A 288,358-nucleotide genomic window follows, 5' to 3' on the forward strand; every position below is an offset into this window, starting at 1 on the left:
TGTGCTGGAATCAGTGGAGCAGGGACTAGTCATGGAAAGAGGTGGAGGTGGTGGTCAAGAGTATACTTTAACCTCCACAAAGATTGACATTGAGACTCTACAGCATAATTTCCTACAAGAGATTATTAATACAATGTAACGCGCTCCGCAGCTGTCAGACACGATCAGGATGACACGTAACATGTATGTCCCCATTCACTGACAGCAAGCAGAGATCTTATGAAGAGATATAGAAACCCCCTATAAATGACCCTTGGCGCTTGCACCCCCTCCGTGGTCCCTTTCACACAGCGCAGCACTCCTATGATTTGGCGCAGACGCTCCCCCTCATCTCCTGACGCTGATACAATGTAACAACATTCCTCCATCCTCCACAAGTGTCTAAGAGGCGACACAAGTGGTATCTTTAGTAAGGAGTGGGACGCAGGAATGTCCTGGGCTGATATTTTGCAGCACTCGTGTCGGGTCATGATGGGGCGATAGGTGGGGGACAAGGTGATCACATTTCTGGCCGGACTGGTACAGAGGAGGTGACAGCACGGCTCCTATACTGTGACCATAGTGTCTATGCATAGAATACAGCCATGGCCAGAGGACAGGAACCAAAAATAGGGAGAGGAAGGGTCAGTGGGATCCTGGGCGACGGATTAGTAGGATTTCGGGAAGTCCCTGTCTCTGGGTCATGCTCTCCTCTCTGCTGTAAATGGCCTCTCCAGATCAGCTACATTGTCTATAGGAGTCTATGGTAGGCTCAGATTATTGTCCTGTCCCCCATGCTTTATACTGCAGTAGTGAACACTTGATCCATGACTACATATTATGAGTTAGTCTGATCGTAGGCACCAGTTGTTGACCTGTCTCCCATGCTTTATACTACAGCTATGATCCTTCATTCGGTGTAATGTGTCAGACATCAGGATTCTGCTTTTTCTGACCCCCTCAGGCTTTACACTGCAGCTTTGCTCCATTAGTGCACAGCTAGGATCAGGTTCAGCCTCTGTTCACATCTGGTTGGTGGGTACAGCTATAATGGACTATAGATGTGTCACATGGCAGACACCAGAGGACCCAGCGACACATCGCCTTATATTGGGGTCTCTCTGGTTCCACCAAGGTGTCCATTATTTTTGCCTTTGATACATAGTCTGAACTATGCCACAAGCCATTTCCTTTGCCCCAGGTAGATTGATAGAAAGCGATGGCCACACAGTGAATCTATACCCTGGATGCAATACCTCTGCCGCCCTCCTACTTTACACTGCATCTCTGCTTGTTCAGTCTGTGCACTCACAAGCTCAGCGTGGAATAAGTGTAAGATGATGAGGGTTGTAGTCTGCCCTGTATATGGTTCTGCGCTATACGGACTCCGCGGCCATAGTACAGGGACATATATGGTACAATGATGGGTGGAATCCTGGGAAATGCTATATTGTAGCAATGTAAATTCCTGACCTCATAGCGGGCGGGCGCAGTCAGACATATCGATGGGGTGAGATGATGATTTTGTACATTTGGCTATTTTTAGCCTCAGACCTTGGATTAGTATACAGCCGCCTGTGCGCACACAGCAGACTATGCAAACCATGGCTTCCTGACAACCTATAGACTGATATCATGTCCTCTCAGGCTGAGCTCATGGTCTGTTTCCATGGGCAGCCAGAAGAATCTTGTACGCAGCTTTGGATGTGATTAGAGCAAAAGTCATCATTCATCATTTACTAGTAAGGCAAAGTTACTCAATGTGTTCTATGGAATGAACCTGAGAAGTTGTCAGGATGGCGGTATGTCTCTAACTATGTGGCCCTCACAGCTGTGCTGCGGTCTACGCTGCGTTACCGCTTCTTGATGTCGCGTCTTTTCCATATATATCCTGAGCAGCCTCCGGAGCAGCGCTCCATTACTGCTGGGGATCCGCCAGATTCTGAGCTCGTGTTTGCAGATATTTTTTTCCTTTGCTCTAAATCCCCAGTTAAAGGCCATTTTGTACAATATTAAACATGCCGATGACGGGCGCCGCGCCAAGACAGATACAGGACGCCAAGATTTATACGCCGAACACTCTGTACTTCTCCTAACAAAAGCCAGAGCAATTGTCAGAGGGCAAGACAGTGAAACAGAACTCCAGAAATGGGGGGAACGGAGGGGGATGGCAGGGGCAACGGGGCGCGAATGGTGAGGGGGATCATCATGTACCCTCAGATATAACAGCCTATTGTGTGCCTGCTGAGCTGATGTATCTAAGCCTGTGATACTGTATGCTAAATCAGTGTATCTCATCTTATCATATGTCATACTATCTGCTGAGCTACTGTATCCAATCCTATCGTGTGGTATTCTCTGCTGAGCTGTGTATCTAATCCTATCCTGTGTGATACTGTATACTGAGCTGTGTATCTAATCCTATCCTGTGTGATACTGTATACTGAGCTGTGTATCTAATCCTATCCTGTGTGATACTGTATACTGAGCTGTGTATCTAATCCTATCCTGTGTGATACTGTATACTGAGCTGTGTATCTAATCCTATCCTGTGTGATACTGTATACTGAGCTGTGTATCTAATCCTATCCTGTGTGATACTGTATACTGAGCTGTGTATCTAATCCTCTCCTGTGTGATACTGTATACTGAGCTGTATCTAATCCTATCCTGTGTGATACTGTATACTGAGCTGTGTATCTAATCCTATCCTGTGTGATACTGTATACTGAGCTGTGTATCTAATCCTATCCTGTGTGATACTGTATACTGAGCTGTGTATCTAATCCTATCCTGTGTGATACTGTATACTGAGCTGTGTATCTAATCCTATCCTGTGTGATACTGTCTGATGAGTTATTGTATCCAATCCTATCGTACATAATACTGTCTGTTGAACTGCTGTATCTAAGCGTATCATCTGCTAAACTGGTGTATTTTCCCCTTTCCTATGTGACACAGTCTGCTGAACCAGTGTATCTAAGTCTATTCTGTATGATACTGTCTGCTGATCTGCTGTATCTAAACTCATCATGTGTAATACAGTCTCATAGAACTAGATGACAGAAATGATCAGACCCCTTTGTTGACCCCTTGACATTAGAGCTTTGTGTACGTCCTCCATGTAGCGCCTATAGAAGCTCCGCCTCCCCTGCGGATTATTAGACGATACATATTTCTAGGCGGAGTTTAGTGATTTGTTTTGGATTTCTTCCCGTGATTGTAAAATTCTCTGTAAACAAATAATCTCTTCAGTTCCTCATCTACAGCGGAGCGCGGTGTAATCTCCTGTAATAATAATGCTCCAGCCGAACGACAAACCGCCAGAGTCAACACCGCAATAATATCTCGCCCCGGGCAGCAGAATTATCCCACGTGTGATGTATCACACCCCGGCCTGAAGAGCCCAGGACTTAAAGGGGAACAGATACAATATAACTGTCCTGTACCCCGAGTATCAGCCTGTCGTTATCCTGTACCCCAAGTATCAGCCTGTCATTACCCTGTACCCCAAGTATCAGCCTGTCATTATCCTGTACCCCAAGTATCAGCCTGTCATTGTCCTGTACCCCGAGTATCAGCCTGTCATTATCCTGTACCCCAAGTATCAGCCTGTCATTATACTGTACCCCAAGTATCAGCCTGTCATTATCCTGTACCCCGAGTGTCAGCCTGTCATTATCCTGTACCCCAAGTATCAGCCTGTCATTGTCCTGTACCCCGAGTATCAGCCTGTCATTGTCCTGTACCCCGAGTATCAGCCTGTCATTATCCTGTACCCCAAGTATCAGCCTGTCATTATACTGTACCCCAAGTATCAGCCTGTCATTATCCCGTACCCCAAGTATCAGCCTGTCATTATCCCGTACCCCAAGTATCAGCCTGTCATTATACTGTACCCCGAGTATCAGCCTGTCATTATCCTGTACCCCAAGTATCAGCCTGTCATTATCCTGTACCCCGAGTATCAGCCTGTCATTGTCCTGTACCCCGAGTATCAGCCTGTCATTATCCTGTACCCCGAGTATCAGCCTGTCATTATCCTGTACCCCGAGTATCAGCCTGTCATTGTCCTGTACCCCGAGTATCAGCCTGTCATTATCCTGTACCCCGAGTATCAGCCTGTCATTATCCTGTACCCCGAGTGTCAGCCTATTATCCTGTACCCCAAGTATCAGCCTGTCATTGTCCTGTACCCCAAGTATCAGCCTGTCATTATCCTGTACCCCAAGTATCAGCCTGTCATTATCCTGTACCCCGAGTATCAGCCTGTCATTGTCCTGTACCCCAAGTATCAACCTGTCATTATCCTGTACCCCAAGTATCAGCCTGTCATTATCCTGTACCCCGAGTATCAGCCTGTCATTATCCTGTACCCCGAGTATCAGCCTGTCATTATCCTGTACCCCGAGTATCAGCCTGTCATTGTCCTGTACCCCGAGTATCAGCCTGTCATTATCCTGTACCCCGAGTATCAGCCTGTCATTATCCTGTACCCCGAGTATCAGCCTGTCATTATCCTGTACCCCGAGTATCAGCCTGTCATTATCCTGTACCCCGAGTATCAGCCTGTCATTGTCCTGTACCCCGAGTATCAGCCTGTCATTATCCTGTACCCCGAGTATCAGCCTGTCATTATCCTGTACCCCAAGTATCAGCCTGTCATTATCCTGTACCCCGAGTATCAGCCTGTCATTACCCTGTACCCCGAGTATCAGCCTGTCATTATACTGTACCCCGAGTATCAGCCTGTCATTATCCTGTACCCCAAGTATCAGCCTGTCATTGTCCTGTACCCCGAGTATCAGCCTGTCATTGTCCTGCCCCCCACTCTCTGTATCAGACCCGCTGACTCTCTTCTCGGTTCTCCTGGTAGATCAGACCCTCGGAGGAGACGTTGCGCCGTTATTTATAGCTATGGACGCGATGTTCTGCGCCGCTCTCTTCTCCACCTGTGTTACCGGCCCTGACACTGCGCTGCCTCCTTGGAGCCGATCTCTGCGGCAGGTCGTGATTTACTGACGTTTCTTGGCACATTCACGGATATAATTGAACCTTTTTCTCTCCATTTAACATTTTTTAGCTTCAGGTAAAATTCTTGGAACTAATAAAGATGGCGACAGTCTGAAGCTGGAGTCTGCTGACACGTATATACGGTATATATGTACAGTAAGACAGCGAAATACATATATACTGACCATACGTTCTCTAGTCCCATCCAGAGCTGCATCCACATGTCCTGCTGTGGCTCCTACTGGTTCATTATCTCTACAGCGCATTGTTCTCTATGGAAGATTCAGTATTGGATACACTCACATAGAAAAGTGTTATGATCCGTGTATCTAATACATTGTGCCGGTGATACGTCCTTGTCTGTCGCAGTCACTACCACGATTCTGATCCTAGTGATTGTAATGCTAAGACATCTCGGTGTGACAGAATTACTAAAAGAAAGTCTTGGGATGTATCTAAGCCTATCATGTGTGATACTGTCCGGTATAGCTGAGTTTGTCATGTGTGATACAGCCTGGTGTATCTAAGCCTATCACATGTGACACTTTCCAGCACATTGACATCTGGCGTCCCCTCGCCCTGCTATTTTCCGGCGGGCTCGATCAGGCAGCGTTGGCCTTGACGGCACATGTCTCTGTTCACACACGGCCTGTGTTCTAGCCATGGAGGCCGCCCTGAGCTAATTACATCAGCCTGTTTGTCAAGTGGCCTGAAACCAAGAAGGTGTTTGGAAAGAAAGTAAATGTAGTCGGCCCCTCCGAGCGTTTAACCCCCGAACGCCTCGCCGGCCAATTGCCATCTTAAAGGAATGCAACCCTTTCCAAGGACACGCGTCAATCAAAGTATCGGGATCACTTTGTCATGTTGCTTCCTTTATATGTACAATGTACTGTCTATGGCAGCCTGTATTCTGCTGATGGGTGGGCAAGGAACAAGGTGCACCTTGGCAGCAGGCTCCATTAAAGGGGATGTCTTATTCAGAGGCTCAGACCCATGCAAAAAATAAAAAATTTACCCTGACCAGCCAGATATTTTACCTGCAATATTCGACTTTCCATCCATATAGACCTGTATATGGCTGCATAAGTCTGCGAGAAGTAAGAGCTGCTCAGTCCTGGCTCATTGATGTCTATGTCTCCCCCATATGGAATTATGTCCTGCAAAACAGTGCACCATATGTTCTTGTGCTCCAAACTGTATCGTGAGCCTAAACCTAACACCAGGATGCACCAGATGAAGGCACTGAACAAGCAGCACCAGGGTCTTGCATCCCGAGAACTCAAAAAACTAGCAGAATTCTGAATGCAGCTCTGGATGTGAATGGAGCAGATACAATGAATCCACAAACTCCTGGATGCCGACAACCCATGATCATATCTCTGCTCTCATCCACAGACTATCAGTATAAGTAATTGCACAAATTAAGAGATTAACTTCCCAGGTCCTCGGGTCCTACAAGTGTTCTGCAACCTTCTGTCGTCGGGCGTATTATTTCGTAGACTTGTCAGTAAGGATTTGGAGAAGAAGGAAAACGGTAAAAGAAAAATGTTAATCCCACAGACTCTTGTAAGCAGGAGATTCGTGAAACCGTCACCTCTAATCCTGTCTGTTCTCTGTCTAACTGAGATGAAACATGCTGCAGGTAGTTGTGCCGGTCAGCGCTGCTGCGGGGGCGACATGCTGCGGCTCAGGAAAGCCATAGGAACTGATGGAAAGTGACAGAACTTCCTAGAAAGAGCATTCCTTAAGAGAAATTACATCAGTAATAATGTCACATAGTAAGGTAAAGTGTAAGACTGAAAGAAGACACAAGTCAGTTCAGACTATAATCCTGCAGTGGTGATCCAGAGAAAGAGAAAACCCCAAGAGATAGAAGACACTGAACTCCCATCTCCAAATCTGGCAATCAGAGAAAATCCAGGGATAAACAAGTCATCTCTAGAAATATAATAACTGTGTGTGTGTATATAAGTATTCAAAATCATCCAATTACTTATAAACTTATGAATTCTCCAAGACAATATCCTGAAACAGAGAATTCTAAAGTCACTAAAAGTAAAGAATCACAAAGTACAGTATGTCAGGAGACAAGCCTCTAGATATAGACACAACATAGATGATCAATGTATGCCTTCTACTATATTACTGCTACTATAATATTAGTCCTATGTACAAGAAAATAACTACTATAATACTGACCCCTATGTACAAGAATATAACTACTATAATACTACTCCTATGTACAAGAGTATAACTACTATAATACTACTCCTATGTACAAGAATATAACAACTATAATACTACTCCTATGTACAAGAATATAACTACTATAATACTGCTCCTATGTACAAGAATATAACTACTATAATACTGCTCCTATGTACAAGAATATAACTACTATAATACTGCCCCTATGTACAAGAATATAACTACTATAATACTACCTCCTATGTACAAGAATATAACTACTATAATACTACTCCTATGTACAAGAATATAACTACTATAATACTACTCCTATGTACAAGAATATAACTACTATAATACTACTCCTATGTACAAGAATATAACTACTATAATACTACTCCTATGTACAAGAATATAACTACTATAATACTACTCCTATGTACAAGAATATAACTACTATAATACTACTCCTATGTACAAGAATATAACTACTATAATACTGCTCCTATGTACAAGAATATAACTACTATAATACTGCTCCTATGTACAAGAATATAACTACTATAATACTACTCCTATGTACAAGAATATAACTACTATAATACTACCTCCTATGTACAAGAATATAACTACTATAATACTGCTCCTATGTACAAGAATATAACTACTATAATACTGCTCCTATGTACAAGAATATAACTACTATAATACTGCTACCATATACAAGAATATAAATACTATAATACTACTCCTATGTACAAGAATATAACTACTATAATACTGCTCCTATATACAAGAATATAACTACTATAATACTACTCCCATGTACAAGAATATAACTACTATAATACTACTCCTATGTACAAGAATATAACTACTATAATACTACTCCTATGTACAAGAATATAACTACTATAATACTGCTCCTATGTACAAGAATATAACTACTATAATACTACTCCTATGTACAAGAATATAACTACTATAATACTACCTCCTATGTGCATTAATATAACTACTATAATACTGTCTCCTACAGAATAGAAGAGTAGATTGGATTAATCGCTCCATAAGATTTCGGGTCTCCCCCATGGTCAGGTACAGATCCTGTTGCAGAAGGAACATGAGTACAGCAGGGAAAGTGATTGATGACTTGCAGTAAATCTGACACTCTCTCTCATTACATAAGTAGAATTCTAAGATGTCTCGGTGTCTTGCAGTCTCCTTATCGGCATCACAATTAGTCTATCAGTCTATGAAGCTTTGTGTTAGCGCCTTGGGGTGACCATGTGGGAAGAGAAGCAGCTGTTTCTTGCTGCAGGTCACACAGTCATCACCTCTGAGCTGTCAGAGGATCAGCAGATGGATGAAGTGAGGAAGCGGAATAGGCGCAGAGTTTTACGTATGAGAAATGGCCTGACAATAGGTAGATCGGTGATCAGACAGGTTACTGGTAGTATCAGCATCGGCCAAGACATGGAGGGTCTGAAGCTGTAGAATGGGCAAAGTCTCCATAAAATAACCATCCTATATCACTGCCCTATAACATAACCATCCTAAATAAAGCCGCTTCACAGCACATCCAGTTGGCAATAGTGACCCCAGAACAGAACAAACTTGCGGCGGATTTTGTCCTGTAGACTATAGGGCGACACACAATGGCTTGGCATGGGATTCCTCCGCATTATCTTACCCCACATGGTGCCCTCAGAAGAGCCAGTGAAATTAAACTGCACATGAACTCACGTGAACAAAGGCGACTCCACCAGAAATAATCCTTATCAACAGTCCTATTCACAGACGTAAATCTCCGAAGATGTCGCTGCCAGAATGTAATGCCAACCTGTGCCAAGTATCCCTGCCCAAAGAAACATAAATCATTAATGCTACTGTCTGACTGAGCGGAACAACCGCTACAAGACGCAGCACGTTGTCTCCTGCCCCACAATGTGAACTTAAAGTGAGGGCAATATGTGAGGAGGTTAAATTTATATGGCCGGCACTGGGGAGATACAGCGTATACTACTGGAGCAACGGGAATCTAATACAGGTGAATATAACAATACCAAGCGTCACTCCAACACAAGCATGTAACAGCCTACTAACCCCACAGAACGTGCACATTCTGCTCTATAGGGGGCAGTATTATAGTAGTTATATTCTAGTACATAGGAGCAGTATTATAGTAGTTATATTCTTGTACATAGGAGTAGTATTATAGTAGTTATATTCTTGTACATAGGAGTAGTATTATAGTAGTTATATTCTTGTACATAGGAGTAGTATTATAGTAGTTATATTAGTAGTTATATTCTTGTACATAGGAGGTAGTATTATAGTAGTTATATTCTTGTATATAGGAGTAGTATTATAGTAGTTATATTCTTGTACATAGGAGGTAGTCTTATAGTAGTTATATTCTTGTACATAGGAGGTAGTATTATAGTAGTTATATTCTTGTACATAGGAGCAGTATTATAGTAGTTATAGTCTTGTACATAGGAGTAGTATTATAGTAGTTATATTCTTGTACATAGGAGTAGTATTATAGTAGTTATATTCTTGTACATAGGAGTAGTATTATAGTAGTTATATTCTTGTACATAGGAGGTAGTATTATAGTAGTTATATTCTTGTACATAGGAGGTAGTCTTATAGTAGTTATATTCTTGTACATAGGAGTAGTATTATAGTAGTTATATTCTTGTACATAGGAGTAGTATTATAGTAGTTATATTCTTGTACATAGGAGGTAGTATTATAGTAGTTATATTCTTGTACATAGGAGCAGTATTATAGTAGTTATAGTCTTGTACATAGGAGTAGTATTATAGTAGTTATATTCTTGTACATAGGAGTAGTATTATAGTAGTTATATTCTTGTACATAGGAGTAGTATTATAGTAGTTATATTCTTGTACATAGGAGGTAGTATTATAGTAGTTATATTCTTGTACATAGGAGTAGTATTATAGTAGTTATAGTCTTGTACATAGGAGTAGTATTATAGCAGTTATATTCTTGTACATAGGAGTAGTATTATAGTAGTTATATTCTTGTACATAGGAGCAGTATTATAGTAGTTATATTCTTGTACATAGGAGTAGTATTATAGTAGATATATTCTTGTACATAGGAGGTAGTATTATAGTAGTTATATTCTTGTACATAGGAGGTAGTATTATAGTAGTTATATTCTTGTACATAGGAGTAGTATTATAGTAGTTATATTCTTGTACATAGGAGTAGTATTATAGTAGTTATATTCTTGTACATAGGAGCAGTATTATAGTAGTTATATTCTTGTACATAGGAGGTAGTATTATAGTAGTTATATTCTTGTACATAGGAGGTAGTATTATAGTAGTCATATTCTTGTACATAGGAGGTAGTATTATAGTAGTTATATTCTTGTACATAGGAGTAGTATTATAGTAGTTATATTCTTGTACATAGGAGTAGTATTATAGTAGTTATATTCTTGTACATAGGAGTAGTATTATAGTAGTTATATTTTTTACAGATGTTACAGTGATTTACATGTAATAAATGTCTTCTCCACTTGTTCAAATTTGAGAAATTCTGTCTGGTTCGAGTGGGAATTTTCCACCAAACCAAATATAACCGTCCACTCCTGTCTGCCCGCTTGGATTCACCTTACCTGTTTCATTTTTTTTGGATTGGTAATGATGGTTTTGGCTTTTTGTACAGCTATATAAACATCCCCGTTACCAATGTATTGAAGCCTCCAATTATATTTGCCAGTGCGGACAGGCTGACATTGTGTAACGTTACATTTTGACCACATGGGGTTACGCAGAATTCGTTTCTCTCTTCCCATGAGCTTGTACTTGAGTCATAATAATAATAGGGCAGGGAATGTGGAGAGCGGCGTCGCGGACCCCCTGGTGAGATGGAGGACTGTACACGTTACTGGATGTTAATGATCCCCAGTATGTACATTGGTAATGGCGACCCCCCGCGAGCTGCAGGTTATGTTGTGGTCAATGATTGTTCATCTGTAGTAATCTTACCAGCAGCAGCAATTATTATTGACGTCCCATGTGTAGTAAATATTGATTAACAACCAACTGTATCATATTGTAACCCATGCGCCCTTAAAGGGGTGGTCTAAGCTAAAATATACAGTAGTTGCTTGTCAGCCTTTGCTCCATTTAAGTGAATTCATTTTCTTAGGGGTCGTTCGCACTACCTGTTGTCCGTTAGTGTCCATTATCACCAAATCCACGCTATCTTAGCAGATGTAATAATATGGGGTGCAGGAGAGATTTTGTGTCCGTTCACAATAACGGACTAGGGGTCCATTTTTCTTTTTACCCCCAATAATAGTGTGAACATCCCTTATAGAGAACCCCCTAGTCCTTGTCTTTCGGGCTGTACCATGATATGGGGGGGGGGGGGTTCTACTTCATTTCTCTTATTGCCCCCAATCCTGGTTTCAGCTACATGTAAACAATGTGCAGATGGTGTTGCCCCTTAATTGACATTACACCCCGTGGGTCGCCCGATACTTTGCCCCTCGTGCCCTGGGGTTTTATTAGAATTCGCAGGTTCCCATGATGCTGTGTTTTCATCTTTGTGAGACTTCACCTCTGGCGCGGCCGTTTTATGGTTCTCGGTACAAGTGTTCAGTGCGCTTTTACAGTTTCCTTCTTACACTTGAGGACGTTCTCTTGGCCGGGATGTTGGGTGAAGGAGATAAACACCATCTTGTGAGACTCTGTGTGATTTATTGTTGCTGGGAAGGGTTCTTGTCTAATAAACTCAGATGTCCCATGTAGTATGCGGGACCGGCCATCGTCTGACCAGTTGTTTATTGGTCTCTTAAAGCGGAACTCCATCTTGTTATGGTTTTTGTGGAATTCTTACGTCTTGGACAGACTTGATGTCAGGTGTTGTCTTGCATGTTCTTGAGCTCTCCCGGCGCTCCTTGTAGTGGACAACAGATATATAATATATTACGTTGCTATATAATCTCTGCCTCTCCTGCAGACCTAGGAAGTGATACAGGATTAGGTCTGTAATTTGACATGTAATAATCTGGCACTTGTCTCCAGCTAGAATATAGATAGATGGCCCCATAACTTGGCATCCAACTTTTCTAGGAACAGATATATATCTACTAGCTGGTACCCGCGACTTCGTCTGCGGTGATTGTAGCAGTGGGTATATACAGGCGCGGGTAAGGTTTTCGTAGTGTGTATAAGGTCTGGGATATGAAATGTAACTTTGTATCTTGTTTTTTCTGTAATTCAGAGAATACGTGAGACTTTTGTGTTGAAGTTACTTTGTATTAGAGCTGCTATATATACGGTGTTGTGAGAAACTTTACATAGTGACTTTGGGACAGAAGTATTTGAAGTTAACCCTTTCCCGCCGATGGCATTTTTTGATTTTCGTTTTTGACTCCCCTCCTTCTAAACCCCATAACTTTTTTATTTCTCGGCTCCCAGAGCCATATGAGGTCTTAATTTTTCCTGGGGCAAATTATTCTTCATGATGCCACCATTATTTATTCTATATAATGTACTGGGAAGCAGGGAAAAAATTCAGAATGGGGTGGATTTAAAGAAAAAATGCATTTCTGCGACTTTCTTACGGGCTTTGGTTTTACGGCGTTCACTGTGCAACCAAAATGACATGTCCCCTGTATTCTGTGTTTCGTTACGATTCCGGGGATACCAAATTTATATGGTTTTATTTACATTTTGACCCCTTAAAAAAATCCGAAACTGTGTTATAAATTTTTTTTTTGAAAAGTCGCCATATTCCGACAGACGTAATTTTTTTTATACGTGCGTGTACGGGGATGTATAGGGCATCTTTTTTTGCGGGGTCGGGTGTACTTTTTAGTTCTACCATTTTCGGGAAATGTGATTGCTTTGATCACTTTTTATTCAAATTTTTATCAGAATCAAAACAGTGAAAAAACGGCGGTTTGGCACTTTTGACCATTTTTCCCGCTACGGCGTTTAGCGAACAGGAAAAATATTTGTATAGCTTTGTAGAGCGGGCGATTTCGGACGTGGGGATACCTAACATGTATGTGTTTCACAGTTTTTAACTACTTTTATATGTGTTCTAGGGAAAGGGGGGTGATTTGAATTTTTAATCCTTTTTATTTGTTTTTATATTTTTTTTTACTTTTTTTTAATCTTTTTTTTTTGCATTTATTAGACCTCCTAGGGGTATTGACATGGATGGGCGGTGTCGCGGATTGTCAGAGCGGTGGGGGGCGGCAAACATGGCTGCTCCGGAGCGTTAAAGAGCGCCTCCTGGAGTATCGGTAAGGTGAGGGGCAAAGTGGTAAAGTATTATGTATATGTGATTGTGTGGGGTTAGGGGCGAGGCTGCAGAGGGCAATATGAATTTTGTGGCTTGCTATGGTCCAAAGTGTGTGAGATTGCAGAGATGGTGGTGTGAGTTTGGGTTTTGTGGGGGTCCTGGCACAAATGTATGTGCGCTATTGTGACGAAAAGTAGCCTATTGCGCAATGCAGTGTAGTGACCATGTTTGTGGAAAATTTCAGCCAAATCGGTTGAGCGGGTTTTGCGTGATTGACTGACAAACATCCGAACACACAAACCCACAAACATCCAAACTCACAAACTTTCACATCCTATTAATATTATAAAGGTGAAAGTTTGTGAGTTTGGATGTTTGTGGGTTTGTGTGTTTGGATGTTTGCATGTTCGGATGTTTGTTCCTCAATCACGCAAAACCCGCTCCACCGATTTGGCTGAAATTTTCCACAAACATAGTCACTACACTCGTTTGCGCAATAGGCTACTTTTCGTCACAATAGCGCACATACGTTTTTCTCAGGACCCCCACAAAACCCAAACTCACATCACTATTTCTGCAATCTCACACACTTTGGACCATAGCAAGCCACAAAATTCATATTACCCTCTACAGCAGAGTCTGCATCCTGCTAACATTCCCCGAGGAGAAGAGGAAGCTGCTAGCAAAGTGACACTGAAAAACACACAGGTACATAGGATTACTGTTCTCAATAATGTCCGGCATTTGGGGTTATTAGTTTAGTCTTAGTAACTCCATGTGCCTCACATTAATAGGAATAACCCCCATCATGTCCCTCATATTAACCCCTGTGTGCCTCACATTTTTAGGAATAAACCCCATCATGTCCCTCATATTAACCCCTGTGTGCCTCACATTATTAGGAATAAACCCCATCATGTCCCTCATATTAACCCCTGTGTGCCTCACATTATTAGGAATAAACCCCATCATGTCCCTCATATTAACCCCTGTGGGCCCCATATAAGGGTTACTAATAAACCTCATTAATGAAGATATTTAACTATTACCTCCAAGTCTCTCACATATCAGTAACTCTTACACAAGGGTTAATGTGAGGGACATGATGGGGTTAATTGCTATTACTAAGAGGCGCATGGAGTTACTAGACTGTCATGCACAGGGCTAGACTTTATGTGGCTGCTCGAGAGTATCCTGTGCCCAAAACTTACATGTACTGGCGCAAAAGAACAAATCATACAATGTCGTATATCGAAGTATATTAACCTGAAATACCTCTGTCCCAAAGACACTATGTACAGTTTATACCAACACCGTATAGCGGCTGAAATACAAATTACATTCAACACAAAAGTCTCATGTGCTCTCAGAATTATAGCAAAAACAAGATACACAGTTACATTTCATATCCCAGACCTTATACACAGTACGAAAACCTTACCCGCGCCTGTATATACCCACTGCTACAATCACCGCAGACCAAGTCGCGGGTACCAGCTAGTTTATAATATTAATAGGATGTAATGGTTGCACGTCCAGTATTTGTTACTTGTAATGTGACATGATTCTCACCCATCTTTTCCCAGAAACTGATATACAACAACCCATAATTATATGGCAATACTGTTCAGACCATTTGCTACCCAGCTTTCCTAAATGCAGATGCCCACCTTACAAGAAGTGTGTTGCTATTCATGTGATTTATCACCCAGCTTTCCTGGAGACGGATATATGAAAACCCCTAATGTAACATGGTTTTTTAAAAGAAATAGATAAAAGATGCCCCATAGTTAAGCTGTTAATGCCAAACATGGTACTTTCCACCCAGCTTTCCTAGGAAACGATACAGAACCACCATGTTGGTCACCTCTATAGGAGCTGTGCTGTCATTCCCACCCAGCTTTCTTAGAAACATGCATAAAGTCACCAGTTAGGAGTTCTGATAATGATACTTCCCACCCAGCTTTCTTAGAAACTGATATACAGCCGCCAGTTAGGAGTTCTGATGATGATAATGATATTTGTCACCTAGCTTTCTTAGAAACTGATAGACAACCACCACTATAGGAGCTGTGATGCTGTTCGTGCTGCTTGCCACCCAGCTTTTCTAGACTCTGATATACAGCCAGCACTGTAAGATGCTGTTGATGTTAATTGTCACCCATCTTTCCTAGAAGCTGATCTACAATGACCACTATAAGAGCAGTGATCCTGTTCACGCTGCTTATCACCCAGCTTTGCTGTAAACTGATAGGCAGCAGGATATACTGTACTCCTAAAGGTTTATTCCAATATTGCCTATTGATGACCTATCCTGTGTATGAATGGGAATGCACCTAGAGTGATATGTACAGCGCCCCCTGTGGCCCAGCAGTGATGGCACAGACTTGCAGCAGACATGTCGCTCGCCCACTTGACCCCGGCAGGACTGTAATAATGATGATTGTCATTAGCACAGAGTAATATTGTGGTGTGCACTGAATGATGAGGATGACCTGACACCCCCCCCCCCCCCCCCATCCCTCCCAGCATCTATGGGGGGCAATGGACGCCGTCACCTCTAACCCGGCCTGTGTTATTGGAATATGGAGGAATTTCACCTGGGGGGTGGAATGCCACGGAGATTACTTTCTGTTCTCTTCCAGAGGTCGGAATTTGTCCATAAAGGAGCGCAGGTGCACGGCTGGGGGTAGAGACGAGCGCTACGTGCCATTGTCTGCTAACATTTCACTGCAGTTTTTCCAGGACACTTTGCTGCCGGTCAGGTGTGTGTTCACACTCATGAGACTTTCACATAATCAGCATTTCATGAAAACTTCTGCAACTTTCTGATCTACTTAGTCTCTAATTCTTCACCATTTTCAAGACCTCCGCTTGCTGTCAGTGAACAGAAACTTCTTTACGTCCAAACCCATATAAAACAATGACTTCTCACAGCTGAGGGTTTGTTACAGTTGCTCCAGACATCAGTGGCGCTCCCCTTTCTCCTGTCCTGTTTGTTTGCTACATTGTATCCGTGCACATTACATGTATCGCCCTGGAATCCAGACTGTAATTGTTATGTCTAGACTTGATACAAATGTAGCAAATCCTCAGCTATGAGAAGTTTCAGGAATTAGTAAATAATTAGGAATTAGTAAACAAGAAGGTTCTCAGCCATAGTCACTGATTTGGGATGTTGATCCAGTCCTAAGCTTTAGAGCAAAGTCTCTTCTGGGATTACAATGGTCACCTTACCTGTGATGCTAAGAGGTTGCTCCTAATCTTATAGAAATATTATATATATACTTTTGCAACTTTTCTGTTGCCAAAACGCACATAGGAAAAAAACCTGAAGCAAATAAAATAGAACTAAAAATCTTTACTTTTTTGTGCATATAGTTCCTAAGCAGGTCTATGTCCTTCGCTACAAACTCCAAATGAACACGATAAATGTAGTCAGATCCTGCGTCTGTGGTCAGCGTCCTATATAGTCGCTTTGTACAATATCTCTAAAGCAAGTTCTCTGAATTTCTCTACAGCCATGACAGTGTGCGAGAGCGAGACAGAGGAGTCACTGACACAAAGGATGATGTAGGGCTATTACAGGGAACACCTTTTGAGCTCTGAACCTGCACCCCCACAAGCAGGAATCATGTCCTGAGCTCTGAACTTGCAGCACCACAAATAGGAAACGGCCACTTAGCTCTGAACTTGTAATACGCAAGCACAAAATACCTACTGAGCTCTGAATCTACAACATTTTCTGAGCTCTGAATGTACAGCTGCACAAGCAGCAAAGACCCATTAAAGGGATTTTAACACTGGCTCTAGTGATTAACTAAGGATATATGTGCATAGACTTTAGACAGGCTATTCCAGACATACCTTTTATTCATTAATCCTCCCAGTCGTTTGTGAATTAGCCCGCTTTTATTGATATGGAAGTTCACTAAGTGCTGGATGTTTACTGAGCACTGTGTGTTGTGTGTACACAGGGGGAGGGGAGGGCAAGGAAGATGATGATGATGATGATGATGATGATGACCCATCAGCCTTCCCTGTTATCTCCTCCCCTTGTGTACACACAGCAGACAGTGCTCACTGAACTTCCATATCAATAAAAGTGGGCTAATTCAAAAATGGCTGGGAGGATTAATGAGTAAAAGGTATGCCTGGAACAGCCTGTCTAATGGCTATGCACCTATATCCTTAATCACTAGAGCCAGTGATAGAATCCCTTTAAGCTCGGAGCCTGGTGACATCTTGAACATTAATACATTGAAACACACAGGGAGATATTTTTGAAGACTGGTGAATATGGTGTCATAAAAATATTAAATGTAACACTAGTCCAATGCCACTTTTGCTTTCATGAAGGTAATGTAAAAAATGTCAGTTGCGGCAATTATTGTTGCAACTGGTCTTTAGAAAGTTGCAAGTCTGAGGTTTGTGTCTTTTTCTTTTTAATCCGGAAATGTAGCGTAGCTGCTCTAATAAATATAATAAATCTGCCCCAGGATCTATCAGAAACTTACAGAACTTTTTAGTATCCATTCAATTTGTTGACTTGCTCTGCTGTGAGCGCCACCCTGTGGTGGGGTCTTCCTTATTCCCCTCCCACACAGCAGAAGGTTCTTGTTATGTTATATACTTGGACATGAACAATTCTGTATTTTGTGTCACCACTGCAGGACTTAGTTCTTGGGTATTTTCCACCCACATGGATGATGGGCTTTGATGGTTATAGGGTTCCAATGGTGGAAGTGACACCTATGGGCTCGGGTCCAAATAGGTCTGTAAACCCTTCTGTCATATAAGAAGACTCTAGTATTATAAATGGCACTAGGTAGGTGGGGGTCCTGATAAGGATTTTGCATTGAGGCCTCCCAGTTAGACCTTGGGGTATAGCTATAGGGGTGCAAGGGTGAATGTGACACTCTATAGGGTTGCAAGGGGGTGTAACACCCCAAGATTGAAGGGGTCTATAATTCCCCCTGCTACATAAGAAGACTCTAGTATTCTTAATGGCACTGGATAGGTGGTGGATCCTCTAGGGGAACCCTGGGCTATAGCTGTAGTGATGGAGGGGGGATGTAACACCCCAGGGCTCCTGTGTCTAAGCAGATCTGTCTGCCCTCTGCCACATAAGAAGACTCCAATATTATAAGTGCACATGGTAGGTGGGGGTCTGGTTATAGATTTTGCATTGATGTCCTCTAGGTATACCCTGGAGTATAAGGGTGCAGGGGTGGATTTGACACTTCAGGACCCTGTTGTCTGAGTAGCCTGAAAGCGCCTCTAGCATTATACATTATACTCAAAGCACTGGGTAGGTGGGGGGTCCGTTTCACATTTTGCACTGAGGCCCTCTAGGCAGACCCCTACCCTAAGCTGTCATTAGGACCCTTACTGGTCAGTTGACCATTTCTTACAAGTCCCAGGCTGTCTCTAAATTTCCAAGGATTTGAAAGCAAACAAACAAAAAAAACTCTAAAAATTTGCAAAGTGTGCAGTCTCGCCTCCCATTCGGGTAGCCCTGGCGGTGAGGGGGTTAACAGACAGGAAGCCAGCTGCATGTACAGTTTTTATTTTATAACATGTGGAAGAGAACTGGAGAAGGAATTGCTGGCGAGGCCTCTCCTCCCTCCACCTCTCCCAGCTGTGCTCCCTCCCACCTGGCCGCAGCACCCCCCTCTCCCCCCTCCTACCCCAGCCCCGGCAATCCTGCTGTTCTCTTCTGTATGTGTGTTTTAATGTTATTTCCCCCCTCCTGGATTCCATGCCCTTTAAGGCTGCACACATCAGTAAAGCAGCCAGGAGTTGCTGTTGGGTGTGTATGTGTTTTGCTTGGAGTGAGCAGCTCAGGGAAAAAAAGGAACAAGATTGAGGCAAATGGATAGCAAGGAATAAGAGCCCCCTCCCCTCCCTACATCACATTTCAGCTCAGCCCCACGCGGCTCACACACAGGGACAGAGCTTGCACTGCTTACACTTCTGCTCCCACATTTTTATTTTTTTTCCTTCCTGGGAACTTTCTTTGCTTTTTTTGTTTTTCGCTTTTGGCAACATTGTTTCTGTTTGTTGCAAACGTTGACACTTTGGTTTGTAGTTTGATACGTTGTATTTATTCTTCTTACCCTCTTGTCCCTGGCATTTCTGGACTCCCCCCTCCTCCTTACCCCTGTATCCAGGTGAGAAGAAAGGAAGGAGGGAGCAAGGGAAGTTATTTTTTTTTATTTTTGACTCCCAATAAAACTTTGGATTTGTACAAGGGGGAAAAGAAATCCCAAGGAGCGGCGGTGGCACCTGGAGAAGGCTGATACACTGGGATCTTGTTGCAGCTGTGTAAGGTGAGACAAGGGACAAGTGTGCGGCTTTGTACTGGCGGAGTTGGTGCATCCGGACTATGATAGGAATGACAGTCATGGCACGGGGACGGGGGAGACTGGGAATTCTGAGATATCCATTATATGGAGGATTCCAAGGAAAATGTACATGGGAAATAGATCATCCCAAGTATCCGTATAGATGATGTGACCCAGACCCAAGGACTTTGGAGTTTGTTTCATCTTAGTTAAAAGATTCATGCACCGATGTAGCAGAGTGGAGTTTGTCATATGGCACATGATGCCACTTGTGGTGTTGTTAATGGGTTTCCTTAACCTTGCAGGTAAATTTGTTCTTAGAGAGATGTCACACTGGATGGAGGAAGCTGCCAAATGACAAACTTTGCTCTGCTATATTATAGCATGGCATTGGTATCCAATTCTATATCCAGTATTGGAAAGACTGGCAGATGATAGATGTTACCAAATTTGGAATAAAAAGCAACGCTTTAAAAAATCTAAATCTCAACCATAAACGGCTTCATAACGGTAATGTGTTGTCATTATTGTATAGCCCTCTCTGATCTTATAACTGGCGGGCATTGACATGACTGTATATAGCATAGTGGATGGAGGTGATGCCCTGGTGGGTGTAGCACCGGGCTCACAGGACATTCTGGGTTTTGTAGTTTTCCAAACCCATTTGCATTGACATTAATAGTTTGTCTTACAAGAGAGCAAATATTAATCGTTATTGATAAAGGGGGCGTGGCTGGAAAGGCGACATATTGCAATAATGTCTTGGATTACTATGGTAGAAATGAGATTTGGCCGGGTTAGATGTGGTCGGGCTGAACTGGTGAGATAAAGACACAGCGGAACTGGTCAGAGGTAGCAGATTTAGGCCGGGGTCCAACGTTGCAAAAACAAAGTGTTTTGGTCACGGCGGAATAGGGGCAGAAAGTCTGCGGAGAAAACTCTGAACTGCTGGTCAGGGGAAGGAGAGATGGATTTGTTCAAGGTGCAAAACACAAGATGTCATTGTATCAGAGCTGAACCTGTCACATACAACAACATTCAGCACTGCTACATGTTCTGTAATTGGGTCAGGTCACACAATATACAATGCACCTAGTGATTGATGACCAATTCATTCCAAAAATGTGACTACAATGACAGGTTGACAAATGCCAAAATTACAACAATGTATCAATGTGTAAAGTCCACAAAACACAATGTGGATAGTGATGACTACACCCTATGTGATTGCTGTCACTGTAACATCCCCCAGTCAGTCTGTGCCAGGGGGCAGAATGGAGGGGGGGGTCAGGTCAGTCTGTGCCAGGGGGCAGAATGGGGGGGGGGGGGGGTCAGGTCAGTCTGTGCCTGGGGGCAGAATGGGGGGGGGGGTGTCAGTCTGTTCCTGGGGGCAGCTGGTCAGTCTGATTCCTTTTCCCCCCCCCCCCAAACTCTTGAATGTTTACAAACAAATGACCATGTGACAGCAGTCAGTGACTGACCAATGGGGTGACAGATACATGTGGACATTCTATACACAGAGAGCAGGAAGTCTCCCCTGGTGATATCATGTCATACAATGTGTCGTACAATGTGATATAAGGATATTGCTTCTTATTATAGTAACTCTATATGTATATGACTTATATTATCACATTGTATACATGGTAATTACTTATTCCTCACAAGCTTTACTGTATTCAAAGGAGAGAAGCTTCATCTCTGACCTGACTGATCAGTGTGTGGTTCTGTTACAGTGTATCTGTGCGGATCTACTATTGTGTATCTCTGTGATACTATTACTATATATCTGTGTGGTTCTGTTACTGTGTCTCGCTGTGGTTCTGTTACTGTGTATGTGGTTCTGTTACTGTGTCTCGCTGTGGTTCTGTTACTGTGTCTCGCTGTGGTTCTGTTACTGTGTCTCGCTGTGGTTCTGTTACTGTGTATGTGGTTCTGTTACTGTGTATGTGGTTCTGTTACTGTGTCTCGCTGTGGTTCTGTTACTGTGTATGTGGTTCTGTTACTGTGTATGTGGTTCTGTTATTGTGTCTCGCTGTGGTTCTGTTACTGTGTATGTGGTTCTGTTATTGTGTATGTGGTTCTGTGACTGTGTCTCACTGTGGTTCTGTTATACTGTATCTGTGTGGTTTGGTTACTGTGTCTTGCTGTGGTTCTGTTTCTGTGTCTCGCTGTGGTTCTTTTACGGTCTATGTGGTTCTGTTACTGTGTATCTGTGTGGTTCTGTTACACTATTTCTGTGTGGTTCTGTTACTGTGTCTCGCTGTGGTTCTGTTACTGTGTATGTGGTTCTGTTATTGTGTTTGTGGTTCTGTTACTGTGTATGTGGTTCTGTTATTGTGTCTCGCTGTGGTTCTGTTACTGTGTATGTGGTTCTGTTATTGTGTCTCGCTGTGGTTCTGTTACTGTGTATGTGGTTCTGTTATTGTGTTTGTGGTTCTGTTACTGTGTATGTGGTTCTGTTATTCTGTATCTGGTTCTGTTACTGTGTATCTCTGTGGTTCTGTTACTGTGTATGTGGTTCTGTTACTCTGTATCTCTGTGGTTCTGTTACTGTGTCTCACTGTGGTTCTGTTACTGTGTATCTCTGTGATTCTGTTACTGTGTATGTGGTTCTGTTACTGTGTCTCGCTGTGGTTCTGTTACTGTGTCTCGCTGTGGTTCTGTTACTGTGTCTCGCTGTGGTTCTGTTACTGTGTCTCGCTGTGGTTCTGTTACTGTGTCTCGCTGTGGTTCTGTTACTGTGTCTCGCTGTGGTTCTGTTATTGTGTATGTGATCCTGTTCCTGTGTGTCTGTCATTCAGTCACTTAGTATCATTCTTGATTACAATAATAGGACATTATCTATTAGCTGAATGGCTACAATGTCCTTCTTATCTCCTAATAACTGTATATAATGTCATTTACCACAGCTAGGATCACAAGGAGCGGATGCTCTGATGGAAACCTTCTGTATGTGCTGCTGTGTGATCACAGACTTGTACTACACATACACATTAGATCTGGGTTGTCTGCTCATTGTGGCAGATCTTTCTACAGAAAATGTGATGAGCTGGGTTGGAAAATGTTAACCATATTCGGCTGAAGCTACAGGTCTGTGGTGTGATTGCACTTTGCACAAGGCCTCATGGTCGGCTTAAACCTTGACTCTGTCTCTTGTCCACTTGCTCATTTGCAGTGTAATGTTCTGGGCCCTGTTATCCATCATTGCAGACTCTAGAAAAGTCCCTAAAAATTCCAGAAACTTTCTAGCCTTACATGTGACTGATATCAGACACTCTCCAGCTGTTCATCATAAAAGTCAATGATCTCGGGAGTTCTGGTCCTTTAAGGGCATTACAAAAACATCCAGACACAGCCCCATAGTAATCGCATATAGACAATAGTCTTATTACGTTATAACATGCAGAAGGTCTGTAGTCCGGGGCTCCTCAGCCTATAAACCGAGCGTGTCCGGCTGGGAGTTGTAGTCACTTAACAGCTGAAGACTTAGTTCTAGGTTTCTGACCAACGAGATTATTTTTTCTCTTATCTGTCCAGTATAGAAACCCCTTCCTATATTACACTGAAGAGACTCATAGGAGTGTGCAGTATCTGTAAATCTCATACTGGAGGCCACATGTTCACACGTCAGGCATCGCATTGTCTGTCAGTTTATGTCCAGCTCTGTACAACTACTTACAAGCAGGATTATATATGAGATAATCTACACAAACTGTTATATCACTGTGTATGTATATTACATGGTTACATACACTCACCGGCCACTTTATTAGGTACACCATGCTAGTAACAGGTTGGACCCCCTTTTGCCTTCAGAACTGCCTCAATTCTTCGTGGCATAGATACAACAAGGTGCTGGAAGCATTCCTCAGAGATTTTGGTCCATATTGACATGATGGCATCACACAGTTGCAGTCGCAGATTTGTCGGCTGCACATCCATGATGCCAATCTCCCGTTCCACCACATCCCAAAGATGCTCCTCTATTGGATTGAGATCTGGTGACTGTGGAGGCCATTGGAGTACAGTGAACTCATTGTCATGTTCAAGAAACCAGTCTGAGATGATTCCAGCTTTATGACATGGCATTGCATTATCCTGCTGAAAGTAGCCATCAGATGTTGGGTACATTGTGGTCATAAAGGGATGGACATGGTCAGCAGCAATACTCAGGTAGGCTTTGGCGTTGCAACGATGCTCAATTGGTACCAAGGGGCCCAAAGAGTGCCAAGAAAATATTCCCCACACCATGACACCACCACCACCAGCCTGAACCGTTACCGATACAAGGCAGGATGGATCCATGCTTTCATGTTGTTGACGCCAAATTCTGACCCTACCATCCGAATGTCGCAGCAGAAATCGAGACTCATCAGACCAGGCAACGTTTTTCCAATCTTCAATTGTCCAATTTCGATGAGCTTGTGCAAATTGTAGCCTCAGTTTCCTGTTCTTAGCTGAAAGGAGTGGCACCCGGTGTGGTCTTCTGCTGCTGTAGCCCATCTGTAGCCTCAAAGTTGGACGTACTGTGCGGCGTTCAGAGATGCTCTTCTGGCTACCTTGGTTGTAACGGGTGGCTATTTGAGTCACTGTTGCCTTTCTATCAGCTGGAACCAGTCTGGCCATTCTCCTCTGACCGCTGGCATCAACAACGCATTTCCGCCCACAGAACTGCCGCTCACTGGATGTTTTTTCTTTTTCGGACCATTCTCTGTAAACCCTAGAGATGGTTGTGCGTGAAAATCCCAGTAGATCAGCAGTTTCTGAAATACTCAGACCAGCCCTTCTGGCACCAACAACCATGCCACGTTCAAAGGTACTCAAATCACCTTTCTTCCCCATACTGATGCTCGGTTTGAACTGCAGGAGATTGTCTTGACCATGTCTACATGCCGAAATGCACTGAGTTGCCGCCATGTGATTGGCTGATTAGAAATTAAGTGTTAACGAGCAGTTGGACAGGTGTACCTAATAAAGTGGCCGGTGAGTGTACATTACATTACTTATCCTGTATTATACTCCAGAGCTGTGCTCACTATTCTGCTGGTACAGTCACTGTGTACATACATTACATTACTTATCCTGTATTATACTCCAGAGCTGCGCTCACTATTCTCTCCCTGCAGTCACTGTGTACATACATTACATTACTTATCCTGTATTATACTCCAGAGCTGCGCTCACTATTCTGCTGGTACAGTCACTGTGTAAATACATTATATTACTTATCCTGTATTATACTCCAGAGCTGCGCTCACTATTCTGCTGGTACAGTCACTGTGTACATACATTACATTACTTATCCTGTATTATACTCCAGAGCTGCGCTCACTATTCTGCTGGTACAGTCACTGTGTACATACATTACATTACTTATCCTTTATTATACTCCAGAGCTGTGCTCACTATTCTGCTGGTGCAGTCACTGTGTACATACATTACATTACTTATCCTGTATTATACTCCAGAGCTGCGCTCACTATTCTGCTGGTGCAGTCACTGTGTACATACATTACATTACTTATCTTACTCCAGAGCTGCGCTCACTATTCTGCTGGTGCAGTCACTATATATTATGTATTTAGTTTACTTCTATAATACCATATATTCCGCAGCCCTTTACAGCTGTTGTCGGTCTGCGTACAGTCTTTCAGGCACTGGATGATATATAACACAGGGGTCTAAGTGAGGGATTTAATGTATATTAGAAATTTAAAGATCTTTTCCTTCCTCAGGGATTCATTACATAGGGGACAATGTTTGGTCACTTTGCAGCAGGTAATTATATGTTATGCCCCAATCTGGACTAGTCCTATAATGTATGTCTATATGTCTATCCAATTACAGCATCCTGAACTGTATAGTGGTAATGGACCCGAGCTCTATAGTACATGTATGTGCAGGACCCGAGCTATATAATACATATGTGTGCAGGACCCGAGCTCTATAATACGTGTGTGTGTGCAGGACCCGAGCTCTATAGTACATGCGTGTGCAGGACCCGAGCTCTATAATACATGAATGTGCAGGACCCGAGCTCTATAATACATGCGTGTGCAGGACATGAACTTTATAACTGGCTTATCGCTCGATCAGAGTCTCAGCCCTAACATGTTCCTCTGTATGAGCTGAAAACATTTTGGAATTCCTAAACATCTGGGAATGGAATCAGATCCGACTTCTGGAGTCGTCGTGTGAGGAGCGGCCCGTCCTGAGCCTCGAACCTCCCTGATAATGATTATAGGAAGCGACTGTTATTGTTATACACAGGAAAATCACCGAAAACATGAGACTGCTCCAAAGCAAAGAGGAATCCAAGGAGATGAGCCAAATATCTCATCCAGCACAGCTGCATCTTGCATGTATCTGATACTGGGAAAGCTGGGTGGTGATGAATGTGTAGGTCATTATAATTGTGTCGGCACTCAGTTTTTCTAGAGTTCTGATTGCTGATCATTCAGAAATCCTGGAAACTGCTGAATGGGAATCTGTTTAGTTACTGTTCAGGAATCTTGGAAAGCTGGGTGAGAGTCCATGTCTGTCGTAGTAGTCCTACTTGTGACAAAACTTTCCCAGAAACAGATGTAACTGAGAAATGCCTGATGCTTGATAAAGAAACACTTCCTGCAAAATGGATACACTGTATTCTGCCTATTGGCGGCTCCTCATGGGCGGGGCATCACACACATGTATTGAAAGAACACCAATGAGAGAATTCTCGTGTAAAGCCCCACCCCCTCAGAGCGAACTCTAAGCAGAACACAGTGTTATAGGGTGTGGCTTTAAAACTGAGCTACCCTTCGAAACCTGTGAGAACATGGCGGTCACTAGAGATGTAACTCGAATCTTTTGGGCCCCAAACAGCTCCCTAGCTCCGCTTTCTATAGTCCCTGAGAGTGATATGAGGGGCATTTTGGGGTTGTCCCCTGGTCTTTTAAGGTTAGGGTGTGTTTAGACTTTAACTCCTTGATGCCCCTTGCCCTCCACTTGATCTTTCTGTCCCTGTCTTGTAATACAAGTATAATGCGCTTATCTCCGATTCCGCAAACGTTATTAAAGTTCTTGTTGTTGAGATTAATCGCAGTCTCCTCGGCCGGTAACGTAACTCCTTGTGTTCCCTTCTCCATAGATAAAGGCGTCTTTGTCAGGGCCCTTCTAAGTGACAGTTACCAAATATAGTCGCGACGGTGCAGCCGAGCGCCTGGAAAAACAAACGCCGGAGTCCGCTGGAAGTAGTAGTGCCAGACGGCCCAGCATGGAATTCATTCCTCTTGTCGTCAGATGTATGGATTCTTTATTTGCCTGATAAAACATGAAAAGCGTAAGAGCAGCGTCATTGCGGTTATCTGCGCCGCTGATTATATAACGTAAACTACATGTATATAGAGCGGGGCCTGATAGCCCCTATCTCCCCACATGCCTATAGCACGGAGCCCTTTGTGTCTGCGCCGCCACTTCACTTGTCTGATACCCGGAGAGAAGGACAGCCAGATTACAATAGGTTTTGGCACGACTTTCCGTACAGATGTAGCAGAGCCGAGCGCGCGTTCTTTTGTTGTCGGTGTAGCGGATACGAGTGTGTTCTATATACTAGTCATATACTGGTGGTGGCTGTACGTGACATCATATACATTCCTTATAGCAGACTGTTTACATTACATGGCGGTATACTGAATGTCTTATAATAGGAGAAAAATGGCCGCCAGACATGCAAAGATCATTCCATCCCGTATGCAGAATGTAAACATCCCTGTGTGAACGTCGTCCAACTGGAGCGGCGCCCATCGTGTATTTTCCTTGGATATGTACAACATACTGACTGACGATGTAGTCGTGGTCATGTGTCAGGGCTGCTGCCTGTCCAACCTAAAAGCTCTATCTGACTCTGGGAAATCCGTGCTCGTTACCCAACTTTTCCAGACTCCAGAATAACCCATCTGCAATATGTAGCGATGAATGGGAGGAGGTATTTCACAGCTGAGCGTTTGCTACAATTGTATTCGGAGAGAGAAACAAATTCTCGGCACAAATCTCTCTTCTGTCCCAGTTTGTTACAATGTATCAGTGCAGGTAAATGGTTTCTGGACTTGGGTTGTTGTGACATGATATTAAAATTTCTACCTGTCTCTGGGAAAACTGCTGCGATGCCCCCCATTACCGCTCCCACAGTGGTTGTCATCCACTCCAGCTTTTTCAGGCTCCTGAAAAGCCACTCTGCAATAGACAGTGGTGAGAAAGATGTTTGGGGACCCCCGAATGGAAAATTAATCTGCACAAAAAAGTGGTTCCTTTAACAAACCTGTGGACCCCATAGACTATAATGGGGTCCGTGTGGTTTCTGCATGAAAAATGTGGAGAGAAAAGCGCTGTCTGCGTATTCCATGCGGAGAGGGGAATGGAATGGGCCGAACGCAGATGTGAACTGGGCCTTAGAAAGTCGCAGCACTTTTCATGACAGGACACGTGTTCGGCCTTTCCATATTTGCCCACCTCGCTGTCTGTTTGCCTTGCACACTGTAACGCGCCAGCTCTGGTCAATCATTGACAGCAGAACCTCGAAGTGGCAAAAACATCCGTGGTTTACGTTACCATGGAAAGAGTGACACCTCGTTATCGCCATTGCTGATCGGTTTATGGCGCGGCAAACACTCCTTACATCGTGACCCTGACCCCGCGTCGCAGGATTCCGCCCTGCAAGAGTTAAAAATTAATTTAGTGTGTCACTGAGAAGATGAGATGAGCGGTGCCCAGGTGGCATCTACAGTGCCAGGTATCCTGTATTTATTATAAGCAGGCTTATCCGAGCGCAGGAAAGCTGGGTGGCAATCCTTATGGGAGATCCGGACTGTTCTTAAGATTTCTGGGGGGGGGGGGGCAGAGCTTGAATGAAGGGTTTCATCTCCACTTTAGATATGGTGGTGGTCTCAGCACCGGGACCCCCTTCAATGAATGGATCACTAGGACAGGGGAGAAGCTTTTCCAGACACAATCAATGTCTATATATTGGTATCACAAATGGATCTTTTGTCAAGTTAGTTACATTTTACCTGCACTGATACATTGTATCAGACTGTTTTGCTCAGAGGATTGTCTAGACTGGATCCGCTTGTAACAAATCTTCACAAAGACGGGTCATATGTTTTTTTTGAAAGCCGATCAAAATCTATAAACCCATCAGCTCAGATCTCTCTCCTGCCCCGATAGTTTGCTACAATGTGTCAGTCGCTCGTCCAGACTGTTTATCTCACAGAGGATTGTCTAGACTGGATACATTGTAGCGAATCCTCACAGTAACAGGTCAAATGTTCTTTTATAGAAGACAACAGAGGTTTATAAATCCTAGAAATCATCAGCACCGATCTCTCTCCTCCCTATGGAGGGGCAAACTTTGTGAGATTCCTTTTGCGAATTGAAGTTTGCCCCCATTTGGTCCAAACCAGGGGTGTTATTGTTACTCTGCAGAGACTCTTCGGACCCCAGAGTATAATAGGTGGAGGACGGGGATTGGGGGGGTGCAGAGACATAACAAATAGACAAATAGTCATACCCTCCCTCACCTCTCATGGTGCCTGCTGCTCCATCACCGGTGTCTTCTGGATTCTTCCTGGCTGTGGGTGAAGTCAAAGGTCATGGTTTACCGTCCTGTAATTGGCTGAAGAAAGGTCTGACCCCCAAGTATAATAATGATTCAAGGATAAAATCCCCCCAAAATCTCAAGTTCGGCCAAACCTTAGATTTCTGTTACAATGTATCAGTGTAGGTAAAATACATCAGTACGGTTTAGCTTACACTAGGTTCACACTAGCATTTAGGATTCACCTGGGGACCCAAAAAACGAAAACCTGATCCACGTTAGGTGGTTACCGACAGACGCCATAGACTCTAATGGGGTCCGCCACGTACCTGCCCAACTTCAGTATAAAATTAGGGAAAGTGGATCCACGCAGTATTAATAAGGTTTCAGCTCGTACAGGAGTTAAGATAAGATAAGATAAGATAATCCTTTAATACACAGGGATGTCGCGGTTGGCTGACAGCAAGCAGAGATCTTGGATTTTTTCCTATATTTACTCGTATCCTTTATTCACATTTTTCATCCATTTTTAGATCCGTCCCTAAAATCACAATTAATGATTGCAGTCGCGGCGGTATCGGATCACCGCCCTCACAAAGAGCCCCATTCAGTGAAGTCGAGCGGCCGCATTGTCATGTTTGGCAGGAGAATTAATAAGTTTGAGCTCCATGACTTAATGATAATGTATAAGTTTGTGCCCCCCTACGTGGCCCCTGGACTATGGCCCTCAGCGCCAGCAGCCATGGTTCTGGGGTGGGTAGAGCTGAGGGGGCGACCTCTCAATCACGCCATACCCCTTTGGTTTTCCTCTGGGCAGGGCCGTCGTCTCTGATGGGAATTTTTTTGAGTGTTTTTCCATCTTTCCGCCTTTGATGGCCTTCCCTTGGCTTCTGACTATTCTGTGGGAACGCAGGGCGGTATAGCTGAGTCAGAGGGCTCCGCCGACAACTATCCCAGCAGCGTGGGACCGGCTAAGCCTTGTTCCTGCAGACCCTTCCAGAGAGGAGACTCCCATGTCATAGGAAATGACACATTGTACAGAAAGCACATCTGCTAATGGCCTGCCCATCTCTCAGAGCTGCCACTAAGGGATGCCAGACAGATGTGCCGTCTATGTCTGCCCCACAGACTTTGTGTCCTAGAGTTATATCTGTGCCTGGGAAAGTTGGGTGGTAACCACGCATCAGACATCTTCTCCAGGGATTGCCGTACTTCCTTCTAGCTGATGTATGAACCAGTATTCTCTTTATTCCTAGATCACCGTATTCTACAACTGTGTTTTTCAGGTATACAGAAAAGCTGGGTGGTGACTAATAATGCTGCTAATTCAGCTTATTTAGGGATTATCCTGCAGCCTTCTAAGCCTATGTGTGCGGGATCATTCTTTTTAATTTCATACGACTTGTGCCATTCAGGGATCCAAAAAAGCTGGGTGGTCACCAATATGACTTCTCATACAGCTCCTCTAGAGATCATCATGAGCCTATTTGTGCTGTATATTCTCTTTGCTCACCCACGACTGTATATATGGACAACTGTGCCATTCGAGGATCCAGAAAAGCTGGGTGGTCACCAATATGGCTACTCCTACAGCTTCTCTGGAGATTACTATTCTGATTTTCAGTCTAGTTCAGCAGTAATATTCTCTGTGCTACCATATCACTGTATCTGCATCCAGAAAAGCTGGGTGATCACCAATATGATTGCCAGTACAGTTCTTTTACGGATCGTCATCGTCATTCCAGTCGTATCCCCAGTGCTGTATATCTACCCAGATGTGCCATTCATGAATCCAGAAAAGCTGGGTGATCACTCTTATAGGAACTCTGTGCATTAAAAGCTCGTTGGAGGTTCTGCAGCAGCTGCAGTTCTCCCTCACAGCTATTCTTGTCCTTAGGATCTCCTCTTGGTACCTGCTTCTCCTATGTTGTCATGTAAAATACTTGACCCCGGCGGTCACTTCCCCCTCTTGTCCTCACACCCTTTCCCCTCACGTATCCTACTTGATGGCATAAAAGTCTGGAGCGATTCAGGCGGTGACGACTCCGGACTGTTCACGTCTCAGGATTTGTCTTGGAATGAAGTAACCAAATAGTTATGTATTTTATTTCTTGTAGTTGCATAGCGCCATCATAGTCCGTAGCGCAGGTATTATCAGTCACTGTCCCTTAATCTACATTCACTATCAGGATGTCTTTGGAATGTCGGGAAGGAAACCAGAGAAACCAATGCAAACCTCTGTATAAGAATACTGGACGTCACAATTATTTGCAGCTATTTTATTTCTTCTCCATTCACATCCAAGGCTGCAATTAAAATTCCATTCCCCCCCCCCCCAAGATTTTAGATGTGAATGGAGAAGAAAAGCTCATGTACAAGATAAGCTTCCATACCTATATTGTTAGTGATTGGTCTATATGTGGTCGCTGACAGCAGATCTATAGGGACTGTAGGGACACGGCAGGTTCATTGTGTTTTCTGGATAACAGAGCTCTAGATACATGAAAATAGCAAAAAGTATAAATGTCAAGTTGGTTTCCAGGCCTATAGACCATTCCCCTATAAGACATGGTGGGTTCTGCATTGGTTCCTATAGATGGCACCAGCTGTAGCAGGGTCTTCCATGTTACCCCCCCACCCCCTCTATAATACAGTATATGATATTACAGAGGCGCACATGAAGCCTCACAGATTCTCCTCCTCTGGGAGCCGCAGCAGAAAATCGCTGTTTATAATGGAAGCTTCCAGCTGTCGGAGGGATGGCCGCTGCTAATGATGGGAATGATTACAGTAATAGCCAAGGCTTACAAGAAGTCTCAGAATAAATGTGTCTGCTCTGTAAATGTCAGCGAGACCTCAGGAGGAAAAAAGTAACCCCCCCCCCCCCCCACACACACACACACACACAACACTGACATATCCGCGCCTCTGGAATTGTCTGCAGGCCCTGCACAATATGAGGAGAGACTAAACAGTATATGGGGATATCTATCTATCTATCTATCTATCTATCTATCTATCTATCTCCTATCTATCTATCTCCTATCTATCTATCTCCTATCTCCTATCTATCTCCTATCTATCTCCTATCTATCTCCTATCTATCTCCTATCTATCTCCTATCTATCTCCTATCTATCTCCTATCTATCTCCTATCTATCTCCTATCTATCTCCTATCTATCTCCTATCTATCTCCGTCTCTCTATATAGAGCCTGCTGTCTTATTTCCCCCTTGCACATTCCATGGGCGACTTTCACAGGATCTCTGTTTTCTGGACTGGATACAATTGTAGCAATTATCAGATCTTGTAAACAAGATTCTTTGACAGCAAGCAGAGATTTTGGAAATGGTGATGAATTGAAACCAAATATATAGGAAAGTTGTAGAAGTTTTTCTTGTACTATAAAGTATAGAATATTATACTGGATGTTATACTAGTTATATACTGGCCATTATACTGGATACTAGTCATATACTGGTTGTTATATTGTACTGTATATTATACTGGCCATTATACTGTATACTAGTCATATACTGGTTGTTATATTGTACTGTATATTATACTGGCCATTATACTGTATACTAGTCGTATATTGGTTGTTATACTGTACTGTATATTATACTGGCCATTATACTGTATACTAGTCATATACTGGTTGTTATATTGTACTGTATATTATACTGGCCATTATACTGGATACTAGTCATATACTGGTTGTTATATTGTACTGTATATTATACTGGCCATTATACTGTATACTAGTCGTATATTGGTTGTTATACTGTACTGTATATTATATTGGACCTTATGATGGTTATTATACAGCACAGTATACTAGACTAGATGACCAGTCGCTTTACTCGTCCTCTCTTTCCATCTGTGGATTTGGCGTTTCTCACGCTGTTACCTGCGCTGGCCGATCATTATCACCCGGTAAATATTTGTATACTTGTCTCAGGTGCAGTTTTCCACCTAGTGACGGACACAGCAGCCGCCATCTCCCATCCTGATGTTAAAGGGGCCCGCACAGACCAGTGTTCCCAAAGCTTCATAATCGTAGAATGGAAAGTTCTGAAACTTTCCTATAGACTTTGTTATGTACATTGGTCTTAATCTGAGCCCCAACTATAATGTAGTATTTATAGTACTGGTCTCTACATATTGAGACACCTTATGGGCCTCTTAAGGCTCCCGGGTTCTCTGCACCTCCTTAAGTTACACCCCTGCTACCTGCTTAGAGGAATGAGAGGGGTACAATGGCTAAATTGGGGCAATTCTTGCACAAATATGGCCGGCACCAAGAATATCACTCTTTACCCACATGTTAATAACTGCTTCAGTGTATCAGTGCAGGTAATATAAGAGGTCTGGACTGGACACAATTGTAACAAATATCAGCTGAGACTTTGCTACTTTGTAATGATGGAGAAAGATTTTCTCCCTTTCGTGTTTTCACTGTAGACTTTATACTGATACATTGTAGCAAACTGCAGCTGTATGGAAAGGCCAGACAGAATACATTAGTTAGTCCAACAATTCTATGAAGTCCTATCTGTTCCTGGGAAAGTTGTGTGCTTATCAATAGAGCTGCTATTTCATCAGGTCTGCCCTATAAAGACAGATACTCCATTTAAGAATTTAGCACACTAGGAAAGCTGGGTTACAAGCTGTAACGATACCCAGATGGTTGTCACCCACAATTACTGGATGTGTAGGGGACATTTTCCAGGACTGATCTCTGTGACTTCCACCCTATAAGCATTGAGAGATGTCTCCTCTTGTATTCCAACTCCCTTCATCCTCCCATCCGCTCTTGTCCTTCACGTCTATATTCATGGTGGGTTAGCAGTTGCCCCTGAAAATATCTGAGTAAATTGCAAACATATGAAGGAGTCTGGAGGGTCCTCACCAGATGCTAGAGAGGCCCGAATCAGGCTGAACCTAGTCCAAGGTCATGGCGAGATCCGAAACTCATCAGGAATGGGTAGACCCACCGTCCTTGATGCCCTGGTTGGGGGTATGAACCAGAATCTAAAGGAGGGAAGATCTTGCTGAGTCTTTAAACAAGTTTATTATGATGCCCAATGTCCCTATGAAATGAAAAATAATAATGTGAAAACACGAATAATAAATAATCATAAAAACAGATTTCACATCTATTGAAAATCATAAAACACAAAAATCCGCAATATAACAGGATCAAAGAACAGCCGAAAAAGAACTGGCTGAGTGGATACAATTGTATCAGGAACTTGTAGACTGGACCAAAGGATTATCATGGGGGCAGAAATCAGATATTAAGTATCAAACATACTGACATGGGGTGTGTGTGCACCTCCCGGTACTTCTCCTTTAAGAAAGGTTATCTATAAGGGTCTTGAAATATTTGGCAATGTCTGGGGTCCAGCTGCGCCCTGCACTTATCAGATTGGAAAAGTTTCTCAGGAAGTGGAGCCGATCTCTGTGCCGTTATCACGGTGATTGAGGTTAAATTGCTGGAAAATGATAAACTTTGTGATTGTTTTGTAATAAAAAGCCCCGCTATAATTTGCAGGGTGGGGGTGGGCTGGGACCAGTGGCGTAACTACCATGGTAGCAGCAAAGGCAGCTGCCACAGGGACCAGGACATTAGGGGCCGGCGACAGCCACTACCGCTGCTTTTTTTTTTTTTTTTTTTTATATATATGTTTGTATCCCTCTGGGTCTCCGATTATCAGAGTATAATAATTGTTCATGTGTGTCCACAATGGGGACATAATACTGTGTACTGGGGCCACTATGGGGACATAATACTGTATGAAGGGGCCAGTATGGGGCATAATACTGTGTGCAGGGGTCACTATGGGGTATAATACTGTGTGCAGGGGCCACTATGGGGGATAATACTGTGTGCAGGGGCCACTATGGGGTATAATACTGTGTGCAGGGGCCACTATGGGGGATAATACTGTGTGCAGGGGCCACTATGGGGGATAATACTGTGTGCAGGGGCCACTATGGGGGATAATACTGTGTGCAGGGGCCACTATGGGGGATAATACTGTGTGCAGGGGCCACTATGGGGTATAATACTGTGTGCAGGGGCCACTATGGGGGATAATACTGTGTGCAGGGGTCACTATGGGGACATAATACTGTGTGCAGGAGCCACTATGGGGACATAATACTGTGTGCAGGGGCCACTATGGGACATAATACTGTGCGCAGGGGCCACTATGGGGGATAATACTGTGTGCAGGGGCCACTATGGGGACATAATACTGTGTGCAGGAGCCACTATGGGGCATAATACTGTGTGCAGGGGCCACTATGGGACATAATACTGTGTGCAGGGGCCACTATGGGGACATAATACTGTGTGCAGGGGCCACTATGGGACATAATACTGTGCGCAGGGGCCACTATGGGGGATAATACTGTGTGCAGGGGCCACTATGGGGACATAATACTGTGTGCAGGAGCCACTATGGGGCATAATACTGTGTGCAGGGGCCACTATGGGACATAATACTGTGTGCAGGGGCCACTATGGGGACATAATACTGTGTGCAGGAGCCACTATGGGGCATAATACTGTGTGCAGGGGCCACTATGGGGTATAATACTGTGTGCAGGGGCCACTATGGGGGATAATACTGTGTGCAGTGCCCACTATGGGGGATAATACTGTGTGCAGGAGCCACTATGGGACATAATACTGTGTGCAGGGGCCACTATGGGGATAATACTGTGTGCAGGGGCCACTGTGGGACATAATACTGTGTGCAGGGGCCACTATGGGACATAATACTGTGTGCAGTGCCCACTATGGGGGATAATACTGTGTGCAGGAGCCACTATGGGACATAATACTGTGTGCAGGGGCCACTATGGGACATAATACTGTGTGCAGGGGCCACTATGGGGGATAATACTGTGTGCAGGAGCCACTATGGGGGATAATACTGTGTGCAGGGGCCACTATGGGGTATAATACTGTGTGCAGGGGCCACTATGGGGTATAATACTGTGTGCAGGGGCCACTATGGGGACATAATACTGTGTGCAGGAGCCACTATGGGACATAATACTGTGTGCAGGGGCCACTATGGGGGATAATACTGTGTACAGGGGCCACTATGGGGTATAATACTGTGTGCAGGAGCCACTATGGGACATAATACTGTGTGCAGGGGCCACTATGGGGGATGATACTGTGTGCAGGGGCCACTATGGGGTATAATACTGTGTGAAGGGGCCACTATGGGACATAATACTGTGTGCAGGGGCCACTATGGGGACATAATACTGTGTGCAGGGGCCACTATGGGGCATAATACTGTGTACTGGGGCCACTATGGGGGATAATACTGTGTGCAGGGGCCACTATGGGGCATAATACTGTGTGCAGGGGCCACTATGGGGCATAATACTGTGTGCAGGGGCCACTATGGGGGATAATACTGTGTGCAGTGCCCACTATGGGGGATAATACTGTGTGCAGGAGCCACTATGGGACATAATACTGTGTGCAGGGGCCACTATGGGGGATAATACTGTGTGCAGGGGCCACTGTGGGACATAATACTGTGTGCAGTGCCCACTATGGGGGATAATACTGTGTGCAGGAGCCACTATGGGACATAATACTGTGTGCAGGGGCCACTATGGGGGATAATACTGTGTGCAGGAGCCACTATGGGGGATAATACTGTGTGCAGGGGCCACTATGGGGTATAATACTGTGTGCAGGGGCCACTATGGGGTATAATACTGTGTGCAGGGGCCACTATGGGGACATAATACTGTGTGCAGGAGCCACTATGGGACATAATACTGTGTGCAGGGGCCACTATGGGGGATAATACTGTGTACAGGGGCCACTATGGGGTATAATACTGTGTGCAGGAGCCACTATGGGACATAATACTGTGTGCAGGAGCCACTATGGGACATAATACTGTGTGCAGGAGCCACTATGGGACATAATACTGTGTACTGGGGCCACTATGGGGGATAATACTGTGTGCAGGGGCCACTATGGGGCATAATACTGTGTGCAGGGGCCACTATGGGGCATAATACTGTGTGCAGGGGCCACTATGGGACATAATACTGTGTACTGGGGCCAGTATGGGGACATAATACTGTGTGCAGGGGCCACTATGGGGGATAATACTGTGTGCAGGGGCCACTATGGGACATAATACTGTGTGCAGGGGCCACTATGGGACATAATACTGTGTGCAGGGGCCACTATGGGACATAATACTGTGTACTGGGGCCAGTATGGGGACATAATACTGTGTACTGGGGCCACTATGGGACATAATACTGTGTGCAGGGGCCACTATGGGACATAATACTGTGTGCAGGGGCCACTATGGGGGATAATACTGTGTGCAGGGGCCACTGTGGGACATAATACTGTGTGCAGTGCCCACTATGGGGGATAATACTGTGTGCAGGAGCCACTATGGGACATAATACTGTGTGCAGGGGCCACTATGGGGGATAATACTGTGTGCAGGAGCCACTATGGGGGATAATACTGTGTGCAGGGGCCACTATGGGGTATAATACTGTGTGCAGGGGCCACAATACTGTGTGCAGGAGCCACTATGGGACATAATACTGTGTGCAGGAGCCACTATGGGACATAATACTGTGTGCAGGGGCCACTATGGGGGATGATACTGTGTGCAGGGGCCACTATGGGGTATAATACTGTGTGAAGGGGCCACTATGGGACATAATACTGTGTGCAGGGGCCACTATGGGGACATAATACTGTGTGCAGGGGCCACTATGGGGCATAATACTGTGTACTGGGGCCACTATGGGGGATAATACTGTGTGCAGGGGCCACTACGGGGCATAATACTGTGTGCAGGGGCCACTATGGGACATAATACTGTGTACTGGGGCCAGTATGGGGACATAATACTGTGTGCAGGGGCCACTATGGGGGATAATACTGTGTGCAGGGGCCACTATGGGACATAATACTGTGTGCAGGGGCCACTATGGGACATAATACTGTGTGCAGGGGCCACTATGGGACATAATACTGTGTACTGGGGCCAGTATGGGGACATAATACTGTGTACTGGGGCCACTATGGGACATAATACTGTGTGCAGGGGCCACTATGGGACATAATACTGTGTGCAGGGGCCACTATAGGACATAATACTGTGTTCAGGGGCCACTATGGGACATACTACTGTGTACTGGGGCCACTATGGAGACATAATACTGTGTGCAGGGGCCACTATAGGACATAATACTGTGTTCAGGGGCCACTATGGGACATAATACTGTGTGCAGGGGCCACTATGGGACATACTACTGTGTACTGGGGCCACTATGGAGACATAATACTGTGTACAGGGGCCACTAAGGGGGATAATACTGTGTACTGGGGTCAATGTGGGGCATTATAGTGTGCGGCGCTAGGGGTCAGTTGGTCAAGGTCTTCGGGGGGGGATGTTAAAAGTTTGCCACGTGGCCCTGCCATTCCTAGTTACGCCACTGACTGGGACTTGTAGTTTTCCATCTGGGGTTGGACCCTGCATCTTTAGTAAGTGTATTCTGTAGAACAAGAAGTATCCTGCAAACACTAAATTGATCCAGGTCGCAAAAAGTTACAAAATTACAAAACTTTGTACCCCAAACTTTTGAGACTGTCTGTACTTTTATGGGATGGTAAATTCTGGATTTTGAGCTCCTGAGACTTTCTTCTTTCTTGCCGGTTTCTTTCCTTGCAGGAGCTCAGACGTCTCATTATATGTCAGAGAAACCCTGTGGTTGGGTTGGGAGTTTTGAAGTGGTCACAAATCCTATTCTCGGCTTTCCGTGTGGCCTCACTTCACCTTCTCGTCTCTGCCGCAAACGTGAAAATCAAGGGTTAATCTGACCATAAATGAAGCGCTGGCCGCAGTCTGGGGTCTCACACACTTGTACTTTAGGACACTGACTCATCGCTGCTGAGAAGTCGTGCCAGTGTAAATTGTGCAGTGATAAATATAGAAGCCGCTCATCTATAAGGAGACCCTGTGGCAGGTGCATTGAGCGGACCCCCTACATGCTCCATGGCACCCCAAACCATGCAAGATTTGGGACTATGAAGCCATTCAGGCCTTGTATAGGAGTAATGGCAGATATTGCAGTTGCTCCGAGGTCTGGGAAGTTCAGTGAACTTTATGCAGTATAAGAGGACAACAGTATTCTATATAGAACCGAATATTGGCCTGGGGGAGCTGGTTAGCATTGGGGCTCAGTAGCTGTTGAGAATTTTGTGCTTGATCTCGTTGACTATAATATGTAATTCTCTCCCCATTACCTGGCCATCAGAGTGATCTTATAGCCAACAATGTTCCCATGTTTACATGTCCCTGCAAGATTGATTGATCAAAGGGAGACGTGAGCAGCGATGCCGATCACCACCACTGCATTGTATTAGTAGGTTGGAGTACTAGAACTAGTACCTAGAACTTAATCCAGTATGACAGCCTAGCACTCTAGAACCTAAGCCAGTACAGCTACCTAGAACCTTACCTAGTAAAGCTACATTGAACTTAACCCAGTAGAGTTACCTAGAACTGAACCCAATAGAGCTAATTAGAACCTTGCTCAGTAGACCTACCCAGAACCATACCTAATAAGGGTACATTGAACTTAACCCAGTAGATTTACCTAGAACTGAACCCAATAGAGCTAACTAGATCCTAATCTAGTAGAGTGATCTAGAATTGAACCCAGTAGAGCTATCTAGAATCTTAATCAGTAGAGCTGCCTAGAACCTTACCTAGGAGAGTTGTGTAGAACTAAATCCAGTAGAGATACCTAGAACCAAACTAAGTACAGCTACCTCAAACTGAACCCAGTAGACCTACCTGATACCTTACTCAGTAGGGCTACCTAGAATCTATTTTTTTTATTGGTACTCACAATATAACCCTGTAGAGCAGCCTAGAATATAGCCCAGTAGAAATACCTAGAATGTAGTCTAGTACCTAACCAAGCAGAGCTACCTAGAACCTAACCCATTTTACTAGAAGGGCGTTTTGAATTTCCTACTAATAACCAGATTGGAGAATTGTTGCTGAGAGTATCTACTGCTAAGAGGACCCATAATATATTATATGACAACCCATTCACAGTTGATCAAGTAGGGTCCGTCCAACATGAGCTGTAAAGGTGTTTTCCACTGTAATGGGCTTGTTAAGTAGGTAGGTAGGTTGGTAGACCCTCTGGTGTCCTGGCAGATCCATCCTCGGGTTACTAGTGGGTGGTCATGGTCCTGCATTATTCCGTACGTCCTATAACGTACCCTGTTAAACATAATTCTGTTCTGATTTCAGACAATGACTCAGACAGTCTGTGAAGTTCACACCACATTGTGGGGACTCCTCGAAATGTTAAATTTCTCCTTTTTTTTCCCCTTCTGTGGAATGGAATTAAAGGGGGGGGGGGGGACTTCTTCCTTCTCTTCTCTGACCCTGGCTCTAAACATAGGGAGGGCTGAGAAAGTTACTGAAGGGGGGAGTCATGGCTGGTAACATCTGGGGATAGTTAGAGCTGGATCCGCCAGTGGGAACATTTTGTATCATGATGAATTATATAGAAAAAAAAAAGAGAAAAGTACAAATATTCCATAAAGTTTTATACGATGAGCGTCATGAATGGAGCCTGGAATCCCAGTATTTATATCTTCAGTAGGAACAGTTTAGAAGCTTCTATCCCTTTAATCTAAGGCCAAGTCTTGTCACAATGTGTGATAGACAGTATATGGAAATGTAGGGGGGGGGGGGAGGGGAAGACCACACAGAAATATGCAGGAAGATTATCTATCCATCTCCTATCTATCTATCTATCTATCTATCTATCTATCTATCTATCTATCTATCTATCTATCAGCTATCTATCTATCTATCTATCGCCTATCTATCTATCGCCTATCTATCTATCGCCTATCTATCTATCTACAAATCCCATCTTCTTGCAGCCACCACTAGGGGGAGCTCATGAGGTTATTGTATACGGCTTGTACAGTTGTTTCAGTAAAATCTTAGTATATAGAAGCTCCTCATCCATTCCAATAGTGTTGGCAGCTGATATACAGAATTGTATCACATCTATGCAGAGGAGTTAGAGCTCTGTATCAGAAAAGTAAAGTGCAGATATATTAAGAAATTACACAGCATTAAATGTAGGATGCCTGGTCTTATTAGGTGGAGATTCTCTAAGCATTGTACTAGACGTCACCATATTGCAACACTTACATGCTCCTATAGGATGACCTGTATGGAGTTGTCTTACAACCTTTCCCTTTCAATAGAACTTGTAACCAATGTATTAAATTCTGTGCAATATTGCACAATGTATTCCAGCCTGACCCCCAGTGTGCTTGCAGCTGAGCTGCGGTGATAGATCTGAGGTTACTTGTAGCTGTCATAGAACATGTGTAGCTGTTATTGAGGCCAGATGAGGAGCCATCAAGGGCAGATGTAGAGCGCCTAAGTGCAAACTCCGCCCGGCGCCTTGTTTCGTGGTAACAGATCGCTGCTTAATGCTGACGGATTGCGCACTTTATGTAAGATCTATGTATATACTGCTGTATTTGCAGAAAGTGTAGAGAGCTCTCAGGGTGGATGATGAGAGCCATTATAATGGGAGTGAATACATTAATATATACTGTATATAGACAGTTAAAGGGGACACCACCCTAATTTATCTCCAGTGAAGGCCACACGTAGCGAAACACAGCTCTACAGAAAGTGCAATCCCAAAAACACTTGCATTCTTTCCCTGCTTTTCTGCAACCTATTGCTCCGCAATAAAATCTCATTCACTTTCTTGGGAATATAAAATGCAACTTTATTGCTGATATGAAGCAGAAAAAAAGAATAAACTGGAAATGTTGGGTTTCCACAATGTGTGGCCCCTGGCAGCCATCACAGCTTCTGCAGGAGTCATCACCCAGGAGTCCCCCACTTTCCCAATAAGTTGGAGTCTATGAGAATGTTCTGTATTGTCAGGAGCCTTGAAGACAATGTTGATATATTACTGTATCAATAGAAGCAATAAATAAATAAATGATACAATATTACAATATATATTTCTATTCTCATTACAATTGCACTACAAGACCCAACCGCTCTCCTGACATCTCCTATAGATTTGTATGATGTATAGCTTGCTCTTTAACGTCAGGGAGCCTGGGATCTACAAGGGGTTACGTCTACATCATATTTCACTCATGAAAGAATTTTGATGCCGGAAGGATTGAGGCTGGAGCTGCAGGTCTGGGATTACAGAGAAGACGAGCAGAGAACGAAGGAGTAATCCCTGGATTCTGTATCCGATACAATGTATTAAGGGTCCTTTATGATCAGACCTATGCACGTTCCTATGGATGCTGGTCCTGGGGAGAAAAATGACCCGAAAATTTGTTTGGCCTTTAAATGAGGATTCAAGGCAAGGAGCCAAATTCTAACATGATTGACCTGACGTGTTTGGGATCCCCTACAACAAAATAGGGGAGAGGGACAATCTGACGACGGAGGGGCTCATTCACCTGGTATAACCTGCACCATCTCGGGGTACCAGTTCTTCATCGTGAGCATCAATATTGCCATGGAAGCACATTGTACCTGGTAACCCTTGCTGTGCTGGGCCTTGTGTCCCTTAACCCCTTCTGCAAAGCTGCCCCTTGTAAGACCCCAGGCCTCAGAATGTGCGGACAGGTTATTTCCTTCCTTATAGTCAGGACCAGCAGAAACTTTCTTCCAGCTGCACAATATAAATAGAAGGATCATTTCCAGCAGAATTGCAGCCAGACGGACAGATCAAGTAGCCGGGAAGTTCTCGTTATTTTTCTCTTTATTGCGCCATTTGTGGATATGAAAGAATCGATCGTCTGCGGAGACGCTGTATATGGCCACCCTGGGATTAGGATTTATTTCTGACTTCTGAGTGAATCTCAAGGTATTGGCAATGAAAGCTTCTGACGGCTTGAGGCACTAGCTTCAATTACATTCATAATTAGAATCAAAGTATGTTGCTACCTGGAAACCATCAGCAAGCAGGCTGCATTGTGTAAGGTATTGGTAAAGGTTTAATGAACCAATCTGTACCTATTCACATCAGGGTGTCTTTTACTTACAGTATTAAATACAATGAGAATAAGAGATCTAGCAATGGCAGCTTGTTGATGGTTTCCAATGGTTATAATAGGTACTTGCTGATTGGTGGGTGTTTCAATGCTGAGACCCCTCCCAGTCTAGAGAATTGGGGTGTTTGGGGTATAGTGCACACCGTTCATTGCATTCTGGTTACTCTACTCTGTCCGGGGGACCCTATTGAAATGAATAGAGTGGCGCTCACTGTATGTCCAGGCCCTCTGGTCAGTCCTGGGGTGCAGAACCCCTCAGTTCTGGATATAGGTGGGGGGGGTCCTAGTGTTAGCACCCCTGCTGATCATATAGATGCCCGCTATCCTTTGGACAGGGGGTAACTTGTCCTAACTAGAATACCCCCTAGGCTACAGTAAAACTGAAATCTAAGAGAAAGCAACATCTTAAGATTTTAGCAATATCTTGGACACTTTAGGAGCAGCACATACACACTGCGATGGGGTAGAGAGGAAAACAACAGTGGATCCATCAACAGCAGCTTGTTCTTGGTTTCTGGTAGCTACAATAGTTTTCTTATATCGAATACAGTAACAATGAACTGAAATATTAAGGGACGCGACCGGCTATGACTTTGCAAATGTCATGGGAGCTATAGGAGCATCACTTGTATGAAATAGGTGCAACAGATCCATCAACAGCAGCTTGGTGATCGTTTCCTCTAGCTATAATAGATTTTTCTCAACTTGGATACAGTGACAATGAACTGAAAACAACAGGTCAAGATTTCCCCAGTGTTATGGATATCATAGGAGCATCACTTCTACGTAATGAGAGCAACGGCTCAGTCAGCAGCTACTTGTTGATGGTTTCCAGTATGTAGAAGATTAAAAGTTAGCTGAAATATAAGAGACGCTACATTTCTGATTACCCCGAGGCCTCCTCTTCACTGTCCTAGGAAGGGGCTATATCTCTAGTGACAGCCACCACTCCTCACAAGTGACAAGCTGGTGACACTTTTGGACACATTAACACTTCAGAAATGATTTGGCGCCCCTTCCCACCATCCCGCGACGATCCCTTAAATCCCTCCACTCTTCCTCCCCTTTCTCATCCACTCAAGTCTTTATTCCAGGACTGCAGAGCTGCCACTTGGATCCGGCCTCTGCTCCTTCCAGCGTCCAAGACTGTGGCATTTCTGCTCTGACTCCTGTAGTGTCATGCAGGGACAGATCTGCGGTTGCACCATTTCCAGCTTCTATTTGAGCTGTGGTCTCTGGAGCGCACGGCTGCCAAGCAGAGCTCATACATGAATGACATGCCCACCTCCTGTGCCCAGAGCCACCCCACAACAAATCATTGCAAATCCTAATGTGCAAACCAGATACAGCTCTATTATGGACGCTGAAATATGTTCAGTCTGGAACATAAAGGATCAGGGGCACTTAAAGGGACACTAACTTTGCAGACTGCAATTGGTCCATTCACTTTGCATTCAACTGCAAGACTATTGTTCTCTGTTATCAGCCATTTAATAAGGCTTAATGTCATTGTATGTTCTGTACAGGATTATAACACTGCTGAGTTCTTTGTGTGCCATCCCTTTAAATGCCAGGGATGCTGGTCATGTAGGAGGGATAAGTGGAAGCTATTAGTGATGGCTGCACCTCCCTCTCCTTACAAGAGGATACATTATTTATTGCACAGAGCGATTTTAGTTGATCCGATGGCTCACTGTGTAATGCCAAAGACCTGCACTCCCTGCTGGCAAGTGTATTATATGCTCAAACTCACCCCACAAGCTGCTGTAGCAAAGGGGACTACAGGTGACAAGGCTCCAACTGTTTGTTACAATGTATCTATGCAAATAATCACTCTGTGGTCCAAACTGTTAAGCTCACAGAGGATTGTCTCCATTGGATACAATGTGTCAGACTGGAGTCCAAACTGTGTCTATACTGGATACAGCAGGGGGGATTTATTAAGACGCCAGTCCTTGAATAGTCCCTGAATGGCAAAAGATGCGCAAAGAGCTCCAGCCTTTTAATATAACAGGCTACATCCATGAACCAGAATGGGAAAAATGGCAGAAAATTGGAATATATGAGTTGACAAATTCATGGAGTCCAGGCGGATTAGCTCACAGAGGATTGTCTACACAGGATAGAATTGTAGCAAACCTTCAGCTTTGAGAAGTGTTACATCAGGACTGGCCTCTGGGTATAAATAGGAAAGTGTCCATTCACTGAAAGCAAACCAAGATATTAAAGATGGGAAGTTATATTAGAAAGTTGCAAAAGCGTTCCTGCTACAGACACTGCAAAGGATCATCCCTTTAAGACTGGCCACATACATGACCCTACAAATCAAAGCATGTAGTACATACTGCCATACGTGAGATGATGGGGCAGCTGTGTGCACAAGGACCAACCTAAGTGTAGGTCATCTGAGGTACCGGAGTAAGTTGTCTGTCTCCTTTGCCTGTCACTTCAGTTTAACTATATACATGCCAAGAGCCCCTCAGGCAATGAAGGAGGTTAAAGGAACGGACTGTTTCTGGAGTGCAAACTTCACATTCCAGGCCCCAGACAAGATCCATGGCAGGATAAGTAGGGGTGAGGGTTTGAAATGAGACTTGGACGCTCACAGGGTGAGGGACAACTAGTGATTTATCATGTTTGGCGTTTTGCAATATGCAGTGAATGTAACACTGCGGCCTGGAGACACCGAGCAGACTGACTGTGACCTGGCAGAGCCATTGGCAAACTGCAAAGATCCTCTATATATAGCAAGTCAAACATGAATGTTCAGTAAATTATCACGTAGAGCGATATTCCTGCAAAGTGCGAAACGGAAGACGCTACAATGGTAAAGATGATGGGCAGATCATTGCCTGGAGAAAAGACATGGAAGTAATCCTGCCAAGATGGAGAAAGATCCAATCACATCAGGTTAGTAACTGGCAAAGGCGCCCAACATCAACCCGGACTACACTGCCAGGAGAAACCCAGAGGAACAGACTGGAAACAATGGTGGCCAGAGAACTCGAGAATATTCCGCAGTATTATAGTAGTTATATTCTTGTACATAGGAGTAGTATTATAGTAGTTATATTCTTGTACATAGGAGTAGTATTATAGTAGTTATATTCTTGTACATAGGAGGTAGTATTATAGTAGTTATATTCTTGTACATAGGAGTAGTATTATAGTAGTTATATTCTTGTACATAGGAGTAGTATTATAGTAGTTATATTCTTGTACATAGGAGGTAGTATTATAGTAGTTATATTCTTGTACATAGGAGTAGTATTATAGTAGTTATATTCTTGTACATAGGAGTAGTATTATAGTAGTTATATTCTTGTATATAGGAGGTAGTATTATAGTAGTTATATTCTTGTACATAGGAGCAGTATTATAGTAGTTATATTCTTGTACATAGGAGTAGTATTATAGTAGTTATATTCTTGTATATAGGAGGTAGTATTATAGTAGTTATATTCTTGTACATAGGAGCAGTATTATAGTAGTTATATTCTTGTACATAGGAGCAGTATTATAGTAGTTATATTCTTGTACATAGGGGGCAGTATTATAGTAGTTATATTCTTGTACATAGGAGCAGTATTATAGTAGTTATATTCTTGTACATAGGAGCAGTATTATAGTAGTTATATTCTTGTACATAGGAGTAGTATTATAGTAGTTATATTCTTGTACATAGGAGTAGCATTATAGTAGTTATATTCTTGTACATAGGAGGTAGTATTATAGTAGTTATATTCTTGTACATAGGGGCAGTATTATAGTAGTTATATTCTTGTACATAGGAGGTAGTATTATAGTAGTTATATTCTTGTACATAGGAGGTAGTATTATAGTAGTTATAGTCTTGTACATAGGAGTAGTATTATAGTAGTTATATTCTTGTACATAGGAGCAGTATTATAGTAGTTATATTCTTGTATATAGGAGTAGTATTATAGTAGTTATATTCTTGTACATAGGAGTAGTATTATACTAGTTATATTCTTATACATAGGAGCAGTATTATAGTAGATATATTCTTGTACATAGGAGTAGTATTATAGTAGTTATATTCTTATACATAGGAGCAGTATTATAGTAGATATATTCTTGTACATAGGAGTAGTATTATAGTAGTTATATTCTTGTACATAGGAGTAGTATTATAGTAGTATATTCTTGTACATAGGAATAGTATTATAGTAGTTATATTCTTGTATATAGGAGGTAGTATTATAGTAGTTATATTCTTGTACATAGGAGCAGTATTATAGTAGTTATATTCTTGTACATAGGAGTAGTATTATAGTAGTTATATTCTTGTACATAGGAGCAGTATTATAGTAGTTATATTCTTGTACATAGGAGTAGTATTATAGTAGCTATATTCTTGTACATAGGAGGTAGTATTATAGTAGTTATATTCTTGTACATAGGAGCAGTATTATAGTAGTTATATTCTTGTACATAGGAGTAGTATTATAGTAGTTATAGTCTTGTACATAGGAGTAGTATTATAGTAGTTATATTCTTGTACATAGGAGCAGTATTATAGTAGTTATATTCTTGTACATAGGGGCAGTATTATAGTAGTTATATTCTTGTACATAGGGGCAGTATTATAGTAGTTATATTCTTGTACATAGGAGGTAGTATTATAGTAGTTATATTCTTGTACATAGGAGGTAGTATTATAGTAGTTATAGTCTTGTACATAGGAGTAGTATTATAGTAGTTATATTCTTGAACATAGGAGTAGTATTATAGTAGTTATATTCTTGAACATAGGAGTAGTATTATAGTAGTTATATTCTTGTACATAGGAGTAGTATTATAGTAGTTATATTCTTGTATATAGGAGGTAGTATTATAGTAGTTATATTCTTGTACATAGGAGCAGTATTATAGTAGTTATATTCTTGTACATAGGAGTAGTATTATAGTAGTTATATTCTTGTACATAGGAGCAGTATTATAGTAGTTATATTCTTGTACATAGGAGTAGTATTATAGTAGTTATATTCTTGTACATAGGGGTAGTATTATAGTAGTTATATTCTTGTACATAGGAGTAGTATTATAGTAGTTATATTCTTGTACATAGGAGCAGTATTATAGTAGTTATATTCTTGTATATAGGAGGCAGTATTATAGTAGTTATATTCTTGTACATAGGAGGTAGTATTATAGTAGTTATATTCTTGTACATAGGAGGTAGTATTATAGTAGTTATATTCTTGTACATAGGAGCTGTATTATAGTAGTTATATTCTTGTACATAGGAGCTGTATTATAGTAGTTATATTCTTGTACATAGGAGCAGTATTATAGCAGTTATATTCTTGTACATAGGAGCAGTATTATAGTAGTTATATTCTTGTACATAGGAGGTAGTATTATAGTAGTTATATTCTTGTACATAGGAGCAGTATTATAGCAGTTATATTCTTGTACATAGGAGCAGTATTATAGTAGTTATATTCTTGTACATAGGAGGTAGTATTATAGTAGTTATATTCTTGTACATAGGAGGTAGTATTATAGTAGTTATATTCTTGTACATAGGAGGTAGTATTATAGTAGTTATATTCTTGTATATAGGAGCAGTATTATAGTAGTTATATTCTTGTACATAGGAGTAGTATTATAGTAGTTATATTCTTGTACATAGGAGTAGTATTATAGTAGTTATATTCTTGTACATAGGAGTAGTATTATAGCAGTTATATTCTTGTACATAGGAGCAGTATTATAGTAGTTATATTCTTGTACATAGGAGGTAGTATTATAGTAGTTATATTCTTGTACATAGGAGTAGTATTATAGCAGTTATATTCTTGTACATAGGAGGTAGTATTATAGTAGTTATATTCTTGTACATAGGAGCAGTATTATAGTAGTTATATTCTTGTACATAGGAGTAGTAGTATAGTAGTTATATTCTTGTACATAGGAGTAGTATTATAGTAGTTATATTCTTGTACATAGGAGTAGTAGTATAGTAGTTATATTCTTGTACATAGGAGGTAGTATTATAGTAGTTATATTCTTGTACATAGGAGTAGTATTATAGCAGTTATATTCTTGTACATAGGAGTAGTATTATAGCAGTTATATTCTTGTACATACGAGCAGTATTATAGTAGTTATATTCTTGTACATAGGAGTAGTATTATAGTAGTTATATTCTTGTACATAGGAGTAGTAGTATAGTAGTTATATTCTTGTACATAGGAGTAGTATTATAGTAGTTATATTCTTGTACATAGGAGTAGTATTATAGTAGTTATATTCTTGTACATAGGAGTAGTAGTATAGTAGTTATATTCTTGTACATAGGAGGTAGTATTATAGCAGTTATATTCTTGTACATAGGAGTAGTATTATAGCAGTTATATTCTTGTACATAGGAGTAGTATTATAGCAGTTATATTCTTGTACATACGAGCAGTATTATAGTAGTTATATTCTTGTACATAGGAGTAGTATTATAGTAGTTATATTCTTATACATAGGAGCAGTATTATAGTAGTTATATTCTTGTACATAGGAGTAGTATTATAGTAGTTATATTCTTGTATATAGGAGCAGTATTATAGTAGTTATATTCTTGTACATAGGAGTAGTATTATAGTAGTTATATTCTTGTATATAGGAGCAGTATTATAGTAGTTATATTCTTGTACATAGGAGTAGTATTATAGTAGTTATATTCTTATACATAGGAGTAGTATTATAGTAGTTATATTCTTGTACATAGGAGCAGTATTATAGTAGTTATATTCCTGTATATAGGAGCAGTATTATAGTAGTTATATTCTTATACATAGGAGCAGTATTATAGTAGTTATATTCTTGTACATAGGAGTAGTATTATAATAGTTATATTCTTGTACATAGGAGCAGTATTATAGTAGTTATATTCTTGTACATAGGAGTAGTATTATAGTAGTTATATTCTTGTATATAGGAGCAGTATTATAGTAGTTATATTCTTGTACATAGGAGTAGTATTATAGTAGTTATATTCTTATACATAGGAGTAGTATTATAGTAGTTATATTCTTGTACATAGGAGCAGTATTATAGTAGTTATATTCCTGTATATAGGAGCAGTATTATAGTAGTTATATTCTTATACATAGGAGCAGTATTATAGTAGTTATATTCTTGTACATAGGAGTAGTATTATAATAGTTATATTCTTGTACATAGGAGCAGTATTATAGTAGTTATATTCTTGTACATAGGAGTAGTATTATAATAGTTATATTCTTATACATAGGAGCAGTATTATAGTAGTTATGTTGTATTGGGAGATTTCTAGTTGGTTGTAGATTTCTTTCAGGACAATAGCTGAGTAGTCTATTAAAGTGTTGTGTCCAGTTTTACAACCTAGAAATGTGTTCAGAGCAGTTGTCGCTTATCTCGCTCCTTTCTTCTTGGCAGTTCATAGTAAGTCCATTACTCAGCAGGGGGTGATGATGAGCTGAGGAGAAAGTGCAGTCTTGGATAATGTGAATGGTCATCTGGATATAGTTGATGTGTTTTTGCAGTTTTCATCCAAATCCAAACAAGTTCACCCCCTGATTTTCCATCTTTAGATTAATATACATTGCGTCCACTGGATAAACACAGTCGTTTTGCTGAGAATGTTTGTCTGCAGATTCAGCATCAGCCTCAAGGAAACTTTAAGACGATCCTGAGACTATTTATAATTTCAGATCCTTCCTTTCTACAAAACAGAACTTCATAAACAGGGAAGTTATTATCAGATAGAATACACATTACTGGAAGCCATTGCAGATTTACATGTTATAAAGAATCTGGAAGTTTTCAGCTTTACTGTCCACTGTCTTATGTTTTTCCTCAAACATGTTCTTTCTTCAATTTTTGACTGACCCAGGCACAGGTAGCAAGACCCAGTAGAGGGTCCTTGCTTACCCCATGGCTTTCCTTATTGAATTTGCTAGCCTGCTGTTGCTTTTGGGAATAAGCTGATATTTGGACCTTTCCTGAAACTTTCAGTTTACAGGCCTGATGAAGGGATTCTTCCGAAACATTGCACCATATTAATAAAGGAATTTTTTGAGGCATAAATCGTATTTGGAGCGCCAATCTCTTCTATTTTTTGGTGGATTCTCCTACTTTGGGGAGATAGTCATCCCTACTTAGATCTGGCACCCATAAGACCCTTCTAATACCCGTGTGCTGACTTCACGCATTGTTTGTATTTCATGTGCGACTTTGGACTCTGAATTGTAAATGTTATTACGGATAAGAGTTGTTCTTTATCTACTAATTAGAATTAGTAATAGAACAGAATGGAGCAGAAATCTCTCCTGGGAGTCTGTAGGGTTTGTGCATTAGATTTGCACTGGGGTATTGCTGTGCACATTGCGGTGTTACTATGTCATTGCTGTGTGCATTATATCTGCACTTGGTGTTACTATATGGATTATATTGATACTGTAATATTACTATGTGCAATTAACCCTGAAGATTTTATAATCCTTCTGCTAAAACTAGTCATGGTGGAGGGGGCTGCCATTTCAGGATTTGGTTTGGGGCCCCCATTGATGCCTTTTAACCACCTGACCGTGGTAGATATGACATAAGGGTAACATCTGTATACTCTATATCTATATATAACAGGGAAACAGATCTATCTATCTATCTATCTATCTAATAATAATCTATAAAGTATGGAAATGTAAAGAATGGGATGATCCCATATCCCGCAGGGCCCTGTAAGTGACAATATCTGCGGGTTGGATTTCTTCAGATTTCTCTTATCAGACTGGCCGGTGGTTTTGGGTCCTGACAGTTGCGCACATGATGATCAGATGTGGCCGTGTCTCTGTGACAATAGCCGGGACGCTGCCAGAAGCCGGTCCTGCTTGTAAACAGCGGGTCCAGCTGACGCTGCGCTCCTCCTTTTCCTTCCTCGAATCAATCAGCGATTAGCTGAACACAATGCGGCCGTGTTCCTGTGGAGCTGGGAGCTGTTTTGGGTTAGAAAGACAGGGCGTCCCCTAAATAACAAAAACATGTGACTGCGAAAGCGTTCCAGCATGCCAGCTCCGAGGAGTGCGGACAGATACGGGACAGAGGACGCAGCTTGTATCACATTCTCTTGGCTGCGGCGTAGTCACAGACCATGAAATGTTGTCAGCTATTGTGACCAGGGGCGCTGCACCTCATTACATGTACATACCCAGTTTATGGCCAAGGGAGTCCGGCCAAAGGATATCATCAGGGTCCAATTATATGTAAGAAACAATGTATCCGGGACGGAGCTGAATGTTCTTACCTGCTTCCTGTGCACATCAAAATAAAAGGAAATCTCACATTTAAAGGGCTGCTCCATATTTTCAGCATTCCCCTCTCTGTGTGACTGGTACCATTCCTGTCAGGCCCCATCACCCTCACGTGCAGCACCAGGACCAGGCTCATAGGAAACCACTTAATGGGATGTATATTTTTGGGCTGTGGACGGAAACCAGAGCACCTGGAGAACAGACTAACTCCTTACAGATGGTGGAAGGACCCGGGACCCGGAGCTGTCGTGTTCTTATAGGAGCTCTGCTAAATATGCGGCTATATATAGAAAGTATAAATTATAGGGGGGGGGGGGGGGATATAAAACCTTCCCATCCACCATTGCTTTCCCCTTATCTGGCCTCAGGCATCAGACCCCCGAATGCACCAATTACCCCCTAAACCTCCAAGGCCCAGTTCACATCTGCGTTCGGCCCATTCCTTTCCCCTCTCCTCCAAGCAACGCTTTTCTCTTTGTATTTTTCATGCAGAAACCAAACAGACCCATTATAGTCTGCGGCGTCTGCTTGTTTCTTGAGGTTACCGGTTTTATATGCAGATTAGGTTTCCGTTTGTGGCGGACTCCCCAAATGGAAACCCGAACGCAGATGTGAACCAGGTCTTATAGTGACAAATCTCCCTTCTATCCTGATTCAGATACAATGTGTCAGTCCGGTTACAATGTATCCACCTGGAATCACAGAGGATGACTTTCCAGTCTTTCAGCTTCTGGTTATAATTAAAGGGGTTTTCCAGGACTTACATATTGATGGCCTGACCTTTTAGGATAGGTAGTCACTATGTGATTGGTGGCAGTCTGGCACCAGGGACCCCCCAGCTTGTTGAAGAGACCCAAATGTTGCAGCCTCTTCCCAGATTATTAAAGGGATTCTACCATTAAACCCTTTCTTTTTGTGGATAAAACATCGGGATCGCCTTTAGAAAGTCTATTCGTCTCTTACCTTTAGACGTGGTCTCCGCCGTTTTTTTACCAGTATGCAAATGAGTTCTCTTGCAGCAATGGGGGCGGGCCTCAGCATTCAAACGGCAATGAGGGCGTCCCCACCGCTGCCAGAGAATTGTCTCCAGCGCCGCCTCCTTCTTCGTCCTCAGCGTCATCTTCAATGTCTTCTTCCGGAGCAGGCTCGTAAGTTCTAGGTGTTGGGCCTTGAGCAAAGCAGACTGCGCAGACGCACAGGCCATGGGAAAATGGCCGCTTGCACAGTATTGTTAGCGGCCATTTAGGATTTAGATTTCTGTTAACCCCTAAATAAGTAAAGAGCTGATAATCACATGGAATCCCTACAGTCTCGCTGCATCATTTCTCTTGCAGTACACCACTTTATTATTATTATTATTATTATTATTATTATTATTATTATTATTATTATTATTATTGTTTATTTATATCGCACCATTAATCCCATGGTGCTCTGTACATTATTATATTAATCCCATGGTGCTCTGTACATTATTATATTAATCCCATGGTGCTCTGTACATTATTATATTAATCCCATGGTGCTCTGTACATTATTATATTAATCCCATGGTGCTCTGTACATTATTATATTAATCCCATGGTGCTCTGTACATTATTATATTAATCCCATGGTGCTGTACATTATTATATTAATTCCATGGTGCTGTACATTATTATATTAATCCCATGGTGCTGTACATTATTATATTAATCCCATGGTGCTGTACATTATTATATTAATTCCATGTTGCTGTACATTATTATATTAATTCCATGGTGCTCTGTACATTATTATATTAATCCCATGGTGCTGTACATTATTATATTAATTCCATGGTGCTCTGTACATTATTATATTAATCCCATGGTGCTCTGTACATTATTATATTAATCCCATGGTGCTCTGTACATTATTATATTAATCCCATGGTGCTCTGTACATTATTATATTAATCCCATGGTGCTGTACATTATTATATTAATCCCATGGTGCTCTGTACATTATTATATTAATCCCATGCTGCTCTGTACATTATTAGATTAATCCCATGCTGCTCTGTACATTATTATATTAATCCCATGGTGCTCTGTACATTATTATATTAATCCCATGGTGCTCTGTACATTATTATATTAATCCCATGGTGCTCTGTACATTATTATATTAATCCCATGGTGCTCTGTACATTATTATATTAATCCCATGGTGCTGTACATTATTATATTAATTCCATGGTGCTGTACATTATTATATTAATCCCATGGTGCTGTACATTATTATATTAATCCCATGTTGCTGTACATTATTATATTAATTCCATGGTGCTCTGTACATTATTATATTAATCCCATGGTGCTCTGTACATTATTATATTAATCCCATGGTGCTCTGTACATTATTATATTAATCCCATGGTGCTCTGTACATTATTATATTAATCCCATGGTGCTTTACATTATTATATTAATCCCATGGTGCTCTGTACATTATTATATTAATCCCATGGTGCTCTGTACATTATTATATTAATCCCATGGTGCTCTGTACATTATTATATTAATCCCATGGTGCTCTGTACATTATTATATTAATCCCATGGTGCTCTGTACATTATTATATTAATCCCATGGTGCTCTGTACATTATTATATTAATCCCATGGTGCTCTGTACATTATTATATTAATCCCATGGTGCTCTGTACATTATTATATTAATTCCATGGTGCTGTACATTATTATATTAATCCCATGGTGCTCTGTACATTATTATATTAATCCCATGGTGCTCTGTACATTATTATATTAATCCCATGGTGCTCTGTACATTATTATATTAATCCCATGGTGCTCTGTACATTATTATATTAATCCCATGGTGCTCTGTACATTATTATATTAATCCCATGGTGCTCTGTACATTATTATATTAATCCCATGGTGCTCTGTACATTATTATATTAATCCCATGGTGCTCTGTACATTATTATATTAATCCCATGGTGCTCTGTACATTATTATATTAATCCCATGGTGCTCTGTACATTATTATATTAATCCCATGGTGCTCTGTACATTATTATATTAATCCCATGGTGCTCTGTACATTATTATATTAATCCCATGGTGCTGTAAATTATTATATTAATCCCATGGTGCTCTGTACATTATTATATTAATCCCATGGTGCTCTGTACATTATTATATTAATCCCATGGTGCTGTACATTATTATATTAATCCCATGCTGCTCTGTACATTATTATATTAATCCCATGGTGCTCTGTAAATTATTATATTAATCCCATGGTGCTCTGTACATTATTATATTAATCCCATGGTGCTCTGTACATTATTATATTAATCCCATGGTGCTGTAAATTATTATATTAATCCCATGGTGCTCTGTACATTATTATATTAATCCCATGGTGCTCTGTACATTATTATATTAATTCCATGGTGCTCTGTACATTATTATATTAATCCCATGGTGCTCTGTACATTATTATATTAATCCCATGGTGCTTTACATTTGGGGGTTACATACAATACACAGGTAGATATAATACTAACAATGACTGGCTGGCACAGTGGGGTAGAGGGCCCTGCCCGCGAGGGCTTACAATGCACTTTCTTGCTTCGCAGCTGCTTTTGTTGCGTCACATTCTTGTATAGTGTTGTCGATGCCGCCTCTGCGCCTGCTGCGTTGCATTGTGTGACATGTAGCCCTGCTCAGGGTGCATGTGCTCAGTAGGCTGGATGCTGCAGCAGGACTGTCTGCGGCTCCAGGTCTCTCCCAGGACATTCCAGCGCAGCTTACTGCATCAGACGGCGGCGGCGGCATTTAGAGTGGATTTAGAGGAATGTAAACAGTTCAGAGGAAAGAGCAGGGTGGGGCGGGGGAGGAGAGGTCAGGTAAGGGGGCCCTGCACGGGGAGCAAGGAGATGGGAGAAGGAGGAGGAGCCAGGGCTGAGATGTTCTGCAGACAAGGCCTGATGTTGTCTTTATTCTTATAATTCCTTATGTGCAGATATGGATTATTATCTCTCATGTCCTAATAGAGCGCAGAAGCTCCATCTATGGTCCAACACTGAAAGGGATCACCTGGCTGACAACCAGTGGCGTAACTACCGGGGAAGCAGCGGAGGCAGCTGTCAAAGGGCCCGGGACATTAGGGGGCCCGGCGACAGCCGCTACCGCTACGTTTTTTCTTGTTTTTTAATAGGCTGTTACCGGCTGGAGTTACTGGACGAGCACTGCGTCTCCATGTAACACAGCGTGGCCGTGTGCGGTACTGCAGCTCCTTCACAATCAAGTATTCAAGTAGATGGGACAGACCTATATGTAGTACCAGACTCAGCCACTAGGGAATGAATGGCGCCATGCCTGATAATGAAGAGGCTGCGGATTGGTGGAGGTATCGGAAATCCACTGATCTGATATTGATGACCTAAAATAGACCGTCATACCCGATAACCAATAGTAGATACAATAGTCTGGACCTTGTCATTACTAATAGTTCAGCATTTAAGTAAATGAAGTGCAATACCACAAACAACCTATGGACAGGTGTGGCGCTGTTTCTGGAAACATAGCAGACCATTTTCTTCTAATCCTAATTGTTTACAGTAATCTGTAATGGGATGTGGTTAACGGCAAATCTCCGACAACACCAACAGCTTTACGGGCATGAGAGTCTCCAGGAGGGGGTGCGGAAGGGTTCAGACTTATCACTGCCGCATTCCACAAGTCAGATCCCGCTGCATCCTGACAACCTCCACAAGTCCGATCCCACCACTGCATCCTGACAACCTCCACAAGTCCGATCCCGCCACTGCATCCTGACAACCTCCACAAGTCAGATCCCGCCATTGCATCCTGACAACCTCCACAAGTCCGATCCCGCCACTGCATCCTGACAACCTCCACAAGTCCGATCCCGCCACTGCATCCTGACAACCTCCACAAGTCAGATCCCGCTGCATCCTGACAACCTCCACAAGTCAGATCCTGCTGCATCCTGACAACCTCCACAAGTCAGATCCCTCTGCATCCTGACAACCTCCACAAGTCAGATCCCGCCACTGCATCCTGACAACCTCCACAAGTCAGATCCCGCTGCATCCTGACAACCTCCACAAGTCAGATCCCGCTGCATCCTGACAACCTCCACAAGTCAGATCCCTCTGCATCCTGACAACCTCCACAAGTCAGATCCCGCTGCATCCTGACAACCTCCACAAGTCAGATCCTGCTGCATCCTGACAACTTCCACAAGTCAGATCCCGCTGCATCCTGACAACCTCCACAAGTCAGATCCCGCTGCATCCTGAAAACCTCCACAAGTCAGATCCCGCTGCATCCTGACAACCTCCACAAGTCAGATCCTGCTGCATCCTGACAACCTCCACAAGTCAGATCCCGCTGCATCCTGACAACTTCCACAAGTCAGATCCCACCACTGCATCCTGACAACCTCCACAAGTCAGATCCCGCCACTGCATCCTGACAACCTCCACAAGTCAGATCCTGCTGCATCCTGACAACTTCCACAAGTCAGATCCTGCTGCATCCTGACAACCTCCACAAGTCAGATCCCACTGCATCCTGACAACCTCCACAAGTCAGATCCCGCTGCATCCTGAAAACCTCCACAAGTCAGATCCCGCTGCATCCTGACAACCTCCACAAGTCAGATCCTGACAACCTGCACAAGTCAGATCCCGCTGCATCCTGACAACTTCCACAAGTCAGATCCCGCTGCATCCTGACAACCTCCACAAGTCAGATCCCACCACTGCATCCTGACAACCTCCACAAGTCAGATCCCGCCACTGCATCCTGACAACCTCCACAAGTCAGATCCTGCTGCATCCTGACAACTTCCACAAGTCAGATCCTGCTGCATCCTGACAACCTCCACAAGTCAGATCCCGCTGCATCCTGACAACCTCCACAAGTCAGATCCCACTGCATCCTGACAACCTCCACAAGTCAGATCCCTCTGCATCCTGACAACCTCCACAAGTCAGATCCTGCTGCATCCTGACAACCTCCACAAGTCAGATCCCGCTGCATCCTGACAACCTCCACAAGTCAGATCCCGCTGCATCCTGAAAACCTCCACAAGTCAGATCCCGCTGCATCCTGACAACCTCCACAAGTCAGATCCTGACAACCTCCACAAGTCAGATCCCGCTGCATCCTGACAACTTCCACAAGTCAGATCCTGCTGCATCCTGACAACCTCCACAAGTCAGATCCTGCTGCATCCTGAAAACCTCCACAAGTCAGATCCCGCTGCATCCTGACAACCTCCACAAGTCAGATCCCACTGCATCCTGACAACCTCCACAAGTCAGATCCCGCTGCATCCTGACAACCTCCACAAGTCAGATCCCGCTGCATCCTGACAACCTCCACAAGTCAGATCCCGCTGCATCCTGACAACCTCCACAAGTCAGATCCCGCTGCATCCTGACAACCTCCACAAGTCAGATCCCGCTGCATCCTGAAAACCTCCACAAGTCAGATCCCGCTGCATCCTGACAACCTCCACAAGTCAGATCCCGCTGCATCCTGACAACCTCCACAAGTCAGATCCCGCTGCATCCTGACAACCTCCACAAGTCAGATCCCGCTGCATCCTGACAACCTCCATACATTAGACTCTGCTGCGTCCTGACAACTTCTACTGGTGCTCAGACAGGAGACCTGTGAGCTCAGTGAGTGCTCAGGATTGGAGGGGTTTGTAGTCTTATCTACCACTCATAGCTTTTACTTGACTTCCCACCTTCCTTACATAACAGTCCAGAGGGCTGGGGGTGCCATCATTTACCAGCCGAGCACTCTGTCCCCCTGTGACTTCAGAGCTGCTGTTCCCACCATAGTCCAACGTCTATCGATAGCTATGTGCCGCACAACCTGCGTGTGTGATCCCAGCCTTACATTGGCGTTGCCTGACTCCATACTGTAACAATGTATCATTTGCATTCAGTGCAGGTGAAGATCCGAGTCTCAGGGGTGAGGTTGGTACCCATGACGGTCCTCCCTGCAATAACCAACGTCACAGCTCTGACTAAACCTGTATACTGTCTTAGACCGCCCCTAGCCATGTATATAGCAAGCCGCCATCCCAGTACATTGTATATGCAGTGACACATACAGAGCTGCGGTATCTATGGAATAAATCCGCTTGGCCGCCACCGCTCGCTCTGAATCATTGTTATTCTATATTTCTGATCTCATCTTGAAACCTTCAGAAACATTCCAGATTTGTCTGAAACACTGAAACGACCCTTGTGCTGTACATTGAGTGGGGTCAGCATCCTCATATGGCCGTGATACGGTTACTTCTTGTAGTCAGACGGTGCAGCATTCCTGCCCGCTTAGGCGCGTGCCATACCTTTGGATAAGTCAGCCCTTACTTCAAGGTCAGAAGGGGGGGGGGGTGGAGGCCATGTTTGTGCATTTTAATGCTGGTGCTTCTGTGCCCTTATATAGAAATATCTTGTAATGCTTCTCCGCAACATGGAGATTTTGCCAGCAATTAGGAATTATCTGGGGGTGGTTTGAGGTGCGCAGATGTCCAGGAATCTGCGAGGTGAAGGATGACTTAGACTCTCCGGGAATCCTGCTCGCGCTGGGGTTATTTATTGTCGTAATCGCTGCACCCGCACTTCTGCATTTTTCCCTTTGTTACGATTTTTATAGGTTATTTTTTTGTATCCGTTCCAGAATACATCTTATCCCATACTCTAGTCACACCCAAAGCTGCATGGAAAATATAAAATGTTCCTGGAGACTGCCTAGGTGTATCTATACCGTAACAAAGATCTGATCAAACCGCTTCAGTTGTGTCACTCTGGATAGTGGGAAGTAATGAAATTCCAGATGCAGCTCTGGATGTGACTGGAGTATGACACGAACTTATATCATGTACACGTAGAAGTCATCTGTGAAAGTGATGATGATATTTAAAGGGACTTTATAATGTATACTTCATGGTAAATATTTAGTGGGGGTCTCACTGCTGGTCCCTCTGTAACCCTATCCCAAAGGTCAATCCTCACCTATCAGATTTTACGGCATATCCTAAAGAGGTTTCTAGATTATTATATGGCTGTATCAGAGGGGAGCGTGCCCCATCATATAATATATCATTACTCAGCTTTCTGGATTCCAGAATAGAAAATCTGTTTCCCAACAAACTGGATAAAAACCACACAGCTTTCCAACAACAGATATAATAGCGCTCATGCCCTGAGATTTTATTAATATTTACCCTTGTAATGACGGCTTTGTGAGTGAATCTGTGCTCCGGCGTCTGCCCCTTGTGTCCTGTGTGTAATGGCTGTTGTACGCACGTGTTTACTTACACAGTATGGAAATCTTCTGTTTTTCCACCAAACACACCTGAATCCATATAGTCTACATGTACATACATTACATTACTTATCCTGTATTATACTCCAGAGCTGCGCTCACTATTCTGCTGGTACAGTCACTGTGTACATACATTACATTACTTATCCTGTATTATACTCCAGAGCTGCGCTCACTATTCTGCTGGTGCAGTCACTGTGTACATACATTACATTACTTATCCTGTATTATACTCCAGAGCTGCGCTCACTATTCTGCTGGTACAGTCACTGTGTACATACATTACATTACTTATCCTGTATTATACTCCAGAGCTGCGCTCACTATTCTGCTGGTGCAGTCACTGTGTACATACATTACATTACTTATCCTGTATTATACTCCAGAGCTGCGCTCACTATTCTGCTGGTACAGTCACTGTGTACATACATTACATTACTTATCCTGTATTATACTCCAGAGCTGCGCTCACTATTCTGCTGGTACAGTCACTGCGTACATACATTACATTACTTATCCTGTATTATACTCCAGAGCTGCGCTCACTATTCTGCTGGTGCAGTCACTGTGTATATACATTACATTACTTATCCTGTATTATACTCCAGAGCTGCGCTCACTATTCTGCTGGTACAGTCACTGTGTACATACATTACATTACTTATCCTGTATTATACTCCAGAGCTGCGCTCACTATTCTGCTGGTACAGTCACTGTGTACATACATTACATTACTTATCCTGTATTATATTCCAGAGCTGCGCTCACTATTCTGCTGGTACAGTCACTGTGTACATACATTACATTACTTATCCTGTATTATACTCCAGAGCTGCGCTCACTATTCTGCTGGTACAGTCACTGTGTACATACATTACATTACTTATCCTGTATTATACTCCAGAGCTGCGCTCACTATTCTGCTGGTACAGTCACTGTGTACATACATTACATTACTTATCCTGTATTATACTCCAGAGCTGCGCTCACTATTCTGCTGGTACAGTCACTGTGTACATACATTACATTACTTATCCTGTATTATACTCCAGAGCTACGCTCACTATTCTGCTGGAGCAGTCACTGTGTACATACATTACATTACTTAGCTTGTGTTATACTCCAGAGCTGCGCTCACTATTCTGCTGGTGCAGTCACTGTGTACATACATTACATTACTTATCCTGTATTATACTCCAGAGCTGCGCTCACTATTCTGCTGGTACAGTCACTGTGTACATACATTACATTACTTATCCTGTATTATACTCCAGAGCTGCGCTCACTATTCTGCTGGTGCAGTCACTGTGTACATACATTACATTACTTATCCTGTATTATACTCCAGAGCTGCGCTCACTATTCTACTGGTAGAGTCATTGTGACATACATTATATGGTATCACTGCATAACCTAACAGATTTCACATTCAGCAGCTGGGAAAGTTGGGTCCTCATCACCTGCTAGTGAAGCCATAGTTTTGTAGCTGTTGCATGAATCTGTCTTGCAGTGATTCTTCATTAGTCAGTCAGTTAGGGACAGTAGGTTGGCGGCCATACTGGTTGTCACTCAGCTTTTCCAGGAGCCTGCATACTGTAGTAATTTCTTCTTACAGATGTAATTATATCATTTCCCTTGGATTTTATATTGTTATCTACATTGTTGCCCTGAGCGCTTGTACCGCACACGTTGCTGATTGATCGCCATCTCCGCCTGCGCTGGGGGTAACGCTGCTGCTGCTGCTGCTTCTAATCTAAATCTCCTTTAGGAAGAAAGCTGAGTGGTTTCAATTACACTGTGCAGATGGCGTCCATGTTGCTGTGCGGCCGCGGCGTGCATAATTTGTTGCAGCTCTTTTTTTATGGAGAAGAAATTGGTGGCAGCGATTGTACAAAATGTGTTTTATACGAGCCCTATATACAATTGTCAGGGAGTGTAGAAACAACCGGGACAGAAATAAGGAAATCTGCATTGTGCTGTTCCTCTGTTATTCCTCCTGGCAATATGTATTTTCTTCTACACTTTGACTTTGATCATTGCTGACAGTCAGACTGTGTCAGGACAAGACCTGCCGACAAGAGGGATGGATACAACCATGTAATTGATATATTTCCAGGAGGAATAACAGAGGAATGACACCATGCTGAGCAATAAGATGCCCCAAAGCTGTTATCTCATGAGGAATACAGGTACTAACGAAAATGGCCGGGATCTAGTTTGTGTTTCAGGAGTCTAGGAGGTAGTCGGGTAATGGCGGCCATATTGATTGCCATCCAGCTTTCCAGAGAACAGACACAAGGTGGAGGGTTAGACCCGCAGAGATCAGGGCGACGTCACGGTAGTTTCTGGCACCGCCAGCTCCGTCTCCATGAATTATTAGCCGCCTCCTGACAACATTGAAGCCTCTGGGCCGCAGCAATAATTCTCCCAAATCTGTTTATACCGAGCCGAAATCCAGAGAATCCGTCCGGAGCTCGCGAAGGTTTAAGCGCCTCGGATGGAGCGGCCAATCCCGGCTCCGCTTATAGAGCTGCTCCTAAACATTCCAGGCCCCCGGAGTGCATGGCGGCCCGCCAGCCCACCCTGGCTATTCCTCCAGGACACCAGGCCATAAATGGTAGTGTTTTATCATGGCAAACAACAGCAGGGATGAGGAAATGTGAGGAGAGACATGGCCGCTGCTTAACTCATTCATGGCCGACCCGCTGCCGACCCATAAGCCTCCTCTGCTCTAGAACCGCTGCAAATGTGTTCTAGAGCAGAGGAGGCTTATGGGTCGGCAGCGGGTGGGGGCAATGTACAGGACTTATAATAATACAGGACATCAATATGTAGCTGAATAATATCTATCTATCTATCTATCTATCTATCTATCTCATATCTATCTATCTATCTATCTATCTATCTATCTATCTCCTATCTATCTATCTATCTATCTATCTATCTCCTATCTATCTATCTATCTATCTATCTATCTATCTATCTATCTATCTATCTATCTATCTATCTATCTATCTATCTATCTCCTATCTCTCTCTCTCTATCTATCTATCTATCTATCTATCTATCTATCTATCTATCTATCTATCTATCTATCTATCTATCTATCTATCTATCTCTCTATCTATCTATCTATCTCTCTATCTCTCTATCTCTCTATCTCTCCATCCTTCCATCTTGCAGTGTATTAAGTTCTTGGCTGACTTATTTCTCTTCTTTGATCTTTCTTTCTAATATCCTCGATCACTTCTCTTCTTAGATCTTTGATCTTGGCTTTTTCTCATCTTCTTCCAGATCGCTCTTCCTGGTGGAGATAATATCAGACACATCGCTCGCTGCCCAGGGGGATTCATTTGTAATATTCTCCAGTTTTAAGCATTTTGCAGCAGTAACCTGAGGACCACCAGAGATGAGAGTGCCGACGTCTCTGGGGTCCACCAGCCTGGGGTAAACATGGAGGGGGAACAATCAAAAAACTCCAACCCCCACCATGTTCTGACTACCTGAGCAGGACCACTGTGGGCTTCAGAGGACTCTACTAGACAGTCAGCTCTAGGCAGTGATGTCACTCACTAGTGATGTCATTCAGGCTGTCCAATCATATGGCTTTCTCCATTGGTGATAGTATCCATACTATGTAGATGGCGTCTTCCTCCAGTGATGTCATACCTGCCATTCATCCACATTGTCTTCCTCTAGTAACATAATCGCTACTATGTTTTTGATGTGACGGCATCTACTTGAATGTATCCAATAGTGACATCATCAGTGATGTCATACATACGTTTTATGTAACACTGTCTACCAGTGATGTCACACACGCTACCTATATGATGTCATCTGCTAACTGATGTATATATACTACCTATATGATATCATCTACCATCATGCCATTTACCAGTGATGTCATGGTACCAAATGTATGATGTCATCAACCAGCAAAGTCATAATACTAAGTATGTGACATCATCAAACCATGACCTCATCCATGCTATCTTTGTGTACTGTCCTCTTACTCCACTGATGTCCTCCGTATCTATTTCTATCTACATAATGTTCCACCTGTGATGTCATCTAGAATAGATATGATGTCACTAATCCCAGATCTCATCCATACTCTGTATCCCTAAGACTCCTAGGATGATGTCATCCAATGATGTCATCTGTATTATTATTATTTCTCGCCTTTTGGTCAGGACTATTTGCTCTGTATCTGATCCCTTCTCGGCGGCGATAGATTTTATTCTTTTTGTAAACCTGTTTTTGTATCTTTCGTTACAACTACAAACCTTTCCTAACTCAGCGGTTGCAGGGTGTCAGTGTGCAGGTGACGGCTCAGCTCCCTGCTAACACTGCAGCCTCACGCCACGTTCCTCCCTTCACACCTCCAGGCCATTTCTTTATTGCTTGTGCATGGGGGGGGGGGGGGGGGGGTCTTAGTCACTTGCATGCCAACACAGAACATATCAACCTATAAACCTCCCACCTACTCTATCCCACTCCTCTACATAGTGTCAGTATGCACTGCCGTTCTGGCATTCTATTCATTGATCAGGGAGCTCTGGATGAACAGAACTGTAAGTAGTTTGTAGATAGGACAATGAGCACAGATACATAGTAGCACACTGGTATTGTTTAGCACCTGGGACACCCTCCCCATCCGCCGTATATATCACCTCTATGGAGATTAGTATTTCAGAATTGATCCTGTGACTGAGGCCGCGATCACTGAGGTCTCCAGGAATATCCCTTTAAGACATGACGCCATCATCTTCAGATTTTTGATGGGGTCAATTTGAGATGAATTGGGGAAGGTTCCTATAAATAGTTCATTATTCCGCAGGAGGCGGCGTCAGGACTTGTTGCGCTCCCTCCGGTTTCGCACTAATGGAATTACAATTGACCTTTGTGTATCCAGCGCTCAGTTTGCGGCGTCTGACAACCTTATTATTGGATGTCAAGATATAGTTTCCTGCCCAAGATGATGTCAGGCCCTTGGACCTCAGGCAGGACTGAACACGACAGGAGAGTCGCCCGCAGCTGGAGAGCCGGCTCTCGTGGTGTCAGGTCTAATAAACATCTGGGTATGGCGCTCCCCGGTGGTGATGGGAGGAGGGGCGCAGAGGTTGGGGGGTCCTGCCTGGAGTTTGTCATTCCTATGTTTGTGCTGGTTCCTCCCTATGAACATAACTGACATTTTGGGGTTCAATGTGAACAGAAGCCAATAGGATGATGACAATCTCTGTACAGCGCTGCGGAATATGTTGGAGCTATACAATAAGTAACATACATGAGATTTATGAGTCAACTTCTTCTTTATGGTTCTTTGTTTCTTGTCTGTATCTGGTAAAGCTGGCTGCTAACCAATAGGACTACCCTCAGAGATTGGATACCATTGTTCAGCTACAGGGTCTATTGGAAACTTCATCACTTGTCTCACCAGAGACTGCTCCTGTCCATCATACTTTACACTGCTGTACTGCAGTACATTGACAGTATTGCGGTTTTACCAGACTGTAAATCTCCTGCTGACTGCCAGTCACTCTCTCCTGCCAGTCACTCTCACTCCTGCCTCCTGCTGACCACTTGTCACTCTCACTCCTGCCAGTCACTCTCACTCCTGCCTCCTGCCAGTCACTCTCACTCCTGCCACTCACTCTCTTGCCTGCCTCCTGCCAGTCACTCTCTCCTGATGACCACTTGTCACTCCCTCTCCTGCCACTCACTCTCTCTCCTGTCTCCTGCCAGTCACTCTCTCCTGCCTCCTGCTGACCACTTGTCACTCTCACTCCTGCCAGTCACTCTCCTTCCTCCTGCTGACCACTTGTCACTCTCACTCCTGCCAGTCACTCTCCTTCCTCCTGCTGACCACTTGTCACACTCACTCCTGCCAGTCACTCTCTCCTGCCTCCTGCTGACCACTTGTCACTCTCACTCCTGCCAGTCACTCTCACTCCTGCCAGTCACTCTCCTTCCTCCTGCTGACCACTTGTCACTCTCACTCCTGCCAGTCACTCTCTCCTGCCTCCTGCTGACCACTTGTCACTCTCACTCCTGCCTCCTGCCAGTCACTCTCACTCCTGCCACTCACTCTCTTGCCTGCCTCCTGCCAGTCACTCTCTCCTGATGACCACTTGTCACTCCCTCTCCTGCCACTCACTCTCTCTCCTGCCTCCTGCCAGTCACTCTCTCCTGCCTCCTGCTGACCACTTGTCACTCTCACTCCTGCCAGTCACTCTCCTTCCTCCTGCTGACCACTTGTCACTCTCACTCCTGCCAGTCACTCTCCTTCCTCCTGCTGACCACTTGTCACTCTCACTCCTGCCAGTCACTCTCTCCTGCCTCCTGCTGACCACTTGTCACTCTCTCCTGCCTCCTGCTGACATGAAACTCCTCTGCTCATTGACCTCTTAAGTAGCCCAGAGGTGTCAGAGGTCGGGGCAGAGTCGTCCATCAATGTAGATGGAAATCCCAGATAATTTATTACAAATCACAGATTACTTGTCAATAGAGTGAACTACTTTTATTCTGCTCTGACGGGACCGATAGGAGGAAGATTATCAAATATCCCGGATTATTGCAATGTAGGAGAAACTATGAAAACCTAAAATATAAATGTAGAATAGAATGGAGAGAATATTCTGCTACTTTATTGTCTTCAGGCGCCCTCGGTTATTTCTGTATATTCTATTGCTAGCTAGCCTAGTGGCTGATTGACATCATGGCAGGGATTACGTTTTCTATCAGTTCGGTGGTTTCTCGTGGACAATGTCTGGTAAGAGTCACATTGTGATCACAATCTCTTACTAAATATCTTCTTACTACCGTATCAGCCGACTGACTTCCCGTTGCTTTCCTCAGAAGTGGGGCGGTCACATGACTGTGTCTGTGGATAAGTTGTAGTCCTATTTTTAGGGGTTTTTACAAGACGTAAGTGACCACAAGACATTGTGTATCTGGAGACATCTCTCTATTACTGTCTGTACCATTCCCCTGCAGTACCCAGACATGGCCACTATACGGTGCACTGAGCACTCCCTGCTTCTCCTGCAGTCTACTGATCTGTATGGGCGCTAGGTGTCAAAACTCCACTAATCTGCTATTGAGGATGTCTATCCGAAATTCCTGAAAACCCCCATTAACCCTTTCTGTAACTCTGTAATAGTCTTTGTTTTATTATTCTTCACCCTTATAACATTTCTGCGTCCTGTTTGCGATGCCGACAGTCTTATTTACACGCAAAGGCTGCAAATTTGTGTGAGCTCCGATACGTCTCACCGAGGCTTTGTGTATAGAACTGTGTACAGCCCAGTAAAAACAAATGGCGCACAGACTGGTGTGTGTGTGCCGTGATTGTCCTGAACCGAACACACATTGGTGAAATCTACAGTCATGTGTTTGGGGCCGAACAGCAAGCGACACCTTGAAAATGATAAGAAACTGAACCAATCCGAAAATCTTAAAATACTGTCAGCCTTGAAATTTGCATAATTTGCTGCGAGTGGCCTGGCACGGTTTTGTGTCTGGGGCAGAGCGGGCGACGGGGAAAGGCGATCTGCGTGGAGCAGCGGGCGTGACATTACTGTCTTCTGCGAGATGGCAGAGATAATGGCGGCCCTGTGCAGGATCTGCCGTCCTGTGCCAACCGCGCAGCCAGACCTGAATTAAATTACTCTGTTTTCATATTAAGCATCAATGCAGAAGGAGCCCCAGAGCCGAGAACTAATCTCCTTACAAGGATCAACTTACAGGCAGGGCCCAAGACTTCCCCAATTTCTGGCCATGAAAACGCATCTTCTTTACCTTTTCAACCTTCAAATCAATTACAAAGTGAAGAGGAAATAAAATATCAGGGCAAAGAAGTCTAGAAATAGCCCCAGAATAATGGAGGGGATACAAACTATCAGTATATAGATGTATACAGTGATATAGACTATGCTGGTATAACCTGGGGATCTCCTGTACAGTCATGGCCAACAATGGAACCTCTCTCCTTGAAGTTCTTGATGATGCGATAGATTGTTGACTGAGGTGCAATCTTTCTAGCTGCGATACTCTTCCCTGTTAGGCCATTTTTGTGCAGTGAAATGATGACTGCACGCGTTTCTTTAGAGATAACCATGGTTAACAGAAGAGAAATAATGATGCCAAGCACCAGCCTCCTTTTACAGTGTCCAGTGGTGTCATTCTTACTTAATCATGACAGATTGATCTCCAGCCCTGTCCTCATCAACACCCACACCTGTGTTAATGGAGCAATCACTGAAACGATGTTAGCTGATCCTTTTAAGGCAGGGCTGCAATGATGTTGAAATGTGTTTTGGGGGATAAAGTTCATTTTCTAGGCAAATATTGACTTTGCAAGTAATTGCTGTTAAGCGGATCAGTCTTTATAACATTCTGGAGTATATGCAAATTGCCATTAGGAAAACTGAAGCCGTAGACTTTGTAACAATTAATATTTGTATCATTCTCAAAACTTTTGGCCATGACTGTAATGTATATAATTCTATATGTACAGCTGGTATATACGGTATATAATGAATATACAATGTGTGACATTTCGGTCTTCTCTCTGTTACAGATCGCGTCCCCTTGCACTCCCCGTGTTAATTACGAGCTGGTAAGTCTATATACTTCTAATATTTTATGAATTGCATTGATTCCTTAGACATTATACAGTTTTGCATTATGTGTCGGATACTTCAGCTCAGCAGCCAGTATCACACAGGATAGGATTAGATACAGTAGCTGATCAGACAGTGTCGCTCATGATGGGCTTAGATACACTGACAGCTTGGCCTCCTTGGACCCCAAGCCTCGGCCTCTCTCTTGGGGTCTCCGACCCTCGTTCCTGCACATTCCCCACTTATCATACAAAAGAAAACATTTCTAATGACGGTGATTCACGAGTCGTCTGCCTGGAGCTGATAAATCATTAGGGGAACAGACGGCTCCAATTTCAGGGCTATTATTTTTGCAGCTCATAAATTCCCTCTTATGGGGGCGTCTGTTTATTTGGCTATTTTAAGGCACTTTCCCCATGTGAAAGCAGTGACCCCCAAATCAGCTGGAGGTGGGAGAGTCTATTAATAGTAATCTGAGAGTGGGGGGATGTGACAGTATAGGGGGCTGTATACACAATACTATAACTATATGGGGGTATATCATAGTATAAGGGGGCTGTATACACTATGTGGGGGGTATATCACAGTATAGGGGCTGTATACACTATGTGGGGGTATATCACAGTATAGGGGCTGTATACACTATGTGGGGGGTATATCACAGTATAGGGGCTGTATACACTATGTGGGGGTATATCACAGTATAGGGGGCTGTATACACTATGTGGGGGGTATATCACAGTATAGGGGGCTGTATACACTATGTGGGGGGTATATCACAGTATAGGGGGCTGTATACACTATGTGGGGGGTATATCACAGTATAGGGGGCTGTATACACTATGTGGGGGGTATATCACAGTATAGGGGCTGTATACACTATGTGGGGGGTATATCACAGTATAGGGGTGGTATACACTATGTGGGGGTATATCACAGTATAGGGGCTGTATACACTATGTGGGGGTATATCACAGTATAGGGGTGGTATACACTATGTGGGGGTATATCACAGTATAGGGGGCTGTATACACAATACTATAACTATATGGGGGTATATCATAGTATAAGGGGGCTGTATACACTATGTGGGGGGTATATCACAGTATAGGGGGCTGTAAACACTATGTGGGGGGTATATCACAGTATAGGGGCTGTATACACTATGTGGGGGTATATCACAGTATAGGGGGCTGTATACACTATGTGGAGGGTATATCACAGTATAGGGGCGGTGTACACTATGTGGGGGTATATCACAGTATAGGGGGCTGTATACACTATGTGGGGGGGGGGTATATCACAGTATAGGGGCTGTATACACTATGTGGGGGGTATATCACAGTATAGGGGCTGTATACACTATGTGGGGGTATATCACAGTATAGGGGGCTGTATACACTATGTGGGGGTATATCACAGTATAGGGGGCTGTATACACTATGTGGGGGGTATATCACAGTATAGGGGGCTGTATACACTATGTGGGGGGTATATCACAGTATAGGGGGCTGTATACACTATGTGGGGGGTATATCACAGTATAGGGGTGGTATACACTATGTGAGGGTATATCACAGTATAGGGGGCTGTATACACTATGTGGGGGGTATATCACAGTATAGGGGTGGTATACACTATGTGGGGGGTATATCACAGTATAGGGGGCTGTATACACTATGTGGGGGGTATATCACAGTATAGGGGTGGTATACACTATGTGAGGGTATATCACAGTATAGGGGGCTGTATACACTATGTGGGGGGTATATCACAGTATAGGGGTGGTATACACTATGTGAGGGTATATCACAGTATAGGGGGCTGTATACACTATGTGGGGGGTATATCACAGTATAGGGGTGGTATACACTATGTGAGGGTATATCACAGTATAGGGGGCTGTATACACTATGTGGGGGGTATATCACAGTATAGGGGTGGTATACACTATGTGGGGGGTATATCACAGTATAGGGGCTGTATACACTATGTGGGGGGTATATCACAGTATAGGGGGCTGTATACACTATGTGGGGGGTATATCACAGTATAGGGGGCTGTATACACTATGTGGGGGGTATATCACAGTATAGGGGGCTGTATACACTATGTGGGGGGTATATCACAGTATAGGGGCGGTATACACTATGTGGGGGTATATCACAGTATAGGGGCGGTATACACTATGTGGGGGTATATCACAGTATAGGGGCTGTATACACTATGTGGGGGGTATATCACAGTATAGGGGGCTGTATACACTATGTGGGGGGTATATCACAGTATAGGGGGCTGTATACACTATGTGGGGGGTATATCACAGTATGGGGCTGTATACACTATGTGGGGGGTATATCACAGTATAGGGGCTGTATACACTATGTGGGGGGTATATCACAGTATAGGGGCTGTATACACTATGTGGGGGGTATATCACAGTATAGGGGGCTGTATACACTATGTGGGGGTATATCACAGTATAGGGGGCTGTATACACTATGTGGGGGTATATCACAGTATAGGGGGCTGTATACACTATGTGGAGGGTATATCACAGTATAGGGGCGGTATACACTATGTGGGGGGTATATCACAGTATAGGGGCTGTATACACTATGTGGGGGGTATATCACAGTATAGGGGCTGTATACACTATGTGGGGGGTATATCACAGTATAGGGGCTGTATACACTATGTGGGGGGTATATCACAGTATAGGGGGCTGTATACACTATGTGGGGGGTATATCACAGTATAGGGGCTGTATACACTATGTGGGGGGTATATCACAGTATAGGGGCGGTATACACTATGTGGGGGTATATCACAGTATAGGGGGCTGTATACACTATGTGGGGGGTATATCACAGTATAGGGGCTGTATACACTATGTGGGGGTATATCACAGTATAGGGGGCTGTATACACTATGTGGGGGGTATATCACAGTATAGGGGCGGTATACACTATGTGGGGGTATATCACAGTATAGGGGCGGTATACACTATGTGGGGGTATATCACAGTATAGGGGCTGTATACACTATGTGGGGGGTATATCACAGTATAGGGGGCTGTATACACTATGTGGGGGGTATATCACAGTATAGGGGGCTGTATACACTATGTGGGGGGTATATCACAGTATAGGGGTGGTATACACTATGTGGGGGTATATCACAGTATAGGGGGCTGTATACACTATGTGGGGGTATATCACAGTATAGGGGGCGGTATACACTATGTGGGGGTATATCACAGTATAGGGGCTGTATACACTATGTGGGGGGTATATCACAGTATAGGGGGCTGTATACACTATGTGGGGGTATATCACAGTATAGGGGGCTGTATACACTATGTGGGGGGTATATCACAGTATAGGGGCGGTATACACTATGTGGGGGTATATCACAGTATAGGGGCTGTATACACTATGTGGGGGTATATCACAGTATAGGGGGCGGTATACACTATGTGGGGGTATATCACAGTATAGGGGCTGTATACACTATGTGGGGGGTATATCACAGTATAGGGGGCGGTATACACTATGTGGGGGTATATCACAGTATAGGGGCTGTATACACTATGTGGGGGGGTATATCACAGTATAGGGGGCTGTATACACTATGTGGGGGTATATCACAGTATAGGGGCTGTATACACAATACTTATTCCATTAACAAATGTAAATTTGTAGACCATAAAAAGTGAAATGTTGCAAATCTAAAACATTTGCTCATGGAGTGATTTTGATAATGAGGATACATAAGGGTCTCACTAGTCATGTCATTGTCAGTGTGATCTTATAGGAGTGTGCCCCCTAGTGGTGAGAATATGCAAATCTGTCTCCCAAGATGTAAACAGGGAGACAGTGCCTCTGTTATGTTGCCCTCTATGGGAAGCAACCCTGAACAACATGCCCGACTTCCCAGAAGCCTTTACTGCATGATGCGAGGTTATAACCAAATCAATTTACATCTTGGGAGACAGATTTGCATATTCTTCCCATAATCCCTTGCAGTGGAGCAACTATGGCTGTATAAGTCTCCACACCCCTGAGAAGGTGGTCTCTCCCTAAGGAAAGACGTTATCCCCACAATCCTAGTGGTGAGTGAGAGCTGCCTAGAGTTTTATTCAGACATAAATGCACTTCTAGTCCTGCCAATACGTCTTATATTCTATGTAATACTTGTTATTAGAGATGAGCAAACACCGTTCCATCAAATATCATTGCGTTCCAGGTATTCATTCCCAATCGAACACTACATGGACACTGCTGGAGAATTTTGTTCAGTTCCAAAGGACTCTGTGTTTAGATTTGGCTCAGTCGCAGCTCCAGGACAGGCCTTGGAAGATTTCCTTTAGTGGCTCCATCTCAGCAGGATGGTGATGATGATGATGATGATGATGAAGCTTGGTTACATCTGGTGTCGGAAGGGAAAGTGGTTTCTGATCTACATGTAAAGTACTGGAGCATGTTGTTTGGACTATTAACACCTGATCAGAACCCTGTAGAGGTCATGTAGAGTCCGATATTAGAGGACCATTACCGCTAGTAGTCGTTGCAGTGGCCCCTGCACACAGTATTAAGCTCTTTTCATACCCCAGAGTATAATAATCGGAGACCGAGAGGGGGATACAAACATAAACACTGTTACTTACCTATCCCTGCGCTCCTCGCTGTCGGCTATCTTCAATGATGTCAGGGATGTCATGTGACCGGGGGCCTGCGTTGCGACGCATAAGGACGCAGGCCCCGGTCATGTGGCATCTGAGACGTCACACAAGTAGGCCCCAAAGCCTTTGCGGAGCGTGGAGAGGTAAGTAACACTGTTTATGTTTCTTACCTCTCCCAGGCCTCCGATCAATCATACTCGGACGTCTGAAAACACCCCCGAGTATAATAATGATGTTTGTGGGGCGCACGGTGTCACTTACCGATCCCGGCCCCTGTCAGTATTGGTAAGTAAGTAGAGCCTGTAAAAAAAAAAAAAAAAAAAAAGCCACGAGCGGCTGTTGCCGGGCCCCCTAATCTCCCGGTCCCGCTGCTTCCTCGGTACTTACGCCACTGGGTCACCTATAGAATATCTTTAGATCTTGCAGTATTTGCCATCGCCTGCACAGTTTATGTCTGACGTCTGTTTTTGGATCTGTCAATGTCTCTTGAAGTTTTCCATATTTCTTCGACTTTGTGTCAATCTGGCACTTTGCGTGAAATTGTCTCCAACCACAACACTCCGCCATCCTCGATCCTCCTCTCTCTTCCCCCAGGGGTTCAATAATTGTTTCCAAATCACTCTCTGGTCCGGCTTTGATCTCGGAGTCCGGCCCGTCGAGCGCTTTGACCGCACCAGCAGGCATTCCCGATAGGAACCGAGCGGCCGGGCTAAGATGTATTTAATAAGGCAGCCGGCCAAACAAATGGCTTATTTTAATATCTTTGTGGTTACCAACAAAAAATAAATGAAAGAATTGGATGTAAGAGGGCAGAGAGCGGAGCAGGCACAGGAGACGACCCCCTCCCAGAAGATCAAAAACTCCAGCAAGTCCCCGGGGTCCTGCGTGTTTATCCCAGTGCCGTGAGTTTAGGTTTCTTATACACTTGAAGGTTCTCCGATAAGATCTGTGGAGTTTACTAATATGGAAAAATACCGTCTTGGTTGAGGGGACGGAGCTCAGTGCTGAAGTGCAGTAGCCCCTTGTCTAAAAAAATTACCCAAAATCCAAGACAATGCGCTCATTTGTTTTATTCCGTATCGCTTTCCTTCTGCCTCGTATTGTACATGGGCCAAGATCGTATCTAAGCTGCCTTCTTAAGACAAATTTACTTTGTGAATATTTGTGAATTTCTGCAAAGTTTTTTTTTTTTACTTGAATCTTCTTCTACAAAGTTGTTACAATTCTATTCAGACAAGTTCTATCTACAATGTCCAATGTATTGGGCCACCTGTGCTTTTGTCTTAACTCTCGCTCCTTAGACTTCTCTTCACCACTCCTTGGTTAGGTCTTGTGTCACACTCCCTGACTTGGTTTTGACTGTCACTTCTTGTTGAAGACTTGACTATAATTCCAGGCCATTGGCCACTAATCCTTGGTCTGGTCTTGACTATCACTCCATTACAGTATCTAAGCTGTCACTTCTCATTCCTTGGTATCATCTTGAGTACCCCTTTTTGGGCTGTTCTAGGCTGTCACTCCTTGGGCTTATCTTGACTATTACTTCTTGGTCAGGTCCTCCTGATTAAACATTGTCTTCTTGACTATCGCTCCTGGACCTCATCTTGACAATCACTTCTTGGCCTGACCTTGACTCTCACACCTTGACATTATCTTGACAGTCATTCCTTGACCTCAGTTTGTCTATCATTGCTTAGCCTGGTTTTGACCGTATCTTGACTATGACTTCTTGGTCTGGTCTTGGCCATCACTCCTTGGCTATCTTCATATACTCCTTGGTTAGGTCTGATCTGTCGCTTCCGGGTTTGGTTTTGACTGTCATTTCTTGTCTAGGTCTTGGGATGACTATAGTTCCTTGACCTGCTTTTTGGCTAGGACTCTTTGGCCTCATCCTCACTACCCCTCCTTAGCTTTATCTTGACAGGTTTCAGCATTTCTACTTGGTCTTAAGGATCATACCTTAGCACATTAAGTATCACTCCTTGACTTTAGCATTACTTCCTGACCTGAACTTGACCACCACTTCTTGTCCTTGCCCTTATCACCAGTCCTTGAGCTTCACTCCTTGACCCATCCTTGCAGAACACTTCTTGGCTTAGACTTCTTCAGTTTTTCTTGGCTTTGAGCATGACTCCTTGGCCCAGCCTTGTGTTCTAGTTCTCCTCCATACTCCAGATTGCTGTCATGTTATAATTTCCATATAATTATTATATAGTCTGTTACTCCGTCTGCGGCCTCTGTTTATTATGTTTCTTGAGGCAACGAGCCAAGAGCCTAATGACCAACTTCTTGCCCTCAGTAGATGGATTAGGCCACAATCTTGGTGACTTCTTGTCATAAATCATATTTATGTCCTGTGGATTAATATATGGGCGGTTTATCTTATCACTGCTTGCTTGTATTTGGGAAGTTGATAGGACACAGATCTGTCTGGGTAAATACTCTGTGGCAGGGAATACAAGGACCAGTGTTGCGGTAATGTGACTCTGGGATCATGGGCTTCTTGGCTCCGTGCCCCGTTACTTCTGACTTCTTAATCCATCGCTTGATTCAAAGAATGGCATAACCAAAGAAATGTGTGCCCCCTGCTGGGCAAACCTGTAGCTGCATAGAATTGGCATTGGGACAATGTAATTCATGCAGTGGAATGTACGGGATCACTTTATCAATGTATCAGTTCTATTTGATATAAAGTATCAAATATTGTATCAATTTTTTTTTCTTTTCTGACTATAGACATCCTATGGACCCTGTGACTTGATGGGGGTACAAATTATTACCAAGATGCGCTTAAGGGCCACTATTAAGATAAAATTAAAGGAATCATCAAGAAACAGGAAACCTTGTGGTGTCTCAGTTGATATAAATGATAGTGACTTGGGTTCTAAGTGCTGAGCTTTGGACGTTGACTACTTTACCTGTTGCTTGTTAATGTTCCCGTGAATTCCCAGGATCCTTAGTTCTATATGATAATAGCAATAATAGACATTAGACCGCCGCACTGTGTGAACAAGGTCTGAGGCCGTGGATACAGACACTGGACATATGGGAGATGTTAGGTAGTTGTCGGTGACTAATGCCCCACAAATGGGGATAGAGGCGACCTGGACCCACAGGAATGAACTCATCAGAGAAATATCCCATAAATGCGGAAAGTCTTGGATTAGTCCGTAGCATTGACGAGACCCTCATGAAGATTCATGTGACTGTGGTTAGCCAATTGACAATTTACAGACTGCCATAAAAAGTTCTGTAATGTCGAACATATAGTACATTGTGTTTCAGTCCTCGCCGGGTTTGTAGGAACAACAACTTTATTTTCGAGGGTCTTTGTTTTGTTGTTGGCAGAATCTTAAAGGGCATCTGTAACCCTCAAAGTTTATAGAGATAGTGTCTGTGTATGTATGTGTGATACTGTCTGAGGGGGTAGTGTATCTAAGCCCACCCTGTGTGATATTGTTTACAGAGTTAGTGTATCTAAACCTCCCATGGGTCATATAGTCTGCTAAGTCGCTATACCAAATCCTATTATTTTTAATATTGTGTTCTGAGCTGTGTATCTAAGCCTATCCTATGTGATACTGTATACTAAGCTGTGTATCTAATCCTATCCGGTGTGATACTGTATACTGAGCGGTGTATCTAATCCTACCATGTGTGATACTGTATACTGAGCTGTGTATCTAATCCTATCCTGTGTGATACTGTATACTGAGCTGTGTATCTAATCCTATCCTGTGTGATACTGTATACTGAGCCGTGTATCTAATCCTATCCTGTGTGATACTGTATACTGAGCCGTGTATCTAATCCTATCCTGTGTGATACTGTATACTGAGCTGTGTATCTAATCCTATCCTGTGTGATACTGTATACTGAGCTGTGTATCTAATCCTATCCTGTGTGATACTGTATACTGAGCTGTATCTAATCCTATCCTGTGTGATACTGTATACTAAGCTGTGTATCTAATCCTATCCGGTGTGATACTGTATACTGAGCTGTGTATCTAAGCCTATCCTGTGTGATACTGTATACTGAGCTGTGTATCTAATCCTATCCTGTGTGATACTGTATACTGAGCTGTGTATCTAATCCTATCCTGTGTGATACTGTATACTGAGCTGTGTATCTAATCCTATCCTGTGTGATACTGTATACTGAGCTGTGTATCTAATCCTATCCTGTGTGATACTGTATACTGAGCCGTGTATCTAATCCTATCCTGTGTGATACTGTATACTGAGCTGTGTATCTAATCCTATCCTGTGTGATACTGTATACTGAGCCGTGTATCTAATCCTATCCTGTGTGATACTGTATACTGAGCTGTGTATCTAATCCTATCCTGTGTGATACTGTATACTGAGCTGTGTATCTAATCCTATCCTGTGTGATACTGTATACTGAGCTGTGTATCTAATCCTATCCTGTGTGATACTGTATACTGAGCTGTATCTAATCCTATCCCGTGTGATACTGTATACTGTGCTGTATCTAATCTTATCCCGTGTGATACTGTATACTGAGCTGTGTATCTAATCCTATCCTTTGTGATACTGTATACTGAGCTGTATCTAATCCTATCCTGTGTGATACTGTATACTGAGCTGTGTATCTAATCCTATCCTGTGTGATACTGTATACTGAGCTGTGTATCTAATCCTATCCTTTGTGATACTGTATACTGAGCTGTGTATCTAATCCTATCCTGTGTGATGCTGTATACTGAGCTGTGTATCTAATCCTATCCTGTGTGATACTGTATACTGAGCTGTGTATCTAATCCTATCCTTTGTGATACTGTATACTGAGCTGTGTATCTAATCCTATCCTGTGTGATACTGTATACTGAGCTGTGTATCTAATCCTATCCTGTGTGATGCTGTATACTGAGCTGTGTATCTAATCCTATCCTGTGTGATACTGTATACTGAGCTGTGTATCTAATCCTATCCTTTGTGATACTGTATACTGAGCTGTGTATCTAATCCTATCCTGTGTGATGCTGTATACTGAGCTGTGTATCTAATCCTATCCTGTGTGATACTGTATACTGAGCTGTGTATCTAATCCTTTCTGTGTGATACTGTATACTGAGCTGTGTATCTAATCCTTTCTGTGTGATACTATTTCCTTCGTTCCCGCCTCTTGTTTACTTCTTTCTTTTCGGCTGTTTCTTTGCCTGTAACATGAATGACAATCTTCTGACAACCATGGCTGATGTCCTGGTAGTCGGGGGCCGTCTAATCCCCTCCTGGGCCACAACCAATTACTTACACTAAAATGTATTGTGAATGGTTGGTGTGACCTCTAGTGGGCGCCACTGATATCTCAGATGGTTCCCAGCACCTTGTAGTTCTAGAACGTACTGGAGTTGGGAAACTTTTACTGCAGGGGACACAAACCTCCCATCTACTGCTATTGGTTGTCCTGGACTACAGTCTATTGCTCGCAGTTATCAGCCATTTAGGTTGGGGAGAGGTTGGCTGTGATATTCAATAGGACCTCCATACCCCTATTTCCACTATTTTATGTCACCGACCTCCAGAGACTTTTATCCCCTATGTCCAGATACAACCGCAGACAATACTCTGTGAGCTAAACACATCAGCAGCAGAAGCACAACTCTCTCCCCTGTCCTGATATTCTGTTACAGTGTATCAGTCTGGAGTCCAGGTTATTTATATATCACAGAGACCTCGATACAATTGTAACAGAAATAATGGACAATTGTAAATGTTGCAGAGCAATAGAATACATGTCAGGCAGATTCTGATATATTGTATTATTTTTCTTATTTCAGCCAACCAGCACAGAGAGCCCACAGAAGCATGTAGACACGACAGTGAGTATACGGCCGCACCTATATACCTATACAGTGCATGGGAAATGAGGCACAACTACAAGAAAATATCTATCTATCTATCTATCTATCTATCTATCTATCTATCTATCTCCTATCTATCTATCTCCTATCTATCTATCTATCTATCTATCTATCTATCTATCTATCTATCTATCTATCTCCTATCTATCTATCTCCTATCTATCTATCTATCTAACTATCTATCTCCTATCTATCTATCTCCTATCTATCTATCTATCTATCTCCTATCTATCAATCTATCTATCTATCTATCTATCTATCTATCTATCTCCTATCTATCAATCTATCTATCATCTATCTATCTCCTATCTATCTATCTCCTATCTATCTATCTCCTATCTATCTATCTCCTATCTATCTATCTATCTATCTATCTATCTATCTATCTATCTCCTATCTATCTATCTATCTCCTATCTATCTATCTATCTATCTATCTATCTATCTATCTATCTATCTATCTCCTATCTATCTATCTAACTATCTATCTCCTATCTATCTATCTCCTATCTATCTATCTCCTATCTATCTATCTATCTATCTATCTCCTATCTATCTATCTATCTATCTATCTATCTATCTATCTCCTATCTATCTATCTCCTATCTATCTATCTCCTATCTATCTATCTCCTATCTATCTATCTATCTCCTATCTATCTATCTCCTATCTATCTATCTCCTATCTATCTATCTATCTATCTATCTATCTATCTATCTATCTATCTCCTATCTATCTATCTCCTATCTATCTATCTATCTATCTATCTATCTATCTAACTATCTATCTCCTATCTATCTATCTCCTATCTATCTATCTATCTATCTATCTATCTATCTATCTCCTATCTATCAATCTATCTATCATCTATCTATCTCCTATCTATCTATCTAACTATCTATCTCCTATCTATCTATCTCCTATCTATCTATCTCCTATCTATCTATCTCCTATCTATCTATCTATCTATCTATCTATCTATCTATCTGTCTGTCTGTCTGTCTGTCTGTCTGTCTGTCTGTCTATCTATCTATCTATCTATCTATCTCCTATCTATCTATCTATCTCCTATCTATCTCCTATCTATCTATCTATCTATCTATCTATCTATCTATCTATCTATCTATCTATCTATCTCCTATCTATCTATCTAACTATCTATCTCCTATCTATCTATCTCCTATCTATCTATCTCCTATCTATCTATCTATCTATCTATCTATCTCCTATCTATCTATCTCCTATCTATCTATCTATCTCCTATCTATCTATCTCCTATCTATCTATCTATCTCCTATCTATCTATCTCCTATCTATCTATCTCCTATCTATCTATCTCCTATCTATCTATCTTCTATCTATCTATCTCCTATCTATCTATCTCCTATCTATCTATCTCCTATCTATCTATCTCCTATCTATCTCCTATCTATCTATCTCCTATCTATCTATCTCCTATCTATCTATCTCCTATCTATCTATCTCCTATCTATCTATCTATCTATCTCCTATCTATCTATCTCCTATCTATCTATCTATCTCCTATCTATCTATCTCCTATCTATCTATCTATCTCCTATCTATCTATCTCCTATCTATCTATCTCCTATCTATCTATCTCCTATCTATCTATCTATCTATCTATCTATCTCCTATCTATCTATCTCCTATCTATCTATCTATCTATCTATCTATCTATCTATCTATCTATCTATCTATCTATCTATCTATCGCCATATCGTAATAATGGTATATCCTCGTGACATGCTATAACTTTCAAGAGAAGCCTAGTCTTTTGATACCTGGATTTGGAGTATTCCTTTAAGGAAAGCTGGGTGACAACTGACAACCCCTGTGCTTGTGGTAATGATGGGTACATGGCTTCATATGACTTGCTATTTCTGTGCTCTTGTGTTCTGGGCATTTTGTTCTTATGAAAGATCTTTCTTTAAGGAATTTTCTTGCACTTTTTCCAGCTGCAAAAATAGTTTGACATTTCTGCTTGTTCTTATGTGTAACATTGTGCAGGAGGTAAAGGGTTAATGGGGCTGCTGTTCACATCAGCTGATAAGAGCCTGACCCTATACAGGGAGGACATTGCAGGGAGGAGATCACGGGCTGTGTAGTCAGAAGGACAAGCGTTACTTTCTGACTAGTTATTGCAAAAATAGTGACACCCCTGATGTGAGGCAACAGAGCCGAAGGGGCACAGGACCGCGGGGTGCAAGAGGGGCTCGGGGGAATTTGGATTGTACGGATTTTCGCGCCTTGCAGCCATGAAGTCCTGGAAACAGCTGGTGCGGAGATTCAGCTTGTCGCAGGTAAGTCTTTAGGAAAAACTCAGTCATGTGATCGAAGATAAGATGGAGGCCGTGTATGGGGTGTCAGAATATATTAGGAGATCACTTAAAGGGATATCAAATCAGAACATTTCAGGGTGGCCTTTTACGTAATTGTGTCATTTTACTGGGAAACCTTTGTTACATTGTATCTTCTAGCAAGTGAATAGAAATTGTCTGTGCAGGAGCCCCGACCTGATGTGAGCGGAGCCTTTCCTGCGCTGACACCCGGGGTGCTCTGTAGTACATGACCTGTTGTCAGGATGGTTTCCAGTCACTGACAAGAAGCAGAGACCTTGGAATGATGAGAAATTGAAGCGCAATGTAGAATGGAGGTGGTTACATTATATGGTGACTGAGCTCTATAGAAGAGATTGTGCCCCATGTGATATGTGACTGGTCACCAGTATTGGGGGGTCTGACAACCCTGACGCCCCCTCCTGTAATTCATGGTCTCCATCTGTTTGGTGGATCCTCAGGACAGTAGGGATTGGGAATCGCTGGCCACATTTCTGAGTTGATAGCCCGCACTATGTGACCAGGTTTCTTTCTCACTCTGTATCGGATATTTGGCGCCTCCGTTTGTTTGCTGTGTAATCTCACTTCCTCTTCACGACTTTGCAAGTTCTATAAAACACAATCTAACTGATAATACGAATACTGGCACGTTACTATATTATTAAGATTATAAAACAGGTTAGGACTTAAAGGGACAGACCCATAATTCATTCTTTATTGTGCAAGTGTTGGCTATTGTGATGCTATCTCCTATCTATCTATCTATCTATCTATCTATCTATCTATCTATCTATCTATCTATCTATCTATCTATCATCTATCTCCTATCTTATAATACTCGTGTTCTTCCAGAAAATGATTGCAATCACAAATTCTTTGGTATTATTTTCTTCATTTAATTTGTCTTCAATGAAAAACCACAAAAAGAATTGTCAAAAAGCCAAATTGGATATAATTCCACAGCAAACATAAAAAAGAGGGTGGACAAAAGTATTGGCACCATCTGAAAAATCATGTGATGCTTCTCTAATTTGTGTAATTAACAGCACCTGTTACTTACCTGAGGCACCTAACAGGTGGTGGCAATAATTAAATCACACTTGCAGCCAGGTGACATGGATTAAAGTTGACTCCACCTCTGTCCTGTGTCCTTGTGTGACCACATTGAGCATGGAGAAAAGAAAGAAGACCAAAGAACTGTCTGAGGACTTGAGAAGCAAAATTGTGAGGAAGCCTGAGCAATCTCAAGGCTACAAGTCCATCTCCAAAGACCTGAATGTTCCTGTGTCTACCGTGCGCAGTGTCATCAAGAAGTGTAAAGCCCATGGCCCTGTGGCTAACCTCCCTAGATGTGGACGCAAAAGAAACATTGACCAGAGATTTCACTGCAAGATTGTGCGGATGGTGGATAAAGAACCTCGACTAACATCCAAACAAGTCCAAGCTGCCCTGCAGTCCGAGGGTACAACAGTGTCACCCCGTACTATCCAGTGTCACCCCGTACTATCCAGTGTCAGCGTCTGAATGAGAAGGGACTGTATGGTAGGAGACCCAGGAAGACCCCACTTCTTACCCACAGACATAAGCCAGGCTGGAGTTTGCCAAAACTTACCTGAGAAAGCCAAAACCGTTCTGGAAGAATGTTCTCTGGTCAGAGGAGACAAAAGTAGGAAAAGGCCTCAACATAGAGATTACAGGGAAAAAGAGAAGAAGATGCCCCCTACAGTCAGACATGGCGGAGGTCCCTGATGGTTTGGGGTTGCTTTGCTGCCTCTGGCACTGGACTGCTTGACCGTGTGCATGGCATTATGAAGTCTGAAGACGACCAACACATTGTGCAGCATCATGTAGGGCCCAGTGTGAGAAAGCCGGGTCTCCCTCAGAGGTCAGGGCTCTTCCAGCAGGACAACGACCCAAAACACACTTCAGGTCAGCACTAGAAAATGGTGGTGAGAGAAAGCCCTGGAGACTTGTAAAGTGGCAGCAATGAGTCCAGCCCTGAATCCCATAGAACACCTGTGGGGGAGGGGAGAGATCTCTTGGTGGCAGTTTGGAGAAGGCCCCCTTCACATCTCAGGGGGGACCGCGAGCAGTTTCCCAAAGAAGAAGGGTCTAAGATTCCAGCAGAGCCTTGTAAGAAACTCATTGCTGGTTAGCGGAAGCGGTTGTGCGCAGTTATTGTGTCTAAAGGTTGTGCTACCAAGTATTAGGCTGAGGGCGCCAATACTTCTGTCCGCACCAGTTCTGGAGTTTTGTGTAAAATGATCAATGATGTGACTTTTTTTTCATTCTCTTTTGTGTTTTTTCAGTGCAAGCAAAATAAATGAAGATATTACCAAAGAGTTTGTGCTTGTAATCATTATCTGGGGGACACCGAGGATTATCTGACAGAACTGCAGGGGGCGATACTTTTGGCCAACACTCTATCTCCTATCTCTCTCCTATCTCTCTCCTATCTCTCTCTCTCTCCTCTCTCTCTCTCCCATCTCTCTCCCATCTCTCTCCCCTCTCTCTCCCCTCTCTCTCCCCTCTCTCTCCCCTCTCTCTCCCCTCTCTCTCCCCTCTCTCTCCCCTCTCTCTCCCCTCTCTCTCCCCTCTCTCTCCCCTCTCTCTCCCCTCTCTCTCCCCTCTCTCTCCCCTCTCTCTCCCCTCTCTCTCTATCTCATCTCCATCTCCTATCTATCCATCCATCTGTATTTATGAATATCTTTGTTTCCATTCCTCATTCACCATCTAATGGTGACGTTCTCCATATATAACACCATATAGTTTCCTGTGGGGCTCTGGTGTGTTATAGCTCCTATACTGCACCTTGCTACCTGGACAGTTGAACTCCAGGGGGCGCCCTACCAAGTGGTGATAACAGTGAGACCAGATCAGTATCAAACACTATCAGCCGGAACATTGATAAATGACCAGATAATCTGATCCCAAAACTATCCAAACTGTGACATTTGTGGATTTCCAGAAGTGACAGCCTTGATGTTGTCTCTCTCTATTAGATTATGTGCAGTCTGTGGGATTTCCTGCATGTCTCATGAGTTATCATCTGAACGCTCTGTATAATCCTGCTGTGTCTCACATGTCATCTAATAACCTGGAATCTCTGTAATCTCCGCAGGGCTCCACCAAGTCCTCCAGAAGTAGCCAGTCCCGCCGCCGACCATCCAGGTGAGGATTAATCTATCTCCTATCTATCTCTATCTATCTATCTATCTATCTATCTATCTATCTATCTATCTATCTATCTATCTATCTATCTATCTATCTATCTCCTATCTATCTATCTCCTATCTATCTATCTATCTATCTATCTATCTCCTATCTATCTATCTATCTATCTATCTATCTATCTATCTATCTATCTATCTATGTATCTATCTCCTATCTATCTATCTGCCCTATATATTACAATCCATTTCTCGTGTCGTCCCTTTCGTTGATAAATCCTTTCAACCCTTCTCCATTGTATTGGTGAGATCTGTTAATATGAGGCCTCACTATATTTGACCCGCACGGGTAGAATGTTCCTGACTCAGACAGGAATGGAGCAGCCATGGGGATGTCGTGCCCTCTCACACAGACAGCTGCTTTCTGCCTGGCCCCCATCTCTTAGAACATAGGGTGAGGCCGCTCACATACCTCGCATCCCATGTGACACACTAAAATCCAGCATGGAAATTTCCTGAGACTGATCCGGACTCCACAGAGAAGAAGCCCATTTAGATGTCCCACACATGTGATTCCCACATCACACTGCGCCTTGTTTTTTTCGAGAAGTTATGTAGATCGTGAAGATTTCTATGGTGGTCGTAAACAACATGTGGATTGCAAGGAAGTATGACAAAAATGTAGATGTCAAGATAGAGACAAGAAGCTCCGCTCCATGTTGTGCCATAGTATTTATCTCACATGGCTTCTGAAGGATCACTCATCAGAAGGTCGTCTTCTTCTTCCCACTGCAGGAGCTTCAGCTTGATGCACACCATGGAGGACAGCTGTGAGTTGGATCTCACCTACATCACAGAACGGATCATCTCTGTCACCTTCTCTGCAGGGACAGAAGAGGCCAACTTCTGCCGAAACCTCAAGGAGGTGGCGCATATGCTGAAGTCCAAACATGGGGACAACTACCTGGTGAGTTCCTCTGAGAACTTGACCTCTACTATAAGACCAAAATAGTGTTCCATGTGATGAGATATTTTGTGTTCCCGATGCAAACATTTCCTCCTTCTTTCTGTTTCAGATCTTCAATTTGTCAGAGAGAAGACATGACATCAGCAAGTTACATACTAAGGTGAGCAATGGTGGATTGAGTGGACCCTGAGCTGTTTCCAAATGTGGCCCCTTCCCACCCCAACCACCCAACCCTGTGGTGCTATGTCTATAAACATCAAAAGCTTCCTATGCTAGTTTTGACATCTGACTGTTACCCTTCCCCTTGCCCCTGCACCCCTACCCATGGAAATGGTAGCACCCAGTTATTTGTTAGGTTTGGGATACGCATGGACTTTGTGTGGAACACAATGATTTCCTATGACAGACGTAAGGAAACCTTCATTTCCCCATTATTCTCCATCTAGCCCAGACCACCATGACGGCTTCTCCTAGTGACTGTAGATTAAGTTTCCGAGCATGTTGCCAAAAACTCTTTGGCTCCTTTTTTCTGGAGCCAACACCAGTCTTTATGGAGTTAGAGTGGTGAGTTTAAGGTTTAGGGATACTTTGGGGTCAGGGTTGTTGGAGTGATGGACGTGAGGTCTGAAGATAGTTTGGAGACAGGGCTGGATTTTCTTAGTTGTCCACAGAATTTAATCCTAATTTCTAGTTGATCTTTCCAGCTTAGGCCTCTGGTTTCAGGACCTGCACACATAAAATCACATGACCATATCTTTGCAGGTCCAACTATAGTGACAACAAGGTGATTTACATGCCTGACTATTGGATGCTGAATTGGCTAAGCCCCAAACTGGTGGAGTTCTTGTTGGACCAGTTTGTAATGGTATCATTTAGAAGCCATGTTGGCACAACAGTAGAGCAGGTGGAGATCACGTTGGCTTATGTTATCTATAAGTGGGCGCTGTGACTATATAGCTGGTGGAGACTGCTGGTGCACCATCATGGCTGGTGGAGTTCTTGTTGGCTGGAAGTGCCGGCATAGACCATTTAGATGATGTCACATGAAGTCGTGGCCGATCACCAGATGGATGGAGCATTTCTTCCATACTTCTATGGTATCCACCATAGTCACTGACTGTGCCCAGAAGACCACTAAACACGGGGACAGCTGCGATGACTAGAGGTGAACATTGAGATGTATGGATGGGGCTGATCCCAGCATGATGTGAGACCTGGACTCTGACGTCCGGGACAGGAAGGATTCTCATTACCTCTGACTGAAAAACAGATCATTCAATTTCAGACGTGAAAGACTTAAATGGATTGTCCAGGATTAAAAAAAAGGCTGCCTTATTCCAAAAACCGCACCGCGCCAGTCCATACCTTCTGCCTGGTCAACACAACCCAAGGACAACTAAAGGAAAACAGTGAAGTTCTTCTAATCTTGGACAATTCCTTTAAGTGATACTAAAGTTCGAGTCTACTTGCTTTGCATTGCTCCCTGTTATCAGCCGCTGCTTCTTTAGCCAGTTGTCTTATCCACGCTTGCAACTTTGTAAAATCTTTTGATTTTGGTTTTCAGGTGTTGGATTTTGGGTGGCCGGACCTGCACGCCCCTGCGCTGGAGAAGGTCTGCAGCATCTGTAAAGCAATGGACACTTGGCTGAACGCAGATCCTCACAATGTTGTCGTCATCCACAATAAAGTAAGTGATGGTCGGAGCTCTGAGTATTCTCCTCCATCTCCGGGAACACGATCAGAGACGTCCGGGACATCGTGGCCGATCTGGTGACTCAAACTGTCAATGAAGCTGCGATTATGGCAGTCATCGGGCTATACCATTTTGGGGGGTACAAGCTTAATACACAGGGGCAAATACAAGTAAAATACAAACCAAGACAATGAACACTAGAATAGGAGTCTGTGCAGGGAAATAATAATACAAAGCAAATGAGACATTACTGATTTATTCTTTTTTATTTCAGGGGAACCGGGGACGAACTGGGGTGGTCATTGCTGCATATATGCATTACAGCAATATATCTGCCAGGTATGTATGCCCGGGTTATACCATCTGTACATATACAATGATACATAGGAGATACCAGCATGGTCCATATCTCTATATACAAGATGATTTATAACTTATACCGGCTGTACATATATAATTATATACAGTATATACCCAGGTTATACCAGCTGTACATATAGAATTATATACAGGAGATACCCAGGTTATACCGGCTGTACATATATAATTATATACAGTATATACCCAGGTTATACCGGCTGTACATATAGAATTATATACAGTATATACCCAGGTTATACCAGCTGTACATATATAATTATATACAGTGTATACCCAGGTTATACCAGCTGTACATATAGAATTATATACAGTATATACCTAGGTTATACCAGCTGTACATATAGAATTATATAAAGGAGATACCCAGGTTATAGCGGCTGTACATATAGAATTATATACAGTATATACCCAGGTTATAGCGGCTGTACATATAGAATTATATACAGTATATACCCAGGTTATACCGGCTGTACATATAGAATTATATACAGTATATACCCAGGTTATACCGGCTGTACATATAGAATTATATACAGTATATCCCAGGTTATACCGGCTGTACATATAGAATTATATACAGTATATACCCGGGTTATACCGGCTGTACATATAGAATTATATACAGTATATACCCAGGTTATACCGGCTGTACATATAGAATTATATACAGTATATCCCAGGTTATACCGGCTGTACATATAGAATTATATACAGTGTATACCCAGGTTATACCAGCTGTACATATATAATTATATACAGTATATATCCAGGTTATACCAGCTGTACATATATCATTATATACAGTATATACCCAGGTTATACCAGCTGTATATATATAATTATATACAGTATATACCCAGGTTATACCAGCTGTACATATATCATTATATACAGTATATACCCAGGTTATACCAGCTGTATATATATAATTATATACAGTATATATCCAGGTTATACCGGCTGTACATATAGAATTATATACAGTATATACCCAGGTTATTCCGGCTGTACATATAGAATTATATACAGTATATACCCAGGTTATACCGGCTGTACATATAGAATTATATACCGTATATACCCAGGTTATACCAGCTGTACATATATAATTATATACAGTATATACCCAGGTTATACCAGCATGGTCCATATCCCTATATATAAGTATTGTCTATGTTCCCCATAGCTCAGTATAACCGCTATAATGTATCTTTGCTGTGATTGGTTACTATGGAGAATAATAATTTCTTATAGATCTCTTTCCCTGCTTCTTGTTTGTTCTGACTTCTTTCTTTCCGCGCCTTTGATGTCTTCTGTCGGTATCGGCACTGTTGGTGTTAGGATGTGACACACCCGGTTTGGGGTCAGTCATGGGACGCCTCCTCCTGGTCTCCACACGATGGGTCACTTCTGTCTTTGGGCCCTGATGGGAGAGGTTATGGGGCGCCGGCGGGAGATCTCATAGATAAACAGGGTTGGTCGTCAACTAGAAACTGCTGCTCAGTATCTTACAAATAAAATAACCTGCTGGCGGCCATAATGGGACTGAGCGAGTATCTGCATCTGTATCACTGGGCGCCTCACAGGGCCGGAGCCATATTGTGGGCTGTTACTGGGCTTAGCATATCTAGGGTTGGCCTAGGCCCAGGGCTCAGCTATAGGGGGTGCAGTGTTTGCAGTTACACCAGGCCGGAGTGGCCCCATATGGTCTGCATGTCATATATCTATATATTGTATCTGTGTCACATAGTTGGGAGCGATTACCAATATCACATATACAATATCATACAATTCACTTATTCTGTTTGCCGGACCCCTATGAATAACTTGTATCTCGTCCCGCAGCGCAGACCAGGCCCTGGACAGATTCGCCATGAGACGGTTTTACGAAGATAAAGTTCTCCCCGTTGGTCAGCCGTCCCAGAAAAGGTGAGTTATATCAGTCACATATCAGGAGTCCAGTGTGAATATGTCCTAATAATAATTGGCATTGCAGATTGTAAACTCATGTGGACGGGAAGTCACGACTGTTGTATATCGTGTGCTCCATATTGTGTCCACATTAATCTCTCTCCATGAGATACTGTATTGTAATATGGTGGCGCTGTATACAGGTATATCCCTGATAATAGTAATATACTGTATATACTGCATTGTAATATGATGGCGCTGTATACAGGTATATCCCCAATAACTATATCAGGCATATCTGGTGTAAATATACACCTGACCACCAGGGGGCAAGATTCTGATTCAGCAGACACTTATTTCTAGAATTGCTGGTCAGATTTTGGGGGGTCTCATTGTAACGCAGGGTGCACAGCCGTGTCCTGTTAGTGCACCTCTGGCCTGTAGGTAAGCTCCGGTGCCCGGGACCGTTGGAGGTCAGAGGTGTCGCCGTGTCCGGCTCTCACATCTTTTCTCACCTTCTCCCATCTCCTACCTGCAGATATATCCATTACTTCAGCGGTCTGCTGTCCGGGGCCATTAAGATGAATAACAAGCCGCTGTTTCTGCACCACGTCATCATGCATGGGATTCCCAACTTTGAGTCGAAAGGAGGTGAGATACAGATCTCTGGTCACATGACTGGTAGGGGGCGTCGTATCATGGAGCCTGCAGAGGGGGGCACCGCTAAATAATGGGGAATATAAGGCACCTCGTGACCAGATACAGTGTTACCCTCCATGTATACAGGCTGGACTATGGATTTATGCAGAGGCTGTCTAATGGTCAAGTCGCTTGAAAGAAAACCTTCCACTCCCTCATAGATGTGCGGTATTATATACTGAAATCACCAGACTCTCCACTTTCTACAGTACATGATACCACACATATATATAAATATACATATATATATATATATATATATATATATATATATATATATATATATATATATATATATATCTTGTTACATGTTGCTCATTCTCACCTGTAATTCTTCCCTCTCTCCCTTTTAGGATGTCGGCCATTCCTGAAGATCTATCAGGCCATGCAGCCTGTCTACACCTCAGGAATCTAGTGAGTGTCCTTCCTATAATCTGTCCAGTATATATTTATATTATTATATTATTATATATATATATATATATATATATATATATATATATATATATATCATTGTTATTGACAATTAAGCTGAGCCTTGGTGGAGGGACCATCACCGGTCCTACTGGATCCTAGACTACCTGACAAACCGCCCTCAGTATGTGAGAGCCCCGGACTGTGTGTCTGACGCTGTGATCTGTAGTACGGGGGCATCACAAGGTCCAGCTCTTGCCCCATTTCTCTTCACACTGTACACTGCTGACTTTAGGCACAACTCCTCCAGCTGTTACTTACAGAAGTCCTCCGATGTCTCTGCTATAGTCGGCCTTATCATTGATGGTGACGATGGGGAATACAGAGACTTATACTGGGACTGTGTGGACTGGTGCCAGCAGAACCAGCTCAGGATTAATGCTGGGAAGACCAAGGAGATGGTGGTGGACTTTAATAAACGGAGAGGTGCTCCGACCCCGGTGGAGATCCAGGGGACATGTATTGAGATAGTCAGGACCTATAAGTATCTGGGCGTGCTCCTCAATAATAAACTAGACTGGGCTAATCACCTGGAGGCGCTGCACAGAAAGGGCCACAGCAGACTCTACCTGCTCAGGAGGCTGAGGGGCTGCAGGGTCCAGGGGACACTTCTTAGGGCCTTCGGAGTCCGGGGGACACTTTTTAGGGCCTTCTTCAACTCTGTGGTTTCCTCAGCCATCTTTTTCGGTGTGGCCTGCTGGGGGAGCAGTATATCAACCAGAGACAGAAATAGACTTGACAGGCTGATCAGGTGGGCCGGCTCTGTCCTGGGGGGCCCCCTCGACCCATTGCAGGTGGTGGGTGACAGAAGGACACTGTCCGTGGTGACCTCCATGCGGGAGAACAAATCCCACCCCATGTATGGAACCCTGATGGGACTTGGCAGCACTGTAAGTGACCGTCTGCTTCACCCAAGTGTGAGAAGGAGCTATCGCAGGTCCTTCCTTCCAACCGCGACCAGACTGTATAATCTACATCAGACCAAGCGCAGACTCCGCACAGAGAACTAATGACTATGACCATGACGTCTTCCTTCTTTCTTCTTCTGTTCCTTAGCTGCTATGGACTCCTAGTATATCTTCTCTTCTCAGCATATGTGTCCTGTAATATATTCCTGTGTATTATCCTGTATCTGTATTACTAGGCTGCTGTAACATGCTGAGTATCCCCACTGTGGGACTATTACAGGATTATCTTATCTTATCTTATTATAAAGCGATGGATTTTTCTTTCTCAGCTCACAGGGGCACATTTTGCTACAAATCTCTGTGAGCTAAAACCTCCTGAGCAGCCAAATCTCTGCTGTCCTGATAGTTTGTTACAATGTATCAGGGCAGGTAAAATGTATCAATGTGGGACCCAGGATTATATATCTGGTGTATACTCCTCACATGTACTCTATATAGCCACTCTAAAGCCTGTTATGTCTCTTTGTACCACTAGAGGGCGACACATGAGCTGTAAATAGACAGTTTTGGGCTCTGTTCACATCACGTTAGTTTTCTCATCCACTTGTTCTTTTATTTTTTTGTCTTATTTTTTGTTACATTGATCTCTATCAGTATTTTTTGCAATTATGAAACGGATCTGTTATACGGCTGTGTGCGCCCTCTTAAAGGGATGGCCTTGTTTGTATGTGTTTTGAGTGTATCCATTAAATGGAACCGCTGTTGTAGAGATGTAATGTGAACACGGCCTTATTCTATGGTTTACGAGTCAGTGTTAGATATCCGGGCGCTTTTTTCTTATATTATGTGGAGTCCTGCCCAATTATTTACACATTCCCTTTAATTACAGAATCGGAGTAGTCACCCAGCTTTCCCAGATGCCGTGCCTTTTAGGGGGTCTGCTCCGTCGCCTCCTTTCGGATGTTTTGCGTTTATTTTTATCCCGCGCTTGTTCCATCTCTCGTTCCCACATATTTGGGGCTGTTTACATGGGACTCTCATTCCTTCCCACGACCCCTCCACTTTCACTTCCTGCTGCTTTTAAGTTTCACCTCGTGCCGTGACCCCTGTTTAGGATGTCGGGGTATCCATGGCAACCCTCGCTGGCGCCCCCTCCTGCCATGTTACCTAATGGGGATTGTAGTTTTCCATATACAGAGCGTTGATGGGGGGACTACATGTCCCAGCAGTGAAGGTCGCAGCAATATCTGTGCCTGGGATCTCATTGAGCATCAATATTCCAAAGTTTAATAAAACATGAGCTCAAGTTCTGGATCCTTGGAAAGCTGAATATCCTGTAATAGGGCGTTTTCTTAAAGGGGCAGTACACCCCAAACAGTAATGTGCTCCAGGATTTAACCCTTTCCACATCTGTTTATTTCAGCAATGTGCAGGGAGACAGCCAGACCAGTATCTGCATCACCATAGAGCCGGGGCTGCTGCTGAAAGGCGACATCTTGGTAAGATGGAGAGCGGAGACGTTTACAGCCTGAATACGTCCAATGTATAAGTCGTGTCCATCTGCGTGCGCAGGAAAATCTCCTTCATCCAGTAGTTATTGGGATTTAATGCAAGTTAAGTCCAGCACTGACTGGGTTAAGGGGGGGCTCCGTGTATCTGGCACTTGCCTAGTCTGTATATGGGCAGTAGACGTCATTCTACACGGACACTATATTGTCTCTTTGGCCTATAAACAACCCCTGTAAAGGAAACCTCTAATTCCCGGGGCCCGGGTCACCTTGTCGCCCTCCTGCAGTTGACCTTTGCCCCCCGTTCTGTGAGATACAGGCCAGCACATGGCACTATATCTGAAGTTCTGGACGCTTACAGTAAATCCCATCTATGTCAGTTATAGATCTGCTAATGGCCGCCGCCCGCAGAACATCTGACTCATCCCCTCTGCAGAACGTTATAAAAAGAAGCCGCTGCCCCTCCCCGCATCTCCCCAAGGACACTTAGAACGCACCCCCCCCCCCCCCCCCCCGCAGGCTGCTGTCAATATAGTCATCCTGAGATCTGTCTGTATCTGGGAAAGCTGGGTGACCACTGATATGGTTGCTTATCACCCAGCTTTCCCACATTCCTGCAAGTCTATTCAGAGCATCAATGAATCCCTTAGTTCTAGATGCTATGAAAGCCAATGCCAATTGCAGATCCTGACCTAAATCTATCTAGTAATGTAGGGACATAAGAATGGATTAACGTTCAGGGAAAGCTGGGTGACAAGTTCAGATTGGCAATAACCTGTATATAAAGGAGGTGATGGTACGTCCTATATCACTACAGTATTGGGTAGGCTAGCCATTCTGGGGTGTAAGAAAGCTGGATGACAGCTAATATAGCTGCCATTATAGTTCCTGTTGGTAATCTCCAGCATGTAAATCCCTATTAGGTAGGTTAGCCATTCATAGTTCTGGGAAAGCTGGATGAGGATTAATAAAACTGCCATTGCAGCTCCTGACTTCAACAAGTCTAATAATGCAATGAGGCATCCCTTACCGCTTTGGTAGATATTAGGTAGGTTAGCCATTCAGTGTCCTGGTAAAGCTGGATGATAAATGTCAGCCCCATTAGTTGTCACACAGAGTTACAACTTAATGTAAACAGCACTAAGTATTAAAGGGGCGGTGTCGCTTTAAGACTTGTTACATTCTTGTTACATTCTTGTTACATTGTCTTCATTGTGTCTCTTTTCTTATTCAGCTGAAGTGTTACCACAAGAAGTATCGCAGCCCGACACGTGACGTCATATTCCGCGTGCAGTTCCACACGTGCGCCATTCACGATCTCGGGGTCGTGTTTGGGAAGGAAGATTTGGATGAAGCCTTTAAAGGTACAGTCCAGGCGATCTGGTGGGTTCTCATATCCCAGAGACTCGAGCTGAGCTCTGCAAACTCTTCCGCCCCGGCTGTTCTGAGACTACAAGTCCCAGCAGGCCAAACCCAACGACTGCTGAGCTTCAGGTTGTGAATGATTTATGTGTATTGGCGAAGGCTCCGGAAAGATCCGGTAAATCAGTGGCCGCCTTACTCGCCGCTTATCTTATTTATGGATACATTACCGATTCACCAGGGGGGTATAAAATGCCTCAACGGTGCAGATCCAGAAATAAGGAGCTCAATATCCCTACAAAGGCTCAATATGTACAGACATGCAAATGATGGATCTAAAAACACCCAACTTTCCCAGACCCCTGCATGGCAAATCTGCTTAGTAATATACAGATATTGTAGGTCTTCCATGTTCATAAATCCCTCCATAACTGCCCAATTCAGGAAACACAAAAAATCCGTAACCAGCACGGCCATATTGCTTGTCACTCAGCTTTTCCAGTCTACCGCATGACAAATCTGCTTGATAACGTAACGATAAATCCCCTTGTTCTTGTTCTGTGCTTATCAAAGACCTATGTCCTTCAGGATTTTGGGAAATCTGGGGTACAAATACTGTGATTGCTTGAACTGTAGTTAATATTGCATGTCACCCAGCTTTCCCAGTTTCCTGCAGGACAAATCTGCTTAATAATGTAGTCATGTATCAGCTTTGTTCTTCTTTAGTGCTTATCTGGACATATTTGCTTTTCATGAGTCTGAGAAAGCTGAATGACAAATCCCGTGGGTGCTGCAATTGCAGTTATATTGTAGGTCATCCAACTTTCCCATTCTCCTGCATGGAAAATTTCTTTAGTTAGGCAGTGATAAATCCCCATTTTCTTCTGTCCATTTGCAAGGAGTATGGGAAAGCTGAGTTATAAATTTTTTAATTGAAGCTCTATTGCTCGTCACCCAGCTTTTTTAGTCTCCAGCATGGCAAGTTGCTTTAGTTCTATAGAGATAAATCTCCCTGCTCTTGTATTCATTTCTGACTGGGCTTTGTTGTTCAGGAATCTGGGAAAGCTGAGTTAAAAAATCCTTCTATAACCGCTGCTATATTGGAGAATACCCAGCTTTCCAAGAAAAGGACATAATGTGACGCGCTCACGTTATTCCTGTATTATCGTATGTCCGCCGCGCCGCTCTGCCAGATGGACGCCATTGAACTTCACACTCCACAGCCCGAGGAGACAGTCAGTAAGCGGAGGTGTTATATTAGGTGCTGACATGGAGATCATCCTCGTCCCCCCTCCAGATATTCGGCACCTGTTCCTCTGTCATGGATACGTTTAACATGTCCCGACCTTCTGACCCGGAACCAATATTAGCCCGTAAGGTCGCCGGTAGTTATTCTCATAAGGGACCTCACGTGAGGATATGATGCTAAGTATCGCTGTCAGGCCGGAGGCGCACGATAGAATTAATTGGTCATGTAGACCATATATACAGCATCAGCACTATATATACTGTATAGGTATTGTGAAGATCTCCAGTCTGTATCAGGGATGGTAACATGGTAGACCCGAAATTGGGATCCATTACCAATAAAACCGTAACTGGGCAGGGAATGGAATTGGGAGCCATTTAGGAAAAAATGCAATATTGACAGGAAGGACTACAGCAGTAACGTATCCTTATCTATTCCAGATGAAAGGTTCCCCGAATATGGGAAAGTGGAATTTGTCTTCTCCTACGGCCCTGAGAAGATACAAGGTGAGAGAACGTAACCTTTCTATCCAGTGTCATCTTGGGAGAGTCTTAGTGTCTGCTGGGTGTTGTAGTACAGACAGTGCCCGGGTTGTAGAGGGCATCACTGGCAACCTGGCAAGACCTACTCGTGGCCTGTCATGTGGTTGGCACTGATAGGGGGGCGCCGCTCCTGGCACTGATATAGGGGCACTGCTCCTGGCACTGATATGGGGGCGCCGCTCCTGGCACTGATATGGGGGCGCCGCTCCTGGCACTGATATAGGGGCGCCGCTCCTGGCACTGATATGGGGGCACCGCTCCTGGCACTGATATAGAGGCACTGCTCCTGGCACTGATATGGGGGCGCCGCTCCTGGCACTAATAGGGGGGCACCGCTCCTGGCACTGATATGGGGGCGCCGCTCCTGGCACTGATATAGGGGCACCGCTCCTGGCACTGATATGGGGGCGCCGCTCCTGGCACTGATATGGGGGCGCCGCTCCTGGCACTGATATGGGGTCGCCGCTCCTGGCACTGATATGGGGTCGCCGCTCCTGGCACTGATATGGGGTCGCCGCTCCTGGCACTGATATGGGGGCGCCGCTCCTGGCACTGATATGGGGGCGCCGCTCCTGGCACTGATATGGGGTCGCCGCTCCTGGCACTGATATGGGGTCGCCGCTCCTGGCACTGATATGGGGGCGCCGCTCCTGGCACTGATATGGGGTCGCCGCTCCTGGCACTGATATGGGGTCGCCGCTCCTGGCACTGATATGGGGGCGCCGCTCCTGGCACTGATATGGGGGCGCCGCTCCTGGTATTATGTGGTTGGGGCACTTATACGGACACCATGTATCTCTGCAGTTGTCGCTGTAACTGACACTCTTAAGGGGTCACGGTGTTTGTTACTATTTTAAGGAAAATGTTGCTCTTCTTTTCTGGGGTCGGAGGTCGTGTCCACCAGTCATGATTCATGTGAATGGGCCATTTCAAGGGAGTGCCCAATATATTATGGGGCAGGGGCTGCAATTCCAGGGCAGGACCTTACAAATCCTTCCACAGCCACAATATCTCTGCAGTCATTTCTAAAATGCAAATGCGAGTTGGAAACTTGACTTTTGGGTTTTAATGTCTTTGAAGGTGACCTTTGTGTGTGCTGTGACCGCGGCTCCAGGCTTTGGCGTTAATGCGCCGGCCTCCTATATGTTTGTGCTTGTGGTTTCCTCCTGTCGCTTTGTTTATCTGTCTATGAAATACTTAATAACCGCTCAGTAATGGAGGGAGCAAAGAGCATGTTAGGAAGGACGAGGAAGTGTCCTGGGGAGAGTGAAAACCGGGGCCCCTCATCCCCAACCCACATTCTTTCCAGTCAGGAGGAGCAAATACAACAATAAGGAGCTGAACTAAGATTATGGCAAAAAGTCTAAAGACCACACAGGATAGAGAAACTGTAAGAGCCAAAGCCAAAGGGATGAGCGGAGGATGGGCAGGGAGTCTATAACATACACTATGTGATCAAACGTATCCGGACACCCGGCTGAGAATGACTTACAAGTTGGTGGCGCCCTCCATGGGTAATGCCGGATACAATATGGTGTTGGCCCACCCTTAGCCTTGATGACGGCTTCCACTCTCGCAGGCAGACGCTCAATCAGGTGCTGGAAGGTTTCTTGGGGAATGGCGGCCCATTCTTCACGGAGTGCTGCACTGAGGAGAGGTATCGATGTAGGTCGCTGAGGCCTGGCACCAAGTCGGCGTTCCAAAACATCCCAAAGGTGTTCTATAGGATTCAGGTCAGGACTGTGTGCAGGCCAGTCCATTACAGAGATGTTATTGTGGTGTAACCACTCCGCCACAGGCCGTGCAGTATGAACAGGTGCTCCATCGTGTTGTAAGATGCAATCGCCAGCCCCGAATTACTCTTCAACAGTGGGAAGCAAGAAGGTGTTTAATACATCAATGTAGGCCTGTGCTGTGATAGTGCCACGCAAAACAACAAGGGGTGCAAGCCCCCTCCATGAAAAACACCGCCACACCATAACACCACCGCCTCCGAACTTTACTGTTGGCACTACACACGCTGGCAGATGACGTTCACCGGACATTCGCCATACCCACACCCTGCCATCGGATCGCCACATTGTGTCCCGTGATTCGTCACTCCACACAACGTTTCTCCACTGTTCAATCGTCCAATGTTTACGCTCCTTACACCAAGCGAGGCGTCGTTTGGCATTGACCTGCATGATGTGTGGCCCCCAATCACCTGACCACGTTCAAAGTCCGTGAGTTCTGCGGAGCGCCCCATTCTGCTCTCTCACAATGTCTAATGTCTACTGAGGTCGCTGATATGGAGAACCTGGCAGTAGGGGGCAGCACAATGCACCGAATAGGAAAAACGGATGTTATTTGGGGGTGTCTGGATACTTTTGATCACATAGTGTATACTATACAAGTAAAAAATCTTGTATTGTGATACTGTTCCCATGTAAGACTATAACTACTATAATACTGCTCCTATATACGAGAATACAACTGCTATATACTGTATACATACATTGTCTCTTACGTTTGATATGTTTGTTAGTGATATTTGATGACACTTCTTTTCCAGGGATGGAACATTTGGAGAACGGTCCGAGCGTCTCAGTTGACTATAACACCTCCGATCCTCTGATCCGCTGGGACTCTTACGACAATTTCAATGCTCACCGAGAGGACAGTCTGGAAGGTTGGTGCTCAATTCTGAATTTTTTTTTATATAAGGATGCAATTTGGACTAGAAATGTTTTTTCACTTTTCATGACTATTGGAGCAGAGCTGCAGTGTTAAGCATGGGAGGCGACACAAAGCAATGGCTACAGTCTCTGATGGGTGAGGGGGAGGATCGCCGACTAGTTCAGACTCCATTAGACAATATATCCAAGCTGGAGTCACTGACCATAGTCTTGTCTTAATGAAGCAGAGTTGCAGTGTAAAGCATGGGAGAAAGGACAGAGCAGCAGTCTGAGCCTAATGATTTTTCAACAACTTCAGACTCCATTAGCAATGTATCTAAGCTGGAGACACTGAAGGAATGAATCAGAGGTGAGCATTAGTTTTAGGCACTGCTGTCCCTCTTCATGTGCTGCTAGCCTATTATATTATTATTACACTACATATCACCTTTCCAGTAAGTCCAGGGTTAATAGGGGTGCAAGTATTAGGCAAGGGTGCGGGTGGCAGAAACATCAGAGAAGTCCTGACACAGGAGCAGAGGGCAAGGTGAAGAAGTCATGAGACTGGGCCTGTCCTGCGGGTGTCACAACAGCTGCGCGGCCACCGGTGACCCCGGGAATGTGTGCGAGTCCCTGTGAGGTCCCTGCACCAGGCAAGATCACTACAGGGTGGACCCCCGATGTCTTGGGGGGCAGATGTGAGTGAGAAGGGATAATGGGGGGCGTCTGTTTTCATGCACGAGATGGGGAAGATTGAAGTGATACAATGTATCTCTCTATATTACTTATTATGCAACTTTCTAATCTGTGATTCTAAATCTCTGCTTGCTGCAGTGGATCAGAACATTCTGCTTACATTCAGACCTTGTCACAGCTGAGGGTTTGTTACAAGTGATGTACTGCTGATGTGGTTAAAGGGGTCATCCAACCATTGTTATTGATAAATATCAGGATAGTTAATCAGAGATGAGTCAGGACCCCCAGATTAGGGGCTTTGTCACTCATACGAGCACCTCATCCTCTTCTCGGTTTACACCATGCGATACAATTACAGCCTCGGCTCATAGAAGTGAATGGACAAGGCTGTAACTACATTGTGTGCGAGTGAAGGGGTCACCACTAGTATGAAGGCTGATCGTGGGGGGTCACCGATCTCTTATGGGATAGACTATTACTAAAAGAAGTTGGAAAACCCCCTTTAGTTTACAGAGGACCCTATAGACCGGATACAATAGTAACAACCCTTCAGCTGTGAGAAGTGTTAGGTCAGTATTGGTTAGTTAACATTTACTGGGGTCTTGGTTGTTTTGTAAGCTGTCACATGGCAGTTTTAGGGAGTGGTGCCATGACGGCTTGTGTTCCCTGTGTTCTGGCACTGGGAAGAGTCCACATGATGAGCCAAGTGTCAGGGCGGCGTAAACAAGAATGTTCCGATTCACTGACAGTAAGCAGCCATCATAGGTTTCTACTGTCGGTTCAGCATAAACCCCTCCAGGATTGTGCTATAAGATGTGCCCATGACCCCAGGATGGGGCGAGGCTGGCGTCTGTAACCTCTCCAGATTGTACTGGTTGTAGATGCGGCCTCTATATGTGCCGGGGTGCAGAGTGTGAGCGGTGTCTCAGGGGGGTGCATACCCATATAATGGGGTAACGTCCGGCCCGTCCGCTTCTCCCACCCCCCAGCACAGTTTTCTTTCTCCTGGGCTGTCATGTGGCGGGCAGGTGCTTCTCTCTGATTTATGGCTGTCAGGAGGCAGCACAATTTGGCGGCAGAGGATCCAATGTTAAGAGGAGGAGGAAGTTAACACCTTCAAGTGAGAGGAGCGGATAAACTTTTGGCATCTCTTGTGGTCCGTGCAGATTGTTAGTATTTCACAGGAATGCTTTGCTACTTTTGGTGGGGTGCAGACTGCTGTGATGAGTGACCCCAAAAAATAACCCTGCAGATGGGCAAAATTATAATATAACAGAAGCTGTAGTACTACATCTGTCCACCAGGAGCAGCACTGAGTGTCCTTTCCATCCTAACGTTTGCTGTGTGTTTATGGACTGTTTTGGGGAGGAAACCTAGAACAGAACTGAAGGCTGGATCCGGGGCCATGACAGGCTGCTGATACTTTCCATTCCAGGTTGGCGTTCGCTCTGAATTCCTGCGCTTCTCGACGAAAGAATTTGTGACCTTGAATGTGTAAGTTGCGATTACTGAGGGGTCTCTAAGTCTATAAGTTACTTAATAACAGCTGTCTGCATTCTATATACCCTCAGATCAAGGACATTACATAACGGTGACCCCAGGTCTACTGCCTTGTCTAAGTGTCACTGTCATAGTTATGTAACAGGAGGATCAGGATGAACAGAGTGATAGCTTCATCCAGGACTTCAGGACAGTGGGGATCCTGATACTTATGGGCGTCCTAGCTTTATAGAAAGGTTGCAGAATAAGTTTCTGGGGCTTTTTAAAATACAATTTTTTCATTTTTTTTTTCTTACGTTTCCAAGTTCTCTTCTTGTTATTGGTGAATGACAACACGATCTCTGCTGACTTCAAAGCTGAACTTCTTACATCTGAGGCCAGATTCACATCTGTGCTCGGGTTTCCTTTTGGGGGTCCGCTTGGGGTTACCTTCAGATATCCATGAACCCCATAATCTATAATGAAGTCCACCTGGTTTCTGCCTGCACAGAATCCCCAGAGAGAGACCGAGCACAGATGTCAACCCAAGGGTTTGTTACAATTGTATCCAATCTAGAGGTTTTACCTGCACTGATACATTGTAGCAATCTGAAGTTCTAAATCTTTACCTTACAGAGGATGTAAGAGGGCGTTCATGCTACCATTGCTAGTGTCCGTTGCTCGCATCCATTACAAAATGTTAACTACAGACACTAACAAAACCACCGGAAATCCGTTAAAAATCCCATTAATGTCAATGAGAGTTTATCTGTTGTCTGTTAGTTTCCATTTACATCAAATCTAACAGGCGCTCTCAGAATGGACATCCAATGGCAGTGTCAACGCCCCTAGGAGGGAATATATTGTGTTTTACTGATGGCAAGCAGATACTGTCAGCGGTGAGGATCGTACACAAAGTCTATTGCAGAGTTGCAAGTTTTATTCCACCTCAATTAAATGCTGTTTATATAGGACTGGGCGACGGCTCTGAGCCTCTGTGATCCTGCACCACTTTCCACAGACGGCTCTGACCTTCATCTAGGATTGACCTGCTGCTCCCTACTTTAGTGGAGTCTGTGTGTGTAGGTACTAGGTTGTGTGTGTAGATATTAGGTTGTATGTGTGTGTGTGTGTGTGTGTGTGTGTGTGTGTGTAGGTATTAGGTTGTGTGTGTGTGTACTACTTGTGTGTAAACAGCTCTGAGCACATGTTCTGCCAGAGAAGTGTTTACTAGCTGCAGGGAGGGCTGGAGATGGGACGCGCAGTGTAAGGAGCCTCCGCTGAGCTGATGGGGTTATTGATCAGCAGCCAAAGCAGCAGCTGAAGAGACAACTGTCTGAATACTGACCTACAGATTATAATCCGCTGTTTATCAGGACTCGCACAGTCATCTCCTGCACTAATAACAAGATTCTAACCTTCCAGGCTTGGGCTGGGTCACAGGGGAGCAAGTGAATCCCCCAGAGGACCCCTAAAAGGAGAACCTCCAAACCCTCACCACATGCATGAGCGGTGCAGTGCACAGTATATACTCCTATACTCTATCTATCTATCTATCTATCTATCTATCTATCTATCTATCTATCTATCTATCTCTCTCTATCCATCCATTCATGTCATAGACTACAGTCAGTATATAGGTGACAATTGGTCTCTGGCCTCCTGGTTATGTGACACGTATGTTCTAGGACATTACAGCACAGGGGCAGGATAAGATTTGGGATTGTGGTTTGGGGCCCTGAATGTTCTCTCTTCTGAGGCCACTTGCAATGAGACATCTCGGTGAGATCACTGTGAAGCTTCGCAGCAATGAATCAGCCGCAGGAGTTGGATGAATAAGACTTTCCATTCGTTGGCAGCCGATGATGTTTTGGTGCTAAAGCTTTTGAAAGCTTGAATGGAGAAAAATGCCCCCGACTGGCCAGAACAGGGGTGTAGCTGCCCCCCTCGGCCATACTGCCGGGGTGGAAAGTGAGTGAGCAGGGAAATCCAGAGAAATCCCGGAGGGTTATCCCTCTGCAAGATGTGTTAACTAGTTCACTGCTGGAGGAAATTATCTGTACATGGAGGAGCGCACGTCTACAATGCCAGGGGAAAATACACCCATTACTAACCATAGTGTGTCAGAGCTATTGTGCGTTTTGGACACTTTCTGCAACTTTTTTGACCTTCTTGGCTAAAGGGGTTACAGATTTATAATTTTAGGTGACACCTCAAAATCTTTACCGGGTACAGAGGAATACAGAGCAGGAAGGAGTCGTCCCCAGGAATCACCTTGCCCTGCCTGACCCCCCCCCCCCATCCTACAGATAAGTGTGGGCCCTAGAGGTAACACCCGCTTCTATGGGACATGTCTAAGGCGAGAATATCCCCTCCAGCAGTTTATACGCTGGGCAATGGTCCATATGTTATGGGGCCATGTGTAATGTCACAGCCTGTCGCTTATCTAATCCTATTATAGGACAATTATTAGGACGGCGTCCATATCCCTTCTCCTCTGCGATATCCGTAACGGCTTCGGAATGTGCGTCCAGTAATAAACGTTTCCCTCTGTCAGGACGACTTTAAATAGTTGCTACCAGGAGACAGAGCTTGTCTGTTACTTCAGTCCTGAGTCCAGGAGGACGAGCGCCAGAAATACCCCCCCCCCCCCCGGACCTCCGTCCCATATGTTCTTCAAGTTAAAAGTTGCTCCTGTTATTTGTAGCATCGAGCAGGAGCTTCTACCAGAGCGATCGGCTCCGCACAACTCCGAATATAATATAATGTGTCCTGCATGCTTGTTGTAGGGGAATAGTTTGGAGACCCCCCCCCTCCCCCTTAAGCGGTTGTCAAACTACAACTCCCAGCATGCATACTACCCCTGCTGTTCTTGGCACTTCCATATAAGTGCATGGAGCATGCTGGGACTTGTAGTTTCACTTGTGCTGACCCCTGGGCTGGAGGGATCTTGCTTCTCTTTTAGGCCAAATAGAAGTGACAACACATCATGGCCAAGTATATCCTTCTATATAATAGGCGTGACCATTCCATGTAAACCCATTGTATAAAGTGCAGTATACAGCCTGCCGCAGTACCAGTAGGTGGTGCTAGAGAGGCAGGCGGCTTCCTTCTGGTGGAGAGCAGTTTTGCTTACTTTGCTTGCCAAGGGCTCTTCTCCAAACACCTGGAGCTCCTCAAGGAGAAACTGAACCTCTATAGCAGATTTGCCATGCAGGACTCTAGGAAAGTTGGGTCATGAGCCTCTGTAAATCCAGAACAGTCCTTGAGATGTGATTTCTTGTTTGGCCTGACACCTTGATATAAATAATCCCCCCATTATACATGTTCCTGGGAACGCTGCTCCACTTGTCTAAACAGATTTCTATTCCCCCCCCCCCCCCCCAGTGACTTCTATATGTTTTCATGTGATTTACATCCCCTCTGGAATCCATCCTGATGGAACATTCCATGTGATGTAAGTGGCGCTGTGTTGTATCAACCTGTCACCATCAGCCAATCGGCGGCCTTGTCCGGCCTGCGCGCTTTATATGGAGCTGATAGAACGCAGCGATCTGATTGGCTCCGGCTCTTGAGTGATTTCAGATGCCACAAAACTGCCTGACACATTGTTATTATTCCGCCATTCCGATCGTGTTCTGTGTCGCCGTGTAACGTAGTGATGGAAATGCTGAACAAGGAAATAGCAAGAGGCTGAGAACTGCTGCAGTGTGAACAAGGAATAGGGAAGGAAAGACAGGAGAGTAACTGGAAACAATGAGCAACCTTATATGTGTACATGACAGAGACGGACACCCCCCCCCCCATAACAGTGTCATCTACAGACCCCCCATAACAGTGTCACCTACAGACCCCCCCATAACAGTGTCACCTACAGACCCCCCATAACAGTGTCATCTACAGATCCCCATAACAGTGTCACCTACAGACCCCCCATAACAGTGTCATCTACAGATCCCCATAAGTGTCATCTACAGATCCCCCATAACAGTGTCATCTACAGATCCCCCATAGCAGTGTCATCTACAGATCCCCCATAGCAGTGTCATCTACAGATCCCCCATAACAGTGTCATCTACAGATCCCCCATAGCAGTGTCATCTACAGATACCCCATAACAGTGTCATCTACAGATCCCCCATAGCAGTGTCATCTACAGATCCCCCATAGCAGTGTCATCTACAGATCCCCCATAACAGTGTCATCTACAGATACCCCATAACAGTGTCACCTACAGATCCCCCATAAGTGTCATCTACAGATCCCCCATAGCAGTGTCATCTACAGATCCCCCATAGCAGTGTCATCTACAGATCTCCCATAGCAGTGTCATCTACAGATCATCCATAACAGTGTCATCTACAGATCCCCCATAACAGTATCATCTACAGATCCCCCATAACAGTGTCATCTACAGATCCCCCATAACAGTGTCATCTACAGATCCCCCATAAGTGTCATCTACAGATCCCCCATAACAGTGTCATCTACAGATCCCCCATAACAGTGTCATCTACAGATCCCCCATAACAGTGTCATCTACAGATCCCCCATAACAGTGTCATCTACAGATCCCCCATAACAGTGTCATCTACAGATCCCCCATAGCAGTGTCATCTACAGATCCCCCATAGCAGTGTCATCTACAGACCCCCCCATAACAGTGTCATCTACAGATCCCCCATAACAGTGTCATCTACAGATCCCCCATAACAGTGTCATCTACAGATCCCCCATAGCAGTGTCATCTACAGATCCCCCATAGCAGTGTCATCTACAGATCCCCCATAACAGTGTCATCTACAGATCCCCCATAGCAGTGTCATCTACAGATACCCCATAACAGTGTCATCTACAGATCCCCCATAGCAGTGTCATCTACAGATCCCCCATAGCAGTGTCATCTACAGATCCCCCATAACAGTGTCATCTACAGATACCCCATAACAGTGTCACCTACAGATCCCCCATAAGTGTCATCTACAGATCCCCCATAGCAGTGTCATCTACAGATCCCCCATAGCAGTGTCATCTACAGATCTCCCATAGCAGTGTCATCTACAGATCATCCATAACAGTGTCATCTACAGATCCCCCATAACAGTATCATCTACAGATCCCCCATAACAGTGTCATCTACAGATCCCCCATAACAGTGTCATCTACAGATCCCCCATAAGTGTCATCTACAGATCCCCCATAACAGTGTCATCTACAGATCCCCCATAACAGTGTCACCTACAGATCCCCCATAACAGTGTCACCTACAGACCCCCCATAAGTGTCATCTACAGATCCCCCATAGCAGTGTCATCTACAGATCTCCCATAACAGAGTCATCTACAGATCCCCCATAACAGTGTCATCTACAGATCCCCCCATAGCAGTGTCATCTACAGATCCTCCATAACAGTGTCATCTACAGATCCTCCATAACAGTGTCATCTACAGATCCCCCATAACTGTGTCATCTACAGATCCCCCATAAGTGTCATCTACAGATCCCCCATAACAGTGTCACCTACAGACCCCCCATAACAGTGTCATCTACAGATCCCCCATAAGTGTCATCTACAGATCCCCCATAGCAGTGTCATCTACAGATCCCCCATAGCAGTGTCATCTACAGATCCTCCATAACAGTGTCATCTACAGATCCCCCATAACAGTGTCATCTACAGATCCCCCATAGCAGTGTCATCTACAGATACCCCATAACAGTGTCATCTACAGATCCCCCATAACAGTGTCATCTACAGATCCCCCATAACATGTCATCTACAGATCCCCCATAACAGTGTCATCTACAGATCCCCATAGCAGTGTCATCTACAGATCCCCCCATAACAGTGTCATCTACAGATCCCCCCATAACAGTGTCATCTACAGATCCCCCCCATAGCAGTGTATGATCCACAGAGATGTTATCTAACATAATGGGTCAGGGGTCTCTTTTGGGAGCTGAGGTTTTCCTTCTCCCCCTCTGCTCCCCTTTCCCTCTGGACTTTGTGTCCTTCCTCACCGGGGCTCATTGCCAGGGCTAAATTTACATTAAATGTGGAATTTGGCGTCTGCCCCCTCCTCCTGATCAGCAGCAGACGTTCGGGTTTATTTTAGCTCCACGTGGACTTTATTTCATGCTCAGGACGGCTAATATCAGTGACTACCTGACGGAGCCGTCCCGAGCGTCGGAGTCACTGATCACAGTAGCCGGAGGCCTTTGGTACCTGCTGGTTTCACGCTGTATGTGAATGGGGTCTGAGGGGGTGTTTGCTGCAGAACATCATGTCCTGGGCTGTTATTCCTGGAAGCTGCGCGCTATTCTGGAGCTGTGGACACGGATGACTGCCGGATTACAAATACTCTTAAAGGGAAACCAGCGGTGTAGCGCGTGGCATGCAAACTCTCCAGGGTTGATCCATTGGATTTTCAGCAAATCCAATGATCTCCCATCAAATTCCAGGTGTGCGGTTTGTCCCCCATGCTTTACACTGCAGCATAGTCTCAGCAGGATGTCGCAGTACACACAGACTGCAGAGAATGAGCCTCGTGGGAGGAGGAGGAGGCCTTCATTCTGATTCTTTAATCTGATGCACCTCATTCATGAATGGTTTTGCTGGTTGACCCCTCCCCCATCGCTTTATTCCCGGTTTAATCCCCCATCTAGATACATATAATTATTGGACTTGTCCTCTTTGTAATCCATCTTGGAGGCTTTTGAGGAGCGGCAGAATACCTCCATTGACCACGGGCCATTTGCATAATAAATTTGTCTCATTCCCAGGCAGCTCTGGTGCGGCTCGACGTAATCGGCCCGGCCTTTGTGTGCAGGAATTCAGGGCAGTGTAACCAGATCCCCCATAACAATCATTCTGGCTATTGTGTGACCCTGGTCACATGGTGCTCGGGGGGTACGCAGACCCAGTGGGAAAACACCGACAAAAGCCTCACTGTGCAGACACGTAACAGACCGACCTCAGCAGAGTCCGCTCACTCACTGACCGCAGGAATCGCCGAGTAGCCGAGCCCAGATTGTCCCTAAAATGGTGCAGGTTCCATAATTTATGCATCACTGATTTATCCAAGACCAAGTTCACATCAGTGCAGGAGAGTCCGTCACATAAGTACTGCATGCAACGCAACGGACATCTGCTGGACCCATTATAGTCTATAGGGCTCCATATGTATCCGCTATAGTACTGGTTCACCTGTCATTTGTTCTGATCCTCTGATGGATGAGAACAAAAGACTACCCAGTCCACATGTGAATTTGGGATAAGGCTGGCTTAGGTTCCCAGACTGGCACATGGGCGTAAGCATGCGGCCAGAGCAAGTGAGCGCAGCTCTGGAGTATAATAAAGGATAAGTAATGTAATGTATGTACACAGTAACCGCACCAGCAGAATAGTGAGCGCAGCTCTGGAGTATAATACAGGATAAGTAATGTAATGTATGTACACAGTGACTGTACCAGCAGAATAGTGAGCGCAGCTCTGGAGTATAATACAGGATAAGTAATGTAATGTATGTACACAGTGACTGCACCAGCAGAATAGTGAGCGCAGCTCTGGAGTATAATACAGGATAAGTAATGTAATGTATGTACACAGTGACTGTACCAGCAGAATAGTGAGCGCAGCTCTGGAGTATAATACAGGATAAGTAATGTAATGTATGTACACAGCGACTGCACCAGCAGAATAGTGAGCGCAGCTCTGGGGTATAATACAGGATAAGTAATGTAATGTATGTACACAGTGACTGCACCAGCAGAATAGTGAGCGCAGCTCTGGAGTATAATACAGGATAAGTAATGTAATGTATGTACACAGTGACTGCACCAGCAGAATAGTGAGCGCAGCTCTGGAGTATAATACAGGATAAGTAATGTAATGTATGTACACAGTGACTGTACCAGCAGAATAGTGAGCGCAGCTCTGGGGTATAATACAGGATAAGTAATGTAATGTATGTACACAGTGACTGCACCAGCAGAATAGTGAGCGCAGCTCTGGAGTAAGATAAGTAATGTAATGTATGTACACAGTGACTGTACCAGCAGAATAGTGAGCGCAGCTCTGGAGTATAATACAGGATAAGTAATGTAATGTATGTACACAGTGACTGTACCAGCAGAATAGTGAGCGCAGCTCTGGAGTATAATACAGGATAAGTAATGTAATGTATGTACACAGTGACTGTACCAGCAGAATAGTGAACGCAGCTCTGGAGTATAATACAGGATAAGTAATGTAATGTATGTACACAGTGACTGCACCAGCAGAATAGTGAGCGCAGCTCTGGAGTATAATACAGGATAAGTAATGTAATGTATATACACAGTGACTGTACCAGCAGAATAGTGAGCGCAGCTCTGGGGTATAATACAGGATAAGTAATGTAATGTATGTACACAGTGACTGTACCAGCAGAATAGTGAGCGCAGCTCTGGAGTATAATACAGGATAAGTAATGTAATGTATGTACACAGTGACTGCACCAGCAGAATAGTGAGCGCAGCTCTGGAGTATAATACAGGATAAGTAATGTAATGTATGTACACAGTGACTGCACCAGCAGAATAGTGAGCGCAGCTCTGGAATATAATACAGGATAAGTAATGTAATGTATGTACACAGTGACTGCACCAGCAGAATAGTGAGCGCAGCTCTGGAGTATAATACAGGATAAGTAATGTAATGTATGTACACAGTGACTGTACCAGCAGAATAGTGAGCACAGCTCTGGAGTATAATACAGGATAAGTAATGTAATGTATGTACACAGTGACTGTACCAGCAGAATAGTGAGCGCAGCTCTGGAATATAATACAGGATAAGTAATGTAATGTATGTACACAGTGACTGTACCAGCAGAATAGTGAGCGCAGCTCTGGTGTATAATACAGGATAAGTAATGTAATGTATGTACACAGTGACTGCACCAGCAGAATAGTGAGCGCAGCTCTGGGGTATAATACAGGATAAGTAATGTAATGTATGTACACAGTGACTGTACCAGCAGAATAGTGAGCGCAGCTCTGGTGTATAATACAGGATAAGTAATGTAATGTATGTACACAGTGACTGCACCAGCAGAATAGTGAGCGCAGCTCTGGAGTATAATATATATAAGTGGTGTAATGTGTTTAGCTATTGATACTACTTTTCTGTAGATTCTTCACCCCTGTTTAATGTGACTTTCTGCAGTGTGATATTCTAGCTCAGAAGACAAATAAAGCCATTGATAAACTATTGGATCATGTTAACGTTTTCTACCTCTATGGGAACCCTAAATATTTTAAATAAATCTGCATTCTTTGGATGAAATGCTGCCCCCCTTGGTAAGTTGACCTGTTTCATTCATCTGTCTCTCTGTCTTCATGTCCTTGCCTATATCCAGTACACCGGGTGGCTTGTATGACTCCGGAAATAAATAGTGGCGTCAGCATGTGAACTAAACAGGAAATAGAGGTATATTTTGGGACTTTTAGAAGACAGTCAGAGAGGATACTGTAACATCAGTCTACTGGAACTCCAGTGAGATGCTAAATAAGAACAAGCCTGTAATAGCGGCCATACCATAATAACTAGCTGTACAGTACATCACTTGCAAGGACAGGGCCATGTTTGGACCAAACTTTCCATGTGACCATTATTATGGCTTGTAGCTGCCAAGTTAAATTACATTTAAAAATTTACACCCAAATATATTACATTTCTTATCCTGAGTTACATCCTGTATTATACTCCAGAGCTGCGCTCACTATTCTGCTGGTGCAGTCACTGTGTACATACATTACATTACTTATCCTGTATTATACTCCAGAGCTGCGCTCACTATTCTGCTGGTACAGTCACTGTGTACATACATTACTTATCCTGTATTATACTCCAGAGCTGCGCTCACTATTCTGCTGGTACAGTCACTGTGTACATACATTACATTACTTATCCTGTATTATACTCCAGAGCTGCGCTCACTATTCTGCTGGTGCAGTCACTGTGTACATACATTACATTACTTATCCTGTATTATACTCCAGAGCTGCGCTCACTATTCCTCTGGTACAGTCACTGTGTACATACATTACATTACTTATCCTGTATTATACTCCAGAGCTGCGCTCACTATTCTGCTGGTACAGTCACTGTGTACATACATTACTTATCCTGTATTATACTCCAGAGCTGCGCTCACTATTCTGCTGGTGCAGTCACTGTGTACATACATTACATTACTTATCCTGTATTATACTCCAGAGCTGCGCTCACTATTCCTCTGGTACAGTCACTGTGTACATACATTACATTACTTATCCTGTATTATACTCCAGAGCTGCGCTCACTATTCTGCTGGTACAGTCACTGTGTACATACATTACATTACTTATCCTGTATTATACTCCAGAGCTGCGCTCACTATTCTGCTGGTACAGTCACTGTGTACATACATTACTTATCCTGTATTATACTCCAGAGCTGCGCTCACTATTCTGCTGGTGCAGTCACTGTGTACATACATTACATTACTTATCCTGTATTATACTCCAGAGCTGCGCTCACTATTCTGCTGGTGCAGTCACTGTGTACATACATTACATTACTTATCCTGTATTATACTCCAGAGCTGCGCTCACTATTCTGCCAGCTTCATAGCTATCCTCTACAGCATTCCCTCCTTGTACGATGTTTGCACCGAGGTTTGTAGGGTCTTATGAGTATTGTCGTCTTTCCTCCATGCTCTATAGGGTCATCCAATGTAATAAAACCTAATTGCCCCTTTCACCCCATGGTCAGTTTTTAGCGTTGTCTGCTGACAGGATTGCTGACAGTTTCCAATAACAACCAACAAAATTTAAATTACATCTAAAATTGCAGCTTTACCAGGCCACAAATTCCTAAGTCCTGCCCACACATTTGTATGATACGGGATATTTATGAATGTATTTACAGCGTTCACCTGATAGATCCGCCCGTCTGTACATGGACTTGTCATCTTAATACACATAATGATTCCACAATGTAATCAGTAATTAATGCCCCTATGAGGGCAGTGTGGTAGTGTCACCCGCTGCTGTAATCCTCTATAATGTGCCAGGCCGGGCCCTCCGGCTATTAGAACATCTGCACTTCTCACATTCTGGACTCCTTCCTCAGTGACTTCACATATAAAGGAGGAAGAGCCAAAAGAAGTCGTCACATCTCCCGAGCGGCTGCGAGTCCTCCGCAGATAACAAGTCTGCTAATGGGAACACTTACAGAATCGTTCAGGCGGCTGAATTCTCCTTCTTGCTTAAAATCAGCTTAAAGGGGAAGTTCAGCCTGCTATATAGAGAAGGAGAGCCACTGCCTGCTATATAGAGAAGGATAGCCACTGCCTGCTATATAGAGAAGGATAGCCACTGCCTGTTATATAGGGAAGGATAGCCACTGCCTGCTATATAGAGAAGGATAGCCACTGCCTGCTATATAGAGGAGGATAGCCACTGCCTGCTATATAGAGAAGGATAGCCACTGCCTGCTATATAGAGAAGGATAGCCACTGCCTGCTATATAGAGAAGGATAGCCACTGCCTGCTATATAGAGAAGGATAGCCACTGCCTGCTATATAGAGGAGGATAGCCACTGCCTGCTATATAGAGGAAGATAGCCACTGCCTGCTATATAGAGAAGGATAGCCACTGCCTGCTATATAGAGGAAGATAGCCACTGCCTGCTATATAGAGAAGGATAGCCACTGCCTGCTATATAGAGAAGGATAGCCACTGCCTGCTATATAGAGAAGGATAGCCACTGCCTGCTATATAGAGGAAGATAGCCACTGCCTGCTATATAGAGAAGGATAGCCACTGCCTGCTATATAGAGAAGGATAGCCACTGCCTGCTATATAGAGGAAGATAGCCACTGCCTGCTATATAGAGAAGGATAGCCACTGCCTGCTATATAGAGGAGGATAGCCACTGCCTGCTATATAGAGGAAGATAGCCACTGCCTGCTATATAGAGGAGGAGAGCCACTGCCTGCTATATAGAGGAGGAGAGCCACTGCCTGCTATATAGAGAAGGATAGCCACTGCCTGTTATATAGAGGAGGAGAGCCACTGCCTGCTATATAGAGAAGGATAGCCGCTGCCTGCTATATAGAGGAGGATGGCCACTGCCTGCTATATAGAGAAGGATAGCCACTGCCTGCTATATAGAGGAGGAGAGCCACTGCCTGCTATATAGAGGAGGAGAGCCACTGCCTGCTATATAGAGGAGGATAGCCACTGCCTGCTATATAGAGGAGGAGAGCCACTGCCTGCTATATAGAGAAGGATAGCCACTGCCTGCTATATAGAGGAGGATGGCCACTGCCTGCTATATAGAGAAGGATAGCCACTGCCTGCTATATAGAGAAGGATAGCCACTGCCTGCTATATAGAGGAGGATAGCTGCTGCCTGCTATAGAGGAGGATAGCCGCTGCCTGCTATATAGAGAAGGATAGCCACTGCCTGCTATATAGAGGAGGATAGCCACTGCCTGCTACATAGGGAAGGATAGCCACTGCCTGCTATATAGAGAAGGATAGCCACTGCCTGCTATATAGAGAAGGATAGCCACTGCCTGCTATATAGAGGAAGATAGCCACTGCCTGCTATATAGAGAAGGATAGCCACTGCCTGCTATATAGAGAAGGATAGCCACTGCCTGCTATATAGAGAAGGATAGCCACTGCCTGTTATATAGAGGAAGATAGCCACTGCCTGCTATATAGAGAAGGATAGCCACTGCCTGCTATATAGAGAAGGATAGCCACTGCCTGCTATATAGAGAAGGATAGCCACTGCCTGCTATATAGAGGAGGATAGCTGCTGCCTGCTATAGAGGAGGATAGCCACTGCCTGCTATATAGAGAAGGATAGCCACTGCCTGCTATATAGAGAAGGATAGCCACTGCCTGTTATATAGAGAAGGATAGCCACTGCCTGCTATATAGAGAAGGATAGCCACTGCCTGCTATATAGAGGAGGATAGCTGCTGCCTGCTATAGAGGAAGATAGCCACTGCCTTCTATTCAGAGAATGTTAAGCACTCCCTCCCGGGTTAGGATAGCCACAATCCCTTATTGAAGTGTAATATATCCATTCCCTCCAGATAGTTGCTGTCAGTAAATTTGTCACATTAAACTGCAACTTATCATCTTTTCTTCCTTTCATCCTTTTTCTTTCCATTTCTTTTCCATTAATCTCCACCTTTCCGAGCTGGGGCTAACACGTGGGCTGCGAGTCCAGATTTGGCGGCCCCAGTTTATCAGAGACGACACAGATACAGCTGTCGGAAACAAGTCCAGTCCTCTGGCTCGCTCCTCTGGGCAGATGTTACTGGGCTGTTTATAGAGTCAATGGGACCCGGCGAGATGTGAGGAATCTCGGATGTTGCCATGAGAATGTCCCTGGAACTTGGCTGATGCTCACACATGATTTTCAAGATTCTTAAATGTTCTGATTTCTATAACAGCTGCATCTGTAAGCAGACAGAAGAGTCCTGGAGCCAAGTAATGGAGGGAGGGGGTCTGTACAGTGACAGCGGGGAAGCTGAAATGACTACAGTAATGTACAAGGTAGTGCTGAGATTGTCAGATGTAGCGGTGCTGAGATTGTCAGATGTAGCAGTGCTGAGATTGTCAGATGTAGCAGTGCTGAGATTGTCAGATGTAGCGGTGCTGAGATTGTCAGATGTAGCGGTGCTGAGATTGTCAGATGTAGCGGTGCTGAGTTTGTCAGATGTAGCGGTGCTGAGTTTGTCAGATGTAGCGGTGCTGAGATTGTCAGATGTAGCGGTGCTGAGTTTGTCAGATGTAGCGGTGCTGAGATTGTCAGATGTAGCGGTGCTGAGATTGTCAGATGTAGCGGTGCTGAGATTGTCAGATGTAGCAGTGCTGAGATTGTCAGATGTAGCGGTGCTGAGATTGTCAGATGTAGCGGTGCTGAGATTGTCAGATGTAGCGGTGCTGAGATTGTCAGATGTAGCGGTGCTGAGTTTGTCAGATGTAGCGGTGCTGAGTTTGTCAGATGGAGTGGTGCTAAGTTAGCCAAATGCAACTAAGATACATTTTTCAAGATGTTGTTACCATTTGCAGAGCTTGGTGTATCAGGGGCAGTAATTCTGTGAAGGTGGTGGGAGATATTGTTGATGTGCTAGTATGTCTACATCACTAAATATATTTGTTATTCAGGATCCTGGGAAAGCTGGGACACAACATCTTCAAGTGCTGTATTGGAGACTTTGTTTGATTTTCTGTCAGTTATGTCTGTTTCTGGGAAAGTTGGGTGGCTACAAGCATTACTACTATAAACAAATTTGAATGCTGTCTGTCTATGAGAACATTCTTGCTTATATCCAGCGGCTCAAATCCTTTTCACAAATACTTCTCACAGCTGAGGGTTTGCTACACTTGCATCCAGGCTAGGCAGTCCTCTGTGAGACTCCAAATTGTTACCTACCTTAGAGATTTGTGCTGCTGCTGTGTTTAGCTCACAGAGTATTGTGTGATGTGGACACAACTGTTATAACTGTATCAAGACAATGTTCTCCACTTTCCTGATAGTTGCTACAAGGTATCAGGCTGGAGTTCAGGCTGTGGATCTCACAGAGGATTGTCCAGACTGGATACAATTGTATCAGTTATAGTGAAACACATTTCTCTGCATTCCTGATAGTTGCTACAATGTATCATTCTGGAGTATAAATTGTGGATCTCACAGAGGATTGTCCAGACTGGATACAACTGTAACAATATTTCAGCAGCGAGAAGAAATATTAGGTCTCTATTTTCAGCTTCTGTATTTTTCTAGAAAACTGAAATCCAAAGGTCGCGCGTTGTATAAAAGCTGTGTGTTGGTGCGGATTTTGCTGTGACTTCGGGAGAAACGGGAAATAAACATGAAGCACGTCTACTTGTCCCTGCTAAATCCATTCCTGGCTTTGACCCCAATAAAACGCAGCAAAATCTGCAACAAAAAAAGCATCTTTTCTTTGCGGCGTGGCCCAGTTTGCGCGGCGTCCGCTGGCCTCCGGTTCCCACATGTCTGGGTGTTGTTGTGCTGTCTGCGCTGATGTCATTGTTTGATGGCAGAGCTGCTGGTGGGGAGGACAAGCCCTCAGCTGGCGGATCCGCTCATTCCTCTATCCCACTACAAGCTGGAGACTCATCCAGACAACTCCTCCTCCTCCTCTCCTCGCTCCTGTGGACTCTCTGTATATGAAAGTCACATTATCCTGGGAGTGCGCAGAGCTTGGATGCTGCTGAGGATCTCTGCTTACTGACAGCTGGCAGGTGAGTGACAGTCAGGGCTCTGACATTGCTATACATTGGCACCAGTCAATGACTTTACTGACAACTTGTTGTCTTAGGATTCTTCATCTGCTGGAGAATTCCTGTACAGGTGGAGCAGAATGGATTGTATCATTGAGCAGAACTGCCCTTCTATTCAATTCTGGAGGGGAGATCCCTGATCATTCAGTCCACTCGTGAGATCGGCCCGTACCGAGCCAAGTGACAAACTCAACACTGCACTGCTGAGAACAAAATCAGAAGTTCAGGCTTTACATCTTCTTCTAGTAATGAAATGCTGGGACTTGTAGTCTGCTTCCTTTATGGGTGGTACGATAAGGGTTAAACATTTCAATGGCTGGATGGTTGTGTTGGGACTTGTAGTCTGTGTTTGTAGCCACTGCTGTTCCAGGGGTTAGCGGGTTGTATTGGGAGTTGTAGTCCGCCCTTATAGCTCCTACTGTAAGTTATCTGGTTGTGCTGAGACTTGTAGTGTGGTGCCAGCTAATGAGACTTGTAGTGCGGTGCCAGCTAATGAGACTTGTAGTGAAGTGCCAGCTGCTGAGACTTGTAGTGCGGTACCAGTTGCTGAGACTTGTAGTGCGGTGCCAGCTAATGAGACTTGTAGTGCGGTGCCAGCTGCTGAGACTTGTAGTGCGGTGCCAGCTGCTGAGACTTGTAGTGCGGTGCCAGCTCCTGAGACTTGTAGTGCGGTGCCAGCTCCTGAGACTTGTAGTGCGGTGCCAGCTGCTGAGACTTGTAGTGCGGTGCCAGCTCCTGAGACTTGTAGTGCGGTGCCAGCTGCTGAGACTTGTAGTGCGGTACCAGCTGCTGAGACTTGTAGTGCGGTGCCAGCTCCTGAGACTTGTAGTGCGGTGCCAGCTGCTGAGACTTGTAGTGCGGTGCCAGTTGCTGAGACTTGTAGTGCGGTACCAGCTGCTGAGACTTGTAGTGCGGTGCCAGATGCTGAGACTTGTAGTGTGGTACCAGCTGCTGAGACTTGTAGTGCGGTGCCAAGCCGTGTTCTTTAATTTCAGATCTATTCCAGGATGGAAAGTGTTACTGCACGGGAGGTCAGGGATGGAAGAAAGTGCTCATATCCCAGCAGGGTTTACATGGCGGAGGCTGTGCTGTGTCCACGCACTGTCAGATGTGTCTGGTCCCTTATAGTATATTACACTGGGCAGTATATAGTATATACATGCATCTTCTGAAAATAAATGCCCTCTCCCAATTCTGTCCCATCATTTCTGAGTGGGGTTTTCACCCAGCTTTGCACAGACCCTGAGCGGTGTATACACCTGCCCTGTTATACATGGTTGCCCCCACACTGGGGTCCCTGCTCCTGAGCGTTTGCTTTTCCTGCCCCTTCACTTTCCTTGCAGACGTCTGGATGAACATTCCTGTCCTACAATTGTTTGTACAGCTCAGGAGTAAAACAAGGGCTGTCAGATCCCCCTCATGTATCTGGGGGTGGTGGGCCGCTCTTATTTCAGGAGCCCCTTCCTCATTCCCAGGGTGGGGGCGGGGGGATTTCTGCTTTTTCCCTGCTGTGCGTGACAACAATACCTGAGGCTTTGAAAATGAACCTGTGGAGTGATTTACACCCTAATGACATTCCCTAAAAGTCAGAGCCCCGGCCGGCACCTGTCACCGGTCACACGACTAGTTAGCGGGGAAGGATCACAACCTCCGCGCAGTGCACTAAGGAGTCTATAGATGTGTATATGGATGTAGCAGAGCTGAGCCTGGGAGAAGGGTACATGTAGCAGAGCCGGGTTGGTGATTGCATCTCATGGGGATATCTGTGCAGTATATATATATATATACCCATGACCTGAAATATATACCCCCCCCCCCATGATGTGTTATCTATAGTTGTCCACAGGAAACCTGATCTACCATCACAGATTAAGTGCGGAGCAATGAACAACTTAACCGTCGGCTTCGGCTCTGCTACATCCAGATATATTTGGATCCGTTATACACTATTAGCATCTTCGTCACTGGAAATGGACGTAAACCACATGACAGCTGCGGGAGTAAAGCGGACGGACGGGGTCAGATGTGGCCTTGTGTCCGTCCTGTCACTGACTATATGACTAATGGTTCTCCGTCGGGGTCTTCAGGCTTCATAGCCCGGGGGACATAAATCTTACAGGCCCGGTTGCTTCATCCTGACCATCCTATGGTTTCCCTCTGGGATAAGCGGTGTCATGTGTGACTGGCAGCTGCTTATCCCCCTGCTGGGTGGTCATGGGTGACCTGGACTCTCATCGCCACATCAGTAATAGATGATTTTTATAGCTATGCCATGATATTACCTGTATCCAGCTGGGTGCAGGGCTGGTGGTGCAGAGATGAGGCTGCAGTAGGGCTGCGCTCAGGGGGTTGCGCTCGGGGGGTTGCGTGCCTGCGCTGAACATGCCGGGGCTGTGTTTGCATTCTTAAGCTGAAAGCATTTAGCAGAAATCATACAGCTGAATGCAGTGTTATTGTTAGAGCGGATTATGTGTAATGCAATCTATCTATCTGTTTATGCAAGTGATGGGGGAACTGACGGACAGCTCAGGGCTTCCATTATTCCAATGATCCCCATCTTTCTACAGTTCTACTAATGTGTCAGTCTTCACTGTACCGCTCAGATTCTATTCTCAAAGCAGAAAGTCCCAGATGGGGAATCAGTATCAGGTCCCCTACACCCCAATATCACACCCTGTATGACACTACTGTCTAGAGATGTAGCAGAGCCGACTTTGTTCTAGGGGGTGTCAATGTAACCTTGGCTCATGTTATAGCTTCACCATTGGATCCCATTCAGTCTGGCATAGCCATGGGGGGGGGGGGGGGTGTATCTATAGGGGCATACGGGGTGCAGCGGGATAGTGAGGTGGGCCCCAAAGATCCCTCTGAAAAATAATGCATACCACTATTCTAAATGGCACAAGGTAGGTAGGGGCCCCATTACAAATTTTGCACTGGTGCCCAGGAGTGCCATCTATAGTATTATAGAAGTACTGACTAGTGACATCACTATGATGACATCACTTCAAATGGCTGCAGACACGTACAGAGGAACGGGAGCCCGGGACCCTTGACAGCTAAGCCGACCCCTGACCTGCCCTTAGGCTTAGTACTAGATGGCTGGCGGCTGGATTTGCCCTTTAAGTCACCATTGCATGTGCGCAGGAATGAGGGGGTCTCGGGGGTCTCCTTTAACCTGCAGAGACCTTTCCAGAGCAGCTGCACTCGGACCCTGAATTCTCCTTCACTTTTTAAGTCTATTTTTACCTCCGTCCTATTGATCCTGACACAGGACAAGCGGTGGCGGCAACGTCTCCTCCGCCCGCATCAGTCTCATCCATTATTTAGGGGGTTCACTTACTTACAGGCATCTAATGGCTTTGACTTTTATGTAGAAAAAAGTCATTAAATATTCTAAACCTTGATCAGTCAGTGATCGGGAAAGCTGGGTGAGCACCAATATGGCTCTTACAAGGGAAAGGGAAATCTGCTCATATAGGGCAAGATAAGGAGAACGTGGATGTAATGCAGCATAACTAGCCATTCAGGAGTGTGGGAAAGCTGGGTGAGCACCAATATGGCAAGAGTCCTGAAAGGGAAATCTGCTCATATAGGGCAAGATAAGGAGAAGGGGGATGTAATGCAGTATAACTAGCCATTCAGGAGTGTGGGAAAGCTGGGTGATAACCAATATAACTGTCACCGCTGCTCCTATAAGAGTTGCCATCCAGTTTTCCAAATTTCTAAGAGGCAAATCTTCCCAGATATGCAAAATGAAGGTGATTGGGAAATGCAAATGACCATTCAGGAGTGTGAGAAAGCTGGGTCAAACCTCAGTTTTATCTGTAATGATAGCTATATTACATCTCACCCATCTTTCCCCAGAGCAGATAAAACCAAGTACTTAGTGCAGTCTGGCAGCGTATCGGGGCGCTGCGTGCGCTGTAGTCACGTCCTGTTATCCTGGTTCTGGCGCTCTTGAATAAATACAGATAGGGCAGAAGCAAACACCCGAGTCCGGCCACTATTGTTATACCGCCACGTGCAATCTCTGGGAGGAATACCAGGCCAAAATGTGAGGTTAATAAGGAGTTGTCACTACCCCGCCCTCTCCCCATAGTCACCCTTTAATCCCCATCCAGTGGGTTAAACTTCTAAACCTCCACCTTTATGATTTATGTTATTTAGCATCCAAAGTTCTTTGCTGATATATTCATATCTTTACATCTTTATTTTTCTGATACAGAGCTCCAAACCCCCTGCATAGCTATAGAGATCATGATGCAATTCTCTCTGCCTGCAGCCTCCACTGGGGGGAGCTCAGGAGCTTACTGCATACTAGGTTATCATTCAGCCCTACTTATAAAGAATAGGCTCCCCCTAGTGGTGGCTGCAGGCAGTGAGAATTTTTGGTGCATCTTTTTTAATATTTTATTGAACATGTTTAATGTGAGAAATTGAAGAAACTGCACCAAAAACTGCATTCAACCTTGGAGGATTTTGAGCGTCTTGACTTGAATTATACATTGATCAATCATTGTACCCCAAAACTTGGTCCACAATACTAAATAGAGACTGGCTATGCAAGGGGACACCAGACTGGTCGTCCTTGGTCTCCACTGGGTCCCTGTGTTGGTTTGGGGGTGTGGGGGCTCCGCGCTGCAGGTCCATGCACTGATTCCCTATACTATTTGCATGACGACATCGCAGTGTAGTTGTCAGGTTTGTCACGTGCCCCTTGTTGTCTGACTCTAGACACTATAAGCCTCTTGATCTCCTCTCGTACCTGGGGGCGCAGGATTATTTGCCGCCTCTGTTGATTGAGTCATTCCGCGCCCGCTGACAAATCCTCTCATACTTTTGCAATGTGTACATGATAGTGTTGGCACCGTGAGGTCATTTGGGAGGGACGTTTTGATGCCATTTCATTTTTTTTTTTTCACACCTCCACCCCCGAAAACATGGTGTGAATCAGTCCGAGAAGATCTTCCCAGAGGGTATAAATATATCCGCTCCTCTGACAGTACACCCCAGAGAGCAGGGTGTGGCCCGGGACTCGCTGCAAAACAACACACCGCGTCCAGGAGCCACGGTGCAGAGATACAAAGTCACTGTGACGTCCGGGGCGGGAGGCAAACGCCACCGTATGCTGCATAGGACTGGAGTTTCCAGCTGCTGCCTCCGACAGGCGCTATTTGAGGTTTACAGTAGAGCGCTGCATCTATTTTGGAGAGATCTACTAATACAGAAGCATGTAGTATAGGCATTTACCAGGCAGGGTGTCATTGCTGAAGAATCAGGGGAACTGCTGCAAATAGCCCTATATATGTACAGTATTTATATCTAGACAATCTGTAAACCTGTAGAGGATTCTTCCGGGTGATCATCTCATGGTTTCTGACCAATGAAATTCTGTTAAAATGTTTCAAAAAGTTCTCAGTTGTGTCTAAAATTATTGCAACATCTAGGGGGCAACCATATTTTGGAACCTGGGTGCAATGTAGCAGAGATGGCAATTAGGGATGTAGCCGTGTAGAAGTCATATTGGATCCATAGTGCCTAAGGTAGCCCAAAAATCACTGTGCCACATAAGAGTAATATAAAGGCCCATTAAGGGGTTATGGACTGCTGCAAATTTTGCATTGGGGCCAAGGAGCTTGAGGCTATGACTGTGGTCATCCTTGGTCTCTAATATCTGAATAATCAGGGTGAAGTCTATTGCGTTACCCATTAGGGTAGATCTGCAAAAGGGGACCCTATGAAGAAGCCTTGGCATGGATGTAGAGAGATGATGGCAGTAGTATCTCTAGAACATTTCCACATAGACTCCTTGACCTTGAATAAACAGGACAACATTGTCCATCTCTGGTTTCACAGATCAATTCAGTTTGTTGTAAATGTGCAGTGGAGAGTTTAACGTCCCCAGCGAGGCTGAATCTCTACTAGATAAATGTTGCACCTCCGGGAGATCTCTCGAGATCATAACCCGTTCCTGAGACTCTTAATCCAGTTAGCGGTGTCGGCCGGGGATCGATTACCATATGTTTTCATCCAGCTTTCCAAAACTCCATTACCCGATGCATTAAAATGCGTCAGCGTATGGAGTCCCAGTCTAATCGTGGCCGGATAAAGTGCTTGGATCGGGGACAGGTTCCTGTGGGATTGAAGTGAAGGCGCTCAGATGAACAATTATAGAAGATTTATGAGCTGATCTTGGTTGCGATGGGGGCTTTATTGCCTTCGTGCTGCCATAGGAGTTGTTATCAGGCTTAGCGGTTTCGTTGAAAAGACTTTTTGGCTGTGGAGAGTCTCGCTGGGTCCTCTAATAGTTCCTGGCTGAGCAGAACCTATAGATGGAGGTATGGATGCCTCACTCCTCTGGATACATAAGTGCTAATAGTTCTTTTTGTCTTCTCTTGCAGCAGAAGTCGGGCACACTCAAGGACCTCTGGACGGCAGCTTGTACGCCAGAGTGAAAAAGAAAGACTCCACCAACGGGAGTACCAGCACGGTCAACGCCAGTGGTATCCCTCTGTCCGCTGCCCCCAATCATATTGAACATACCTTATCGGTGAGCAGCGATTCGGGCAATTCTACAGCTTCAACCAAGACTGACAAAACAGATGAGCAAGTGGCCAATGCTGCCTCTAACCAAGGGTTGACGCCCGAGGAAAAGCAAGAGCTGGAAAGGCTTCTCGTTGGCTTTGGCTTAGACTCTGATGCACAGATGCACAACTTAAACCCTGGCACATCAGTCGCAGGAGCGATGCTGCATGTGGTGCCGGCACAGGTTCACATCAACGGGACTAGCATGTCCCCACCAGCGGAAAGGGAGACGGACATCCTCGATGATGATCTACCCAACCATGATGGACACAGTGTTGGAAGTCTGGGTACACTGTCCTCTTTTGATGGCACCCCACATGTCAATGAAACTGGCTACCATCAATCTCCGCATATGAACATGTCCAATGGTCCAGCCACCATTAATGGCATAGAGAAGCTGCATAAGCATGGCTACCTTGGCAAGGAGACCATGATCAATGGTGGATATCCATATAACAACCAGAACATCTTAAAAAACACACCTTCTCCTTATTCTCAAGATGTTGGGAATCAGATAAGACCTTCGGTATCTGCTCAAGATAATCTGTCCTCTTACCAAGTCAACCAACCAGCAATATCCAGCTGGGGACAACCCCAACCAGACCCCGTAACACAAAAGCACTTATACTATTATGACCCCAATGGGATGTTCCGCTCTCAATCCTTCACAAATGCAGAACCGGGAAAGTATGAGCCCGGGTCACAGCTGCCTCAAGCACCAGCCAGAAGTGTAAGCAGCAGAGAAGCCGTCCAGAGGGGTCTCAACTCATGGCAGCAAGGTGGAAGCCGACCACCCTCCCGTCAGCAAGAGGAGAACCAAACGGTGATCCCAACTTCCCAGCCAAGCACTTTTCAGACTCTTCCCCAAAGCCATAGCATCCCCGAGTTTCCCGCCACGGCCTCCCAGAAGGAGATCGAGCAGTCGATCGAAGCACTTAACATGCTAATGTTGGACCTTGATCCTTCATTCTCACAGATGCACAAGTCACAGAGTGTACCTGTCGCCCCAAAAGAGGACAGAACTATGCCGGCAATGGGGTCACTGTCTGCCCAACCAGCGCTGGGTATGTACAGCCAGCTGTCTCCACAGGTGGCATCTCAAAGACCAAACCATGCATATGGGCTCACCTCCACCGGCAGCCTACCCTCCGCTCCTGTTAGCCAGGCTCATACGCCTGTTGAACCAGCGCCAAGGTCTTATTCAGCTGAACCCATGAGGCCACCGGAGACAGTCAGAGCCCTGAATGAGTACAGGGAGCCATATTCATCTGGAACCTATTCTCCTTATAGCTATCAGACCCCACAGGCTCCCTCAACTCTAGTGAGAAGTTACAGCTATGGGACTAGCGGAACTACTCCGCCATCGTCTATCCCACCACTCTCTGCTTTTATGCAGAACAGCCCCCAGCAAACTACTGTATCGTCCCCGGTCCCTCCTGCAGTCACCACCCAACCCCAAGTCCAAGCCCGGGATCCCCCTGAGGAGGACGAGAACTACAATCTGGAAGGACTCGTAGCCCACAGAATTGCAGGTAACTAACATTTATCTTGTATATGTAGTATAGAGATTACTGAGCACTGATTGATGACCACAAAGGGTTAAATAAAGATCCGATCTGCCCCTTCTAGTGATGTGACCAGTATAGAGATGATGAGATGTTATGCTCTGCTTTAGTCTGATTTTGGTTACTTGAGTGCAGGACCTTTTATGGCCTCTAGATGGTGCTTGCAGTTTTGGGGCTCCAAATCTTCTTTTACGGACTATTGCAACTTTTACAAAGTTGCAACTTCGAGTTCCTGGACCCCAATGCAAAATCTGTAGTGGCCCCCCATCTACCATGTGCCATTGGGTCCCATCAGGGGGTCGTCCCAGGTCAGGAGAACTGTTACGAGGACCTGCCCTGTCTTGCATTACTCTGTAATACTTCATTTGCCCTCTGGGGGCACTGCAGGAATATTGAGCACTATAGGGTTCCCCATGGATTATAGTTGATCGCTGGCGGTTCTTCCAGGGGAGAACTTTGTGATCAGCTTATTGTTAAGGGAACTTTTAAAAAGTAGGGATTGTCCAAAGGGAAGAATCCCTTTAAGGACTTGGTTAGTGAATATAAAACATGAAAAAACAAAAATACTGCTCACGAGTGATGGAAGACCCCTCGTGTCCTCACCCCACCCTCTGCGCCCCCTGGTAACCAACATCATTTGTCATGCACACAATGTTATAGTTACTGAATGCCCAGGGTAAATATTTGCACGGTCGGTATACAGAACGTGGTCATTACAGACCATGTTTGGAATTCACTGACCACAGGACAACGTGTGGCCAACCTCACATTCCAGCCACCGCCATACTGGGCTGCTAGCCGGCCGTAGTACTGCAGCGTGACTGAGTCACTCCGACATCTACACATACCTGTGGCTTGCCCTGAAGGACTACCAAGCCAAAGAATAAGAGGGCTACTGATGACACGGACACGTGTGGGGGTGCAAATGTATCAGGACTGAAAATAATAGAAGAAAACTTATAACTGGTGAGGAAGGGAAGGGGTTAATGCACATGTAAGCTCCGCGGGTTCCCACTGAAGGATTCAAGATGATGTTTGAAGACAAAAACCTAGACCAGGGCCAATGTTGGCAAATTTCAGGGGGGGGGGGGGGGGGGGGCACATACTTTTCCATAAAGTTGAGCCCCATGAAATAGAACTAGTTGATAGTTTGTAGATTTCTTTTAAAGATTTTTGTTGCGACAGTGACACCTGCAGGCCACGTAAGATGCTGCACTCAATAAAGATAAATCATCCTGTGGAAGAGCATAACTATAAAAATGTATAAATTGTGTCTGAAGGTGCGAATAAAAGATGTGTAGTGCGGGGATAGGGGGGGTCACTTACTTTAGAAATGAATGATTCCCTTGCCTGTAAGCATCTCCAGACAGACGATGACAGATTTAGAGGGAACGCTCTGTATGTGCCCCATTGTTCGGCATGTTTGGAATGTGACAGATCAGCAGCAGACGAAGCCTCGGATATTTCCCTCTCTATTTAGCTGGACATATATATATATACTGCATATACACCCGCCATCCCTCACACTGACACAGGATACAGGAGGATCAGTTACACCAAATATAAATTACCGCCATTGTCATGTCACATGTTCTTAACCAGATGGACAGAAAAATGGGGAAAGATAAATTTCACAAGATTTTTTTGACTTTTTCATGATCAGGGCTGGAGAGACCTAGAAGATACATAAAAGCTATAAATACAGGCAGCAAAGCGCTGCCCAAATAATACCGCCATGCAGTTGCCAGTATAATATGGCCATATAGAGCCCACCAATCTCATATTACTGTATACAGCCCACATAATACCGCTATATAGTTATCACCATAATATTGCCACATACAGTCTCCAGTATAATATTGCCATATAGAGCCCACCAATATCATATTACTGTATACAGCCCACATAATACTGCTATATAGTTATCACCCTAATATTGTCATATACAGTCACCAGTATAATATTGCCATATATAGCCCACATAATACCGCTCTATACTTATAAATATAATATTGTCCTATACAGCCCATCAATATAATATATACATATACAGAACACATGATACTGCCATATAGTTAACACCCTAATATTGTCAGTCATCAGTATAATGTTGCCATGTAATGTTCACATAATACCACTCTATAGTTACCAATATACTGTAATATTGCCATATACAGTTTGCAGAGTACTGCCATGAAATTGAAATATAATATTGTCATCTGCAGAACACATAATGCTGCCATATAGTGACCACCATATTATTGTCATAGACATCACTATAATATTGCCATATACAGTTTGCAGATTACTGCCATATATTTGCAATATAATATTTCCATATACAGCCCCGCTAATACTATACAGTGCCCATATAAAGCAATTCTATAATAATGCAATCACATTTCCAAATAATACCGCCATACACTGTTACTGAATATTGGGTGAGCTTAGTTTGCTGTTCCAGCCTACAGAGGTCTAAACATTGGCTAATTTGATTCCTCTAAACACTGACCCTGCCGGGTCTCTAGAATGGGTGTGAATACATATGCAACAAGCTATGACAGGGACGCGGCTGCCATATTACCCATATTTTAGAAGTTTGGGTCACCGACCCCCTCATTCCCAAGGGTGGTAGTGAGAGGCAAGGGACACCGTGAGTCCTAGTCTAACGATAGGCTGTCCATACTAGAGACTGGATAACCCTTCTAAATGTTGGGTGTTGCCTCCTATTGCTACTCCACCATGTCTGGAGTGCGCAGCCTTCATGTAATTATTATTCCTGTTGTTATAGGGACTGAGTCTCAAACCCAGAGCCAAGCGAATGTCTTGTTCCCTACAAGGACTGCGCACGTTGTCTTCTTACATCTTACAGCCCATTTAGGTGATTCCCTAGGAAGGTTCCTCCTCAATGTGCTGAAGAGACCAAATAAGGCGGAAACTGCTCTGAACACTGATCGGCCTCCCCCCCCCCCCCCCAATATATACAAAGGGTCTCCATTCTGAATATCTAAAACAAAAATACAATAAAAATTCCTTCCCCAGATTGAGCTAAAACCAAGGACATGATACGAGCGACGTCCTTATAAAGAATCAAAAGTGAAACATTTTTACAAATTTTGCAGAATTGTAAAGATTTTCTCTCATCTTAGTGGTGACATCTGTTGTCAATGGATAAGACCATGAATGTAGAAAGTTTCTGATCTCAACCCAACCATGATGTCCTTATTGTGGTCAGGTTATCTTCTCATACATGTAGTGTCCTCCTGATAACCAGCCATGATGTCCTTATTGTGGTCAGGTTATCTTCTCATACATGTAGTGTCCTCCTGATAACCAACCATGATGTCCTTATTGTGGTCAGGTTATCTTCTCATACATGTAGTGTCCTCCTGATAACCAGCCATGATGTCCTTATTGTGGTCAGGTTATCTTCTCATACATGTAGTGTCCTCCTGATAACCAGCCATGATGTCCTTATTGTGGTCAGGTTATCTTCTCATACATGTAGTGTCCTCCTGATAACCAGCCATGATGTCCTTATTGTGGTCAGGTTATCTTCTCATACATGTAGTGTCCCCTCCTGATAACCAGCCATGATGTCCTTATTGTGGACAGGTTATCTTCTCATACATGTAGTGTCCTCCTGATAACCAGCCATGATGTCCTTATTGTGGTCGGGTTATCTTCTCATACATGTAGTGTCCTCCTGATAACCAGCCATGATGTCCTTATTGTGGTCGGGTTATCTTCTCATACATGTAATGTCCCCTCCTGATAACCAGCCATGATGTCCTTATTGTGGTCAGGTTATCTTCTCATACATGTAGTGTCCTCCTGATAACCAGCCATGATGTCCTTATTGTGGTCAGGTTATCTTCTCATACATGTAGTGTCCTCCTGATAACCAGCCATGATGTCCTTATTGTGGTCGGGTTATCTTCTCATACATGTAGTGTCCTCCTGATAACCAGCCATGATGTCCTTATTGTGGTCAGGTTATCTTCTCATACATGTAGTGTCTTCCTGATAACCAGCCATGATGTCCTTATTGTGGTCGGGTTATCTTCTCATACATGTAATGTCCCCTCCTGATAACCAGCCATGATGTCCTTATTGTGGTCAGGTTATCTTCTCATACATGTAGTGTCCTCCTGATAACCAGCCATGATGTCCTTATTGTGGTCGGGTTATCTTCTCATACATGTAATGTCCCCTCCTGATAACCAGCCATGATGTCCTTATTGTGGTCAGGTTATCTTCTCATACATGTAGTGTCCTCCTGATAACCAGCCATGATGTCCTTATTGTGGTCGGGATAGCTTCTCATACATGTAGTGTCCTCCTGATAACCAGCCATGATGTTCTTATTGTGGTCAGGTTATCTTCTCATACATGTAGTGTCCTCCTGATAACCAGCCATGATGTCCTTATTGTGGTCGGGTTATCTTCTCATACATGTAGTGTCCTCCTGATAACCAGCCATGATGTCCTTATTGTGGTCGGGTTATCTTCTCATACATGTAGTGTCTTCCTGATAACCAGCCATGATGTCCTTATTGTGGTCGGGTTATCTTCTCATACATGTAATGTCCCCTCCTGATAACCAGCCATGATGTCCTTATTGTGGTCAGGTTATCTTCTCATACATGTAGTGTCCTCCTGATAACCAGCCATGATGTCCTTATTGTGGTCGGGTTATCTTCTCATACTTGTAGTGTCCTTCTGATAACCAGCCATGATGTCCTTATTGTGGTTGGGTTATCTTCTCATACATGTAGTGTCTTCCTGATAACCAGCCATGATGTCCTTATTGTGGTCGGGTTATCTTCTCATACTTGTAGTGTCCTTCTGATAACCAGCCATGATGTCCTTATTGTGGTCAGGTTATCTTCTCATACATGTAGTGTCCTCCTGATAACCAGCCATGATGTTCTTATTGTGGTCAGGTTATCTTCTCATACATGTAGTGTCCTCCTGATAACCAGCCATGATGTCCTTATTGTGGTCAGGTTATCTTCTCATACATGTAGTGTCCTTCTGATAACCAGCCATGATGTCCTTATTGTGGTTGGGTTATCTTCTCATACATGTAGTCCCCTCCTGATAACCAGCCATGATGTCCTTATTGTGGTCGGGATAGCTTCTCATACATGTAGTGTCCTCCTGATAACCAGCCATGATGATGATGATTTGCTCAGATGTTTCGCTTTTAATTGTCTTCAAATTTATAACCTAAAAAACCCTAATTTAATTTTCTACAACTTTTAACGAATAAAACTAACATTGTTACATCACGTCATAAAGGGTTTCAGAAAAAATAATTTCCCTTTAAATCCCATCCAAGATGGCGGTAGACTAGACTGGTATATATTATATATACATCCACTTCACCAATGCAAACCATTACTTTCATTGCTTTTTCGCTTTTGCACAATGATGATTTAATGAGTTAGGATAATGCAGATCTTTACCTGCAACCCCTTGACAAGCTCAGCTCTGCTACCTCTGTGTACACACGTATACTATGTATACACAGACAGTCCTCTATATCCTTTGCACTTCCAGGCTGCGGCTTTTAGAAGGAACATTATTCCCACCGCTATTCCCTTGTGCTCGGCTCCTTCTGTATGTTCTGGCCTGTGGCAGGGATGACAGATTCTCCCCAGATCTTGTGGTTAGTCAGGGGGCATCTGGGGGCGCTGACCTCACCCCGTGTAATAGGGAATGTAACACAACATCTCTATCGGCTCCTTCCAGGGATAAAATGTCTTTATATGGGAATTTTCCTAGCAGACATTGGAACAAATACCTTGTTGTAATGTTGGAGGTTTCCTCGAGGTGGTGGCGGGCATATTCATTGCTCCTGTGGGCATTCAGGAAGACATCCGTGCCAGCTCCAGTGTTATTGTGGAGGGGGGGTATACTGCGCAAATTCACTAACCCCCTCACCCACACAAACCACGACACGTTGCAATACAATCCTGCAATTCTTTTGGCACCCATTCCTACCATAGGTCATGGTTCCTTGTTGGGTGCTGAATGCTCTTCATAGGTATATGTGGCATCTATAGGGGATAATGGAGTTGCAGTGCGGTCGGTTGTTGCATGCAAAGCTCCATTATTTACTATGGGAGGACCATAAACTAGATTATATGGCAATGACACATCCAATGGACAAATAAATGATTAAAAAATACATTTTACCTCCCTATTGTAATCCTAAATTGGTGGATCACAGGGAATAGATGGCCATATGACCTTGTCCCTAGTCCTGGTATTGGTTACATCTATTGCACCCCTATCAATGGGATGCAAGTGGTATGACCCTTGGGCTGATGAGAAAGTGGAATGGTCTCTTTACCTTTAGAGCAATCTGTATGGCACATTCAGTGTGTAAGGTCCTGGCAGGGTACTAGATATGTCTTTATAATAATGTCTCCTTATAGAGTTGTATAACCACAATGGTGCCTATGGAGTTCAGGGCATGGATTATATAGTGATCATCTTTGTGGCTCCGGGGGCATGGATTATATAAAGAGTGATCCCTCTTTGTGGCTCTGGGTGATTGGAGCCATTCCTATGGCACTATTGATGGAAGGTCCTGGCAGGGTACTAGATACATGTCTATAGAAATGAATTCCGTCCACTGACCATACCAGTTACATTGCGTGTCAGTATCATTTATGTATTTTGTATATTGATGCATTGATTTTTGTTTTCCTCCCTATTGGCTGTCTGCACTGACCTCCATATCATGACTCTCCGCCATCATCTAACCATTCTGTTTCCTTTCTCCATTTGTTCTGTGTTGTTCCTGTTTTTTTTTTGTTTCTTCTTCTCTTCTCGGGGATTCTCCTGCTCCGATCATTTCCCCTCCTTTTCTCATCCATGATCCTGACCCCTTCATCAAAATCTCCCAGAATACAACAGCAAACTCCGGAATATCCGCAAAAGTATGAACACCCCTCATACACCCACGCTTCAGCGCCAGCGCTCCTTCACTTTCTCTGGTTTGTTCTGTCCGCTCTCTCCTTTTCCATTACGCATGGTGTGTTCTAGTACCAAGGTTCCTCCAGGTGGAGAGGTTTGTGTGTTGCTACAGCAGCAGGGCCAGATTAGTATCCGAGCACCAGGTGCAGGGCCCCCCTAAGTTCTAAGGGCCCCTAATCATGTGAGGTACAGGTAAGGTCAATGACACCAAGACCAAGAGTGCTAGGGCTCAACCAGTCTGCTAAATTGGTAAGGACAGGCCATCTTACCTTTTGCTTGGGGGCCCCTAAACTGACAAAGTCCAAAAGGCAAGATGTCCAGATGTCTCTGTCACATTTGATATGGAAGGTCCTGGCAGGGTACTAGATAAATGTCTTTAAAAAGCAATGTGCCATTTTGGGTTGTATAACCTTTATGGTGCCTATGGAGTTCTGGACATGTGTCTATAACCCAATGAAAAAGTGGAATGTCCCTCTCTCTATAGGAAGCATCTCAGTGTGAAAGGTCCTGGCAGGGTACTAATCCCAGGTAAGGTCAATAACTAGGGCTTAGAGCTTATACCTTTAGTAGGCATTGACAATCAGCCAGCAAGGTCAGTTTACTAAACTGGTAGGGACTGGGCGCCATACCTGTACCCTGGGTGACCTTAATCTGGCCCTGTCCACCAGGCTGTATGTGCTCCACACGCTTCAGAATAATGCGCAGTCAATGGTCCAGCCAGTGACTAATATGGTGGATGAGATGGACTTGGGGGGACTCTGATGTGTTCTCTTTGCTTATTTCTGAAGGCATGGGGCGTGTGGGGTGTGAACTGATGCTTCTAACCATGAAGTTTATGAGCTGGCAGATCGCACGGGGCGGGGTGCTTGTCTTTCATGCATTTTCTATTATGTGGCTCTGTTTACAACATCTGTGTTGGAATTCACTGCTTTGTGATTGAACGAATGCGCCAAAACCTTCAAAGCAAAGTCTTCTAATGTTACGAAATGTGTTGGGGAGACGTCTTATGTAAAACGGCCTCCTTAGAATGGATCCTAGTGACCTGGGATAGGATCCTATTCCTATAGCCATGGAAAGGTAAGATGGTAGAATCCGCCTCCGCTACAATGTATCACACATGGACTTATCGGATTCCGCCATATATTATACACACTGGCCATCTGATTTGAGAGGACCACCCCTAGACGATCACTTCTCAGTGGAATTTTGGGTGGTCGTCTCAAAGAATTTTAACTATATAGGAATGTACCATAGAGCAAATGTGTGATAAGCAGGGGTTAATTCACCTGTTTAGGACCATCATCTACTAAGCTGTGCTTTGAACCCCCTACAAAGAGTGTCTCTCCCTCTGGAGGACCCGGCACATCCAAGCATTACATGGTCAACCTAGCGATTTCAATAGGAACATGTAATACTTAATATTTCCTGTGGGGGCACTGCAGGAAAACAGAACAGCTGATTCCTGAACTTCTACAGTCCATTTATCATCAGGAGATTTTCCAAAATGAACAACCCATTTAAGGAAATATTCCCAGAATGCCTTTAGTATGTGTAAACCTGCGCCCTGTTTATAGGGCCCCCCCTCTGGTGAGTGTACTGTATTACACCCTCTGCAGCTGTAATAGATGTTTTCTATTATTTATCACTGTAACCTTGTAGCTTTAGTTTGGGGGGTCCAGACCCTACACAGCTTTGGCGCTCTGTCAAGGAGCCCATCTTGATGCCATATGTGACTAATAAACCATCACACATATACAACCTTGTTTCAGATATTTAGAAGATGCATCTGCAGCGCATCCTCCACGTACGGGCAAGAATTATCTGCTTGTTTCTAGACTGGGGTCAGCTGAGGCAAAGGCATAGAAGACTGACAGCTATTATATAGGACCTTAGAGCCTCCTATTAGGTTACTTGCAGTACCCCTACTTGCCAGTCATGGTAGTGGCGCTGTTTATGGTCAGTCTGTAAGTTGCCTGCCTTTGTAGAAGACATGTATTGGCTCAAGACCTCACATCCCATATAAGTAGTGTACAATGATATCATTGCTGTAGGATCTGCTGCGGGGATCACAGGTTGTAAGAAGTCACATTCCCCGCAGCAGACCCTCCTCGCTGTGTACAAGTTTTCGTTTCACCCTTGGCTGGGGAACAATACTTATTTTGATCTTGGAGAAGTGGAGAATTTGCACTTGGCTTTGCGAAGACTCATGTTAAGACAGAGAACTCTTCGCGGGGTTGGGCCGGTCAAGACTTGCAGATCATTAAAAATGTTCAAGGCTTCCGCCCCCATTAGGAAGGGGTGAGATTGGGAAATGATACTATACACAGGTGATCCTGTGCCCAAAATATGCCCATCGCCCTCCATTTCTCACCCACTGAGCCCTTTAAAGGAATTCCAGATTGCAACATCTTTGTAGGACAGTTATCCTGATCCTCCTGGTTCACGAATAGAATGACAGAGCTACAGTAAAGACTGATGAGAACACAAGCTTTCCTGCCCTGTCTTAGCAATACATGTATGCTACCCAGATGGAATAACTATTAAATCCTAGAGTGTTTGTTACAATGTATCAGTGCAGACAATCCTCTGGTAAGTCCTGAACAAGGCCTAGCTGCACTGAAACATTGTAACAATCTGCTACAGTTTAGCAGGACAGCGCCAGTAAATGGAAGAAGGACAGTGTCAGTAAATGGAAGCGTTCATTGTATACCCATCCTGACCCTCGTCCTGTTCATGTAAGCGAGTTTGTTACAATGTATCATTCTGGACAATCCTCTGTGAGCTTTACAAAGCAGCAGGAACTTCAGGTTAACAGTTTTACCTGCTGTGAAACATTGTAACAAACTGCAACAGTTTGAGCAGGACAATGTCAGTAAATGGAGGGGGCAACACAGCGGCTCAGTGGTTAGCACTGCAGCCTTGCAGCGCTGGAGTCCTGGGTTCGAATCCCATCAGGAACAACATCCGCAAGGAGTTTGTATGTTCTCCCCGTGTTTGCGTCTATTTCTTCCCATTCTACAAAGACAGACTGATAGGAAAATAAATGTACATTGTGATCCCTATATGGGGCGCACAATCTACAAAAAATAAAAAGTCAGTAAATGGAAGCGTTCAGAGACTAAAAACTAATTCTGACCCTATCCCTGAGGGTTTGTTACAGTGTATCAGCCTGGCCATTCCTTTGCTGCTGTTGTTTTGCTTAGCTCATGATCTTCCTCCTGCCTTGAACACTGATACATTGTAACAAACCACAGTCTTTAAGTCTCGATGGAAACAAGAATGTTTCTGGTCACTGACAGCAGGCAATGTCAGCAATGGTGAGGAATTGAGACGCAAATTCTATTAAAGGCGAATTCTGAGATTCCAGGGCCATGGAGGGTTAACTGCTGTAATAACTTTCCGCTATCTCCCATCCGCTCGCTGACATTTTCGTGCCTCAGCCCCACAATCTTCCATCTCCACTTATCTTGCAATCTCCCCTTTTCCTGCCAGCGTCCCCCCTCTCCCCCAGGAGCAGGGCCCCATCACTATGGCATTAAGGAACACCCCCGGATGACATTCTCTCCCATTCATTCCAAGGGCTCTGGAAATGCCACATTATTATTCAGCAGCCTTGGCCCTCGGGGTCCATGTAATCGTCCTCTGCTCCCGATGAGTTGCCCATAGCCCGGCCCACGATAGATCAAGTAATGATAGGAAAACATGGAGCAAACGAGGGACCAGGGACAAGTTGGACATATCCACCAGGGCTCACTAGAGATTGGGTTAAGTAGTGCAGTCTATTGGAAAGACTCTTTATTCATTGCATTTTATTATATGAGGCAAGGAACAGGATAGACCTGAAATACTCTGTGCTGCTGCTGCTGCTGCTATCAGCCCATCTTGGAATGCACACTGTGAGTCTCTATGGCCTGTCCAATATATAATGCTACGAGTACAAAACGTGTTCTAAATGTTTGCATCTATCTAACCCATATGGCAGGATTACATGGTGGGTGGGTGGGCGGGTCTGGTGCCTTGGATCATTGTACTCGGGAGGTCTCAGTTTATGCCCAGTGCTAGCCATTTCTCATAGCCACTGGCTTATATGGGTCCTGTGGGGTCATTAAGAAAGATAACGATGGGGCCCCCTATGATGATGGCTAGTGCTGCTCAGGATAGAAGGGCCGGGCCATATTTGCCCCCCACTCTCTTCTAATCATGATCACTGCACCAATGTGGCCGGGAGTCCTTCACTAAAGCAGAGGATGGGGCTAACCTAAGCGGGGGCCCCTCCATCCAAAGGCCCCTAAGTGGGTGCCTGGGCTTCTTCTACAGTATATACACCCTTGTGTAGGAGAACCTTGGCCAGCAGAGGCGAGGAGCATCCCGTGCCCACCGCCACCGCTGATACTTTGTTATTATGTTTTTAGTCCTTTATTATGTTTTGCTAGGAAACCGCTGGGAAACTTTTTCGGAAAGCGCAGTTTGTTTTTTTTTCCTTGTGAGCTGAAACGATAACACTGATTTCATTGTGAGCCGATTTGATATTATTGGAAAGGAATGCGGCCCCTCCCCATAGTGGTCTCCTCCGAGAGCGAGCCGCTTGTGGGTGCAGTTACTTATTGTTTCTAAAACTTCTTCACAAGTTTGTGTTTCCGACAGAACTTTTCCCGGTAGAAACCACAATGGGTGATGACCAGACACCTGATCCAACAAGAATGTGGTCAGAGAAGGTCCATGGGGCCAAAATACATTGCAGAATGTAGATTGTCCAGAGGGTTAGAAGACCTGCACAAGGATCTGATCATAAAAGATCCAGGGGCAGAAGACACTTACAAGAATGTGGTCATAGAAGGGCAAGGTGGGGGTGCGGAAAACACAAACGCCCCAACATGTTTCTGGTTATGTGTGTGAACTGCCATCTAAAGGGGTTGTCCACGTTGACCTGCTTCTCACAGGTGGTCCCACTGCTAGGACCTCCAACAGTCCGATGCTTAACCTGGTCAGTGGCTGTCCATGTCAATGTGCCGGGTCCTCCAATCTGTGCAGTACCTGTACACTCCGGGGGGCCTGCAATAGGGGCCCCTCTATTATCTTCATAGTAAGGAGGAGTCCATGACGGATAATACCTTTCAGGCTCGGCCAGATCTGCCATCCCATGGACCCCACCAGATCTGCCATCCCATGGACCCCACCAGATCTGCCATACCATGGACCCCACCAGATCTGCCATACTATGGACCCCACCAGATCTGCCATACCATGGACCCCACCAGATCTGCCATACCATGGACCCCACCAGATCTGCCATACCATGGACCCCACCAGTGCCCAATGACTTCTGACGGGATCTGTCGGGTTCTGTCATTGCTGTTCTACCTTCAGGGTTCTCGGCCTCTGCGCTACCCCCTCCCTTGTAATCTGTATAATGTATAATCTTGGCAGAATTAGGATTTTCTTGCATGTAGAGAGAACCTAACCCTCACAAATGTGAGACCGAACTCCACGATTTGGGGCAGTGGTGACTCTTTTGCATTTTGTAGGTGTGCAGACCCGCGACAAGACCCCGGACGAGATTGTATGCGTAACCCGCAGGAGGACGACCAGCGAGGGGCAATATGAAGAAAACACAGCCGACCCCATCTCTCCCACCAGTCCCACCAAGGTGCGCTCCCCTGTACGATGCGTCTCCCCAGAAGTCTTCAACACCATCGCAGCCAATCCAGGAGGGCGACCAAAGGAGGTATTGCTACTGATTGTATCTGATCCAGGGAAAGCTGGGTATTGTCATCACTAATATAGTGGGGCCATTTTGGCCTGGTTATGCAATGTGGTGACCCCAAGTCCTTTTATTTCACGACTAGGAATATTTGCCATTTACTTCTCCAGGAAAGCTGTGTGACAACTCTTATGGGAGCTCTTGGGGCAGCCATATTGGTCATCACCCAGCTTTCTAGAAGTAGGATATATCTAAGAAAAAATGTTATTGTATTTTAATCATTTGGCTCAAGGACGGACATGATGGGGGATTTGGGGGTAATTTTAAAACTTCTTTTGAAAAGCAGAAATTATGTAAATTTGTTTCTGTTTTTTTGGGATTTACTTAATTTTCTGGTATTTTCAGCCTCATCTACACAGCTACAAGGAAGCCTTTGAAGAGATGGATATCCCACCCCCAGCCATAAGCCCAACAGGCACAGGTATGTCAGCGTATAGTCACCTGCATAGACTATATACCTATATACAGTGTGTCGGAGTGGAGCTCGCCCTCCAATCAAATGCGTTTGTCAGGTCACTCTGGGTAGAACGGATACATTGTATCATATTACATCCAATTCCTGACAGGGCGGAGCTTTAGTGTTCTGTACGTTCAGGAGATCCGCCCCCCTGAGACCCCGCTCTAGTCATCCCTTCTGCTGGTAGTGTTCCTTTAAGACGTCGTCTTTCCAAAATTCGATCTGTTCATCTTTCTTCTTCATCCAATTCCCTCATTAGATTTTCATTTCCTTCTGATTCCAGACCGTCTTTATTGCTTCTCCAGGGCCAAGAATATGTTCTTGATTGTAGTTTGATGGCTCAGCAGCGGCAGATTGTATCATCATCCTCATCATCCTCAGTGATGATATATCCACATGACAATATAATGGCTCCGCCCTCCAACATAACACGTTTCTTACCTCCGTTCTAAAACTTGGTTTAAAGGGGAATCCCGCCATAAAACCTCATATTCATTGTAGAGGTCAGGGGTCAGCCACCTTTTTGGCTCTATCGCTTTTGGAGACTACAACTCCCAGCAAGCTCCATTCACTTCTATCAGAGAACAGACAAGAGCATGTACATGCTGGGAGTTGTAGTTTTGCAACAGCTGGAGTGCTGAGGGTTAATGATTCCTGGTCTAGATCAGAGCAGTGAGAATTGTTTGCTTGCATTTAGTGAAGAGTTCTGACATTTCCTTATATAGAATGGCGCCACCTGGTGTTCAGAGTGTATAGTCATGTGCATGGCCACCTATTGAGCTGAGTGCTGGTGGACGCACATGCTCAGCCACTCTCTCCAATAGGAATATCTCCCTGCCCTGATTGTAGGGGTGGAGCAGAGACAAGACTCCTTCTATGGGGGAGTAAGGGGCTATCATGGCAGAGGGGGAAGGAGATGGACCGTGCCATGCAGTGATAAGGGGGAATCATGGAATCGAAAATGACTGTCTAACAACATTTTAGGACATTTGATGTGCAAATAATTCATGGGATCAACCATTTAGCTAAGCGATAACTGAATTTATAATCCTCCATGTAAATGTGCATTAGATGTAGCAGAGCTGGATGTGTTCCATGTGACCTGCAGGCTTTCCAAGGCTCCTTGTTGTACAGGTTGCTCTTACTTTGTTGTACTTTCTGATGACTGATACAACCCACAGTCCACTGCTCCGAGGTGTAAGGGCACGTTCACATCTGCGTCCTTTTGTCCGTTCTTCTAGTCCAGGGGTAGGGAACCTTCGGCTCTCCAGCTGCTGTGAAACTACAACTCCCAACATGTTCCATTCACTTCCATGGGAGTTCCAAGAACAGCAGAGCAGTATGCATGCTGGGAGTTGTAGTTCTGCAACAGCTGGAGAGCCGAAGGTTCCCTACCCCTGTTCTAGTCCATTGCAGCAGGAGAAGAACATAAAAATGGTCCATCATGTAGGAAGTTTTTGGCACAACTGTGACTCAGATGCAGATGTGAACATAGTCTAAGCCAATCCGATTCCTCCTCACCATAGAGAAGCTGCAGCTGCTTCTCCCTCCTGTCTTACCCCAGACTGACTTTTTAGTAACAGAGCTCTTGCAGGTTGGGGAACAGAAGCAAATAGCCAGAAGGTGAGGGGGATGACACGTCCCCTCCTAAACTATGCTATAAGTATCAAATAGGGAATTATGAAAAAAGCAACAATGTATCAATAAATGTCCTTTAAATACAGATTTGGAATCCGATTTCCATATGCTGTGGTCTGCTGCTCTCTGTTATCAGCCATTGTAGGATGGGGAGAGGCTTCTATCATAGTCCAGAAAGTTTCCAGGTCATTGCAAGCACTAATAGGGATATGCCGCCATATTGCAGGGTGCACATCCCAGGGGAGGATTCTACAAGTATAATGGCTGCATATTACTGCCCCATTGAATGGGAAGAACTCTCCCTAGACTGACCAGTAGGGGGCCACACTGAGCAGTGGTAAAGTTTTTGTAACATTGACGTTCTCCATAAAGAAAGGCGCCCTTCATGTGTCAGAGTGACCGCCATAAATCTGCGCAGACATGTAATACAGATGAGAGCACTGTACACGAGAGCCCGTCGTACGCTGAGAGGGCGAGAAGAGGGCGAGTTCTCTCCGAATCTCCCTGAGTGGGGACTGGAAACATTCCTGAGGCTGAATAACAGTGTCATTGTGTCAGGAAACAGCAGAATGTTTGGACTCAGCCCCTTCTTCCATGTAACATCCATCTTCATAATCGCTCGGCGTTCTCTTCTCTACAATTGGCCTATTAAGGGCAGCGGGGCGATGGCGAATCCTCCAGAACAAGTGTTCTCTGTCACACGAGTGCTCTCCGTACCCTGCACTCTATGTATATAGCCGTATACACACCCCTGTATACACATAGTGGGGCCCAGTCTGTGGCCTGTAGCAGAGCTGACACTTGACACATTGATAACAGTCCGCTAAGCCCAAGACACATCAACAATGAAACGCGTTGTCACAGACCGGGACACAACCTGGAAAAGATAGGACTCCAGTCATTTCACATATGTGCTGGGTCCTATAGATCTGTGGGGGAAGGGACGTGACTGACAACCATTGGGAACATGACGGTATCCAAGGAGGCTGACATTTTTTTTACTCTATGCTTTTTTCTTTCAGTTTAGACATAAATGTGAATTTACTTCTCATCCATTTTTGATAGTCAGACCACTAAGATTTAGCAGCTAGAGAGACGGGGGAGAGCTGCTGCTGAGGCCAGTTACCTTACAGGCAGGCAGGACTGAGCAGGTGAAGAGGGGAGGGGCTAATGCCAGACAGCACTGAGGAGATGAAGAGGGGAGGGGCTAATGCCAGACAGCACTGAGGAGATGAAGAGGGGAGGGGCTAATGCCAGACAGCACTGAGGAGATGAAGAGGGGAGGGGCTAATGCCAGACAGCACTGAGGAGATGAAGAGGGGAGGGGCTAATGCCAGACAGCACTGAGGAGATGAAGAGGGGAGGGGCTAATGCCAGACAGCACTGAGGAGATGAAGAGGGGAGGGGCTAAAGTCAGACAGGTCTGAGCAGGTGAAGAGGGGAGGGGCTAATGCCAGACAGCACTGAGCAGGTGAAGAGGGGAGGGGCTAATGCCAGACAGCACTGAGCAGGTGAAGAGGGGAGGGGCTAATGCCAGACAGGTCTGAGCAGGTGAAGAGGGGAGGGGCTAAAGTCAGACAGGTCTGAGCAGGTGAAGAGGGGAGGGGCTAATGCCAGACAGCACTGAGGAGATGAAGAGGGGAGGGGCTAATGCCAGACAGCACTGAGGAGATGAAGAGGGGAGGGGCTAATGCCAGACAGCACTGAGGAGATGAAGAGGGGAGGGGCTAATGCCAGACAGCACTGAGGAGATGAAGAGGGGAGGGGCTAATGCCAGACAGCACTGAGGAGATGAAGAGGGGAGGGGCTAATGCCAGACAGCACTGAGCAGGTGAAGAGGGGAGGGGCTAATGCCAGACAGGTCTGAGCTGGTGAAGAGGGGAGGGGCTAATGCCAGACAGGACTGAGCAGGTGAAGAGGGGAGGGGCTAAAGTCAGACAGCACTGAGGAGATGAAGAGGGGAGGGGCTAATGCCAGACAGGACTGAGCAGGTGAAGAGGGGAGGGGCTAAAGTCAGACAGCACTGAGGAGATGAAGAGGGGAGGGGCTAATGCCAGACAGGACTGAGCAGGTGAAGAGGGGAGGGGCTAATGCCAGACAGCACTGAGGAGATGAAGAGGGGAGGGGCTAATGCCAGACAGGACTGAGCAGGTGAAGAGGGGAGGGGCTAATGCCAGACAGCACTGAGGAGATGAAGAGGGGAGGGGCTAAAGTCAGACAGCACTGAGGAGATGAAGAGGGGAGGGGCTAATGCCAGACAGGACTGAGCAGGTGAAGAGGGGAGGGGTTAAAGTTAGACAGGACTGAGCAGGTGAAGAGGGGAGGGGCTAAGGTCAGACAGCACTGAGCAGGTGAAGAAGGGAGGGGCTAAAGCCAGACAGCACTGAGCAGGTGAAGAGGGGAGGGGCTAAATCTAGACAGGACTGAGCTGGTGAAGAGGGGAGGGGCTAATGCCAGACAGGACTGAGCTGGTGAAGAGGGGAGGGGCTAATGCCAGACAGGACTGAGCTGGTGAAGAGGGGAGGGGCTAATGCCAGACAGGACTGAGCAGGTGAAGAGGGGAGGGGCTAAAGCCAGACAGGTCTGAACAGGTGAAGAGGGGAGGGGCTAAATCCAGACAGGACTGAGCAGGTGAAGAGGGGAGGGGCTAAAGTCAGACATGAAGAGGGGAGGGGCTGATCTCTCGGTAACAGATTGCAGGTTATCAGATTATAGGGGGAATGTCTGTGGAGATTTTTTCTCTATTTACAAACCTTTCTGATGTCTTTCTGTATTTTCTCCCACCAGTGGCTCGTTCTCCACCAGGTTTGGCCAAGACTCCTCTGTCAGCTCTTGGGTTAAAGCCTCACAACCCAGCGGACATCTTGCTGCAGCAGTCTGGAGGTGAGTCTATAGATACAGATAATTCTGCAGGCTTTAGAGCTGAAATCTCCCAGCATTCCTTGCGTGTTCAGAGCCTTCACAGACCAGGATCTGGTGATTTGCAGCAATAATGGGGTTCGGGAGATGGCGTCCTCTAGTCCTGGGTTATTAGGATCTCCATGAGCTCCAGTGGTGGGTTCCCTTTAAGGGTCCCGGCTGTATCCTATCCAGACTTCTATGACCCGGAGCAGCCGTCCTGTGTAAGTCCATTGTCGCACCCGATGAACGCCGGCTGCGTGCCATGGAAAGTCTGATCGTGAATCCCACAGATTGTCCATTTACTGCTTTTACTGTAGTGAAGACGACCATCTGTCCATCCAGGAACCCTGGAGAATCTCACAGGAGACAGACTCCCGGTGCAGGCTCTGACCCCACAATCCCCTCTGTTTTGTGGACGCTCAGGCCCGGGCGTCCCTCAGAACCTTATACGCCCCCTCGATGTCAGTGGTCTCTAACCTGCGGCTCTGTAACCCTCTACACCTCCTGAATCTCACAGTCACATGCTGGGAGTTGTGGTTCTCCAGGGTCTTATCCAGTCCTGTTCCATATAGATAGTAGATTTTCATTTAAAATAGAGGTCAGTACCTCTGCACCACCATGGGTTAAAATTTCTGCAGAAAATCCAGATCATGAAACCCTTCCTGATATTTGGAGTAAATGTGACTATTACCTAAGAGCGAGTCGCCGACCGGGTGACCCTTTGACTATTGGCGTGGGCGGTCAGGGGGCGGTTTTCTTATCTTTGCCTTTTCCCTTCTCTCGTCCGTTCTATTAATATTACGCTTCATCCTCTCAGAGATGGAGACCTTCATTAATGGGTACGAGGAAGGTAAGTGCCCGGACCCTCTGGATTAACCCCCGAGAGGCTGCCATGGTCCATCCATAACGCGTTCCATTGCTTGGTGGTTTCGGTTGTTACATTGTTTCTTTTGCCGTGTTTTCTGCATGTTTCTTACTAAACGTGTCAGCTCCGTGACGAGGGACAGCGAATGTAGACCCAGCGAGCGAGGGCGAGCAACAATAAACCAAATCATTCCCTCTTATAGGTCTGGTCCAGTTTCTTGTAGGGAGGCTCAATCCTATTGTACAACCTTCCTATATCCCTTGTGTTTTAATTCAAGATCTTTGCTTGCTGCCTGTGAATGGAAGGATTTGTAATTGACGTGACCTATAGGAGTCCTACTAATACAGCTGAGGGGTTGTTACAATAGATCGCCCCAAAACTCCTCCGGATGAATAACAAAGCGCTCTCCATTACTCGGGGATCATCTCTTAGACTCTGTTCACACTGGCAAAAAAGTCAGTTCTAACAAACCTCTGTTGGGCAGAATTGCAGAGTCAACTCGGATATTCCTTCCATTAATGCGGTGACTGGCATCTGGTGGCATAATAGCACATATATCCTGTTTCCCCGAAAATAAGACAGTGTCTTATATTAAATTATCTTCCGAAATATATGACCTGTCTTATTTTCGGGGGATGTTTTGTGCAGCGGCTACAGCGGGGGACAATCGTCAGTCATGCCGGCACTTCCATAGCGGAGCGCCAGCATGATTGCCAGTTGTAGGTGGGCCAGGAGGTGAAGGGGGTTGTCTTATTTTCGGAAAAACAGGGGTAGATCACAAAATATCTTCATATACTGTAGTACCAAAATAATCCTGCCATAGCTCACATAATACCGCCATATGGTACCAATAATACTGTTATATACTTATCTCCCACAACATACAATCATAGAGTAGCAAATAATACTGGTACGTATACATCACAAAATACCGCCATATGGTATCAGGATAATATGCAGGATCTGCCCACCCTAAGGAGCCCCCTAAGGATATCGGACTGACCACCCACTTTGCCCCTTAACTTGGTCATCGTGAACAGAGCCTGACCCGATACACTGTAACAAATCTTCAGCTGTGCGTCACATTAGAACAGCAGGTGATTTTTTTTGCTTGTGTGTTACTGCATTGGAATTGCTGTGACAATAAAGTTGCAAAACTCCCGGTGACATTTCCTTCCCCACGTCCTGGTGTGAACCTCGGCCCGGGCGCGGGTGGTCTCCGCTGTCACGGTCGCCATTGTTCTCGAATAAGTAGATTTCAATCCGTCGAATATTTCAGGAATAAGTAAATAAGACCCCGGCTTAGATAATGGGATTCTCCAAGTCTCCGCACCTGAACTTTATTCATATTTAAATCCATATTGGATCATTGACCCCGGGGCCCCACAGACGCCGCAGACGGGGGGCGAGCCCTGATGTCACCCATTGTGTATCTGCTGGCTGCACCATGGTAGTTGCTGAGCCCCTGCCTGAATGTAGAATCAGCTGATGGGGGGGAGGGGGCCCGGTGATGTCAGAATATTTAACCCCCCACCATAAAGAGAAGCCCCTCATTCCCATGACCCCACAAAAGAGCAGGATTTGGGGTCTTCACCTTCACTGTATTCTGCATTACTAATCCAGATTAGGAGACTCCTATCCGGGTTCAGACCCTAATTACAAGACCCCCGATCACTTCCGTCATGTTGTTAGAGACGTCTGCCCCTGGAAAAGCTGGGTGGCAATCAATATACTCCCCATGATAGCGGCCAGCTTCTCCACTATCCTGAATGGTAAATCTACAGTGATGCTGTATGGCTGTATAACGGAGCAGATTTGCAGTTCAGGAGCCTGGAAAAGCTGGGTGACCATATTGTAAAGACAGATTATAATGCTGAGCGATGGGATTTTATTAGTTTTACATTGGACTGCAGGAAATCACAAAGCAGATAAAGATGTAACAGGCCCAGCTCTGCTACATCTAGGGCTGTGCTACCCAACCATTTCAAGTGAAGAAGCCGAGAGCCCCCAAAGTAGGGGTCAAATGTCCATAAATGAGGCTTTACTGGGAGTTGTCACCGGCCATGAGATCAGACGTGATGGGCAGAATAGCGCAGCGTGCAGTAAAGTAACGAACACTATAGTGTTGCCCCAACATACAGCTGAATGGCCCCCTTAGTGCACCCGCACCTAGCAGAATGGCGCCCTGAATGCCCCCACACAGAAATGGCCAGGGAGAGAGCTTACTTAAAGGCAATGTGTCTCCAAATAATAATAGGTCATATCCTGGTGACACATTCCCTTTAACGTAAGGATGGTGTACAACCGCAGGCGTTCACCCCTATAGGGTTGGGGGGACTGTGGGGGGCACCTCTTGGACTATAAGTACCACATATATAAACCACTGACTCTTCTTCTGTTATTAAAATTTGTGGGAAAGTTTGAAACCAGACAAGGCAGCCACCTAGCTTTCCTGGACTCCAGAATGCCAAATCTGCTTAGTTAGTTAGTTAGTTAGTTAGTTAGTTAATCTGCTTAGTTAGTTATACCCAGTGCATCAGCATTGCTGTATAACCAGGCAGAATTGGCAGCAAGTGCACCAGGAGACCGGGCTGGTGCAATGTTAATGGTCACCCAACTTTGCCAGAAGCAGAAATAACGGCTACACAGAATAGGGAATGAGTTCTAGTTACAATGCGAGACTGATCCACCAGCTGGGGGCGCCATCGCTGACTGCAGTCCTGACTGGGATAAACTAGGCCACAGTGAAAGCGGCCGCTGGAGCGTGAATGGGACCGACACGGGGATGAAAGGAGAATTAAGTATTCATGAAGTAATCTCCGGGATCCCTCATGTCCTTTGTGTGAGAAAATCCTCCGCAAGAGAAGCCAAAATCAATTAACCTATTGTTAACTCCTTGGGAAATGTCATAGGAGCCGCCGCCGGCCCGGGCGCTGCCATGCAGGGCTCTGTATACTGCCAATTACTAATCCGATTGTCTATAGGGGGTATACGGCGTAGGGGTGACCGCGAGCTGCATGGTATATAACACTGGGAGATACATCAGCGATCGTCTCTGCTATCGCTCCATAGACCCGGGAGAAGTCTAATAATGTGCAAAGCTGTAAGGAGAGGAAAGTCCACAACTAAAGGCATCGCCTCCCTTGCACAGGCAGAGGTGTAACACTTCTTCATTTTCGGCTGGCCTAATACTCATGTCTGGCGACCGATGAGGTCACATGACCATTAACATTCTGTTGCACGCTGCTTGCTGGATTTTTGCTTGTTGGTTGCTTGAAGGGTCTTCCTCTTCTTTTTGGGGTCAGGACTAATATGATGTCCCATCTTTTGTCTCTGTAGAGCCCAGGAGTTACGTGGAATCCGTGGCCCGGACAGCTGCCCCCCAATCACCCAGCGCACCCCAGGCTTACAATGTAGACACCCTGACGAGGAACGGAGGATACCCCATCCCCTTCACAACTCCAAGCCCGATCTCCACTAGCAGCCCTATACACAGCACTGACGGGTGAGGAGACCTTTCCATACATGTAGCATGCTCGGCTTTTTCTGTGACTTCCATCATTATGTATACATAGGGGGTTGGGGGAGCCCAGTTCTCTGCACAGGGGCTTGTCCTAAACGGGGATCCTGATATTCTGCAGATAACAAATATTCCAACCCCGGATAAGGCTCCTCCTATTTAACAGGAGCAGGGCCGCTTCACAGCAGTGGTTCTGGTACTGGGAAGCGTCTGGATCAGCTGATTAGTTCGGGGTCCGGGTGTTGGAGCCCACAGATACTATCCTGGGGGATGGAGACTGCATATGCTGACCAGCTTCACCAGCTGTGCAGAACCTTCTAGGCATTGCATGTTCTGCTAAGAATTCTGGGAAAGCAATATGCAAATATGTTTTCCTTAATGCAAAAAGGAAAACCGTTCCGGTGGCGCCATCTTTTGGAAGGTTTCTCTTAGTTTTGGAGATATTCCAGTTGGCTTCAATACCAGGTCATGTCACTAGGCTTCTTACAGGCCATTCACTGATCTATAGGACTCGGTACCTTCCGCAAGGTGGTGCTAGAGGACTTATTTGCATATTCCTTCCCACTGACATATTTGCACAGTGCACCACTCACTTTTTTCCATCTTGTTCCCCTTAGGGTGTCTGTAAGAAGCTGCCCATCAGCAGAAGGCAGTGTCCGCATCCCCAGTCCTGCCCAGCCGTCTGTAGATTCCAGTTTCAGGTCCACCAGTTTGTCCCAACCCTCACCCCAGAGCAGTTATCAGAACACATCTCCCACCCCACCTACTATGACACCCCTCGCTGGAACCCCCCTCAGTTCATATGAAGGCTACTCCTATAGCCCTAACAATGCCATCACACAGACAGATGGATATTCTGGATTGCCAATGGCTGGGCATGTGATTCACGGAAGCCCTCAACCTCTACACAGAACGGTGGGCACTAACACAGTGGGCACAAACACCCCCCCAAGCCCAGGCTTTGTAAGGAGAGTGGTGACTCCAACGATGTCCAATGCTCCTGGAAGTCCAAGTTTGAGTAGACATCCTATGGCAGTACACAGTGCCATCGCAGCAGCCCCAGGTAGCCCAAGCTTGGCTCGACACCAGGCTGCCATGACAGGGAGCGCCCCGGTGACACCTGGAAGCCCCAGCATGGAGCGACACATCATGTATGGTTTCCCCACACCCGAGGAACGACGACCAACACTGTCACGACAGAGCAGTGCGTCAGGATACCAGGCTCCATCCACCCCTAGCTTCCCAGTGTCTCCAGCCTACTACCAAGGCATTGGCAGCCCGTCATCATCTTCACCAGACTCTACTCTGTACCGGCAAGGAAGCCCCGTGCCACAACCGTCACTGCCGGAAAAACGGAGGATGTCATCAGGGGATCGGTCCAACAGCTTGCCGAATTACTCCACATTGAACGGGAAGACGTCTTCACCCATGTCTAGTGGGATGTCCAGCCCCAGTGGTGGCAGTACCATGGCATTTACACACACGTTACCCGATTTCTCCAAGTTCTCAATGCCAGGTAACCATAAATATTCAATAATATCTGTCCCCATTTATAAAGCTTATGTGAATTACAAGAAAAGAGCTTGTGATGGGAGAAAATGGGCAATGACCAAGGGCTGACAAATATTTCTTATATTTTTTCAGATGGAAGTCCAGAAACTCGAGCAAATGTCAAATTTGTCCAAGACACGTCCAAGTATTGGTACAAGCCTGACATCTCCAGAGATCAAGGTAAGTGTAACCGATAGGTGATCTTCCATGAGCAGACGGGTGTGTAACAATGACCCTGCACATAGATCTCCTCCTATTCATGAATTACCTTCTTCTCTGTCATCCAGCAATCACTTTACTGAAAGACCGAGAACCGGGCGCCTTCATCATCCGGGACAGCCACTCATTTAGAGGTGCCTATGGACTCGCCATGAAGGTTGCCACCCCTCCCCCCACCCCTGCCCAGCCAAACAAGAAAGGTGACTGTCCCTCCTGCACCGCTATATTCTCTCCTATAAGACATCACCATGTATCATACTAAGCGAATGTTCTTCTCCCCCAGGAGATGCCACAAATGAGCTGGTGAGACATTTCCTGATAGAGACCAGCCCCAGAGGAGTTAAATTAAAGGGATGTCCAAATGAGCCGTATTTTGGTAAGAACTTGCATAGAAACTCTGAGATACAAGATACTACCCCACTGGTCACTTATATGTGAATTATACCCCAGAGCTGCGCTCACTATTCTGCTGGTACAGTCACTGTGTACATACATTACATTACTTATCCTGTATTATACTCCAGAGCTGCGCTCACTATTCTGCTGGTACAGTCACTGTGTACATACATTACGTTACTTATCCTGTATTATACCCCAGAGCTGCGCTCACTATTCTGCTGGAACAGTCACTGTGTACATACATTACATTACTTATCCTGTATTATACTCCAGAGCTGCGCTCACTATTCTGCTGGTGTAGTCACTGTGTACATACATTACATTACTTATCCTGTATTATACTCCAGAGCTGCGCTCACTATTCTGCTGGTACAGTCACCGTGTACATACATTACATTACTTATCCTGTATTATACTCCAGAGCTGCGCTCACTATTCTGCTGGTACAGTCACTGTGTACATACATTACATTACTTATCCTGTATTATACTCCACAGCTGCGCTCACTATTCTGCTGGTGCAGTCACCGTGTACATACATTACATTACTTATCCTGTATTATACTCCAGAGCTGCGCTCACTATTCTGCTGGAACAGTCACCGTGTACATACATTACATTACTTATCCTGTATTATACTCCAGAGCTGCGCTCACTATTCTGCTGGTGCAGTCGCTGTGTACATACATTACATTACTTATCCTGTATTATACTCCAGAGCTGCGCTCACTATTCTGCTGGTGTAGTCACTGTGTACATACATTACATTACTTATCCTGTATTATACTCCACAGCTGCGCTCACTATTCTGCTGGTACAGTCACTGTGTACATACATTACATTACTTATCCTGTATTATACTCCACAGCTGCGCTCACTATTCTGCTGGTACAGTCACTGTGTACATACATTACATTACTTATCCTGTATTATACTCCAGAGCTGCGCTCACTGTTCTGCTGGTACAGTCACTGTGTACATACATTACATTACTTATCCTGTATTATACTGCAGAGCTGCACTCACTATTCTGCTGGTACAGTCACTGTGTACATACATTACATTACTTATCCTGTATTATACTCCAGAGCTGCGCTCACTATTCTGCTGGTGCAGTCACTGTGTACATACATTACATTACTTATCCTGTATTATACTCCAGAGCTGCGCTCACTATTCTGCTGGTGCAGTCACTGTGTACATACATTACATTACTTATCCTGTATTATACTCCAGAGCTGCGCTCACTATTCTGCTGGTACAGTCACTGTGCACATACATTACATTACTTATCCTGTATGATACTGCAGAGCTGCGCTCACTATTCTGCTGGTACAGTCACTGTGTACATACATTACATTACTTATCCTGTATTATACTCCAGAGCTGCGCTCACTGTTCTGCTGGTACAGTCACTGTGTACATACATTACATTACTTATCCTGTATTATACTCCACAGCTGCGCTCACTATTCTGCTGGTACAGTCACTGTGTACATACATTACATTACTTATCCTGTATTATACTCCAGAGCTGCGCTCACTGTTCTGCTGGTACAGTCACTGTGTACATACATTACATTACTTATCCTGTATTATACTGCAGAGCTGCGCTCACTATTCTGCTGGTACAGTCACTGTGTACATACATTACATTATTTATCCTGTATTATACTCCAGAGCTGCGCTCACTATTCTGCTGGTACAGTCACTGTGTACATACATTACATTACTTATCCTGTATTATACTCCAGAGCTGCGCTCACTATTCTGCTGGTGCAGTCACTGTGTACATACATTACATTACTTATCCTGTATTATACTCCAGAGCTGCGCTCACTATTCTGCTGGTACAGTCACTGTGTACATACATTACATTATTTATCCTGTATTATACTCCAGAGCTGCGCTCACTATTCTGCTGGTACAGTCACTGTGTACATACATTACATTACTTATCCTGTATTATACTCCAGAGCTGCGCTCACTATTCTGCTGGTGCAGTCACTGTGTACATACATTACATTACTTATCCTGTATTATACTCCAGAGCTGCGCTCACTATTCTGCTGGTACAGTCACTGTGTACATACATTACATTACTTATCCTGTATTATACTCCAGAGCTGCACTCACTATTCTGCTGGTACAGTCACTGTGTACATACATTACATTACTTATCCTGTATTATACTCCAGAGCTGCATTCACTATTCTTCTGGTACAGTCACTGTGTACATACATTACATTACTTATCCTGGATTATACTCCAGAGCTGCGCTCACTATTCTGCTGGTGCAGTCACTGTGTACATACATTACATTACTTATCCTGTATTATACTCCAGAGCTGCACTCACTATTCTGCTGGTGCAGTCACTGTGTACATACATTACATTACTTATCCTGTATTATACTCCAGAGCTGCGCTCACTATTCTGCTGGTACAGTCACTGTGTACATACATTACATTACTTATCCTGTATTATACTCCAGAGCTGCGCTCACTATTCTGCTGGTACAGTCACTGTGTACATACTTTACATTACTTATCCTGTATTATACTCCAGAGCTGCATTCACTATTCTTCTGGTACAGTCGCTGTGTACATACATTACATTACTTATCCTGGATTATACTCCAGAGCTGCGCTCACTATTCTGCAGAATAAACTTTGCAGAGCCGTTAGCGTGTATTTCTCTACATTCTCTGCTGACTATTTCCACTAACAACTAAACAGAATTGTGACTGCAGCTCTGGAGTATAATACATGCTGTAATAATATACTGTACAGTGATACATCTGCAGAATGACTTTATACTGCACCATTGTTTCTTCATATCCTACTGTGAACTTTATCCCGCTGGTAACCTTGTCCTCTGTCTTTCAGGCTGCCTTTCCGCACTGGTGTATCAGCACTCTATCACGCCCCTGGCATTGCCCTGCAAACTGGTCATACCCAGCCGAGGTAAGGAGCAGGAGCAGAGCAGCGATTACATGACTGTCCTAGGAACATCCTACTAATATTATAAATGTGCATGTTTGTTAGTCAATAATGCAAAAATTTGAATGAAATTGGGCACATAGATAGATTGTAACCTCGATTAACACATCAACCCGAAGAAGAAGTCGCAGGCAGAGTCCAGTCTTCTATAGAAAAATCTGTGTCTATGGGAAAGTGTGATGATAATATTTATACGGCTGTTACAATGTAGCGTCCGAACACTGCAGCAGCCAGGACACTGTAACACTACATGTGCTCATACCCTACAGCCTGCAGTGCGACATTGTAGTGACTATGGTCATGGTATATACACACAGGTTTATCACTTCCTCTACACTCCTATGTCTGGGGCGTATATGTTATATAGATTAGATACGCCATGTCCGATGGGTGACAGATGTCTATAAGGGGGCGCAGCGCCACTGAATTTTTTCCCATAACAGTCCTATTTATGTTTGTTCCTGTATTCTCCATTTAGATCCCTCAGATGAAACCAGAGAAACTGCGACACCGACCAACACGACCAGCGACCTGCTGAAACAAGGAGCCGGTGAGCGAACTACAGCCCGGGCCAGGTTTTACATTCATAAAGAATTGCAGTATAAGACTAGGTTCACATGCAGAGGAGACTGAGCTGGTCTTACTCCTAAGATTCCTCTCCAAATTCTATCCTGTGTCACCAGTAATGGGTTTATTCAACATCCATCACTGCCATTGAAAACAATGGAGGAGACTCAGCCCTGGACCCCCGGGATTGTCCTGTAATCTGTAATATGGGGCTGAAGGGAGTGAGAATAATCCTAAACCATTACTAAGACCTATCTCTTCCTGCAGCTTGTAACGTGTTGTTTGTGAATTCGATCGACATGGAATCACTGACAGGACCGCAGGCCATTGCCAAGACCATTGCAGAGACGCTGTCCGCCGACCCCCAACCCAATGCAACTATTGTTCACTTTAAAGTCTCCGCTCAAGGCATCACCTTGACCGACAATCAGAGAAAGTAAGAAAATCATATTTATACATTGACTGACCGCCGAGGATATTTACTAGCATAGAAATTATATGAGGAAGTTTATTACAAGAATATAACTACTATAATACTACTCCTATGTACAAGAATATAACTACTATAATACTGCTCCTATGTACAAGAATATAACTACTATAATACTGCTCCTATGTACAAGAATATAACTACTATAATACTACCTCCTATGTACAAGAATATAACTACTATAATACTACTCCTATGTACAAGAATATAACTACTATAATACTACTCCTATGTATAAGAATATAACTACTATAATACTGCTCCTATGTACAAGAATATAACTACTATAATACTACCTCCTATGTACAAGAATATAACTACTATAATACTACTCCTATGTACAAGAATATAACTACTATAATACTACCTCCTATGTACAAGAATATAACTACTATAATACTACTCCTATGTACAAGAATATAACTACTATAATACTACTCCTATGTACAAGAATATAACTACTATAATACTACTCCTATGTACAAGAATATAACTACTATAATACTACTCCTATGTACAAGAATATAACTACTATAATACTGCTCCTATGTACAAGAATATAACTACTATAATACTACTCCTATGTACAAGAATATACTACTATAATACTACTCCTATGTACAAGAATATAACTACTATAATACTACCTCCTATGTACAAGAATATAACTACTATAATACTACCTCCTATGTACAAGAATATAACTACTATAATACTGCTCCTATGTACAAGAATATAACTACTATAATACTGCTCCTATGTACAAGAATATAACTACTATAATACTACCTCCTATGTACAAGAATATAACTACTATAATACTACTCCTATGTACAAGAATATAACTACTATAATACTACCTCCTATGTACAAGAATATAACTACTATAATACTACTCCTATGTACAAGAATATAACTACTATAATACTGCTCCTATGTACAAGAATATAACTACTATAATACTACCTCCTATGTACAAGAATATAACTACTATAATACTACTCCTATGTACAAGAATATAACTACTATAATACTACCTCCTATGTACAAGAATATAACTACTATAATACTACCTCCTATGTACAAGAATATAACTACTATAATACTACTCCTATGTACAAGAATATAACTACTATAATACTACTCCTATGTACAAGAATATAACTACTATAATACTACCTCCTATGTACAAGAATATAACTACTATAATACTACCTCCTATGTACAAGAATATAACTGCTATAATACTACTCCTATGTACAAGAATATAACTGCTATAATACTACTCCTATGTACAAGAATATAACTACTATAATACTACTCCTATGTACAAGAATATAACTACTATAATACTACTCCTATGTACAAGAATATAACTACTATAATACTACCTCCTATGTACAAGAATATAACTACTATAATACTGCTCCTATGTACAAGAATATAACTACTATAATACTGCTCCTATGTACAAGAATATAACTACTATAATACTGCTCCTATGTACAAGAATATAACTACTATAATACTACTCCTATGTACAAGAATATAACTACTATAATACTACCTCCTATGTACAAGAATATAACTACTATAATACTACTCCTATGTACAAGAATATAACTACTATAATACTGCTCCTATGTACAAGAATATAACTACTATAATACTACTCCTATGTACAAGAATATAACTACTATAATACTACCTCCTATGTACAAGACTATAACTACTATAATACTACCTCCTATGTACAAGAATATAACTACTATAATACTACTCCTATGTACAAGAATATAACTACTATAATACTGCTCCTATGTACAAGAATATAACTACTATAATACTACCTCCTATGTACAAGAATATAACTACTATAATACTACTCCTATGTACATGTATATAGATGTCACTATTCTATTTGGGACGCTCTATTGTTACATTATACGGTTATTTTACTTCTGTATTTCTTCTTTTTCAGGCTGTTTTTCAGAAGACATTATCCCCTAAATACAGTAACATTTTGTGATGTGGATCCCCAGGAGAGAAAGTGAGTATTTGGAGTCTCCTCCTTATGATGTTTTGTGAGTCTTAGCAGAATTTTTGGGATGATGAATATCCCTTTCTCCTTTGTCCTCCCTCTCCCATATGTAATAAATATTCAGAGTCTCGGTATTATAGATCTCGCCCCCCATTGTCTTCCTGTGCCCACTTATTGCTTCTCATTACTGACTTGTGAATTTTTCCTCCTCCAGGTGGATGAAGACAGATGGGACCCCGGCTAAGTAAGTCTCCCCTTTCCCGTATCTGACGCTCTTCCTCAACTCTAGAACTGAACAAATCTCTGCTGAATCTGTCTTGCTAGAACAAGACTGACTGCATCTCATAAAAGTATCAGATAACTTAAAGGGACTCTATCAGCAAAATTATGCTAATAAAGCCCCACATATGCGTGAATAGCCTTTAAAAAGGCTATTCAGCCACCGTAACTGTTATATTCACCCCCGGTCCCGTTTTTAAATAAAAGCACCCCTCTGCACCACCTATAGCTACCAACCTGACGGTCAGCTGGTCCCACTAAAATTGGACAGTCCAGCCACATGGGGTTGTGATATTAATTGCTGCAGCCTCTTAACTACTTGCCTAGCACAGCGCCATACACTATGTAGTGGTTGTACTTAGTATTGCAGCTTCATGTGTATGGGACTGAGCTCCAGCATGGTCATGTGACTAATGGACGTGTGGGAAGAAGTAGTGGAGGTCAATATCTTAGTCCTGGACAATCCCTTTAATAAACAAAGCCCTGATCTTAGATAGTTACAGGCGTAGTCTTCATTGCTTCTTCTATTATTTGCTTCAGTCGCTCAGACCCGATACAATTTTTTTGTTTCCGTCCTTGCAGATTATTTGGCTTTGTGGCCAGGAAACAAGGAAGCACGACCGACAATGTCTGCCACCTGTTTGCCGAGCTGGATCCCAACCAACCGGCCTCTGCCATTGTCAACTTCGTCTCCCGCGTGATCGGCTTACAAAAAAGATGAATCCTCCCGCCCTGCGTCCCCTGTCCGTGAACCAGCCTGCTATTGGAATATAGACTCTTAAGAGGGCAAGAGAGCAAGTGCGTTATGGGAAAAGGGAAGTGATGTGGGTTCCTTTACTCCGAGGGGAGGATAAGCAACAAACCAAAAAAAAAAGCTGAAACCGTTATCAAAAGAACAATTGACGCAAATGAGGAATTGGCGGTGAAACCGCTTTCCACGAACAACAGTAGTCGCCAGCGTGACGGCTGAGATGTCATCGGCTCATGGGTCAGCTCAACAACAGCTTTATAACATAGAGGTGTACAATCCATACTGCAGATACTAAACCATATATACCGCTGTATAAGTGCATATATAAACCCTATGTAGCGTACACAGAATGTATAACGAATCTATGATAATGAGGCGCTATTGTGTAGAAATACTTTGATGTACGGAGGCGACGGCGGCGGCGACATTTACTGGCTGTTTTAAAACAACCTAAATGAACAAATATCAATGGTGGACGTATGGAAACCGTGCGCTAAATCCTATGGGAATTTCCATTGACGCGCCTGACACCTAGTGGTGGAAATGAAGGTTGCAGCTGTCATTGGCAATGGATCTGTTTCTTATAGACAGTAAATGGTTAAGCCGCGTACCTGTATGCTACTATATAGCCACCGTATGGGCAGGAGGCCACAACCCCTAGCCAAAGGGCTGTAACATCTGATAATTCAAGTGAGATTCAAAGCTCAATTATTCCACAGAACATCGGAGAATCCCGAGACTCACGAGAAATCATAAGGAGAGCGACACTCTGATGTCATCAATTCTCTAGTGACAGGCTGCATTCTAAGTGACATCATCAGTATGGGGCGAATGGATAGGCTACGTTCAGTGATGTCATCACTCACTAAATTCTTGGTGATGTCATCGCTTCTCCAGTAAATGGATAAGATGTCACGAGTTTCTAGTGAATCGATGGGATACATTCAGTGATGTCATCGCTGCTCTAGTAAATGGATAGGCTGCATGCTCAGCGATGTCATCACTAACTAGGTAACAGACTGAATTCTGATGATGTCATCACTTCTAGCAATGGATAGGCTGCATTCTAGGTGACATCATCACTATGTGGTGAATGGATAGGTTGCAATCTAAAGTGATGTCATGGCGGTCAGTGCATTCTCATTGATGAATGCGGATTCTGCAGCCGTGCTCCATTAGTCGGGGTCACCTCTCGTCCTCGCCATCCTAGTGGTCGCTCGCCGTATTCTCCTACGTTATCCTCCATGCATTTATATATCTATATACGATCTGGAGCCTTAATCTCCATCCATTATTACTGTGCAATAAGCTATAGGACGTCCCAGACTACTACATATACTGCCATGATCTAGACTTCCTACCTGCCTAGGTCCTTACCCCACCACTAGTGGGCACCACTGCCTGCTATACTACTGAACGCTCAGCCCCGGGGCCTTGTGTCCGCTCCTTGGTCACGACGCACATGGGTTATATTAACCGTATACTAGATCATGAAACAATTCCAGAATACATGGAAGCAAAACCACAGCTGTGTTAAAGGGCTATGGCTGGAGCCAGTTCATTTAAAGGGACAGTGCACAGAAATGGCAGCCCGCTGTGGCGTAACCTTTTCGGATAGAGAAGAGGATTTAAAGAACTGGCTTCATCATAATACCGTATACTTGCTTTTCGTGTCATAGGCACATACAATAACTGGTAGAGGACCCGTAACAGGTCCAGATGCTTTAATAAGGAGGGGAGATGAATGGGGTTGGGGGTCCCATCACTCAGGTAATAGAGGAGGGATTCAGTCCCACTTCCTCATTACCTCCATATGTCCGATTAGGACGACCATTAGGGGTGTTGCCCCTTTAAGACCCCAGCATTATGCAATACATTGCTATCCCTTGTCCCTTTCCTGCCGCGGGCTCAGATCTACTAAACTGCAATTGATTTGTTAATAAAGTTTCTTTTACTTTGCACCTTTATAGTCAGATCGGTGGGTTACGGACCCCGAGCATTGGGGCCCCTCATAGTAATGCAGCATGTCGGGCATCAGTGCACGGGGCGCAAAAATCAGACTATCCCACAATCCTTGGAAAATCTGCAGAATTCGCTGCTCTTAAGTCAGATGTTTATTTTTCTAGATAGATATTATATAATAGAAGTCTATAGAGCGGCGTCCATAGTGCAATATACGGTGGCGATATCATCCAGAATAGGTTTTATTTTGCACTTTAGTAGATCTGCCCCCTGCGTGACAGCCCTAGAACACCGACCCCATAAGGATTCGTTACGTTACAGTATTATTCGGTTGTTTCTAGACCCATTACTGCAGTATTCGCTTCTCCCTATGGCTGGTCCTACAAGGTCCAGCACGTTCCCAGACCCCCAAAATCAAGACACATGGGACCCGTGTCCATACAGACCCCGCAATACAATGGGTCTAGGCCACGGCCGTGTGTCCCCAGTGTTATGGACTGACCCCGTCACGGGTCCGCTGACCACCCTGGGCTGACGTCTCCTAAATTTTCAGTATTTTCCGCTTTGTGTGTAGAAAGTCTTTGTACGTGAGAGGGATTGGGGGTAAGGCTGTATTGGGGGAGGCGTGCGAGTGTGTATTTTATTTTTGGGGTCCGTCTACAAGAACATGTGGTTCTTGATGGTGTGATATGAAGATGGCACCCATGTTAACCCTGTAACCCTCTTACCATCCCCGGCTTGGTAGGACTAATCCCATTCAGTGCCTTACAGGTGTAACCGCCGGGCTTAGGGGTGACAGTGGGGGAGGGGAGGCAGGGGGTCCTACAAAGTGCCTGGCAAACACCCTATGTGCCACCCCTCTGGCTGCGGGGGCCAGCGCCGGTCTCTGCCGCAGGGTGTTGAGTGTGAAAGACTTCATGCAGTGTTTAGAAGGTGGCTGGTTCATGTGTTACTATGGAGAAGAGAACCTGTATTATGTAGCGAGCTTCGCTTTCGGATTCTGTATTGCAGATAATGGCGATGATACAGAAGTGTTACAATGTATCCTTACAGGGTATGGGGCAGAACATGGCCGCGTCACAATAAGCGTCTGCAATGGGCAAAAATTATATAAAAATGATTTTTTTTTTGCCTATTTCTGGCCACCAGGGGGCACCGAAGGAAGTTTTTAATTTTAAAGGGAATGTGTCATTTTTAATTTTTTTTTATTAAAACCAGATTCTGAAATCTGTCACTTTTTTTTTCTGCCCATTCTATTCACTGTCCATGACTATGGGGCATCTTGCCTGAGCTTCTCCTCTGCTCTGTTAACGGCATTTAGTGATCTGCTTTACAGCAGTCCCACTGAGGTCTATGGAGAGTGCAGGGAGGGGGATAAGCTGTGACATCATCATCGTCAGTAGTGATGTAATGATGGCTCAGTGGTGTTCTCTTCTATTGCAATCCAATCTGTCATGTGAAATGAAGTGAATGCTCTACACAATTTGCAAATTCCAGCCTATTATTAAGCCTAGTGGTCAGAGTGAAAATTGATTTAGCACTTTTTTCTTTACTTTACAATAACAGGCCACTTTGTGGTGACACATTCCCTTGGCGTCGTCCTTCAGAAGGCTTCAATGCACCGGATTACATTGGGTAGGTTGAAGTCTTGTGACGGTGGTGCCATCTGGGCCGGAGCCCGTACCCTTCACCTATAAAGGTCCTATGTGATCCATCATTCCCATTCAATGACCATTGAGGATTAGATAACACAAGTGGTTGTTCTCCTCTTAGGTATAAAGCAATGATAGGATAGTGAATACTTGGCTTGAGGACATCTACGCCAAGATGGACGGACGGGACTGACTGGCTGCTTGAGCATTGAAGGCGCTTTAAGAGTCTAGATTCCCCGAGGCCTCCGTGTGTCTCGTGGTAGGGTTCCCATTCTTTACCAGCCAGGATATTTACGGTCCTGGGATTCTACTATTGCTGCCTTTTTGTCTATCAGTCATCGTCATCATCCCAACCAAGGGTTCACCTGAGTCCTTCAATGCCCATGAATGCAAACCTGCGGACCTAGCTTTATTTTCTATGAATGACTAGCATATAGAATCACGTGTACTACATATATGATGTTTAAGTGACAGCACTTCTCTTATTCACGCATGTGATCTCACACACATGGACAGAGTATTTGTTTTGTTTGTTTTTCTACGGGAGGGGGAGGGGGCAGTTGGAGTCACACAACCACGCATGCCACCAATGAATGTGGCCCCCACTGGAGGGATCTTATGTTGGTGAGGTCTCCTTGCAGTGATGGCTCGGCCATGTAGCCTTTCAGGGTGTATTGCTTGCTCTACACTGGACACACAAAGCCTTCGATGTATGAACTAATAACCAAAGACACATTGTTACCGAGAAGATATGTTGCCTGATCTTGCCTTAACAGAGCACTTTTTCTGGAGATGTGGTATCTAATGGCCACCTGGTCTTCACCCCTCAACCAGTCGTGGTCTTCTCAGTATTGCAGAGCATTTCACAATGCCTTAACCCCAACCGGATTAACGAAAATATCGAATGAACTGAACCGTAGATTAACCGAGAGACGTCTACGTCATGGGGATACAAAAGCAGACCATTGGGGATTTGTATCCAACTCTTCTGGCCTAAGATCAAACTGGAGCTACCAAAAATAGAGCGCCACCGATACCAAGGGCACTCTAGCAGACACGTTGTGTTGTTCAGCCCCAGTCTAGCCATTCTCAAGGGGGTTGGACATTGTAAAAAGTGACTCTGCTTGCTTGGCTTTTGGATCTCCACCAGTGTTATCCATCTACTGGCATGTCAGAAGATGCAACTAAGTAGAGTTTCCCTTAAAAAGAGTTACCCATGTCTCATTATAAGAATTTGGTCCATATTAGAAGGGCCTGTTTGGTGTCCTGACTCATGGACCTCCCCTGACGTTCTCTATCGGCATGGTGGAATTCCACTTCAGTTATGATCTGATAGAAAGTCACCTGAGTTCCATTTTCCAAAATTTGGAACATATTTGAAGTCCATTATCATCTTGGGGAGAATTTTACAAAAATTTACCCCAGTGGATTGCTTAGGAATTTTTTGAATGAAAGATTGACTTTAAATCTGGCCCTGGATGTGACCACACGATGGGACTAGCTCCTGGAGGAACGCGTCCTGGAGGTTGGTCCAAAAAATTGTGTGCGCTCAACATCAACTTCTCCAGTTTCCTTGATGTCTCAGGGATTACAACTGAGATTTTGTAGAATGTTTCACACAGTATCTGTCGCAATAAACCCTCAGCGATGTTGAGGGTCACCAAATAGGGTGGAGACGGGCTACGTTGTATCATGTAAAGATAAAAAAAAATCGCCAAAAATAACTGTACAGAATAACCCAAGTAGTATTCCACATCTCACTTTTTCACTAAAATATGCTGCAAATATCATTGAAACCTTCTTCTCTCTTCAAGTCCTTCTATGCTACTTCATTACTGTCCGGTCATGAATGCTTCGGTTGAAGGAGGAGTAAAAATGGCTCCTCGTCTCCTCCACCAATTGACGTAACCTCCACTATGCTTTGCCAAGACCTTTGTTGCCACTGCAAAAGGGACCCCAGCTCAGCTGGACAAGAACCGGCTTCCATCTCGGCCGGAAGCGGGATTCTCCAGGGTCTCTTAACATGCTTACTTTATATATTTTGCGTCACAATCTATCAACAAAGCGATCAGTAACCAAAACCATGAAAGAAAAAAAAATTAAAAAAAGAAACTGAAAAAAATTTAAAATAAAAAAATGCTAAAAAAAGGAAGAGAAAACCCCCTCTCTGTATTTATATAGATGGAAATATACTTTATATTTTGTATCCATGTGCTGTTAATGTTATCACTTGTATAAATATATGTGCCTTTTTTTTTTTTTTTGCTTACGTTGAATAGAATATAGACCTTATGCTTTCACTTTTCTGTTTGTACAGATGTCTGTAATTCTTTCCAAATTATTGTATGGCTTTGTCAGTGATAACATCATATAAAATATACTTTTGCTTGAAAGGTCAGAGTCTGTCTTTAATTTTTCACTGATGAAGATTATTTCTAAATTGCATTCAAGATCATAGAAAGACCTTACCTGTCCACTCACTATATCTGCTCAATGTACAAGAATATACAGTAACTACTATAATACTGCCCCCTATGTACAGGAATATAACTGATATAATACTACCTCCTATGTACAAGAATATAACTACTATAATACTACCTCCTATGTACAAGAATATAACTACTATAATACTACTCCTATGTACAAAAATATAACTACTATAATACTACCTCCTATGTACAAGAATATAACTACTATAATACTACTCCTATGTACAAGAATATAACTACTATAATACTACTCCTCTGTACAAGAATATAACTACTATAATACTACCTCCTATGTAGAAGAATATAACTACTATAATACTACCTCCTATGTAGAAGAATATAACTACTATAATACTACCTCCTATGTACAAGAATATAACTACTATAATACTACCTCCTATGTACAAGAATATAACTACTATAATACTACCTCCTATGTACAAGAATATAACTACTATAATACTACTCCTATGTACAAGAATATAACTACTATAATATTACTCCTATGTACAAGAATATAACTACTATAATACCGCTCCTATGTACAAGAATATAACTACTATAATACCGCTCCTATGTACAAGAATATAACTACTATAATACCACTCCTATGTACAAGAATATAACTACTATAATACTACTCCTATGTACAAGTATGCTGTTACAGCAGGGGTATTGCTGAAGTAATGATTCTTGTTCATATTGTATCATTCATTCTTGGTTGTTTGACTTTCATACAGTGTTTTTACATATATTGTGCAATGCTGGTGCATAGACATTGATATTGTGTGCAGGGCTCTTTAAGTAGTTTTCTCCCATAATTCTCTGTTTCTGTTACTCCTCCCTTCTTGTTGCATCTTCTTCCTGGATATGTGTTATTCAGTCTGTAACCACTGAGCAACCATCTTGTAGAACTGAGAAAGGAATTGTGTTTTGACCGTATGGCATATCATCTCTCAAGGTAAAGACAAATAAACTACCTGAAGCAACTCCATTGCATCTCTCCACATGCAACCTGGGAACGCAGGGAATGAAATGTCAGCGCGTTCTGCTATCTGCCATTAGCTTACATACGGGAATTACAATCTCACATCTTCAGAGATTTCTCTAACATGCATCTGTGGCAGAATAACAAGAATATAACTACTATAATACTACTCCTATGTACAAGAATATAACTACTATAATACTGCTCCTATGTACAAGAATATAACTACAATAATACTACTCCTATGTACAAGAATATAACTACTATAATACTGCTCCTATGTACAAGAATATAACTACTATAATACTACTCCTATGTACAAGAATATAACTACTATAATACTACTCCTATGTACAAGAATATAACTACTATAATACTACCTCCTATGTACAAGAATATAACTACTATAATACTACTCCTATGTACAAGAATATAACTACTATAATACTACCTCCTATGTACAAGAATATAACTACTATAATACTACTCCTATGTACAAGAATATAACTACTATAATACTGCTCCTATGTACAAGAATATAACTACTATAATACTACTCCTATGTACAAGAATATAACTACTATAATACTACTCCTATGTACAAGAATATAACTACTATAATACTACCTCCTATGTACAAGAATATAACTACTATAATACTACTCCTATGTACAAGAATATAACTACTATAATACTACTTCTATGTACAAGAATATAACTACTATAATACTACCTCCTATGTACAAGAATATAACTACTATAATACTACTTCTATGTACAAGAATATAACTACTATAATACTACTCCTATGTACAAGAATATAACTACTATAATACTACTCCTATGTACAAGAATATAACTACTATAATACTACTCCTATGTACAAGAATATAACTACTATAATACTACTCCTATGTACAAGAATATAACTACTATAATACTACTCCTATGTATAAGAATATAACTACTATAATACTGCTCCTATGTACAAGAATATAACTACTATAATACTACTCCTATGTACAAGAATATAACTACTATAATACTGCTCCTATGTACAAGAATATAACTACTATAATCAGTTACTTGTTACAGCAGTGATACATTCTCTAGTCTCTCCACACACATTAGATCTGTATTCAGTCTCTATATACATTGTTGCTTGTGCTCGTATGTAATGATTATATTATAAGGACATTTTTCCTGGATCTTCCCGGTTACAAGTGTCCGTTTCCAGGTAAGTGATACAATAGGAGACTTTACTTGCACTTGTCCCCGGCTGGCATTACAGTACTAGCGTAGATATGACATATAAGTCACTTCAACTTTCTGGCTTGAATTACAATAAATTTGTTGTACCAAGATGTCCCCCACCCTCGTGTAGATCTGATGGAATCGGAAACTTTAAAATACGTTCATGTGAATGTGACCGCCGGTGTCGTACTTGCAGGACTTTGTGTCTGTGCAGAAAAAAAAGACAGTTTCCAGGCAGAGAGGCTGCATACGGACACCGGCGGTCACATTTATATGAATGGGTTTTAAAACTGACCGCCGGGAAGTCGTCCCCAATTTAGCTTCTCTGGGGATTAGGACAGAAATACGGCAGATGGATAGGGGCGCAAGTCTGTACACCCCCTAAGCCTACACAAAGACGAGAGCACTCTAATACAGTAAGTTATTCAGATTAGAACACTAAGTAATAATGACACAAAGCAGAGAAGTCTGATCACACTATAAGAGCACTCTAATAAACCTTACACCAATCAGAGGTCAGTCTAAAGATCATTATAAATTCAGAGAACATTCTAATGGCTCGGCTATAGCAAACAGCAGTCTAATGGTCATTACACAATGGAGAGAGTATTCTAATGACTGTGCTAACCTAGGAGAGCCGTCTAGTAACACTGAAGCACTCTAATAAACCTTACACAATGCAGAGATCACTCTAGTTGCTGCTACACTAGAGCACTCTAATGATGTCTATAACATCCAGGGAACAGTCTAGAAGAGCGCTCTAGTGATAATTACATTAAGAAGACATTCTAATGATCACACATATAAGCAACTAGCATCTGCCTACGACTTCGTCTGCGGGTTTGCGGTGGCGCTGAGCCGGTAATATGCATGCGCCCTTGGCTTGGACTCGCCGTGCGCCGCCATGTCCACCCCTGCATGTCCCCTCCACATGCGCTGCTCGCCTGGTTCCGTGGCCTCTGTATCTACCGGCTGTTTCCCGCACTCATGCCGCTTCCCGCCCCGGCACCCCCTGGGACCTCTTTTGGCCCCATGGCCCTGGCCACCCTCTCCCTTGCGGCAAGCCATGTGCCCCCATTCCATCCCTGGGTGCTGTGGTGGCACTGTCCCTGTCCCCCTCCCATGGGCCCCGGGTCTACTTCCCCAGCCCCCCCTTTCCCGTGTCCCCCACCGTACCGGCAACCCCAACATCCCACCCCTCTCCCGTCTCAAAGGCCCCTAACTCCCCTGCCGTCACATCCACTCTCCTGCTGGCAAATCACATTGCAGACTGACCAGAGCAGACATAGGCGACATCCCCGACGGGCAGGGAGACTTCAGAGTCTGCAGCCACTGCAGGACAGCAGGTCAAATCAGCGTTCCAGACCACGGTGCAGGCGACCCCCTGTCCACCCGAGCAGAGCACTCCCGCGGTCCCGTGGTGAGCCCACACAGGAGGGGCAGCCTATGAACTTCTCGCTGCCCCAGAGTACGGCCACTTGTTCCCGACGCTGCGGACCTGTGAAAGACGCCATGTTTTTCTGCACACCGGCCGATAGTTCTGCCCACATAGAGAAGTGGCAGCCAACCAGGTGAGTGACTGAAAGGGCAGGGATGACGTCATCCCAGGTCCTACAGCGTCCCAGGTCCTGCAGCAAATTCCAAATTGAAAATCTCCGTCACTTTAGTGACAGAACATTACAATGCACAGAGCTCACGACTCCTACACAATACAAGGAGCAGTCTAGTGACTACTGCAATTCCTACATTTTCTAGAGAACGCTCTAAAGTCTTCGACATACCCTGAGATCTGACAATTATACTCATCGGTTTATTGAGCTCAGATAGAAGTGACTGATCTACATGTATCACTATCTAGAGCATAACAGTGCACGAAAGAGTGGGCAAAATATGCAGAAATTCAAAGCGGTTGTATTCTAAATGGACACCACAAGGGGGCAGTGTAACACTGCAGGATCTTTGTAGAACAACTCTATAATAAAACAATGTAACCGCCTGATTGTGTCCTGTCTGGATGTGCACAAGCTATAGCGTCTTACAGTAGAATAGTAGCAAGTGACTGTTCATAGCAGGATATGTAACACAGGCTCATTCACAATCTATTGTGTCCCGTTATCAGATATTGGGGAATGGGATGAGTCGCCCTGAAACCTCCCTGTGCCCCATGGTCACTACTACGGAGCGGAGAACCTCTGGAGACCTTTGTATCCATGTGTCTGTAACGTCGCTGTATTTCGGGGTTCCCAGGATGGAACAATGATACATGGTAATAAAAGTGCATTTCTATTGTCCTGCATTCTCCTCTCCATTCCTGCACTGAGCTACTTGTATTGTCACCCTACGTTCTAGGACAATAATAGCATAATGTTCTATCACATAGCTATACACTGAACTCAGTAATAACACAATCTTCATTTGGCTCCTGAGCTCCCCCTAGTGGTAACTGCAGGCAGGCAGTATTTCAGTATATTGTTCTTCAGGTCTGCAGTGGGCTTGGAGCTTCGACCTCTATAGAAGGTCATCCTAGTCTTTGTATTTTAGGACATAAGCGAATACTTGTCAGTGGAGTGCTGAGGGTTTGTTGCTTTGGATGCACCTGTTCACACTTTCCAGGAATCGGTTTATTTTGGGCCTTTCTCTGGTTGCAGTGACTTTGTGTGTTATATATAGGTGTATATCCATCATGCCATTGGCATAGCCTTTGCCCCTTCCACCTGTGCCACCATTATTCAGGGCCTCGGTGTTGATATGTCCTTCACAGCTCAGCCCCGGACACGAGCTGGCAGATCAGTAAATCCATAACTCTTCTTATTTTCCTGGAAAAAAACCTTGAGGGATGTGAGCAGATAAAGCCTGACAGCGGGGCCAAGGAAGACCTGACAAATCCATCATAGGGGGTCAAGACACCGCAGGATTTCGATCTATTTTCTGGAAAGCTAAGTGATAGACAAAGTGGATGCCATATCAGGACTGGTTACATTGCACGCAACTGGCGCTCATCGGGTTTCAATTGTCAAGATTGGTTACAATAGCAGCAGACCCTCAGCAGCGAGAAGGATTAGGTCTGTGCAGGTTTTTTTGGATTTAGGGCAAGGCTGACCTAATTTTTTATAGGCTGTGGATTCACAATCTTCAGTGAATGACCGGTCCTAAGGAACCCAGTATATAGCTAGTCCTGCTCTCAGCAGAGAAGAGAAGACAATTGTATTCAGACTAGACAATGCTACAATGTATCAGTCTAGAATCCAGGCTGCTGAGCTCACAGAGCATTGTCTAGACTGCATGCAACTGTATTCTCTTCTCAGTTTAGAGCAGGACTATCTATGCACATGACCTGTATCCAATCTAGACAATGCTCTGTGAGCTGCACTCCGGACTGATACATGGCAGCAAACAAGAAGAGAGATCTGTGCAGCAGCTGCCGATGTGTTTAGCTCACCGTACATTGTCTAGATTGGATACAATTCCCCATCTTGTATGTTGCTAGGCTCTCCATCATTCTCCTTCCTGATTTAGTGCTGTGCCCTCTTCTAAGTTTCCTCTACCCCTTGAACTGGAGTTCCCCTTTAAGCTTAGGACTTTCCCTAGAGTGGTTTCTTTCAGATAAAACCTACCGCCATACATCACACTGATCTGTTTCACTATGTAAGATGCAGACCCAGTCTAATGGGTTTGATCCGGTGGGTTTTGGGCCGGGTTCTGCAGCAGCTGAGGAGGGAATGCTGAGCGAGGGTTATTATAGACTCCTATGAAGTAATACACAAGTCTCCGGCTGCCAAGTCTGGAGCCATCTCTGCAGCACTGGAGCTCGTGCTGTGTGTCCGGCCTCATTATTTCATGTTTCATACAGATATTTTGGCTTCTAGAACTTTCCTCCCACTCTGTACCTGCTGTAAGGGAGGACCTGGCGGGGATTAGTCTGTGCCCACAGCAGATAAGATCCTGAAACTATCTGCCTGTGCTATATATAATACATGGGAATGGAAGAAATGATGGTTAAAACATACCACACTGAGAGCACATATACAGTGTTGGCCAAAAGTATTGGCCCCCCTGCAGTTCTGTCAGGTAATCCTCGCTGTCCCCCAGATAATGATTACAAGCATGAACTCTTTGGTAATATCTTCATTTATTTTGCTTGCAATGAAAAAACACAAAAGAGAATGAAAAAAAAGTCACATCATTGATCATTTTACACAAAACTCCAGAACTGGTGCGGACAGAAGTATTGGCGCCCTCAGCCTAATACTCAGTAGCACAACCTTTAGACACAATAACTGCGCACAACCGCTCCCGCTAACCAGCAATGAGTTTCTTACAAGGCTCTGCTGGAATCTTAGACCCTTCTTCTTTGGCTCCTGCTCGCGGACCCCCCTGAGATGTGAAGGGGGCGTTCTCCAAACTGCCCCCAAGAGATCTCTCCCCCTCCCCCACAGGTGTTCTATGGGATTCAGGGCTGGACTCATTGCTGCCACTTTACAAGTCTCCAGGGCTTTCTCTCACCACCATTTTCTAGTGCTGACCTGAAGTGTGTTTTGGGTCCTTGTCCTGCTGGAAGAGCCCTGACCTCTGAGGGAGACCCGGCTTTCTCACACTGGGCCCTACATGATGCTGCACAATGTGTTGGTCGTCTTCAGACTTCATAATGCCATGTACACGGTCAAGCAGTCCAGTGCCAGAGGCAGCAAAGCAACCCCAAACCATCAGGGACCTCCGCCATGTCTGACTGTAGGGGGCGTCTTCTTCTCTTTGAAGGCCTCTTTTTCCTGTAATCTCTATGTTGAGGCCTTTTCCTACTTATGTCTCCTCTGACCAGAGAACATTCTTCCAGAACGGTTTTGGCTTTCTCAGGTAAGTTTTGGCAAACTCCAGCCTGGCTTCTGTCTGTGGGTAAGAAGTGGGGTCTTCCTGGGTCTCCTACCATACAGTCCCTTCTCATTCAGACGCTGACACTGGATAGTACGGGGTGACACTGTTGTACCCTCGGACTGCAGGGCAGCTTGGACTTGTTTGGATGTTAGTCGAGGTTCTTTATCCACCATCCGCACAATCTTGCGGTGAAATCTCTGGTCAATGTTTCTTTTGCGTCCACATCTAGGGAGGTTAGCCACAGTGCCATGGGCTTTACACTTCTCGATGACACTGCGCACGGTAGACACAGGAACATTCAGGGCTTTGGAGATGGACTTGTAGGCTTGAGATTGCTCATGCTTCCTCACAATTTTGCTTCTCAAGTCCTCAGACAGTTCTTTGGTCTTCTTTCTTTTCTCCATGCTCAATGTGGTCACACAAGGACACAGGACAGAGGTGGAGTCAACTTTAATCCATTTCAGCTGGCTGCAAGTGTGATTTAATTATTGCCACCACCTGTTAGGTGCCTCAGGTAAGTAACAGGTGCTGTTAATTACACAAATTAGAGAAGCATCACAGGATTTCTCAAACAGTGTCAATACTTTTGTCCACCCCCTTTTTTATGTTTGGTGTGGCATTATATCCAATTTGGCTTTTTGACAATTCTTTTTGTGGTTTTCCATTGAAGACAAATTAAATGAAGATAATAATACCAAAGAATTTGTGATTGCAATCATTTTCTGGAAGAAACAGAGTATTATCTGACAGAATTGCAGGGGTGCCAATACTTTTGGCCAACACTGTATATTATATACTAGCCTCTGCCCGTGTCTTCGTAAGCTGGTTGATCGTGTTGATGATCCGCCTAGATTCAGCAAATTGCTGCCATCGATGGTTCGCCTGCTCTGGCATTTCGGCAGCTCTTAAGCTGTCCTTGCGCTGTGCCTGTGATTGCTCCGGCATGTCAGCAGCTTGCTGGGACGCCATATAATGAGCATTTTGTTGGTGACAATAATCCCAGTCAGCTCCGCTTCAGGAGAACTCTGTGACTTCTGGCTCACTTCATAGCTCTCATTGTTTTAGAATTTTGTGACAAATTAGATTTTCTTTTTCCCCATGTGTTTAAAAGTAGCAAACTGACAATTTGGAATAAAGGGGTTTTCCCATCCAGTGTGTCAGCACTGCATGGAGCAGATCAGATAATACGCAAATGATTGTACACAATGGACTCAGTGTCATCTGTGTGTTTACATAGAGAGATAACAGACCTGGCTTTATCAGAACCTGACATAAGCTGCTGCAAGAGCAGTGTAATATAGTATGTGACCATAAATTCATAACAGTTGTGAAGCCATGTCATTTACTGGGATAAAAAGTAGTCAATGTTTTAATCGAGGTTACAAACTATCTATGTGACAAATGTTATCCAAATCCTTTCAGCCATTTTTGCGTGATCAAGTAGCAAACACACAAACTTTCACATTTATAATATTAGTAGGATAACCATATAGTCTCTGTATATAGTGCTCACACAGACAGTGCAGAGTCATTCACCACACATAGTACATGTACAGTAAAGCTATACATGGTCTAGTTGGTTACTGCATACTACTAACCATTTTGCAATTTCTTGACTGATGCCAAGTTGCAGTAGGCTGCGTGTACAGGCAATACATAAATCTATATGAAATGAGTTCCCCCTAGTGGTGACTGTATAATCTGTATGTAGTGAGCTCCCCCTAGTGGTGACTGTATAATCTGTATGTAGTGAGCTCCCCCTCGTGGTGACTGTATATTCTGTATGTCGTGAGCTCCTCCTAGTGGTGACTGTATAATCTGTATGTCGTGAGCTCCTCCTAGTGGTGACTGTATAATACGTATCCTAGTGGTGACTGTATAATCTGTATATAGTGAACTCTCTCTAGTGGTGACTGTATAATCTGTATGTATTGAGCTCCCTCTAGGGGTGACTGTATAATCTGTATGTAGCGAGCTCCTCCTAGTGGTGACTGTATAATTTGTATGTAGTGAGCTCCCCCTAGTGGTGACTGTATTATCTGTATGTAGTGAGCTCCTCCTAGTGGGGACTGTATAATCTGTATGTATTGAGCTCCCTCTAGGGGTGACTGTATAATCTGTATGTAGTGAGCTCCCTCTAGCGGTGACTGTATAATCTGTATGTAGTGAGCTCCCTCTAGCGGTGGCTGTATAATCTGTATGTAGTGAGCTCCCCTAGTGGTGACTGTATAATCTGTATGTAGTGAGCTCCCTCTAGAGGTGGCTGTATAATCTGTATGTAGTGAGCTCCCTCTAGCGGTGACTGTATAATCTGTATGTAGTGAGCACCCTCTAGCGGTGACTGTATAATCTGTATGTAGTGAGCTCCCCTAGTGGTGACTGTATAATCTGTATGTAGTGAGCTCCCCTAGTGGTGACTGTATAATCTGTATGTAGTGAGCTCCCTCTAGCGGTGACTGTATAATCTGTATGTAGTGAGCTCCCTCTAGCGGTGACTGTATAATCTGTATGTAGTGAGCTCCCTCTAGTGGTGACTGTATAATCTGTATGTAGTGAGCTCCCTCTAGTGGTGACTGTATAATCTGTATGTAGTGAGCTCCCCTAGTGGTGACTGTATAATCTGTATGTAGTGAGCTCCCTCTAGCGGTGACTGTATAATCTGTATGTAGTGAGCTCCTCCTAGTGGTGACTGTATAATCTGTATGTAGTGAGCTCCCTCTAGTGGTGACTGTATAATCTGTATGTAGTGAGCTCCCCTAGCGGTGACTGTATAATCTGTATGTAGTGAGCTCCCTCTAGCGGTGACTGTATAATCTGTATGTAGTGAGCTCCCTCTAGTGGTGACTGTATAATCTGTATGTAGTGAGCTCCCTCTAGTGGTGACTGTATAATCTGTATGTAGTGAGCTCCCCTAGTGGTGACTGTATAATCTGTATGTAGTGAGCTCCCCTAGTGGTGACTGTATAATCTGTATGTAGTGAGCTCCCTCTAGCGGTGACTGTATAATCTGTATATAGTGAGCACCCTCTAGTGGTGACTGTATAATCTGTATGTAGTGAGCTCCCCTAGTGGTGACTGTATAATCTGTATGTAGTGAGCACCCTCTAGCGGTGACTGTATAATCTGTATGTAGTGAGCTCCTCCTAGTGGTCACTGTATAATCTGTATGTAGTGAGCTCCCCCTAGTGGTGACTGTATAATCTGTATGTAGTGAGCTCCCCCTAGTGGTGGTTGTATAATCTGAATACAATGAGCTCCCTCTAGTGGTGACTGTATAATCTGAATACAGTGAGCTTCACTTAAGCCTGAATATAAATTATTAATATTATATTAAGTACCCAAACAGCAGGAGAAGACCAATGCTGCACCCCCAACTACACCGGCCCGCGCAGTGGCACTCACTTCCTCTGCGTCAGGTCTGAAACTTGTCATGTTACATAAAGCAAAGTATTGCAAGCTTACTCCATATGACTGTTAGTTGGGCCATATAATGGATTAAATTTAGAACCAAATGTATCAGCGTCAGTCACCGCGATGCAGTCCAGCAGGTTTATAGTGCCAGGCACAACTTTCATCACCATCTCCTGTTTAAAGACTGGCATGAGAGGAATGACCTTGGCAGGGGTCGCCGAGCTCTGGAGGGACTATAATGAGATAGGAAGCCCCTAATAAATGGCAGACATAGACATGAGATGGCGGGCTGTAGACACGGCTCTGTGCCAGGATATCAGGAGCTCAGTCCTTGGTCAGACTTGATCTTATAGAGAGACACATACACCTGTCCCATCAGGGCGCTGGCAGTGCCACCCTAACCCTCCAGCCCCAAGGACCACATCGTATATATGGTCTCCGTCCATCCGACAAACCATGTGGAGTATTCATCTGCAGCAATCACTATAATACCGCCTCATAGATAGCGGAGTAGGGAAGCGCAAATTGGCCTATAACAAGCTGGATTCATTACGAGTTTTCCAAAAATTCCAGGTTCAACCTGAGATTTTTGGGGTTCAGCAGACATGAATCATTATTATACTCTGTGTATTCATACAAGCACACCTCTGCTAGACCATATAGGTCATTAGAGAGAAGGGGCCCAAACTGTCCTGATTGGGAAATAAGAGGGAGGGGGTACTCATTTTAATCTGGGGGGCCTTCTCTTATCCTGGAGCCTCCCCAGATTTCTAAAATCTGCATAGTAAAAGGAGGTTTCCGGATTTGTATGTATAAAGTCTAATCATTGTATAAACAGAAGCCTCGAACTAACTAATTGACCTTATGTTATAAATCCTCAATATTCAATAATTTCTAGATCTCTGTTTGCTGTCAGTGAATAAGAAAAACCAGTAAGACAAAGAAATCCTGACCAAGACCAGTCCTGCTCCCAGATGAGAAGTGGAGACAATTGGATCCAGTCTAGACAATGCTCTGTGAGCTAAAGAGTCTGGACCTGTGCTGTGATTGCAGGTATCGAGGGTTACTCAGATATTCGGCCCAGAGCTCAATGATCTTCAGCTTTTTACTACTGTAGGTTGTGTGGCAAAATATATATCGCCCACATTTCTAGGAATTTTAAATAGGCATTACTGAAACTGGGTTTGGATCCAGCATTTAATGGTAGGCGTCCACCTTGAAAAGAGATTGCGAGCATGCTGGCACAACAGCAAACATAAGAATGATGCCAAGTTCATCAGTCATCTTCAAGTTCACACATATCAAGGGCAGCATGAGCCAAATGTCAAGAAACACTAAGATATGAGATACAGAAGATGCCAATGCTACATCTTGTAAAAGAACATAACTTCCATAATACTGCCCCTATGTACAAGAATATAACTACTATAATACTACTCCTAAGTACAAGAATATAACTACTATAATACTACTCCTATGTACAAGAATATAACTACTATAATACTACTCCTATGTACAAGAATATAACTACTATAATACTACTCCTATGTACAAGAATATAACTACTATAATACTACTCCTATGTACAAGAATATAACTACTATAATACTACTCCTATGTACAAGAATATAACTACTATAATACTACCTCCTATGTACAAGAATATAACTACTATAATACTACCTCCTATGTACAAGAATATAACTACTATAATACTGCTCCTATGTACAAGAATATAACTACTATAATACTACCTCCTATGTACAAGAATATAACTACTATAATACTACTCCTATGTACAAGAATATAACTACTATAATACTGCTCCTATGTACAAGAATATAACTACTATAATACTACCTCCTATGTACAAGAATATAACTACTATAATACTACTCCTATGTACAAGAATATAACTACTATAATACTGCTCCTATGTACAAGAATATAACTACTATAATACTGCTCCTATGTACAAGAATATAACTACTATAATACTGCCCCCTATGTACAAGAATATAACTACTATAATACTGCTCCTATGTACAAGAATATAACTACTATAATACTACCTCCTATGTACAAGAATATAACTACTATAATACTACTCCTATGTACAAGAATATAACTACTATAATACTACCTCCTATGTACAAGAATATAACTACTATAATACTACTCCTATGTACAAGAATATAACTACTATAATACTACCTCCTATGTACAAGAATATAACTACTATAATACTGCTCCTATGTACAAGAATATAACTACTATAATACTACCTCCTATGTACAAGAATATAACTACTATAATACTACTCCTATGTACAAGAATATAACTACTATAATACTACCTCCTATGTACAAGAATATAACTACTATAATACTACCTCCTATGTACAAGAATATAACTACTATAATACTGCTCCTATGTACAAGAATATAACTACTATAATACTACTCCTATGTACAAGAATATAACTACTATAATACTGCTCCTATGTACAAGAATATAACTACTATAATACTACTCCTATGTACAAGAATATAACTACTATAATACTACTCCTATGTACAAGAATATAACTACTATAATACTGCTCCTATGTACAAGAATATAACTACTATAATACTACTCCTATGTACAAGAATATAACTACTATAATACTACTCCTATGTACAAGAATATAACTACTATAATACTACTCCTATGTACAAGAATATAACTACTATAATACTACTCCTATGTACAAGAATATAACTACTATAATACTACCTCCTATGTACAAGAATATAACTACTATAATACTACTCCTATGTACAAGAATATAACTACTATAATACTACTCCTATGTACAAGAATATAACTACTATAATACTGCTCCTATGTACAAGAATATAACTACTATAATACTACTCCTATGTACAAGAATATAACTACTATAATACTACTCCTATGTACAAGAATATAACTACTATAATACTACCTCCTATGTACAAGAATATAACTACTATAATACTGCTCCTATGTACAAGAATATAACTGCTATAATACTGGGATAGTTATCATACAGTATCTTACTGGAATTGCTCTTCATACTTTTCCTATGAGAAGATCCTGAGGGTTATCCAGGGATCAGGGATTTGGAATGATTCATACTTCTCCATTCAGCACCACATTTTTTCCATAATTGCCCCTAATTAGCCATGTGCCAGATGGGAAGTGGTCTTTGGTCATCCTCCCGCTACCACCATGGACCAGGGCCTAACTCAATACAGGTCAAGATGCATCTTTGAATTTTGGTTGCAGGTATCTCAGTGACCTCACCGCCGGATACAACCTCCAATTTTATTATAGGGGTTGTTTTTTTTTTCGGAAAGTTGGTTTAGCGACCAATGGAAATCTGAGTTTTCTGAGTCAGGAGAGACTTCTTCAGTCCACTGTAAATATCAGAGCGGGGGATCTGGTCTGCCAAATGGTGAACCACTAATTAAAACTGGAAGGAGAGCCCGTCAATTATGGCCACATGAGCAGACTCCAGAAGACGGCAGGATGGACGCGGCACGGTCGTTAGTGAGAAGATTGATTTACGCTTAGGAGCAGCTTTACTGCACGGGATCGGTGCCAGACTGGTGAATTCCTCATAAACCCTCATCACTGTTCCTACCCTATGATTATGCTAACACAGTGCAGCCGATCAAAGGGTCAAGCTGCTTGGAAGTTCACAGCAAGATCGCCTTGGAGTTCAGGTAGATTGTGTCCACCATTCTGGAAACCAGATCAACAAACATGGCCAGAACTAGCACGTGTAACTGTGAAGGCCCATCAGCAAGGCCCATTATTGGCCTTCCTACTGTTTTATGTTCTTTGCAACAAAGGCCAAAACAAGATGTTCCATTGCTTGCTTCCCACTTCTACCCCTTTCCCATCCCTTGTAGTAGCGAAAGGTGCCAAGATCCCCATACCGTATCCTCTACCAAGTTTGCTGATGTTGTATGGTGTAAGGTCCATCCAAGACCCAAGACCTCCATGTCACAAAAAAGACCAGAGCTACCTACCTGTCCTAACCCTTTCCTATCTTAAGGATGACTCAGTCTCCTTTACTCCATACTTGTTTGTAAATATTACTGTGTAGGGGTGAGCTTAAGAGGGATGTGATCAAAAGTATCCGGACACCCGGCTGTAAATGACTTACAAGTTGGTGTCGCCCTCCATGGGTAATGCTGGATGCAATATGGTGTTGGCCCACCCTTAGCCTTGATGACGGCTTCCACTCTCACAGGCAGACGCTCAATCAGGTGCTGGAAGGTTTCTTGGGGAATGGCCGCCCATTCTTCACGGAGTGCTGCACCGAGGAGAGGTATCGATGTAGGTCGCTGAGGCCTGGCACCAAGTCGGCGTTCCAAAACGTCCCAAAGGTGTTCTATAGAATTCAAGTCAGGACTGTGTGCAGGCCAGTCCATTACAGAGATGTTATTGTGGTGTAACCACTCCGCCATAGGCTGTGCAGTATGAACAGGCGCTCCATCGTGTTGTAAGATGCAATCGCCAGCCCTGAATTGCTCTTCAACAGTGGGAAGCAAGAAGGTGTTTAATACATCAATGTAGGCCTGAGCTGTGATAGTGCCACGCAAAACAACAAGGGGTGCAAGCCCCCTCCATGAAAAACACCACCACACCATAACACCACCGCCTCCGAATTTTACTGTTGGCACTACACACACTGGCAGAAGACGTTCACCGGGCATTTGCCATACCCACACCCTGCCATCGGATCGCCACATTGTGTACTGTGATTCGTCACTCCACACAACGTTTCTCCACTGTTCCATCGTCCAATGTTTACGCTCCTTACACCAAGCAAGGCGTCGTTTGGCATTGACCTGCGTGATGTGTGGCACCCAATCATCTGACCACGTTCGAAGTCCGTGAGCTCCGCGGAGCGCCCCATTCTGCTCTCTCACAATGTCTAATGTCTACTGAGGTCACTGATATGGAGGACCTGGCAGCACAATGCACCTAATATGAAAAACAGATGTTTTTGGGGGTGTCTGGATACTTTTGATCACATAGTGTAGGTGCCCAGAAGCCCCCTGCCAGCACTTTTTCCTCTAAGTTGTGTTGAAGGACAACCCCACCACTCAGAAGATGTCTCAGCGTATGAAAACACCTTTAAAAGGTACATTCCCATCTCAAGGATCCTATCTATACTGCTAGCTTAGGTAAATTCTAGAGTTTTCCTAAATACAATGCTGCTTTGTTTGCCTGCTCTGAGAAATAATTCCCCCTTTTGTTTGCGCATTGCTTCCATGGAGCCAGACTTGTCTGATAAGATAGGACAAATGATGTGAGTCATTGCTCTCTGGGTTCTGCTAATTGTAGTTTGCTGATAAAGGCTCAGTATAATACAGTATGTATTATCTCTCTATGTAAACACAAAGATAACGCCGAGTTGGTCCTCTAACAGCATGGTAAGTGTTCTATACAAACCAGTGTAATGTAATATATATTTACTGTGCACATTATTTGATCTACATTTATAATAAGCCTCTAGAAATCATAACGAATAATCTCTCATGGTAACGGCAAAGTCTATATTGTGATACTTCATAGTGTCCTGTTCCAACAAAAAAACCTTTTATTGAGATGAATGTCAGAACAGAATGGTACGACGCGTTTTGGGCTGTAAATAAGCCCTTTATCAAGTGCAAAATAACAGAATGGAGCAATAGAAGCACAGATATTGTATGGGGCATCCAGGACCCTGTATACTCTAGACCAGTCCCGTTTCTGTTTGTTTTGCAGCCCTAGTCATTAATTAGCTTGTACAGCTGCATTCTGTAATTTTGCACTTAGGGCTTGTTAAAGGGCTTGTTTACAGCCCGAAACGCGTCGTTGTAACATTCATCTCAATAAAAGGGTTGTTTTTTGTTGGAACCCTTGGCCTGTGTCTTGACTTCATCAGCAAAGAGCGTGGGTTCCCTGTCACGGATCTCCTGTCCTTACTGCCATCCACTCTACTCTAAAATGGAAGGGCTTAGATCTTGTTGCCATACAGTCCCAGTAGGATGATACAAAGGCTGTACATGTAAAAAAAAAAAGCTGTCCCGTCCGCAGCTGCTGTGAGGCCCTGAGCTTATAGCCAGAATATTTGGATATTACTGCAGTGAGATTAAGATATGAGGGGAAGGGGATGATAGGACAGGCCATTTATTAATCAATCCCAAATAGCAAGCACCATGTTCTGCAACTTCTCAGTATGTGCACCACATTCTCTGCCGTGTAGGGAGGGGTTGGTATCTCAGGCCCTTGTATTCACCCGCGGCTCCTCTCCTGGCACATCACGGGCCCATAGCTCTGTATGTGCAAAGTCTGGAAATTAAGCCAGAAAGGAAAAGGGTGTTTGGTATCACAGATAGTTCAGAGAGGAAACCTCAGTATCTATGTCACAGTATCAAACTGCTAACACGCAAGACGTATCAGCTGACTGACAGACGGGTGCAGGTGGGAACCATTGATGAACTGCCCGAAGCATCAACTCCATCCCAGGCAAGGACCGTGACTCACCAGATCAAGGAAAGGAAAGAAAAAGATATATTACTTATCCTGTATTATACTCCAGAGCTGCGCTCACTATTCTGCTGGTGCAGTCACTGTGTACATACATTACATTACTTATCCTGTATTATACTCCAGAGCTGCGCTCACTATTCTGCTGGTACAGTCACTGTGTACATACATTACATTACTTATCCTGTATTATACTCCAGAGCTGCGCTCACTATTCTGCTGGTGCAGTCACTGTGTACATACATTACATTACTTATCCTGTATTATACTCCAGAGCAGCGCTCACTATTCTGCTGGTACAGTCACTGTGTACATACATTACATTACTTATCCTGTATTATACCCCAGAGCTGCGCTCACTATTCTGCTGGTACAATCACTGTGTACATACATTACATTACTTATCCTGTATTATACTCCAGAGCTGCGCTCACTATTCTGCTGGTGCAGTCACTGTGTACATACATTACATTACTTATCCTGTATTATACTCCAGAGCTGCGCTCACTATTCTGCTGGTGCAGTCACTGTGTACATACATTACATTACTTATCCTGTATTATACTCCAGAGCTGCGCTCACTATTCTGCTGGTACAGTCACTGTGTACATACATTACATTACTTATCCTGTATTATACTCCAGAGCTGCGCTCACTATTCTGCTGGTGCAGTCAATGTGTACATACATTACATTACTTATCCTGTATTATACTCCAGAGCTGCGCTCACTATTCTGCTGGTACAGTCACTGTGTACATACATTACATTACTTATCCTGTATTATACTCCAGAGCTGCGCTCACTATTCTGCTGGTGCAGTCAATGTGTACATACATTACATTACTTATCCTGTATTATACTCCAGAGCTGCGCTCACTATTCTGCTGGTACAGTCACTGTGTACATACATTACATTACTTATCCTGTATTATACTCCAGAGCTGCGCTCACTATTCTGCTGGTACTGTCACTGTGTACATACATTACATTACTTATCCTGTATTATACTGCAGAGCTGCGCTCACTATTCTGCTGGTACAGTCACTGTGTACATACATTATATTACTTATCCTGTATTATACTCCAGAGCTGCGCTCACTATTCTGCTGGTGCAGTCACTGTGTACATACATTACATTACTTATCCTGTATTATATTCCAGAGCTGCGCTCACTATTCTGCTGGTACAGTCACTGTGTACATACATTACATTACTTATCCTGTATTATACTCCAGAGCTGCGCTCACTATTCTGCTGGTACAGTCACTGTGTACATACATTACATTACTTATCCTGTATTATATTCCAGAGCTGCGCTCACTATTCTGCTGGTACAGTCACTGTGTACATACATTACATTACTTATCCTGTATTATACTCCAGAGCTGCGCTCACTATTCTGCTGGTACAGTCACTGTGTACATACATTACATTACTTATCCTGTATTATACTCCAGAGCTGCGCTCACTATTCTGCTGGTGCAGTCACTGTGTACATACATTACATTACTTATCCTGTATTATATTCCAGAGCTGCGCTCACTATTCTGCTGGTGCAGTCACTGTGTACAGACATTACATTACTTATCCTGTATTATACACCAGAGCTGCGCTCACTATTCTGCTGGTAGTGACTGTGTACATACATTACATTACTTATCCTGTATTATACTCCAGAGCTGCGCTCACTATTCTGCTGGTACAGTCACTGTGTACATACATTACATTACTTATCCTGTATTATACTCCAGAGCTGCGCTCACTATTCTGCTGGTACAGTCACTGTGTACATACATTACATTACTTATCCTGTATTATACTCCAGAGCTGCGCTCACTACTCTGCTGGTACAGTCACTGTGTACATACATTACTTGTACCTTTAGATAATATATTACTTATATTTGGAGATTTTTGGTATTATTCAGGTTTTTCACATTTGCTTTTTGCAGTTAATTTAAATTTCTGGACAGAGATTAAATATCTTCCTCAGATCCCTCCTTCTTCCTTCTCCTTCTTCTTCTTCCTTCACCCTCACGCTCATCCCTCCTTATATAGCAGCAGGGTGTTCTGGCCCCTCATCACCAGGGCCCGGCTCTGACTGCCGCCCTTGCCCTCCCTATGACTATCACGCCCTTGGCTCTCCGCGTTGCTCTCTCTGTGTGAACATGTCACATTCCTCCTTTCTTTCTTGATCAAAGTCCTGCAGACAGCTGCCCGGAGCCAACCTGCTTAACATCCGCACCCCTGCCCTATGTCAGCGCCCCGCAGAGAGGGGGCCGCCCTAGTACATGGTTTCCATTGCCGGCACCTTGTTTGCAACTGGCTGTGCTGATGTTTTGCCGCTTTTTGATTTTGTCTCCAGCAGACGTTATTCTCTGTGTTCAGCCTCAGTGTTATAACCAGCACGACGCCGTCTGTTATGTATGGATAGGGCAGACAAACCGTGTTGGCCAAAACTATTGGCCCCCCTGCAATTCTGTCAGATAATCCTCGGTGTCCCCCAGATAATGATTACAAGCACAAACTCTTTGGTAATATCTTCATTTATTTTGCTTGCAATGAAAAAACACAAAAGAGAATGAAAAAAAAGTCACATCATTGATCATTTTACACAAAACTCCAGAACTGGTGCGGACAGAAGTATTGGCGCCCTCAGCCTAATACTTGGTAGCACAACCTTTAGACACAATAACTGCGCAAAACCGCTTCCGCTAACCAGCAATGAGTTTCTTACAAGGCTCTGCTGGAATCTTAGACCCTTCTTCTTTGGCTCCTGCTCGCGGTCCCCCCTGAGATGTGAAGGGGGCCTTCTCCAAACTCCAAGAGATCTCTCCCCCTCCCCCACAGGTGTTCTATGGGATTCAGGGCTGGACTCATTGCTGCCACTTTACAAGTCTCCAGGGCTTTCTCTCACCACCATTTTCTAGTGCTGACCTGAAGTGTGTTTTGGGTCCTTGTCCTGCTGGAAGAGCCCTGACCTCTGAGGGAGACCCCGCTTTCTCACACTGGGCCCTACATGATGCTGCACAATGTGTTGGTCGTCTTCAGACTTCATAATGCCATGCACACGGTCAAGCAGTCCAGTGCCAGAGGCAGCAAAGCAACCCCAAACCATCAGGGACCTCCTCCATGTCTGACTGTAGGGGGCGTCTTCTTCTCTTTGAAGGCCTCTTTTTCCTGTAATCTCTATGTTGAGGCCTTTTCCTACTTTTGTCTCCTCTGACCAGAGAACATTCTTCCAGAACGGTTTTGGCTTTCTCAGGTAAGTTTTGGCAAACTCAAGCCTGGCTTATGTCTGTGGGTAAGAAGTGGGGTCTTCCTGGGTCTCCTACCATACAGTCCCTTCTCATTCAGACGCTGACACTGGATAGTACGGGGTGACACTGTTGTCCCCTCGGACTGCAGGGCAGCTTGGACTTGTTTGGATGTTAGTCGAGGATCTTTATCCACCATCCGCACAATCTTGCAGTGAAATCTCTGGTCAATGTTTCTTTTGCGTCCACATCTCGGGAGGTTAGCCACAGGGCCATGGACTTTACACTTCTTGATGACACTGCGCACGGTAGACACAGGAACATTCAGGGCTTTGGAGATGGACTTGTAGCCTTGAGATTGCTCAGGCTTCCTCACAATTTTGCTTCTCAAGTCCTCAGACAGTTCTTTGGTCTTCTTTCTTTTCTCCATGCTCAATGTGGTCACACAAGGACACAGGACAGAGGTGGAGTCAACTTTAATCCATTTCAACTGGCTGCAAGTGTGATTTAGTTATTGCCACCACCTGTTAGGTGCCTCAGGTAAGTAACAGGTGCTGATAATTACACAAATTAGAGAAGCATCACATGATTTTTCAAACAGTGCCAATACTTTTTCCCACCCCCTTTTTTATGTTTGCTGTGGAATTATATCCAATTTGGCTTTTTGACAATTCTTTTTGTGGTTTTCCATTGAAGACAAATTAAATGAAGATTATATTACCAAAGAGTTTGTGATTGCAATCATTATCTGGAAGACCATGAGTATTATCTGACAGAATTGCAGGGGTGCCAATACTTTTGCCCAACACTTGAACCATCGATGAAATGTATCAATTTCTATCTGTATCTGGGTGACAACCAATCACCTAACTTTTCAGGTTACTGAATAACAAATGGGTTAATCCTGCTGCATACCAATGTGACTTATATGAGGAGGCAATTAAATATTTTAAGATTTCTGTAGCTCCTGTGAAATCTGCATTGCATGAATTGTTTTAATTATCTGTTTTTGGGAAAGCTGGGTGTCAATCGTTATTGGCCACCATAATATCTTATTCTCATTGAATGCAACATAAGTAGATTCCCAAACGGCCTGTTCTAGGGGGATGACAAACAAGGCACTTGCCCGGGACCTCCACTTATTGCGGGCAGACATTCCAAGGCATGAACTGAACGGCCATATTTTACGGGGTTTCGTTCCTGGTACCGCAGCTCCACTGCTGCTACTTTTGTGTCGGCTTTACCTCTGTCATCTGCTTCCTGCAATTCACCTCACTGATATAATGGCTGAGATTCGCTGGGGACAGTTCACACAACGTGATATATTAGGTGACAAATTCGTCCCAGCTTCACAGTCCAGATGTGAGGATCAGCAGGCGCTTTATTGTCACCTGGGGGATTGTCAGAAATGCACCTGCTGGACGGGGAAGGAAGGAAGAGTGAGAATCATCTTATAAGTATTAACACATGGGGTGGGATCGTGAGAGCTTCACTGACAATTACACATACAGAGCTCACTGCAACACATAAGGCCCATCTAATGTTGTGAGACGGATTGCTGGAATATAAGAACCTAGTACAAGTAGAAATAGGAACCCCTTTAACATCAGGACCAGGAAACCAGTTTAGGGGTAAGTGGGTGACCAAAGAGAAGGAGACGTAGACAGGGATCTAATCTTTGCAACAATGTTACTGCACCAAGTCAAGAAAAAAAACAACAATAAAACTGTTATGTGTCAAACTATGTGCAGGACCTGTAGAAGGAGCTGTGGTCACATGACCATCTGTGCAGGTCCTACAGCTAATGAGTGGAGCCTTAGAGTTTCAGCTCCTGTGTAAATGTATGGGGTCTGTATTTAGGGATCTGTATTCATTTAGGGGTAGTGATCTCAGGTTATTTTTTTAGAGTCGTCCCTTATTTTGGAGTCTGATGGGTGTCAGTATTTATTCTGCTATAGATTTTTTTTTTTTGGGGGGGGCGTATGATTTGGGTCTGTATCTGCTTTAGGGGTCTGTCTTCACGTAGAGAGCCTTTAGTTACTATTAGGTCTAATTTGGGGTATGGGGTATTTATTTGGGGATCTGTAGGTATTTTCTGGGTAGATGTTTCTTTTAGGATCTGCTTTTATGATAGGTTCTGTAGCAGAGATGAATGAACAAGCTCAGACTGAACCAGATTTAACTCAAAATTTCCAAAAGTTTTGGGCTTGACCGTAAAACACTATTATAACTTGGGGTCTCTTCAGATGCTGGAGTATAACAAGCAGAAGAACCTTGCTTCATCCTTCTGGGCCTATGACGGCTCACCAGAGCCCTCTCCCAACTTCTGGCTGATGTCACATACCCCGGGTAACTGTTGGAGACTGCAAATGGGCCTCAGCGGTCATGTGGAGTGGGCTAACGTGGGTCACAAATTTGGCCCGAAACAAAGCAAAGTAGGCGTCATAACTGTAGGGTCTGTGTTGATTTAAGCAATGGAGACCCAATGAAGCCCACAATGATGCCCAGTCCCACTCCCCACTTACTTGACATGACTGGAGCAACATCCATGCAGAGACAGAAGGCCTGGGAATCTGGTGTCTTCCATGGGGTATTGAGAGATATAAGGGTGCACACAACCGGGTCCTCCGAGTCATGCATGCAATTGGCTCTCGCTACCTATCATTCCCTGTGTTATTTGTACAATTACATAGACGTTTTCATTGTCTCCTCTTCTTCTAACCCTTCTCTCTTATATAACAGGAGGGGTTACGAGCCCTAAAACCCCCCACCAATATTATCTCCCGGTTGGAGATTTTCCTACAAATATTCTCCAACTCAATGTTGTTTTGCAATTTTCTAATCAAGTCTTATCAGGGAAATCTGGGTCGGAGTCTGAACACGCCCGGGTGTAGAGCCGCCCCGCACTCAGGTGTTTCAGATCATCTTCGAAACTATAACTTAGCTCAGGCGTAACCTCAAGACAGACAGCGATTCCTGCAGCGATAGCGCCGGAGATATTACTACAAATGAATTAGTGCTGGATGGAATTCCAGAGATGATGGATATACAGAAGAGAGAGAAATAATGAAATCCGCCCCTGACATTACAGAGAAATGAACTGAAACCAGAAAAACAAACCAATGTAATCTCCGATCTGAGCAACATTTATCTACGGTCTAATCCATCTGTATACAGAAGACAGGAAAAGATAGACGAATATTACAGTAATATTTCAGAATCTTAAAAGAGTTGTCCAGGGAGACATTTTACGCGTCCTCCAGGGGCTTTACAGCACCAGGTCTAGGGGTCCCGGGCTGGATCCGATCCCAGGTCATGTGATTCAAGCCAGCACCTGGTCTCAAAGCCGCTCCGCCTTCCCCTACTATCTCATGTTCATAGTAACTTAGATCCATGTGCTGTTGGGGGCAAGAGGAGGAGAAGGAGCCACTTGGTGACCAGATGTTGGATCCAATCTAATGTTACTGAGCAGTCACTATAGGATGGATGGAATGCTAGCAAATCCCATCCACAATTGCAGAAAAATATGCGCAGCATGGTAATTATATCTACAGAAAAGATGGAAGCAGAAAGTACACAGTAGAAACCTCTGCAGACGTTCTACGGAAAGTGATACGGAAAAAACTGGGATGCATTTTCGCTGTGGTCCACCATGTGGGGCCTTAGCTTTAAAGATGTCCAGGGTCCAAGAAAAAGGGGCAATAGTGGGGGAATAAAAATTCAAAAATAGCGCCATACTACTATGAAATCATTTTAAAACGGAATCTGTAATATATAAACTAATAGTAATAGTATAACACTGAGCCCTATGTACAAGAATATAACTACTATAATACTACCTCCTATGTACAAGAATATAACTACTATAATACTGCTCCTATGTACAAGAATATAACTACTATAATACTAACTCCTATGTACAAGAATATAACTACTATAATACTACCTCCTATGTACAAGAATATAACTACTATAATACTACCTCCTATGTACAAGAATATAACTACTATAATACTACTTCTATATACAATAATATAACTACTATAATACTACTCCTATGTACAAGAATATAACTACTATAATACTACTCCTATGTACAAGAATATAACTACTATAATACTACTCCTATGTACAAGAATATAACTACTATAATACTCCTCCTATGTACAAGAATATAACTACTATAATACTGCTCCTATGTACAAGAATATAACTACTATAATACTTCTCCTATGTACAAGAATATAACTACTATAATACTGCTCCTATGTACAAGAATATAACTACTATAATACTACCTCCTATGTACAAGAATATAACTACTATAATACTACCTCCTATGTACAAGAATATAACTACTATAATACTACTCCTATGTACAAGAATATAACTACTATAATACTGCTCCTATGTACAAGAATATAACTACTATAATACTACTCCTATGTACAAGAATATAACTACTATAATACTGCTCCTATGTACAAGAATATAACTACTATAATACCGCTCCTATGTACAAGAATATAACTACTATAATACTACCTCCTATGTACAAGAATATAACTACTATAATACTACCTCCTATGTACAAGAATATAACTACTATAATACTACTCCTATGTACAAGAATATAACTACTATAATACTACTCCTATGTACAAGAATATAACTACTATAATACTGCCCCATGTACAAGAATATAACTACTATAATACTACTCCTATGTACAAGAATATAACTACTATAATACTACTCCTATGTACAAGAATATAACTACTATAATACCACTCCTATGTACAAGAATATAACTACTATAATACTACTATGTACAAGAATATAACTACTATAATACTGCTCCTATGTACAAGAATATAACTACTATAATACTACTCCTATGTACAAGAATATAACTACTATAATACCGCTCCTATGTACAAGAATATAACTACTATAATACTACTCCTATGTACAAGAATATAACTACTATAATACTACTCCTATGTACAAGAATATAACTACTATAATACTGCTCCTATGTACAAGAATATAACTACTATAATACCGCCCCCTATGTACAAGAATATAACTACTATAATACTACCTCCTATGTACAAGAATATAACTACTATAATACTGCTCCTATGCACAAGAATATAACTACTATAATACTACTCCTATGTACAAGAATATAACTACTATAATACTACTCCTATGTACAAGAATATAACTACTATAATACAGCTCCTATGTACAAGGATATAACTACTATAATACTACTCCTATGTACAAGAATATAACTACTATAATACTGCTCCTATGTACAAGAATATAACTACTATAATACTGCTCCTATATACAAGAATATAACTACTATAATACTACTCCTATGTACAAGAATATAACTACTATAATACTACTCCTATGTACAAGAATATAACTGCTATAATACTGCTCCTATGTACAAGAATATAACTACTATAATACTACTCCTATGTACAAGAATATAACTGCTATAATACCAGTGCCTATATACCTGTACAAGTTGTAGCTATATACTGTAGGTGTAGTTGATTCTTACATTCACAAACATCTGGGTGGTTTTCTGTTATTGATGTGATTTTTGGGTTTTGGCCACTCCAATATATTTTTTGTTGTAGACTTGATTATTTTGGTTCCTCTTGTGCCAGAACCTACAACCTTCGGCTACACATGAGAGGGACTGAACGGTCTTACAGCTTATTACACATAGGGCGGTAGAGTTCATCAGTAAATAATTCCTGTCAGAGAGAAATTAATATAAAGACGACCATCTGCTCTCTGTCCGGGAGATGAGAGGAGTCTGCACTTATAGTTTTATAACTCATCCTGACTTCGGAGGAGAGAATCATTAGGTTGAGGATTTGGAAGCCACCCAGAATTGGGTGACTTCCAAAAACAACAGCTCATACTGAAGGGTGCGTGTATTGTGTATTGTGTAGTTACTGAAAAATCAACCCAATGGATTAGTGAACATAACGCACATATACAGAAACACTGATGTACAGATCTCTCCTGGTCTTACTCACAAGACACGACTTGTCAATTCTCCATTTCTTCAGACATCTTAGACCATAATTCAGATACGGGGGGAGGTAGTCACGAGTCCTTCTCCCCCTCTTACGTATGCCACCTTGCACCCAGGAATCTGCACAAGGCAATATCCGGACCCTGATACTTTTTACCCACAGGGCTCTGTTGTCTTAGTCCAGGCAACCGAAATTGACTTTAAGACGCATGGATTCAAAAAACATCCTTGGATTTAACTTATCCAGCCCACCATCTCTCCTCTGTAGGTATTTTATCCCTGTCTTTACTGGATTCAACCTGTTCCCCCACAAAAATTGGCCTAAGAAACTGGTTTATGGTAAACACGTACACTAATGGACTCAGTGGGCAACCTTGTTCCACCCCGGCCTCAGCCCTGAAAGTGTCCTCCTGCCAACCACTGACCAGAGGAAAGCTCTCCGCCTCACGGTACAAAGTTCTCAGCCAATCTACAAATTGTCTCGGAATATTGTATTTCGTCAACGTGGCCCATACATACTCATGGTCTACTCTGTCAAAGTCCTTAGCCTGGTCAAGACTCACAACATATCTCCCACACCTCAGAGCTTCACATCTCTCTCAAACATCTCCCTTATCAAGATAGACAACTGCTCCAGAGATGTTCTGCCCTTTAACTGAGGGACAAACAGACGAACCTAGAAAACAGAATTTTTACGAGAATCTTCCTATCGACATTCAAGAGGGCAATCAGCCAGTTCTTGATGTCACCAGGCTCTTTACCTTTAGACATCAGGATCAGGGAGGACACTCTCATGGATGGAGGCATCAGGAGATTTTCTAGACTAGCTTTGTAGACATCCACAAGGACTGGAGACAAGAGGTCTCGGAATATCTTATAGAACTCAGCTGTAATCCCATCTGGACCTGGCGCCTTCGGTCAGATGTAACTTATCTATGACCTCTCTCATCTCCTCCACCATTAAAGCAGTAAAGTCCAAATCATTAGTATCAGGACCCGGAGTTGCCTCCAAGAATTGAGCCACCTTCACTCTATCCAAAACCTTCTTCTGAAACAAGTCAACATAGTAAGTTCTCACCACCCCCAGGATACCCTCCCGAGACTCATGTAAGACACCCTGGGAGTCAGCGAGACCTGTGACCGGTTTGTTTGCCACCCGCTCCCTGCAATTCTCAAAAGTATCAGGCACCCCTAAGGACCCGTAATCCCATTCAAGCAGAAGTACAAGGCCAGAGGATCCAAATATGGGACAGTTTTTCCCTTATCCCACTAACTTCTGTAAGGTTATCATAAGCCATGTCTATCCTGCTACTCCTTCCAGCAAAACAGTAGGTACATTTTAGGCTTCTGACCACCCTGTGTGAATACATCACTTACACTGGCCTGCAAAATCATGTTGTTAATGACTCTGGAGTCTCCGGCCACCGCTCTGCTGAAGGATATAGATGTGTCACTAATGCATCATCAGGATAATCCTTACTACTGACGTTGTGCCAGGCGTGTGGACAGTCCCTGTGCGGGTGACCCATCTGCCCGAATAGGTTACAGCGGATGTTTTGGCAGTTGGTGCTGACATGGCCGAGCTCCCCGCACAGGCTGCACTTGACCACCGTATACACACTAGCCACGTGGCCGGTCTTACCACACTTGAAACATTTCCTGGGTTGACCAGGATAGAAGCAGACGTCTTTTTCTCTGCCGTGAAGGAGTTTGGCAGATGTGACGTAACGTTATTATACTGGTGCAGTCTCACCAGAACCTTCCACCCTCCAGTCCAGATACCATCAGCATCTCTGTTCTTAGTGAGGTCAGACATGAGGTCGCAATGTCTCCTGAGCCACACCACAATATCCTGAGGAGGAACAGATTCGTTCCAGAAGATGATATTGACTGTGACTATATCTGGCCTGGAGATAGGGATAAAAGTAAATTTATTCCATTCCTCCGTGTCCCTGAGATGGGTGTAATTCGCCCAGAACCTGTCCAGACTAGCCATGAGCTTAAAGCTGATGTGAACCCCAATCCGGTGGCACAGGAGCTCCCTCACCACAAACCTCCTGTCTGGGAGATCCCCCTTGGCCCCTCGGTGCTTGAACCTCACAACGTTCCTCCTCTTGAACGCCTGGCCAGTGTAGTGAGTGCCAGAGGTGAAGGACAGAGCGCCTTGGCTCCAGGCGTTCCTTGGAGGTTCCTGACGGGGCGCACTACCAGGGTTATCAGGGCGAGGGTCTGCACTAGAGGGGTCTGTCGTACCTGACCTGCCTGATGTTAGAGGGAGATCACATCCATTATCCTGTATGACCTCATGCCCCCGTGCACCTCTATGACATCATCAGGAGGTTCTATCTCTCACATAGACTGGGTATTATCTCCAGACCCATCAGGTACATTCACAGTGTCCTCACTGCCCCCAGTGTGTTCTCACCAAGAGTCCTGCTGTGTCGCCGCATCACCCGCACACATGGAATCATTCCCACTGTCCTGCTGCTGCACAGTCTCTGCTGGGACTTGTGGTGCCTCTACTGTTACCTGTGCTCCTGCTGCTCAGGGACAGCTTGCATGCTGTAGGATTGGTCTGGTCACCTGCCAGGGCACATCCGGGGTGGTATATGAACCTGATAGGGCTTCAGATGAGCTGGACTCAGACCCAATGTTCTGCTGGTGCTGTGTAAGACGTTCCTGGTTTCTGTAGGACTCGGCCAGGGGCCTCATCCTCTCCATCAGTTTTACAACATCAGCCAGTTCTATACCGCAGCCTGCGGTCATATACAGTATTATACTAAGGGTTTGCGGTCTACAGAGTCAGTAGGGTACATTTATTAAGCTACTTGGTGGGTTTTTTTCTGGCGTGAATTGCGCCTTTTTGAGGTCTTTTTCTGCGTTACACGTCATGTAGGAACCATTTGTGCCTTTTTTTCCCAATGTTATGCTGCTTTCGCCACTTTTGCTTTTTGGAGAGAAGGGGTGTGGCCTAATCGGCGATCATTTTGTGACTTGGCGGTATTTATGACGTGCGCCTTTTTAAAAAGAAGCAAAAAAAAAGGCGCAAATGCCCTCCAGGCCATGGGTGGTGTAAAAGTACCGTCAGGTTAGAAAGTATGAAAAGGTGAATGTGCGATATCTAACACGTGCACAACATCTAACAAGGAGGTACTGACATAATAAATAACCGCCACAGTAATATTATTCTAATAAAGGAGCACTGGCGAGGAGTAGGGCCAAAAAAGAGGCAGATGATAAATAACCCCCCATGTCTATGCAGAATCTGTTTGTGAAATTTAGTTCCTCCATTTTGCTTACCAGTGCCGGTTCTCCGGGGCAGTCGCAGCTCTGGTGCCAGCGGCGTCTCTATCACCCATGGTTGTGGTTGCGGCCTACGTGGTGTTGCAGGCTCTGGTGCTAGCGGGGTCTCTATCACCTGTGGTTGTGGTCTACGTGATGTTGCAGGCTCTGGTGCTAGCGGGGTCTCTATCACCCATGGTTGTGGTTGCGGCCTACGTGGTGTTGCAGGCTGTGGTGCTAGCGGGGTCTCTATCACCCATGGTTGCGGCCTACGTGGTGTTGCAGGCTCTGGTGCTAGCAGCGTCTCTATCACCCATGGTTGTGGTTGCGGCCTACATGATGCTGCAAGCTCTGGTGCCAGCGGCGTCTCTATCACCTGTGGTTGTGGTTGCGGCCTACGTGGTGTTGCAGGCTCTGGTGCTAGCGGGGTCTCTATCACCCATGGTTGTGGTTGCGGCCTACGTGTTGCTGCAGGCTCTGGTGCTGGTGGGGTCTCTATCACCTGTGGTTGTAGTTGCGGCCTACGTGGTGTTGCAGGCTCTGGTGCTAGCGGGGTCTCTATCACCCATGGTTGTGGTTGCGGCCTACGTGTTGCTGCAGGCTCTGGTGCTGGTGGGGTCTCTATCACCCGTGGTTGTGGTTGCGGCCTACGTGATGTTGCAGGCTCTGGTGCTAGCGGCGTCTCTATCACCCGTGGTTGTGGTTGCGGCCTACGTGATGTTGCAGGCTCTGGTGCTAGTGGCGTCTCTATCACCCGTGGTTGTGGTTGCAGCCTACGTGGTGTTGCAGGCTCTGGTGCTAGCGGCATCTCTATCACCCATGGTCATGGTTGCGGTCTATATGGTGTAGCAGGCTCCAGCGGTAGCGGCGTCTCTATCACCCATGGTTGTGGTTGCAGCCTACATGGTGTTGCAGGGTCTGGTGCTAGTGGCGTCTCTATCACCCATGGTTGTGGTTGTGGCCTACGTTGTGTTGCAGGCTCTGGTGCTAGTGGCTTCTCTATCACCTATGGTTGAGGTTGCGGCCTACATGTTGTTGCAGGCTTCCCCATGGCTGGTTTCACAGCAGCTCCAGGTTTATGACCCGCTGTCTGTGCAGGAGCTGGATCGCACTTCCCAAGGTTTGGGTTAGAAACAGTCTTAGAATCCCCTGGAGATTTCCCTGCAGGTTTCACTTGAGTCACTTCCACAGCCTTGTCCTGCACACACCATATTGGAGACCACATCTTGCTGCTGCAGGTTCTCCTGCAATGTCTGTCTCTCCAATGATATCCTCCTGTGTCTGTGAGCCGTGCACCTGGTGTATGTGCCGGGCTCTGCCTCGCCTCCTGTGCACACACCTGGTGTAGGACTTGCTGTCCAGGACTCTGCATGGCGGGTCTGACCGGAGGTCTCACATCTCTGAGAATGACGTGCAGTAGTAACTTCTCTCTTTACAACACAAGCTTTCATTGCTCCATCATTCTTCCTTGGACTAGACCTGATCACTTTCTTCTTTTGTTCTGGCTTCACTTTAGGATTTGCAGTCACTTTAGTAAGAGCCTGGGAGTTTTCTCTCAGTGTAGGCCTGGGCCTGGTCTGGGGAACTTCCCCACCCAGAGTGTCCCCGCCCTGGGCTATCTCCAGCTATATCATACCTCACAATGTTCATCAAAGGACAGAAAGAGGGACAAAATGTGCACTATGTGCACATAGTGCGCCGGGGCAAATGTAGCTCCACCCACTTCCGAATTGGCTCCGCCCATTCCCATTAATTTCTTTTTGTGCGCCCACACAGGACAATGCAGTCACCCTAATATTATATGCCCCCCCCCCATTATAATAATCTCCTCAAACTTACCCCACAGTATAAAGCCTCTCTCCTCGTGCATCCACAGTTTAATGTCCCCCTCCAGCTGTCTACAGATTAAACTGGGGGCAACTAGAGGGGACATTATAGTAGTTATATTCTAGTACATAGGAGCAGCATAAGGGGGCATTCACACTACGGATACGCTGAGCTGATTCTGAACGTAAAACACATCCCATTCATCCCATTCATTTCTATGGGAGCCGGCATATGAGCGCTCCCCACTGAAATGAATGGGCTTCTTTTTCCCCTATATACGCGCGTATCACATTGAAAGGAATAGGGAAAAAAGCAGCCCATTCATTTCAATGGGGAGCGCTCGTATGCCGGCTCCCATAGAAATGAATGGGATCTGCTTTGTACGCGCTGATTCTGAACGTGTTTTATGTTCAGAATCAGCTCAGCGTTTACTCAGTGTGAATGCACCCTTATAGTAGTTTCAGGTATATTCAGGGCGGTATTATAGTAAATGTATTCGTACACTGGGTCATTCATTAGCCTTAAGCAGTAGAGAGAGTGTTTTTTTGCTGTGAGCTTTGTTCTGGTATATGATGGCGCCATTTTTCCACCACATTTCGTGTCTTTCGTAGACTTTCTGCTCCGTTGGTATTTCTATCAGGTTTGATTGGATTTGCTCTTTTATGTGATTTTTCTCTGGCCACATTTGTTTCATATTCGATCGTTTCATGGATCATTTAGGCTCGATCTCTTCGCTCATTTCACGGTCTTCTCGCTGACCAAGTGATTTACAGCAATTTTCAGTGAATATAAAATGTTTACACACTGACAGATTTCTCGAGTTTGTGGTTTCGGGGAAGTGACCTCGAGTCCAACCTCTCCTCCTGCAAAGAACATTCCCAGATTCTGCATTTCTGTTAGTTTGACTTCTTTTTTGTTTTTTAATCTTTTACATGTGTCCTATTTCTGTAGTAACAATGAATGATGACATGTATATATGGCTGACAGGCTGCAGATCAGAGTTGGTTACAATCAGGATTGGATATTGGCATAGTAAGCCTGTGCCTATAGGTGACCCTGGGGGTGGCTACATATAGGGAATTTATATTAATATATTATGTAATAAACATAATATTGCTATGCATTTATGCTAATTATACACTACCAATGCTGTGGGAATGAGAGGAGGACACTATAAAGAGATTGTCAACATTTTTGACCCCTCTGTTGACTGTTCACAAGCGATCCTAGGGGATATAGGTTACTTGGATTCTACATTTCCTTGCATGCATTAGTTTGGTGGGGGTCTCTATTACCCACTCATTTCTTATTATAAGAATCAATCACAGCAATTTCTTTTCCACCTTCCCCTCTCACAGCAACAGTAACCTCACCAACAGAAAGAATCTGCAGCCGCATCCCCCCTCACCCTCCCTTCTGTCTTCTATTTACTGTATTAGGCTTCATAGAATTTTGGGAGACAAGAAGGTTTTGCAGCATTTGCAGAATGTGAAAGTCAGGGATGGTGACATTTTAAGGAAATCTCGTACAGAAGGATAACGTAATAGGTGCTGAGGTCATATGATCCCTTGACTTGAGAATGGTCCTGCCCCAGGAATTCTTGATCTTTGGACTAAGGTTGAGCAAATTCATTTAGCACAAATCAAATTTGATTCAAAGTTTTGGATTTAGACAAAGCCAAATCTATTGGAATTTGTCCAGTGCAAAATGTTTAAAAGCTGCAGCAGCTTTTTTTCAAATCAGAAGACGACAGATAAGAAGGGTGGTGGCCTAGTGGGCATCCCATAATGCCTTGCAAGTAGCCCCCACTCCAGCGGCATCCAACTCTCTCCTGCAATGTCAGGAGCCCGGGATCACCGCTGAGGTTTAACGTTTCGACACTCAGACTCCACCTATTATATTCTGTCATGGGCACCTTTGGTCCTGTTTTAGCTCCTGGGTGGAGTCAATGGTCTCTCTGAGGGCTGTGATTGGGCCTCAGCTCTCACATGTGGGCACCGAGGTCATGACAATTGCACCAAAGTGAGATGATGTTGAGTTGCATAACTGCTGAGACCACACGACGGCAGAGATCACATGACTGCTGAGACCCAATTACAGATCACAGTTGTCTTCTGGGTCTGATGACATCACTTAGGAGGCTTCATGTGGATTTCCACTGCAAATTTCTATGAACGGCCACTTATTGGTTTGGGAGGCATTTTGGAACGAGATTTTTAAAGCATGTGCAGTCTATATACAGTAGGATAATGTCTAATGTGATGGGGCAGGGAAATATACCGTAAACACCTCCCTTTATGCACACGCATGTTCCATAAGAAGTCATATGGAAAACGTATTAAGAATCCACTTCAGATGTTTCCACTTGTTAATTGCTCTTTCTAATAGTTCAGCGCTTGTTGGCTCTCGACCACCTTACATATTTGAGTGAGAACAAGGTTTAATAAAGCTTCAGGCCCATGAAGCCGTTTCTGGCCCCTCGTCCCGGGCTCTGAGCACCAGATGTGTCCGCTGCTCGCACACAATAATAACTTATCCCCTCGCAGTGTATCTGACAAATAGCGCATTTAATAACATTGTGGCACGAGTGCTGACTGCAATGCCAACCTCAAATTACAAATGTGGACAAAGCGAAATAGCACATAATCAAACCACATGGTGCCGAGAGACGCCGCCAAGAGGAGACGCGCAGCGGGTGAACCATGACAGATCCCCCAAAATAAACCCTGTTTTCTTTGGTGTTTGCTTAGGACAAGTTTGCACTGTTTCATGTTCCCTGTGTCCTGGGGCTTTTAACATGAAATGAAACAATAAAGAACATTGGAAGATGCAAAAAACACCAACCAAACCTAAAAAATCGCCTCCATTTTTAACATGTTGGATGCTATTTCCTAAAGTTTTAATGTGTCACAATGCTGTCAGGTAAGTAACACCATATGGCAATGTAGCACTGCTATATATGTGTATGTTCACTACATTCATGCACACTGCTAAGAATCCCTGTATCCTTCCCATCATGGCTCTCAGCTGTTGCTTTAGGGTTGCCGTCCCTACTAGCCAAACTCCGGCTCAGCCAGTCAGACCTTTCAGGTGCAGAGACAATCCAAGGGTTTGCTCATTGTCCGTTCCAGAGCTGAGGTTGGGTATTTAAAGGGATTCTACCACTAAAACACTTTTTTTTCTAGTTACCACGTCGGAATAGCCTTTAAAAAGGCTATTCGTCTCTTACCTGTGGAAGTGCTCTCCGCCGCGCCGTTCGTTCAAAATACCGGTTTGTACCGGTATGCTATTTAGTTCTCTCGCAGCGATGGGGGCGTCCCCATTGCAGCTCGAAAACCGACCGCAGCGCCGCCTCTCTGGTCTTCGGTGTCCTCCCCTTGCCTCTTCAGCGTCTGTCGGACGCCTGCGCAGTATGCTCTCTGTTCGGCGAAGCTTGCCGAACGTAATGCGCATGCGCGAAAGTGCGGTGCCCGCACTATGGCTGGGACCGCAATTTCACGCATGCGCAGTACGTTCGGCAATCTTCGCCGAACAGAGCGTACTGCGCAGGCGTCCGACAGTACGCTGAAGAAGCAAGGGGAGGACACCGAAGACCAGAGAGGCGGCGCTGCGGTCGGTTTTCGATCTGCAATGGGGACGCCCCCATCGCTGCGAGAGAACTAATTAGCATACCGGTACAAACCGGTATTTTGAACGAACGGCACGGCGGAGAGCCCATCCAAAGGTAAGAGACGAATAGCCTTTTTAAAGGCTATTCCGACGTGGTAACTAGAAAAAAAAGTGTTTTAGTGGTAGAATCCCTTTAAGGCTAGGGATTTGGGCAATGACTCCCGTCGAGCGACCAAAGATCGCTGTCGCCCTGTGACTCTTTCACTAATGTTGCAACCACAACTTCTAGTAGCAAAAAGATGAAGAAATGCCTGCCTTTTTTGCAACTAGATGTCATGGTCGTGACACCCTTGGAGCCATGATGCAACTCCATTGTCACAGGGTGACAATAACCTTTGGTACTATGCCATGTATCCTTCACTTAGCACGGAGACATATCATGTGCTTGTGATTACATTAGTTTTCTGGCTCTGTGTTCTCAGACTTTATCTTGTTTTCTGCTGATTCCCTGGTTACTGACTTTGGCTTATTTTTCTGGATATTCCCTCTCTCGTTGATTTGGCTTTATCCAAGACCTCCTGGACATTGGTATCCTCTGGTGTCATTTTGGATATTCCAGTGTCTCCTGGTTTAAAAGCTTATGTTTTACTTTCTCCACCTGATATAGGTTTTCTGGTTTGGTTCTCACCTATTTTCTGGCTTCTTGCCTTGGTTTTGCAACCTGGATCCCGAAGCACCAAGTCCATCCCGCCTTGTATCAGGGTCCGGTAAGATCCATTAAGTGTTTTTTGTGTTGGATTTTTGTCCTATCCGTTACCTGCTCCGTTTTATCACCTAAACTTGGCAATTGCTCGAGTGGCCATAACACACACCCATCCTGCAAAGTTTGTATAGTGTTCAGGTGGCACAGCTATATATGTATATATAAGTTCAATACATACAAGCACACACATAGGCATACTCAGTACAAGCACTCCTATTGATATCTTTACTACATACCCATATACACTATATACAATAAATGCCTGCACAGATATGCACACTACATACATAGGCACATGCACACTCACACCCACGTATACGCATATGCACACTATAGGCATGCACAATCACACACACAATAAAACCTTTCAGCATGATTAACAAGAGCCCCCTCATCGGCCATGGAGTTGATCTTGGGCCCCTTTTCAGTGTGCCCCATAGCCGCTGCCTCAGCTGACTACATGTTCTCTGCACCCTTGAACTCTTATGAGTTACAATGGTTTATATGTGTTCAGTACATAAATCCCACCAGACGGCCGCATTTCTTCCTCTTCATTGTCTGGCTGCAGATGTCGACCTTTTTTGATATATGGATCTGTTTTGCTTGCAGTGGGTATAGCATAATGTTAGAATGCCAATGTTGTGGTTGGGCTCTAGAAAGTCATGGCAGGATGAATGTTAGATATTTGGTATGTGGTCAGGTGCAGGTCACCCCAGGGGCAGCTTCCTCACTTCACCCATTCTGTAAGCTGACCTGTATCATTTACTCACCAGGGATTGTGTTGTATCCATCTTTATACAAGGGCAAAGAATTCAGGGGCTGAGGCACAATACCCCAGGACCACCTGAGACAAATACCCCAGGACCACCTGAGACAAATACCCCAGGACCACCTGAAACAAATACCCCAGGACCACTGAAACAAATACCCCAGGACCACCTGAAACAAATACCCCAGGACCACCTGAGACAAATACCCCAGGACCACCTGAGACAAATACCCCAGGACAACTGAAACAAATACCCCAGGACTACCTGAAACAAATACCCCAGGACCACCTGAAACAAATACCCCAGGACCACTGAAACAAATACCCCAGGACCACTGAAACAAATACCCCAGGACCACCTGAAACAAATACCCTAGGACCACCTGAAACAAATATCCCAGGACCACCTGAAACAAATACCCCAGGACCACCTGAAACAAATACCCCAGGACCACCTGAAACAAATATCCCAGGACCACCTGAAACAAATACCCCAGGACCACCTGAAACAAATACCCCAGGACCACCTGAGACAAATACCCCAGGACCATCTGAAACAAATATCCCAGGACCACTGAAACAAAATGAAATTACTCAGGAGGTCAAAAGTGTCCTAAAGACACCTGGGAGAGAACACTGGACACGACAATGGAGCACTGAAGAGGTGCAGGATGCCGGGTAGGATTCTTTACTATGTTTTTGCACCCCCAGGCCTCCAATTATTATACTCTGTAGTCTACAGGGACCCTGGAATAAAATAGTGATCTGTAGGTGGTGAACCCCAAAAACCTTAGCTCTGGCCAAACCCAAGATTTTTGGAAAACTCATCAAACCCCAATTTGTTCATTATTAATTACTGCATGTTCAATAAGGCAAAAACTTAATAAAGAATGTCAAGTTTTTAGGGGAGATTTATTAACTTTGGCAATTCATGCCTAGACTACAGTATACACAAGCGTAGATTTCCGCTTTTTGCACCATTAATTTGCTAGTTCTCATTGTCTTTCTCCCACTTGCTTAACTTACCCACTTTTTCGAAGGTTGCAAGGTCAGTGAATATATATATATATATATATATATATATATATATATATATATATATATATATATTTTTACAAATGTTGCAAATTTTAGTGTAGATCTGGCTTCAACCAAAATTAGTGACTTTTTGTACAGGAGGAAATTGCCGCAACCTGCACGATAAATCCTCTCCCCAAATGTGTATATGCTAAAGCTAAGGTTATTCGGCGTCTTCGGCTGGACCCCGATGCATAACCAGAGATTGCGGGGTCGCCTTGTGACTCTCACTCATGTTAGGGAATGGAATTGCATTATACAGCAGGTTAAGGATATCTCATCCTATGGAAGAGTCAGGCAGTCGCTGGAGAACCTATACAGGACCACAATGTTATATAAGGACATGAGCTATACCCAGATCGTGTGGGACCCCTCCCCCATCTCTTTTTACCCACTGAGATGTCAAAAATCTCTGTTTTTCTGGGACTTTTCTCAAGTTGAAGCTTAACCAGTCCCATCATTTAGCTCTAAGTTTAGTTCCAGGAGCCTCAGTGACGCTCCTTGTGGTCTGTCAATGTTATTGTGCAACAGCAAAACCTCTGGGTATTCCCTAAAATGTCAGCTGTCCCTCAGGTCGAGTGTGCGACCTCTCGCCTAAATCCTGGTTGTCTGTAAATGAAGAGGAGGAAGCCACATGTATCTACAGCTATAGGTTGTGCTGCAAGTTTGCGCTTAGTTGTACTGCCACATGGATGAAAATGCAACGGCACAAAGATGCACATGCTAAAACACACAAGGATGCTGCACTAACACAGCCAGACACAGATGCAGATGTTTGCTCAGATTTGAGACAACCAGCTTGTTGGTTACAAGGATCTTACAAGAGGCAACCAGCTTGGTGGTCATGGACAGTCTAAGAGAGGGAAGAGGCTTTGCAAATATTCTTCTGTATGGGCACAGATAGATGATAGATAGATAGATAGATAGATAGATAGATAGATAGGAGATAAATAGATAGATAGATAGGAGATAGATAGATAGATAGATAGGAGATAAATAGATAGATAGATAGATAGATAGATAGATAGATAGATAGATAGATAGATAGATAGATAGATGCTTGGAATAAACCTACACTTTTTCTAAATATTGGAGTGCTGCCATTTTTTCCATTTTCTATATAAAGTTGAAGATTAGCCACCTTCCAGTTTGGCTTTGCACCCGGTTTGTATGCTGTGCTGCTTCTACATTTTTTTCTACTAGATAGATAGATAGATAGATAGATAGATAGATAGGAGATAGATAGATAGATAGATAGATAGATAGATAGATAGAAGATAGATAGATAGATAGATAGATATGAGATAGATAGATAGATAGATAGATAGATAGATAGATAGATAGATAGATAGATAGGAGATAGATAGAAGATAGATAGATAGATAGATAGATAGATAGATAGATATGAGATAGATAGATAGATAGATAGATAGGAGATAGATAGATAGATAGATAGATAGATAGATAGATAGATAGATAGATAGAAGATAGATAGATAGATGATAGGTAGGTAGATAGATAGGAGATAGGTAGATAGATAGATAGATAGATAGATAGATAGATAGATAGATAGATAGATAGATAGGAGATAGATAGATAGGAGATAGATAGATAGATAGATAGATAGATAGATAGATAGATAGATAGATAGATATGAGATAGATAGATAGATAGATAGATAGATAGATAGATAGGAGATAGATAGATAGATAGATAGATAGATAGATAGAAGATAGATAGATAGATAGATAGATAGATAGATGATAGGTAGGTAGATAGATAGATAGATAGATAGATAGATAGATAGATAGATAGGAGATAGATAGATAGATAGATTCCTCGCTATGTTGTTTGCACAGTCACTCGCTGTCCTTTGGTGTCGCAGTAATGGATATAGTCGGCTCAGTTATTATAAGTAACATTGGCAGGACGGAGGAATCTTCTCATAAACTGTACAGAAGATCACCGCAAATGATGGGTCTCAGCATAAGGGGAATCCGTTTTGTTGGGAAGGAAACAGAAGTCGTGTGCTGGAATTTACGGGCATTTCAGCAATAATTTGTGTAATACACTAGAGGCTATATATACCACGCACAATCCAGTGATGTCACAAGTAGTGCTGTAGATAAGGGGTAAGTTGTATGTGTGGACACACACGTCTGTATCCCTGCTATCCTAGGCAGTAAAGGGTTAATGCCTATATACCTGTACCTGTAGGGTGGCAAAGAGGATCATGTCATTATATCTTTATGTCCACTACGGCAGCGAGGGGGTTAATTCCAGTATCTCTGGTGATCTAGTGCAGCAAATGTATTAATACAAGAATCCCTGATCCCTGCATATCTGGGCTCCGATAGACACAAACCTCTTTAGGGTCCTGAGTATTGTCCAAGATCATGCAGCTGTCATTGTATGGCTGCACAGTTCTCTTTATGGTCAGGCAGAGCAGCATAGGAGCACTCTGCCCTATCAGTGCTTTGCAGCTGCAAATACTATGACTCCCATAGCTATGCTATATCTATCCATACAGATACAGATAGTAGTGAACAAACATAGTCAGCCATCTCTGTGTAACATGTCAATCTAATGAGAGCAGTATATTCTGAGTGTTATGTGATGGCGGCTCTGGGGCTTAAATGATGGCAGCAGGATGAGCGACAATGTTCCTGTTATGTATTTCCATCTCCTGCATACTGGTAACATGGAAATCCATCATCTGCATTCCATACAAGTGATAAATGTGTTGTAATAAACAGAGATACAGACCCCACCTCCCCTAATCTGCAGTCTACCCCCCCCCCCCCCCCTCCTCTGGGAGATCTCTTATCCCTGTACTAATTCTTATTATAGAAGGAAATCTTTCCGAGACTCTTCCAGGTGGATATTCTGATGCAGAATCTAAATGTCACGTTATTTAATAGATTAGTACAAGTTCACACTAGGATTAAAATAGTGAACACTGTGTTACTGCAAGTAAATGGCATAACCGATAATTGTAAGCTTTAGTTATGTCTCATAGACCTTACAGAAGACAATGTATCTAAACTGCTGAATAATATACCATCTACAATAACACCAAGTGGACCTGTACTCCAGAGCTGTGCTCACTATTCTGCTGGTACAGTCACTGTGAAATACAGCGTCATACACTATGTATTACAGATATATAGTCCTAGGAGTCCTGACAGCGTCATACACTATGTATTACAGATATATAGTCCTAGGAGCCCTGACAGTGTCATACACTATGTATTACAGATATATAGTCCTAGGAGCCCTGACAGTGTCATACACTATGTATTATAGATATATATATATAGTCCTAGGAGCCCTGACAGTGTCATACACTATGTATTATAGATATATAGTCGTAGGAGCCCTGACAGTGTCATACACTATGTATTATAGATATATAGTCCTAGGAGTCCTGACAGTGTCATACACTATGTATTATAGATATATATAGTCCTAGGAGCCTTGACAGTGTCATACACTATGTATTATAGATATATATAGTCCTAGAAGTCCTGACAGTGTCATACACTATGTATTATAGATATATATAGTCCTAGGAGTCCTGACAGTGTCATACACTATGTATTATAGATATATATAGTCCTAGGAGCCTTGACAGTGTCATACACTATGTATTATAGATATATAGTCCTAGGAGCCTTGACAGTGTCATACACTATGTATTATAGATATATAGTCCTAGGAGCCCTGACAGTGTCATACACTATGTATTATAGATATATAGTCCTAGGAGTCCTGACAGTGTCATACACTATGTATTATAGATATATATAGTCCTAGGAGTCCTGACAGTGTCATACACTATGTATTATATATAGTCCTAGGAGCCTTGACAGTGTCATACACTATGTATTATAGATATATATAGTCCTAGGAGTCCTGACAGTGTCATACACTATGTATTATAGATATATATATAGTCCTAGGAGCCTTGACAGTGTCATACACTATGTATTATAGATACATAGTCCTAGGAGCCCTGACAGTGTCATACACTATGTATTATAGATATATAGTCCTAGGAGTCCTGACAGTGTCATACACTATGTATTATAGGTATATATAGTCCTAGGAGCCCTGACAGTGTCATACACTATGTATTATAGATATATAGTCCTAGGAGCCCTGACAGTGTCATACACTATGTATTACAGATATATAGTCCTAGGAGCCCTGACAGTGTCATACACTATGTATTATAGATATATATATAGTCCTAGGAGCCCTGACAGTGTCATACACTATGTATTATAGATATATAGTCCTAGGAGCCCTGACAGTGTCATACACTATGTATTATAGATATATATAGTCCTAGGAGTCCTGACAGTGTCATACACTATGTATTATAGATATATATAGTCCTAGGAGCCCTGACAGTGTCATACACTATGTATTATAGATATATATAGTCCTAGGAGTCCTGACAGTGTCATACACTATGTATTATAGATATATATAGTCCTAGGAGCCTTGACAGTGTCATACACTATGTATTATAGATATATATAGTCCTAGGAGTCCTGACAGTGTCATACACTATGTATTATAGATATATATAGTCCTAGGAGCCTTGACAGTGTCATACACTATGTATTATAGATATATAGTCCTAGGAGCCCTGACAGTGTCATACACTATGTATTATAGGTATATATAGTCCTAGGAGTCCTGACAGTGTCATACACTATGTATTATAGATATATATAGTCCTAGGATCCCTGACAGTGTCATACACTATGTATTATAGATATATATAGTCCTAGGAGTCCTGACAGTGTCATACACTATGTATTATAGATATATATAGTCCTAGGAGCCCTGACAGTGTCATACACTATGTATTATAGATATATATAGTCCTAGGAGTCCTGACAGTGTCATACACTATGTATTATAGATATATATAGTCCTATGAGCCCTGACAGTGTCATACACTATGTATTATAGATATATATAGTCCTAGGAGTCCTGACAGTGTCATACACTATGTATTATAGGTATATAGTCCTACGAGTCCTGACAGTGTCATACACTATGTATTATAGATATATATAGTCCTAGGAGCCCTGACAGTGTCATACACTATGTATTATAGATATATATAGTCCTAGGAGTCCTGACAGTGTCATACACTATGTATTATAGATATATATAGTCCTAGGAGCCCTGACAGTGTCATACACTATGTATTATAGATATATATAGTCCTAGGAGTCCTGACAGTGTCATAGACTATGTATTATAGATATATATAGTCCTAGGAGTCCTGACAGTGTCATACACTATGTATTATAGATATATATAGTCCTAGGAGCCCTGACAGTGTCATACACTATGTATTATAGGTATATAGTCCTAGGAGTCCTGACAGTGTCATACACTATGTATTATAGGTATATAGTCCTACGAGTCCTGACAGTGTCATACACTATGTATTATAGGTATATACTCCTAGGAGTCCTGACAGTGTCATACACTATGTATTATAGATATATATAGTCCTAGGAGTCCTGACAGTGTCATACACTATGTATTATAGGTATATAGTCCTACGAGTCCTGTTATACACTAGGTTTTAAGCCAATTTAAGGTGTGGTTTGTACTAAATTTAATCAATCTGTGATAAATCTTTGTCCTGATCTACCTGAACCCAAACCAGAATGGATCTTGAGAGGTTCAGGGTTCATCCATCTCTGGTTACATTGTATTTAGTGATTGGTTACATTGTACTTAGTGATTTCTCTATATTGTATCTTTTCCTCTGCAGGTGGATACAGTTGTGATTCGCTGTAGCGCTTGGGTCATGCTCTGATAATATTCTGACTATAACCGAGTGATGTGGAATATTTCTGGCCAGAGCCGTCCGCCCTCCAGTAACTAGTCTGACATAAATCCTAATAAGCACCGGCTATTAGAAATGGTGCCCGTCCTATAATAGTCAATCCCAGTGTTTTGTCTCCATCAGATCTCTCTCATGTGGTTGTGATCTACATCCCAGAATTCTCTGCGGAGCCTGAAATCTCTCATTACATGTAAGTCCTACTTCAGAATGGGGAGGAATTCAGCTCAGTCCATATATAAAGGTGTCACTTGTAGCATAGACCTTATGTTGTGGGATCAGCAGAGGTGTCAGTGTTACACGTCTGGGTCACACAAGCCACTTTGTCTTTTTTGGCACGTTGCTGTTGTTTTTGGCCGCACATTCGCTTCTACTGCACGTAAGACTATTCTCTTCACCATTAAAGTGGCTCCTCTTTTATGAAGATGGGGACAGGTAACATAAGAACCGCCATTTACAACGGGTAACGGTCAGAGCCCGCAACACTCCGCGAAAGGTTATAAAGCATACCCACAGCACTCACTGAGCATGCCCACTACACTCCCCCAATGGCCATGATCTCTATGGCGGAGTGCGGTGCTGTATGGACTGTAGATAGGGGATTGTTGGGGGAAGAGGGGGGAGGGGCTGCTTCCATTCCGTATTTTAATAGTTTAATCCTATGTTATCTGTATCCAGCTTCATAACAATGTTTCTACCTCTCATAGCAGCTGCCCCTGACGGTAACTGCCCCTGATGTGTTGTCCGATTGTTAGTGCGCAAAGAGAAAAGTGGTGACATGTAAAATAATAAGGCCCCACTGAAATATATGACCACGGGTTCCCTATAACCCCTAAGTACTACCCTGGTGTCTATCATACACCGCTACCATACACATATCATTATGATAGTGCTTTAGAGTTGAAGCCTATAGTTGGGCTACCCATCAGAAGTGGCCCCCCTCCCCGTGCCCCCTCCAGGGTATTAGATACAGTATACATAGTTCTGCTTTCCATCCTCGTACAGTAATCTCATAACTGCTCACTTTCCATCCAGCATTGTCTATAATGATAGGGTCAGAGGAGTAACACAAGGGACGTAAGAAAACCTCCTGGAGACGCTTCCAGCCCAATGATGGTTTAAGGAATTTTCCTTGAGGTTTGGGAGAGGGTCAGAGCGGCAGCGCCTGATGATATTGGATGTGACAGGTTGGTGAAGCAGCTGTTAGCGGCAGCAGAAGATCAGGGGCTTAGACGACAAAACAATTACAGCAAATAGAAGCCTGAAACGTGACGAGCAATGATTCATCAGCCGAAAAAATAGCCAAACCAGCCTGTGACTGTGCGCTGCAAGACACGTCTGAGGCCTGTGCTGAAAATGAGCTGGAGAAACCTGCAGAGGAGAAAACCAAGGTGCTAGTGAATAGAATGCAAGTGATATACATACAGTCAGCAGTACAGCGCTCACCATGTTACCTACCACCAGGTCAGAACACTCCTTCCTGAAAAACTCTGCACTGCTGGAGTCCTTGCTCCTTCCATTATGTCACTTAGTCTGTTATCTCCCATTGCATCAACAGCATGGGAATAGCCAAAATGAAAGCAGAGGAATAGCAGAAGTCTAGGCAATGGCCGAGACCAGGAGGTCACCGATAAAGCCAAATCTACAAGTAAGAAAACCCCAAATCATTAAACCAGAGGATCAGCAGAAACGGGAAATTACTGAGAACACAGAGCCTAGACAAAAGGTAATCACAGGTATCTGAGTAAGGAAAGGGTCAGGTTATAGCACCGCACCCCGGGCTGTGAGTGTACACTGACCTAGAGCCTGGACTGGCCCTGCATCTCTGCCTAGCTAAGGTGTGACTGGTAGACAGGGCAACCCTAAAGCAATGGTGGCAAATGCAAATGCTGAACAAGTCACCAGTGACTGCTTCCTGACAAAGACATTGGGGAATAGAGATTTAGATTCCTGGCGATAGTCCTCTCCAGATATACTCCACACTATGAGAGGGGGCAGGATCCCTGCTCGGTCTACCATGTAACTCTTAGGGTGCATTCACACTGAGTAAACGCTAGCTTATTTTGTAGAGTAAAATTATACTTGTAAATTTTGCTATCCCATTGACTTCAATGACATTTTACAGGCGTATTTTTACAGGCGTATTTTTTACAGGCGTATTTTTTACAGGCGTATTTTTACACTTGTAAAAAAATATCATTGAAGTCAATGGGATAGCAAAATTTACAAGTGCAATTTTACTCTACAAAATAAGCTAGCGTTTACTCAGTGTGAATGCACCCTTACTCTGTTACCTCCCATCAGATCAGAATCTTCCTCTTTTGAAACACTGTGGAGGACTCTGGTCTCTGCAGTATGTTATACACTTAGATATGCACAAAATCGTTTCACCAGCAGAATAGTGAGCGCAGCTCTGGAATATAATACAGGATAAGTAATGTAATGTATGTACCCAGTGACTGTACCAGCAGAATAGTGAGCGCAGCTCTGGAGTATAATACAGGATAAGTAATGTAATGTATGTGCACAGTGACTGTACCAGCAGAATAGTGGGCGCAGCTCTGGAGTGTAATACAGGATAAGTAATGTAATGTATGTACACAGTGACTGCACCAGCAGAATAGTGAGCGCAGCTCTGGAGTATAATACAGGATAAGTAATGTAATGTATGTACACAGTGACTGCACCAGCAGAATAGTGAGCGCAGCTCTGGAGTATAATACAGGATAAGTAATGTAATGTGTGTACACAGTGACTGCACCAGCAGAATAGTGAGTGCAGCTCTGGAGTATAATACAGGATAAGTAATGTAATGTATGTACACAGTGACTGCACCAGCAGAATAGTGAGCGCAGCTCTGGAGTATAATACAGGATAAGTAATGTAATGTATGTACACAGTGACTGCACCAGCAGAATAGTGAGCGCAGCTCTGGAGTATAATACAGGATAGGTAATGTAATGTATGTACACAGTGACTGTACCAGCAGAATAGTGAGCGCAGCTCTGGAGTATAATACAGGATAGGTAATGTAATGTATGTACACCGTGACTGCACCAGCAGAATAGTGAGCGCAGCTCTGGAGTATAATACAGGATAAGTAATGTAATGTATGTACACAGTGATTGTACCAGCAGAATAGTGAGCACAGCTCTGGAGTATAATACAGGATAAGTAATGTAATGTATGTACCCAGTGACTGTACCAGCAGAATAGTGAGCGCAGCTCTGGAGTATAATACAGGATAAGTAATGTAATGTATGTGCACAGTGACTGTACCAGCAGAATAGTGGGCGCAGCTCTGGAGTGTAATACAGGATAAGTAATGTAATGTGTGTACACAGTGACTGCACCAGCAGAATAGTGAGCGCAGCTCTGCAGTGTAATACAGGATAAGTAATGTAATGTATGTACCCAGTGACTGTACCAGCAGAATAGTGAGCGCAGCTCTGGAGTATAATACAGGATAAGTAATGTAATGTATGTGCACAGTGACTGTACCAGCAGAATAGTGGGCGCAGCTCTGGAGTGTAATACAGGATAAGTAATGTAATGTGTGTACACAGTGACTGCACCAGCAGAATAGTGAGTGCAGCTCTGGAGTATAATACAGGATAAGTAATGTAATGTATGTACACAGTGACTGCACCAGCAGAATAGTGAGCGCAGCTCTGGAGTATAATACAGGATAGGTAATGTAATGTATGTACACAGTGACTGTACCAGCAGAATAGTGAGCGCCGCTCTGGAGTATAATACAGGATAGGTAATGTAATGTATGTACACCGTGACTGCACCAGCAGAATAGTGAGCGCAGCTCTGGAGTATAATACAGGATAAGTAATGTAATGTATGTACACAGTGATTGTACCAGCAGAATAGTGAGCACAGCTCTGGAGTATAATACAGGATAAGTAATGTAATGTATGTACCCAGTGACTGTACCAGCAGAATAGTGAGCGCAGCTCTGGAGTATAATACAGGATAAGTAATGTAATGTATGTGCACAGTGACTGTACCAGCAGAATAGTGGGCGCAGCTCTGGAGTGTAATACAGGATAAGTAATGTAATGTGTGTACACAGTGACTGCACCAGCAGAATAGTGAGCGCAGCTCTGCAGTGTAATACAGGATAAGTAATGTAATGTATGTACACAGTGACTGTACCAGCAGAATAGTGAGCGCAGCTCTGGTGTATAATACAGGATAAGTAATGTAATGTATGTACCCAGTGACTGTACCAGCAGAATAGTGAGCGCAGCTCTGGAGTATAATACAGGATAAGTAATGTAATGTATGTGCACAGTGACTGTACCAGCAGAATAGTGGGCGCAGCTCTGGAGTGTAATACAGGATAAGTAATGTAATGTGTGTACACAGTGACTGCACCAGCAGAATAGTGAGTGCAGCTCTGGAGTATAATACAGGATAAGTAATGTAATGTATGTACACAGTGACTGCACCAGCAGAATAGTGAGCGCAGCTCTGGAGTATAATACAGGATAGGTAATGTAATGTATGTACACAGTGACTGTACCAGCAGAATAGTGAGCGCAGCTCTGGAGTATAATACAGGATAGGTAATGTAATGTATGTACACCGTGACTGCACCAGCAGAATAGTGAGCGCAGCTCTGGAGTATAATACAGGATAAGTAATGTAATGTATGTACACAGTGATTGTACCAGCAGAATAGTGAGCACAGCTCTGGAGTATAATACAGGATAAGTAATGTAATGTATGTACACAGTGACTGCACCAGCAGAATAGTGAGCGCAGCTCTGGAGTATAATACAGGATAAGTAATGTAATGTATGTACACAGTGATTGTACCAGCAGAATAGTGAGCGCAGCTCTGGAGTATAATACAGGATAAGTAATGTAATGTATGTACACAGTGACTGCACCAGCAGAATAGTGAGCGCAGCTCTGGAGTATATTACAGGATAAGTAATGTAATGCATGTACACAGTGACTGCACCAGCAGAATAGTGAGCGCAGCTCTGGAGTATAATACAGGATAAGTAATGTAATGTATGTGCACAGTGACTGTACCAGCAGAATAGTGGGCGCAGCTCTGGAGTATAATACAGGATAAGTAATGTAATGTGTGTACACAGTGACTGCACCAGCAGAATAGTGAGTGCAGCTCTGGAGTATAATACAGGATAAGTAATGTAATGTGTGTACACAGTGACTGTACCAGCAGAACAGTGAGCGCAGCTCTGGAGTATAATACAGGATAAGTAATGTAATGTATGTACACAGTGACTGCACCAGCAGAATAGTGAGCGCAGCTCTGGAGTATAATACAGGATAAGTAATGTAATGTATGTACACAGTGACTGCACCAGCAGAATAGTGAGCGCAGCTCTGGAGTATAATACAGGATAAGTAATGTAATGTATGTACACAGTGACTGCACCAGCAGAATAGTGAGCGCAGCTCTGGAGTATAATACAGGATAAGTAATGTAATGTATGTACACAGTGACTGTACCAGCAGAACAGTGAGCGCAGCTCTGGAGTATAATACAGGATAAGTAATGTATGTACACAGTGACTGCACCAGCAGAATAGTGAGCGCAGCTCTGGAGTATAATACAGGATAAGTAATGTAATGTATGTACACAGTGACTGCACCAGCAGAATAGTGAGCGCAGCTCTGGAGTATATTACAGGATAAGTAATGTAATGTATGTACACAGTGACTGTACCAGCAGAATAGTGAGCGCAGCTCTGGAGTATAATACAGGATAAGTAATGTAATGTATGTGCACAGTGACTGTACCAGCAGAATAGTGGGCGCAGCTCTGGAGTGTAATACAGGATAAGTAATGTAATGTGTGTACACAGTGACTGCACCAGCAGAATAGTGAGTGCAGCTCTGGTGTATAATACAGGATAAGTAATGTAATGTATGTACACAGTGACTGCACCAGCAGAATAGTGAGCGCAGCTCTGGAGTATAATACAGGATAGGTAATGTAATGTATGTACACAGTGACTGTACCAGCAGAATAGTGAGCGCAGCTCTGGAGTATAATACAGGATAGGTAATGTAATGTATGTACACCGTGACTGCACCAGCAGAATAGTGAGCGCAGCTCTGGAGTATAATACAGGATAAGTAATGTAATGTATGTACACAGTGATTGTACCAGCAGAATAGTGAGCGCAGCTCTGGAGTATAATACAGGATAGGTAATGTAATGTATGTACACAGTGACTGTACCAGCAGAATAGTGAGCGCAGCTCTGGAGTATATTACAGGATAAGTAATGTAATGTATGTACACCGTGACTGCACCAGCAGAATAGTGAGCGCAGCTCTGGAGTATAATACAGGATAAGTAATGTAATGTATGTACACAGTGACTGCACCAGCAGAATAGTGAGCGCAGCTCTGGAGTATAATACAGGATAAGTAATGTAATGTATGTACACCGTGACTGCACCAGCAGAATAGTGAGCGCAGCTCTGGAGTATAATACAGGATAAGTAATGTAATGTATGTACACAGTGACTGCACCAGCAGAATAGTGAGCGCAGCTCTGGAGTATAATACAGGATAAGTAATGTAATGTATGTACACAGTGATTGCACCAGCAGAATAGTGAGCGCAGCTCTGGAGTATAATACAGGATAAGTAATGTAATGTATGTACACAGTGACTGTACCAGCAGAACAGTGAGCGCAGCTCTGGAGTATAATACAGGATAAGTAATGTAATGTATGTACACAGTGACTGCACCAGCAGAATAGTGAGCGCAGCTCTGGAGTATAATACAGGATAAGTAATGTAATGTATGTACACAGTGACTGCACCAGCAGAATAGTGAGCGCAGCTCTGGAGTATAATACAGGATAAGTAATGTAATGTATGTACACAGTGACCGCACCAGCAGAATAGTGAGCGCAGCTCTGGAGTATAATACAGGATAAGTAATGTAATGTATGTACACAGTGACTGCACCAGCAGAATAGTGAGCGCAGCTCTGGAGTATAATACAGGATAAGTAATGTAATGTATGTACACAGTGACTGCACCAGTAGAATAGTGAGCGCAGCTCTGGAGTATAATACAGGATAAGTAATGTAATGTATGTACACAGTGACTGTACCAGCAGAATAGTGAGCGCAGCTCTGGAGTATAATACAGGATAAGTAATGCAATGTATGTACACAGTGACTGTACCAGCAGAATAGTGAGCGCAGCTCTGGAGTATAATACAGGATGTTTTGTATGCCAGTTTTAATAATGGCTGCGGTTGGCACAAGGTGTGTCTGATGTATGAAGAGGTTCTGGCCTCTACTAGCAGATCTGTAATTTAATGTATGTATAATATTACTTATTTATTAATATATTATACATTATTTCTATATACATTGTAAATAGATAGAACTTATACATTAGCACCTAGTGTCTGTGTGTTTTCTACTACTTCAGTGTCTGGTGTGCTGCACATCCTACAAAATGTGTTTTTTTTTATATTTTTTCACATAGAAATCAATGAAGTTTACAATAGAATAAACAACTAATGAAAAAGATCTTCCTACTGACAAACTTCCTAAACTAGCGTGCAGTACAGGCAACATCCTCTAGAGGGCACTCTTACTCCATGGTGAGCTTTCCCCTTTCTGCTGTGTCATCAGTTTTCTCTGAATTGCTCTTCCAGGCCGCTGGTCACCGATCTCCTCCAAACCCTTCATCATTGTGAACAGTCATCGCCCCAAAGCAATACACATGAAGGATTTCCATACCTCTGTCCATGACGCCATCAAGTCCCATAAATGTATCTCCTTGTTATTACAGGTCCCTCATCGCACCATGCTTGGGGCCGCTCGGATTTTTTACTTTCCGTTATCTCCCATAGTGGTAGAAGAGACCCCTATATTACGTCATATTCATGTCCTATAGCGCTTCCATATATTGTCTGTACTCCAGAGCTGAAATCAAAGTGCTGCTGGTTTCTTCAGACTAGTTATTTCTATTCTGTGACTCCCCAATTGTCAAGACAACTACAACTCCCAACATACCAGGATTACCAGAAGCTGTTGGAGGCCCAGACCCCAGACCCCAGTCCCCAGACCCCAGACCCCGGCTCCCTCTGCTGGTTCTGTTAGCCGTATTAGAAGGAACCATCATCATTTGGTCATGGGGGGACTAGTTTTGACATCTCCTTTATCGCACTTTATCTGCATCGGTGGGGACGATGTCATCGATAAACGCAACACTGATAGAGTTAATGAAGTCATGACTTGCAGACTCGTACGGTACTGGGTGGATCAGGCGGCAGAGATGGGCCATATGTTCCTACTTTATTGGCTTGGAACGAGTACAGAACCCAGCGAGATACTCATCAGCAGCGTAAATAATCCATGTTTTCCCTCCTTGTGTCATTGTTTTCCCCACAGTCGCAGCAGTCTCCAACACCCATTTGATCAGAGCACCAGAAGGGGTAAAGAGACTGACTGCCTGCAACTTAAAGTGAGACTCCACACATTGTCTCACTTAGTAAAATGGAAGCACTGCAGTCATGTGACGTATTGTAGCCCTTATTTTTTGGTACAATATTCATGTTTCTGATGGTTTATGTAGGTTATAGATCAGTAACAAACGAAGGAAAAACTACTGCTAGATGTTAAAGCTGTGCTGCAGAAGCTGACGAAAAAAATCATATATTGCAAGTCTGATTGGAAGCAACACCCTATAGGCTCCATTACCATTGGATGAAACCGTGTTTTAAATGACAAGACCTGTTATTAACAAATAAATGTAATGCTGAGAGGTTATTCAGAAGTCTTCTTATATGCCACAGAGCCCTGAGCTCATTGTCTTCCTGGCTGAGATTGCATGCTGCAGCTGTACATCAAGTGACCGATAAGTTACTTTGAAGAATATATAAGGTTACACAGAATTCCACTTCTTTAAAACGTTGCTACTTCTTTTGCACAAGGTTCTTTGTCTGTCCATGATGCTGTCCACTCAGCAGAATTTATTTAACACATGCATGCTTCATATTTTATTGCAGTTTTGACGGGAAGCAACACCCCGTAGGCACCAATCCCTTTCCCTATTCTTAAAGGCCAGTTACTATAACATAAATGGATTGCTGGGAGGATATTCAGAAGACTTCATATATGCCACTGCGTCTGGTGTCTATTGTGCTCCTGGTTGGAATTTTTTTCTCTCCCCACTCTAGAAGGGTTCACAAGAAATGGAAGACTGTAACGTTAGATACTTAGTGTTGTGATCATAAGGTAATTCTGCCACAATAGCACTTTGTCTAACATCACGACTGGCTGAGGTTGTATCTATTCTGCCACCCCCTGCGGGTTACTGCTCCATTTCAGTTATTTCTTCCTATAAAGTAGGACTTGCTAGGGGAGCCATTTGTAGTATAAAATGCACAATGTAGACTTATTATACAAACCACACAAACTCAAAGTGTTACAAAATTATATTTGTTTACAAACAATGATACTTTGTGCCATACAGATATGTATATGTCATTGAGTACATCGGTGTCCTACAAAGTTTGACTAAACAGTAGTGTAAAGCAGGGTGGAGGGAAATGAATTTCAGGCTACGCTGGTCTCCAGTTTGACCATGAAGATGACGCGGAGTCATGTAACATTCTGAGAATGATCGTATAGGGGACCATAATATCTGTACATAGATTTATAAGCATTTTAGGGTGAAGATCCCTTTAATATGTGAATTTTGGCATTGCTGTGTACTGTATGTCTGTGTACTGTCATATTAACACTTCTCTGGCCCCGGGGGACTCCTGTACTGTAGTCTGTAGTCTAAGACCCTTTTGTCAGACTAATGAGATGATATAATTTGCCGTCTATATGCTGATGATGCAGTAATGTACCCTACGCCCCCTCCCCCATCCCAGCTCCCTCTTTCATCTTTAACGTTACACATTGACTTATATCCATTTATTTCTGGACATCGTCCAATAATCTGAAATGAAATCCAGCCGAGACATCATTAATCATGTGCTATAATCTTCTTTCTCTCCAGACTCCTCTCTAAGAACTGATCACTGAAGAATCGCAGGTTTAGAGCCAGAGAGCAAGTTCTTGCCTATATGGGGTTTATACATTTATTGTCCCTATCAATAGAAGTCTGTGATTCTACAGATTTATATATAGTTGGTAGAATAGGTACATATATGGCATAATAATGTAATGGGGAGGGGGGGCCTGTAGTGTTCAGGTAACTTCACCAACAAGCCCTGCAAATATACATAGAAAATATACATTACTTATCCTGTGTTATACTCCAGAGCTGCGCTCACTATTCTGCTGGTACTGTCACTGTGTACATACATTACATTACTTATCCTGTATTATACTCCAGAGCTGCGCTCACTATTCTGCTGGTGTAGTCACTGTGTACATACATTACATTACTTATCCTGTATTATACTCCAGAGCTGCGCTCACTATTCTGCTGGTGCAGTCACTGTGTACATACATTACATTACTTATCCTGTATTATACTCCAGAGCTGCGCTCACTATTCTGCTGGTACTGTCACTGTGTACATACATTACATTACTTATCCTGTATTATACTCCAGAGCTGCGCTCACTATTCTGCTGGTGCAGTCACTGTGTACATACATTACATTACTTATCCTGTATTATACTCCAGAGCTGCACTCACTATTCTGCTGGTACAGTCACTGTGTACATACATTACGTTACTTATCCTGTATTATACTCCAGAGCTGCGCTCACTATTCTGCTGGTGCAGTCACTGTGTACATACATTACATTACTTATCCTGTATTATACTCCAGAGCTGCGCTCACTATTCTGCTGGTGCAGTCACTGTGTACATACATTACATTACTTATCCTGTATTATACTCCAGAGCTGCACTCACTATTCTGCTGGTACAGTCACTGTGTACATACATTACATTACTTATCCTGTATTATACTCCAGAGCTGCACTCACTATTCTGCTGGTACAGTCACTGTGTACATACATTACATTACTTATCCTGTGTTATACTCCAGAGCTGCGCTCACTATTCTGCTGGTGCAGTCACTGTGTACATACATTACATTACTTATCCTGTATTATACTCCAGAGCTGCGCTCACTATTCTGCTGGTGCAGTCACTGTGTACATACATTACATTACTTATCCTGTATTATACTCCAGAGCTGCACTCACTATTCTGCTGGTGCAGTCACTGTGTACATACATTACATTACTTATCCTGTATTATACTCCAGAGCTGCGCTCACTATTCTGCTGGTGCAGTCACTGTGTACATACATTACATTACTTATCCTGTATTATACTCCAGAGCTGCACTCACTATTCTGCTGGTACAGTCACTGTGTACATACATTACGTTACTTATCCTGTATTATACTCCAGAGCTGCACTCACTATTCTGCTGGTGCAGTCACTGTGTACATACATTACATTACTTATCCTGTATTATACTCCAGAGCTGCGCTCACTATTCTGCTGGTGCAGTCACTGTGTACATACATTACATTACTTATCCTGTATTATACTCCAGAGCTGCACTCACTATTCTGCTGGTACAGTCACTGTGTACATACATTACATTACTTATCCTGTATTATACTCCAGAGCTGCGCTCACTATTCTGCTGGTGCAGTCACTGTGTACATACATTACATTACTTATCCTGTGTTATACTCCAGAGCTGCGCTCACTATTCTGCTGGTGCAGTCACTGTGTACATACATTACATTACTTATCCTGTATTATACTCCAGAGCTGCGCTCACTATTCTGCTGGTGCAGTCACTGTGTACATACATTACATTACTTATCCTGTGTTATACTCCAGAGCTGCGCTCACTATTCTGCTGGTACAGTCACTGTGTACATACATTACATTACTTATCCTGTATTATACTCCAGAGCTGCGCTCACTATTCTGCTGGTGCAGTCACTGTGTACATACATTACATTACTTATCCTGTATTATACTCCAGAGCTGCGCTCACTATTCTGCTGGTACAGTCACTGTGTACATACATTACATTACTTATCCTGTATTATACTCCAGAGCTGCGCTCACTATTCTGCTGGTACAGTCACTCTGTACATACATTACATTACTTATCCTGTATTATACTCCAGAGCTGCGCTCACTATTCTGCTGGTGCAGTCACTGTGTACATACATTACATTACTTATCCTGTATTATACTCCAGAGCTGCGCTCACTATTCTGCTGGTACAGTCACTCTGTACATACATTACATTACTTATCCTGTATTATACTCCAGAGCTGCGCTCACTATTCTGCTGGTGATATCCACTCTAGGAAGTATCATTGTTACACTACAGTCATGTGATGCAGGGAAACTATTATCCTCCTCTGCATTATAACAGTTTATTTTGTCTCGCTGACTGTTTCCACTATAGATCCGCATTGTTCGGTGTGTCTTGTTGTGTAACCTGTCATGCATCAAAATCAGTGGCTTATAATGTAGTACTAAGGAATTATGGTTTATGATATCTTACAGTATGTAGTCACTATGGACTGAGTATACAGTAGATTTGTAATACAGAGTGACTGCCTGTGCTGCTGTACATACCATGCCAAGGGCACATGGTCTATGGAGTTACCAGACATTCCCTATGCGTTTCCCTATATATCATTAATCATTATGTAGTAGTGGCCATCTTTCCTGACAAGGTTATTCTGTTTTATTAATATACTCATTGGCTTCAACCCTCGCAGAATGTAAAGAGTTAATCATCCAGTGATCTTTCCCCTTGGGCAAAGTTGTAACAAATTACTGACAATTAGCATATGGAAGGTCTATGCAGGTTTCTATTATCTCAAGTCATAGTGAATCAGGCCTGTGTGGACTTGTATGCTGTTCTCCTGGGTGTACCTGCACCTATATGGGAGCGGCCAGCACCCTCCGCAGGCTCCAAACATGCAGAAAACACACACCGTGCCGCTTCCATGGTATCTGCCTAGCACCATTGCCGGGGTCTCTATTTGTTACCTTGACATCGGCTATTCTGGCTGGTTGGTTGTATTGTAATTGTTTGCATTAAACATTGTATCAGGGAGATATGTGGCAGGCGGGAGTCATTGCAGAACACGTGCGGGTACAGGCCAGATGTGTCTTACTTCTCCTGTTGACAGCTGCATTTTTAATTTAATTTTTAAAAAGGGAAAATCTTCAGAATAATGAAATTTCCAACCATTTCTAACCCCGTGGAGCATAATCATCCATGTGCAAGGGAACATTTTAAGTGCAATTACTCTGAAATTATTTGCATTCACGTTCAACGTCATAGTTATCAGCCCACGTTTCCAAAAAATGTTGGAAAAAAGGGGCTACTGGACTGTAACATTGAAATGATCCATAATCCTCAATATGCTGCAGACAAACCTTGGAGCCTTGATACATTCCAGAGCATCTCCTTTGTGTTTCCTCATTGCTTCCATCTACTACCATCCTGATACAATGTTACAACTTGCAGTCAACACGAACCTCAGATTGATTCCCCTGATTATAATGTTGGAGACGCTTTAACAATGTATTTTATCATAGCTTGTTCTGCAAGATCCCAATTAGCTCTGACATGGCGGGCCACACATCTTACTGACACTGCACGGGTCGGATTATTAATAAAGTGTTGCAAAACTTGTAAAGTCTTGAAATTGTAACCGCAAAAGACGTCATCAATGAGGAGATTTAAATTTATCCTCGACTAATCTGTAAATTATTCCCTATTAGAACTGCAGTAAATGAGAATGATTTATTCTACAGTGCTCAAGGATCGCAAGCTGAACTATCAGTACTTATTACATAAGGGTCTATGGAAAGTCTATTAATAAGGGTCTATGGAGCACCATACAATCTCCAAAGAAGTGTATCTAAACCCCAAATGTATATCTTATAGTAAAGAAATAGAGACTTCTGAGAAACCTACAGAAACAAAAGTATTCAACACCAATTGTTTTTTTTCATCATTTTCTACAGTAATACTGCCCCCTATGTACAAGAATATAACTACTATAATACTGCTCGCATTGTACAAGAATATAACTACTATAATACTACCTCCTATGTACAAGAATATAACTACTATAATACTGCCCCCTATGAACAAGAATATAACTACTATAATACTACTCCTATGTACAAGAATATAACTACTATAATACTACCTCCTATGTACAAGAATATAACTACTATAATACTGCTCCTATGTACAAGAATATAACTACTATAATACTACTCCTATGTACAAGAATATAACTACTATAATACTACTCCTATGTACAAGAATATAACTACTATAATACTACTCCTATGTACAAGAATATAACTACTATAATACTACCTCCTATGTACAAGAATATAACTACTATAATACTACTCCTATGTACAAGAATATAACTACTATAATACTACTCCTATGTACAAGAATATAACTACTATAATACTACTCCTATGTACAAGAATATAACTACTATAATACTACTCCTATGTACAAGAATATAACTACTATAATACTACTCCTATGTACAAGAATATAACTACTATAATACTACTCCTATGTACAAGAATATAACTACTATAATACTACTCCTATGTACAAGAATATAACTACTATAATACTACCTCCTATGTACAAGAATATAACTACTATAATACTACTCCTATGTACAAGAATATAACTACTATAATACTACTCCTATGTACAAGAATATAACTACTATAATACTACTCCTATGTACAAGAATATAACTACTATAATACTACTCCTATGTACAAGAATATAACTACTATAATACTACCTCCTATGTACAAGAATATAACTACTATAATACTGCTTCTATGTACAAGAATATAACTACTATAATACTGCTCCTATATACAAGAATATAACTACTATAATACTACTCCTATGTACAAGAATATAACTACTATAATACTGCTCCTATGTACAAGAATATAACTACTATAATACTACCTCCTATGTACAAGAATATAACTACTATAATACTGCTCCTATGTACAAGAATATAACTACTATAATACTACTCCTATGTACAAGAATATAACTACTATAATACTACTCCTATGTACAAGAATATAACTACTATAATACTGCTCCTATGTACAAGAATATAACTACTATAATGCTACTCCTATGTACAAGAATATAACTACTATAATACTACCTCCTATATACAAGAATATAACTACTATAATACTGCCCCCTATGTACAAGAATATAACTACTATAATACTACTCCTATGTACAAGAATATAACTACTATAATACTACTCCTATGTACAAGAATATAACTACTATAATACTGCTCCTATGTACAAGAATATAACTACTATAATACTACTCCTATGTACAAGAATATAACTATTATAATACTACTCCTATGTACAAGAATATAACTACTATAATACTACCTCCTATGTACAAGAATATAACTACTATAATACTACTCCTATGTACAAGAATATAACTACTATAATACTACTCCTATGTACAAGAATATAACTACTATAATGCTACTCCTATGTACAAGAATATAACTACTATAATACTGCTCCTATGTACAAGAATATAACTACTATAATACTACTATGTACAAGAATATAACTACTATAATACTACTATGTACAAGAATATAACTACTATAATACTGCCCCCTATATATATAAGCATATAACTATTACAGTAATTTTTTTAGTATTTTTTACTAGATATTCCTATAGATTTTTGGTGTCTCTTTGTTTCCATCTTCTCGCCTGTTTCGGGGCCTCCTTATCACACCATTATTACACCTTGTCTTGTCCTCCTTCAGCGCTCTCATGTCATGCGGTATACATTTAGTATCTGCCCTTGGGTTGTGTTCACATTAATGATATTGGCTCTCTGGACCGCGGGGAAAAACAAATGACCTGATATAACAGAGTAAGCAGTGACCCAGAGCCGCGGTCCTCACCGAGCGCCCTGATCATATAGGTGCACAGCTTTCCACAGCCGTCATGGGATAAATCTGTCATCGTGTTAATAAGAAATAAAAACAGGGAGAAGTTTTGTTCCTTTTTGGAAAATCACAGCATGTTCTTAGCCCTGAGTACAAGGTGCGGACACGTCTGAGCTCTGTTACTATCACAGCTCCAGTCACCCCACCATTATAAAGGGTTAATAGATCTCAACAAATCTTCGTTCCATCTTATTGTTCTAGCACAGAGCCCGCACCTATGTTTACTGCAAAGTCTGCCGAATATGTTATTATATAACTAGGCTGATTTACCATTCAGGGCTATTAGAAAGCTGAGTGTTGTCCCCTGTGAGAGCTGCATGGATATCTGAAATTTTGCAGGAACAGGGTGCCAGTGGGGTGCTGCTATTGACAGTAATGGTAAACCTGTATACTGGGAGCACCCCCTTGTGGTGGATACTTATATCTGTATCCAGAGCATGCCTTATTGTGGTTGCTGTATACATCTGTATACTGTGAGCCCCCCTCTTGGTGGTTACTTATATCTATATCCAGAGGTTGTATACATCTGTATGCTGAGAGCTCCTCCTAGTGGTGGTTGCAGGCGGACAGAATCATATCTTGCAGCTCTATTGTAGAGGATTTTCAGATGTGGATTTCTCATTGTCTATGTTTGTTATGTTTGATACATTTCCTTGACTAGTAAGATTTCTGACACCTGACAAGGAGATTTATTTATTCTTAGTTTTTTGTCCCTGGGCAGGTTTTCTCAGATATTTTCTCTCTGCTCCAATGTATTAGGCTTTGTAGTATTTTGGAGGCTTCTGTCTGATATGGGCAAATAGTGATAGTGGAGATAACACTCGTGAGTGACTGTAACATAGAAACTGCACCGTGACACTAACTACAAGGAACGCAAACCCTGAAGAACTGAAGAACAACTTATGTATCTTAGTATGTAGTAGTGGGAGGGGTCTTGGGCAAAACTTGGTGATTTAGCTGAGGGCCAAATTTGTTCTGGCCAAACTGGAACGTGATTGTCCCAACATTGACTCATCACTGAGGACTTAGGGGCTACTGAGGGCATTCAGGGGGCCAGAAGAGTCACGAAGACAATGAGATGACACCTCTTGTGGGCTATGTTGTAGTGTGACTTATGTTTGTACACCCCCCCCCCCCTCCCCGGCATTTATACGCAGACTCCAGAGTATAATAATAGATCTTGGGTGACGAACCCCAAAAATTGTGTTTAGCTGAACTTGAGATTTTTGGAAAATGCAGAAAAAAACCAACTTATTACAATCCTGTAATCAACCCTAATTGGGACTGTGATAGTTTGCAAGATAAGACTTTTTAATACTCTGCACTTCAAGTCACTATTCCAAAAAGATCAAGTTGTTGCCAGTGTTGACAAGTTAAACACGTCTAAACCACGCCCATTATAAACCACACCCATTATAAACCACGCCCATTATAAACCACACCCATTATAAGATATGTCTGCTATAAACACACCCATTATAAACCACGCCCATTATAAACCACATCCATTATAAACCACGCCCATTGTAAACCACGCCCTTTGTAAACTACGTCCGTTATAAACACACCCATCATAAAATCACACCCATTATAAACCACGCCCATTATAAACACCACGCCCACTATAAACCACACCCGTTATAAACCACACCCATTATAAACCACTCCCATCATAAAACCACACCCATTATAAACCACTCCCACCACAAACCACGCCCATTGTGAAACACATCCATTATAACCCACGCCCAATATAAACCACGCCCTTTCTGGGGGGGGGGCATTTTTTTCATGTGGTGTTTTTCTGTCCTTTCCGGTGTACACTGTTCATAAACATGTCATAAATATTGTGCACCATAAAATAAGAGTGAGGCAATTGGTATCTGATTATTTTAGGCCAAAAATTGAAGGGTTTTTGATGTGCGAACCAAATATTTCTTCCTTACAGTCTACAAGCTTTTTTTGAGTGACACCAGACCGCGCCAAAATGGCAGCGCCCGTGCGCTGCCAGGAAAATGGCGCCTTGTCAGTATTGGTGAAGGCGACGGGGGCCTTAATGCTCACAATCAGTGCGGACATTAGCGCCGGGTCTCTAAGTAGGGAATATTTTCATTCACTGACAGCAAGCAGCGATCTTGCCAATGGTGACACATGACAGACTGTATTCTCAAGGCTGCAGCATGTTTCACTTCAGCGGTCGGTGGGTCCTGTACATGTTTCTTTCTGGCTGGAACCTGGAGAATAATGTATCATTTTAATTGTTTTTACAATGTTGCAAAGCAAACCCAGAGCTCAGGATTTTCTCAGGGGCGTTTTGGAGATTCCTCTTGCATTAATTTGCATGTGATGTGTGAAATGAGAAGCTTTGACCTTTCCCTCTAACATTTACTGCCTGCTAATGTTGCCTGTCCAGACTCCGGGGCCAAACACCTGCAATTGCTTGAAATACATCTCATGGTCCACATGTGCGAAGACGCTTGTGTCAATGTAAACCATCGGCTGCTCCGGAGCGGTGTCACGAGCTTTCCCACTCTTCACATTGTCACACTCAGAACCCAACAGAAATTGGCCAAACTAAGGACCTTTAGGCTAAGGAAGACCCAGACAAGGAGACAGTGCTAACTAAAAGAGTAGGTCGACTTTTGCAACCATTTGTAATAATCCAGAAATAAAACGTAATTTTGCAAATAATTTGAACTTCATTCCAAGCAGAGTGACACAGGACCCGTGCGTCTCGATGGTTACAGACTACAAGCAAACCTTAGGTGTAGTCTGATCCTGTAGTCACGCAGCATACAAATGCAATTTGCTTACTTTATCTTCTCCTGAGTCCCATGTCCTGTTTACAATTCAAGTGTCTTCTGGATATTTGGGACGTATTAAAGCATCAGGCCCCAGGTATGACCGCTACATCTGCATTGCTTTGTGTCTCCTGTTACATGTATGTCAACAGCCCCAAGATTCCTTGTTACACCCCTGGATCCCTGAACAGAAATGGAGTTGTATCAGCTACCGGACCGGTGTTTCTCTATGGTTACAGACTACAAACAAAGCTATGTACATGTGTAGTCTGATCCTGCAGTCACGCGTCATAGAAATGCAAATTGCATGCTTCCTCCTGTCTCTCTCTGAGACGTAGCTTCAAGTACCTGGGCCACCAATGCAAAATCTGTAAAAGGGCCCCATGCTCCATTTAAAATTCAAGTATCCTCTAGAACAGGGGTAGGGAACCTTGGCTCTCCAGCTGTTGCAAAACTACAACTCCCAGCATGCATACTTGCTCTGCTGTTCTTGGAACTCCCATGGAAGTGAATGGAGCATGCTGGGAGTTGTAGTTTCACAGCAGCTGGAGAGCCGAAGGTTCCCGACCCCTGCTCTAGAAAGTTTGGAGCCTACTGAAGCACCTGGACTCGGTGTGACTGCTATCTCTTCTCCTCCTCTAGCTTGGACTCTGTATCTCCTGTTAGTTGTATGCTACGAGCTCCACCATTCCCTTGTTACACCCCTGGGTTGTATAAGCTACAGCACCTGGATGTCTCCATGGCTCCAGACTACAAACCTTATGTGTAGTCTGATCCTACAGTTACTGGTCACAGGAATGCAAAGTGAACTGCAAAGACCCCTTAAAGGTTCTGTATTCGGGTCTCTCTCGCACCTCTCGTCTGGCCGTGCACCATCTTGATGAGTGCAGAGCTCAGTATAATAGATGTTGCAAGGATCTGACTTATGGGAACGCGTTTCGGCTTCTATTCTTAGTGTGAGTGATACATGAGCGAGCTGCACCTCTCACCGCGCTCTTCATTTTATATTTATGTTACTCATATCCTGGAAACAAAGAATTCCCGGGCAGATGTAGGATTCACACCTGTCACTTTGCAGCAGACGGACGCAGCCCTGGAAGCAGCACAGTCCAGCCCCGATGCAGGAGCAGCAGCCGCGCGCTCTTTATCCCTTCTTCATGCTTGTTTTTCTGTGGGACAGATACATGACAGCGCCTCTCACAGCCGCTCATTCTCACATCACCAACACCCTGTTTGCGAGGCAGAGTTTCCGCGCGACCTTAACCATTTGTTTCATAGTCGGCTCTCAGCTCCAGATGTCGCTTTATTACAACTCCCAGTGGTAGGAAAAGCTCAGCCCTGGACGCATCTGCAAAACTTCTGGTTTTGTCCTGTGGAACCAGATGTGTAAGGTATAGAATGGCAGCGGTGGCGGGTTTTATTGGGGGCAAGTTGGGTTCATCTTCCTGAGTGCAAAAGAAGAACATGAAGGAACAAAAGGACGAGAGGAAGTTATCTCAAGAGCCTTTAAGGAGATGTTGTTTTGTAACATGTGCATATAAGGAGAAAGTCTTAAAGGAGTTGCAACATGGCTGAATAGTTAATATGGGGTGTCCCTTTAATAATAGGGATCTAGAAGTCCTTAAAGTGGTTCCTACTTGGGGATGGTGAATGGACTGAAGTGGACTCAGATGTAAAAAGAGAACTTTACTAACTAAGAGACAACAGGCTTGGTGGTTACAATATTCTCAGATGAGGCCAGTGATGGAATGGCTGCCAAAGAGTCTTGGGCTCGTTCTAGTTTTTGCGGCAGGTTGGTCAGTCTCACAGACTACGCCTACAGCTTTATTGCTCCTCTCGGGCCCTATTTAGGCCATAGCATAGTGATCCTTACTGGTTAGTGTTACTTACTCCCACTTGTACTCTCACTATGGCACACAAAGCGCGCCTTCTCATCAGCACAACCTCCTCCTGTGCCTGTAGGCTCGTCTCCGTAGGTCAACATGGTCATAGGTCCAGGGGCATACCAAGGATTTTCCAAAAGGGCTTCTTCCCCTCTCTGCCCCTTCTGCAGAAACTGGATCATGACCAACACCCACAATCCACCACCCCATCCTTCTATCGTCCATGGTCAATAACCAGCCCTCAAACCCCTGGATGAACTCTAACCTCATAACCTCTGACCCTATATTGGAGAGTGGCAGCACTTGTAGGGGATGACAGCTATAGATCTACTGCACCACAACTTCAGGATTCGCGTAGACACTTAGCATATGTGTGAAGGATGTGACATAAAAGTCTGATCAATGAGGGTCCAACCTCTAGGAGTCTCACCTATATGGAGATAAGGGGTACTCCAACCCACCAGGTGAGGCAGTCTCTGGACGCTGCATCCAGGGAGATGGCCATAGAAGTGAATGGAAGAAGCTGCGCCCATGGATGCAAGAGTAGGTCATGGGCAGGGGTCCATGCTTTTCACATAGGTACCACCTTTAGGACCTGCACCTATGTCCCACAGACATTTATGGCATATCCTGTGGCACGGCTTCCACCTTCCATTCAGAGACTAGAAGATCCTCTTAGGCTGAGTTCACACCTATGTTGTATAAATTGTAGGAACAGAAGAATTATACAATGCATCCAATAACGGACAACAGATTCAGAGGGGCTCTGCTGACAATAAAGGGGTCTGACATGTATCTCTGTGACTGCGCTGCTTGCAGGACAAGGTTTCCATTCACTGACAGCAAGTCCAGCTCATGACCATGTAAGAGCATAGAAGGAATTCTGGGATTGTTCTAGAACGGACCCCAAACGCGCCTTTCTCCCAGGATGTATAGACATCCCCCTAAGGCTCTGCTAATCGGACATGATTTTTATGGAAAAGATGTTGGCGGGGTGTTCCCAGGCCCTGCAAGGAGCCGGCTACTAGGAGCTGTGAAGATGAAGATTTTCTTACAGACGTTCCAGTGAGAATCTGTTATGTAAATGCAGTTTTGCTTGCACTGTGACTAAACAGGAGCAGCTGTATTCCACCGCCAGCAGCAGGATCGCTGTTTGACATTTTATGGAAATTACCCTCGTTTTGGACGGGGAACGCTTCTTTTCCTTCATGTGGGCCCGGAATTTTGAACGAATTGGATTTTTGCATGACAAGGAATGTCCAGATAAATGATCGCCCTTCCCCTTCAAAAATGCAAAAAGTTTCATGTGGAAAATTCTTCAGCAAAGTAAATTACAGGCGAGCGAAAGGAGGAGGGGGATTGCAGCAGGTTATGGGTTATACAGGTTTCGATGGGGGAGCTTGGTGCACAGTGTGTAAGGAGCGTGAGCTCTATTCTAGTCTGCAGCGCATCGATATCCATTGTGTGCTTTACTGTATTGCCTTGGTCTGAATGCGCAGCTGAGCGACGGCTACATAGTTTGTATTTCCCTTCATATACAGTATGTAGAGACGGAACCGTTATGGGACTTATTTAAGGAATTTCCTAATACAGAGACCCAGCAGGCAGCGAGTAAATAAGCCACCTGGAATACTACACTGCTCTTGTCTAAAGTTACCTTGAGAACATTCTGCAAAGTACGATGGAGTTTGCAGCTCGGCACCCACGTTATAACAAGGTGCCAGAAAAAAAGGTGCACTTGCAGGCTAAAGACCAAAAACAGAAACCCTACTGCAGTCATGAGAGTAATTCACAATCTAGGGTAAAAAAACAGAGGAATAGCAGAGGAATATAAGCCAAGGCCATGGCCAAGTCCAAGGAGGTCGCAGACAAAGCTAAATCAGCAAGAAAAGAGGGACTAGGACTGGATACTGAGAACATAGAGCCTGAATAATTAAAGCAATCACAGGCACCAGAGCAAGGAAAGTGTCAGGTTTATCTACCCCGCCCCAGCCTGGAGGCTGAACTAGTGCCCTGCATCTCAAACCTATGACTGGATGAAGAGACCCAGCCAAAACTCAACTGGTAGGAATAGCAACCTGAATGCAGATGCCGTAGAGAATCTCACCCAACAACGATGCGTAGAAGAGAACAGAGAAGTAGGAGTATGGAGATTTAGCTGAACAGATGGTATGGCCTTCGAGTCAGGATGTTGTCGTTGTGGAGAAGGGGCTGACCATTCTTTCCCTCTTCGGCCAGGAAGAAGGAGGAAACGGAAGTGATGTAGCTCGGCTACGTTCACATCCATGTGCAGAATCTTTGTAGGAGTCTCTGTTGCAGTGTCTGCCTAAAGTCATAAAATATAAAAAACAAAAAAAAAAACTTTGCAAGTCTTCAGTAGGTGATACCTTTTTTAATGGCTAACTCATAATGATGACAGAATATGACGTTTCGAAGCTTTCCTCTGAGCTTCTTCTTCAGATATAACTAAAAAACACTCTGTAGAGTGTTAGTTGTGTTGTTCTAAATAAACTTTCAGTTGTTACAATGTTCACCATCAAGGGCACGTAAGCAGAATAGTGAGCGCAGCTCTGGAGTATAATACAGGATAAGTAATGTAATGTATGTACACAGTGACTGTACCAGCAGAATAGTGAGCGCAGCTCTGGAGTATAATACAGGATAAGTAATGTAATGTATGTACACAGTGACTGCACCAGCAGAATAGTGAGCGCAGCTCTGGAGTATAATACAGGATAAGTAATGTATGTACACAGTGACTGTACCAGCAGAATAGTGAGCGCAGCTCTGGAGTATAATACAGGATAAGTAATGTAATGTATGTACACAGTGACTGTACCAGCAGAATAGTGAGCGCAGCTCTGGAGTATAATACAGGATAAGTAATGTAATGTATGTACACAGTGACTGTACCAGCAGAATAGTGAGCGCAGCTCTGGAGTATAATACAGGATAAGTAATGTATGTACACAGTGACTGTACCAGCAGAATAGTGAGCGCAGCTCTGGAGTATAATACAGGATAAGTAATGTAATGTATGTACACAGTGACTGTACCAGCAGAATAGTGAGCGCAGCTCTGGAGTATAATACAGGATAAGTAATGTAATGTATGTACACAGTGACTGCACCAGCGGAATAGTGAGCGCAGCTCTGGAGTATAATACAGGATAAGTAATGTAATGTATGTACACAGTGACTGTACCAGCAGAATAGTGAGCGCAGCTCTGGAGTATAATACAGGATAAGTAATGTAATGTATGTACACAGTGACTGTACCAGCAGAATAGTGAGCGCAGCTCTGGAGTATAATACAGGGTAAGTAATGTAATGTATGTACACAGTGACTGTACCAGCAGAATAGTGAGCGCAGCTCTGGAGTATAATACAGGATAAGTAATGTAATGTATGTACACAGTGACTGTACCAGCAGAATAGTGAGCGCAGCTCTGGAGTATTACATAGAATGTATCTAGAATCAGTACAGAACAAGTACAATAATGTATGTACATGGTGAAATCCAGTATAGAATGTTTATACAGAGTGACAGTACTTTTTATTTGGATTAATTTTAGATAGAAGTGTCTTATTGTGATCAGGAATAGAGTCTATAACAGTAACCAAACTGAGAAGAGGAATGTGCTGCTCTAATGGGAGGTCACAGAGTTTCACAGAAGATGTAGCAGAATCCCCAGGAGCACAGAGTATTTCAGGAGAGGACTCTGCTGATTTTCTTGGAGGCAGCGACCAGTCCGCAGAATGTGAGGAGGTTGATCAGTGTTGCCCTTTACGTGATAGACTCCACTGCGCCTCCTCTGTCTCTTCCTCATGTATTGCGGTATAATTTGGGAACGTTCACACATTCGGTGGTAAATTCATTTGGCTGAAACGTCAAACAATATTAACAGAAACGACGACAAACCATCCACTTATTTCCAAAGTTATTACGCTGATAATTTTAAGAATATGAAACTTGATGGTTTGTTCCAACTCCATGTCAACCACATTATATATTGTATCCAGATGATGGAGACTGAGCCAACAATCTGTATTCTCACAGCGGTAGATTGCCATTTCTCAGTTATTATGTCTTCCTTTAACTGAACATTTTCACAATTCTATGCAAATTAATTTCATAAACTATCTTTATGAGGTCAGAGATGTTTTCCTGATACAGAACTCCAAATCTCCTGCATAGAGATACATGATAAAATGATGTCTGCCTGCTGCCAGCACTAGAGGGCGCTAAAGAGCTTGCTGCAGACATTACAGATGTTATGCATGCATGCCCATCTAATTGGGTTAGGATATACCATATTAGGAACCCTAATCTATGTAGTTTTAAGAAGGGGACATTAAACTATGTAAAAACCATGGGGATCAATAAGGGGGCATCCTAATAAATGTGGGCATTCAGAAATTATGATAGCCGTGCTTAGTCCTGCCATAGTGTAATGTCACAGTATAATGACCTCCTGTGGTCCCCACACAGTATAAACTTCCATAAGTACCCCTACACCATAATGCCCCTTATATTGATCACTAGGTTTCCCCCCACACAGTATAATGCCCCCTTCTTGTGGCCAACATGCAGTATAATACTGCAATAATACTACAATACCCCCTTGTCATTCCCACATAGTAATACTCATCTCGTCCTGTTCTCCTAGAGACCACTCAAGTTCCTGCCCACATCCAAGACGCCAACAGCAGCAATAGATGGTGAGTGGCGGGGCAGAAGTGACGGTTCCCTGCTACGCCATTGTTTTCAACTATACCTGCATCCTGAGGACACATACACAGTCAGCATGCACCAGAAATCCAGAACTCCACTACTCAATATAGGATGGCTGGGAGGTATGAACAGTGTGTTATAACGGTTACGGTGCACTCGTCGCAACAATTCTGGCTAAACACTTAAGACATTGTATCCTTGTTTCTATCCCAGTTTGTTTAGTCTTCACCAACAAGATGCGTCCGCTCCTTCTATTACATTCAGCTTTGTTTCCCACTGAATCTGTTTATTCATAAAATGGAATAATCTAACATTTCAGAAAAGAATTAACTGAAATGGGAAATCAGACGCAATTGTCGCTGGAAAGTATTACTAAATATTACAGAATATTCTGTGTCTGAGGCCGGAACAGCAACATCTCAGAGGCGCCCTGATTTCTGTACAAAGTGGAAAGCATGTGGAGTAAATATCACCAGGACCGGGGGGCAAATGGAAAAGTCACTGACAAAGCCCGGGCTCTAGTTCTGTATCCTTGTATAGTATTATAGTAGTTATATTCTTGTACATAGGGGCAGTATTATAGTAGTTATATTCTTGTACATAGGAGTAGTATTATAGTAGTTATATTCTTGTACATAGGAGTAGTATTATAGTAGTTATATTCTTGTACATAGGGGGTAGTATTATAGTAGTTATATTCTTGTACATAGGGGCAGTATTATAGTAGTTATATTCTTGTACATAGGAGGTAGTATTATAGTAGTTATATTCTTGTACATAGGGGCAGTATTATAGTAGTTATATTCTTGTACATAGGGGCAGTATTATAGTAGTTATATTCTTGTACATAGGAGGTAGTATTATAGTAGTTATATTCTTGTATATAGGAGTAGTATTATAGTAGTTATATTCTTGTACATAGGAGTAGTATTATAGTAGTTATATTCTTGTACATAGGGGCAGTATTATAGTAGTTATATTCTTGTATATAGGAGTAGTATTATAGTAGTTATATTCTTGTATATAGGAGTAGTATTATAGTAGTTATATTCTTGTACATAGGAGCAGTATTATAGTAGTTATATTCTTGTACATAGGAGTAGTATTATAGTAGTTATATTCTTGTACATAGGAGTAGTATTATAGTAGTTATATTCTTGTACATAGGAGTAGTATTATAGTAGTTATATTCTTGTACATAGGAGGTAGTATTATAGTAGTTATATTCTGGTACATAGGAGTAGTATTATAGTAGTTATATTCTTGTACATAGGAAGTAGTATTATAGTAGTTATATTCTTGTACATAGGAGGTAGTATTATAGTAGTTATATTCTTGTACATAGGAGTAGTATTATAGTAGTTATATTCTTGTACGTAGGAGTAGTATTATAGTAGTTATATTCTTGTACATAGGAGGTAGTATTATAGTAGTTATATTCTTGTATATAGGAGCAGTATTATAGCAGTTATATTCTTGTACATAGGAGGAGTATTATAGTAGTTATATTCTTGTACATATGAGCAGTATTATAGTAGTTATATTCTTGTACATAGGAGGTAGTATTATAGTAGTTATATTCTTGTACATAGGAGGTAGTATTATAGTAGTTATATTCTTGTACGTAGGAGTAGTATTATAGTAGTTATATTCTTGTACATAGGAGGCAGTATTATAGTAGTTATATTCTTGTACATAGGAGGTAGTATTATAGTAGTTATATTCTTGTATATAGGAGCAGTATTATAGCAGTTATATTCTTGTACATAGGAGGAGTATTATAGTAGTTATATTCTTGTACATATGAGCAGTATTATAGTAGTTATATTCTTGTACATAGGAGGCAGTATTATAGTAGTTATATTCTTGTACATAGGGGCAGTATTATAGTAGTTATATTCTTGTACATAGGAGTAGTATTATAGTAGTTATATTCTTGTACATAGGAGTAGTATTATAGTAGTTATATTCTTGTACATAGGAGTAGTATTATAGTAGTTATATTCTTGTACATAGGAGGTAGTATTATAGTAGTTATATTCTTGTAAATAGGAGTAGTATTATAGTACTTATATTCTTGTACATAGGAGTAGTATTATAGTAGTTATATTCTTGTACATAGGAGGCAGTATTATAGTAGTTATATTCTTGTACACAGGAGTAGTATTATAGTAGTTATATTCTTGTACATAGGAGTAGTATTATAGTAGTTATATTCTTGTACATAGGAGGCAGTATTATAGTAGTTATATTCTTGTACATAGGGGCAGTATTATAGTAGTTATATTCTTGTACATAGGGGCAGTATTATAGTAGTTATATTCTTGTACATAGGAGGCAGTATTATAGTAGTTATATTCTTGTACATAGGAGTAGTATTATAGTAGTTATATTCTTGTACATAGGAGTAGTATTATAGTAGTTATATTCTTGTACATAGGAGGCAGTATTATAGTAGTTATATTCTTGTACATAGGAGCAGTATTTTAGTAGTTATATTCTTGTACATAGGAGTAGTATTATAGTAGTTATATTCTTGTACATAGGAGTAGTATTATAGTAGTTATATTCTTGTACATAGGAGGCAGTATTATAGTAGTTATATTCTTGTACATAGGGGCAGTATTATAGTAGTTATATTCTTGTACATAGGGGCAGTATTATAGTAGTTATATTCTTGTACATAGGAGGCAGTATTATAGTAGTTATATTCTTGTACATAGGAGTAGTATTATAGTAGTTATATTCTTGTACATAGGAGTAGTATTATAGTAGTTATATTCTTGTACATAGGAGGCAGTATTATAGTAGTTATATTCTTGTACATAGGAGCAGTATTTTAGTAGTTATATTCTTGTACATAGGAGTAGTATTATAGTAGTTATATTCTTGTACATAGGAGTAGTATTATAGTAGTTATATTCTTGTACATAGGAGGCAGTATTATAGTAGTTATATTCTTGTACATAGGGGCAGTATTATAGTAGTTATATTCTTGTACATAGGAATAGTATTATAGTAGTTATATTCTTGTACATAGGAGTAGTATTATAGTAGTTATATTCTTGTACATAGGAGTAGTATTATAGTAGTTATATTCTTGTACATAGGAGCAGTATTATAGTAGTTATATTCTTGTACATAGGAGGTAGTATTATAGTAGTTATATTCTTGTACATAGGAGGCAGCATTATAGTAGTTATATTCTTGTACATAGGGGCAGTATTATAGTAGTTATATTCTTGTACATAGGAGTAGTATTATAGTAGTTATATTCTTGTACATAGGAGTAGTATTATAGTAGTTATATTCTTGTAAATAGGAGTAGTATTATAGTAGTTATATTCTTGTACATAGGAGTAGTATTATAGTAGTTATATTCTTCTACATAGGAGGCAGTATTATAGTAGTTATATTCTTGTACATAGGAGTAGTATTATAGTAGTTATATTCTTGTACATAGGAGGCAGTATTATAGTAGTTATATTCTTGTACATAGGGGCAGTATTATAGTAGTTATATTCTTGTACATAGGAATAGTATTATAGTAGTTATATTCTTGTACATAGGAGTAGTATTATAGTAGTTATATTCTTGTACATAGGAGTAGTATTATAGTAGTTATATTCTTGTACATAGGAGTAGTATTATAGTAGTTATATTCTTGTACATAGGAGCAGTATTATAGTAGTTATATTCTTGTACATAGGAGGTAGTATTATAGTAGTTATATTCTTGTACATAGGAGGCAGCATTATAGTAGTTATATTCTTGTACATAGGGGCAGTATTATAGTAGTTATATTCTTGTACATAGGAGTAGTATTATAGTAGTTATATTCTTGTACATAGGAGTAGTATTATAGTAGTTATATTCTTGTAAATAGGAGTAGTATTATAGTAGTTATATTCTTGTACATAGGAGTAGTATTATAGTAGTTATATTCTTCTACTTAGGAGGCAGTATTATAGTAGTTATATTCTTGTACATAGGAGTAGTATTATAGTAGTTATATTCTTGTACATAGGAGGCAGTATTATAGTAGTTATATTCTTGTACATAGGGGCAGTATTATAGTAGTTATATTCTTGTACATAGGAGGTAGTATTATAGTAGTTATATTCTTGTACATAGGAGCAGTATTATAGTAGTTATATTCTTGTACATAGGAGGTAGTATTATAGTAGTTATATTCTTGTATATAGGAGTAGTATTATAGTAGTTATATTCTTGTACATAGGAGGTAGTATTATAGTAGTTATATTCTTGTACATAGGAGTAGTATTATAGTAGTGATATTCTTGTACATAGGAGATAGTATTATAGTAGTTATATTCTTGTACATAGGAGTAGTATTATAGTAGTTATATTCTTGTACATAGGAGTAGTATTATAGTAGTTATATTCTTGTACATAGGAGTAGTATTATAGTAGTTATATTCTTGTATATAGGAGTAGTATTATAGTAGTTATATTCTTGTACATAGGAGCAGTATTATAGTAGTTATATTCTTGTACATAGGAGTAGTATTATAGTAGTTATATTCTTGTACATAGGGGTAGTATTATAGTAGTTATATTCTTGTATATAGGAGTAGTATTATAGTAGTTATATTCTTGTACATGGGAGGTAGTATTATAGTAGTTATATTCTTGTACATAGGAGCAGTATTATAGTAGTTATATTCTTGTACATAGGAGGTAGTATTATAGTAGTTATATTCTTGTACATAGGAGGCAGCATTATAGTAGTTATATTCTTGTACATAGGGGCAGTATTATAGTAGTTATATTCTTGTACATAGGAGTAGTATTATAGTAGTTATATTCTTGTACATAGGAGTAGTATTATAGTAGTTATATTCTTGTAAATAGGAGTAGTATTATAGTAGTTATATTCTTGTACATAGGAGTAGTATTATAGTAGTTATATTCTTCTACATAGGAGGCAGTATTATAGTAGTTATATTCTTGTACATAGGGGCAGTATTATAGTAGTTATATTCTTGTACATAGGAATAGTATTATAGTAGTTATATTCTTGTACATAGGAGTAGTATTATAGTAGTTATATTCTTGTACATAGGAGTAGTATTATAGTAGTTATATTCTTGTACATAGGAGTAGTATTATAGTAGTTATATTCTTGTACATAGGAGCAGTATTATAGTAGTTATATTCTTGTACATAGGAGGTAGTATTATAGTAGTTATATTCTTGTACATAGGAGGCAGCATTATAGTAGTTATATTCTTGTACATAGGGGCAGTATTATAGTAGTTATATTCTTGTACATAGGAGTAGTATTATAGTAGTTATATTCTTGTACATAGGAGTAGTATTATAGTAGTTATATTCTTGTAAATAGGAGTAGTATTATAGTAGTTATATTCTTGTACATAGGAGTAGTATTATAGTAGTTATATTCTTCTACTTAGGAGGCAGTATTATAGTAGTTATATTCTTGTACATAGGAGTAGTATTATAGTAGTTATATTCTTGTACATAGGAGGCAGTATTATAGTAGTTATATTCTTGTACATAGGGGCAGTATTATAGTAGTTATATTCTTGTACATAGGAGGTAGTATTATAGTAGTTATATTCTTGTACATAGGAGCAGTATTATAGTAGTTATATTCTTGTACATAGGAGGTAGTATTATAGTAGTTATATTCTTGTATATAGGAGTAGTATTATAGTAGTTATATTCTTGTACATAGGAGGTAGTATTATAGTAGTTATATTCTTGTACATAGGAGTAGTATTATAGTAGTGATATTCTTGTACATAGGAGATAGTATTATAGTAGTTATATTCTTGTACATAGGAGTAGTATTATAGTAGTTATATTCTTGTACATAGGAGTAGTATTATAGTAGTTATATTCTTGTACATAGGAGTAGTATTATAGTAGTTATATTCTTGTATATAGGAGTAGTATTATAGTAGTTATATTCTTGTACATAGGAGCAGTATTATAGTAGTTATATTCTTGTACATAGGAGTAGTATTATAGTAGTTATATTCTTGTACATAGGGGTAGTATTATAGTAGTTATATTCTTGTATATAGGAGTAGTATTATAGTAGTTATATTCTTGTACATGGGAGGTAGTATTATAGTAGTTATATTCTTGTACATAGGAGCAGTATTATAGTAGTTATATTCTTGTACATAGAAGGTAGTATTATAGTAGTGATATTCTTGTACATAGGAGATAGTATTATAGTAGTTATATTCTTGTACATAGGAGTAGTATTATAGTAGTTATATTCTTGTACGTAGGAGTAGTATTATAGTAGTTATATTCTTGTACATATGAGTAGTATTATAGTAGTTATATTCTTGTACATATGAGTAGTATTATAGTAGTTATATTCTTGTACATAAGAGTAGTATTATAGTAGTTATATTCTTGTACATAGGAGTAGTATTATAGTAGTTATATTCTTGTACATAGGTGTAGTATTATAGTAGTTATATTCTTGTACATAGGAGTAGTATTATAGTAGTTATATTCTTGTACATAGGAGGTAGTATTATAGTAGTTATATTCTTGTATATAGGAGTAGTATTATAGTAGTTATATTCTTGTACATAGGGGGCAGTATTATAGTAGTTATATTCTTGTACATAGGAGTAGTATTATAGTAGTTATATTCTTGTACATAGGAGGTAGTATTATAGTAGTTATATTCTTGTATATAGGAGTAGTATTATAGTAGTTATATTCTTGTACATAGGGGCAGTATTATAGTAGTTATATTCTTGTACATAGGAGTAGTATTATAGTAGTTATATTCTTGTATATAGGAGTAGTATTATAGTAGTTATATTCTTGTACATAGGAGTAGTATTATAGTAGTTATATTCTTGTACATAGGAGTAGTATTATAGTAGTTATATTCTTGTACAAAGGTGCAGTATTATAGTAGTTTTTGTCTCTTTGGGCTTTGCTGACTGGTTATATTTATATTTTTGGTAATTTATTAGACACTTGATAGTATAATTTGTTGCCCCTTGCCCTGTTCTTCCTCTTCCTCATTAGTTGTCACATTATTGATGATGTTCTTATCTGGTTGTGCTATTACCGGTCTCTGTATAGCACATTTTGGTAATGATGTCAGTCTTTGCTCTTTCATCCCCGTTCGTGTAATATTATTATCTCTGCATCTTACAATTTCTGTCATTTTTTCTGGTAAATTGTAAAACATTGTGACATGTTTTTGTTCGGGAGCTGCAGATCTTTCTTGGAGCCATCACAGATCTGGTCACGTCCTGAAGGATGGATGAAACGTCATTGTCCTTGTTGATGTGGGTAGAAGATTGTCTCATTCAGAAACTTCTCAAAACAGTGAGATAAGATCAGGACTGAGGGGAGATCAAGTGCAGAGTCCTGAGTGTGTTTGGATATGTGAGCAGAGAATGAGGAAGATCTGTATCACACATGACACCAACATGACTTCTCTAATAACACATTAGACCTGCAGACCTGAGTGAGGGACCTTAAAAGGTTCTTGTAGAATTTTGATATTGATGAATTATCATTAGACTTGGGGGGGGGGGGGGGGGGTCTGACAACCTGCACTGCCACCATTCAGCAGTTACCAATGCCAGAAGTAACACAGACATCAGAATCAGCAGCACAGCCAGTACATTGTGTTCACCGTCAAACAATTACACTTAGTTGAAGACTTTCGGGGTGCTTCGCTGAATCCCATGCACTTTGAAGGTCAATGTCGTGGTCGTGGTGGGGGGCACATGGTCTTGTCTGGTTTCTGAGTAGACATTCAGAAAAACATGGCTCAGGAATGTTGTCTGCAAACGGTCTGTGACTCCCTCCTCGCTCCACTGTTGTGTCTTGTATGGAGGACACAAACCTCATTATGCCAAGCCTTGTGTTATCGAGGGGCATCTGCTGTGGTCACACGAAGGGGTAGAGAGAGGGAGAGAAATATTCTGGACTGGTTTCCAGTTTAGAGTGTTGAAATAGCACTATGTGCAATGTCAGGAATAGTCCAGACTGAAGGGCAGGGACCGAGAGAAAGACACAACAGATGACACTGCCAGGAGCGGAGGAGGACGTGGACGGGCGAGGGTAAGGTCACTCCCTGTCTTACTTAGAGAAGAGTTACATTGTAATGTGGCCATACAATGCTTCACTTAAAGCGATACTCCACCATGCTGCTACTTGTTGTAATGTGGCCATACAGTGTCTCACTTAAAGCGATACTCCGCTACAGTGTTACTTAAAGGAGAAGGTTCAGAGTATAGCAATAGGGTCAGAGATCATAAAATGCAGAAATTAAATAAACTTCATGAACGCTCCCCTTATTTATTTTACTCTGTTGCCCAATGGCAGTTCCCACCAGCCCCCCCCCCCCCCCCCCCCACACACACACTCCTCATCCTCACAGGATGTGACGTCTATGTAACACAAGGAGGTTACTCAGCAATGAGTGATGTCATCATGATGAAGACACCAATATGGCTGACTACAACCTTTATATTGTAAGGTTGTCATGATGCCGATAGAGATGGGCGAACCTCACAAGTTTCAGTTCATGAACATTTTGTTCAGACTGAACTTGTCCAATCTCAACTGGAACAATATCATGAGTACATTAAGTGGAACATGATGCAGGGAGACAATGGCCGCTCTTTTCGGATCCTCACTGATCCATCCCTGATTCATTTTGACAAATCTAATTTTTTCCATGCTGTCCAGGGTCTGTGGATCTCTGTGCAAACTGCAGCAGTCAGGCTCACAACACAATGCAGAAATTCTCCCTCCCCCACTCCTATGATTTATCTCAATATCTACCTGTAATTGATTATATCTAAACTTTTTTCTTCTTCTCCTATTCTACGGCTCTATTGCAACTCTGGTGGTTTCTTTATGTAAGTCTCAGCACTGTAACCTCTCCACCCTCCACAATGATCTTAGAACATCTCACACTTATCGCCTCTGTATGCCTGTCGCAGCGGCCATTTCAGTTCACCCATGATAAATCCCAAAGTATTCTGTTCTGTTAAAACCAAATAATTTGAAATATTGGCGTTGAATCCAGTTCACAATTTGCCCATCTTTAGCTCTGAATATTAGCTATTTACACAATACACATTGTAACAAAAGAAAAACTTGCAGCAAAAGATCAATCTTCCATGTAACAATGATCTACAAGGTCTAGAAACTGAAAATAGGAGGAAATTCTGCTCCTTCCTCCGTGTGCAGTTAGTGTGACGTCAGGCTGGAAACACACGTGTACGTGATATGTAACATCATGAGCTGGCACGCGGGCTGCCTGTACACAGCTGGGCCTCTGGAATCTGCTGGTACTAACTAGGCTTCAACACTTTCTCCCATGACAATTTATTGGTGGCGATTTTCCACCTGCAGCTGCCGACCTCTTGACTTCAGAGGTTGGGACATTTCTATCCAGGCTACTGAACTTGGCGTCAGAAGAGAATGTTCCGTGATTCTCATCCTCTACCTCCCCATCGTAAATGTAAAACTCTCACATAGAAGTGTTTTGTTTTTCCATGTATCCGCTGCTACAGTAAATTAACCAGTTATGTATCCCATGTGGCAACAAAGTAACAATGAAAATTATAGCTTGGAGGTGAAAGGGAACGAAGAAGTGACAACCAAATGCAAGAACCAAAAATGGTCTCTATCTATCTATCTATCTATCTATCTATCTATCTATCTATCTATCTCCTATCTATCTATCTCCTATCTATCTATCTATCTATCTATCTATCTATCTATCTATCTATCTATCTATCTTTCTATCTATCTCCTATCTATCTATCTATCTCCTATCTATCTATCTATCTCCTATCTCCTATCTATCTATCTATCTATCTATCTATCTATCTATCTATCTATCTCCTATCTATCTATCTATCTATCTATCTATCTATCTATCTATCTCCTATCTATCTATCTCCTATCTATCTATCTATCTATCTATCTATCTATCTATCTATCTCCTATCTATCTATCTCCTATCTATCTATCTATCTATCTATCTATCTATCTATCTATCTATCTATCTATCTATCTATCTCCTATCTATCTATCATCTATCTATCTATCTATCTATCTATCTATCTATCTATCTCCTATCTATCTATCTATCTATCTATCTATCTATCTATCTATCTCCTATCTATCTATCTCCTATCTATCTATCTATCTATCTATCTATCTATCTATCTATCTATCTATCTATCTATCTATCTAGAGAGGTTCCTCAGGGCCTTTTCAGGTTTCCGCATACATAAACAGCCTGAGAGCCCTGCTCCTTGTTTTCCTGCTCAGGTAGAATTCTCCAAGAAGTTTCCGCCTTACTTCCCGCCATCCCGGCCGGTCTCCCTCCTGATTCCCATCATTCCCATGTAAGGAATGTCATGTAAATATTTAAAGTGCATTTTACAAGCTGCTCGCCAGACGCACGTGTTCTGGTAAATGCGGATGGAGGACGTTCTGTGGGACTATAACTGTTATTATGGGAACCAGTGTCAGAAGGATTTGCTCATTTTCTCACCTTCCCGGGTTCAGCTCACATGTGCGGTGTGTACGCGGCACGGAGCGATGGCTCAGCGCAGCCTGGCCATCTCACAAGTTTTACGGATCATTCGGGAACCTACAAAGCCGGCAGGATATGAGTGAACGCTGGAAGTCGAGATGGTTTCCTGTGTCAAAAATACCAAGGCAGCTGCCTGGTAAAAAAAACCACAAAAAATCCATATTGATAATGGGAGCCGCTGTACAGTCCAGGTGCACTTGTTCTACAGGTGGTACGATCTGTGCCGGAAGGTTATAGACACCTGGGGCAGCTGGTAACAGTGCAAATTACCAGAACAGAACACACTCGTATTGCATTACTGCTATTATGTAGTGTATACGGTACATCTGAGCTATTGTATGGCCACTGATGCAATACAGCGGATACTGTACTCAGTGACACCTCTCCAGTAAAACACTCTCTTATCCTATATCTATAGTTTGAGAGGACACTGACTGCTCTATAACTGCTTAGATACAGCCCTGAGACTATGCAGGACATATATAGGGAAGTCCTGAGATGTATGTAGTGTATGTAGCTTTGGTTGTGATGGAAAGCTTCTGTTTGGCTCCAGCATCAGACAAAGCCTGTTTTCCGGTTCAATCCTCCCCCTACCTTCAGTATTTGGTGGCTGCATTGTTAGGGTGAGCTGACATCGAGTTTCAACTGATGCTACTTAAGATGTTGTACTAAATGCTACAGGGCGCTGAGCATCATGACGCCCTATGCCCCATGTGATCGGTAAGGTCCAATCACAGGCCTCAGTGGTGTTCCCGAAGCACATGACATCCTAAAGAGGCCGGAAGGGACCAGAAGAGGTGAGGAGTATAACTTAGTGTTTCACATCTCCTCTGGGCCTCCATATATTATACTTTGAGGTCTGAAGAGTTCCCAGAGTAGATTCATTTCACTTCTGGTGGACAGCTGATGAAGCCCCAACGTTTTCGGGTTCAGGTCAAGCTCGAAACTTTTGGAAAATTTTGTCAAATCCAGTTCACTCATCTATAGCCAGTATATTATTTTTTTTACTGGCCTACATGGAGGGCAATGTTTATATCATAACAGGGGGACTGTTCCAGATTTTGGGAAGTCCTCAGGGAGATGTCAGCTTCTTGCTCCATCATTAAAGGGGTTTTCCACAGGTCAGTGCAATGCAATGACATCATCACACCTGCTGCACTGAGCAAACAGAGACAGAACCGTAGGAAGGGGGGCGGGTATTATTTTATCATATTATGACTTCTGCATGGAGACTAATAAAGGGGCATTATACTGTATGGGGACACTAAGTGGGTATTATACTGTATGGGGCCACTAAGTGGGTATTATACTGTATGTGGCCACTAAGTGGGTATTATACTGTATGGGGCCACTAAGTGGGTATTATACTGTATGGGGCCACTAAGTGGGCATTATACTGTATGGGGCCACTAAGTAGGTATTATACTGTATGGGGGACACTAAGGTGGTATTATACTGTATGGAAGTCACTAAGGTGGTATTATAATGTATGGGGCCACTAAGTGGGCATTATACTGTATGGGGCCACTAAGTGGGTATTATACTGTATGGGGCCACTAAGTGAGTATTATACTGTATGGGGCCACTAAGTGAGTATTATACTGTATGGGGGCACTAAGTGGATATTATACTGTATGGGGCCACTAAGTGGGCATTATACTGTATGGGGCCACTAAGTGGGTATTATACTGTATGGGGGCCACTAAGTGGGTATTATACTGTATGGGGCCACTAAGTGGGTATTATACTGTATGCGGCCACTAAGTGGGTATCATACTGTATGGGGCCACTAAGTGGGTATTATACTGTATGGGGCCACTAAGGCGGTATTATACTGTATGGGGCCACTAAGTGGGTATTATACTGTATGGGGCCACTAAGTGGGTATTATACTGTATGCGGCCACTAAGTGGGTATTATACTGTATGGGGCCACTAAGTGGGTATTATACTGTATGGGGGCCACTAAGTGGGTATTATACTGTATGGGGCCACTAAGGTGGTATTATACTGTATGGGGGCCACTAAGTGGGTATTATACTGTATGGGGGCCACTAAGTGGGTATTATACTGTATGGGGCCACTAAGTGGGTATTATACTGTATGGGGCCACTAAGTGGGTATTATACTGTATGGGGGCCACTAAGTGGGTATTATACTGTATGGGGCCACTAAGTGGGTATTATACTGTATGGGGCCACTAAGTGGGCATTATACTGTATGGGGCCACTAAGTGGGTATTATACTGTATGGGGGACACTAAGGTGGTATTATACTGTATGGGGCCACTAAGTGGGTATTATACTGTATGGGGCCACTAAGTGGGTATTATACTGTATGGGGCCACTAAGTGGGTATTATACTGTATGGGGCCACTAAGTGGGTATTATACTGTATGGGGCCACTAAGGCGGTATTATACTGTATGGGGGCACTAAGTGGGTATTATACTGTATGGGGCCACTAAGTGGGTATTATACTGTATGGAAGTCACTAAGGGGGCATTATACTGTTTAGGGTGCACTACAGTGTATTATACTCAGTGGAGGTCAATAGGGGGCATTATACTATTTAGGGTGCGTTATAGTGCATTATACTCAGTGGAGGTCAATAGGGGGCATTATACTGTGTGGGGGACACATAGAGAGCATGCTACTTGTGGGAGTCTTATACTGTGTGGAGGCCATTAGGGGTATTCTGATGTTTGGGGGACAGTGAGAGGACATTCTATTTGAGGCGGCACTAAGAGGGCATTATACTAAAGACAATACCTGTCACAACCATAGACAGGAGGGGCGCTGTTTAGTGAAAGATACAACAGATCCTTTTTTCGTCGCCTCACCCAGATCTCCCTGAGGTTTAGCAGCGTCAGTAACCACACACAGATGAGCGCTCCTCAGGTCTGCCAACCGTTTTGCTTCGGTGAGTCGGCCAAATATTGTAATAGCCGGAAACAACGTGTCCGTCATGATTTCAGTAATTGTGGCGCGGCCTTAGAGATTAATGATTCCAGACTTGTTATGTTGTGTGTAATTTGTTTCTTTTGCATTCCTCTCCTGGAATTTCGTTTTCCGCACATTTTACTGTGATTTTTTTTTTTTTAAAGGATTTTTCGTCTAATAGCAAAAACATCACCAGAAAATCTGCGTTCTTGAGTTGTCGTCTTTCCCAGAAAGCTGTAGGATCATTCATTATGATATATAACCCAGCTTTCCCAGACTCCTGAACCAACTGGTATTCTGCTGACAGATTTAGGCCCATCCTAGTTCCCACAATGCATTGCTTTCTAGTTCCCGGTAGTCAGCAGAATTTAGAATTACGCTTTGCCATGGAGAAGAAAACGTGATACAAATTATTTACAAAGATACTTCACAGTGTAAGAGATGAGAACGGTAAAAAATAACAAAAATAATCTTCTTGGAAACATATTTTTGGAATTTTATGAAGGAATATTTCACTGTCAGGGGAAAATGCAATAAAATGTGCAAGAAATTCCCCAACGTCTTCTGCAAATAAATCACATTTATATCGGGGGCTGTCACTGCTCGCGACTTCTACTGTGCTGATCATTTGAGACGATGACCGATACTTGCACCGTGTTTTGCTTCTTTAAGAGCGGCAAGTAGAACATATGTTAGGAGGCTCCTGGATTTATAGATGGTGGATGTTACAGGTCCCACAAGTGTCAGATATCCATGATGGGACCCACACTTGACCCGGACGGTGACTCCAAGATCTGAGCGTCTCTGGACTCACACAATACACGGAGTAGTCTGCAGGTTGGAGGCTTCGGATGGTGGTACGGACTGTCAGATGTTTGATCTACAACACTGGCGAGAGGTGTCCGATGTATCTACAACACCGGTGAGAGGTGGCCGATGTATCTACAACACTGGCGAGAGGTGTCCGATGTATCTACAACACTGGCGAGAGGTGTCCGATGTATCTACAACACTGGCGAGAGGTGTCCGATGTATCTACAACACTGGTGAGAGGTGTCTGATGTATCTACAACACTGGCGAGAGGTGTCTGATGTATCTACAACACTGGCGAGATGTATCTGATGTATCTACAACACTGGTGAGAGGTGTCTGATGTATCTACAACACTGGCGAGAGGTGTCTGATGTATCTACAACACTGGTGAGAGGTGTCTGATGTATCTACAACACTGGTGAGAGGTGTCTGATGTATCTACAACACTGGCGAGATGTATCTGATGTATCTACAACACTGGTGAGATGTATCTGATGTATCTACAACACTGGCGAGAGGTGTCCGATGTATCTACAACACTGGTGAGAGGTGTCCGATGTATCTACAACACTGGTGAGAGGTGTCCGATGTATCTACAACACTGGAGAGAGCTGTCCGATGTATCTACAACACTGGTGAGATGTATCTGATGTATCTACAACACTGGTGAGAGGTGTCCGATGTATCTACAACACTGGAGAGAGCTGTCCGATGTATCTACAACACTGGTGAGATGTATCTGATGTATCTACAACACTGGTGAGAGGTGTCCGATGTATCTACAACACTGGAGAGAGCTGTCCGATGTATCTACAACACTGGTGAGAGGTGTCTGATGTATCTACAACACTGGTGAGAGGTGTCCGATGTATCTACAACACTGGCGAGAGGTGTCCGATGTATCTACAACACTGGTGAGAGGTGTCTGATGTATCTACAACACTGGCGAGAGGTGTCCGATGTATCTACAACACTGGTGAGAGGTGTCCGATGTATCTACAACACTGGTGAGAGGTGTCCGATGTATCTACAACACTGGCGAGAGGTGTCTGATGTATCTACAACACTGGCGAGAGGTGTCCGATGTATCTACAACACTGGTGAGAGGTGTCCGATGTATCTACAACACTGGTGAGAGGTGTCCGATGTATCTACAACACTGGCGAGAGGTGTCCGATGTATCTACAACACTGGTGAGAGGTGGCTGATGTATCTACAACACTGGCGAGAGGTGTCCGATGTATCTACAACACTGGCGAGAGGTGTCTGATGTATCTACAACACTGGCGAGAGGTGTCCGATGTATCTACAACACTGGCGAGAGGTGTCCGATGTATCTACAACACTGGTGAGAGGTGGCTGATGTATCTACAACACTGGTGAGAGGTGTCTGATGTATCTACAACACCGGTGAGAGGTGTCTGATGTATCTACAACACTGGTGAGAGGTGTCTGATGTATCTACAACACCGGTGAGAGGTGTCTGATGTATCTACAACACTGGTGAGAGGTGTCTGATGTATCTACAACACTGGTGAGAGGTGTCTGATGTATCTACAACACTGGTGAGAGGTGTCTGATGTATCTACAACACTGGTGAGAGGTGTCCGATGTATCTACAACACTGGCGAGAGGTGTCCGATGTATCTACAACACTGGTGAGAGGTGTCCGATGTATCTACAACACTGGCGAGAGGTGTCCGATGTATCTACAACACTGGTGAGAGGTGTCTGATGTATCTACAACACTGGCGAGAGGTGTCTGATGTATCTACAACACTGGTGAGAGGTGTCTGATGTATCTACAACACTGGTGAGAGGTGTCTGATGTATCTACAACACTGGAGAGAGGTGTCCGATGTATCTACAACACTGGTGAGAGGTGTCTGATGTATCTACAACACGGGTGAGAGGTGTCTGATGTATCTACAACACTGGCGAGAGGTGTCCGATGTATCTACAACACTGGCGAGATGTATCTGATGTATCTACAACACTGGTGAGAGGTGTCTGATGTATCTACAACACCGGTGAGAGGTGTCCGATGTATCTACAACACTGGCGAGAGGTGTCCGATGTATCTACAACACTGGTGAGAGGTGTCTGATGTATCTACAACACCGGTGAGAGGTGTCCGATGTATCTACAACACTGGTGAGAGGTGTCTGATGTATCTACAACACTGGTGAGAGGTGTCTGATGTATCTACAACACCGGCGAGAGGTGTCCGATGTATCTACAACACTGGTGAGAGGTGGCTGATGTATCTACAACACTGGTGAGAGGTGTCTGATGTATCTACAACACTGGTGAGAGGTGTCTGATGTATCTACAACACTGGAGAGAGGTGTCCGATGTATCTACAACACTGGTGAGAGGTGGCTGATGTATCTACAACACTGGTGAGATGTATCTGATGTATCTACAACACTGGCGAGAGGTGTCCGATGTATCTACAACACTGGCGAGAGGTGTCCGATGTATCTACAACACTGGTGAGAGGTGTCCGATGTATCTACAACACTGGTGAGAGGTGTCCGATGTATCTACAACACTGGTGAGAGGTGTCCGATGTATCTACAACACTGGTGAGAGGTGGCTGATGTATCTACAACACTGGCGAGAGATGTCCGATGTATCTACATCACTGGTGAGAGGTGTCCGATGTATCTACAACACTGGCGAGAGGTGTCTGATGTATCTACAACACTGGTGAGATGTATCTGATGTATCTACAACACTGGCGAGAGGTGTCCGATGTATCTACAACACTGGTGAGAGGTGTCTGATGTATCTACAACACTGGTGAGATGTATCTGATGTATCTACAACACTGGCGAGAGGTGTCCGATGTATCTACAACACTGGTGAGAGGTGTCCAATGTATCTACAACACTGGCGAGAGGTGTCTGATGTATCTACAACACTGGCGAGAGGTGTCCGATGTATCTACAACACTGGTGAGAGGTGTCCGATGTATCTACAACACTGGCGAGAGGTGTCCGATGTATCTACAACACCGGTGAGAGGTGTCTGATGTATCTACAACACTGGCGAGAGGTGTCCGATGTATCTACAACACCGGCGAGAGGTGGCTGATGTATCTACAACACTGGTGAGAGGTGTCTGATGTATCTACAACACTGGTGAGAGGTGTCCGATGTATCTACAACACTGGTAAGAGGTGTCTGATGTATCTACAACACCGGTGAGAGGTGTCTGATGTATCTACAACACTGGTGAGAGGTGTCCGATGTATCTACAACACTGGTAAGAGGTGTCTGATGTATCTACAACACCGGTGAGAGGTGTCTGATGTATCTACAACACTGGTGAGAGGTGTCCGATGTATCTACAACACTGGTAAGAGGTGTCCGATGTATCTACAACACCGGTGAGAGGTGGCTGATGTATCTACAACACTGGCGAGAGGTGTCCGATGTATCTACAACACTGGTGAGAGGTGTCCGATGTATCTACAACACTGGCGAGAGGTGTCCGATGTATCTACAACACTGGCGAGAGGTGTCCGATGTATCTACAACACTGGTGAGAGGTGTCTGATGTATCTACAACACTGGTGAGAGGTGTCTGATGTATCTACAACACTGGTGAGATGTATCTGATGTATCTACAACACTGGTGAGATGCATCTGATGTATCTACAACACTGGTGAGAGGTGGCTGATGTATCTACAACACTGGTGAGAGGTGTCCGATGTATCTACATCACTGGTGAGAGGTGTCCGATTTATCTACAACACTGGCGAGAGGTGGATGATGTATCTACAACACTGGTGAGATGTATCTGATGTATCTACAACACTGGTGAGATGTATCTGATGTATCTACAACACTGGTGAGAGGTGGCTGATGTATCTACAACACTGGTGAGAGGTATCTGATGTATCTACAACACTGGTGAGAGGTGTCTGATGTATCTACAACACTGGTGAGAGGTGTCCGATGTATCTACAACACTGGCGAGAGGTGTCCGATGTATCTACAACACTGGCGAGAGGTGTCCGATGTATCTACAACACTGGTGAGAGGTGTCCGATGTATCTACAACACTGGTGAGAGGTGTCCGATGAATCTACAACACTGGCGAGAGGTGTCCGATGTATCTACAACACTGGTGAGAGGTGTCCGATGTATCTACAACACTGGCGAGAGGTGTCCGATGTATCTACAACACTGGCGAGAGGTGTCCGATGTATCTACAACACCGGTGAGAGGTGGCTGATGTATCTACAACACTGGTGAGAGGTATCTGATGTATCTACAACACTGGTGAGAGGTGTCCGATGTATCTACAACACTGGTGAGAGGTGTCCGATGTATCTACAACACTGGCGAGAGGTGTCCGATGTATCTACAACACTGGCGAGAGGTGTCCGATGTATCTACAACACCGGTGAGAGGTGGCTGATGTATCTACAACACTGGTGAGAGGTATCTGATGTATCTACAACACTGGTGAGAGGTGTCCGATGTATCTACAACACTGGTGAGAGGTGTCTGATGTATCTACAACACTGGTGAGAGGTGTCTGATGTATCTACAACACTGGTGAGAGGTGTCCGATGTATCTACAACACTGGCGAGAGGTGTCCGATGTATCTACAACACTAGTGAGAGGTGGCTGATGTATCTACAACACTGGTGAGAGGTGTCTGATGTATCTACAACACTGGTGAGATGTATCTGATGTATCTACAACACTGGTGAGAGGTGGCTGATGTATCTACAACACCGGTGAGAGGTGTCTGATGTATCTACAACACTGGTGAGAGGTGGCTGATGTATCTACAACACTGGTGAGAGGTGTCCGATGTATCTACAACACTGGCGAGAGGTGTCCGATGTATCTACAACACTGGTAAGAGGTGTCCGATGTATCTACAACACCGGTGAGAGGTGGCTGATGTATCTACAACACTGGTGAGAGGTATCTGATGTATCTACAACACTGGTGAGAGGTGTCCGATGTATCTACAACACTGGTGAGAGGTGTCTGATGTATCTACAACACTGGTGAGAGGTGTCCGATGTATCTACAACACTGGCGAGAGGTGTCCGATGTATCTACAACACTAGTGAGAGGTGGCTGATGTATCTACAACACTGTTGAGAGGTGGCTGATGTATCTACAACACTGGTGAGAGGTGTCCGATGTATCTACAACACTGGCGAGAGGTGGCTGATGTATCTACAACACTGGCGAGAGGTGTCCGATGTATCTACAACACTGGTGAGAGGTGTCTGATGTATCTACAACACTGGTGAGATGTATCTGATGTATCTACAACACTGGCGAGAGGTGTCCGATGTATCTACAACACTGGTGAGAGGTGTCCGATGTATCTACAACACTGGTGAGAGGTGTCCGATGTATCTACAACACTGGTGAGAGGTGTCTGATGTATCTACAACACTGGTGAGAGGTGTCCGATGTATCTACAACACTGGTGAGAGGTGTCCGATGTATCTACAACACTGGCGAGAGGTGTCCGATGTATCTACAACACTGGTGAGAGGTGTCCGATGTATCTACAACACTGGTGAGAGGTGTACAATGTATCTACAACACTGGTGAGAGGTGTCTGATGTATCTACAACACTGGTGAGATGTATCTGATGTATCTACAACACTGGTGAGAGGTGGCTGATGTATCTACAACACTGGTGAGAGGTATCTGATGTATCTACAACACTGGTGAGAGGTGTCCGATGTATCTACAACACTGGTGAGAGGTGTCCGATGTATCTACATCACTGGTGAGAGGTGTCCGATGTATCTACAACACTGGCGAGAGGTGTCCGATGTATCTACAACACTGGTGAGATGTATCTGATGTATCTACAACACTGGCGAGAGGTGTCCGATGTATCTACAACACTGGTGAGAGGTGTCCGATGTATCTACAACACTGGTGAGATGTATCTGATGTATCTACAACACTGGCGAGAGGTGTCTGATGTATCTACAACACTGGCGAGAGGTGTCTGATGTATCTACATCACTGGTGAGAGGTGTCCGATGTATCTACAACACTGGCGAGAGGTGTCTGATGTATCTACAACACTGGTGAGATGTATCTGATGTATCTACAACACTGGCGAGAGGTGTCCGATGTATCTACAACACTGGCGAGAGGTGTCTGATGTATCTACAACACTGGTGAGATGTATCTGATGTATCTACAACACTGGCGAGAGGTGTCTGATGTATCTACAACACTGGCGAGAGGTGTCCGATGTATCTACAACACTGGTGAGAGGTGTCCGATGTATCTACAACACTGGAGAGAGGTGTCTGATGTATCTACAACACTGGCGAGAGGTGTCCGATGTATCTACAACACTGGCGAGAGGTGTCCGATGTATCTACAACACTGGCGAGAGGTGGCTGATGTATCTACAACACTGGTGAGAGGTGTCTGATGTATCTACAACACTGGTGAGAGGTGTCCGATGTATCTACAACACTGGTGAGAGGTGTCTGATGTATCTACAACACTGGCGAGAGGTGTCCGATGTATCTACAACACTGGTGAGAGGTGTCTGATGTATCTACAACACTAGTGAGATGTATCTGATGTATCTACAACACTGGCGAGAGGTGTCCGATGTATCTACAACACTGGTGAGATGTATCTGATGTATCTACAACACTGGTGAGAGGTGTCTGATGTATCTACAACACTAGTGAGATGTATCTGATGTATCTACAACACTGGCGAGAGGTGTCCGATGTATCTACAACACTGGTGAGAGGTGGCTGATGTATCTACAACACTGGTGAGAGGTATCTGATGTATCTACAACACTGGTGAGAGGTGTCTGATGTATCTACAACACTGGTGAGAGGTGTCTGATGTATCTACAACACCGGTGAGAGGTGTCTGATGTATCTACAACACCGGTGAGATGTATCTGATGTATCTACAACACTGGCGAGAGGTGTCCGATGTATCTACAACACTGGTGAGAGGTGGATGATGTATCTACAACACTGGTGAGATGTATCTGATGTATCTACAACACTGGCGAGAGGTGTCCGATGTATCTACAACACTGGCGAGAGGTGTCCGATGTATCTACAACACTGGTGAGAGGTGTCCGATGTATCTACAACACTGGCGAGAGGTGTCCGATGTATCTACAACACTGGTGAGAGGTGTCTGATGTATCTACAACACTGGCGAGAGGTGTCCGATGTATCTTCAACACTGGCGAGAGGTGTCCGATGTATCTACAACACTGGTGAGAGGTGTCTGATGTATCTACAACACTGGCGAGAGGTGTCTGATGTATCTACAACACTGGTGAGATGTATCTGATGTATCTACAACACTGGTGAGATGTATCTGATGTATCTACAACACTGGTGAGAGGTGTCTGATGTATCTACAACACTGGTGAGAGGTGTCCGATGTATCTACAACACTGGTGAGATGTATCTGATGTATCTACAACACTGGTGAGAGGTGTCTGATGTATCTACAACACTGGTGAGAGGTGTCCGATGTATCTACAACACTGGTGAGATGTATCTGATGTATCTACAACACTGGTGAGATGTATCTGATGTATCTACAACACTGGTGAGATGTATCTGATGTATCTACAACACTGGTGAGAGGTGTCTGATGTATCTACAACACTGGTGAGATGTATCTGATGTATCTACAACACTGGTGAGATGTATCTGATGTATCTACAACACTGGTGAGATGTATCTGATGTATCTACAACACTGGTGAGAGGTGTCTGATGTATCTACAACACTGGTGAGAGGTGTCTGATGTATCTACAACACTGGCGAGAGGTGTCCGATGTATCTACAACACTGGTGAGAGGTGGATGATGTATCTACAACACTGGTGAGAGGTGTCCGATGTATCTACAACACTGGCGAGAGGTGTCTGATGTATCTACAACACGGGTGAGAGGTGTCTGATGTATCTACAACACTGGCGAGAGGTGTCCGATGTATCTACAACACTGGTGAGAGGTGGATGATGTATCTACAACACTGGTGAGAGGTGTCCGATGTATCTACAACACTGGCGAGAGGTGGCTGATGTATCTACAACACTGGCGAGAGGTGTCTGATGTATCTACAACACTGGTGAGAGGTGTCCGATGTATCTACAACACTGGCGAGAGGTGTCCGATGTATCTACAACACTGGTGAGTGGTGTCCGATGTATCTACAACACTGGCGAGAGGTGTCCGATGTATCTACAACACTGGCGAGAGGTGTCCGATGTATCTACAACACCGGCGAGAGGTGGCTGATGTATCTACAACACTGGCGAGAGGTGTCCGATGAATCTACAACACTGGTGAGAGGTGTCCGATGTATCTACAACACTGGTGAGAGGTGTCTGATGTATCTACAACACTGGTGAGAGGTGTCTGATGTATCTACAACACTGGTGAGAGGTGTCTGATGTATCTACAACACTGGCGAGAGGTGTCCGATGTATCTACAACACTGGCGAGAGGTGTCCGATGTATCTACAACACTGGTGAGAGGTGTCTGATGTATCTTCAACACTGGCGAGAGGTGTCCGATGTATCTACAACACTGGTGAGAGGTGGCTGATGTATCTACAACACTGGTGAGAGGTGTCTGATGTATCTACAACACTGGCGAGAGGTGTCCGATGTATCTACAACACTGGTGAGAGGTGTCTGATGTATCTACAACACTGGCGAGAGGTGTCTGATGTATCTACAACACTGGTGAGAGGTGTCTGATGTATCTACAACACTGGCGAGAGGTGTCTGATGTATCTACAACACTGGTGAGAGGTATCTGATGTATCTACAACACTGGTGAGAGGTGTCTGATGTATCTACAACACTAGTGAGAGGTGGCTGATGTATCTACAACACTGGTGAGAGGTGGCTGATGTATCTACAACACTGGTGAGAGGTATCTGATGTATCTACAACACTGGTGAGAGGTGTCCGATGTATCTACAACACTGGCGAGAGGTGGCTGATGTATCTACAACACTGGTGAGAGGTGTCTGATGTATCTACAACACTGGCGAGAGGTGTCCGATGTATCTACAACACTGGTGAGAGGTGTCCGATGTATCTACAACACTGGTGAGAGGTGGCTGATGTATCTACAACACTGGCGAGAGGTGTCCGATGTATCTTCAACACTGGCGAGAGGTGTCCGATGTATCTTCAACACTGGTGAGAGGTGTCCGATGTATCTACAACACTGGCGAGAGGTGGCTGATGTATCTACAACACTGGCGAGAGGTGTCCGATGTATCTTCAACACTGGTGAGAGGTGTCCGATGTATCTACAACACTGGTGAGAGGTGGCTGATGTATCTACAACACTGGCGAGAGGTGTCCGATGTATCTTCAACACTGGCGAGAGGTGTCCGATGTATCTACAACACTGGTGAGATGTATCTGATGTATCTACAACACTGGTGAGAGGTGTCCGATGTATCTACAACACTGGTGAGAGGTGGCTGATGTATCTACAACACTGGCGAGAGGTGGCTGATGTATCTACAACACTGGTGAGAGGTGTCCGATGTATCTACAACACTGGTGAGATGTATCTGATGTATCTACAACACTGGCGAGAGGTGTCCGATGTATCTTCAACACTGGCGAGAGGTGTCCGATGTATCTACAACACTTGTGAGAGGTGTCTGATGTATCTACAACACTGGCGAGAGGTGTCCGATGTATCTACAACACTGGTGAGATGTATCTGATGTATCTACAACACTGGTGAGATGTATCTGATGTATCTACAACACTGGTGAGATGTATCTGATGTATCTACAACACTGGTGAGAGGTGTCTGATGTATCTACAACACTGGTGAGATGTATCTGATGTATCTACAACACTGGTGAGATGTATCTGATGTATCTACAACACTGGTGAGATGTATCTGATGTATCTACAACACTGGTGAGAGGTGGCTGATGTATCTACAACACTGGTGAGAGGTGTCTGATGTATCTACAACACTGGCGAGAGGTGTCCGATGTATCTACAACACTGGTGAGAGGTGGATGATGTATCTACAACACTGGTGAGAGGTGTCCGATGTATCTACAACACTGGCGAGAGGTGTCTGATGTATCTACAACACTGGCGAGAGGTGTCTGATGTATCTACAACACTGGCGAGAGGTGTCCGATGTATCTACACCACTGGTGAGAGGTGTCTGATGTATCTACAACACTGGCGAGAGGTGTCCGATGTATCTACAACACTGGTGAGAGGTGGCTGATGTATCTACAACACTGGTGAGAGGTGTCTGATGTATCTACAACACTGGCGAGAGGTGTCCGATGTATCTACAACACTGGTGAGAGGTGTCTGATGTATCTACAACACTGGCGAGAGGTGTCTGATGTATCTACAACACTGGTGAGAGGTATCTGATGTATCTACAACACTGGTGAGAGGTGTCCGATGTATCTACAACACTGGCGAGAGGTGTCCGATGTATCTACAACACTGGCGAGAGGTGTCCGATGTATCTACAACACTGGTGAGATGTATCTGATGTATCTACAACACTAGTGAGAGGTGGCTGATGTATCTACAACACTGGTGAGAGGTGGCTGATGTATCTACAACACTGGTGAGAGGTATCTGATGTATCTACAACACTGGTGAGAGGTGTCCGATGTATCTACAACACTGGCGAGAGGTGGCTGATGCATCTACAACACTGGTGAGAGGTGTCTGATGTATCTACAACACTGGCGAGAGGTGTCCGATGTATCTACAACACTGGTGAGAGGTGTCCGATGTATCTACAACACTGGTGAGAGGTGGCTGATGTATCTACAACACTGGTGAGAGGTGTCTGATGTATCTACAACACTGGTGAGAGGTGTCTGATGTATCTACAACACTGGAGAGAGGTGTCCGATGTATCTACAACACTGGTGAGAGGTGGCTGATGTATCTACAACACTGGTGAGAGGTGTCCGATGTATCTACAACACTAGTGAGAGGTGTCCGATGTATCTACAACACTGGTGAGATGTATCTGATGTATCTACAACACTGGTGAGAGGTGTCTGATGTATCTACAACACTGGTGAGAGGTGGCTGATGTATCTACAACACTGGTGAGAGGTGTCTGATGTATCTACAACACTGGTGAGAGGTATCTGATGTATCTACAACACTGGTGAGAGGTGTCCGATGTATCTACAACACTGGTGAGAGGTGGCTGATGTATCTACAACACTGGTGAGATGTATCTGATGTATCTACAACACTGGTGAGAGGTGTCTGATGTATCTACAACACTTGTGAGAGGTGTCTGATGTATCTACAACACTTGTGTCCATCTGCTGGTTCACAAGTGGATCAGATCAATAGGATAAAGCAGATAGCTCGATGTCTTGGTTTGTGCATTAGTTGGAAGTGGAGATGGATGAACCTCTGCAGATTCATTTTGGTCTGCACTTGTACAGATAGAACTAGAATTGCAATGATTATACTTTGGGGTCCTCGGAGTATAATACATGGAGGCCGAGGGGAGGTGTAAAAAAATAATCATTCGTACTCGCCTTCCGTTACCTCTTTTAGGCCTCTTCTGCATTCGGCACACAGGACTCCACACAGGGTGGAAAATAGTCCCCCATTCTCCTGATCAATGTGGATCGGAGTAGTCAGACCCTCACCAATCATCCTGTGCATAGGAGATAACCTCCCCAGATGAGAAAACCTCTAATTTTTCCATGCAAATTTACCAAAGGCTAAAATTAGTTTTTTGTTTTTTTTTGCAAATAGAACATTTTGCAATAATTAAACAATGTATCATTTTATATACAGCTTTAATATGGACTCCATGGTTACAGACTACAAACCCTGCATAGTCTGATACTGCAGCGGCATTTTACCTCCTATCCTACATCAGGATCAGACTCCAATAACACATGATATCAGGATCAGACGTGATTGTAGTTGTAACCATACAGACACATAGGTCTGCCCAGGAGCTGTACACTCCAATTGATGGAAACATTTTTAATCCAGTCTATATCCAAAGTTGCTTTGTTATTTATTGTTGATGCCCTGGAGTAATAGAAGTTGGTAGCAGAAGTATTCACACCCCTATGATTGTATTTTTTGTCTTCATTCCCTCATTGTCTTCCAGTACAGATTCATCTCAGCTATTTATATACATGATGAAATTGCTTGTCTGTGCACTCGTGAAGAATCGTCGTCTCCTTGTCCGGACTCGCTTTGTAAAGAAGCGGTCCATGGTGGTGGCTTTGTCATCCGCCATGTGAGGAGTCTGCAGCTGCAGGGTATTATCCCTTACATAATGTTTGTTCATTGCTGGGCCACAATCAGCAGACGAGGAGCCATTGTGTGACCAGGGATCTACCTGAGCAGGACGGGAGCGGCTTCCTCCACATTGTAAGATCTGTATAGCGTCTCCTGCTATGAAGTAATGCAGCAAGACCATGGAACAATGGCTCTATACATATATGACATGTGCTTTATCCCCTATACAATGCACACATCTCAGGGTAGACCACAGCCTGTTGGGGATTTTTGCACAGCTGGCTCATCCGAGCCCCATACAATGTATTTCACTGCTAAAATCTGCAAACGTGGAGAAATGACTTTGTTATATAAGGATTATTCTCTAGTCACATCTAAAGCAGTATAGCCATTTCTTCTTCTGCGTCCATGTAAAGGTGGTCGTACACTTAAGATAGCCGATGACCTTTTTTCTTCCCCCTGACACATGCACACTAGGCTCGCCAAGCATGCGTGCGTTCTCAATGTGTAGAGGGGAATATTTGGCTGTTAGCTTGAGGTTTCTTACAACTTTCCTTTGTGAACTAAGGATTGGGCATGTTGGATTTGCCTGGATTTTGAAAATCAAAGCAAAAACTGCAACAAAATCCTTGAAGATAACGTAGATACTCAGATACTTCTCACAGCTGGGGGTTTGATACAGCTGAGATGCAGCAGTGCCGAGTGTGCAGCAGGGTTCAGCGGTTCTACGGTATAGCAGTGGTTCTCTGGTGTAGCAGTGCTGGCCGTGCGCTCAGCTTGGCTGCATCTCCGGAGTATTTGAGCTGAGCGCACGGCCAGCACTGCTACATCTTGGCATAGGAATGCATTGACCAGCGTTGATTGGCCGAATTCCATACAGAGTACAGCATTCGGCCAATCAACACTGGTTCTGCCGGAGGAGGAGGAGTCTAAGATCGGTCCACAGCAGTCTCTGTTCCAGTCCGATCTTAGACTCCGCCTCCTCACAGACAAGCCTCCGGAAGAACCAGCGTTGATTGGCCGAATGCTGTACACTGTATGACATTCGGCCAATCAACGCTGGTCAATGCATTCCTATGGGAAAAAGTCAGCTCCCGCATATCGCAAGCTGACAGGGATCCCGACCAGATAGAGCCCCAAAGAGCTGGGTGAGTAACATCCCCTCCTAAATAAAGGTAATCCCTGCCTGTAGATCTATCCCTGTCTCACAGTCACATACTTCACAGTCTCATATGACCTGGATATTAAATCCACTGTTCTTATAAATTGGAGGTCACCTGATTTAGCCAGCCAATTCCTTTTTCCAATTTTTTTTCCGATGCCTCCGTTGTCGTAGTTCCTGTCCCACCTCCCCTGCGCAGTTATTGGTGCAAAAAACGTGCCAGGGAAGGTGGGAGGGGATATGAATTTTTAGTGAGTTTGCCACCTGGTGTTCGACTTGAATCGAACATCTCGAACAGCCTGATATCTGATCGAACACGTACTCGATGGAACGCTGTTTGCTCATCTCTAATCTTTATTGTTTGCTACAATGTATCAGGGTATTTAAGTATGTAGTGATGGTTTGTAGCAAGTTGGGGTTATTACAATTTTTTTTGGTTTGTCTTACCCAAATTCAGCAAAATGGCCTATATGATAGTATTGTCACCCCTCCATGTGATGGCAGAGGCCCTGCATGACCGCTAAGGACAATGAAATGGGGGCTGAATAAGAAAGCAGGTGGAGAATCCGAACACTGGAGGATGTCTTGGCAAAGCCCAAGAAAGTGAGATCATACCGGCTCTTCTTGCAGGGTCAGTGCTTTGCGTTGCAGCATCCCAGTGCACACTGCTTAAAATGCCTTTATTACACTATGTATCTGTGCCACTGGCTGTATATATTGTATTCTATGTTTTTTCCCTGTTATATGCATGTTTGCAGTTTCCCATTTGGATCTCTGAGTGAATCCTCGGCAGCCCCTGAGGGAGAAGTTACTGCTGAAAGCCATCATCTGCTCTAGACAGCCCTGAGATAGGGAAGACATTGCTATAGACCCCATAGAGGTAGCAAGTGCGCCTAAGAAGAAAAAGCAGTCGTGCTTCACGGAAAACCGTTAGCATTCAGGTATTTGGGCCCATGGGACTTCAGTTTGCTCAGCCCCCATACTCTATATTGGGAGAGGCAGAGTATCATACACCATCTGGAGTGGAGCAAAGGCACAATATACCATCATAGACTGGGCATCCCTCATCCCAAACCTAGCAATAGCCATCCAGGTGGAGACTACTGCTCCCATCGGGAAGCTGCACAAGCTGAGAACTCTACTCACCTTGGTTAAGCTGCACTACGACCTCCGGAGTCATTCCTGCACTTACCATTAGGGCCCTTCCAAACACCACCAAATGACTCATGGCGAGAGAGGACTCCTCTTCAAATAGAAGCACCCCGGGAGAACAACTACCACCAACATCAGGTATCATGCAGGTCTGGGAGCTGGGCTGGAGGAGCGTTGCTGAGAGTACACGGTCTACCCTATGACATCACCAGTGTCACTACTACTCCCATCCTCCGGTTTCTCCATTGGGTTGAGCAGAGTGCCCAGCAATGGTATCCATGTGCCAGGGGCTAAGTATTTCTTTGTGGTTGAGTTGTGCGGTATCCAGTACACACTATACACACTATACTGGTTGCTATTTACAGCTCTGACTCATCTTTAGTACATATGCACCTGCAGGGACAAAATCTGATTTGGAAGGAGTTTCTAGGTTGACATTCATAAATATATCAGTAAACGTCTGCAAATCCCCTCCCAGCCCCGAAATGATCTCAAGAAACCTCGGAGCTGCTAAGCAAGGTTGCAAACATTGGGAAGAGCCATTGAAGAAGTCAAGGTGATTAGAATATTAATCTTGTGCCATGTGATGCCAGCTCGTGTCTGGGCATTGTACCACTTGTTTTTATGCCTATACCAAGTCCCATAAATCTCTAGTCACCTGAGCCGCAATCTGTCAGGTATCACATATTAGATTCAAGGCGAGATAAACATTTGCAAAAGAAAACAATTAGTCACCGACAGGTTTATAATGAGGCGATGCCAAAGGCCGGGTAATCCGCTCAGGAGTGCTCATTGTCTGCCGCTCTCCTGCCCATTAGCAAAGTCATTATCTTTGCAACAAAGGGCAAAACTGCCTCCTGGCACTGCAGGTGTGCGAGACACGACAGAGACCGGGAGAGCTCAGCTACATCTAGAGAGCTGTCATTTCAGGACGTGACATATACGTTATAGACTACAACCCCCAACATGATGCAACCACTGCATAAGACCACAATACCATTCTATTATACTCTACAACCTCCAACATGTGTCAGTCTCAGCAAATGACCACAATACTATTCCATTGTACTCTACATATAAAACTACAACCCTCATCATGACCTGACCATTATATGACCATACTATTATACTATTATATTGTAGTACACTACAAACCCCAACATGACCGACTTCTTAACGTGACTATAATATAAGTCTATTATACGCTATACTGTACCAAGAATACGACAACCCCCGACATAACAGAATTCTATATGCACAAGGAACACTACAACCCCCAACATCACCTGTTATATAATAGCACGCTGCTCTTTTTGGCCTGAAACATATCAGCGAGAGCAGCCTGCCTCCTATAATCACGTTACTGTGCATGGGAAAGCAGATGTAAAAACCCTGGAATGAAACGGGGGAAGAGATGAAATGTTTCTGGCCGCCATCCACTTTTTCTGTGATTAAATCCTCATAATCTTCTGCTGCCTTTCATGGATGGCTCTGCCTGCGGACATGGAGGTTATCAGCAAGTATGATGCTAATTATGTGATTATAAACTAGGAGAAGCTGCAATCTACATCTCATACATATATAATGCACATCACCCATCATCACTCCTGCATAATAGTCTAAAGAATGGATTATAATCAGAAATATACAATTACTATAATACCGCCCTCCTATGTACAAGGAATATAACTACTATAATACTACGCACCATATATAAGAATATAACTACTATAATACTACCTCCTATGTACAAGAATATAACTACTATAATACTACTCCTATGTACAAGAATATAACTACTATAATACTACTCCTATGTACAAGAATATAACTACTATAATACTACCTCCTATGTACAAGAATATAACTACTATAATACTACCTCCTATGTACAAGAATATAACTACTATAATACTACCTCCTATGTACAAGAATATAACTACTATAATACTACCTCCTATGTACAAGAATATAACTACTATAATACTACTCCTATGTACAAGAATATAACTACTATACTACTACCTTCTATGTACAAGAATATAACTACTATAATACTACTCCTATGTACAAGAATATAACTACTATAATACTGCTCCTATATACAAGAATATAAATACTATAATACTACCTCCTATGTACAAGAATATAACTACTATAATACTACCTCCTATGTACAAGAATATAACTACTATAATACTACTCCTATGTACAAGAATATAACTACTATAATACTGCTCCTATGTACAAGACTATAACTGCTATAATACTACTCCTATGTACAAGAATATAACTACTATAATACTGATCCTATGTACAAGAATATAACTACTATAATACTACTCCTATGTACAAGAATATAACTACTATAATACTGCTCCTATGTACAAGAATATAACTACTATAATACTACTCCTATGTACAAGAATATAACTACTATAATACTACTCCTATGTACAAGAATATAACTACTATAATACTACTCCTATGTACAAGAATATAACTACTATAATACTACCTCCTATGTACAAGAATATAACTACTATAATACTACTCCTATGTACAAGAATATAACTACTATAATACTACTCCTATGTACAAGAATATAACTACTATAATACTACTCCTATGTACAAGAATATAACTACTATAATACTACTCATATGTACAAGAATATAACTACTATAATACTACTCCTATGTACAAGAATATAACTACTATAATACTGCTCCTATGTACAAGAATATAACTGCTATAATACTACTCCTATGTACAAGAATATAACTACTATAATACTGATCCTATGTACAAGAATATAACTACTATAATACTACTCCTATGTACAAGAATATAACTACTATAATACTGCTCCTATGTACAAGAATATAACTACTATAATACTACTCCTATGTACAAGAATATAACTACTATAATACTACTCCTATGTACAAGAATATAACTACTATAATACTGCTCCTATGTACAAGAATATAACTACTATAATACTACTCCTATGTACAAGAATATAACTACTATAATACTACTGCTCCTATGTACAAGAATATAACTACTATAATACTACTCCTATGTACAAGAATATAACTACTCTAATACTACTCCTATGTACAAGAATATAACTACTATAATACTACTCATATGTACAAGAATATAACTACTATAATACTACTCCTATGTACAAGAATATAACTACTATAATACTGCTCCTATGTACAAGAATATAACTGCTATAATACTACTCCTATGTACAAGAATATAACTACTATAATACTGATCCTATGTACAAGAATATAACTACTATAATACTACCTCCTATGTACAAGAATATAACTACTATAATACTACTCCTATGTACAAGAATATAACTACTATAATACTACTCCTATGTACAAGAATATAACTACTATAATACTACTCCTATGTACAAGAATATAACTACTATAATACTACTCATATGTACAAGAATATAACTACTATAATACTACTCCTATGTACAAGAATATAACTACTATAATACTGCTCCTATGTACAAGAATATAACTGCTATAATACTACTCCTATGTACAAGAATATAACTACTATAATACTGATCCTATGTACAAGAATATAACTACTATAATACTACTCCTATGTACAAGAATATAACTACTATAATACTGCTCCTATGTACAAGAATATAACTACTATAATACTACTCCTATGTACAAGAATATAACTACTATAATACTACTCCTATGTACAAGAATATAACTACTATAATACTGCTCCTATGTACAAGAATATAACTACTATAATACTACTCCTATGTACAAGAATATAACTACTATAATACTACTGCTCCTATGTACAAGAATATAACTACTATAATACTACTCCTATGTACAAGAATATAACTACTATAATACTACTACTCCTATGTACAAGAATATAACTACTCTAATACTACTCCTATGTACAAGAATATAACTACTATAATACTACTCATATGTACAAGAATATAACTACTATAATACTACTCCTATGTACAAGAATATAACTACTATAATACTGCTCCTATGTACAAGAATATAACTACTATAATACTGCTCCTATGTACAAGAATATAACTACTATAATACTACTCCTATGTACAAGAATATAACTACTCTAATACTACTCCTATGTACAAGAATATAACTACTATAATACTACCTCCTATGTACAAGAATATAACTACTATAATACTACTCCTATGTACAAGAATATAACTACTATAATACTACTCCTATGTACAAGAATATAACTACTATAATACTACTCCTATGTACAAGAATATAACTACTATAATACTACACCTATGTACAAGAATATAACTACTATAATACTACTCCTATGTACAAGAATATAACTACTATAATACTAACTCCTATGTACAAGAATATAACTACTATAATACTACTCCTATGTACAAGAATATAACTACTATAATACCACTCCTATGTACAAGAATATAACTACTATAATACTGCTCCTATGTACAAGAATATAACTAGTATAATACTACTCCTATGTACAAGAATATAACTATAACCACCATTCAGCAACCTAGTAAAGCGGTGTATGGAGGATGGAAATAGTATTCAATCACTACACTAAAAATCTAGTACACTCAGGGGATGGTGCTATGATGGAGGGAGGGGCCTGGGGTGTGGATGTTGGTGGTTGTAGTTTCCCCAGGGCACACCTATGGTAAGTCTTCCACATCATGGTGGTTGGGGTGACATCTATGGCGGTGTAGGATTTAAAGGAATGTCCAGGATTTGGAGCAATCGGACCGGAGGCCAGGAAGGTGTAAAACAAAAAATACAGAATATTCACTCAGTTCTCCGCTGTCTGCTCGGTCTTGTGTCGGTGTTGGTTTGCTGTAAGTACTTAGCCTCACGTGACCACTGAGCACAACCAGGAGACAAGTGTTCACAATTCAAAGTTTGGCAAGGCAGGTGAACGGTTGGAACAACAATCTTCAACAACATGGAGGCTCAGCTTAGGACAACACTGGGCTGGAGGAGAAGCTTTACAAGGGTTCCGCGGGGGCGGTCAGTGTTTCTCTGCTTCTTCCAGCCTTCTTGTAATGTGATCGGATTCTCCTCAGCTTCATCAAAAACATACCTGCAATGGCCCAAAGGTTACTAGGCCTGGCCCAAGTTATAGTCATAGTCGTAGTTATAAGGGCTCACCTAAAAATTCTCCTGATAGTCTTTGTCACGCACAACTCTAAAAAGTAAGCAGAGCCATAAGTCATCTTCATGGTAACGGCGAAAGTAACACCAGCCCAACTCCTAGCTGGATATCCAAACCTCCTCCCTCCAGAATACTTGATATAACATTAGCAATGCCTGAATGGCCTTTTTAAAGCCTATCCACGCGTATGTGGGGCTCTAGCAGCATGATTTTGCTGATAGAGCCCCTTTAAACAAAAATAGCAGCTGTTGCAGCAGGGTGTTTGCTGTCGGTTATAATGGCGGCGCCATCTTCATGCTGTAATACCATGGCGGTTCCAGTTATTTCCCCACTATCCCCTGACGTAAAAGCACATCATGTTGGGAAATGACACCTACTATAGGTAAGTCACCACGGGAATACTCCGGAGAACTCCCATATGTGTGCTCAATGGCGTTTCGTATAAAGAACCCAACAGACTTAAGGCGCTCCCGATTTATCAAGGCACTCCGACCTCTCCAGAAATCAGTCACATACATGGAGTTCTAGGCCAGTCCTGGGCTGACGTAGATTTCCTGCATAAAACCGGTATCAGTTCTACATATATGAAGGGCTGAGGCGTCCCCGTCCCGATCTCCGTCTTGTTCCACCCACTATCACTGAGAATGGTGTGCAGGGCGCAGAATGGGGGATGCGGTGCCAAATGTGAACCCCTCTATGTACAGCAGGTTGATTGAATAATTGTAGTTCATTTCTATAGTATAGAACCTAAATAAAGTTACAATGTTCCCGCTGGCGCTCGGCTTGGGACGTCTGCAGGGTCTTACATTCCATACAGATAATTTGCTCTCAGTCTAATTGTCTCAGGCCTTTTTCCAAATCGCTGTTTTTCATTCATTTTCACACTCGTCGGAAAATGCTCATCATTTCTGCCCTTTAGAAAAACAGCTTTCCAAAGTTCCTGCTTGTTATGTTTTGGCACAACAAAAGGTCAACGTTAACTTTTTCTCTAAACATACGGCTTGCATCATCTCTCCTCCCTGGGCTCCTGTGTTAGATTGTATCGAGATGGAGACTGAAGAGATTGTACCTAGAGAAGACTCACACAAAGCCAAGTACTGATGTAGCAGAGCTGAGGGGGTCATTTAAAGGAGAACTCCTTAAGGAGACGTTGAGTTGTCTGATGCCAACGACGAGCTGACCTTTGCCATCTCCACAGCATTTAGAATGAAGAACCTATAGATCGCATCGGATTCCGGTGGATTTTTCCCCTTTCCTGGGGAGATTTGATTGGAAATCCTTTTGATTGTTATGACTGTGTCACCAGCCATTGTAATCAATCCCAGATCTCAGCTACAGATTTGCCTACAGAAATGATCTCTATAGAGAATTCAGAGACCGCCAGGGCTCAAAAATAATCAAATAAAAAGTATCTTTATAACAGATTTTCAGTTTATTTATAGGACTATTGCACCTGGAAACCGTCAACAAGCAGTTTCTTGATGGACATTATTTCCCCACTGTGGGACTATTAAAGGATTATCTTATCTTATTATCTTATCTTATTATTGTATGTGTTTTCTATAGTCCAGTTTGTATTTTGTATGTTCATTACTGTCAAACATGCTGGAAACCATCAACAAGCAGTTTCTTGATGGACATTATCCCCCACTGTGCGACTATTAAAGGATTATCTTATCTTATTATCTTATCTTATTATTGTATGTGTTTTCTATAGTCCAGTTTGTATTTTGTATGTTCATTACTGACAAATATGCTGGAAATCATCAACAAGCAGTTTCTTGATGGACATTATCCCCCACTGTGGGACTATTAAAGGATTATCTTATCTTATTATCTTATCTTATTATTGTATGTGTTTTCTATAGTCCACTGAAGTTCAGTTTTGTATGTTCATTACTGCCAAATATGCTGGAAACCATCAACAAGCAGCTTCGAATAGATAAAATGACGCCTGGGCTTCTTCAATTATAACGCCACAACATTAAAATTCACTTTGTATATATTCTAATGAGTTTGTTACAAGTTAACATTTTTGAAAACAGACTAAATCCGATGCGACAGCAGCTTGCTGATGGTTTCCTAACACAATATCAATACAAATAACCGGTAAGTAACAGAATGCAACAAAACGGCCATGAACTTATTGGATAAAACATGAAGATGGAAGGTTTTGCACCTGCTGCTGCCTATGGAGCCGACGTAACGCAACGCTCAGGAGAGCCGATCATCGCCTATTACTTGTGGTTCTGTCTTACAAGTGTTGATTCATATGCGGTGGAAGAATGGCGACTTTGGAAAGACGGACAAGGAAAATTTTCCTTCCTGTTTGAATACAGCTGTTTTCCTCCGAGACTCATCAAGAGTTGCCTCAGCCTCATCATGGGCCATATTTAGAAAAAAAAATCCCACACATATTTCCAGTGTGTGGTCTCGAGCTATTAGGGGAGGAAAAAAAAAGAAGATTCCTGTTGTTAATTGGCAAATTTGTCCCTGGGGCTGAAAGGCAACCTACAAAGGTTTTGCTGACCCTTGATGAATAACGTAAATTACTGTAAATATCTGCCATAAAAAATCAGCAACAAAAAACCTGCAAGAAAAATACAATTTCAAGGCAAAATAATGAGGTCAGGGTCACAATTTTACAGACTCTGCTCTGGCTGATACAATATAGAATAGAGGATCGATGTGCACGTCATACACAAAATGCCCTCTAGAGGTGATAGTGGTCGGACCCCTGACCCAGACCCCTCCACCATATTAGCCAAGGCTACTGTAATACTGAAGGAGATGAAACATTGTATTCCAGATTCTTTATACATTTGTATCACTTTCACCGTGTGCAGACGACTTCAATGTTACCAATACTGAAAGTGACCTGGCCAAAAAAATCTCAAAAACTTCCACATGGTTGTCGCTACTCTTCTCATCGTTACATGGGATTTATAGGATTCTGACAATTCTACCGTGAACTAAAGTGAATAACTTTACTAGATCTTCCAGGAATTCTGTAAATCGGAGGCCAATGGCAAGAAGGAAGCCCGGAGCCGGAGGGAACACGCCGTACATTTCACTCTCCAAATATTGGATTCATAGAAATATGGCTACAAATAGACAGGACAGGCACTTGGCAGGTTTGCTACAACAGTCAGTCATTTGGTTTCTCTGGATCACGATTTGCACATGAACACCAATCGTGTTACTGTCAGTCTTATTCCCTGTTACTATTTTGTCCTCTGCTCCTTGTTCTTGTTCTGATGACATCACCACTAGGGTCCGTGGCCCTTGACTCAAACTTTAAGATTTATCGCCTCTTTCTTGCTGGCATCTCCAAATTTGTCTTAGACTACATCTTGGATAATCTTTTTGCCCAACTCTACCCCACTTCTTGGCTATTCTGATCTGATGACATCATCATGCATTTGTGTGAAATCCTTAGCCACACAGGCCACCAATCTGCAGCCACTCGGGGGCACCAATACGGGAACCTCACCAGGAAAGTTCTTACCTCATTGTAGGAGTTACAGATGAAGAAAGTGAAGGTTCCATAGATTCAGGGGCGTAATGTGAGGGGGTGCAAAGGGTGCAGTCACATCGGGGCCCAGGAGCCTTACCCTTCGTTCACATCTACGTTCGGTATTCTGATCGGGGAGTCCGCATGGGAACCCCCCCGAACGGAATACTGAACGCAGCTGCAAGTTGCATATCCTCAGGCAGCCCAATAGAGGGTGCTGCCTGAGGATATGGAAATCTGTCTTCCATGATGTAATTAGGAAGACAGTGCCTCAGTCATGCAGCCCAATAGAGGGCGCTCCCTTTAACATCATGCCCGACCTTCCCAGAGGCCTTTGCTGCAATGATGTGGGATTTTACCAAGTACAGTCTCTCAGCCGAGGACAGCTGTTTCCATCTGATTGGATCTCTTCAGCCCGGCGCAGAGAAGACTGACTTGGCAGAGGTGAGAGGCTTCTAGACAGGGTTAAGGGGATATCGTCAATCATTAGGGAGTAGAGATGAGCGAACACTGTTCGGTCCTCTTTAAGAAGTCCATATCTTCTGACTGCTGAGCAAGGTCGTCTCTATGTAACGCTGTAGAAAGCAATCTGGAAAACATGACAACGTACCATTTACTAATCGAAGAATCTGAAGCTGACGTTATCTTGGTATAGTTGTATCCATGTAAAGCCAAGCTCATCAGGAAACCTCAAGGAATCAGATTCGGCAATGCATCAATTATGAGACCATCGTTTTCTCAGAAACACGTGAAGAACACGGAAACACTGACACGCCAAGGTCCACAACATTGATCCCAGTATTCATTTAGCAATTTTTTTTGACTTATTTTTTCCCCTTGACTTGTGTTTGGAGGGGAAAGAAATCCTTGAGGAGCAGGATAAAAATACACCAGGGTCTATCACCAGGAAGAAGGCTGACCGTAGATAGTGAAACATGCAACAGATGTCTTAGCGTTGACATCAGTCTTGAACAGTATCGCACAGACTTCTTGTTGTCACAGCTGTAATGACTAAGCTGAAGTCTTGGCTACATCTAGACTTGGCTGTTCCTTCTTAGGTGGACTCCAAGCTGAGCCAGCATTACTAGGCTTTTGCAATGGTACCTCCAACGGTGGCCAAGTCTCCGATCTACGCCACCCTTCCATCCACTGGGGAACATCAAGCTGATAGGTCAGTAATTAGGGATAATTGAGTTATTGGCAATATAGTCAGATGAAACTTTCCCTTCACTTAGATGGAAAAAGGTTAATCAAATAAACCATGGCAGGAGTTCTGTTGGATCTCGAAGTACATTATGTGGTCATACGTGGAAGGAGAAAGTCCATGACCTTGGCCGATGTTCTAACCTCATCCTAGTTAGACAACATTAAGGTGCAAATCTCCAAGCTTTTCTGACCCCTTTAATTAACAATGAAATTCTATGAAACTCATCGGAGAAAACTCTGGGCTTCCACCCAAAGACTTGACCACTGACGTAAAGAGCAGGTTCTTTGGTGGATTACAGGACCCAAGGGGTTAAGTGTGCAAGCTGGAAAGTATGGCCGGGAAGACGAGAAGTTCTGACAATAAGCAGAAAGTTTTAATGTTCCCCTGTGGTGAAGGATTAACCTTCCTACCTTATGATTGCCAATTTGACAGCAAAGCGCAGTTGCTGAAATATTCATGTTCACAGCTTCACTGGAAGATTATATAGGAGGTGCCGAAGAAATGAGAAAATAAACTCAAGACCGAAAATAAGAAGCAAGGAAATAATACCGCCTGGAAATGTGTCCTCCTAAATGTAATGGCTGTCATACAATAAAATGATACCTGTAGGGGCAGTATTGTCCTAATATTCTTATATGTAAGGGGCAGGAGAACATTAGTTATATCCCTCTGCATAGCAGCAGTATTAGAGATGTCAAAATAGTGTACAGTACATAGGAGCAGTATTATAGTAGTTATATCCTTGTACATAGGAGGTAGTATTATAGTAGTTATATTCTTGTATATAGGAGGTAGTATTATAGTAGTTATATTCTTGTATATAGGAGGTAGTATTATAGTAGTTATATTCTTGTACATAGGAGGTAGTATTATAGTAGTTATATTCTTGTATATAGGAGGTAGTATTATAGTAGTTATATTCTTGTATATAGGAGCAGGATTATAGTAGTTATATTCTTGTATATAGGAGCAGGATTATAGTAGTTATATTTTTGTACATAGGAGTAGTATTATAGTAGTTATATTCTTGTACATAGGAGTAGTATTATAGTAGTTATATTCCTGTACATAGGAGCAGTATTATAGTAGTTATATTCTTGTACATAGGAGTAGTATTATAGTAGTTATATTCTTGTACATAGGAGTAGTATTATAGTAGTTATATTCTTGTACATAGGAGTAGTATTATAGTAGTTATATTCTTGTACATAGGAGTAGTATTATAGTAGTTATATTCTTGTACATAGGAGGTAGTATTATAGTAGTTATATTCTTGTACATAGGAGTAGTATTATAGTAGTTATATTCTTGTACATAGGAGTAGTATTATAGTAGTTATATTCTTGTACATAGGAGGTAGTATTATAGTAGTTATATTCTTGTACATAGGAGCAGTATTATAGTAGTTATATTCTTGTACATAGGAGCAGTATTATAGTAGTTATATTCTTGTACATAGGAGGTAGTATTATAGTAGTTATATTCTTGTACATAGGAGCAGTATTATAGTAGTTATATCCTTGTACATAGGAGTAGTATTATAGTAAGTATATTGTTGTACATAGAAGTAGTATTATAGTAGTTATATTCTTGTATATAGGGGGTAGTATTATAGTAGTTATATTCTTGTATATAGGGGGTAGTATTATAGTAGTTATATTCTTGTACATAGGAGTAGTATTATAGTAGTTATATTCTTGTACATAGGAGTAGTATTATAGTAGTTATATTCTTGTATATAGGAGTAGTATTATAGTAGTTATATTCTTATACATAGGAGCAGTATTATAGTAGTTATATTCTTGTACATACGAGTAGTATTATAGTAGTTATATTCTTGTACATACGAGTAGTATTATAGTAGTTATATTCTTGTACATAGGAGTAGTATTATAGTAGTTATATTCTTGTACATAGGAGTAGTATTATAGTAGTTATATTCTTGTACATAGGAGGTAGTATTATAGTAGTTATATTCTTGTACATAGGAGCAGTATTATAGTAGTTATATTCTTGTACATAGGAGCAGTATTATAGTAGTTATATTCTTGTACATAGGAGTAGTATTATAGTAGTTATATTCTTGTACATAGGAGTAGTATTATAGTAGTTATATTCTTGTACATAGGAGCAGTATTATAGTAGTTATATTCTTGTACATACGAGTAGTATTATAGTAGTTATATTCTTGTACATAGGAGTAGTATTATAGTAGTTATATTCTTGTACATAGGAGTAGTATTATAGTAGTTATATTCTTGTACATAGGAGTAGTATTATAGTAGTTATATTCTTGTACATAGGAGCAGTATTATAGTAGTTATATTCTTGTACATAGGAGCAGTATTATAGTAGTTATATTCTTGTACATAGGAGTAGTATTATAGTAGTTATATTCTTGTACATAGGAGTAGTATTATAGTAGTTATATTCTTGTACATAGGAGTAGTATTATAGTAGTTATATTCTTGTACATAGGAGTAGTATTATAGTAGTTATATTCTTGTACATAGGAGCAGTATTATAGTAGTTATATTCTTGTACATAGGAGTAGTATTATAGTAGTTATATTCTTGTACATAGGAGTAGTATTATAGTAGTTATATTCTTGTACATAGGAGTAGTATTATAGTAGTTATATTCTTGTACATTGGAGTAGTATTATAGTAGTTATATTCTTGTACATACGAGTAGTATTATAGTAGTTATATTCTTGTACATAGGAGCAGTATTATAGTAGTTATATTCTTGTACATAGGAGTAGTATTATAGTAGTTATATTCTTGTACATAGGAGTAGTATTATAGTAGTTATATTCTTGTACATAGGAGTAGTATTATAGTAGTTATATTCTTGTACATAGGGGGTAGTATTATAGTAGTTGTATTCTTGCTATTATTAACACTTACGTTCTATAATGATAGAAGACTTCTGGGAAAAGTTTTAGGTTTTTAAGAGGTTGTAAAAACCATTGTACGTCTTAGCTTCCCTTTCTCTGCAGTGATTTCCATGTCTTAGACATTATGGACACCTGAGACCATCTGATCATATGTACCTTTGTCTCCCTCTCCTTCCATGACTTATCAATCATCGAGTATTTCTATTCCCCATGTGACTTTGATAATAATGGAGAATAGAGAGATACCGAGCACACTTATAGTGTAGATGGTCTATTATAAATATATAGATGAATTATCTGGTGTTTATGAAAAGAACTCAGGACCTGGTGGCCTCTCACCTGATCGGGTTGTGACTCCGTTCACAACTCCGTTTTCAGCAATATTAGGCTTCGTCAGAGTGAGAGTGGCAGCACGTCTCTATAACACTGGTCAAAAACCAGGAGGATGCATCAATGGAAGAACAAAAGGACGGCGCTCTCAGGTCCAAAGGAATTTATTCAAAAAGAAGATTGCACAACGCAAAAACAGTTGCCGCGTTTCGGGTCGGAACCCTTTATCAAGTGCGTAACTAGTTAAAAACAATAAATATAGTATATGTATAAAAAACATGAATATACAAAGACATAATTTAAAAAACAGATTAGCTTGTCAAAGAAAAAAAACAACAGACCACGACGTTATTAGGCAAGAAAATCATTTACCTATAAACCCAGAACCTATAAACAAATCCAAGGTATATTATATGAATTCTGAATTAAGCTCAGGTGATGTATTACACATCATTAGTCATAGACAAACTATTATATATTGATCATATTATTCATACTCGAGATAACTATAGATCCTTAACATCCCATATGTTCAGTGACTATTATTATATTTCATTAGAACAAGATTCCAGCAATAATATTGTCTTACCTTCACTAATCGAGCTTCACTCAAGCTAGGAAGAAATAAACTCTATCCGGAGCGCCTCGGCCTATTTAACCGTACCGCTCCATGTGCCACTTCCGGAGGAAAAAGATGCGGTCCAAGCTGGAACGCATGCTCATTAGCTAGATGTTACGAACCTTTGTGCAAATTTTTTCGGCGGAATATTCTATCACCACAAGAGCACGGGCAGATTGTCCTTTTACGCATGCGCAGAAGTTCATGCGTTCCAGGTTGAACCGCATGACTTCCTTTTATTTTATTTTTTATTCACATTTGCATACTTAGCTATACGACTCTTGATAGGTCGTACCACCGTTTTTTCTTAGCCCGTACTGTTGGTTTCTCTGGTGCGGGCGGAGTGCCCGTGCTCTTGTGGTGATAGAATATTCCGCCGAAAAAATTTGCACAAAGGTTCGTAACATCTAGCTAATGAGCATGCGTTCCAGCTTGGACCGCATCTTTTTCCTCCGGAAGTGGCACATGGAGCGGTACGGTTAAATAGGCCGAGGCGCTCCGGATAGAGTTTATTTCTTCCTAGCTTGAGTGAAGCTCGATTAGTGAAGGTAAGACAATATTATTGCTGGAATCTTGTTCTAATGAAATATAATAATAGTCACTGAACATATGGGATGTTAAGGATCTATAGTTATCTCGAGTATGAATAATATGATCAATATATAATAGTTTGTCTATGACTAATGATGTGTAATACATCACCTGAGCTTAATTCAGAATTCATATAATATACCTTGGATTTGTTTATAGGTTCTGGGTTTATAGGTAAATGATTTTCTTGCCTAATAACGTCGTGGTCTGTTGTTTTTTTCTTTGACAAGCTAATCTGTTTTTTAAATTATGTCTTTGTATATTCATGTTTTTTATACATATACTATATTTATTGTTTTTAACTAGTTACGCACTTGATAAAGGGTTCCGACCCGAAACGCGGCAACTGTTTTTGCGTTGTGCAATCTTCTTTTTGAATAAATTCCTTTGGACCTGAGAGCGCCGTCCTTTTGTTCTTCCTTTGATAATAATGGTCACAGAATGAAAAGATTGGATGAAAATGATGGAAAACTCTTTTAGGAAAATGATGACCGGCCCCTTAAATTCAAACCAGGTCCCCGGCATCACCTCAGATTGAGAATAAATAATATCTCATTTATATCTGGCTGTTACTAAGTATCTTCCATCTGTTTCTTATTCTCTCCCACAAAGTCGAATAAATGTTTTTTTTTTTTTTGCAACGCAAAAAGATTTTTAATCCAACATACAGCGGCTTAAATCTGAGACATTGGTGGTATCTTGTTTTGGGTCCTGAAGATTGTCTGGGAAAGTGTCACCTCTTCCTTGGAAAGAGAACGTGCGGCTCATTGGTCACAGTCCTTCCTTCTCCTGATCACTGGGGTTACAAGACATGGACCCTCAGCAATAAGATACAACAAGATCTACCTGAAGAACAATACAATCCATACAATAGATCCTTGAAGCCCCTCTAACACTCCTGCCCTATAGTCATCATATAGAAATTACATAGACAAGGCTTTTCCAAAGTTCTCAAGAACTTTCAAGTTTGTTTCGATGTTTCTTTTCACGTTAAGATGTTTTCTCACAACATTGGTGATGGAACAATAAATTATTGGGAAGAAGCTTCGCTGTCATCGCGCGATCCGTCCACGTTACCCCATAAAATAACACGTATGTTACAGATGTGATATTTATCTTAGTGGGATGGGCAGAGAAAAGAGAATGGAAAAGTAAATACATGTGGAATTCATCTCAAGGAGATGAGGATCAGTCCCGGGACTTTGTTCACTCCATAAACCCTGGATCTCACGAGCTTCTCCACTTGTAGGTCTGATGGATGAGGGGATTTGTCAGGAACAAGCCTGGATTGAGACAACGAGTGGAGTCCAGACTGAGGTGATGAGTGACGGGAAGGTGGATTATAGGGGCAATGGTAACGACATAGAGTCAGTGCTCACCCAAGATGTTCCTATTGTCTGCAGCAATGTGCGGATGAGAGCTTTACCTCTGTCCTCCAGAGCTTACACTCAAATATCTGTAATGTAGATCATATAGAAAGGGAGACAACTACAGACTAAGTGCAAAAGTTGTACCTGATCGGCCTGAAAGTCGTAGCTCAAGAAAACATAATAGCATGGGACATAATAAGATATAACAATGCCAGACATAATACCCCCATAACAAGCCCAGACATAATACCCCCATAATAGTGCAAGACATAATACCTCCATAATAGTGCAAGACATAATACCCCCATAATAGTGCAATATATAATACCCCCATAATAGGCCCAGACATAATACACCCATAATAGTGCCAGATATAATACCTCCATAATAGTGCCAGACATAATACCCCCATAATAGTGCCAGACATAATACCCCCATAATAGTGGCAGATATAATAACCCCATAATAGTGCAAGACATAATACCCCCATGATAGTGGCAGATATAATACCCCCATAATAGGGCCATGCATAATACCCCATAATAGTGCCAGATATAATAACCCCATAACAGGCCCAGACATAATACCTGCATAATAGTGCAAGACATAATAACCCCATAATAGCGCAGGACATAATACCCCCGTAATAGTGCCAGGCATAATACACCCATAATAGTGCAAGACTTAATACCCCCATAACAGTGCCAAACATAATACCCCCATAACAGGTCCAGTCATAATACCTCCATAACAGGGCCAGACATAATACCTCTGTAACAGTGCAAGACATAATACCCCATATTAATGCAGGACATTATACCCCCATAATAGTGCAGGACATAATACCCCCATAATAGTTCCAGACGTAATACCCCCATAATAGTGCCAGACTTAATACCTCATAAGAGTGCAAGACATAATACCCCCATAACAGGGCCAGATATAATACCCCCATAATAGTGCCAGACATAATACCTCCATAATAGTGCCAGACATAATACCCCCATAACAGGGCCAGACATAATACCTCCATAACAGTACCAGATATAATAACCCCATAACAGGGCCATACATAATACCTCCATAATAGTGCAAGACATAATACCGCCATAATAGTGCCAGACATAATACCCCCATAATAGAACAAAACATAATGTTCCCCATCATAGTGCGGCTATCTCATCACCGCTCTTATACAGCCCATCAGGGGGCCCCCATGAGTCCAATCACCATGTTCTTATGATAGTGTTACCGACTATAGCACCCCATAACTGGTCTAGCCCTCACAACAGTGCCAACCATAGTCACCCACAACAATGCCTGTAACACTGCCGCCATGTTGTGAGGGGGTGCCTGATACAGTACCTACCACCGCACCCACAATGTACTGCAGTCTGGGGTCACAGGAGGACAGTATATCTCATAGGGATAATATAATTGGTTCTCTCCATCAGCCCGGTCTATGTATTGTGAAAGGTAGGCAGACCTAATATAACCGCAGCTTTAGATAGAACTAGAGCAAAAAACAAATTGTTATTATTAAACTTTGGAAATTTCATGTCATCTGACCCCAGAATGGAAGAAGCGTCAAAACAAAAAGGTCAGAGAGTAAAAATATCTACAAAAGTGAATCACGCGCAGCGCACACTCATTCTATTGTGACACCGAGATTACCCTGAGCCATACACAAGAAATTGTGATGTAAGACTCAGAAATTGCAAAAATTCTTCCCTCCTCTGACTTGTGTTTGACGTGTTCCGGCAGGAGGGCTCATGGCTGACTGCTCTGTGAGTCACAACCATTGATTAAAAGAAAAATCCCCCCCCCCCCCTGATTAGTTTGGAACGTTCCTCTTGTGAAGGTGTCGGGAAATCTAGAAACCAGGAGGGGGCTCCTAATAGTCTACATCCTGCAAGTAATAAGAAACACACGTTATATCCGTATAGTCGTCACCGCGCAATTATCTAAGTGGACGCAACGACATCTGACATGTCTGGAATCTGCATAAACCAATATTATGTAACTGGCGTGTGAGCAGAGCGACAAATATACAGTAACCGTATACAGGACAGAGGAGAGAGGACGGATACAATGTACAGCACATATAGGCTCCGAATATAATGATAGAACGTAGGGGCAGTATTATAGTAGTTATATTCTTGTACATAGGAGCAGTATTATAGTAGTTATATTCTTGTACATAGGAGGTAGTATTATAGTAGTTATATTCTTGTACATAGGAGTAGTATTATAGTAGTTATATTCTTGTACATAGGAGTAGTATTATAGTAGTTATATTCTTGTACATAGGAGCAGTATTATAGTAGTTATATTCTTGTACATAGGAGGCAGTATTATAGTAGTTATATACTTGTACATAGGAGGTAGTATTATAGTAGTTATATTCTTGTACATAGGAGCAGTATTATAGTAGTTATATTCTTGTATATAGGAGGCAGTATTATAGTAGTTATATACTTGTACATAGGAGGTAGTATTATAGTAGTTATATTCTTGTACATAGGAGCAGTATTATAGTAGTTATATTCTTGTATATAGGAGGCAGTATTATAGTAGTTATATACTTGTACATAGGAGGTAGTATTATAGTAGTTATATTCTTGTACATAGGAGCAGTATTATAGTAGTTATATTCTTGTACATAGGAGTAGTATTATAGTAGTTATATTCTTGTATATAGGAGGTAGTATTATAGTAGTTATATTCTTGTACATAGGAGTAGTATTATAGTAGTTATATTCTTGTACATAGCAGGTAGTATTATAGTAGTTATATTCTTGTATATAGGAGGTAGTATTATAGTAGTTATATTCTTGTATATAGGAGGTAGTATTATAGTAGTTATATTCTTGTACATAGGAGGTAGTATTATAGTAGTTATATTCTTGTATATAGGAGGTAGTATTATAGTAGTTATATTCTTGTACATAGGAGCAGTATTATAGTAGTTATATTCTTATACATAGGAGGTAGTATTATAGTAGTTATATTCTTGTACATAGGAGCAGTATTATAGTAGTTATATTCTTGTACATAGGAGTAGTATTATAGTAGTTATATTCTTGTACATAGGAGTAGTATTATAGTAGTTATATTCTTGTACATAGGAGGTAGTATTATAGTAGTTATATTCTTGTACATAGGAGTAGTATTATAGTAGTTATATTCTTGTACATAGGAGGTAGTATTATAGTAGTTATATTCTTGTACATAGGAGCAGTATTATAGTAGTTATATTCTTGTACATAGGGGTAGTATTATAGTTGTTATATTCTTGTACATAGGAGTAGTATTATAGTAGTTATATTCTTGTACATAGGAGGTAGTATTATAGTAGTTATATTCTTGTACATAGGAGTAGTATTATAGTAGTTATATTCTTGTACATAGGAGGTAGTATTATAGTAGTTATATTCTTGTACATAGGGGGCAGTATTATAGTAGTTATATTCTTGTACATAGGAGTAGTATTATAGTAGTTATATTCTTGTACATAGGGGTAGTATTATAGTAGTTATATTCTTGTACATAGGAGTAGTATTATAGTAGTTATATTCTTGTACATAGGAGGTAGTATTATAGTAGTTATATTCTTGTACATAGGAGTAGTATTATAGTAGTTATATTCTTGTACATAGGAGGTAGTATTATAGTAGTTATATTCTTGTACATAGGAGGTAGTATTATAGTAGTTATATTCTTGTACATAGGAGTAGTATTATAGTAGTTATATTCTTGTACATAGGAGCAGTATTATAGTAGTTATATTCTTGTACATAGGAGGTAGTATTATAGTAGTTATATTCTTGTACATAGGAGGTAGTATTATAGTAGTTATAGAAAGATTATGAATGATAATCTGTTTTCCCTTAGCCCAAACAGCAGCACAACTGGGGTATTCCTGCCCCTATGAGCTGTTAGGACAGGTGGAATTTTTAATTACCTAACAGCTTTTGACCTCTATAAGAGGCCGGAAGACCTGCTCCTCCCTTGTGTTAGTAACAAGTATGACATACAGAGCAATCTATGCCAAGAGCTACACACACATACACAAAATCTGTACAATAGCACCTCTTAGGGAGGGAGCCTTGTGCTGCTGTTTGGGCTAAGGGAAAACAGATTATCATTCATAATCTTTCTTTCCCCCTACGCCCAACAGCAGCACAACTGGGGATTTAGCAAGTATTATCTCCCCTAGGGCGGGACCTCCTGGCAGGCTGATGCCAAGATGGAGTGCCCAAATGCTGTAGCATCGGCCGTACGCCAGTCCAATCTGTAGTGTTTGGCAAAAGTCAGCTGTGAGCTCCAAGAGGCTGCAGCACATATCTGCTCTAGAGAGAGGAACCGTGTCTCTGCCCATGATGTCGCCACTGATCGGGTGGCATGGGCTCGTAGGAAATCTGGAACAGGAAGCTCTTGGGCCCGTAGGGAACAGCTGATAGCTTCTCTGATCCATCTAGACAGGGTTACCTTTGATGCTTTAGCGCCTCTATTGTGGCCAAACACATTAACCAGAAGATTCTCTGATTTTCGGAACGGTGCTGTACGGTCCAGGTAGATACGTAGTGTTCTTACCAGATCCAGTGTGTGTAGCTTCTCCTCCTGCTCAGTGGCAGGGGAGGGAAAGAAGCCCGGTAGGGTGATCACTTGATTGGTGTTCTGAAGTGTGGGTACCTTCGGCAAGAATCCTGGGACGAACCTTAGCTTTACTCTGTCAGGAAAGAAAGTTATGAAAGGTTCGGAGGCTGCTAGAGCCTGCAATTCGCCAACCCTCTTGGCGGAGGTTATTGCCAACAGAAAGGTCACTTTAAATGACAGGTACTTCCAGTCCACTTCAGATAATGGTTCGAAGGGGGGCGCACAAAGCCCTTGTAGAACCGCGGCCAGGTCCCACCTGGGGACAGGGGGCCGTACCTGGGGGCGGAGCCTGGCAGCCCCCCTAAGGAACTGTTTGACAAGAGGATCTTGTGATAACCGTGTCTCCAGGAGAGCAGATAGAGCTGACACTTGAACCTTGAGGGTGGCAGGTGCTAGTCCTCTCTCCAAGCCGTTCTGTAAGAACTCTAGGACTGCATCTCTGTCTGGATCGCGGTGGCTGCCTGTACACCAATCTCGGAATATCCGGGCGATCCTTTGGTAGCTCTGATTGGTTGCCTCTGCTCTTGAATGGGCTAAGGTACTTAGCACTCCCTGGGACAATCCTCTGTCTGCGCGTATGGCGCGGTTAGCCTCCAGGCAGTGAGGTTGAATTTGTCTAGGCCCAGGCACGGCCGACTGTTCAGTGACACCAGGTTCCTGACTGGTGGAAGCCTCCAGTAGTTCCCCCGACTCATAAGGATAAGGTCGGTGAACCATGCCCTTTTTGGCCAGAACGGCATGATCACTATAGCCGAAGTCTGGTCCTGCCTGAGTTTCGCCAATACCTTCGGTATCATCGGGATGGGAGGGAACACGTATGCCAGTTCGAACCTCCATGGTATTGACAGGGCATCCACAGCCAAAGGGTTGTCTTCCCGGTACAGGGAGCAAAACCTTTCTACTTTGGCATTGTGTTGGGTGGCCATCAGATCCACCTCGGGGAGACCCCACCTCCTGGTCAGGTAGTGGAAGATGTCCTGGTTCAGGGACCATTCGCCTGCGGTCGGCCGGCCTCTGCTGAGTTGATCCGCTAGGATGTTCAGGCGGCCCTGAATATGTACCACGGCCAGCTGGGAGAGGTTCCGTTCTGCCCAGGAGAAGATCAGGTTGGTGACTTGCATGAGCGAGGGGGACCTGGTTCCTCCCTGCTTGTTGATGTAGTGGACTGTCGTCAGATTGTCTGATCTTACTTTGACCGCTTTCCCTCGTAGAAGTGGTGCAAATGACAGAAGGGCTCGATGAACTGCGGTAAGCTTGCGCCAGTTGGATGAGTGCGTCCTCTCCCGCTGATTCCATGTACCTTGAACCGGGGTCTCCCCCAGATGAGCTCCCCAGCCTGTGAGGGAGGCATCTGTCGTCAACAGGGTCCAGGCGGGCTGGACCGAGGACTTCCCATCTCGCAGATGGGTCCACCAGGGCAAGGTTTGCCGGGTGCTGATGGTTAACTGGATTGGCTTCTGTAAACCTGAAGGACTGTGATTCCAGACTGTCAAGATCTCGTTCTGTAGAGGGCGCATATGCCATAGGGCCCAAGGAACTGCATCTAGGGCAGCGGACATCAATCCGAGGACCTTCATCGCCGTCCTGATGGTGACCTTCCATGTGGAAGACAAATGATGTGCCGCCCGAGCAATTTTCCTTTTGCGAGGAGAGGGTAGAGAGACCGTTATGTTGAGAGAGTCTAGAATAAGTCCCAGGAACTGAACTCGTGTTGATGGCACCATCACTGACTTCTGCCAGTTTACCAGCCACCCCAGCTTGTCTAGTAGAGCTACGACGGTCTGCACCTGCGTAGTAAGAACCTCCTTTGAATGAGCCTTCAGAAGCCAGTCGTCCAGGTACGGGACTATGAATATGCCTTGAAGGCGCAGGGCGGCAGCGACCGGAGCTATGACCTTTGTGAAGGTGTGGGGGGCGGAGGATATGCCGAACGGGAGGGCTGCGAACTGGAAGTGCGCCTCTTTCCCCTGTATGTCTACGGCAATCCTTAGGAACTTTCGGTGTGCCAGAAAGATGGGTACGTGGAGGTAGGCGTCCTTCAGGTCCAGAGTGACGAAGTGATCTCCAGGGTGCATGAAAGGTAGTACTGACCTTATGGTTTCCATGCGAAACCGCAGCCTGCGGATGAAGTGATTCAGATACCTGAGATCGATGATCATACGCCACTCGCCTGATGGCTTGGGGACCAAGAAGACTGGAGAGTAGATGCCTGTGCCTCGTTCTGCGCGAGGAACCATCTCTAGCGCGGCCTTGTCCACGTACTCCTGAATCAATCTCTCCAGATGAAGTTGTTTGGGGCCCTGAAGAGGGCGGGTTCTTACCATCTTCTCTGGTGGCTGGGAAACAAAATTAATTTTATAACCTTCCTGGATCATCTGGATGACCCAGGGGTCCCGAATATTCTGCCGCCAGGCCTCCACATAGTGGGAAAGACGACCGCCCACCCCAGGGGAGGGGGGGGGGGGGAGTAGGAAGGGGGGGGTGTACTGAGAGGGAATTAGAAGGGGGCATTCTTACGGCCACGAGATGAGCCCCGACCTCTTCCTTTCCCGGATCGCCGCTGGCCTCTGGTGCCTCTTCGAGTGCCTCTTCCTCGAAAGGAGGTACTCCGACCTTCAAGGGGCTGTGGCAGGTTCTTGCTCTTAGAGTCGGCCCAGCCTTCCATGATATGGTCGAGCTCCCTTCCGAACAGCCGTCCGGGCTCAAAGGGGAGACCACAGAGGCTATTTTTGGAAGTAAGGTCAGCCTTCCAGGGCTTCAGCCATAGGGGTCGGCGAGCCACAGTAGCCAGTGCCATGGATCTAGCCGCCAGACGGGTCTGAAAATGGGTAGCTTCTGTCAGGTGATCCAACAACAGCGTGATGTCGGACACTGCCGCGAGGAGATCATCACGATCCACGCCGGAATCGATGTCCTTGGTCAGGGATGACAGTTCTGCGCGTAAGCCAGTTGCTACCTCATTCGCGACCATGCCCAAAGAGGCCTGGGCAGAGGCGGACGAATATACACGCCTCAAAGATCCTTCGACTCGGCGATCCATGGGGTCCCTGAGGCCCGAGCCGTCCTCTGATGGAAGGATGGAGCGCCTTGATAACTTGGCCACGGCAACGTCCACCTTTGGCGGGGGACCCCACGCCTTTAGTTGACTCTCAGAGACGGGAAAAAGTGCCTTGAAGCATGTGGATGGCGCAAAGGATCTCTCCGGGTGCCTCCATTCGCCCTCCATCAGGCGGAGCATCTCCGAAGAGGGCCTGAAGGTACGAGACCTACGGCTAGAGCCTTCTCCGCCTTCCCGGTCTCTGATTCTTAGGGTCTTGAATACTCTGGACATTTTGTCCAGGGGAAAAATCTCCTTCTCCTCCTCCGTACTAGAAGACGACTCCACATCCCTGAGGCGCAGCTTTTCCAGAGGCGGCAGGGACAATTCGCAATCCAGCCGTGGCCTCTTGGCCAGGGAGACGGCTTCCATTCTTTTCATGGAGTCCTGGACGTACCCCTTCACCCAGGACACCATCTCTCGCATGGGAGTTGTTTCAACAGAGGGGGCCCTGCACCCCTGACAGAAGCGATATTGGGAGTCATCAGGCAGCGGCACTCTACCAGAAGCGCAAGCCAGATGCTTCCTTTTGGAAGTAGCCTTCCTTCTAGGCGGAACAGTGGAGGAAGAAGAAGACATTCTGAGGAGGAAGAAAAAGGATACACTAACTACTTACTGCACTCAGAGATGCAACTCTCCAACCTCCCTCCCCCCCCCGGCCATGTCCACCAAACCTTAGTCAATGAAGACAGTTCTCCAGCACAGAAATTGACCAGGGAGCTTCACCAACTGATGTGCTTGCAACCGGAGCGACAAGCACTAACTGAAGCTCTAAGGGGACTTAAATAGGCCAGGGGGCAGGGTTTTGCCCGGAGCCCCGCCCAAGGGGTAGGGGCTACAATGGAGCCAGAATCTCATGAAAAAAAGGGGAGGGGAGAAGACAGGGGGAGGGGGATCTGACCCAGGTATGGTCCCCAGGACCGGGGGACCCCCCTCCCGAACTACCGTGCAATGCTCGTGTGTAGGGGTTGTTCTCTTCCCGTCCGCCGCGAGACCCACGCACTGCGCATGTGCGGCGGACCCTGTTAGACGGCGGACCGGAGGAACCTGAGAAAGGTTCCTAGGTCTAGCGTTCCTAGGGGAAAGCCCCGACCCGGCGCCCCAGTCGGACAGGAGCGTGCACGAGCCGGCAAGGTCCCCGCCGGGAGAAGGGGACCTCTGCTGAAAAAAGAGGATGTCCAGAAAAAGATCTTCTGCTGTCAGGTACCGGTGGGGGAGAGTAGTGGACCCCTATAGGAGGTCAGAACATCTGCTCCCCCCCTGACCACCTGTCCTGTCCCACAGGACAGAAAAAAACACAAGGGAGGAGCAGGTCTTCCGGCCTCTTATAGAGGTCAAAAGCTGTTAGGTAATTAAAAATTCCACCTGTCCTAACAGCTCATAGGGGCAGGAATACCCCAGTTGTGCTGCTGTTGGGCGTAGGGGGAAATTCTTGTACATAGGAGTAGTATTATAGTAGTTATATTCTTGTACATAGGAGGTAGTATTATAGTAGTTATATTCTTGTACATAGGAGTAGTATTATAGTAGTTATATTCTTGTACATAGGAGCATTATTATAGTAGTTATATTCTTGTACATAGGAGTAGTATTATAGTAGTTATATTCTTGTACATAGGAGTAGTATTATAGTAGTTATATTCTTGTACATAGGAGCAGTATTATAGTAGTTATATTCTTGTACATAGGAGTAGTATTATAGTAGTTATATTCTTGTACATAGGAGGTAGTATTATAGTAGTTATATTCTTGTACATAGGAGGTAGTATTATAATAGTTATATTCTTGTACATAGGAGCAGTATTATAGTAGTTATATTCTTGTACATAGGGGTAGTATTATAGTAGTTATATTCTTGTACATAGGAGCAGTATTATAGTAGTTATATTCTTGTACATAGGAGTAGTATTATAGTAGTTATATTCTTGTACATAGGAGCAGTATTATAGTAGTTATATTCTTGTACATAGGGAGCAGTATTATAGTAGTTATATTCTTGTACATAGGAGCAGTATTATAGTAGTTATATTCTTGTACATAGGAGCAGTATTATAGTAGTTATATTCTTGTACATAGGAGCAGTATTATAGTAGTTATATTCTTGTACATAGGAGGTAGTATTATAATAGTTATATTCTTGTACATAGGAGGTAGTATTATAATAGTTATATTCTTGTACATAGGAGCAGTATTATAGTAGTTATATTCTTGTACATAGGAGTAGTATTATAGTAGTTATATTCTTGTACATAGGAGGTAGTATTATAGTAGTTATATTCTTGTACATAGGAGTAGTATTATAGTAGTTATATTCTTGTACATAGGAGTAGTATTATAGTAGTTATATTCTTGTACGTAGGAGTAGTATTATAGTAGTTATATTCTTGTACATAGGAACAGTATTATAGTAGTTATATTCTTGTACATAGGAGTAGTATTATAGTAGTTATATTCTTGTACATAGGAGGTAGTATTATAGTAGTTATATTCTTGTACATAGGAGTAGTATTATAGTAGTTATATTCTTGTACATAGGAGTAGTATTATAGTAGTTATATTCTTGTACATAGGAGTAGTATTATAGTAGTTATATTCTTGTACATAGGAGGTAGTATTATAGTAGTTATATTCTTGTACATAGGAGGTAGTATTATAGTAGTTATATTCTTGTACATAGGAGCAGTATTATAGTAGTTATATTCTTGTACATAGGAGGTAGTATTATAGTAGTTATATTCTTGTACATAGGAGGTAGTATTATAGTAGTTATATTCTTGTACATAGGAGTAGTATTATAGTAGTTATATTCTTGTACGTAGGAGCAGTATTATAGTAGTTATATTCTTGTACATAGGAGTAGTATTATAGTAGTTATATTCTTGTACATAGGAGTAGTATTATAGTAGTTATATTCTTGTACATAGGAGCAGTATTATAGTAGTTATATTCTTGTACATAGGAGTAGTATTATAGTAGTTATATTCTTGTACATAGGAGCAGTATTATAGTAGTTATATTCTTGTACATAGGAGTAGTATTATAGTAGTTATATTCTTGTACATAGGAGGTAGTATTATAGTAGTTATATTCTTGTACATAGGAGTAGTATTATAGTAGTTATATTCTTGTACATAGGAGCAGTATTATAGTAGTTATATTCTTGTACATAGGAGTAGTATTATAGTAGTTATATTCTTGTACATAG

General features: G+C 43.1%; 1 protein-coding gene across 10 annotated transcripts; it reads left to right on the top strand.

Moving 5' to 3' along the window:
• The first annotated feature begins 19,288 nt into the window (after positions 1-19,288).
• Positions 19,289-163,432, top strand: TNS1 (tensin 1). 10 transcript variants are annotated; one of them, XM_075284669.1, is made up of 32 exons: positions 19,289-19,817; positions 69,833-69,871; positions 80,366-80,407; positions 85,927-85,976; positions 86,771-86,942; positions 87,052-87,102; positions 88,507-88,629; positions 88,910-88,974; positions 90,862-90,945; positions 91,466-91,578; positions 91,980-92,040; positions 94,432-94,507; positions 95,751-95,880; positions 97,568-97,633; positions 100,224-100,340; positions 124,268-125,983; positions 132,937-133,026; positions 138,532-138,731; positions 139,113-139,188; positions 143,650-143,745; positions 144,581-144,613; positions 147,968-148,133; positions 148,766-149,664; positions 149,793-149,879; positions 149,987-150,118; positions 150,202-150,294; positions 153,205-153,282; positions 153,797-153,868; positions 154,153-154,321; positions 156,357-156,425; positions 156,631-156,660; positions 157,278-163,432. In XM_075284669.1, the coding sequence occupies exons 5-32, from the start codon at positions 86,784-86,786 to the stop codon at positions 157,414-157,416; spliced, it is 5,190 nt and encodes a 1,729-aa protein (XP_075140770.1). In that variant the 5' UTR covers positions 19,289-19,817; positions 69,833-69,871; positions 80,366-80,407; positions 85,927-85,976; positions 86,771-86,783; the 3' UTR covers positions 157,417-163,432. The 10 variants fall into 10 exon arrangements, with proteins under 10 accessions (XP_075140770.1, XP_075140771.1, XP_075140764.1 ...); XM_075284663.1 differs by lacking the exon at positions 19,289-19,817 and adding an exon at positions 46,176-46,480 and having other exon boundaries at positions 150,205-150,294; XM_075284671.1 differs by lacking the exon at positions 19,289-19,817 and adding an exon at positions 46,176-46,480 and having other exon boundaries at positions 124,271-125,983; positions 150,205-150,294.
• The last annotated feature ends 124,926 nt before the right edge of the window (positions 163,433-288,358 follow it).

The sequence above is a fragment of the Leptodactylus fuscus genome, chromosome 8 (genome assembly GCF_031893055.1).
Source record: "Leptodactylus fuscus isolate aLepFus1 chromosome 8, aLepFus1.hap2, whole genome shotgun sequence".
In the NCBI taxonomy this organism is placed as follows: domain Eukaryota; kingdom Metazoa; phylum Chordata; class Amphibia; order Anura; family Leptodactylidae; genus Leptodactylus; species Leptodactylus fuscus.

Bases quoted from the DNA above. Each gene is read 5' to 3' on its own strand.
- TNS1 (XM_075284661.1), top strand. From the start codon at position 46,436: ATGGAAGTAATCCTGCCAAGATGGAGAAAGATCCAATCACATCAG. The intron at 80,408-85,926 runs GTGAGTATACGG...TAATCTCCGCAG, and splicing joins AGAAGCATGTAGACACGACA to GGCTCCACCAAGTCCTCCAG. The intron at 91,579-91,979 runs GTGAGATACAGA...TCTCCCTTTTAG, and splicing joins CAACTTTGAGTCGAAAGGAG to GATGTCGGCCATTCCTGAAG.